The sequence below is a fragment of the Ailuropoda melanoleuca genome, chromosome 1 (genome assembly GCF_002007445.2).
Source record: "Ailuropoda melanoleuca isolate Jingjing chromosome 1, ASM200744v2, whole genome shotgun sequence".
Lineage (NCBI taxonomy): Eukaryota > Metazoa > Chordata > Mammalia > Carnivora > Ursidae > Ailuropoda > Ailuropoda melanoleuca.
The window spans coordinates 45889499-46177472 of record NC_048218.1 but is presented as its reverse complement, the minus strand read 5'-3'; the positions used below and the strand labels follow the sequence as shown (position 1 = coordinate 46177472).

The 287974-nt window shown below is 38.2% G+C and overlaps 1 protein-coding gene and 1 pseudogene across 17 annotated transcripts; one reads left to right on the top strand and one right to left on the bottom strand.

Annotated features, from left to right (window-relative positions):
- LOC100469827 overlaps positions 1-1619 on the bottom strand; it is a 12561-nt pseudogene extending 10942 nt beyond the window's left edge.
- A 44732-nt stretch (positions 1620-46351) lies between these two features.
- ABI3BP (ABI family member 3 binding protein) lies at positions 46352-287719 on the top strand. 17 transcript variants are annotated; one of them, XM_019797315.2, is made up of 67 exons: positions 46352-46535; positions 107325-107504; positions 129043-129111; positions 132426-132558; positions 146189-146370; positions 146940-146995; positions 155350-155398; positions 156410-156481; positions 157078-157170; positions 163151-163228; positions 165050-165118; positions 165848-165922; positions 166735-166806; positions 167629-167703; positions 177482-177547; positions 178691-178765; positions 179335-179409; positions 180275-180349; positions 181259-181330; positions 182130-182204; positions 187265-187303; positions 187896-187976; positions 188401-188448; positions 189509-189571; positions 189688-189762; positions 190464-190511; positions 191950-192009; positions 192805-192894; positions 194260-194292; positions 195088-195168; positions 195589-195648; positions 196406-196489; positions 197859-197918; positions 200406-200465; positions 201274-201354; positions 202674-202733; positions 203551-203634; positions 204768-204827; positions 205575-205658; positions 206867-206923; positions 207944-208003; positions 208982-209065; positions 209692-209751; positions 211964-212038; positions 212874-212930; positions 213597-213668; positions 214138-214185; positions 214937-215002; positions 217135-217209; positions 219296-219370; positions 225561-225620; positions 226198-226245; positions 227067-227147; positions 229475-229552; positions 234054-234119; positions 236051-236125; positions 242956-243033; positions 244729-244833; positions 246161-246289; positions 246934-247002; positions 253402-253611; positions 258627-258735; positions 283019-283098; positions 283850-283879; positions 284510-284671; positions 285898-286020; positions 287223-287719. In XM_019797315.2, exons 1-67 carry the CDS (start codon positions 46457-46459, stop codon positions 287336-287338), a joined length of 5319 nt encoding a protein of 1772 aa, XP_019652874.1. In that variant the 5' UTR covers positions 46352-46456; the 3' UTR covers positions 287339-287719. The 17 variants fall into 17 exon arrangements, with proteins under 17 accessions (XP_019652874.1, XP_019652880.1, XP_019652875.1 ...); XM_019797321.2 differs by having other exon boundaries at positions 214937-215032; XM_019797316.2 differs by lacking the exon at positions 194260-194292 and having other exon boundaries at positions 214937-215032; positions 287223-287718.
- The last annotated feature ends 255 nt before the right edge of the window (positions 287720-287974 follow it).

Sequence of the window (287974 nt, the reverse complement as noted above, 5' to 3'; positions counted from 1 at the left end):
ATATGATCCTCTCAATTGATGCAGAAAAAGCATTTGACAAAATACAGCATCCTTTCCTGATTAAAACCCTTCAGAGTGTAGGGATAGAGGGTACATTCCTCAATCTCATAAAAACCATCTATGAAAAGCCTACAGCAAATATCATTCTCAATGGGGAAAAGCTGGAAGCCTTTCCCTTAAGATCAGGAACACGACAAGAATGCCCACTCTCACCACTATTATTCAACATAGTACTAGAAGTCCTTGCAACAGCAATCAGACAACAAAAAGGGATTAAAGGTATCCAAATCGGCAAAGAAGAAGTCAAAATGTCTCTTCGCAGATGACATGATACTCTATATGGAAAACCCAAAAGAATCCACTCCCAAACTGTTAGAAGTTATAGAGCAATTCAGTAATGTGGCAGGATACAAAAATCAATGCTCAGAAATCAGTTGGATTTCTATACACGAACTATGAGACTGAAGAAAGAGAAATCAGGGAATCCATCCCATTTACAATAGCACCAAAAATCATACGTTACCTTGGAATTAACTTAACCAGAGACGTAAAGGNCTTAACCAGAGACGTAAAGGATCTATATTCTAGAAACTACAAATCACTCTTGAAAGACACTGAAGAAGACACAAAAAGATGGAAAAATATTCCATGCTCATGGATCGGAAGAATTAACATAGTTAAAATGTCCATGCTACCCAGAGCAATCTACACCTTCGATGCTATCCTGATCAAAATACCAATGACATTTTTCAAAGAACTGGAACAAATAGCCCTTAAATTTGTGTGGAACCAGAAAAGGCCCCAAATCACCAAGGAATTGTTGAAAAGGAAAAACAAAGCTGGGGGCATCACAATGCCGGATTTCAAGCTGTACTACAAAGAATACAAGCCTTCTAAAGATTATTTTTAAAATATCGAGATTAGTTTCTCAATGGGAAATTGATGGCATATTCAACTGAGGACAATTCAAGGATGATTTATTAATCAAAAGACTAATTATAAACTGTGGTGGGAAATAGGGGAGCTGCAAGGAAAAGTGCAGGAACCAGGGCGAGCAGGCTCATAACTGTGCCTCATCCTAGGTCTGCAAATGTAAAGGAAGGGAAGAGACAGGTTTCTGGACATGGAAGAAGAAAGTCATGAGGAGCAGGGAGCCTTGAGAGGAACAATGACCTTCTGTCCCATGATGCAGCCAGACGGGGCTGATGTTTAAGAGGAAGTGCCGGAGAATAAATACCGCAACCTCAGTCTCTGCCCTGCCTCTGATCCCCTGTTAGACTTGCTATAGACTAACCCTAGCAGGAAGCCTGAGACCAAGGAACTGTGGGGACCTGGTCCACTTCAGTCAGCTTTCCAGGGCAGAAAGTAGGCTGGAGAAGAAAGGAGAGTGGATCTGAAGGTAGAAATGGAAGATAACTCGCACAAGAAGCAATATTGTCCTTGATCATATTGTGAAGATCATGAATAGCAGATGGTATTTTGTAGCTTGGAACAAAGTCTTGTAAGTGTATTAAACACAGATTCAAACTTTATCTGAATAAAAGTGAAGATATCTGCTTGAGAAAACTGTAAATGATGCAAAAAGTGGCTCAAAGATGACAAACCTTGATGTTGGACATCTTCATTAGAAATTTGAATAAAATTGTTTAAGAAATGTGAAGGAGAAAGCAATATTTTAAAATATTTTATTAAGTAATGTATGATTTAAAATATGCATTTGAAATGGCATTAATATGAAATGTGACACAGACATTTCATGATTTTATCTTTATACATAAATATTTTTATATTTAGTTGTACAAAACTATTTGTATATTCTCATTTGGAACACTGGGAGAGATAGCCTTATATTTGGGTCACCTAATGGACAGACCCATATGGTATATAAAGAACTATGGAGAAAGTGACAAGTGTGTGTAAAAATGGATAAAAGATATGAACCAGCAGTTCAAAGAAAAGATAAGCCAAGAGGACAATAGATATAAAAAGGATGCGGCGCTTAGCTAGAAATAAAGTAATCAGGGAAACTAATAATCAGGGAAACTAGTAATCAGGGAAAGGATTAAAATAAGATACCATTTCACACCCTATTTGGCAAACATCAAGTCAGATGTGTATAAAAAAGATCTTGCCCACTGCTGCTAAGAGCGTTAATAGTTCCCATCGCTTTTTGAGACTTTTGCCAATGTCTAGTGAAATGATAGCCTAAGATTCTCTTGACCTAGATCTAGAACGATCTAGGTTAATCTAGAACCTCTTGCTTATGTTTATAGGAAAATATGCAAAATATTTTCATTGTGATATTTTTTAATAGTGAAAACTAGAAGATATTTAATACCAATCAAGAAAGTAATAAAATGTTGTTTATTTATATATTGGAAAATTAATAGCAATTAAAACAAACTAGAGCTGTACATATCAACATAGAGAAATCTTAAAATCAAAGGGTGGGGAGGATGGGACTGGATTATACCGGTGTTGGTAGCATGAAAGTGTACAATGCTTTACCTTGAAATACCTGAATATTTGTTTATATTCTGATTAGATTTAGACTCCATTCCTTTTATGTCCTGAAAGAGTCTGAACACATTTCCAAGAATCGTAACTATAGTCAACATAGTTTTTATTATTTGGAGGCAAATGGAGATTTGTATTCTTATTGCTGTGATTTTCAGGGCAAGTTATAAAACTGTCGATTGGAGCAATTAGAACCATTTTCTACCATTTATTTCTTCACTAGCCTATAGTCCAATAGGAGGACTTTGAAATGGAAGAAATTGATCTCAGCTTATGGAGTAGTAGGAAGACAAATGCAATTGTCCCCAAGGTTAGCTGAGAGCAGGTTGTTTAAAAATTGATGAGTCATCGTTTTACCAATTTAAGAGGTGACGTGCTTCTAAGATGGCAACAGTGTATAGGAAGAACATGAAACACTTGACCAACTTTCCAATCTGTATTGTCAATTATATTGTGACGACATTATTTTTAATTAAATATTCAATTTACCTGTATTCAAATATAATTATCACCTATAAGCAAAAACTGAACAAATTAATTTTAAAATGTCCACCACTGTTAATTATGTGTTACTCACTCTTGTCCCCATTACCCATTTATCTGTTTCCATCCATTGCGCCCAAGCTACAGTGTTCTCTTCTAGTTCAGTTGGGTTCTCTGAGAGCTCAATTTGAATTGAATGCTTCTATTCTCTCATTCCTTTGTAATTGTTTGGGGCATCCACTGTGTGTGAATTTCTCACTTCCTATGCCCCATCTCTTTAGTTTTACTTTCTTATGAAGTTGTAATAAATGAACCCCACGAGCATTTTTTCCCCACTTGACTACTTCCTCCCATGTACACTACTGCTGTAATTATTGCATTGGAAGTATTCTATTTGCACACACTGCCTTTTCTGTATTAATTAACAAGCACTGCGACAAATTGCCAAAAATACATGACATTATCATAGGGACAGAAGTACAAATACACTATTCACTAATGACCCATCAATTTCTTTCTTCAACCCTTACCTCTCCTCTGAGTTGCTGCCTATTCAACACACCATTTGGATGACTCTGAGTAAATAAAACTTAAGGACCTTCCCCCCAGAACTACTCTTCCCACCATGTTTTCTGTTTAGTCAGTGGCATCTCCATCTGCCAGGATGTGCAAGTTGGACTGTCACCCAGTTCCAAGATATTACTCATATCCAGTTTTCTATCAGGATATGTCAATTTTGCTTTCTATGTATCCCACAAATCCACCTGGATTCAAGCCACATACTCTCACTAGCCATCTGGACCATTGCAGTAGACAGTTGATTGATCTCTCGGCTCTTTCTCTCGCATCTTCCGATGTGTTCTATACACTGCAACCAGACAGAGCTTTTCAAAGATGCCAAGACAGTCACTTCACATACACTCAAACCCTCAACCTCTGATTGCTAATAACCCTGTCCTTAGGCTAAATACCAAAATCCCTTATGTGACCTGTAATGCCCCGTAAGGCCCCTAACACCTTCTGCTTCTCCCACACTATTATGTAATATCATTTCCTTTTTGTTCTCTGTGCCTGGATTGCCTTCTGCCATACCCCCTCTATCTGGTTGACCCCTACTCCTTTTTCAGATTTCTTCTTTTTTGCCAGTTCCTTAGAGAAGTTTTTCCTGACCTTCCTGAATTGTTCAAATCCTTCTATTAGTTTTCAAAGCACTCAGGACCTAATGTTTCTTAGCACCTAGCACAGTGGTAATATTACATTTGTTGGATTCAAGTATTTTTTCCCACTAGAACCACACTGTCCAATACATTAGCCACTAGCCTAATTAATTAAAATTACATGAAATTAAAAATTGTTTCTTAGTCCCACCAGCTACATTTCAAGTGCTCAAGAGTCACAGGCAGCTAGTAGCTACCATATTGGGCAGTGCAGAATAAGGAACATTTCTATCATCACAGGAAGGTCTATAGGACAGCAGACACCATACTCTAAGTTCTTCTAGGCAGACACTCTTTCTTTATTCTTTTTTTTATTCTGTCACCTTTCTATCTTTGTCTTTGCATGTATTTCCAGTGCCTAGCAACATGTCTGGCTCATAGAAGACCCTCCAAAACATTTGTTAAGCAAATGAAAAAATGCGATAGTAAATAGCACCTTAGAGCCTTGTGAGGACAAAGTAGAGCAGTCAAGAATGTCCCACACTGGGAAAACTTTCTCTGAGGCTGGTATTTCCACACCTTTGCTTCCTGAGGCCTTAGTACTTTATGCTTTCACGTGCTCACTTAGTGACATGTCTACACAGAGCTTTGTTTGGTGTCTCAAAATTTTACTTGGCAAAACATGGTCTGGAGAGCCTTCATGAACATTTTGTAAGAGAGGGTTCTTTGTGGAAATAAAAAGGTATCTGATTGAGGCGGTATACATGCTCACAGATGTTTATCAGTTTTTAGCAGTGAATAATTGTCATGCCTGAGATGAGTTCTTATGCCTACAGCAATATACCGAATGATGTGAGGGATCATATTTCTTTTTTTACTTTATTTTAATTTAATTTTACCTTTCGTGAGAGTTAATGAACTATAGTCTAAAAAATGGTAAGGAGGGGCTCTGGTTTCACAGAAAACTATGTTAAAGCTGCAAAACATCACAAAATGTTCTAGTGCTTTAATTGAGGGAGAAGCAGGGGTGCCTGGGTGCCTCAGTCAGTGATCTCAGGGCCCTGTGCTGGGCCTGCCTTGAGCCCCATGCTCATGGGGGCATCTTCTTGTCCTTCTCCCTCTTCCTACGCCCCCCCCCCCCACTCATGCTCTCTCTCTCTCGCTCGCTTGCTCTCTCTCTCAAATAAATAAGTAAATAAATAAATAAAATCTTCAAAAAAATAATTGAAGGATAATCAAATTAAGGCCCATGGGCCAAATCCAGCCCCTCACCTGTTTTTGTAAATAAAGTGTTGTTGGAACAAGCCCCACTCATTCATTGGTTCATCTATTGCTGTTTTCATTGAGTAGTTGGGACAGAGAGCAGGTAGCCCACAAAGTCTAGAATATTTGCTACCTGGCCCTTAACAGAAAAAGCTTGCCTGCCTTTGCTTTAACTCCTACAGTAGCAAAAGTTACTTTTTTGGGGGGCTATGGGGATGAAATCATGAACAGCACGTGTGAAGTAAGCTGCCCCTTACCATGCTGTGTAGATTGATATCCTTCAGATGTTGGTGCGGGAGAAACCGGAGGTTGGTCTAAAAAAAGATAATGGTTCAGGAAACATGCCAGTTAGAGATGAATGCTGGAAAATGAGAGGCTCTGGAAGTGAGGCACATGTGGATAGGCTTTGAAAGAATGTGGGTCCTAAAGGCAAATTAGAAAGAGCACCTTTATTTTTCAGAGTTAAACAGTATTAATATTTTGGTATTTTTTTTACTTCTATGTTTCTTTATATAAATGAGATCAAACTGAATATATAATTATATCATTTGGGTTATCTCATGTTACAACATGAAAAATTTCCCCATGTCCCAAAGTATTAACAACAAGATCTTTAATTAGTGCAGAGTATTTTCATCATAGAGCTATATCATATATTTTATGCGACCAAACCCTTCTTATTAGTCATTGAGGTTATTTCTGAATTTTCTTTTTTGCTGTTATAAACAAGGGTTATTAATTCTCTTTTTAAAATCACTGTCTGGGTGCTTGGGTGGCTCAATCAGTTAAGCATCCAACTCTTGATCTCAGCTTAGTCAGCTTAGGTGTTGATCTTGAGATCGTGAGTTCAGGTCCTGCATTGGGCTCCATGCTGGGTGTGGAGCCTACCTGAAAAAAAAAAAATCAGTGTCTAACTTTCATGTAGTAATGTGCACAAATTGTAAGGTTATATAACTTGTTGAATTTTCATGTGTGTATTCACCTATGTGACCCCTAGGGTGATTAATTTTTCTTAGTTACTCTGAACAAGTGAAAGTCTCCAAAAAGAAGCCTTTCAAGAACTGATGCTGGTGGTTCCTGGCTTTCACCAAAATTAGAAGAATTCTGTGTCACAGTCTTTTAATTCCTTTTTTAAAAATATTTTTTTAAATTTAAATTCAATTAACATATAGTATATTATTAGTTTCAGAAGTAGAGGTCAGTGATTCATCAGTCTTACATAATACTCAGCGCTTATTACACCACATGCTCTCCTTAATGCCCATCACCCAGTTACCCCATCCCCCCACTCCCCTCCCCTCCAGCAACCCTCAGTTTGTTTCCTATGATTAAGAGTCTCTTATGGTTTGTCTTCCTCTCTAATTTTGTCTTGTTTTATTTTTATCTCCCTTCCTCTATGCTCTTCTGTTTTGTTTCTCAAATTCCACACATGAGTGAAATCATATGATAATTATCTTTCTCTTATTGACTTATTTCACTTAGCGTAATATCCTCTAGTTCTATCCACGTCATTGCAAATGGCAAAATTTCATTTTTTTTTTGGTGGCTGAGTAGCATTGCATTGTATGTATATATCACATCTTTATCCATTCATCTGTCGATGGACAACACTGGGTGCAGGTGCCCCTTCAGATCACTACATTTGTATCTTAGGGGTAAATCCCTAGTAGTGCAATTGCTGGGTCATAGGGTAGCTCTATTTTCAACTTTTTGAGGAACCTCCATACTGTTTTCCAGAGTGGTTGCACCGCTTGCATTCCCACCAACAGTGCAAGAGGGTTCTCCTTTCTCTGCATCCTCACCAACATCTGTTATTTCCTGACTTGTTCATTTTAGTTTTGATCGGTATTTTCCTGATGCCAAGTGATGTTGAACATTTTTTCATGTGTCTGTTGGCCATTTGGGTGTCTTCTTTGGAGAAATGTCTGTTCATGTCTTCTGCCCATTTCTTGGTTGGATGATTTGTTCTTTGACTGTTGAGTTTTTTTTTTTTTAAAGATTTTATTTATTTTTTTGACAGAGGGAGACAGCCAGCGAGAGAGGGAACACAGGCAGGGGGAGTGGGAGAGGAAGAAGCAGGCTCCCAGCGGAGGAGCCTGATGTGGGGCTCGATCCCAGGACTCTAGGATCACGCCCTGAGCCGAAGGCAGACGCTTAACGACTGAGCCACCCAGGCGCCCCTGACTGTTGAGTTTGATAAGCTTTATAGATTTTGGATACTAGCCCTTTATCTGATAAGACATTTGCAAATATCTTCTCCCATTCTGTCAGTTGTCTTTTTTTTAAATTAAAATTTTTTTAATTTTAAAAATATTATTTATTTATTTATTAATTATTATGTTCAGTTAGCCAGCATATAGTGCATCATTAGTTTTTGATGTAGTGTTCAATGAGAACACCTTTATTTTTTTTTTTATTTTTTATTTTTTTTTTTTAAGATTTTATTTATTTATTTGACAGAGATAGAGACAGCCAGAGAGAGAGGGAACACAAGCAGGGGGAGTGGGAGAGGAAGAAGCAGGCTCACAGCAGAAGAGCCTGATGTGGGGCTCGATCCCATAGTGCCGGGATCACGCCCTGAGCCGAAGGCAGACGCTTAACCGCTGTGCCACCCAGGCGCCCCAATGAGAACACCTTTAGATCAACTGTTGGGAAACTGAATTTGACAGCCGTGCCCAGGGGGGGAAATGAAGTCAGAAAAACTCTATGGACAGTTTCCAGGGAAGCCCAGTGAGGAGTGAAATAGTCATAAAGAGATTAGGACTGAGGATACCCTGATGTAGACAGAAGCCAAATCTAGTAGAGTCAGAGAGGTCAGGAGAGCCCATTAACTTGAGGCTCACATTTACATTTTTGATTTTACCTCTGAAACAGGTTATATATAACATCAATGAGCAATACTGGCAGGTTTGAAAGAAGGCAATGATATTTAAACTTTTAAAAAATTTGACCGTGTGTGTGTGTGTGTGTGTGAATCTAGGAAGCCATGGAAAATACAAGTGACAAAAACTGTAGCATAAACTCTAATCCCAGGCTATTTTTGTTCAAATTTTGGCTCTGCCATTTACTAGCTGTGTGACTTGGACGAGTTACTTAACCTCTCTATGTCCTGATTCACTCACCTCCAAAATGAAGGTCATAATAATAGCATTCCGCAGGGTTGTTGAGAGGACTAATGGGCTTACATTCATGAAGTGCTTACAAGTGGACCTGACACAGTGGGTGCTCTGGGAGTCCATGAAATACTAGTGGCCTCCCTCTCTCTCAGCCTTTGACTTGCTCTGGTTGGAAGATTAACCAGATAAAAACTTTGGATATGACCTCAAAAATGTCTATTCATGCAGGCACTTGTTTCTTTTCTTTTCTTTTTTTTAAAAAATTTTTTTATTATGTTATGCTAGTCACCATACAGTACATCATTAGTTTTTGATGTAGTGTTCCATGATTCATTTTTTGCGTATTGGGTACCTGTTTCTGACAGACTATGTAAATGGTATTAAAGAATTCATGTCCTTTAAATAGATGGCTTTTTAGTGTATCAGAGGAATGAGGACTCATTTTTTGGATTTTTCCCCCTTTGAACAGATTGTAAAATAGTGTCTGTGTGGGAGTTACATCTCATTGACCCAAATTCCTGCCTGCAAAAGAGCATAATACTGGGCAGAAAAGAAAGTGAAAGGGTTGGTTAAGGTGGGGGAAACTCAACTCAGGCAGGTGTTTTTGTTTGTTTTAAAACTGTGGTACAAAAGTACATAACATAAAATTTACTATCATAACCATTTCAAGTGTACTGCTAAGTAGTGCTCAGTTGTTGTACATCTAATCTCCAGAACTCTTTCATCTTGTAAAACTGAAACTCTATACTCATTAAAGAACTCTCCATTCTCCCCTCCCCCCAGCTTCTGGTGACCACCATTCTACTCTGTTTTTATGAGTTTCACTCCTCTGGCTACCCCATGTAAGTGTAATCATATAGTATTTGCCTTTTTGTGGTTGCCTTATCTCACTTAATATAATGTCTTCAAATTTCATCCATGTTGTCACATGTGTCAGAATTTTCTTCATTTTTCAGGCTGAATAATATTGAAATTATGTATTTACTACATTTTGTTTATTCATTCATCCATTGATGGACACATGGGTTGCTTCCACATTTTGGCTGTTGTGAATATGCTGCTATAGACACGGGCACACAACAGGCAGGGTCTTTATGAAATTCTTCTGTGGTGTGGCTTTCTTGGCTCCCTGGCACCTTTGCTCCCCAGAATATTAGAAGGTTGGGCTCTAAACCAGGCAGACTGGGGTTACGAGAAGGTTCGCTCCTTACCGGCTCTACAATCTTGGGCAAGTTACTCACGTTCTCTGAGCTTGTTTCATTCTCTGTAATAAAGGAACAGTGATCTTTAAACACAGACTTCTTTTAGGAGTTAAATTAGACCATGCCCAATGTTTGTTATATTGTAAAAGTTCAATGAATTCATTTCCCCCTTCTCCTTCAAATGTTCCATTTCTTCTCGGATCACCTACAAATATCTCCTTCTTTTATTCTTGTTTTACTACAGGGAGAGCCACAAACATATCCATGAGGCCCAGGTTTGGCTTGGAAAAAAAAAGTCCTCCAGGAATCCTAGCAGAGTTGGGCCAACCTTAACTAAACAAGTTTCAGGGTTCTTTTGAAAAAGCATTGACCTATTCAAGAAGCCTTATGATCCTAAATTGCCTTTCTTACTTAAAAGCAGGAAATAGTATTTCTCTTTTTTCAAAAGCAATTTTAGATATTTGAATTCAATTCAACACAAACTTTCAGGGAATGCCAAATTTGACCCACATATGTTCCCTGATGCCTAACTCTTTTGGGTCCACTTATTTGACCCTGATCTAATAAAGAAAATAAGACCTTTACATGTTTGTGTTGGCAGCAAGTGTTTGATTTCATTCCCTTTGCGGAGTGTCATTGACATAAATGCTTCTGTGTGATACACCTTAAAGAACATTATAGTATGGTGACTATGCCAGGAATGGTCTGTTTACTTAAACTCAATTCTGTGGTATAAATATTACTTTAAAATGTCAGTGAAAATGTATTTTTAAATATTTGGAAAAGTATACAGAGAGAATTTGTGACTTTAGATCTTGGCAAAAAAAACTATAAAGAAATAAGGTGCCAAATACGCTCTGCTGGAAAAATTAAGCTTAATGATTATTTTGTTTTGAGAGAAAAAATTCGAGAGAATGACTTGAACTTTGAGGAAGAAAAATAATGTAGAATAAAAGAAACTTGGTAGAGGTGACATGAAAATTGGACAGATGGATACAAATGATACTTGCTCTTAGAATTCCACACATGAAATAATGTAAAATAGCATTTCAACATCACGATTCAATCTGACATTAGCTAGTACTAAAATGGGTAAACATACATGAGCTTATTTATTTTGAAGTTCTTTTAACGATTGAATCAGAAAATTAGGTTAGATTTAAAAGATGTTTTGCTTTTGCAAAAACAAGCTCACACAAATATAGATTATGGTCATTGTTGGATTTTTACTGTGTGTGAATGTTTAGCATAACATGCTTGCAGAGCAAATCGAGGAACCTAAGAAGTGTTCTGAAGAGTCCTGGGAGTTTGAGCATTATCTTCTCAAAGGGGGAAGACAATTTCAGTCTTACAGGATAGGAGTGAAAACAGGAATAAGGTGAGCAACAGATGGTCCCAAATGCAGTAAATCCTATGTAGTGTTGGGGTAAGAGAAAGTTCTAGGGTCTTTGAGTCTGTCATTACTTGAGCAGAGTCCCATCACCTACCTTGACATGGTGGATTTTGAAACCAGGCAGTAGCTGAAGGTATTAAGTCAAGACTTTCGGTGCTTATTATCTTCAGAATAAGCTGTGGTGCCAGGTATTGGGGGTGAGACTACTAGCAGGGGGCTGGCAGCACTGCAATCACTTTATTATAAGAAAGTTTCAAATATTAGATATATTGTTGCTGAGGTCCCATGTAGTATTGTGGTCACAGTTCCTCCATTTATCCAAAATAAAATTTTTAAAGATTTATTTATTTATTTTAGAGAGAGAAAGAGAGAGAGAGAGAACACAAGTGGGAGGGGCAGAAGGAGAGGGAGAGAGAATCTGAAGCAGACTCTGTGCTGAGCGCAGAGCCTGAGGTGGAGCTCAATCTTACAACCCTGAGATCATGACCTGAGCTGAAACCAAGAGTTGGATGATTAACTGACTGCACCAGTCAGGTGCCCCCAAAATAAATATTATTGTTTGCTGGGTTCCATCTAAGACCTAGCTTCCCAAGATTAGGAAGTATATAATTCCTGCCCTCAAGAATACTGAAGTCCCAAAATTAGTAGTGTGCAATTCCTGCCCTCAGGGCATAGTTCTTCCTGTTCAAAGGTGTGTACAATGTTCAATGGTGTTTATTGATGTTCTCACTATCAATAGGCAGGGCTAAAGTCAAAAGATGAGTGCACCTCTCAGAAAGATAGTCCTTATATAAGGGGCCTTTGACCCACAGTTTCCACAAAGTGAAAGTCAAGCGGATGGAAAATAAGGATTAGAGTTAGTATGGGGTACTTCCAGGAAGGGTGAAGCACAGGATAGTTCAGAGTTGTTTAATAGCTCGTGAGAGTTGGAGGGGACCTGACCTGTCATCTATTAACCCATTCCTCTTTTAGCTCAACAAAGTGGAGCCTATAGGCTGCACAGGTATGCTTTAAAGAGAACAATTAGCCTTTTTTGTGGCATAGATACTCTTAAAATATCCATATTTTATAGGGATATCCATATTTTATTTTAGGGATAATCCATATGCTGGTGACTTCACAGGTCTTTCCAAGATCACCAATGATTACATTGTGTCTAAATTTATGCAGTGCTTTTCACTGATCTTGTTTAAGTAATCTCATTACCATTTGACACTGGTCATTCTTTGATACCACCAAAGGAGTCAAAAGTTTTAAATAGGAACTTCCAGGCCCTTATTTCAGAAGCCTCTTGAATGTCTCCACTTGGCTGTTTCATGTGAGCCTTAAACTCAATAAACACACATCTGAAGTTACCATCATTTCTCCCCACCCTGACACTGCGTCCCCAAATCCCTTCCCCTTCTATTCCCCATTTTGCTTGGTACCATGATGCTTAGACTCCTCAAATCCAAGGTTCATTTTTGATTCATTCTCATATTCTTTTGAACATTTTTTTAACCTGTTTAATTCCTTTTCTCCCTATCCCTACTGTTGTTAGGTTGAAGGACCATCCTTTTCCACCTGGATTATCAACCAACCCACAAAAACTCATTGACCTCCTTGCCATCACCTCCTTAGCCACCCCAAACCACTAAAACCCAAAGGGATCTAACAGGGGAGAAAAACCTAATCCTATCATTTTCCTGCAAAATGTTCTCTGAAGGCTTCCTATCACCTGTAAGGGCAAAGTTCAAAATCCTTAGCATAGCATAGGGCCCTTTGTGACCTCCATTTAGATTGCATTTAGACTTTGTTTTAGGTTTTGGTCTCTTTGGGGTTTTGTTTTGTTTTTTTAAATATTTTATTTATTTATCTGACGGAGAGAGACAGTGAGAGAGGGAACACAAGCAAGGGGAGGGGAAAGGGAGAAGCAGGCTTCCTGCTGAGCAGGGAGCCCAATGTGGGGCTTGATCCCAGGACCCTGGGACCACGACCTGAGGCGAAGGCAGACGCTTAACAACTGAGCCACCCAGGTGCCCTTGTTTTGTTTTTGTTCTTTGTTTCATTTTTGTTTGTTTTTGCCACTCCATCCTTACATTTGTTTCTTGGCATTTCAAAATACCTTCCATTCCTTGAACTTGCCATATTCCCTGTTTGCCTTTTTAGAAAACCAAGGATGCTTTTCTCCCTGCTCTGGAGCTTTCCTGCTCATCCTTCAGATCCTCGCTTCGACATGACCTCATTCCTCTTCCCTCCCTGCTCTGCACTGGTGCATCTTTGGCATCCTCTGTTCTATTTCTATTCTGTTGAAATTCTGTGGCCTATTTGTTGGATCCTATTTCCACACCTCTAGATAGGGCTCTCATTGAGAGCAGGGTTTGTGGCTTCTCTGTATACCCAATCCTGGTGGAGTCTATGGTAGGCATCAAGTGCTCACAATTAAACAAAAAAGGGTAAATGTTTCTATGTTATTTTAAATCAGAGTGGGAAAAGGAAACATACTGGAAGTCAGCTGGAGAACTTTTTTTTTTTTATAATTTTTTATTATGTTATGTTAGTCACCATACAGTATATCCTTAGTTTTTGATGTAGTGTTCCATGATTCATTATTTGCGTATAACACCCAGTGCACCATGCGATATGTGGCCTCCTTTATACCCATCACCAGCCTATCCCAGTCCCCCACCCCCTTCCCTCTGAAGCTCTCAGTTTGTTTCCCAGAGTCCATAGTCTCTCATGGTTCATTTCCCCCTTCTGTTTGCCCCCCTTCATTCTTCCCTTCCTTCTCCTACTAATCTTCCTGCTATTTCTTATGTTCCATAAATGAGTGAAACCATATGATAATTGTCTCTCTCTGCTTGACTGATTTCACTTAGCATAATCTCCTCCAGTCCCGTCCATGTTCCTGCAAATGTTGGGTAATAGTCAGCTGGAGAACTTAATTAAAGTTCAAATACCCATTTTATCATAGAATGTGCTCTACTCCTACTTAGAGCATATAAGAATTTTTGGGGAATGATTGAAATGATTGCAATCATCTTGCAAATGATTGAAAATAAGATAAACTACTAGGATTATAAAGACACACATTTTTTTTTGAGAGAGACAGAGAATGCACGCTTGTTGGGGGGGGCTGCAGAGGGAGAGTGAGAGAGAGAGAATCTTAAGCAGGCTCCACACCCAGAGAGGAGCCCAATGTAGGGCTCAATCTCATGACCCTGAGATCATGACCCGAGCTGAATTCAAGAGCCAGACACTTAACTGACTGAGCCACCTAGGTGCCCCCTAAAAATATGTATTTTTAAAAATCTAGCAATATAGGAGAAACCAAGTAAATACAAAATGACGCTTAGGTTTACAATGAAATTATTTTATGCCCATCAGAGGGGCAAAAATGAAAAATTGACACAAGTGTCGGTGATAATATGGAGACATGGGAATTCCAACATTGCTGGTGGTGTTTTGGAGGGGGACTTAGCAATAACTAGTAAACTCAAAGCTGTATATACCCTTTGACCAGTAGTTGGAAATTACAGGTCCATACCCTAGAGAAACCATAACACATGTACACAAGAAGAAATGTTTGGAAATAGTGACAGCAGACATGTGCAATAGCAAAAATATGTAAATAATATAAATGTTCAATAGAAGAAGAGAAAAAATTCTGAATAGGTGTTCCCTCTGGGAAGAAAAGGAAGAGAATGAGATTAGGGAAAGTATCTGTATTGCTTCATTTAAGACAAACTATTATTAAGAGTCTTAATGACTTTGCCAAGTTACCAATTAGCCAGACCTCTAATAGTATAAAAAAGTAGAAATAGTAAAATTGGGGTTGAAGTATTAAAAAATAAAAATGTGTTTTTGGAAGGGATAAGGATCAAAATAAACTCAATGCCTTATGTAATTGTGGGTGGGTACATAAACAATTTTTTATTTTGTCCAATTCACAAAGACCTGTCTTGACTCTATCAGAGAAGTGTTGAAAACATTGTCTACTCTGACTTCCTGGCTATGCCCTACTTCAGTGGTGCCCTGCAAACAACCTCACTGGCATTTTCAAGGGGAGTTGTAATATGAAGGTATCATGTGATAGAAATTCTGTTATATTTCCTTGCTAGTCCATTCCTTTTCTACCTGACTTTTAAATGTTTTAGTTTGTCATGACTCCATCCCCTTAACACTCTGTGATCTCGAAGTAATTGCAACTATTTCTACATTTAAATAACAAGTTCAGATAGCTCATTTATGCTCTAGACCTCGAATAGTCAACTACTCACTCAACATCCCACTGGGGATCTTATGGACAACTCAGAGTCCAAATCCAATACTGAATTCACTCTCTTCGCCCACCTCCCCAAACGTATTTCTGCTGTGTTTCCTTTCCCAAATCACCATCTACCCAACTGCACCTACCACCAGAAAGCTGGGAGTCATTTTTGACATCTCTCTCTCTCCTATCCTGTATATTCAACCCATCACAAAGTTCTGTTAATCCTACCTTACCGACATACCTCAAATCCTACCTTATAAACATACCTTTACAAATTCTTTACTACTCATAGTTTTTCTGACTTTTGCATCCTCACTGGCCCACTTATATGTGTCAGCACCCCCCTCCCATATTTGATGAGCCCCCACCCACTAAGTCACTCTCCACACTATATCCAGAGTGATCTCTTCAAAATGCAAATCTGAATGCATCACCCCTACCTAAAACAGTTTGCCATGGTTTTGGAGGTCCATCCCAGAATCCTTCACAGGCCGTCCTGGACCTGGTCTATCCCCATGTTGGAAGCTCATCTCATTGCAGTTTTCTCTTCTCACTCTTCTCAAATCCAGCTTCCAGTCATACTGTCTCTCTTTTGATTCCTGAAGTGGTCAAGCTCCTTCCCAGTTCATAGCTTTGCCCCATTCTGCTCCCTCTGCTGTAAAACTGACCCCAGCCACTACTTCCCAATTCCTCCACCTAAGAGATGTTGCTTCATTCTTCAGCTCTCAATTCAGACATTACTTTCCCAGGAAGCCTTCCATGACCACCACAGAAGGGATTATTAGTTTTATAATTACCCAACTCTGCACTTGTTAATAGCATTTAACCAAAAAGTAATCAAACACTCAATTGCATAGTTGTCTACCTGCCACACTAGATAGTAAGTTTCACAGGAGCAGTACAGTGCTTACTGTTCACTGTGGTGTTCCCAGTTTTTAGCGCAGTGCACCCCCAAGTAGTGCCTGAGTGAAAGGCTGGCTCCTAGAATGTCTACAGAGAGAAGGAACTGCAGGGGATTTCCAATATTTGGAAATCAGTTCTTTTTATTATTTCAGACAACTAGTCTGGGAATAATAGTTGAAAAGGTTTTTAAAATTATCTGGAATTAAATATGTAGCTATGTCTTCATCTGTACTTGAGTGTTTTCCTAAGCTGAAGTGCATTTCTTTGAAAAAAGTGATAAATCACCTTTGCATGTTAGATAGGCTTGCTTTCAGAGGCTGTAGTGTTTGTGCTTGGGGATGACTCTTTAGAACACTCTCTAGAGTGAACCCTCAAATAATCCTTGGCCAATGAGTATTAATTGTGGGCTGGTGAGTGAAGAGAAGAAAGAATGATTTTTCCCATGAATGGTGTGAATGTTTTGTCTCTGCTATTGAAAGAGAATAGATTTTGGGATTAAGATCTGAGTCAGAATCTCAATTCTTTCACTTAAACATTGGCTAAAAATTTTAACTGCCCAGCTTCAATTTCTTAATTTATGTAATTGATTCTATGTCACCTTCATTTGAACATTTATGTAAATACAAATCTTTATTGAGATAACATTAATCAAGCTCTTAGCACAGTGCTTGTTCCTGGTAGAGACCCACAAACTAGTTTATCTGTCCTTGAATTAGCATCTAGGGCCTGAGATAATTGAGTCAGAGTTTGAACACGAAGTTCTCCCCTTCTTAGAGCTTATTCTAAGAAACTGTTTTGATAGATCATAGTAACATAACAGGGTACTTTTATGCATTTGGACAAACAGATAACGAAGCAAGGAAAAAAGATTTCTAGCAATATAGTTCTTTATTGTAAGAAGCCAGTGAAGCAAGTCTGTCTCACCAGGGCTGGATGTCATTTAGTTGTGACCTTCCTAGAATGTAGCAGTAGGTGCATCGTGAAGAGTAGCTGGAAGGACTAACATGTATCTTCCTGCACTGGAGAGTGATTCATCCATCCCTCAGCCCATTTGTCTCACAAATATCTGAGTGCTCGGGATATGGCAGGCACGGCGCCTGCCTCAGAAGTCCAACAGTCAACAAGACACAGTCGTGCTCTGGTGTAGCGGGGAGAAGGAAAAGTAAAAGATAATAAGCGAACATATACGGTATCAGGTGTTGATAAATAGAATAACACATAAAAAAGAACAAGGGGATAGAGAGGACGTGTGTGTGTGTGTGTGTGTGTGTGTGTGTGTGTGTGTCCAGTCTTTAATACAAGGTCTGCAAAAGCCTCTGAAAGGCAAATTCACACAGAAGCTTGAAGATATGGAGGGAGGAGGTCTTGTGGGGCCCTGAGGGGATGGATTCCCAAGCAGGGGTGACAACAAGAATGAAGCTGGTAAGCAGCGTAAGCAGCGTGCCTGGTATACCTAAAGAATGGCAAGGGAGCTGGGGCCAGAGCAAGCAAGGGTGAGAGGGAGGGAGGTCCGTGAGGTGGTAGGGTCCAGGAATCCCATACTGAGATTTCCGGCTTTGAATCCTGGAGAGCTGGGAAGCCATGGGGGCGCGGGGTTTGAGCATAATCTTACCTTTTAGCAGGATTATTCTGGCTGCTGTGGGGGAATGGGCTGCTGGAGGCCCAGGCAGAAGCTGGGAGACTGTTAAGGAGACTGTTACCAAAACTAGATCAGAAGTATGTTCCCTTCAGGACTAGCTGTAAAATTATATTAACAAAATATACCTCCATATGGCATTCTGTCACCAAAAGATGTTCTTTCTACCGTCTACTGACTACCACACCAAGTGCAGCCTGTTTCTCTTTATTATTTTATTTCCCTCTATATACTATCCCTCAAATATTGAAACGAGAGCAACAATACAAGTGCTGGTGAAGTAACGTTGATTTTGGATATACATCAACCTAGTAGAGCTGACAGGATTTGCTGATGGATCAGATGAAGGGTGTAAAAGAAAGAGGAATCAAGGACGGCACTTAAAACTCGAGTCTGAGTAACTGGGAGACATGGGATGACTAAGAGAGGGACAGATGTGGGGGATGCTTTACGGATTTTTTTTGTTGTCTAGGCATCTTCTATTCCCACAGTTTCTGGAATCCTATCTTAATACCTGTCAGCGATCATCTGGATCATCTGGCTGTGGCTTTGTTGACTGCCGAGGGCTGAGTTCTGTGGGATACAAAAGAGAATTGTCTGGCATGAAGGGTATTCCTTAAAGGAAGTTGGGAGGAGTGTGAAACAAAGATTGCACCTATTTGCTGCTTAGCCAAGGGCTAGCCCTGTTTATTAAAAAACATTCCAACCGTCTCCCCAGAGGGCCAAAGCTGGAGTAACAGCTGGAGGTGATTCCCAGTTTGGCAAAGGTTGCAAAAGCCATTAAGTCTCCAAACAATGAATCTTGAACGTTTCCAAGTTTTAGTCAGTGAAAGCATAGAGCTAGAGGAGGGAAGACTCAAAGAAGGTTGTAGCTGGAAGGGATGTTAACTGGAGTCCAAATCAAGACTCAGAGAAGCATAGACTCTGGGAGGTGCTGCAACTTCTGTGAGGATGTGAGAGTGGCAGAGAAAGGACCAGAACCTGGGTCCCTGACTCCCAGGGCAGTACTTTTCTTGCTGTATTATGCTGGAGGGAACATGGCAGTCCCAGCTATGCACTGACTTGGAGCAAATCATCCTTTACTCTAGGGAGGCTGGAAATCTTGAAGCCTTCATTATGTTCCTCTAAATCCCATGGTTTTGCCCTGACACAAAAACTGGAGTTGGCTGGCTTTCCAGGCCTAGGCAAGTGAAGAATAATCATAATAGTCCTTGCTTTCCTCTGAGGATAGAATAGTATAGACATCATGGATTGTGAGCATAATGATTGGAAAAAAAATACTGGTGTAATGAATGATGTAGTAAACCACGCGTGTGGATAATTAAAATCATTTACATATAACTACTGTAAAAACAAGTTTGTAGTATTTCAATTTCCTTGCCTTATCAAACTGGCAGGTGAAGACAAAATGGCTTAATTTGAATTTCAGCCATCTTTTTTAGAATATTGAAGGGGTAGGAAAGGTTCAAAGTAGACTGCTGTGGAAAGAAAGAAAGGTGATATGAGTAGTTAGCCCCTGAAAAGCTGAGATTGGTTTGTTTGTTTCTCTTCAAATACTTTGAAAATCCGTGTGAAAGTTTGTGAGTAGCTCCTCAGCAGGGCCAAGCTCATCTCTGATTACAACAAAGTTATCACACCCCCATGTCAACAACGGTTAGTGCTCATACAAACTGCCGTCACATTCCCAGCTTCTGCGCGTGTGTGTGTATATCTGTAAAATCAAGTAGAGTGGGACAGTCCAGGCTTTTGGTAAAAGTTTGTCATTGTTTTAGCTATTACGCTTGATATCTAAGTATAATATCCAACTTGATTTTCAAGTTCAACGAATCTAGACATTACTAAGATTTAGGGACCCACCCAGTTCCGGATCCACTGACTAATACCTGATGTTTCTCATTTTATATATTTATTTATTTGACAGAGAGATGGGGGGGGTGCACAAGCAGGGGGAGCAGGAGGCAGAGGGAGAGGGAGAAGCAGACTCCTCATTGAGCAGGGAGCCCAACGCGGGGCTCGATCCCAGGACCCTGACCCATGACCTGAGCTGAAGGCAGATGCTTAACCGACTGAGTCACCCAGGCGCCCCCAAAATATAGACTTTCTTATTAAAGATTTTTATTTATTTATTTGAGAGAGTGAGCAACAGAGAGAGAGAGAGAGCGAGCGAGCACAAGCGGGGAGGAGGGGCAGAGGGAGAGGGAGAAGCAGACTCCCTGCTGAGCAGAGAGCCCGATGGGGGGCTCGATCCCAGGACCCTGGGATCATGACCTGAGCTAAAGGCATATGCTTAACAGAGTGAGCCACCCAGGCCCCCATTTCTCATTTTTTTTAAGGAAAAAGATTTTCATAACTGTATATTTCTCACTCTGGTGTGTTCTAAAATAGAATATTTCTTTTATTTCATCCTATGTCATTGCCCTGAGCTTTTCTGTCTTTGGTTTCTGAGACATTGATCCCAAGGATTCAGGAAGAATATTCTTCTTTGAAAGCTGGATGCTGGATCTCTGATAGTTAAAGACAGAGAGCTATTTTTCTGTGAGGTCATGTGACACTGTTATTTCCCTCCTTAATCTGGCAGCTTCTGTAGGAAGACTTCAATTAGTTGCATAAAGCAATCTACGAGTTAAAGTTAGAGTGATTTTCTTCCCTGTTAAATCTAGTTACACTTTATTCTTTCCCTTTTCATATTTGTTTATTGTGCTAATTGATTAAGCTCCTACCCACTGCCTGGGAGTACACAAACCCCCCGGCGAGCATGGCACATTTTCCTAATTATATTCTAAGATATGGAGGAGGTGGTGGGGTGTTGAATTGTTCCATTCCTGAAGGTTTTGTAAACTACACATAGAGGTAAAATCAGTGAGTCCTACCTTTCTGCTTTCCTGTGGATATATTACAGACCAAATTGGAAAAAAAAATTAGATTTTTAAGATAAATGCAAAATTAGAAAATCCTGAGTATGTCGTAGGGTGCTTCTGGCTAAGGCCAGGCTTCCAGTTCATTATTCTGGGCCTTTAGGTTTCTTCAGTGAAGTGTGAGGAAAGCTTTATCATGTTTTCTCAGTCTCAACCACCTCTTATACTGCCCTAAAAATTGATATCCCAAATTCTAGCTGCAAAATTTATTGCTTATATTTGCCTCTGTTTGCTTATTTGGTCTTGCTCCAGCTCTCCCACTCACTCTCCCTTTATAAATAGTTCTATGCATTTCGTTGGGAATGAAACATACTCGTATCAATTTTTATGACAGTATAAAAGTCATTCCTTCAGTTATCCAAGTGGGTGAGCTGTCCTGTTTACTCCATACCAAAATAATTTCCTTTGGTGTATTTTTGAAACTCTCTGTGTTCTAAAATCAACTGTTCGTAACCACGATGTCCAACAATCAATAAAAGCAAATATCAATATTTTATATTGCACTGTTGTTTTTTATGTTTTTTAAAATGCTCTCTCCAGCAGTGTTGTCTGTCACCAATGACTAACTTTCTGAAGTGAAGACTTTCTGAAATGAGGAGATAGGCCATACCAGGAGCTCATCTTTAAGTTCCACAGATTAGGTGGTTCAGTCCATAAATGAGATGGGTCCTGGGCCAGCAGAGTGAATGTCCTAAGAATGGCCATGGCAACAGCATCTAGAACTTGGTAAGAATTGGGCTGGTCTTAGAGCTGAAGCACTCCCACCTCCAGATCATACATCATCATCTGTTTCCATGGGAAAGTGAAGGGGAGGAACTGCCTAGTGCAATTATTCATTTGTAAGTAGCCTCCGCATCAGCTAGAGAGAGTGTGCTTGTGTAGACGGCACTTGCTGAGAACCTTTCCCCTTAGTCAAACAGGCATTTGATGCCCAAACTGACTTCCTGTTTGTGGTCAATTTCAGGGAAACTTTAGGCATTGTCTTAGATCGTCTGCAGTCCTTTAGTTGCTTTGCAGAAGGTGGTGTTGCAAGGCTTTATTGTATGGTCTCCTCAGCTTGGAGCAGGGGTGCTGTTGTCCAGAGATAGCTGACTCATGATGCCCAGACCCACACACGACTGGCTTTCGCTACCAGGAAGTGTGTGTGTGTGTGTGTGTGTGTGTGTGTGTGTGTGTGATTTAAACACACACGCACATACACTTATATAAAGAAAAAGACTGAACTAGCCTCATAATTCTGTTACTCGCTTGATGGTACACGGGAGGAAAAACTACTGGGAAGAAGAAAATGAAATTTCAGTCAGAATGATTCTTGATGAACAGGGGATCTGAATGAGGGAGAAGCTTGGCATCTTTGCACAGATGTGACATGGTGACACCCTTTCCCCAGTCTGGAGACCCCTTCCCCACAAAGGATTGAACCTCCATTTCCCTGTGAGGACAGGCAGGTGGGCCCAACGCAGCGGTCCACGTTCTCATTCACATTCTTATTTTGACTAGGAGAGACTAAGAAATATTTGCTCTTTGTTACTTGTTTTTTTCATTTCAACACAGATTTTAACACAGTCCCAACTTTTCAGACACATTGTCTTACTGATTTGTGTAAATATCTAAGGAAGTACCTTAATCTTACTGGGCCATAGTCTCCAGACCAGGTATTCCCTGATCAGTATGTTAGGCAAGGCAGCTTGCTATTAGTATTGGTGGAAGCAATCTCACCTTTGATTAACCTTGAGTTAACACGTGTTTTCTGCTAGACCTAAGTTTCCAGACTTCACTTTCTGAACTTGATCTATATGAATGCTGTTTGCATTAAAATATTTTTACACATACAAAATAGGTAACATACGTAAGTTCTGAAGAAAAATCATGAACATTCACGAATTTACAGTGAAATTGAGAACTGGAACATTACTATACTGTTCTCTCTTGCCTCCAATTTGTGGTGAACTACTATCCTGAAGTTTAATAATCTCATCCTTTTTTTTTTTGGCAATTTTTGTATGTATACAACCCTTGGGAATATTTCGTTGAGTTTTGTTGCTTGAGATTTATTAAAATGCTACCGGTCTCAATATAATATTTTTCGACTTGCTTTTGTTGCTTAACTTTGCAATTCCTTGGTGTTACACATAATTATAATTCGCTCGCATTCACTGTTACGTAATATGCTTTTGTGAGGCTCTACAAAATGTATCCATTTCCTGTTGAATTTTTAGATTTTATGATTTTGCTACCACGAACGTTCCTGTACTTGGCTTTGGGGCTGGATGCACAATTGCTAGGTCACAGTGTATGCTAATATCCAACGTGAGAAAATAATGCCCAATTGTTTTCCCAAGTGGCTGTTCAGTTTCTACATCTCAGCACATATGTAAATTCCTTTTGATCCATGTCCTTGCCAGCACTTTTATTTCCAGGCTTGGCAATTTTTGCTAATCTTATGGGCATAAAACGGCATTTTATTAATAACCAAGACAATGCAAATTAAGATGCCAAAGAGGTTAGGCATTTGTGATGTATAAATTGGCCATTTCTCCTCTTTGTGAAATAACTGTTCAAGCCTGATGTCCCTTTTTCTAATGGGTTGCTTGTCTTTCCCTGACATGTGAGAGCTTTTATCTGGTTACTTGGACTTGTCAGTTGTGTTGCGGTTAAAGTCCTTCTAGTATGTGACTTGTCTTTTCACTTCACTTATGCTATCTTTTGATGAATAGAAATTCTTAACTTTAACAGGGACGACTGGTAACTTTTTCTCATGGCTAGTGCTTTCTATGTCTTAAGATGACCTTCTCCATCCTGAGGCTATATTTTCCTTAATTAAACATCTTAAACTTTTGCCACTTATTTGACGTCCTTAATCCATCTAGGATTGATTTGATTTTTGTGTATGGTATGATGTGAGAGGTTAGTTTAGTTTTCTTTTCCTGAGGGTGAATCATGTCCGTCAGCACTATTTATTAAGTAGTTTCCTCCTTTCCCAGTGATCTTCAAAAGTACAAAATATTTCAAATTTCTATGTTCTGTGAATCCAGTTTGGGACTCTTGATTCTGTTTGGAAAAAAAGAGTGCTTAAAAACACACACACAAAATCTTTTGTTATGAATTTGTATTGAATTTTACCAAGTATTTTTTTCCTGAAAGTTGAGATCACTTTTTCTCCAGTAATCTGTTACTGTGGTAAAGGACACTTATAGATTCTCTATTAAACCACCCTTTGATTTCCTATGATAATCTCAATTCAGTCATGATATTATATGTATTTTTTTAACTACTGGATTTGGCTTGTTAAGATTTTGTTTATAAATTTTGCATCTTTGTTTCTGAGTGAAATTTGCCTGTGACATTCTTTTTATACATTATCCTTTACTAGTTTTGGCATTAAAATTGTGTTTGCCTCAGAATGCATTGGGGAATGTTCCGTTTTTTTTCCTCTAGAAGAGCTTGAGATGATTCGTACTCTGGAAGTTTCATAGAATTCACCTTAAAAATCTTTTTTTTTTTTTAACTGGTAAAGATTTTCAACTAATAATTGAATTTCTTTCATGGTCATGAAAAGTCTCTTTTAGGATCTCAGGCTTAATAGGAATCTCAGGTTCAGTTTTCCAGCCTTGTTGCTGCTCCAAGACTTCATGTTTTCAGAACTGCATCCCCCATAAGAAGCACTTCTTAAAATAATTTTCACGAAGGCACTAGTTGGTTTTACATTGTCCTTGTAGACCATATTGCTGATGTAGGCATTTGGCCTTAGGGCAATCTCTAACATATTTTATAAGCCTTAACTCTCAAACGGCTTGCACACATTATTTTTTTTTCAGAGACATCTGGGAAAATTCTGATTTTGGTTTTCCTGATTTGTGTATGTCCCTATGACAGGAGTAGCACCCTCTCCAGTCCACCCCGCTTGAGGAACCCTAAACACTCATCTCCCTCTCCGCCAGCTCCTGGGAAGCTGCCCCGACTCTGAATGCCTCACGAAGAGAGCAGCGTGTGGCATGTATGTGCATGTGGTCACACAGTAGTTACAAGGGATCAGTGTCCTTCACTATAAACACAATAAATTGATGTTTATTATAAAATAAAAAGCTTATGCATTAAATTGGCATTTTGTGCCTCTGAAACGTACCTGTGTTTTTAACTGTTACATGTGCCAACAATAACCACGTGGGGAAACCCTAGCAAACATTTCAGGTGTCACATAACTTTTGCAGCTTTGACCTGCTTTTCATTTCATTTCCAATCTCCTAAAGTTAAAGGAAGATTCAACAACAAAACAAGTTCTCGCTTTTGAGGAGTTGCAGTGAGGCTGCCAGAGGCTTGTTTGATTGGCTCTTTTCCTCATCATAGCCACATGCGTCTCTGCCCTGAACCATCTCTCCTTGCAAATTTTAGCAAGTGCCTGAAGCTGAGAAGTGATAGGGTCTGCCTGCCTCAAAAGGCATGTTAGGCTGCGTTCAGGTTAGACCAAGCGGAGAGATTTCTAGGGAGGCAATAGTAAGATCTGATGACCAAGCTTTTCTTACCCCACTTCACCTCTCCCACCCCCACCTACTTCCTACAAGCCCTAAACTTCTCTTTTTAATGATATCTTGCCAGCAAAGCTCATTATTAGTTCAATGGAAATGCTTTTCTCAGAAGACTAGTTGGACATCCAGTTGTTATCCTATGCCTATATTTTCTCTTCTAAAGCAAAATAGCGTGCCAGTTGGAAAAAAAAATATTTTCTTTCCTATGTACCAGTCATAATTTGCTGCAGTCTTAGGAATGAAATAGCAGAGGTGTTTTAGAGCAGGAGTTGACAAATTTTTCTGTAAAGAGCCAGAGAGAGGGTGCCTGGGTGGCTCAGTTGGTGAAGCGTCTGCCTTCAGCTTGGGTGGTCATCTCAGTCCTGAGATTGAGTTCTCAGTCGGGTGGCCTGCTCAGCGGGGAGTCTGCTTCTCCCTCTCCCTCTGCTTGTGCTTGCGCTCTGTCAAATAAATAAAATCTTAAAAAAAAAGAAAGAGCCAGATAGAAAATATTTTAGTTTGTGGGCCATATGGTCTCTGCCACAACTACTCATCTCTACAGCAAAAGCACCAGAGACAAGATGGCAGTGCATAACAACTACGCATGGCTGTGCGCCAATACAGTTTTACTTACAAAAACAGGCAGTGGGCCAGATATGGACCATGGGCCATAGTTTGCCAACCTTTTTTTAGAGCCACTGTTTCAAAGGGACTTCTCTCAAGGTTTGTTGCACGTAGTTTGCTATCATGCATGTATCTGGAGCATAGTTTCTCAACAAAGTTTCCATAGACACTTTGGGCTGGTGAATTTTGATACGAGGGACGGTTCTTTGCACGTAGGGTGTTTAGCAGACTCTCGGGCCTCTACCCACTAGATGCCAGTAGCATCTCGTGAGTTGTGATAACCAAAAATGTCTCCAGACATTGTTAAGTGTCCTCTGAGGATAAAATTACTCCCTGTGGAGAACCACTGATCTGAAGTGATGAGAGCGACATGTCACAAAGTGTTAAACTGAACATAGAGCAAAGGAGGGAGTATGACGGATTGAGGCCAAGAGGTGGTCAAAGGGAAATCATTCAGGGCCATTTAGACATCCTTTTGAAGGCAACTGGATGCCATTAAAGGGTTACAGAGATGGGTGTGGTTTTATGTTTAATTTTATATGTGAACATGGTCATTTTTGCATTAGAGAACGCGTCAGGCAGAACAAGACTGGAGGCGGGAGGTCAATAAGACAATCCAGTTCTCAACATTTTGACTGGTACCTCTTGACAATGTTGGTCTGGTTGCTGGGCATTATTACATTCTCATAATCTATAAAAGACTAATTAGTGCCATCAAGTCAATCTATAATTTATTAAAGATATGCCTGATGTTACAATCAAGCTAAGTTGTCTGGGAACATTTGTTTCCTTTTACAAGGAAAATTATCTTAGAAAACAAAACTACCTATTTCACTTAGCATAATCTCCTCCAGTCCCGTCCATGTTGCTGCAAATATTGGCTAATCATTCTTTCTGATGGCTGAGTAATATTCCATTGTATATAAGGGAAGAATGAAGGGGGAGTAAACAGAAGGGGGAATGAGCCATGAGAGACTATGGACTCTGGGAAACAAACTGAGGGTTTCAGAGGGGAGGTGGTGGGGGAATGGGATAGGCCGGTGATGGGTATTAAGGAGGGCACGTATTGCATGGAGCACTGGGTGTTATACGCAAACAATGAATCATGGAACACTACATCAAAAACTAAGGATGTACTGTATGGTGACTAACATAACATAATAAAAATTATTATTAAAAAAATATAGGCTATCTTGCTATAGTAATATTCCAGATAACTGAAGAATTATTAAATTTGATGGCTTTTGTACAATAAAGGTGCCACAAACAGCCCATAAAAAAAAAAGAAAAAAAGAAAACAAAACCACCTAAAAGCATTCTCAACTAGAGAACCAGAGCAAGGATACTGACCATCATTATGGTATGTACTCACCAAGTTATTGTGGCCAACAAGTAGGCCAACTCTGCTCCAGGGATCAAGATTTAACTCTTGATTTAGAAGGAAACTGAAAGTCCAATGTTCACTGAATACATTTACATCATCATCTTTAATTGGTTATGACACCTCTGTTTAAACAACTCCAATGGTGATGTGGCTCCCAGGAAGCTCATAACATTCTGCCATCTGTAATTATTATATAGCTCTTTTGTTTCTTTTTTAACTTCTACAAGATACTAGGTATTTAGTTGTTTCTTTCTACAGACCTGGAATGGTTGCATTGATGGGTATTCCCTTCCCTGGACAGTCTTGGGAATGTGGAGAAATGCTCATCCTCAAACTCTCCTTTGTTACCTTCTGCCCTTAATTCCAGTTATTCTCCTAACTGTGATATCCAATTACAGTTATCAAAGGTTTCCAGTCTATAGTCACCATGGTAGGTAGTGGGGATACAAAGGTGAATAGACATTTTCTGCTCACAAAGAGTTTGTAGTTCCACGGGAGATGGGGGAGGGGCTTCAGTCATTAAAATAGTAGGTACAACTGATATAATTCATATAACGTGATATATTCTTCATCGTTATTGAGGGAGGAATGTGAAAACCACTCAGTCACTCTTTAAAAAACTTTCCCCCTTTTTGCCCTCAAAACTTCAAGTTTTGACTTTATTTTCAGGAAAACATGATTCCAACTCCACTTCTGTAATAACTATTCTGTTTGGGTAAGTTTATCTCTTGTTGGCCAGACTTCAAATCTGGCCCAAAAATGTACAAGTCACAGAGATGCTCAATGTGTTCATACAGAAGAGGTGGCCATTCCCACCAGTGGCCACCTCCAGAGAGACATCATTTTCCCGGTAACTTAAAACTATGAAGACCCCTAAGTGGGGGAAACCTCAGGACTGAATGATTTCAGAATACATGGTTTAGTCTCTAATGAACTAGGAGATGAGCTTGAAGATTAAACAAAAGCCTTGGTTTCATATGTAAGAGTTTAATTCCTTTTGTGTTGCCTTGACATCATATCCACCAACCTCATCACCCATATTTTGAAAATCCAATGAAGTAACAGAAACAAGTTCCTTGAGGTATGCATTAATGAACATTGGTTTAAGCCTTACTGTCTATCTTCCAGTAAAAACAGTAAGTGAAGCACTTTAAGCTGGAAGATGGATAAGAGTTGTTATGAGATTTTTTTTGTTTCTTTTCTCTCACCATCTGCCACATACTTTGCTGATAGTGTAACACTTTGGATAAAATTCAGTAAATTTGGTAAACTTAAGGGAAAGCAAGGTGAGAACTTTTTCTTTTAAGCTGCTATGTTTTTCAGTAGTATAAAACCATTATAACTAGTGTTTAACAGAAGCATACCCTTGCCTCTAAAGGCACAGAAATATCTGTAAGATTTAGTCATGTAAACTTAAGTACTCTAGGTTTTTTGATCTGAAGATGTAGCAATTCATCTCTTAGGAGGGATGTTGTTTGGCCTTAATGAAACAGAAGAAGTGTAAATCAGAAAAAAATCACTTAGCTTTGTATATATATAAACATGTTCTTCATCTCCAAACTGAAAAAATTATATTTGTTGCATTTAGAAAGGAAAAGCTGCTCTTTTTTTTCCTAGTAAGAATTCTAGGAAAAGCAAAAAACTTGTTAAAACACTTAATCCTTTTCTGTGTGACTCACGGTTTCCTTTTTGCTCCTGACAACATAAGTATCTTTGTATCTGTGCATCAGCCTGCCTGAGGCTTCATCTCCTTCCTTTGCTCAAAGACAGAGCCTTGGGGACACTTCCAAGAGTCAGCTAAGGAGAATGCACACACTTAAAACCCACACCTGTTAATCCCCCGTTTTTTCCGAAAGAGTTTCTTATTCAGTATTAGACTGAGAGCCTTTGTGAAGGCGTCCAGAATATTTTAACATTTCCTGCTTCATCTGCAACTTCGAGCCAAAAGTATAGCCCCAGTTTCTTCCAAGATGTTTTATGAGTAAAGAGTCATGTGCTCTGTAATCATTCTTAGTTTAAGATGCCTCAGGTTTCATGCTTTGGGGATAGAGAAGGAAAGCACATTTTCTCCTGACACTTCCAGTCCATGGAATATATGTTTTGGAATTTTTTTTTCCAGCTGGATTGTGATTTCCTGATCACCAAGTTGGGATGCTGCATTAAAACGCATAAGTCTCAGGGCACCTGGGTGGCTCAGTCAGTTAAGCATACAACTCTTGATTTCGGCTCAGGTCATGATCTCAGGGTTGTGAGATTGAGCTCCACATCAGGCTCTGCACTGAGCCTGGAGCCAGCTTAAGAACCTCTCTCTCCCTCTCCATCTCCTCCTCACCCCTGACCCCTGCTCACACGTACATGCTCTAAAAATAATAAATAAATAAATAAATAAGTAAGTAAATAAATAAATAAAATGCATAAGTCTTGATTTGACAAATGACATGTTACTGTGTTTGTAAGTATGTTTAAGACCAGCTACAAGCAAAATAGTGTAGTTTATGTACTGTCATTTCCTCTGTCTGCTTCCATTTCCCGTGCCATTTCTTACCTTGATGCTGCCCTCCTTGGGGCTTCTAAGATGTCATCCTTATAATTTTTTTGTTTTTCCTTCCTATCAAAATGGGTTGTGATGAAAATATTAGTAGTTCACTCACATGATGTAAAAATAGCTTAACAATTCCCCATCCCAAGCGATTTAAACAAATCACTAAACTAAATTGCTTATGTTTTCTGGTAGATTGAGATGGAGGCCAGGGCTTTCCACCAGACAGTGGTCTAACTCTCATCCTAATTATATGTTTTATGGTCATCACTGGGCTGATTCCACATTAAACATATTTTCCTTTTTTGATCCATCAGTTCTTTCATGCATGAAGGAGAATGGGAGAAAAATCATCTGAGAAAAGTTACTCTTTATGACTCTAGAAGTCATAATTTGTTACTTAAGTATATTGCATATCCATTATGCAAATGAACAGGCAAAAACAAGTAACAAATACTTAAAACTGGGACGATAAACTGAAAATAAATAGCAGGCGCTAAGTACTCGTGATTGGAACAGACAGCAAGACTAAATCAGGGGAGGAAACAGCAGACTGGGGCTGTGGGATTTAGGGAATTTTTGTTGGACTAGAGGTGGTAGAGGCAGAAAACTGGCAACAATTTAGAAAACAGCAGCAGTGGTGCAAGAATAGAGGGAGGCGACACACACACATGCTCATGCTCACACACACACCCCACCCCCACCCACACACTCTCATACTCATATTCATACATGCACACACACACCCGTACACACTCATACCCCCCCACATGTGCACACCCATACCCACACATGCAGAGATGACCATAATAGAGGACAGTGCCTCTCCCTTCTCTTTGCTCCTTTTCCATGTGACAGTTGGAAGTCGGGGACCACTGAATCCCATTTCTCAGTAATTGTATTGTGGGAGATGCAATATAATAAAGATGATTATGAATGTCTGCAGTGGATGATACTGGGCTTTCCTAGAATGGCCACCATCAGCCCCTCTGTTCTGAAGGAGGCTTTCTTAGGCACCACCCCTCAGGGTAGTGTCTGAAGCCCATCATTTTCAACTAAACCTAGAACAACATAGCAATTGTGCCTCAGCCTATGTGATTGATGTGGACACCAAGACTGGTTGGTGATTTCTTTTCTTTTCTTTTTTTTTTTTAAACATTTTACTTATTTGAGAGAGAGAAAGCAGAGAGAGAGAGAGTGCACGCGCTCACAAGCAGGGGTGGGGAGGGGCAGAGGGAAAGGGAGAGAGTAGCAGACTCCCTGCTGAGCTCCATCCCATGACCCTGGGATCATGAGCTGAGCGGAAGACAGACACTTAACTGACTGAGCCACCAGGGCACTCCTGGTTGGTGATTTCTTTTATCCTGTTGTGTTGGGTATGAGTACTACCACTGCATGTTGTAACACAGCAAGAAAAGTGGGGGACCTGATTATCTCCTGGGCTCACATCCATCCCCTCCTAGATCCACCCACTGCTATTGACTGTTGGGTTAGAAATAAATTATTTCTAGAACGTTTTGTCATTATCTTAGTCCATTCAGACTGCTGAAACAAAGTATCTAAGATTGGGTGGCTTATAAACAATAGGAATTTATTTCTCACAGTTCTGGAGGCTGGAAGTCCAAGATCAAGGTGTCAGCATGGCTGGGTGAGGGTCCTCTTCTGGATCACAGACTTCTCACTGTGTAACCTTACATGGTAGAGGGAGCTAGGGATCTCTCTGGAACTTCTTTAGTAAGGCAGTAATCCCATTCGTAAGGGCTCCATGCTCAGAGCTCAGGCACTTCCCAAAGGCCCCAGCTCCTAATACCAAGACCTTTAGAGGTTAGGATTTCAAAATTTGAATTTGGGGGGATGCACTCAGACCATAGCAGTCATTGCACAAAAGGTACTTGGTTATCACAGATAAATATTTGAAATTACTAAAAAAATACAAGAAAAAGTATCTCCATTAATTCTATCACACAGGGACAACTGCTTTTGGTTTATATCCTTCTAGCCTTTTAACTTTTTTAAAGTTTTATTTATTTATTTATTTATTTGAGAGAGAGAGAGAGAGAGAGAGAGCACATGCACAAGTAAGGGGAAGGGCAGAGAGAATCTTCAAGTAGACTCCCCACTGAGCAAGGATCTTGACAAGGGGCTCAATCTCACCATCTCTCAGGTGTTTGTTAAAAGTCATTGGCCCATTTTTAAAATCAAGTTGTTTGTTTTCTTACTGTTGAATTTTAAGATCTCCATATTTTGGCTAACGGTCCTTTATCAGATGTGACTTTGTAAATATTTTGTAAATATTTTATAGTAAGTTTTAAAGTCAAGTAGTATCAGTCTTCCAACTTTGTTTCTCCTCTTAAGGATTGACTAAGTGGGGGGGTGAAGGCGGAAATGTGGTGGGATGTCTTGGGTGGGGAGGAGGGAGCTCTTCCTCTTTGCTGGGTCTAGATTGAGAAGTTAAAGTGCTAATGTGGGGAGCTGAAGGAGTCATAGGTTCCCCTTTTCTTTAAAAACCTTTGAGGTGTCTTCAGTATGTAAAGAGGCCAGGGTGGACCTGACTAGACCCCACATAGTAAGGGAAGCAAGGGACACCTTTTACCTTGTTTATGGCAACATTTCAAATTCTCTCCAATTCTTTCCCATACTTCTAAATCTAAAGTTCCTTGGTCAGGGAACCATGGGTTCTGTTCAATAACAACCTCTAACAAACCCTGAAGTTGGTCCTCCATTACAGAGGCCCCGCTCACCGTAAGGAGCTGTTTCTCATTTATCGTAGCCCTGTTACCTTTAAGAATTGCTTTAAAACCTTAACATACTGTCTCTGTTCAAGGGAGAGGCTTTGCCCGGTATCTGGAGTTCTTAGAGAACTTTCAATTCTGTAAAAATTCCCAAGCCTGAAACTTCCGTAACCGATGCCAACTTACTGTGTGAAGACTTTTTGTGGTTTTTTTTTGGGGGGGGGTGACCGTACAGTGTCCATTGCAAGATGGTCATGTCGGGTTCACCACTTGCCGGGAATGGCCTGCAATCCCTGTATTGACGGATGAAAGATTACTCCAAACTTTGCTGTGAATGAAATGAGAATGAGAACGCAAGATGTTCAACACTCAGAGAGGAAGACCCTTTGCCCTTCTTTTCTCCTGCCTTTATTGGTCCTTCAAGATACTCACAAATCCTTATCACTGTAAGTGATGTGTGACAAGGAGTCTTACTGGAACTAGGAGGATCTATTTAGGGGATAGACATGATAGATATGCTAATCTGCGTGTTCTAGGAGCTCCGCTAAACATAGCCTAAGGGACAGTGCAGATATCTCTTAGATCACTGGGTGGCTGTTTGGGCCAAGAAAGCTTTGGGGAAGGCAACTCCCTGCGGCCTTCCAACTGCAGAGCAGTCATGCAGCCCTCTGCATGCCAAAGGCCTATGCCCTTAGCAGCAACCTTCCATTGCCCCAGCGGCCTCTGTGTTACATTTTAGCAAGCCACGTATTATGGCTGATTTCATGCTCTACGTTAACCCCCAACACTCTTTCAATATAGTGTTGACTATTTTGGTTTCTTACTTATTCACATAAATTTAGAACTAGTTTCTTGGTGGGATTTTGATTAGAATTGCACTGAATCTATAGATGAAGTCGGTAAAAACTGACATCTTGACAGTATTGAACATTCTATATGAACATGGAATATCTCTCCATTTATTTAATTCTTTGATTTTGTTCATCAGCATTTTATAGTTTTCCTTATACAGCTATTATGCACATTTTTTTAGATATATACTTATTTCATTTTGGGTGGCTGCTAATGTAAATGGTATTATGTTTTTAATTTCAAATTTCACTTGTTCATTGTGGTTTATAGGAAAGTGGTTGACTTTGTATTTTTTTTTACTATGTTCGGTTAGCCAACATACAGTACATCATTAGTTTTGGATGTGTTCCATGATTCTTTAGTTGTGTATAACACCCAGTGCTTATCAATCGCATGTGCCCTCCTTAATACCCATCACCCGGTTACCCCATCCCTCTACCCTCCCTCCTTTCTGTAACCTTCAGTTTGTTTCCCAGAGTCTAGAATCTCTTATGGTTTGTCTCCCTCTCTGATTTCTTCCCATTCAGTTTTCCCTCCCTTCTCCTGTGGTCCTCCACGTTATTCCTTATGTTTCACATATAAGTGAAACCATATGATAATTGTCTTTCTCTGCTTGATTTATTTCACTTAGCATAATCCCCTCCAGTTCCATCCATTTCGATGCAAATGGTGGGTAGTCATCCTTTCTGATGGCTGAGTAATATTCCATTGTATATATGGAACACACCTTCTTTATATTTTAACCTTGAGTCCTGCAAACTTATTGTAACTGCTAACTAGCTCCAGGAGTTTTTGGGTGATTCTTTCAGATTTTCTACATAGAAAATCAAGTCATTTGGAAACAAATAGAGTTTGGCTTTTTCCTTCCTCATCTGTATACTTTTATTTCATTTTTGAGTTTTACTGTATAAGCTAGTGCTTCCAATATGATGTTGAAATGGAGTGCTAAGAGAGGACATCATTGCCTCTACCTGCAGAATGGGAAAATTTCAAGTTTTTCCCCATTAAGTATGATGTGAGCTGCAGGATTTTTTATAGACTTTAAAAAAAATCAATTTAAGGTAGTTCCTCTCAATTCCTAATTTACTGTGACTTTTAGATCATGAATGGTTTTGGATTTTGTCAAATGCTTTTTCTGCATTTTTGATATGATCATGTGATTTTTTTTCTTTTAGTCTGTTGATGTGAGGGTTTACATTAATTGATTTTCAAATATTGAGCCAGCCTTGAATACCTGGGATAAATCCCCCTTTGTTGTGATGTGTAGTTCTTTTTTATACATTGTTGAATTTGATTTGCTGCTATTGTGTTGAGGATTTTTGTATCTAAATTCATGAGAGATATTGGCTTATAGCTTTCTTTTCATGTGACGTCTTTGTCTGGTTTTGGTATTAGGGTGATGCTGGCTTCATAGAATGAGTTAGGAAGTACTCCCTCTGCTTCTATTCTCTGCAAAAGATTGTAGACAACTGGTATAATTTCTTCTTTAAATGTTTGGAAAATTCACCAGTGAATCTATCTGGGCCTTGTGCTTTCCATTTTGGAAGGTTATTAATTATTGATTCAATTTCTTTAATAGAGGTAGGCTTATTCAGATTGTTTGTTTCTTCTTGCATGAGTTTGGCCAATTGTGTCTTTCAAAGAATTTGTCCATTTCATCTAGGTTATCAAATTTATGGGCATAGAGTTGTTCATAGTATTCCTTTATTATCTTTTCAATGTCTATCAGATAATTCTGCTCTTTATATGCCTAAAAACGGCAATCTGGATAACAGAGCAAGATTCTAGAGGCTTGGAGTCTGGTAATGGTGCCCCAGGTCTTAGATTGGTGACCAGATTGATTTGAGGGGGTTGGTCAATACAGCACGTCCTGTGCTGGCGAATGGGTTGGGTCATTTGGAATAAGAAATTCTGGTCTTCTGGGAATAATTCAGAGCCCTCTCAGCATCATCTCATGTGATTGGCATTCCTTGACACAATTTAATGTCCTGCCTGAGCACTGGTGCTAGGAATGAGGCATTTCACAAGTCAAAGGGCACCAATTTCATGTTCAGGCAGTGATAGCTGATGATATATGGAGTAAGAAGTTGCCACATCTCATCCCATTGACTCTCTATCAGACCCTCCCTGTTGCTTTCTCTGTGTCTTTGTATTTCAAGCCCTTGTTCCTGGAATTAATGTCAGATGTTTGTAGTGAATCATATAATTTCAAGGAAGGCTATTTTCTTTCACTTTAGCAGAGAGAAGTGAGGGAAAAGATGTTCTCAGTATTGGCCTGGGCTAGTAATTGAGAAGAAATTCTCTGTGTGTTTCTATTTTCTTCCTTCACTAGACCTGAGATTCTGCTTGGTGATGAATGAATAGCCTGTGGCCTAAGAACAGCTGATTTCACTTTATCAGGTGGGACCTTAAAAAGCTGAACTTCAGAAAGTTTGTCTTGGTCCACAGGTGTTCTTGAAGATAACTTAAGGATGCCTCTGTGGTTCCTTGCTGCTATTCCCTGGTTCCTTAAGTTCTTGTGGTTGAGGCTAGAAGAAGAATATGGAACTAAAAACAAGCTAGAAGGAATGGATGGTTCAATGAATGGATGAATTTATAAGAGAAACGGGTGGGAAAGCAAGGTCTTCTTCACATTTCAAAGTACTTTGGATTCATATAGGCCCGGATTCCGCTCAAATCCTTAGAATGATTCTGTTTTTCCCTTCTTGAATACCTTTCCAACTTTTTCCCATTCCTCTCAAGAGCCCAGTCTTCTCTTTCTCTATCCTCCAATCTGTTCTGAATGTCTTCATGAGCTCTAAGGTTTAATGGTTGGTAATATGCTATCTTATAATGTTACCCCTCTAAGGGATTCTCACATTTTTTTCCATCAGCCAAAATAAATCTCTAAAATATAACTTCAGACATAAGATAGAGAATGAGAGAAGAAATTCAATGTTTTAAGCCCTCTGATTATGATACACACTAAAGTTCATGAACCCCCTGCGTTACAACACTGACTCACTCTGCTTCTTGAGCAAGTCTCTTAAGTTGAGTTATGCTTTCTCCACCTCAAACTTTCACAAAGTTGTTAATGAGGATGAGACAGTGTAAAAAAATGTATGGATTGGGAAATAATTTAAAAATTGAGCACTCCCAGGGGAATGGTAGGGGAATAAGTAGATCATGCAGGGTTTGGGGGGTTGTTTGTTTTGGGGGGTTTTTTGGTTTGGGTTTTTTGTTTGCTCATTAGTGAATGAGTTTTGCAAGTGGTGATGAGAAGGAGACTAGCTTTTCTAGAAATAAACTGGGAACAAAAATTTTAGAAAAAAAGTGTTAAACATTCAATAAACAGTAGCTGCTATTTATCAAAATCACCATCACTATCATCACTATCATCATCATCATTCCAATTAAACAGATGCTAAATTCTGCTGTGGTAGTCTTATTCTGACCAGTACTTTCCTGTTAGTTTCCTACTTGAATTACAACAGAAATTCTAGTTATAGGGTATTCCACTGAATAATATCAGAATATATATTCTTTTCAAGGGCACAAAGATAGACCATATTTTAGACCATAAGACAATTCTCAATAAATATAAGAGGATTCAAGTCATTTAAAGTATATTTTTCAACTACAATAGAATTAAAAACAGAATGATTCCTGGAAAAATCCCCCAAATGTTGGAAACAAAATAACATACTTCTAAATAACCCATGAGCCAAGAAGAAACAAAAGTAAAATAGAAATATTTTTAACTGGATGAAAATAAAAATGCAATATATTTAAATTTTGTTTGAATAGGATAGAGAAGACACAGATCAGTATTAGGAATAAGAGAGGCAACATCGTTATAGATTTTATAGATATTAAAAGGATAAAGGAGAATATTATGTATATTATGTATAACTTTATGTCAACGCAGTTGACCACTTATGTAAATGTTCAAATTCACTTAAAGATGTAAACTAACAAACCTCACTCAAGAAGAAATAGATAATCTGAATATCTCTGTGTCTATTGAAGGAATTGAATTTTTAGTGAAGCAGAGAAACAAAAAATACCCCCCAAACCCAAAACTTTCCTGCAGAGAAAACTCCAGGTCCAGATGATTTCACAGGCAAAGTCATACTACTTGAATCTAAGACTTAAAAGCTGAAGTGTTTAATACAATGTTTTATTGGTATTAAAATAGAACAAATAGAGCAATGGAACAGAAAAGAGACTTCAGAATCAACCTATGTATATACGGACAAATGATTTTGATGAGGCGTAAGGTCTATTCAGTAGAAAAAGAATTGTCTTTTCAACAAATGGCACTAGAATAATTGGATTTCTGTATCCAAAAAAAAAAAAATGAACATGAATCCATACCATTCATCATATGCAAAAAATCAACTCAAAATGGATCATAGATTTACATGTAAAACCTAAAATTATGAAATCTTCATGACCTTTGATTTGGCAAAGGATTTTTAGCTATGACACCAATAATACAATCCTTAACAGAAAATTGTATAAATCAAAAACTTTTCCACTACAAAAGACACCATTGAAAGAATTAAAAGTCAAGCTACAGTTAGGGAGAAAATATTTGCAAAGCATATATCTGATAAAGGACTTAAAGAACTCCAGAACTCTATAATAAGAAAATAATCCCCACCACTGCAAATAAGTAGGCTAAAGGTTTTGGACAGACACCACCACAAAAAAAGAAAAAAAAACACAAAGAGATGGCAAATAAGCACATGAAACTATATATATGTAGCATCGCTTATCATTAGGGAAATATAACAAAATCAAAATGAGATACTATATACCTGTTAGAATGAATAAAATTAAAAAGTTTGACAGGCATGTGTCAACAAGGATGTGGGAAACTGGAACACTCATACATTGTTGGTGTCAATGTAAGACTGTACATCCACTTTGAAAGAGTTTGGTAGCTTCTTAAAACTTTAAATGAAAACCTACCATATCATCTAGCAGAACTGGGGTGTCTGGGTGGCTCAGTCAGTTGAGCATCTGGCTTTTGGTTTCTACTCAGGTCATGATCTCAGAGTCGTGGCATTGAGCCCTGAGTCAGGTTCCCCACTCAGCAGAGAGTCTGCGTGAAGATTCTCTCCTTCTGCCCCTCCCCCCACTTGCACACATGTTCTCTCTCTCTCTCTCTAAAATAAATAAATGTAACTTAAAAAAAAATTATGGGCCAGAACTTATTCACATGGGCCTCCCAAGGTATCTTCTATGATGGAAGGCAAGTGCTGTCAGAGAGAAAGAAGGACAGAGAATGGTTGCTGGGTTAGCAACCAACAATGGCTGGACCACTTTGATATATCCTGCCAGAAACCCAAGATCACATTCTCTCAGTGATGGTTCCCTGACACTTTAGGAGCTGGAAATTTGTAGATGAAATTCCTTCATCCTTTGTTACTTTCTGTTTGTTTTTCCCCCTTTGTCCTTTGTTACTTTCTCAGTTTGAGAACTTCCTATATTACTTGAAGTTTAATAACAAAGAATAGTAAAAGCATATTATATTTATTTTGAAAAGAGAGACAAAGAATCAAAAGAGAGTGATTCATTCATTCATTCAGTCTTTCATTCATTAATTAAGTGACAATTGAAAATACGAATGTTGGTCATTGTCCATGAGTAGAGTTTGATGCTAGTTGACATGGTCAAGATCAGTGCTTTACTACAGAACCGCAATGATAGAAATCTTTCACATCTGGGCTGTCTGATATGATAACCAGTAGCCACATATGACTGAGCATTTGAAATGTGGCTAGAATGACTGAGAAACTAAATGTTTAGCTTTAATTAATTTAAATTTAAATAGCCATATATAGGGGCGCCTGGGTGGCACAGCGGTTAAGCGTCTGCCTTCAGCTCAGGGCGTGATCCCAGCGTTATGGGATCGAGCCCCACATCAGGCTCTTCTGCTGTGAGCCTGCTTCTTCCTCTCCCACTCCCCCTGCTTGTGTTCCCTCTCTCGCTGGCTGTCTCTATCTCTGCCAAATAAATAAATAAAATTAAAAAAAATAGCCATATATGGCTAATGGCCATTGTACTGAACAGCATAAGTGTAGAGCAAGGAAATATTTTCTTTTCATTTCCTTATTCCTGTTTATTCTCTCATTAGAGACATTATTACATGATATAATTATCAACCTCAGTTTTTCAATATCCTTCAAGTATTAATTATTACATCAAATTATTATTTTTTTCCTTAATCTCAAACACAATTGCTTTTAAACTGTAATAGAGATAGAGATTAGAAAATTAGATTGTCACAAAGTCAAAACAGAGAACATCACAAATTAAAATTTTGTGTACTTTTGTTCTTGTCAGTGATTGTTATTTTAAATACTCAAATTATTCAACTATTAGAAGCTGTTGCTTTCTAAGAACAATTTATTATTCTCGGTTAGCCTCATTTACTACCTCTTCCCTTTCTGTTTCAGGATTTATCTTTCTAATTGGATTTGAAATGTGTCCTTTCCTTCAGATTATTGTTCTGTATTTTATTTCATTGGGTAGCTATAGCCAGAAGGGCCCACAAATGTCTATCCTGTTAGGGAGAAGTGCCTTCAAATTTGCTTCAAAAAGTTCCTTTTTATTTTCTTATTTCTTTTTATTCCCTCATTAGAAACATTATTACATGATGTATTCTCAACCTCAATTTTATGATATAATAAAGCATTGGATGTCCTCTGCTTGTAGCCTGGTTGTCACAACCATAACCAATGCAAACAAAGCTGGGAAGTGTCCAGAGAAGTGTCACTTCCATTAAATAATAAACTAAAAAGATCTGGGATCTATTGTTTCAGAGATTATGATCATGACTAGTCCATCCCAGCCTTTAAAACATATCAGGCCTTCCATATACCACATTCAGGAAAGTGTAAAAGTCAGCCTGCTGGCAAAAACTCCTGTCTAAGGTATGTTCCCAGGACCACCATCCTCTGACTTGTCCCATTTGCTGTCGCCTCCTCACATTCCCCGTGCTCTCTTGGACTTCCTGATGCTATACTCTAACTTTCAGGGCCTACTTCTGACACATCCTCTGGTTTAAAATTCCTTCTCTGGTTTTGGCCATTATCAAAAAGACAAGAAACCAAAAAAAAATGTCAGTGAGGATTAGAGAGAGGAGGACCCTTGTGTACTCTTGGTGGGAATGAAAATTGATGCAACTAATGAGGAAAACTGTATGGAGTTTCCTCAAAAAATTAAAAATAGAAATTCCATATTATACAGTTAATTCTACTACTGGGTATTTGCCCCCCTCCAAATCAAAAACACTAATTAGAAAAGAATTATGCATCTCTATGTTTATTGCAGCATAATTTACAATTGCTAAGATATGGAAGCAACCCAAGTATTCATCAATAGTTCAATGGATAAAAACGATGTGTATATATACAGTGGAATATTACTCAACCATAAAAAGAATAAGATCTTGCTATTTGTGACATGAGTACACCTGGAGGGTATTATGCTAAGTGAAATAAGTCAAAGGCAAATACCATATGATTTCTTTGATATGTGGAATCTAAAAAACAAAACAAACAAACAAAAAACCAGATTCTTAAAAACAGTGAAGAAACTAATGGTTACTAGAGGGGAGGTGGGGGGAGGGATGGGTGAAATAGGTGAAGGGGATTAAGAGGAACAAACTTCCAATTATAAAATAAGTAAGTTATGGAGATGAAAAGTATGGCAGAGGGAATGTGGTCAGTGATATTGTAATAATATCCTATGGCGATGGATGGTGACTACACTTATCATGATAAGCCTTGAATAATGTATAGAACTTCAAATCCCTATGTTGTGTACCTGAAACTAATATATGTCCACTATACTTCAATAATTAAAAAAAAGTAGAATTTAGACAAAACAAGGAAGGGAACTTTACAGCTCAGCTTAATAGGAAGAAAGGATTCTTTTTATTCTTTTATAGATACAAGTTGCTTATTTCCTCAAGGTTGTGAAGACAAAAATCTAGAGGTCTAGATGCATTTAGACAGACTGAAAAATGACCTACAAACATAGGCATTTAAGGAGTAGTACTTTCCTGTGCTATAAAGAGCATTGTGGAAGAGAACTTCATGCTCTGGTCAAATGTACCCCCAATGGAGCAGGATACCTGTACAATTGCATCATGGGTCTCATTCTGTGCAGTAATTACAGAAACAACATTTGGGCTAAAAATATGGAACATTGAGGTACCTCTTTAAAATATGAATCATAATAAAAATTATTTGTATTAGCATCCCATAGAAAGTCACAGCATACATTTGCATATTATTAATTGTTATAGAAGCCTTTTAAAATGTCCTAGCATAGGACCTTAAGAAGGAGAGACTACAAAATGTGAACTGATAGGTAAAATGACTGTACCGAGTTTCCGTCCAAGAGAGGAAAGATTTATGAGATTTAGTGGAAGGCACATTTAAAAACAATGGAATTATTATTGAACACTTCAAAGTCCAAATGTGATATGATTGAAAAATCTGACATGTGCATAGCGTAGCGTTCTGGATTTCCTCCTGTCTTTTGTCTACTTTGCAAAGAGAAAATATATATAAAGAGGTGATGCTATATGATCATCGGACCAGAATTCCACCAGGGTTTACTGTTGTGTGAAAAGGAAAGCAGAGAACAAGTTTCCAGATTCTCACTTCACATATTTTGACACATACTTCTGACAGAACTCCTGTGTGTCGAGTTTGTGTATCCCTCACTTGGTTCCAAAACAACAATAAAAGAAAATTATGAAACCAACTTATGAAACCACATAAATTAAAACTCCAAGTAAAATAAGCAATAAATAAGGGTGGGATGAAAAACAAAGCCAGGAATGATGCCAAAACATGCACACCACAAAGACCTATACACTTAGTCTGGGCAGGAACACATTTGGCTCTGGCTCTCCATCAGTCAACACAGAAAGAAAAACCTGGTTACAATGTCACAAAATAAATACAGTTGCTCAGGAAAAAAAATTAGTCTTTTTTTTTTAACATAAAGAACAGACTTTTCCCCCCAGAGTTTTAATAAAGAGGATACTCTATGATTTAATAAGCAAATATCTAACAATGCTCTTACTATGCACAACAGAAAGTTTCATTGTTGATTCTTATAGTGGACTTGAATGTTGATGATGGCATTATACCAAAGTTTATCTAAAAAGATATTTTGGAGTGCGCCAATCTTATTGTCAAGAATTATGAAGGGTTGAGATTTTACCCCATGTGCATGCTAGCATGCACTGTTCAGTAATGCTGGCAGGAGACACAAGACTCCAGGGTCAAAGACAAAGGACAGTTTATTTACTCACAACCATACAATTAGCCTGAATATCAGCATTTGCTCGCATTCTAGGAGCTCAGATTCCCATTGGGCCTCGCAAAGAGGTATGGGTGATACCTACGCATGCCGCAGAAACCCTGAACTTAGGGAACTTGACTCTTTGGTAATAGGATATGAGCATGTGTTCCCTTTTTGTCCCAGAGGGAAACCTTACCTTTTATTCAGTGGGACAGTAAACAGACTTCTATCTTCCAAGGCTGTTTCCTATACAAACGTCTTTGAAAAGATAGTCTGGAGCACAGGAAATCAGTACCTTTGCTTGTAAGATACACAGAAACATGAGGGTTCCTTGGAGAACTGTCCCCCAATGACTGCGCATTCTAGGACACAGTCTAGCTTTCTCTAGCTCGCTCCTCTTAGACTATTTCGAGGAACTGATGGGTGCTGTTTCATTTGACAGTTACTCATCATACTGCATCTTATTATGTTCTAGGCACTGGCTACAGTGATAAACAGGCGTGGTTCATCTCTTCACAGAACGTAGAGAAAATACAAATATATTTTATGTGTTTTTCCAGCAGTTATTCCTAAATGTCCTCTCAATGAGGATTTTTTTTTTTTTTGGTAATAGATTTTATTTTTGTAGAGTAGTTCTAGGATCACAGCAAAATTGAGTGGAATGTGCAGATTTCTCGTATGCCTACCCCCACACATGCAGAGATACACCATACACCCTTTGCCCTCCTCATTACCAACATCCCACACCAGACTTTGTTACAAATTGGTTACATTTGTCACAACTGATGAACTCACACTGATACATCATTATCATCTGGAGACCTTATTTTACATCAGTGTTTACCCTTGGTGGTGTATATTCTATGGGTTTGAACAAATGTATAAGAAAAGTTTTCCATGAATATTGGATATTCAATATTCTACAATCTCACAATAGAGCCTTCATAGTTTTAAAAAAGATTGTATTTATTTATTTGAGAGAGAGAGAGTGAGCACAGGCAGGGGGCCGAGAGAAAAGCAGGCTCCCCGCTGAGCAGGGAGCCTGATGCGGGGCTCGGTCCCAGGACCCTGGGAACATGACCTGAGCTGAAGACAGAAGCCCAACCGACTGAGCCACGCAGGTGTCCCATGGAGCTTCACATCTTTATATTTTTATATTTACAGACACAAGTGCCTGCAGAGGCATTTGAACCAGAGCTTCATGTCAGTATTCTTGGTGACAACCGAGAAACCGAGCAGAGATGCACAAATTACTCCACAGGCATCATCTCCAATGTACCTGTTGTCAGACGGTAATTCTTCCTTGAAAATGGCCTTAACTCTCCACCGATTACATGATCATAGTCCTGAAGTGTTATCTCATGTAGCAAGACACTTAGAGTTTTCCTGCAGCATTGGTATACCTCTTCTTTAGGTGGGGACTCTGACAGGACTGAAAACTTCTTGTTCTCTGCGAAGGTGAATCACCTCCTTTGACATGGTCCATTTCTTTAGGAGTTCCTCCTCCCCTGGTCTGAGGAGACCTCTAATATTTTACCATCTGCACGGAATACTCCTTGTCTTACTAGTAAGGTAATGCAGCTGTCTTTTTGGAGATTGCCTCTATTTAATTAGCCCCCAGTCAGTTCCAAACTGCCAATACTGATTGCTATTGTCGATCAGACTTAGCCTGCGGGCCAAGTAGAGGCTGACTCTTGAATTCCATTACCTAACCCTGGGACCGGCCCCTCACACTGTTGGAAGAATAAGCCTTCTTTTCAGTATTTCTGCTGGAGTTTTCTCCCCCCTCTCAGAAAACCTGTCGTTTCCTGCTAGCACAGTGGCCTCACTGGCTTAACTTGATGGCACTGGCATATAGAAGCCGAGACCTCAGTGCCAGCTGGATGCACGTCCAAACTTGGGTTTGCGAGAGCTGCCTATCCAAGTAAAAAATTAGAGATGAAAAAGACCTGTTAAATAACCCAATCCCTTCCGTAGCCGGTGCCAGAGCATTCCTATGGTGAGAGCTTAGACCTGGCCAGCTCCAAATGACTTTAACAATGTGCCTTCTCACGCTTTTTTTGGAAGATGGGGCTGTCTCTTCAATTTTTCTTTTGGTAACTTTTTTGACTAGAATTTTATTTGACCAGCATTATTCCACTTCCCACTTAGTGTTTTGGTTCAGCTACAGCAAACCCATGAAACGAGCTATTTTCAGAGTCCATATAAATGTTTGGATGACATTTCAAGTACATTATTAACCCAGTCATTCCTGCAACGTGTGTAGATTGTGGGAGAGGGAGAGAGGACATGTGTGGGCTTTAGAGGCAGACAAGTGCAGTTAGAATCATAGTCCTCCTTAATTGAGGGCTTTGTTATTGTTATTACTGTTGTTTTCAGTGACTGTCCTTTATTAAATGCTTTCTGTATGCCAGGTGCTATGATAGTTACTGTCCAAAAGTCCTTCCTGCTAGCAAATGTCTGAAATTGATACTATCATCTCTGGTTTAGAATTGAAAGTTTAGCAGTTAAGAGTGGAGGCTCTGGAGTTAAACTGCCAGATTAAAACGCCAGCTCAGTTGCTGACGGCACTATGATCTCAAGCCTTTCACTTAACCTCTCTATGCCCTGGTTCTCTGTCAAGAAAGTGCGGGTGATGACAATGTCTGCCTGCTAGGTTATTTTGGGGAAGAAATGGGTTAATATATGTGAATTGATCAGATCCGTGCCTCACAAGGAGCAAGCCCTTGAATTTACACAATGTTGATGAGATAGAGATGGAGAAATTTGCTCAAAAGCACGGAGCATCCAAATTTAAACTGCCATCAGTTCTGTTCCAGAGCCCACCCAAATGATTAACCATTCGAATACCCTGGCCTGGTCGGGAGGCTTAACCTCTCTGAGCCTCAGTTTTTCTCACTTGTCAAATGGGAATAATGCTAGGTCTCCTGTCTAGTCATTCTGAGGATTAAAATGCAATCATATAGGTAAGGGCACTATTCCAGAGGCTGGCCCAGAGCCTGGGATCGTTTAGTAATAGTGATTTCTCCGTTTCTACATCCACATCTCTAGAATATACGTGTGTATGTATCTGTGTGTGTATATACACTTGAATACATATGCGTGTTATGTATAATGAATTGCTATGGAACCAATGACTTACTTTTAAAAGTTTCTCATGATAATGGAACTTCAGAATGGTTCAAAGTGTACTTTTATGAGTTTACTCCCATTTAAAAGAAGAATTGGATTGTTTTACTAGATAATTAAAAACAGTTTCCTTCTTAATAAGGTTTTATTCTGTTCCAATGGTTTGGGGTATGCCTTTTCTGGATTTTTAAAAGTAGTTCATCGAATGGCTAAGAGTTGCCTAAATACTTTTTCTTTCACAAATACAGAGTGACCAAAATTTCAATTTTCATACCACAGAGAGAAGGGACAGTTAGAAACTAGCAGAGAGAAACGTGATGGTATGTTTTTTGCTGTTGTGCCGCCTTCTTTTTTTTTTTTTTTTTTGGTGTGTGTGGGAAAGGGTGTGATGTCATCTTGTCTCCACCCCCTGTGAGTAAGCCCACAGCAGAGCGAAGTGCAGCCTCCCGCCTCTGTCACTGGGAGACACTCCACTTAAATGCAGCTCCAGGGTTGCGGGACACCCACCAGCATCACTCCCCGTGCGAGGTGGCAAATGCAACATGCTCTCCAGCTTGGGGTGTCTACTTCTCTGTGGAAGTATTGCACTAGCCCTGGGAAATGCACAGAAATTGCCAAAAGGCAAGTAGCCCTGCTGTTTTGTGTTTTAAAAAATAGTTTTTGAAAGATACTCGTTTTTAAATGTTGATATTAAATGTGATCTACTTTATCAGATTGGGGGTGGGGGGAATACAGTTATTCGGTGGAGAGTCAAAGTTTAGATGTGTTTGAAGGAGTTGCTTAAACTTTTACTTCTTTCCCCCCTCTGGTATTTACTCTTCAATTGGATCTCTTTGATGCAAAAAAGACCAACTTCTTAGGTTTAACAGATGTTCACAGTAGCTTGAATGCTATAGATTCAAACTATAGTATTTGTATATTGAGTCATATGTAATGGGTATGGTAGTCTTCTAAAAAGCGTTGTATGGTGTTTTTATTCCCCTTCCCAGAGACTAAACCAATACTGGCTTTAGATTTAAAAGAAGCTAATTCTGAAACTTTGGATGGTGTAAACCTCATGTGTACTTGCTAACTTAGGGGTTGAGAGACACTGGGCAGGGCACACCAAAGAGGGTCATGTGCTAATTTGTAGACACTTCTCTCCAGGGGAGTTTGGAAGAGGGTTTGATCTGCTGGACAGGACACTCCCCCTTTCCCTGGCTAAATTGCTCTCATTTTAGTGTTGGTATTTTGTTTACAAATGCCATCAAAAGAAAATTAAACTTTCCAAATTTAGAGCTAAAAATCTTTTGTGCCTATCAGCACCTCCACAAGGGCTTGCCTCTGTCCTGTCCTTAAATGTAAACATTGCATGTGCTTTTCTTGTTTCTCTGCAGGGGCACTTTCTAAGCCAACTCCAGGTCAGTGAAGGCTTTTTATGGCTGCAGGCTGTTGTAGTCAGCAGGATTATGAAAAACAGGCTGAACTTACTATACAGTTATGATGGAAAATATTGGAGGTAATGCAGAGCCACAGGCTTGTCAAAAACCTGGTGTGTCTAGAATCAGAAAGAAAGGTTGTTAGTGTCAGACTATCCAAAAGATCCTTCCTAGGTCCTCCCTTTGCATAGTTCGTTCCAAAATCATCTTGTCCCAAGTGAAAACTGTTCTCTCCTCAGTGTAGTAAGTGAAACTTGAATCTAGAATGTGAGGGCTGGAGGGTTTAGCTAGTTGATTTTTCGCTTGGTGATGTAAAAAGCAATAAAAAGGGCTGAGTAAATCTTCTTAACTCTGATCAGATAATTATGCAGAAATACATACATACGTACATATACTATTAGATCTTTTCCTTCTATTAAGAATTTTGTTTCTTGATTGTAGTGAAAGTGTTTAAGTAAATCAGTTAAGAGGCACAAGCATTGAGAATTAATTGTTCCTCCTGCTGAAATATTTAACAAGGACACATCATTTGAGAGCAGTTGAGTTTTCTCAGGCTCAATACCTACAGATGGTTTTATTTTACCTCATATTCACTGTGTAGGGATGATAGCCTTAATTTTGTTATTGCAGACTTCTGCAAATTCCAAATGCTTTAATTATCGTGTTGCAATCACTGGGTACAAATCTCTTGACACAGTTTTCCTTTATTCGTTATGGTTAAAAAAAAAAGTTGCCCCAAATGGCCATGAAACTTTAGTTCATTGCACTTTAATTTGAAGAATTTTCATCCAGGTTTCCTTTGTAATTTTAAGAAATATCCATGGTTTTGGTAATTGTTAAAAAGCCCTGTCAAATTAAAATAATTATATTATAAAATAATTGGCAGTCCCCTTGTCTCTGATACTATGTCTTTTCTTTATTATGGAAGCTACTGAGGCACTTTCTTTTAGCTGAAGTCACCTTTCTCAAACTGTGTTCCAAGAATAGGTGTACTGTCCTCAAAAGGGGGCTGGGCAGGCATCTGTTCACCAATAATTTAAGGAGTGTTCGTGCTTTGTCTTCTTTTGGGGAGTCCCAACAGATGTGAGAATTTCACAAGGTCTGACACTTAGTAAAAAAACCTGCCCAACATTTTTAACACATTGTTTCTCAAACTCATTTGACTAAGACTCCTTTTCCTGGTGAAATAGCTGTAATATCTTGCCAGGGGCTTGTATTTCACGGAACGTATTTGGGGAAATGCTGAGCTAAACAAGAACAAGGAAGGGAGGGGAATAAAAAGGGTTTCTCATCTTTTTCCTTCCTACTTTCGAGTTAGTTTTGTATCATCTGTGATTGAAGAAGAGGATAGAGTTTTGAAGCTGGACAGGACATTAGTGGTTAATTGAGTGGTTGCCAGACTTCGATTTATGAACTGGTGAAAAGACAGATATGCTTTCACTATCAGGGTTGCATTATAGAGGACATACTTGAATTGTGTGAGATGTTCAAAGAGGAAACAAAATCCCCATTGTTCATCAACGCAAACCATTTTAGCGTATTTATAAAATAAATGAATTTATACAAATAAGTCTATTGTTTTTATTTTTCTCTTTTCACCATCAACTAAGGGAAATTTCATCACAGGCCAATATTTGAGAGCCACCGCCCTAGCTTAACTGTTTATTTTACAAATGAAGACAACCAGAGGTAGGAGCGTTAGTAACTTTCCCCCATTGATGGCAGAACCAGGACTGGATTCAAGTCAGAAATCCATGTCCCACCCTGTTTCCTGCCTGGTGAGCACACTTCTCTACCCCAAACCTTTTGAGTTACATTGTGCAGTGCATGTGTGAATGCTACCCTTCTCGTGAATACAATGTTTCCTACAAATATCATAACCATTATCTTAATCTTCACATTTTCCCAAGAACATATCCTATATACACACATACACAAATTATTATATCTATATATCTGTCTAGTTGTCATATATAGTTGAGATATATATAGTTGGCTATTTGTAAGAAAAATTATTTGTTAAATAAGGTATCATTTGTCCCTTGTCTTATGTCTATTTGCATACTTAGCCACATTCTTTGTTATAGAAAATAAGACATTGGAAGAGTCTTTCTTACTTTTCAAAAGCTTAGAATAAAGTTAGAGACTATTACTAATGGATCTCTTCTCCTCTCTGCCACTTAATGAGTATGTGTTTTGGCAAATCATTTACCTTTGCTAAGCCTCATTTTTCTCATCTGTAAAAGGGGAATAATGATAACTATCTCATTGTGTTTTAGAATTAAATGAGATGAGCTATAATATTAATTGGGCCATAGAAAAATGGATCAATATTTAAAAATATGTACACTATAATTAGTGATCTTGTGTCCAGACTGACAGGTCTCTGGAAGGGCAATACATTTTGGCATCATATTCTTGGCAGAAAGGTGGGGCAAAGGCCTTCAGTGTTGCTCTACAGACAGCAAGGGAAGACCTCTCCTGGGCTCTCGCCTGACCATCATCAACCAGTGTTTGATTGTCAAGACCAAACATTGCTCTTCTCTATGGAAAGCTGTACCTTTGCCTCAGGATCAGCTTTCCCCGGGGGTTGGTAAGGCCTCACAGAGCTTCCTGGAGAGATCCCCCTGAACTTGTTTTTCAGGAAGAGAATTAAGCCATAACATACAGGCCCTGAGAAGAATCACCACATTGTTTTACACTTTTGAAAGCCCCTGTCCTCCAGCTACCTTTTGGAATCTTTATTCTTGGCACCCAGAACTTTTCTTCCCCGTCGCATACCAGGCTAAGATAAAAACCACAGAGAACAATACGTAGTGAAGGGAGCCAACAAAAGCTTATAGTGGGACATGAGGGGCTTGACATACCTCTCTGCAGAAACTCCTGTGTGTAGAAGATGGTAATCAGCCAGAAGGCGAAGGCTACTATTTCCAGCTAACGCTATCAGTCCTGAGGTACGTGTGAGGAAAATCACAGAGGAACATCCAAGATACAAGTGTAATGAGAGAGCCTGAAGGCGTAAGGCTCTTGGGCGTGACTTTTGGCATGTGGCAGAGCGAAGAGGCAGCTGGCTCTTTGCCTCAGCTTCTTACCTGACAGGGTGGAAATCACGGATTCCAAGGACAAAAAACAGGGGCAGATGGTAACAATAACAACTCCACAGTTATTAATAACTCTTATCAACATTTTTTGAGCTCAGATTGCCTGTGGTAATTTAGGGCTAAATATCTTTAATGTGGAAAATCTAAATTCGCAAAGCTCCCTGTTAAGCAGGTATTCTACTTTTCTTATTTTACAGAGCATAAAATTGTGTCCAGAGTGTTTAAGTGATTTGCCCAAAGTTGTACAGTCAGCAAGTGGCAAAAGACTATACCCTTAATTTCTGTGTAAAATCAGTTCCCTGCTTTATGTGAAGATATGCTAATTTATTCAGGTAACAAATTATATTCCATGTATATGCAGAGCACTGAGGCTAGGGAGACACAGCTTCGTACCTGTCTTCAAGGAGCTGACCAGTTAATGGAGGAGATAGGGATGTAAAGAAACAATTACAATAGAGTGAGATTATCCTTCAATTTGGGTGAAGCTCAAAGAGATTTAAGAACAGCCAAAAGGACCCAATCCAGCCTGAAAGGATCAAGAATTAGGAGAGGGTAAGTACTTAAGTAGAGCCATGGAAGGCACATATAAGTTGGGGCAAGTAGGAGGATGGCTGAGAGGTGAGGGGCCTTCCCAACAAAGGTGGCTGCATGGCCAGCCCCCGGGCAACCCCCCAGGTACCTGTGCGCAGCGGGTGTTGAAGTACTCAGAGAAGAAGCCAGGACTGGGAAGTCCACACAGGATGCAACTGTGTCTTCCCTGTCTCTATCTGCCTGACTCCCCAAGATTGATGACAAAGATGGAATAGAAGCTTGCCTTTGGAGAGGAGGACTCCTAATGTCTTGCTCTATGAACCTCCCCAGACACTAACCTGGGGTCTGGTTCTCACTCTCCATGGATACCTCCCAATCTCCCTTTGACAAAATTTCATGTGTCACTCCAATGGCCCAGTCCATTTCCCCAAAGGTAGCTGATACTTGTGAGGGGCTGGAGAGGATCTCTTTTAATCTTAGGGCAGGGATGTTGGGGGGAAAATAGTGCGGAGTGCAAAAGGAGCCTGGAGTGGGTGGGACTCTGCTTTTAATAAGTGGTATGTATTTATGTACTTTCACTGTAGAAGAGTACAAGGGAAAAAAATGGCTCCCCTGCTAAAAGGAAGCAAAAAAGTTTGAAAACCATGGGAAAATTAGTTTAGCATCTTTGACAGCTCTAAAGTTTCTTGGCAGTTTTATTGATTTGTTTGTCTATTCGAGCCATGTTTATTAAGCATCTCCTAGGTAAAACTGAATAGATCCAGCCCTTGCTATAAGAGCCACTTATATTAGGAATGTAAAAATTGATTAAATATAATTTGTTTTTATGCTGAGACTATCATGTTTAGAACTCAAGGTTTAAAAATAAAGCTCCCCTGTGTGAATGATACATTCACTGGTTTAGTTTAGTTTTGTAGAATGCTAAATCAGACTATGAGACAATGAGCAGTAAGGAATTTTAGCCTCTCTCCCTCTTTTAAGTTAATGGGGCACAGGGGAACAATTGAGAAGAGAAGAATTTGTCTATACTGAATCACAGAAAAGACAGCTAAAATGTTTTTGTAGGTTACTGTGAGTTGACAGAAAGTTTGTCTGAGACAAAAGTAAGGTGTCTAATAAAGAGAGGGTCATTCAGGAGATGTGACCCACCTTTCTATCTGGGTCACCATCCTCAAAGGTTTTCCTTTTGCTTGTTTCCTGATTGTCATTATAAAAGTAGGTATAAAAAAAAAGAATGTTGAAATATATGAACTTAAAGTGATCTAAGAATAAATACAAAATTAAAATATAAATAGGATAATCTAGAGTGAGAGGTATTAGAATAGTAAAATAAAAATGTAAAAATAAATAGTATCAGCTAAAGAAAGAACATGCTAAAGATAGAAAAACAATGGTTTCAATACATACATTCTGTTAAAATCACATTTAAAGAATATGATAACAGGGGCACCAGGGTGGCTCAGTTAGTAAAGCATCCGATTCTTGATTTCAGCTCAGGTAAGGATCTCAAGGTCCTGAGATCGAGTCCTACATCAGGCTCAGTGCTCATCAGGGAGTCTGCTTTTCATCTCTTCCTTTGTGCCTCCCCCCACTGGTGCACTCTCTCTCAAATAAATAAATATTTTTTTAAAAAACTGCTTAATAAATACAAAGATGATAACCATATTACTCTATAGCAGGCATGGTGTTTAACGCTAAGTGTTTAGATAAATTATCTCATTTTATCCTCACGTCTATTAAAGATATGTTATTATTTCTTCTATTCTACAGATGAGAAACTAAGTATAAAAAGTTTGTTAGGTATCTACTGATGCATAACAAATTACCACAAATGCATCAGCTGGAAACAAGCCAAATTTATTGTCTCACAGTTGCTGTGAGGAGACTGAGTCTGGCTTAGCTGGGGCCTCTCCTAGGGTGTCTTTCACAGGCTGAACAGAGAGTTGGCCAGGGCTAGGGCCTCACATGAAGGCTGAACAGAGAGTTGGAACTTCTTGTGGTTGTTGGTAAAATTCAGTTTCTTGAGGAACACTGGCTATTGACCAGAGGTCACGTCAGGTCTTTGCCACATGGGCCTTTCTATTATGGCTGCTTACTTTATCAAAGTGTACAAGCCCAGATGAATCTGCAGGCAAGAAGAAAATTATAATCTTATGTAGCCTAATCATGGAAGGGAAAGCCTATCACCTTTTCCATTGGTTAGAAGCAACTCATTTCCTGTCATATAAGGTGATTACACAAGAGAATGACTACCAGGAAACAGGGATTATTGGGGGTTATCTTAGAAACTACCCACCACAAAATGGTCAATGGCTGTTGGGGTCATGTAACTAGTAAGTGTTATAGTGGAACTATGAATAGAGGAAATGTAACTCCAGAGAATACAACCGTTTGAGCATTAGCACCCATCCTCTCCCCATAGAATTCAGCCTTCAGTGACAGATGCCCATTAGGCTCACTGCCAGTTTGTCTCCCTACATGGTTAGGCTCAATTCTAGGAAATTGCTGAGAATAGAGATAAATATGATAAGCACAAAGACTTAATGTAAATACTGAGGACACAATTTTCTGTATGCAAGAGTCCAGTCAATGCCTAGATTCCTCTGCTGATTTCCTCCGTGGCACATCAAATGTGGTCAGTCCCATGTAGAAAGATATGCAAAGTAAATTCTCCCCAAATAGAAGCTCTGCTTTTCATTGTAAGACTTGGATGCCACCATCTCTCAAGCAGAAAGAGAAAACGTAAGACAAGGCAAAAATTTTCTTTAACAAAATGTATAAATATTAAGAAAGTAGCCCCTATTGAGTTGATGACACAATTTCCATAAAATATGCTTCTGAAACAGCCAGTGGGTGGATTCTCCAGTAAATGAAGGAGTTGTTACAAGGTCAAATTAAATTTGTGTTTGGAGGAAGAAAGTATACTTGTATTAGTGGATGTGATGGAGACAACTGGAGGAAACGAAGGAGCTTCTTTCAGATTTTTTTTTGTTGTTAATAAAACAATTCTTCCATATGCTCTAGGAATCAAAACAAAATTTAGGTTGTGCACAGGATATATTCTTAACATGATATCTAGAACCTTGCAGAATGTTTAACACCAAAGTATGCTGTGTGTGTGTTTTACTGTAGCCCACGGTCTCTTCTTACATTGGGATTATTCCAGAGGCTCAGGAGGTACTTGGTAAGAAGGGTGAAGTTCATGGTCTCAGTCTATGTTGTTGAAGTTATGTGGACAGGAAGACTGAATCAGGGCTCACTCTGCCACTCATGTTAGCTTGGGGTCCCCACCAAGAACCTTGCACGGTGAGAATTTTAGGGTGTGCTGTAGGTTTCCCTGATCTAACAAAACCCTGACTTGTATTCCCAGTGATTTGGATAGAAATTTGGGAACCTTAAAGGTAGCCTGAGGTTTTTAGGCTCTCTTGGTATAGCAAGCTATGAAGTCCGCTAATGTTCCTCCTTGTGGGACTCTGAAAAGGAGGTAGAAGATGTGACACCTTCATAGACAGTTCATTACTGTTCTCCGGTCGCAGACTATACAACTAAAGTCAGTGCATTAGAAAACCAAACAAAGCCCACCTGCTCCAAGCACCTGCTGGTCAGATTAGAAATTAGTTTTAGATAAAATTGAGGTCCAGTTCAAGCTTCTCTGATGATGTAACAATTCAACGTTTTCTTTTAAAGTGAGCTTAGCTCTTGGGGCACTGGGGTGGCTCAGTCAGTTAAGCAAGTTAACCCTTGATTTCAGCTCCCATCATGATCTCAGGGTTGTGAGATCAAGCCCCATGTCCAGCTCTGCACTCAGCATGAAGTCTGCTTGAGATTCTCTCCCACTGCTGCTCTCCCTCTGCTCCTCTCCTGGCTCATGCTCTCTCTCCCTCTCTCTCAAAATAATTAAAAAAAAAAAGTAAGTTTAGCTCTGAGTACAAATACGATAACATCTATCCTGATAGTTGTAACCCTCACTGCACATTAGAGTAACTGAAAGTTGTCAAAAGTATCAGTGTTGTTGTGCTTCCCTACTCAGTTATCATTTGATTGGCCCGGGGTGGGAGAGTTTTAAAAATTCCTCAGGTGGTTCCTGGGGCACCTGGGTGGCACAGTGGTTAAGCGTCTGCCTTTGGCTCAGGGCGTGATCCCAGTATTCTGGGATCGAGCTCCACATCAGGCTCCTCCGCTGTGAGCCTGCTTCTTCCTCTCCCAGTCCCCCTGCTTCTGTTCCCTCTCTAGCTGGCTGTCTGTCTCTATCTCTGTCAAATAAATAAATAAAACCTTAAAAAAAAATTCCTCAGGTGGTTCCAATATAAACAGAGTTGAGAACCACCAATCTATGGTTTTGAGCACGGAGTAAAATTTAAAAGTTAGAAGTAAAGCATTTTGCTATTTCAGTTTTAACATCAATTCAAAGATGATTTTTAATTTTTTGCTGCTTTGTTCTACAATTTTAAAGCCTTATTTGGAAAATTTTTGAGACTCCCTTCTCAGACTACATAGAATAAGGAAATGTTTAAAACTGAGATTAGCATTTGTTTTTGGCATTAGAAAATAAGTGCTAATCTCTACTTTTTAAAATCTCAGAAACTAGATCTGAGAAACTATGGTTGATTGTGTTTTTCAGGACTGGACTTAAATTTATTCATACTGTTATTCAATTAGCATTTTAAAAAAAATCAATATTAGGATTACAAAGATGAGTAAGACATTTCCTGCCTTCAAGGAGTTTGAGAAAGTTATATTAAAACTATTTGGCCACAAGGGCACCTGGGTGGCTCAGTCAGTTAAGCATCTGCCTTCAGCTCAGGTCAAGATCCTGGAGTTCTGGGATCAAGTTCCGCATCGGGCTCCCTGCTCAGCAAAGAGCTGCTCTTCTCTCTGCCCCTCACCCTGCTCATGCTCTCCCTCTCTCTCTCAAATAAATAAATACAATCTTTAAAAAAAAAAAACTATTTGGCCACAGAAAAGTATATTTTTTTCTTTTAGATGAAACTGTTTGTGTCTTAATTCTTTATCCTTATTTAGCAAAAATTTGTAAGAGTATGCTATTCCATTATACATATATGAAAAAATGAATTAATGTAATATATTAAGAAAAACAAAGAAAGCACTCCATGATCCTAGTTAATGTAAAATACAGGAGTTAAGCAAATGTACAGTGAATTTCCCTACTAGAAGGTCCAAGTTATATGAATCACCTTTGGAAATTGTTCCTTTAATTGTGCACGTTTACCGAATACATTCCAACTTATCTTCTGTTTTATGTTAAGGATAATTTGTGGGCACCTGGGTTGGTTTATAATATTTGAAATGTATTCTACTGAGTTTCTAATAAAACCAAAGGTCTCTCCTCTCTGAGTGGAGAATAAACCCTTGCTAACAAAGCTCGGGTATTTTGCTTCTGACAAGATCCCAAATAGAGTTGCAGATTTCCTTTCTCCTTAAATGCCATTCTTTGATTCTTCCATTCTGTTAACTGATAAGAAAACATTCCGGTTTTCCAAGGCCCTGCGGAGAGTCCGCGGTGCACACGTGTGCCTGCGAGCCCTAGCAGGCCTTCCTCTCCGGAGAGCAGCAGATTCTGTCGTTGAAGGAGGAGTTTGGGGCAGCTGCCAATGTCATGGGGGCAGAGAACTCTGGAATTCAGTCCTGTCACAGATATGCCAGCAGGGGATACGGGACAGAATTTTCTTTTCCTTTCACTTTCCCAGACGGAGTGAAAAGCTCTCTAAGTGGTAAGGGTAGGACAAGGTATCAGATGATCTGAAGGACAGCCCCTCCTTCCCTCTGCAGGCTCATCCTCTTCAAACACCCCAATGATCCTGTTGTCACAGAAGAATTCCCTAATTACTCATATTTTTACCAGAATTAGAAGGAAAATGATGCTGGCCATGTTCTTCCATGGAGGTTTAATCTGGAGTTTCATCGTGAATTGGTGAATTGAAATGGAAAATACTGGAAAATAGCAACAGGGGCTAGTGGGCGAGGTGCAGGAGTAAATGCGAGTCTGGGCAAGTGACCTGACCTCGCTGAAATCAGAGCTGCTTCCCTGAGAAAAGGGTATAATAAAAACAACAGTTCTCTTTCTAGCTTCCACTAATAAATAATAGTATGGTGACTTTAAGTGGTTGGTTTTTGTTTTGTTTTATTTATTTTTAATATTTATTTATTTATTTATTTATTTATTGGTGGTAACTTTCTTAACCTAAGTAAGAGAGGATGTGAAGGGACACCTGGGCGGCTCAGTCTGTTAAGCGTCGCCTTTGGCTCTGGTCATGATCTGAGGGTCCTGGGATGAAGTCCTGTATGGGGCTCCCCGCCTGCCTGCTGCTCACCCCGGTCCTGCTCACCCCGCCGTGCTCTCTCACACTATCTCTCTCTCAAAAAAAAAAAAAAAAAGGAGGGAGAGAAAGGAGGTGTGAAGACCAGATGCGTTTTTGAAAATCCTCTCCCTGACAAGGCGGCTAGAGGAAGACGGCCGGGAGGCTCTGGTCCCCTGGACCCTTCCTGAAAGGACGTGGAGCTACCAGAGTGCTCCGCGGCTGGTTGGCAGAGCTGCCTGAACCGGGGCCCGTCGTGGGTCAGCCGCACAGTGACTCGGGGCCTGAGGAGAAGACCCACGGATTCTTGAAGCATATGGATGTTTTAAGCAAAATTCTTGCCATCAGCATCCTGCTCCTGTTCCTTTGTCCAGTGCTCTGCAGGGGTTTGGAGGGCCCTGCTCACAGCAGATTTACCTTTTATCCTGAAAGATTTGGGAGCACAGGTTGTGGTCGTTGGTCAGTTTTATCCCCACATATCCGTGGGATGCGGTTCTGCGTGACTTGAACGTCCCCTGGCTGCGTGTGACGCTCTGTCTAGCCGACTCTCAGGGACTGCGCTGGTCGGATGAGCCACCCAATGGGACTTTTCCCCTGCCCTCTCTTTTTGTTGCTTCCATCCCCAGCCTGTTCTGCAGGCCACTTGGGCCCTCATTTTCACCTCACAGCTGACTCTTTATCTGTTCAGATATAGCAGGAATCATTCCTTTGGAAAACAATGCACACTTCATAATTTTTTCGAGGGAATAGTGAGTGTTTCTGTGTCATGCTAAATGTCCCACTTGACTGAAAATATGGCTTCCCACTCCTTCATCCTGGCATCAGCAAGCTTCTTGCAAAAAGCACAAATTTACATTCATCTGATAAGCTCTGTGCCTATCAGATTGGACAAACCATAACTGTATATTAACACCACAGTTCGTTCTTAAATGTTTTTGAAGATGGCCTAAGTTATTACATCTCTTGAATTATGGCAACAACATATGCAAGATAAAAGCCAGATACCACAGTGATATTTTGTAAGCTCACTTTTCTATTTATTCCTTGATTTTTGTTCCATTGTAGTTGTTGGGGTTTGATGTTTTGAAGAACTTGCTGAGAACTTTGCAGTTTTCCAGGGGCTCATTGAATTAGATCTTAAGCTCAAACGCCATGTTTCTCTTCATTTCACAGGTAGCCAACATTTCCTTGAAACCGAGTTTCTGTATCAAATGTCCCCATAAAATGTGATCTTCAAATTGGCAAGTGGATCACAGTTGCAGGCATTTAATACCATTTCAATGTGCCAGTCTCCCTCTTTGATCTCTTTCTCCGGCTCCCCCTTTGCTTTGCTATACTCAACAGATGCCTTCCAAATCTTTCTCTCTTTCCAGCCTCCTCTTTTCTGCTTTCATGTCTTTTTCAAGTTCTAACCCTTTTGCTGGAAGAACTCCAGTATCTCTGCCACAGAAACTTTATATATTCTATTGGCTTCTAGACCTTTTCAACAATGACTTACAGTAATAATGACTAGTGAAAAAAATAGGTTTCCAGATCCAGGTATGGGTGCTTACACACGTGTGTGCCATGCTGCATTATTGCTCTGGTTCTCCTTGAGATGCTAACCAAAAACCAATAAATATGAAATAGATGAAAGAGCTAGAAATGGGTTAAAGTTGGTGTGGTGCACCACTGATTTTTGACTGATGAACATACTGGTATTATGTGGTTTAGGGTTTTGCTCTTATATGGAACAATCTAGTTAAAAAATCTTTATAAACAGTCTTTCACTGGAGCAAGTGATTATTTTTATTATCCTGTTTTGGAAAACAGTAACTCAAATTTTAAATATTGATACTACAACTCAATCTCCAGAAAGACTAATTGAAAATATCCTTAAGTCACTTAAGGAAGTAACAATACTTCACACTCCTTGTTAGTCAAAATTCCTTCTCCACATACTCTTGGCAAGAAATCTCACTTTCACAATTTTTCACCAATGTGTCATGCTTTTTCAAATACTTTCAGGTGCCTTTCTCAGCTCTTTACAAAGAACACAATTTAATTTTATAATCCCCTAAATTTGTCAGCTGAATTGCATTATATAACACTTGTTCTTAATTGGCCATTTATTCCAAGCATCTGTTTTCACTTATGTCCGAAAATTAAGACAACAAGTATTTACTGTAGTGTTTTCCAAAGTCATCATAACCCATGCTCACATGTCATCTGTAAGGTTTTTGTGGTATCCCAGAAACATCCATTTCAAGCATTCCTTTTCATGGCCAGAGGTTCATAGGCCACAAAGGGACCGCAGGCATTAACACTAAATAAACTTCCTGTAAATTATATTATCAAATAATTTAAAAGGCATTAAAGGATAAGCATTAGCGGTGTCAAGATCTTTTTAGGGATATTTCTTTCTAGGCACTTTTCTTATTTTGTTTCTTTTTTTTCTTTCTCTTTCTTTCTTTCTTTTTCTCTCTCTTTCTCTCTCTCTTTTTTCTTTCTTTCTTTCTTTTTCTCTCTCTCTCTTCTTTCTTTCTTTCTTTCTTTTTCTTTCTTTCTTTGTTTCTTTCTTTGTTTCTTTGTTTCTTTCTTTCCTTCCTTCCTTCTTCCTTCCTTCCTTCCTTTTTTCTTTCTTTCTTTCTTTCTTTCTTTCTTTCTTTCTTTCTTTCTCTTTCTTTCTTTCTTCTTTCTTTCTTTCTTTCTTTCTTTCTTTCTTTCTTTCTTTCTTTCTTTCTTTCTTTCTTTTTCTCTTTCTTTCTTTTCTTCGAACAGTTACCTCTGTTTATCTGCTTTGAAACTAAAGTCTCTCTCCCACCTACTCTTCTTCCTTTATGGTACTTGCGTCCTACATCCATCCACAAGCTTTGGTTGTGGAAGATGGGAAAGGAAAATAAACCTATGAATTTTGTTTTATTGAGCCACAGCTGTTTAACAAACCTAGAGATAATAAGTCTCAGACTATATTGAGGAGCAAGGAATCACTAAGAGCAGTGGTCTTCAAGCTTGAGAAAGTAGCAGAATCATCAAGAGGGCTTATTAAACCTCAGAGAGCTGGACACCATCCCCAGAGTTTCTGACTCAGTAGATCAGAGATGAGGTGGCCCAGAGAATCTGCATTTCTCACAAGTTTCCAGGTGCTGCTGGTGCTGCTGGCCCTGGGACCACAGTTTTGCAAACCACTGACTTAGTGAATCTGTTAAGTATGCAGAGCCCTACCTTCCCCTTTGCCCCCCTTCCATGCCTCCTACCCCTTGCTACACTCATATCGGATCTGCGTGTTTGGCAGCTATCACTGCTGATTCTGGTGAGATTAATTGTGTATAGAGAAATAATACTGATCTTTTTATATAATCACCACCAAGTACTGAGACACTAATTCAAAGAAAGTGGTTAAGAGGAGCCTATCTACCTTATTATAGCTCTATAAACTTGGAGAACCCATAGTTTCCATTGTTCAGTATAGGATACATGTCTGCAGAAAAAAAATTAAGCTTGAGACGGTAAGTTCACCACTAGTTCTTGTGATGAATTTCTGTCTGCCTTTATACCTAGAAACTACCTTTTTCCATACCTGGCTGGTGCTCTGAGCAGCATTCACCATTAATGTAACCTTGTTTGGTAGTGAGTAATGTTTAAAACTGGGGCTGCAAGGTTTTTGGTGACATGAGATATTAGTGAGAGTCATTCCCTTGTGTATATATATGTTAAAGTTGATACTTAATATTAGCCTGATGCATCTGTTAAGTGTAACCCAAACTCAAGAAATCCTACTATAGTATAAACAGTTTACTTTACCAGGTCAATCAAGAAAAATAACAATTGTGAAATCGAGGATGAATTTGCTCCTTTGCATAAAAGTTCTTTGTTATTTTTACTTACATAGACTGTTAGCTAGTCCCTCGACAAATACTGGACATAAACCTATTAATGAGCATTAGCTATGACATTTTTATTGGTGGCCAGCTGAAAACACTGTGTAGGTTAGAATTTCTTGTCTTAGCTCTGCGAGTCCATAAAGCTCTTGAAGTTGTATGTAAAGTAGTGTACTTGTATGTACATTTTGGAGGGTATTACCTCTGAGGTATTGAGATTCTCAAAGATGTGCAGAAGCCAATAAAAGTTAAGAGCCATATGTCTAAATAGATGCCTTTTACTAAGTTAGAATTAGGATGTATCAAGTAAGTGGCTAGAAGGATTACCACTATGTGCATAGAACCCGAAGAAAGGGCTTTGAGATGGTTCATGAAAATCTCAAACCACAACTAAGATGTGAGCAGTTTGTTTCATGTTGTTGGTTTTGTTGTGGTGCAAAAAATTTAAATGTGGAAGTATATATAGTATTCAAATGACCCTCAATGGTCCTCCTTGCCTGGTATTCAGCCTTTGCAGAGTCCCCTTGCACACTGAAGCATGGCTGGTTGTGTTCCATTAGCATACAGAGGAAGTGAAATGAAGACATGTGACTTCTGAGGCTAGGTAATAAAAGACATTGCAATTCATACCTTGCTCTTGATCTTGGATCACTCAATCTGGAGAAGTCTTGTGGAGAGGTCCGCATGGTGAGAAACTGAGACTTCTTCCTCCTCTAAGCCAGCACTAACTTGCTAGCCATATGAATGCACTATTTTCAAAGTGCATCCTTCAACCCCAGTCAAGCCTTCAGATGACTGCAGTTCTGATCAATATCTTGATTGCATCTCATAGAGATTCTGAATTGTAACTACCTTAGCCAATCTGTTCCCAAGTTCCTTCTTGATCCATAGCAACTGTGTGGATAATAAATGCTTATTGTTGCTTAAGTCTCTAAGCTTTGGGTTAATTTATAATGTAACAACAGATAATTAATACAGAGGGTGCTTTTTTACTGTAATTTAAAGGATGATTTCAGTGGAGTCAAAATAGAATAAAAAATACAGATAATTTTATTTATTGGCATATAGCTTTGATAGGCAAAAGATAAGTGGAAATAAATTCTGGAGGATAATTTTTGGATCCATGACAAAAACCTGAGCATAAATGTTGACCAAAGAGTGAGTGGAAACAATACATTAACAAATATACTTCTAAAGTAATCACAGAAAATGTTTGATAGTTTAGAGCAGTTTAAAGACCATGTCTTCTGAGGACTTAATCAATGGCCTTGACTTTCATTCCAGAGGCCATTTCAGGACTGGCCCAAGGCCAAGGGTGAGTCTGTATTGGACATGCTATCATTTAGGAAAGTTGACCTGTGCCCAAGAGAGCTTAAAGAGAACCAGATCAAGATCCACCCTGTAGCTGACTGACATCCCTGAATTCCCCTGAGGAACAAATGGGCCTCCTGGGACAAACTTGGATCAGGCCAGGCTCTTATCTCATTAGGCTTTGGCCTTGGCTTTGACCTCATGCTAAAGTTTATGCCATAGCATTCTTCATTAATTATATCTCCGAGGTAGGCATTTGTGAAATTTCTTGTCTCTTATAGAAAAACATTTTATAAGCACCTGACTAATGTTAGGAGGAATAAAGATATAAAGAGAATAATGGTTACCGTTCCTGTGGAGTTTATATCCTAGCAAAAGAAATAGATGAACTAAACAGGACACTACCATGTAATAAATATTCTAGCTATATCTTACCTCTAGTGTGCTACATTAATGAATGTGATTAGTGCTTTAAGCTGAACTCATTTGCTCCCTTCAAAAATACCATTGTTTATAAAATGATTATGAAGAAAAATCAGACACTTATCATCAGTTGCTAAGAGCTTATTAACGAAGAAAGTAACAAAACATAAAACTGGGTAAGCACTTTCCATCCACTCGGCCTATTCCTTGGCCAGTCAATATCTAGGTTTCTTGGATGATACAGGTCACAAGGGATAAGGAGTCCTCCTGCTTAGATCCTCTTTCCTAGACCAAATTCCAGTCTAGATCCCAAGTCTCTTTTACTAATGTGCATCATCATTCAAAGAATCACAAGGCTCCATGTGGTCTCTTGCTTTCATGCAGGTTCAAGGTACCATGGACTTGACCTTCCCTGAGCGTCTTATCACAGTTGCCAAGGAAGGGCTGTTTTAGCAGTAAAAACAGCTCATATCCTACCACTCCTTTATCCACAGTTGATGAAGACACCTAATTAAGCAAAACATTCAGGCTTTTGAAGCAGGCTCTACTTGTGAGGGATGCTGTGGCAAAGAAAAAAGTCAGGGAAGGCCAAGAAATTGAGTCAAATCTGAAACCATCCTCCAAATAGGCAGCATGCCACTAGAAGAGCCACAACTGTGACTAGAGATCAACTGTTTTAGAATCCTTATCCCAGTCTGTCCTTGGAAATGAAGGACCCTTCATCCTCCAAGGCAGCAGTGGTGCTCAGTCCTAAGTGACTTTGCTCCTTGGACTTATGTATTGTCTTTAGGTTCTGTTTGTCATCTTGCTTTACTGTTTTATTACAGTATAACAAAAAAGGGGATTAACTTCCAATGATTAAAGGCTTTTATCTCATTCAAATGTAAATATTTTTTCTTTCTCAGTATCTTTCTCTTTTTCTAAGATAACGTGATTATAACCATATTCTTTAAGAAATTCTCTATACTGTTGACTAATTAAGTAATCTTCAGGTAACTATATTAAAAGTAACTAACTTCTTATCAAAGCAAAGAAATAGTTTGCCTAGACTGTCTGCAAACAACTTGCCTATTGTATCTTAGAGAAAGAGAATCTCAAATAGCATCTTGGGCAGGTTTTCAGGGTCCTGGGATTGAGCCCCGTGTTGGGCTCTGCACTCTGTGCAGAGTCTGCTTGGGATTCTCTCTCTCCCTCTCCCTCCCCCTGCTCACACACACTCGCTTTCTCTCTCTCTCAAATAAGTAAATAAATAAAATCTTTTTTTAAAAAAGAAAATATTCTTTTGTAGTTACAGCTTAATCTAGAGGATAGGCAACTTTCCTCTTTCCTTCAAAATTTAAACACACTATGAAAGATGTCTCTATTTCCTATTTGTCTACCCTTGTTTCATCCAGTCTGATAAACTTTGGTATTTTGTCAACTTCAGTCAAGATATAAAACATTTTTATCACCCCAGAAAATTCCATCGTGCTCCTTCATAGTCAGTCTCTTCTCCCTACTCCCAGCTTCTGACAACCACTGATCTGATTCTGTCTTTACAGTTTTGCCCTTTCAGAATGTCTTATAAGAGAAGCATATATTATGTAGACTTTTTGTCTGGATTTTTTCACTTAGCACAGTGCTTTCGTGATACATCCACATTGCTGAGGTGTTAGTAGTTCTTTTTATTGGTTGAGTAGGATTCCATTATATGGCTGTACCATTCTTTGTTTACTCACCGATTGATGGGCTTCTGGGTTGTTTCTAGTTTGGGGCAATTATGAATAAAACAGCTATAAACATTTGGTTACAGTCTTTGTGTGAACATATACTTTCATTTCTCTTGGGTAAATATCTAGGAGTAGGATTGCTTTGTCAGATATTAAGTATATGTTTAACTTTATGAGAAATGCCAAACTGTTTTCAATGTAGCTATACACTTTTCATAGCAAACTATGAAGATTTCAGTTGTTCCATATCCTTGCTATAGCTTGGTATTGCCACTTTTTTTCTTCTTTAATTTTAGCTGTTCTAATAGGAAAGAGGCAGATAAGTTTTGAATTTTTACCTCTGCTCCTTAGAGACTTATTCATACTGTTAGGCATTTTTCTTGAAAAAAAAATGAGATCAGTTTTCTTAGAAACCACCATTTTTTCTAAAAGATAATAGGTAAATAAATTTGCTGAATCCGCAGATTTCTTATTAGATAAGGTAAAATATGGGAATTGGCTATATTTGCCTGGCACAGAGGAAACATTCAATGACGTCTAATCTTATCTCCTTCCCTCCCTGTATCTTCTCTTCATGAATCATCATAACTCAAGCATTAAAATTACACCACTTAAGTTGAACTGTCATGTAGTCTTTGCCCCTTTCAGCTTCAAAATTCAATTTCAGCTGTTTTCATATTTTATTTAAAGACTGTATGTATTTATTCATTTGTGAGAAGAGAGAGAGGCAGAGGGGGAGGGAAAAAGAGGGGGAAAAAATTTCAAGTAGACTCTGCACTGAGCATAGAGCCCAACACAGGGTTTGATCTCATGACGCTGAGATCATGACTTGAGCAGAAGCAAGAGTCAGATGCTTAACCAACTGAGCCATTCAGGCACCCCTTTCATATTTTAAAAGACACACTTTGAAAGAGAGTGCTCTGGACAAGAGAGTGCTGAGCAAATCTGGGCATCCCATGTAATGTGTAAAGGAAAGCCTTCTCTATATCTATAACTAAGGTGTGATTGGAGAAAGGGGATATTAGGCAGAAAAATGATCATTGGACTTGGAAATAAACCACCTCAATTTTAGTCTTTACCCTGCTTCTAACTGGATGGGTGACATTGAATGAAATCATTTAGTCTGTCTGGATCTTATTTTTCTCACTATAAACTATGGACCATAATACAGTTGATTCTCATTACTCACAGTAGTTATGTTCTATGAAGTTGCTACAAACACTTTATTAGCAAACATTGAGCTATTCCTTCTAGGGGAAATGCAAGGTTAGGTTCCTGAGAGTCTCTGATCACAGTTTTGTCAGCCAATCAATATATAACCTTGTTTTTCATACGCTTCTATTTAAAGACAGCTAATTTAATATATGTTGTTGATTCATTAGCATTGAACTCAAGCCAATGGCACTGTAGCTCATGCCCACACAGAACTTATCTGATACACATATTTTATATTCTGTAAGGCCACAGGACAGCCCTTCAACACTATACCTGGAGGCCATTTTAAACAGTGAAATCAATAAAAAGCACAAACATGGAAAAAACATAACACTAAACAGACAGCGTAAAGGATGCTTGTTTATGGTCTGACAGTGGAAACAAGGAGGCAGACTGCTGCCCTGTTCAGCCTCAGCTGGAAATATGCACATCGGGTAACTAAAAATTTTTACTGCTCTATGCATGTCCACAAATGACCACAAAAGTGCTGTAGGTATTTATTTTGGGGTTACAAATAAATTTAGTGAGTAGGGAAAATTCACAGAGTGTGCTAATAATAAAGGCTGATTGACTATATTCTCTACTCCTATTCCACAGGGTGGATCATGTATATTGTTTCAGTGAATGGTCATGGTGATGCTGTTACTATGGTTGAGCATGAGTGTTTTCTCCAGTCAAGGCCTAAGAAATCTAGTATTTATAAGGAAAAAGAGGAAGTCTTAATACCTAAGTATCTCACTGGGCCTCAAACACCATAAACAGATTAGGAAACCATAGCACCTAATGGAACTTAAAAATATGCATTAAGATAACATAGTGCTGAAGAGCCTTGACTGGCTAGAAGAATAACTCCATTGTTTGATATCTTGAAGGTGGGTGAGGGCTTGTTGGAACCTGATGGCTTTTGTGCACATTTGCAGCTGCCTTGTAGGATCCTTTTAAAACTATGTGGTCATCCGTCATTTGTCTTCTTGGCCCAGAGAGTAGTTTTCACATCTCAAAGGTGTTTTATATGTATTTGCAGTTCATTTGTGGATTCCCTTCAGTACAGATAGATTTTTTTCACACAAAAAATTGATTTTGCTTACTTTAATTTCTATGGTATAAGTTTCATTTTCTAAAATATAATACAGATGTTGTTTTAATGGCAGTGCTGGCTCTATTAAATCAAGGAAACTCTAACTACATGGATGCATTGAGCTATTGAGGTGAAATTACCGGCTTGCAGAAATGTGTTTGTGGGAATCTGGTGCTTAAGGGAATGACATTCCATTCCCAGTTGCCCTCCTTTCTACCTCTTTTTTGGAAGGCACACCCTTCTCAGCCCACATTTCTATGATTCCTTCGCTGACAAAGTGCTAGCTGATTTGATTGGCAAGAACCCCCACACCTCTTTTCTGTTTTAATTTCCATTTTAAAAATCTATTTTTAATGACCTTGTTCTTGATCCACTCATTTTTAAAAAAAAACCTGTGGTTTTGTCAGGAAGAAGACAGACAAACACATTGATAAGCAGATGAATGAAATTCAACTTCCATTAACATCTGTTAAACTTCTACTATATATCAAGCTCTGTACTTGTCAGTTATTTCCATTTTTATTGTGTGTTAAAATCCTATGTAAAGCAGTTTTAAAAACTGGGTTAGGGAATCCAGAATGGGTGGTAGGCATCAACATGCCTCTGGGACCCACCCACATTCTTGTGTTCTCCTCTTTGGAACTCGATACCTAAAGACTTCTATTGCCCCACTCCAGACTTGCCTTCTCTTTGCAATGCTTTCAGCTCCAGACTATCCCATCTGTAAAAATTTCTCTAGTCACTGCCCCTTACTGCTAGCCTACTCTTTGAAAATACTCTCATATTCTCATTCATAATAAGGTCTTAATGGCTGGTAACAGCTAAATGTCTTAGTTCTCTGAAACATTTGGCTTTTATTTAAAGATGCTTGTGTGAATGAAGCTTTAATGCAAGAGAATCTGTCTTTTCTAATGGGAAGATTTCCACCAAGAATTTGAGGGGAAGAATTTGTTAAAGCATGAGAGCCCTCCTTATGTCTCTCAAATCGTGTTAGATAAGCGGCAACCTATTCTGTTCACATGTTCAATGTGCCCTGGAAAAGGTACCAAGTAATACCTTCACTGTAGAAAGTCTTGACTGTAGGACAATGTTTGCAGGGGACTTGCCAGGCATGTTGGGAGAAGGCTGTATATTTAACCCACAAAATGGTATCAGCAACCACCAAAATTTCTTGAAGCAGTTATAATTACCAAAAAAGCAGATTTAAGGTCTCTTTGTTTGATGAACTCCTTGGAGTAACTCACTTTTAAAATTAGGATTCAAAAGGAAAACTCTTGGCATGGAGCATGTGACATGAGCACCTGTGATGGGCCACCTCCCAGTCGTTTTGTTTGGGTCCGGAAATGGAGAATTACTTACTAACAGGAAGGACTTAACAGCCCTCCCAATCTCCTTTGCCCACTTGTATTCGTCCACCTCCCCTATTCCCTACAGAGGGAGAGCAATGCTACAGGTACAGAAAAAAGATTTCAGCACAAACTCCTGAAAGGCACTGCTCTAGGAGGGCAGGATAACAAGCTTAGAGCTCAGGAGCCCTCAGCCCTGAGGAGAGGGAGGCAAGAGGGGCCATGTAGGAGCACCTGGAAGGCACAGATGAGTGAGGTCTAGTCACGTGAAAGTCTGGGCACTCTCTCTAAGTGAGTGAGAACAAGTAAATTTAATAAAAGTTGCTGGACTCCAAGTTCTTAGGTTCTTCTAAACATTTGAGAGAGGCAATGTTAAGACCCGAAATCCCAGTCTGGGTCCATATATCTCTAAATGTGACTCTACTCTGCAAGTGGATGCCTGAGTCAGGCTTCTTGTGTTTGGTCATATTTTTTGGTGGGTTCACTTTGGAAGGAACTATAACTACTTCCCCACATGTCCAACTGGACATGTCACTTTTGACAGAAGCAAAGACCAACACATGTCAAAGCCAAATTGATGCTTCTGATTTTTGCCACTGAGCATTGTTTTGGAATAAGAAGCCCAATTTCTGCTTCAAATCAGTAAGAATTCATTCAACAGATACTTATTAATTGCCTTCTATAGCCTAAGCACTATCGGAGAATGGGTACGATTAAGAGTGCCCTTCGCATTTTTTATGACATAGACTTAAACAGCTACAGAAGCTGTTGGCCATCCAGGTGTGTGGCCATAAGGGAATTCAGCGACTTGGGAGAAATTGACAAGGTTTGGCTGGATCTGTACTGGGAGCACCCATGCGAGAACTCTATTGAAAGAAATGCAGTAACTCTTTATGTAATATGAAGCTTGTAAGTAAAGACCAATTAATCATTTAATTTCAAGAATATTTGTAATACAGCTTTTTGTTTGAGGCTAACTTTGCATGAGCAGGGGGAAAAAGTATATATTTTTTTAAAAAAGATGTATTTTTTAAAAAAATCTTTAAAAAATATTTCCTTTGCTGAGATTATTGGGGATTTCCTCTGACTTTTGGCAAATGGTTTACAAAAATGAGTTAACACCCTCAAATGTAGACACTTCCTACTCCACCCTGAGTCTATTCTGGCAAAACCCATTCTTCTTTTTCAAAAAAGCATTTTTTCCCCCTTCTTGACAACATAGATCTGCTTTTCTGTCTGTTTTAAGCTATGCCTTGAGATGTGAAGATCCAAGAGTTTCTCCGCCTTTCTTTTCAAATGCACATTCTTGGGACAAGTTGCTGTTCTGAGTACAGCTTTTATTATATATTTTGATTGCTGGAGAATTTTTTTTTTAAGTTTATAGTAAAATCCAGAGTCAAGGATCTGCTGCTGGCCATGCTTATTGAGTGCACCCATCTTTTTCGTACTTGGCTTTTGTTCTCTGTGCACGGGGCAGCATGGGGGGTCTGCCAAGGGGCTGATTGGCAGTCGGGAATGTTCCAGTTCTGGCAGAGCGACTTGTTAGCTCTAGAGCCCTACATTAGTCACCTAGCCTCACTTGGCCTCAGTTATCTCAGTTTTTAAATGAAGAATATGTTCTACAATCTCAAAACTCCTTTCTATCTCTAAAATTCAGGGTGATGCACTCTATAAGTAAGATTGGGAATTGCCTCTGTGGCTCATTGCGGCTGCATGTGTGGGCGGCTTGGCTCTCACTCTGGTCTGTGACTTTCTGGCTTCGTGGTTTGCATCATTAAGGCTAAGTCTGTCTCTCCCCACCCTTTGTGTCAACCACTGGATCTGCGTAACATGAGGCACGAGTGACTCTGCTAGTGAACTGAGAATAAATAGATTACTCCTGTGAGTTTTAAAAAGCTCAGCAAATCCCAAAGGGAATTATGCATGAAGCCCATGTCTGCAGGAAAAACTCACAAAGGATAATCTATATTTCTTTCAGAGCAGCAAATTTGTGATTCTGAAATGGATCATTCGGGATTTTTTTTTCTGTTGTAAATGGGCTTCTGTGATTCAAAGCTGTCTATTTTACAAATAGAATAATAGGCTGGATCTATCATATGAAGAATCTGGGTCAGGTATGGCCAGATTGTTCTATTAGAACTCTCTGAGCTCACTCATGTTACTCTTTGCCCATATCCTCCACCACAACATAGCCCTATTTTGATACTAGCCCCAGACATCTGATACTTAGCCCCTTTCCAATCTCATTCATTTTAATAGATTTCAAAAAGTTATATGGCTACTAACCTGGATAACTACAGTTTTTTTCATGTGTATGAATGTACATATTTATGAATACTAGGTTAAACTGAAAAGTATTAGCTAATTGCAGATTAAAATTTTACCTTATTAAATGTCATTGAGACATTTGTATTTCTAGACTAATATAAATAAAATTTAAATGTCAACCTAGTTGTAATCATTTTACTTTATTGAACTGTTTTTGCAATGATTGAAATCAGAAAATTGCATAAAGACTTGAATACATCAGCATAAAATTAGAATTGATTACTTTTATTGTATATTCACAGGATAAATTGTCCTTTGTCATATTGGTGCTGCAAGAGGTGAGGAAGCCCAATATATCTGAGGCAGCATTAATCTCAAATAATATTTGGTTTAACAAAATTCCAATGCAACAATGATTTAATCTGTCCTTTGGAATTGATCGGGATCAAATAGGATTTGCCCCTACTGGTCATAGAGTTCAGAGCCCAAAACCCAGAAGGTATACAGTTCAAGCCCTTCCTTTCACAGATGAGAAAATTGGGGTGTAAGAACATGGTTCCTAGGTTTAACTGTGATAACACTGCTAGTCAAGAACAGAACTAGGTCTGCTGAAGTAACTTTCCTGTACCCGAAAAATCTTTAGTATTGTTAAAAACAAACAAATCTTACAAATTCTAGAGCTTTACAATTCACTGCATGTGCAACAACATTTGAGTTCCTTTTGCTCGTCATGGTGGGGGTGGAGGGACAAAGACATAGCATATGGTTTTACAGGAAGGTAATCATGAATACAAAGTCATGAAACCTGATGTCTAAAATAATAGTTTATGTCTTGAAAGAAGAACAGCATTCTCAGACCAATCTATTCTATGTGTGATGGTTTAAGAGAGGTTATTAGAGTCTTTCCCTTCATAAAATTCCTACAGCTTAATCTGTATTGTAGTTTCATACATTTAACTAAAGAACTGTATTAATAAATTACCAACTTTTTATTTGTAATCCAACATTGTGATCATGAAATATCTGCCTACATTTTTGTTGTTATTTAATTATTTCACTTTAGAGCAGGGATCAGCAAACTTTTCAGGGAAGGACCAGATAGTAAACACTTTAGGCTTTGTGAGGCATATAATATTTCTCATACTCAATTCTGCTGTTTTCACAAAAACAGGTGGCACCCTGGATTTGGTCCATCGGCCACAGTTTGCCCTTTAAAGCATGAAATTAAGAGATAATGTCGCCTTATTTGCTTCACTTCACCAGAGAGAAGTTGGCAAAAGCTACGCTGTTGGATAAAAGTCTTGCCTGGTTTTCTAGATGATGAAGTTAGAGATACTGGGTTTATTGATAGCAGATCTCTTGCTTGTACTCATAGTCCACACATGAAGTCATGATTCTCCATTTGTGATAACAGCTGCGCATGATGGAAAAAATTAGTGTTGTGAGTCCAATGTGACCACTTAAGGTTGGAGAACAGAAGCATTCTCAGGCTTATAAAGTTGATCCTGCTTTTTTTGATGTAGCTCTTTTAGGAGTAAATTAGAAGGAATACTAAGCTAGTCACAAAACTAGACTTAGTTCATGGACATTTTTTGACCCATCTTTGGCCTTGGGTGAAGTCCTCCCTTAACCTAGAGAGAGGACAGATGCATGCATTCATGCATTTCAGACACCCCTACAGTAATGGTAGCATTTACTGTTTGTAAAGATAACTTAGAACACAAAATTGAGCACATTGAGGACAGGGACTTTGTTTCCCACCTGTAGTGTTTTGGCAGAGTCACGTCACTGTTCTGGGCTTCTGCTGGCTTCACTTGTTAGATCCCTAAGGCTCTTCCATTACTAACACATCATGATTCCATTCTGCAGAGCACCCAGTATAATGCCTGGCACACAGAAATTACTCAATAGACTTTTATTTTTATTTTTATTTTTTTTTTTACAAATAACATAGAAACTCGGTTTTAAACTCAAAGAATGGCTTTATCATTGTTCTGGTGATAAATTGAATACTCTCTCTGCTCTTTTGCCTTATTTCATTTAGAATAAAGGCTTTCCATGTTTTCATGTCATTACTGTTGCAACGCTCCTAGAATGTACTCTTCCAGCAATAACTGGCTATTTTGAAGGATATTTGCTAAAACTGTAGAATTGTATTTCTTTCATGAACCCTGCTATTTAAATAAATTAGAGCACTTAATGGTTTGAACTGCCCAGAATTCTGTCACAATATCCATTAAGGTTTCTGAATACTCTTAGGCCTTGAAGCAGGAGAGATTAGTGGGAACTGAAATGAATGTAGGACCATGGTTCCTAGGTTTAACCATGATAACACTGCTAGTCAAGAACAGACCTAGGTCTGCTAAAGTAACTTTCCCATACCTGAGTAATCTTTAGTATTGTTTTAAAAAAAAATAGCCTTACAAATTCTAACGTTTATCTGTTTATTATAGACCCTAAGATGGATTTACTTACACTCATGATTCTGCTAGGTCAGATGTCTGAGGTTTGCCTTTATTTTCATACTGAAAAGGGGTGGTTATGTGTGGAAGAGGAGGTAGGCGTGGGAAAGAAGCTGCAAATGACCAGTGAGAAGCCTTCACCCCCAGATTATCTCTAGTCACTTCACTTACACTATTAGAACTTACACAATATAGTTTGGTTCCCCTTACTGGCACGAAAATTTACCAGGAGATAAGAAACACCTTAATTCTTTATCAGTCTTTCCACCTTAATAGACATGAGCTCTTCAGATCTCTTCAGCGTGATAGTTAACCAACCAGAGCTTTAAAAATGGGAGGCTGGCACAGCCAGTGAGTGTGGAAAGGCTGGCAGAAACCAGAGTTAGGGTAAATGTGTTGAAACTGGAGAGAGAGGGAGGCTAAAATTTTTGTCTGTAGAAGTTTTTCCCCTCTAGGACCAATTACGTGGAAGCTTGCTGCAAACTGTTATCCCTTTAAAATGATTTAAATGTCTCAAGTTCTTTCTCATTAAAAGTAAATCAACAGGAAAGAAAGAGAAGAGAAAAGAAAAAAGAAAAGAAAAGGAGAGATAGAGAAACCTCTGCCCAGGAAGCTTGGGGGATGGTATCTAGTTAATTGACATTTCTAAGTTATTGAAAGCTTCTGGTGTGCCAGTACCCAGGCCTTGGGGCTACTAAAGTGAACAAAAATAAGACAGTTGTGCTTTCATGTAGCTTATATTCTGGTTGGTAAAAAGATGTTAATTATATCATAGTATACTAAATGAGTAATACAAATAGAGATGAGTGTTCTTCATGAAGGAGAGCCCAAAACAGAGAAACCAAGTCTGGACTGGGTTGTCAGGGAAGGTTCCATAAGGAAGAAACTCTTAAGCCAAGTCTGAGGGATGGGTAAGAGTTATCCAGGTAAGGAGAGAAGTGAAGCTCAGAACTCAGGAGAGGGTCTGGCTCTGAGCAGGTAGTTGGAGGAAATAAAAATGCTGTGGATGGAGCAAGTAAGTTGGAGGAAATAAAAGCCAGCCAGTGTGATGGGAGTGCAGCTAGCAAGTGGAGAGTGCTGACAGATGAGGCTGGAGAGAGAGAGGCACAAAGGCTAAATCACGCATTGGGTGGACAGCTACTTTACAATTGGTCATCATCTCAAGAGCAATGGAAACTTTGAAGTGTTCCATGCACGAGTGATATAAGCAGAATTATGTTTTAAGAAGACATCTCTGGAGTGTGGAGTCTGTTTTAGTAGCTGAAATAGGAGATGGTAGTAGTTTGGATATATGTGGTACTTTAGTTATGATGAATAAAAAAGAATGACTTTGTGAGAAGGTGAAAATATACAGATTTGATAAACAGGTATTTGGAGAGAAAAGAAAGCATCAAAAATGATTCCCAGGTTTCTAACCTATACCTAGAGTAAACACAAAAAAATGTAATGATTGAGAATGTGTACCATCACCCTGCCTATGTTCAAATCTCAAGTCTGCCGCTTACTAATGGTGTGATCTTAAGATGACTCTCAACTACTCTTTCTCATCTTTGAGCTGGAGATAATATAGTAGCCACATCACAGAGTTGTCATGAGGGTTAAATGAGTTAGTACATTTAAACAACATCTGATCAACAAAACTACTTTAAAGGGTGATGGGCATTCCTTGGGAAGAGAAATACTAGAAAAGGGTTTGTTATAGGGCTAAAGAATCTGAGTTCAGTCTTAGGCATGTTAAGTCTGAGGTGCCTTTGAAACTTCTTGGTGAACAGTATTGAGTAGGGGTTTCATATAAAGCTGGAATTCAGTGACAAGGTCTGGACTACAGTCATAATTCAGGAGTCACCAGTGTGTAAGTGACAGTTGAAGTCAGAATTAAACAAAATCACCATGAAAAGTCTTCAGAATGAGCTTCAAGGGCCTCTGATATTTAATGACCTGGGGAGGAGTCTGAGATTACAGACACACAAGGGAGCAATCAGAGAAGTAGGAGAATATTTGAAGGAGTGTGGTCAATAGTGTCCAATGCTGCCAAAAGGTCAAGTAAGGTGCAGAGTAAGTGTCTGTGTAATCTAGTGATCTAAAAAATGCAGTCACTGCTGACCTTGTGCAAAGCATTTTCATCTACGTAATTGACACAGAAGCTACATTATATTGGGCTGAATGGTGAGGGAAATGGAGCAAGTCAAAACTAAGTTGAGAAGTTTGGCTGTGAAGGAGAGGGGGGGGAGCAGGAACTGAAAGAGAAAAAGAGGTCAGCTGAGGACAATGTTTTGTTGCCATTTTTTTATAAGACTTTTTAAAGAAGCAGTTCACAGCAAAACTGAGAGGAAACTACAGAGATTCCCAAGTATCCCCTGCATCTACACATGACCAGCCTCCCCTGTTATCAGCATCCCCCACCGGAGTGGTACCTCTGTTACAATTGATGAGCTTGCATTGGCACATCATAGTCACCCTAATTCCGTAGTTCACATTACAGTTCACTCTTTGTATTGTACAGGGGGTGGGTTCAGACAAGTGTATAACAACATGTATCTGTCATTATAGTATCATACAGAGCATTTTCACTGCTCCACAAATCCTCTGTGCTCTACCTACTCATCCCTCCAGCTACCCAAACTCTGGTAACCATTGAACTTTCTACTGTCTCCATAGGCGTTTTGGACTGGCTTCTTTCACTTAGTAATATGCATTTAGTTTGGCCCTATCTTTTCAGTGTTCGAGAATTCATTTCTTATTAGCATTGACTATTATTCCATTGTCTAGATAAATCATAATTATCCATTCGCCTACTTAAACACATCCTGGTCACTTCCAAGTTGGCAATTATGAATAAAGCTGCTGTAAACATCCATGTACAGGTTTTTGTATGGAAATAAGTTTTCAGCTCCTTTGGGTAAATGTCAAGGAGAGGGATTGCTGGATCAAATGATAAGAATATGATTAGTTTGTTAAGAAACTACCAAACTGTCTTTGAAGGTGGTTCTACCATTTTGCATTCCCACCAGCAATGTATGAGAGTACCTATTGTTTCACATGCTTGCCAGCATTTGGTGTCAGTGTTCTGGATTTTTGCCATTCTGATAGGTGTGTAGAGGTATTTCATTGTTGTTTTAATTTGCATTTTCCTAATAACTTACCATGCAGAGCATCTTCCACATGCTTATTTGCCACCTGTGTATCTTCTTACTGGGTTGCAAATATTTTCTCCCAGGCTGTGACTTGTTTCACTCCTTTGACATTGTCGTACGTTGTTCTTATTTTAATGAAGTATAGCTTTTCAATTCTTTCTTTGTTGGATTGTGCCTTTGGTTTTGTATCTAAAAAGTTATCACCTTACCCAATATCATCTAGGTTTTCTCCTGTGTTATCTTCTAGGAGTTTTATAGTTTTGTGTTTTACATTTAGATCTGTGATTCATTTTGAGTTAATTTTTGTGAAGGGTGTAATGTCTACATTTGCTGAAAAGACCATCCTTGCTCCATTGTATTGCTTTTGCTTCTTTGCCAGAGATAAGTTGACATTATGTATGTGGATCTATTTCTGGGTTCTCTATTCTGTTAGGTTGATCTATTTGTCTACTCTTTTGTTGTATTGATTACTGTAGCTTCACTGTAAGTCTTAAAGTCAGGTAGCATCAGTCCTGCAACCTTGTTCTTCTTGTTCAATCTTTTGTTGACAATTCTGGGTCATTAGCGTTTCCATGTAACTTTACAACAAATTTGTTCATATCCACAAAATAACTTTCTGGGATTTTGAATGGGATTGTATTGAATCTATAAATCAAGTTGAGAAGAACTGACATCTTGACAATATTGACTACTCCTATGCATGTGTGTGGAATATCTCTCCATTTATTTAGTTCTTTGATTTTTTCATCAGAGTTGTGTAGTTTTCCTCAAATACATCTTATACATATTTTATTAAAATTACACCTAAATATTTCATTTTTGTGGGGTGCTCATGGTTTTGTGTTTTTAACTTCAAATTTCACTGTTTCATTGCTGGTATATAAGAAAGTAATTGATTTTTGTGTATTAAACTTGTATCCTTCAACCATGCTATAATTGCTTATTAGTTCTAGGAGATTCTTTGTTAATTCTTTTGGATTCATATCATCTGTGAACAAAGACAGCTTTATTCCCCTCCCCCCCCCCCAATCTGAACACCTTTTATTTCCTTTTCTTGTCACTGCATTAGCTCGGGACTTCCAGTATGATATTGAACAGGAGTGGTAAGGGGGGCATTCTTGCCTTAAACCTGGTCTTAATGGAAAAGACTCAAGTTTTTCACCGTTACATATGACGTGAGCTGTAGGTTTTTTCGTAGATAATCTTTATGAAGTTGAGGAAGTTCACTGCGTTCCAGGTTTATTGAGGGTTTTTTGTTTTTTGTTTTGTTTTGTTTTTTTATCATGAATGGGTGTTGGATTTTGTCAAATTCTTTTTCTGTAACTATTGGTATGATCATATGATTTTTCTTTTTCAGTCTGTTGATATGATAAATTATATTAACTGATTTTCAAATATTGAGCTAGCCTTGCACACTTGGAATACATTCCACTTTGTCATGGTGTATGTTTTTTTATACATTGTAGATTTGATTTGCTAATATTTTATTGAGGATTTTTGCATCTATGCTCATGAAAGATAATGGTCTGAAACCTTCTTTTCTTATATGCCATTTCTTGTTTTGGTATTAGGATCATACTGGCCTCACAGAGTAAATCAGAAAATATTTCTTCTGCTTTATTTTCCAAAAGAGATTGTAGAGAATTGGTATAATTTCTTCCTTAAATGTTTGGTAAAATTCACCAGTGAGCCCATTTAGGCCTGTTGCTTTCCGTTTTGAATGCTTGTTAATTACTGATTTAATGTCTTTAATAGACATATGACTATTCAGATTACTTCTTTTTGTGTGATTTCTGGCAAATTATGTCTTTCAGAGAGTTGGCCCAATTTGTCTAGCTTATGAAATTTGTGGGTGTAGAGTTATTCACAGTATTCTTTGATTATCCTATTAATGTCCATAAGATCTGTAGTGATGTCCCCTCTTTCATTTCTGATATTGTGTCCTTTCCCTTTTTTCTTAATTAACCTGGCTACCAGTTTATCAACTTTATTGATCTTTTAAAAAACCAAGTTTTAGTTTTATTGATTTTCACTATTGATTTCCTCCTCTCAATTTCATTGATATCTGCTATAATTCTTATTATTTCTTTTCTTCTTTTTTTTTTTTTTAAAGATTTTATTTATTTATTTGACAGAGATAGAGACAGCTAGCGAGAGAGGGAACACAAGCAGGGGGAGTGGGAGAGGAAGAAGCAGGCTCACAGTAGAGGAGCCTGATGTGGGGCTCGATCCCACAATGCCGGGATCACGCCCTGAGCCGAAGGCAGACGCTTAACTGCTGTGCCACCCAGGCGCCCCTCTTTTCTTGTTTTTATTTTAACTTTAGTGATTTAATTTTCTCTTCTCTTTCTAGTTTACTAAAGCAAAAATTTAGAGTATTGATTTCAGATCTTTCTTCTCTTCTAATATAAATTTTTATATAAGCACCACATTTGCTGCATAACACAAGTTTTGATAAATTATGTTTTCATTTCCATTGAGTTAAAAATATTTTTCAATTTCTCATGAGATTTCTTCTTTGACTCATATGTTATTTAAAAGTGTATGGTTTAATCTCCACATATTTTGGGACTTTTGATTAATCTTTCTGTTACTGATATCAAGTTCAATTCCACTGTGGTCTGAAAGAAGACATTGTATATTTCTATTCCTTTAAATTTGTTAAGGTGTTTTTATAATCTAGAATGTGGTCTCTCTTGTTGAATGTTCAATGTAAACTTGAGAATAATGTATATGGACTAGTATATATATGTCAATTATATCCAGTTGATTCATGGAACTGTTAAGTTCAACTATTGTTTTCACTGATTTTCTGCCTGTTGGATCTGTTCATTTCTGGTAAAGGGATGTTGAAGTCTCTAACTATGATATTGGATTCACCTGTTTCTGCATACTATCAGTTTTTGCCTCACATAATTTGAACCTCTGTGGTTAGGCACATATATAGTAAGGATTGTTATGTCTTCCTGGAGAACTGACAACTTTATCATTATAATGCCCTTATTTATTACTGATACGTTTCCTTTCTTTCATGTCTGCTCTAGTCTGAAATTAGTATATCCACTCTGCTTTCTTTTGATTAGTGTTAGCATGGTATAGCTTTCTCTATTTACTTTTAATCTATATGTGCCTTTATATTTTTTGTAGACAACAGATAGTTGGGTCTGGTTTTTTGATCCACTGTGACAATATATCTTTTAATTGGTTCATTTAGACTACTGACATTCAAAGTGGCTATTGATATAGTTGGATTTTTTCTACTCTATGTGTTACTTTTTTCTACTTGTTGCTCTTGCTGTGTTACTATTTTTGTCTTCTACTCTTTCTCTGCCTTTTGTCATTTTAATTGAGCATTTTATATAATTCTACTTTCTCTCCTTTCTTAGAATATTATTTCTATCTTTATTTTAGTGGTTGCCATAACAATCATTCCTTGTGGGGCGCCTGGGTGGCACAGCGGTTAAGCGTCTGCCTTCAGCTCAGGGCATGATCCTGGCGTTATGGGATCGAGCCCCACATCAGGCTCCTCGCTATGAGCCTGCTTCTTCCTCTCCCATTCCCCCTGCTTGTGTTCCCTCTCTCGCTGGCTGTCTCTATCTCTGTTGAATGAATAAATAAATAAAATCTTTAAAAAAACCAAAAAACAAAAACAATCATCCCTTGTATCATTCCTGTCATTCATTTCACTTTTATAAATATATATATGTGATATAGACATAAGCATATGTGATATATACATGATTAAATACATTGTTGCTATTATTTTGAACAAAATATCATTAGATCAGTTAAAAATAAGAAAAATAAAAATTTTTATTTTACTTTCACTTATTTCTTCTTTAATGTCCTTCCTTTCTTTATGTAGATCCAAGTTTCTGACTTATATTATTATTATTATTATTTTTTCTCTAAAGGACTTCTTTTAACATTTCTTCCAAGTCAGGTCTATGGGCAACAAATTCCCTCAATTCTTTTTATCTGAGAAAGTCTTTATTTCCCCTTACTTTTGAAAAATAATTATGTAGGCCATAGAATTCTAGGTTGGTGGGTTGTCTTTTTTTTTTCTCTCAATACTTTAAATATTTTATGTACTCTTCTCTTGGTGGCATGGTTTCTAAGAAGTCAGATGTGATTCTTCTCTCTGTTCTTCTATAGGTAAGATGTTTTATCCTTTGGGATATTTTTTTCAGGAGTTTTTCTTTACTTCTGATTTTCTTTAATTTGAAGTGATATACTTAAATATAGGTTTGTTTATTGACATTTATCCTGCTTGGTATTCTCTGAGCTTTCTGGATCTGTGGGTTGGCTGTCTGACATCAATTTGAGGGAAATTCTAAGTCATTGTTTCAAATATTTCTTCTATTTCTTTTTCTCTTTCTTCCCATTATGTGTATGTTACACCTTTTGTAATTGTCCCATAGTCCTTGGATATTCTGTTTTGTTAATTTTTTTCAGTCTGCTCTTTTGGCTTTCAGTTTGGGAGTTTCTATTAGCACATTCTCTAGCTCAGAGATTCTTTCTTCAGCTATGGCCAGTCTATTAATAAACCCACTAATACATCAGAATTATTCTTCATTTTTGTTATCTTTTTAAAAATCCGTTAGTGTTTTCTTATCACTTGCATTTCTTTATGGTTCTCCCTCAGGATTTCCAAGTCTCTGCATTGCCCATCTGTTCTTGCATCCGTCTACCTCATGCATTAGATCTGTTGGCATATGAATTATAGTTGTTTTAAATTCCCATTCTGATAATTTCAACATCCTTACCCTGTCTGGTTCTGATGCTTGTCTGTCTCTTCTAATTTTGTGGGGTTTTTTGTTCCATTTAGTATTCCATGTAATTTTTTCTTGATAGAATATGAAACACCAGATGAAAGAAACTGCTGTAAATAGGCCTGCAGTAATGTGGTGAAGTGTGGAGGGAGAAGAAGCATTTTATAGTCTCATGATTAGGACTATAGTCTTGTAGTGAGGCTATGGCTCTAGACTGTGAGCTTCAAAAGTGGTTCTCAATACTTTTCTCTCCCCTTAGGAGTGTCAGGATGGCTAGTGTGGGCTGGAGTTGGGTATTTGCCTTCTCCAGGTTGGTTAGGCTCTGGTAAGACCTCCCACTTGTTAGGTTCTACCTAACTAGTTTCCCCTGTGGGCAGGCCTTATTAAGAAGAACAGAATGCTCTACTGTATTTCAAAAGGGTTCCTTTTCTCCTCCTTTTGCTTGAAGGAGGGAGGGGATTTTTCTCTGACATTTCCAATTAGAACCTAGTTGGTTGAGCTTCTGGAGGTTAATCTCATAAAATTTTTGGTGGTGGGTGGACTATGACTGGGTTCCCCAGGACTTTTTTAACTCTCAGAATTGTCTACACTGAATCTTCAGCAATTTGTTAATTACAACATTGGTTACTGCAGCAGTTCTGGATCATGAGACTCCGCTGAGGCAAGCCATGAATTTCTGTTTTCACTTGTCTGTCTCTCCAATCTTGGGGTAGCCTTTTGACTTGTGTCTTCCCCTTTCTTATATATCCAAGAAGAGCTGTTGAGTTTTCAGTCTGGCCAGATTGTTACTTACTGTTAGAATAAGTGCTGAGCTCCTTACATAGAGAATAGGAAACCATAACTTGCTTTTTAAAAACAAAAAACAAAAAACATACAAAACCCCCCACAAAACAGTGCTCATCACAACATGTGCCCACCTTAATACCCATCACCCGGTTGCCCCATCCTCCCAGCCCTCTTCCTTTATGTAACCTTCAGTTTGTTTCCCGGAGTCCAGAGTCTCTCATGGTTTGTCTCCCTCTCTGATTTCTTCCCATTCAGTTTTTCCTCCCTTCCCCTATGGTCCTCTGTGCTATACCTTATATTCCACATATGAGTGAAACCATATTGATGGTAATTTTAAGGCTGATTTGAGAATAAAGCTCTGAGTTTGTAAATACTTAAATTTTTGCAAAAGGAGAGTTTGACCTTTTGCGTTTTAATAGGGGCAGTGATATTTGGATCTTGCCAAATGTGATCATGGCACATTTTATGATTACCCTGGTAATTAGGTCTACTGTTGCATCCAAACATTCCTCTCATGCTAACATTTCTCTTCTCCTCTCTAGCCCTTTAAAAAGAGCTTGTTGATGTGAACCTCAGCCCATCCTTTAGTAAACTATCACTTCATAACATGTGTGACTTATAGCTGAACCCTGGGATGGATCATGCCTCCTTCATCTTCTATTTGTTAGTAACACAAGTATCTTCTATTTCTAAGATTGACTCTGTGATTCAAAATTGGATATTCAAATGTGATGATGGGCAGCTGGCATGAGGTATATTTTACTGGATAGAGCCTTTCAGAGTTTGAAACTGGGCCCCCATGATTACTTCTTTGCTTTCTTATTACATTGAATAGTTAGCACTAGGGCTGCCTTTGTCGATCCTTGCTGTTTATGACGACTGTTTTTGAGTGGACTGATACAAAGGCATGTATTTGTTTTCTTTTGCTGCCATAATAAGTTACCACAAACTCAGCAATTTAAAATAACACAAATTTATTATCTTATAGCTCTGTAGGTCAGAAGTTTGGGAGCCATGGCTGGCCTTATGAGACATAAAGGCATTGGCCAGTGTGGGCTGTTACCTGGAGGTTCTGGGAAAGCATCCACTTCCAGGCTTAGTCAGGTTTTTGGTGGAATTGAGTTCCATGTGGTTATAGGTCTGAGACTCATTTCCTTGCTGGATGTTGGCTGAAAGTCATTTTCCGCATCAAGAGGCCACTCATATTCCTTGTCCTATGGCTCCCTTCCTTCATCTTCAAAGCCAGCAACTGTGGGTTGAGTCCTTTGCATGCTTTGAATCCTTCGGATTTCTCTTTCTGCCTCTTAAGTCCTGCTCCCAGCCAGAGAAAGTTCTCTGTTTTTAACGAGTCGTGTGATTAGATTAGGCCCACCCAGATAATACATGAGAATGTCCCTGTTTTAAGGTCCACCACCTCAATTACATCTGCAGATTTCCTTTACCATTTACTATATCTTTGCTCTTCTGTATATAACGTGTCTTTTTGCCCTGGTTGCTTTCTGGTTTTGTCTTTGGTTTTCAGCAGTTTGAAAATGATATGTCTAGCTATTATTGTTGTTTGTATTTATTCTGTTTGGTAGTTTCTAAGCGCGGATTGGTATCCGTCATTGATTTAGGAAAAATTTCACCATTTCTCTCTTCAAATATTTCTTCCATTCAATTCTCGCTTCTTCTGAGTTTCCAATCACACGTATGTTAAACTGGTTCATATTATCCCTCTTGGAAGCTCCACTTTTTAAAAATGTCGCTCCTTTCATCATTTCTGACATTTCAGTATGATTTATTCTTATACTTTTCTTCTTTCTTCTGAAATTATCATCTGATCACACATACTGCCCACCTTTTCCACTAGAGCCTTAGACATATTTGTCATAGTTATTATACATTTTCTGTCTGATAATTCCAACAGCTGAGGATATCCAAGTCTGGGTCTGCTGATTGCTTTGTATGTTGTCAGTGTGTTGTTTTTTCTTGTTTCTTTACATATCTTATAATTTTTTTGTTTTAATCTTAATATCTTTGTAGAACAATAGAGACCGAGGAAAATAGGTTTTTTAAAATTTTAGTATAATTTACACACAATGTAATGTTGGTTTCAGGTGTACAACATAGTGATTCAACACATTCATATGTTATGCTCACTGAAAGTGTAGCCACCATCTTAACATACAGTGGTTGAGGAAAATACTTTTTATGCTGGAAAATTAGCATGCATTTTCTTTTGTTAGGCTTTTAGGTTGAACAGTCACGTAATAAGTTGAGCTGGGCTTATGTTTTTTGGTTGCCATGGTTATTTCAGTGTACTACAGGCTTCATATGTCTCTAGCTGCCCTTGTAAAGTCAGAACTGATGTATGAGAAAGTATTTCTTAACGTCTTCCCTTTGAGCCTACACCTCAGGGAAGGTTTCTCCCCAAGTTCTTGATGTTTTCTTAGCATTAAAATGCTGTTATTTGTTATTCAACTCTTGTTAGCCTGCTGCTAGGGGGCTTGAAAGGGTTCCCTCTGTTCTGATCCAGACTGTCTTAGAAAGCATCCTTCCCTTGGTCTTAGGAGGGGCGTCTTCTTAGTGGTCCTGCCTCATCCCCAGTGGAAGTCTTTAATGTTCTGGGCCCTAGGAGGTATTTTTCTTCTTCCTCCAGGGATAAAACATGTTTTCCTGTTCCCTTCTACCAGCTGCAGTGGCTCTTCGCCTATGCTCTAGAGCATCAAGATTGTCATGTCGCCTGTGGGTTTAGGCCTGTGTTTCATAGGAAAGATAAGAGAGAAGGATGACTTTCTTACAGTGGCTGCTGTTTCTCTGGTACTTGCTCCACAAAGTAGGTTTTCTCAGGAACCTCTTGCTGCTTCCAGTCTTTCTTGTAAGTAACAAGGAGATTCCTGAGGAAGAGCCAGCAAGTGGGTGCAAATTCTCCTTATGTCTGTGGCTCCAGGAGTTTTATATTCTCATGATAGTCCACACTAGGCCTTTAGGAATTATTTAAATTTTCAATCAGGGGCACCTGGGTGGCTCAGTTGGTTAAGCATCTGACTCTTGATTTCAGCTCAAGTCATGATCTCAGGGTCATGAAATCAAGCCCTGTGTCAGGCTCTGCACTCAGTGAGGAGTTTGCTTGAGATTCTTTCTCTCCTATCCCTCTGCCCCTCCCCCCTCAAATTAAAAAATTAAAATTAAAAAAAAGTCTTTCAATCAAATTCTTCTTAGTTTCAGTGACATCCAGTGGCATCTCTCTTTGGCTGTGTTTGGTTTTTCTTAGATTTCGGACTTCCCTGGAACCTCAAGGTTTTGATTAGTTTAAGAAAACCTGAAAATTTTAAGATTATTTGGGGTTCTTTTTTGGTTATTATAGAGTAGGAGTGATGTTTTTCTATTATGCTATATCCTAATTGGAAATCAGAAGTTCAGTATGCTAGGGGCACCTGGGTGACTCAGTCAGTTAAGTGTCCAACTCTTGGTTTCAGCTCAGGTCATGATCTCAGGGCTGTGAGATCAAGACCAGTGTTGGGCTTCATGCAGGGTATGGAGCCTGCTTAAGATTCTCTCTCTCCCCGTTCCTCTGCTCCCTGGCTCTCTCTCCCTCTAAAAAAAAAATCACTTTGGGGCACCCCACTCAGTGGGGAGTCTGCTTGAGATTCTTTCCCTCTGCCCCTTCCCCTGCTAGCACTCTCTCTCTCTTTCATTCTCTCTCTTTCTCAAAATAAATAAATAAATCTTAGAAAAAACATTCAGTGTGTTAGAGAAATTTTTTAACACTTTTATACTATATTCCTGTTTTAAAACTACAGGTATGCATGCTCCTTTCATTAGTTCTCCAATATACTACATTAGAGGATATTCACCATATGACCGAATTATCCTGGATAAAAACACTGTATTGCTTGTCCTTCTGGTAAAGTTTATCCTCAAATTACATTCTCTCTAATGGAGTGAGGCTGCAAAGAAAATGCTTATTCCAACTTGCTTTGTCTCTTTCTCACTCGTATAATCTCCTCTTTGTTTTCTGTTTCATTTCTTAGGCAATTTATTGTTTGTAGCACCAATCACATGTTCCCATTTGGACTATTTTTTGCAAGATATTCCACAAAAAAATAATATGCAGTTATGCTGAGTTCTAGCACAGTCTCCCTGGACCATGTGCTGAGCTGTGAACAGTGGGGCCCAGGATCACAGTGAAGGCTTGATTCTCCTTTGGCAAGTAACTTAACAGTTTTTGGGTTTAGTGTCCTCTTATGTCTGGTTTTCCTCTTTTCTCACTGGCTACTCTGCAGTCTCCTTGACCAATTCCTCCTCATCTCACCAATTTCTTAAATTGGAGTGTCTCAGGAGTGAGTCCTTGGATAACTTTGCTCTTCTATCTTCTCCCTTGGTAATCTCATAGTCTAATGTCTTTAAATACAATCTATATACTAACAAGTTGAAAATTTTTATCTCCAGCCCTGACCACACCCCTCAACTTCAGACCCATTTACTTAAATCCCCACTCAGTAAATCTGCTTGACTTTCTGATAGACACCTAGGTTTTAGCCTGTCCAAAACTAAGCTCCTGAGCGCCTTCTGTCCCAAACTTGCTTCTCCTAAAGTCTTTCTCAACTCTGTTAAAGACAACTCCATGTTTTCACTCAGGCCAAAAAACTGGAGACATTTGTAACTCTTTTTTTTTTCTCATTAATCTCACATTTGGTTCATCAGCAAATATGTTCAGCTCTACGTTTAAAATTTATGAAGAATTTTTATGTCTCTATTTTTCCCTCTCACATTTTCTCTCATCCAGAGTTAGCTACCTTCGGATCTCTCATTCAGATTGTTGCTATAGTGCCCTAACTGCTCTCTCTGCTTTCACCTCTTAGAATATTCTCAACAAAACACTCAGAGCCATCCTTTTAAAATAGAAATCAAGTCTTGGCATTCCTCTGCTCAAAAACCTCCAAAAGCTTACTGTCTCAGAGTAAGCATCCAAATTCTTACTAAAAGGGGCTATTGATCTGTTTCACTTATCTCTGGCTTCACCTTTTAATGTTTCCTGTCTTTCATCTTCTTATAGGCACAATAGCCGCACATGTCCCTTTCTCCGGGCCTTAACACTTAGAGTTCCTTAAACTAGTCATGTTCTTCCCCCAGATATCTGAATGACTTACCACCTCCCTTTCTTCAGGTATTTATCCTCAAGGAAAATCTTCTCTGTCCTCTAAGATTGTACCCCTTCCCCACCTAGAAACTTCCTAAGTGCTTTCCTGTTTTACTATCTTCCACAGTATTTATCTCTATTTGTATTAGTCAGCATAGGCTAGATTATACCTCAACAACAAACATCCCCAAATCTCAAGGGCTTTAAAATGACAAAAACATACCTTTTGGTTAAGTACATATCTACTGATTATGGCCAGGGGCCTCTGTTCTTTGTAGTCTTCAAGGACCCAGGCTCCCTCTGGTTATTTATTTCCCTGTCATAGGGGAAGAACAGACTTGGAAGCTATTGCACCAACTGTTTAATATGTGGGCCTGAAAGTGGCATATATCTATGTTGCTCACAATCTCCTGGTGAGAATTAGTTACATGATTATGAGGTGAGGTGGAAACATACACTCCTTTCATGTGCCCAGAATAGGAAGGGAATTGGATCACCAAGAAACAGCAGTAGTATTTGCCCCATCATCTGACATACCATAAATCTTATTTATGATTTGCTTATCTCTTCTCACTAGAATGTAAGCTCAATGAAAACATAGCGTTTTGTTTTGTTCATGGCCATATTTTTAGCTCATAGAGCTTGGCATATTCTAGATGCTTAATACATTGTTAAATAAATAAATAAATAAATGAGTTTATGTAATGTTAAAAAAATCTACCACCCCTATAGATGTGTCAATAGATGCAAAAGATTCCATGAGTGAGGTATTGTCAATATTATTACTTATTATTGTTGTAGGATCTAATTAGAAGACATAAGTGAATAAGAAACTATTGAAAAATTAAGAATATAATGGAGGACTCAAGCAGAAAACAGTCTAACTTAAAATTTTATGAAGAAGAGAAATACGTAGGCCAAACATCTGACCAATATGGCCCAATAAATTGATAAATGTAATGTAAATCTAATACTATTTATAGGAAGGGCATAGGTGAGGTCATACAGTGACCATGTTACAAAGGGGAACTGGATCAGCACAGTCATTCATGATAGTAAAGTTTATCTTCATTTTTAAAAAGTCCACTCATCATCTTCAAGGAAGGAGAGTCTCTAGGGCTAGTTCCATGCCCCACCCTGCTCAGATGATGCCATTGTGACACTCGTCTGACATGCAATGAGTGTATTGCCTGGCCTTTTTTCAGGGCTGGAACCCTGTTTCTTTCTTGGGCTGAATCTGTTGTTTTCCTGGGTAGACAGCAAGCTCTTTGAGCTAGAACTGTGCAGCAGGGATTCTCCACATCAAAACTGCCACTGCTGTCTGCTGATCACACTCATGTTTATTGCTCTGTGTGCTTATGGAGAACCTTTACTGAGTTTATAAGAGAGACATGTCCTGATTTCCCTGCCCAGTCACTTGCCAGACAAGCTGTACAAGTCTGTAAAAAATAAAACCAAAATTTTTAAAAAATGGAAGGAATGACAAACACATTTTACTTTTGCCCTGGGCTTGGTGGAAATGTGCCATTTCTGATATCATTGAGAGCTGCTGGTAGGCATTTCCATGTGTGCTGTTGTGCCTTGCAGATGTCTATGACAATTTATCTGGCACTTTAATTGGGGCCCAGAAGTGTGGAAGAAGAGAGTTCACTGTGCCTTGAGCAGTAATGCAGATGAACTAATATATTTTGCTCCCAAAACAGATTAAAATTTTCATGCTAAGATTATCCAGTGCAGGGCACCTGGGTGGCTCAGTCCGTTAAGCGGCAGCCTTCACCTCAGGTCATGATCCCGGGGTCCTAAGTCCACATCAGCCTGCTTCTCCAGCTCCTTCTGTTTCCCTCGCTTGTTCTGTCTGTCTCTCTCTTTCTGTCAAATAAATAAATAAAACCTTAAAAAAAAAGATTATCCAGTGCAGATTATTTGTTAAGACTATGTGTAATGTAAAGGCCTGTGGAACTGTGGATTTTGTGTTGTCTCATACCTCCTTGAAGGGAGCAGCTAAAACTTCTATCGTAAAGTACCTGTAATTCCTTACCATAGCCAGCTTATTGCTACTTCATTTATTTTGTTGCATAATTTGTATTTAAATTGTAACAGTGAGGGGCGCCTGGGTGTCTCAGCCGTTAAGCAGTTGCCTTCGGCTCAGGTCATGATCCCAGGGTCCTGGGATAGAGCTGCATCAGGCTCCCTGCTCAGTGGGGAGCCTGCTTCTCCCTCTCACACTCCCCTTGCTTGTGTTCCCTCTCTCACTGTCTCTCTCTGTCAAATAAATAAATAAATGAATCTTTAAAAAAAATAAATTATAACAGTGAAAGACAGAGGAGAGGCAAAAGAAATGAAGACAGGTTCCCATGGAATGTCTATTCTAAAAATAAATGTAATGGAGGGAATTTAGGAAGAGCATGTAAGTGAAAATGATCCTTAAATTGATTAGAAGTGATTCCGTGACTAACAGCTAGCCAGTGAAATTCTATCCAAAGGGTAATTCCAACATTTCATGAGTCTCAGCTCTCTTCAGCCTTTTTTAAATTTTGCCAAAAAATCAGAGTTGTTGCCTTTTTGGCCTGAAGTTAATGCTTCCTGTTTGTATTGCTGATTCCAAGGTTTGGTTAAATATGTCACAAGAGAAAATAACAATAAGTCTTTGAAATGACCACTGCATCATTTCTAAAAGGCAAATATCACTTGCATATCTTAATACTGTGTTTGAGAGGAAAACATTCTGATGAAAACCAGAAATGCAGTGCCTTGGCTCACTGTTTCTGGGCCTTTACTAGATGAACTAGTGTTTAGGAGGGAGAAAGATTCTCAGTTCATCCTAAAAGCTAATCCACAGTCTGGCTCCTCTGTATCTGTCTAGTGTCACTGGGAGTGAGAGAACTGACACAGTTGCTCTTAAGCCCCTTCCAGCTCCAAGATTCCAAGTAACTGTGAACGTCATCCTTCTCTTTCAACCAAAGCGGCCTATTTGCATTTTGTAACTATAGGCAGGGTTCGTAGTTTAGCATGGGTTTCTGTTTCTATCATTTTCCGCCTGAAATTCTCTTCCAAATTCTGCTTTTCATTTGACTCTTTATTTTTGAGGCTCAGTTGAAGTCCCACCTTCCTCACAGACCTTTCCATGGAGAGGAATCTCTACTTTCTGTAATTTCAGTATGTGGCAAACATTGTGTTGTATAGCAATAGTTTCTCCAACTGTCTGGTAAGCTCCTCAAGGGCAAAAATAGTACTACTTTCACTAAGACGTGCTCCTAAAAGTGCCTTCCTTCATGCCTCAGAAAACTCCTTTCTTCCTCTGCAAATGTAACACTCTGGGCATAGCTTTTATCATGTTTTAGAGTTAGCACTTGGAGATCAGTATCCCTCATTACCGAGACTCCCTCATTTCTGAAGTGCAAGGTGGGAAATGTCTTTCTCATCTTTGCATGCACACTATTCAACTTGTGCCTCGGATGTTATTTTGTGAAAGTCTGTCTTCTTTCCCATTTATGATGCTAGTCTGATTTTAACCTTTATGCTGTGAACATTCAGGAGTCATCTACTGTTTTGGTGCTAGTGGTAGAAAGGGGGTAGGGGTAGTATAACAAAACAGAATTGTATGATTATTAACCTGGAAGTATTAGGAAGGATAGATTGGAGAGGTGGTCAGTTAGGTGATGACAAAAATGGGTAAGATTGCATGGTGTTTTCAGGCTAACTCTGTGAATATTATGATAAGGCCATCCTACATGGGAGTTTGGGAGAACTGTATTTGAAGAGTGAGGAAAAAAGTGATGCAGATGCCTGAGACGACAGCAGAATAAGGCGAGTAGGGAAGGCAGAGAAGTAAATTGGTTTTCAAAGATTGTGGTGGTTTGTGTTTTGGTGTCACGTATCAGTAGTTCAGGAAATCTGGAGGACTAGAGCTGAGTATCCAGAAACAGAATTGCAGATTGCAGAGTAAGCTAAATCACACAGTAGTAAGCGGCTGTTCTTATTGAAGGCTTGGGTGTAAAGGAGTTCTCTGAAGGAGCAAAAGATTAAATCTTAATGAATTGCCAAGTTATGAGGGCTAGAAGAGGAAGAAAATAAGGGAGAGAATTAGAGAAGCATCTTAGAGAAATTAGATCGAGGATACCCTTGTGTCACAGAGTGAAACCAAGGTGGTTATGGATGGCTGGGGTGTGTATGTGTGGATGCAAACGTGAAAGCACGTGCACTGAGGTGGTCAAAGGTGCTAAACATTACAGAGAAATTATGGAGAATGGAAACTTGAATGTCTGAAACATGGAATTCTCCAATCTGTACTAGACTTGTCTCAGACATTTCAAGAATCGTTGAAACCACTGAAATTGTTCTAATGCTACTGTGGGAAATAACAGATTTTTAGCTGCTCTTCCATGAACGGTTGTTATCACAGGTAAATGTGAAGAGTTAGTCCATTATTGCTCATGAGAGAGAACTGAGGTGCATCTCTTCATCCTCGGTGGGTGGAATTTAGCATGCTCGGTTTAGCGTCCCAGCCCCTTGCTACACTATCTCAGCTTCATGAGACTGGGTACCACGTTACCCCAAATGACTAGGATGAGACACCTGGAATGGGATGGACACCACAGAAATTAAGTGAATATATTTTTTGATGTTTGGAGCCCTTACAAATAACTCCCCACTCAGAAGAAAGATTTCCATGTAGAAATGATAGGAAATGGCGTCAGATGTTTATGACCTTATATTAATTTAAATTGGAGGATGGCTAGAAAGACTGTTTTGAACAAGAGGTTTTGGTAGCACATGCCCTACACAACGTCTTGTGGAACAGATTATCACAGACATCAGCATACAAACACACCTCTTTACTTTTTCTCAGTCTGACATTCTCTTCCTCCTGTTTTCTGGACAAGTCCTTCTTGACATTCAAGACCTGGCTCAGATGTCACTTCTTCTATGATGCTATTCCTGACCCATCCTGTTCTAATTAGTCAGCAGTCCTCTGAATTACCTCAGCTTGAGGCTTACTCCTCTATGTAGACTTTATTGAGTATATTGAGTAATAACTCTTACAAGTTTATATCCTCCAGTATAATACATTTTCTTTGAGGAGACTCATTAGCAATGATTCCTATCAAGCACAGTATTACTCACTTGAGAAAAGTATCGTATGTATTTGTTCATTCAAAAAATATTTATTAAATATTTATTAAATACTCTCAGTGCCAGTGACTGTGTTCTTGTGTAGTTTACAATCACATGTAAGATATGTCTATATTTACACAATGAATATTGGTTGAAATGCAAAGAACTTTAAAAGTTCAAAGTACAGCCAAATTGAAAGGAAAGCACAAATAAGGTCACATCGGCAACAACTATCATTGAGTTGTACAGTTGTACTGCTTTTCATAAAGCATTTCACCTCATCTTACCAGCAACTCTGAGACGGTAGCTATGTAGGATTAATTCTACTTTATAGGGAAGAATGTGGCATTCAGCCATTAAGTTAACTATTTAAATAACTAGGGCAGGGGCGCCTGGGTGGCGCAGTCTTTAAGCATCTGCCTTAGGCTCAGGGTGTGATCCCAGCATTCTGGATCAAGCCCCACATCAGGCTTCTCCACTAGGAGCCTGGTTCTTCCTCTTCCACTCCCCCTGCTTGTGTTCCCTCTCTCACTGGCTGTCTCTCTCTGTCAAATAAATAAAATCTTAAAAATAAATAAATAAATAAATAACTAGGGCAATTGTGGGTTTAACTTGGGATTTGAACACAGGTTTTCTGGCTCCAAACCCTGTGTCTTCCCATTATACAGTCCTCTCTCCCTAAAATACCACTCCTTATGGGAGCAGGCAGAGAATCTCAGGGACACAGAAATATCGTCACCCCCACAGCCCGAAAATGTTAGCAATAATCTCACGAACAATATAATGAGTTTATCCAATTGTCAATGGATTAAATACGACAGATCTCAAATGTGATTAAAAAAAACTAGGCTCAAACTAATTATACAAATTTTATACTATCAAGTCCTCATCTCTAAAATGAATACCAAATTTTGCCAAAATAAAGTCAATTGTGAAATTATTGAAATGATAAACTCGACCAACTCACAGAGTGAAATGGCATGTTAATCTATTATCAAAGGAAGTCTCTTATGAATAATTAAAAGATAGTTGTGGTCAGTAAAAATGAATATACAGAAGTATATTTATGTTAAGGAAAGTGCCGGTTATAAAACATCACTTAAAATATAATCCTATCTTTGTAAGCTGTCGTATTTATCATACCCAGGAAAAAATACCTGGAAGGAGATATTAAAGTCATCACCATGTATTAGATTATGGATAATTTTTAAAACAAATCCTATCTCTTTTGCAACTCTTTAATTTTGTTCATTAGAATAAATGTGTATTATTTGTATAATTTTTAAGTTAAAAATCCATGCAGGGATTATTATAGGGGTAGGTGGGAAGGAGATGAAAATACGCCAGGCAGTGGAATAGGAAATGTGCTACCAGCCTGAGATGGAGTGCAATAAAGAAAAATTTGGGAAACACAGAATTACAGTAAGTTGTAAGCAGCATACTTCTCAGGCTGTTCCTGCCAATAGAGTCAATTAGAGCCAGTTGGTTTGTTTTCATTTAGCTTTTGGCTAAAGAATAGAATTAATAACAATTGCCTTTTTTGTTTGCTTTTTTAAGAGAAGTAAGCTTTATTTCCTTGTCTCGCAAATAAATCTGGATGAGTTGGTCCCAATAACAATTGATTTTAATAACATATCTGATGTTTGCAGGAAGGATCTGTATTAATTGCACTCCATTTAAACTGTAATCTATGTGTAAAATATCTTTGATTTCTTTTATTAAAAAATAGCATATTTCTTCCTACTTAAATTTTGCTCTGAGCATTTTACTTGAGTTGCTTGTTGCTAAGGGCATGGGAGACGAGATTTCTACCATGTGGATATATTTTAGAACTCTCCTAAGATTTAAATTTTGTATTGTTCATTTCTCAGACTGTGTGCAGATTTGTGTGTTTGTAGCTTAGTGGAGGAAAATACTTTAGATTTGCTTTTAAAACAATGACAGATCTCCTAATGTGGCCTGCAGGGACCCCTTTTGTCCTTTGAAGCATCACTGTGTGCCACTTGCCCCATTACACCCCCGCTGCACTGACCTTCTTTAGCGTCTCTAAATGCACCAATTACTGTTTGTGTTCTCTGTCCTCACCCCTGATGTACACAGACACTTTGACTAATTCCTACCCACCCTTTATATCTGTCGCTTCCTTGGGTCATAGGAGCTGTGGATCTCTGGAAGGGCTGGGCACCTCTGCAGGGCAGCACTGGATTTTTGGTCTAGTAACCCTTTAGTCTATTTCCTGGTACCAATAAACTGCCTTGGCAGGTATTTTTTTTCTTTTTTCTCTGCTTCAGAGCTGCTGTTACCTCACAGTTTACTATCTCAACTTCAACTTACTTTGGTCCTTGATTCTGTCTCCTGGACTCTTTTCTTCTACTTACAATGAAATGGATTCATCCCACGCTAGGAAATGGGGTGACCAGTGGGAATTGACTTATTCCCATTTTCAGTTTCTAAGGGACAGTCTCCGGTGCATAGTACTTGGAATACTCAAAGGACAATCTCACTTCTTCATCTCCCAGTTTAGAATTTTGAATGGAGTGGGAGCAATGCATCACAGTTCTGAAGTTCTAAATGCAAGAAAAAGAAAAAAAAAGGCACATAAAAAATTGTTATGAGGGGGACGCCTGGGTGGCGCAGTCGTTAAGCGTCTGCCCTTCGGCTCAGGGCGTGATCCCGGCGTTATGGGATCGAGCCCCACATCAGGCTCTTCTGCTGGGAGCCTGCTTCTTCCTTTCCCACTCCCCCTGCTTGTGTTCCCTCTCTCACTGGCTGTCTCTCTTTCTGTCAAATAAATAAATAAAATTAAAAAAAAAAAAGAAAAGAGTTATGAGGAAGCCTTTTTTTTAATTTCTACAATTTTAAGTCGAGAAGATTTTACCCCAAATAGTTCATTCAGTTAGATTTTGTTAACATTTTATAAATATTACAAAATTCTATTTTAAGTGCCTAGACTTAAACTTGAGTCCCATCCACCAGGCAGGCTGGGACATTTTAATGTGAGACTGGAAGGCAATGATTTCAAGCCATGTTGCCTTGCTTTTTCTCACCTAGAAAACACTACATGAATCACAAACTACCAGAAGAGTTAACAATAAGGCGTATTTAATTAATAATTATTATATATATAATAATTAATAATATTAGAACTTCAAAATGTTTTAATTCTGTTTGAATTTTAATTCATTGGAAAAGAAACAATGACAAATACTATCAAAATAATAATACAACCCAAGTTACTATAGTTTGTCTGGTTCTCCTGACTATGTAGATAAATAGCTAAGTCATTTGGGTCACAAAGCCAGAGTTTATATCTAATTTCACTTTAATTTTAGAAAAAATAATAATAAAGTCAATCTCTCCAGAGCTGGTTAAATTCTCTGGTGGACAAATACTTGCATAATTGGTATAGGCTAAAAGATTCTTAAAATGGAAATGACTAGAGACAGAAGACAACTCGGTCATTTATCCTGTATCATAGTCATTGCTATGAATGTCAGTAACCATCTTACCATTTTGCAAAAAGTGCATTTCTTGCATTTGGAATAAATTGGAATTGCTGTATTTTTAATACTTAATGTAACAAGGTAAGTGGTCTTGTTTCATTAATGACTAAAGATAGAAATTTCAGTTTAAAATGACGGATTTTAGGGGTGCCTGGGTGGCTCAGTCGTTAAGCATCTGCCCTCGGTTCAGGGTGGGATCCCGGAGTTCAAGCCCCACATCGGGCTCTTCCACTGAGAGCCTGCTTCTTCCTCTCCCACTCCCCCTGCCTGTGTTCCCTGTCTCGCTGGCTGTTTCTCTCTCTGTCAAATAAATAAATAAAATCTTTAAAAAAATAAAATAAAATGACCGATTTTATTATATAACATATTTAGTGAGAGTGAAAAACAATAAAGCTCATTTTCCGGATGTTTACAACTTGGTGTTATCCTCAAGCAAGAGTAATATTTATAATCTTGAAAATTAATATAAAAATGAAAAGTTTGTCAGTTTATTAAAAATTTAAACATAAAGTTACCCTACCACCCAGCTATTTTACACCTAGGTATTTATCCAAGAAAAATGAAAACATATGTCCACACAAATACTTGTAGCATTATTCATAGTAGCAGCATTATTCATAATAACCCAAAACTGGAAGTAATCCAACTATTCATCAGCTGAGGAAATGGATAAACAAAATGTGATCCACAAAATGAAATGCTATCAAGCAATCGAAAGAAATGAACCAATGATACTCCATGGATGAATGAATCTCATAAACACTACACCACGTGAAAGAAGCCAGACACAGACTACATGTTGCATGAATCCATTTATATTAAATTACCAGAAAAGCAGAAAGCAGACCAGTGTTTGCTTGGAGCTGAGGGTGGGAACTAAGGGAATGCCCACCGACCACAAATGGATACAGGGGAATATTTTAGAGGGATGGAAATGTTCTCAAACTGGAAATTGGTAGAATTAGTAAATTCTAAAAGTTCGCCAAAAATTACCGAATTTTTAAAAATTATTTACAATAGGTGAATTTTATGGTGTGTGATTATATATACCTCACAAAAGCTGTTAAAAAATATTTGTGACAGTCACACACATTCTTTTCATACATCTATGAAAGTATTAGTTCTCTTTTTCATATTTGAGGTAAATTTTGGGAATTGTGTAAAAAATAAATATTATCTGGAAATTATTAGGATTGTGTATCTATAAACAAATTCATTTTCCGATTTGTTTTCCTTTTTTTTTAAAATTTTTTACTTTTTAAAAATTTTATTTATTTGACAGAGAGAGCACAAACAGTGGGAGCAGCAGAGGGAGAGGGAGAAGCAGTCTCCCTGCCAAGCAGGGAGCCTGATATAGGACTCGATCCCAGGACCCTGAGATCATGACCTGAGCTGAAGGCAGATGCTTAACTATCTAAGCCACCCAGGCACCCCTATTTCCCTCCATTTTTATAGGAAGATAGTATTTTGTCTGGAAGAAGTGTTAGAGATAACCTTGAATATGAGATAGAAAATGGATTGGGGTTCTCTAATTCCTTCTACAGAGGAGAAAAGTGAGCCTCAAAGAGGACAGATGACCCAGGTCAAACACAGTGAAAGGCAAAGTTAATGTCAGAACCCCCCCTTTGTTTCTTCTACAACATATTAAAATGGGATGACTTACTATGGGGTCATTAGCAAGTGGTTCTTCTTAGAGCCGTGTAAGTCTCATGACCTATTCTGTCTTGTTCATGAGGCCAACCATCAAACTGTCATGATGGTTTAGCCATTTTCTTCTAGCTTATGGAAGGCTTTTGATGCTGTGAAATCTCAAAATAAGCAGCTGTATATCATCAGCATTGGGTATTTATTACCCGAACAAACTAAAATTCATGAAGATTTCAAACGTCTAAACAGTGATGGCAAATGAAACCATTTGTTCTAGCTACATCTCTTGTTTTTGTTTGTGAGACTGCAAAATAAATAAGTAAAAGCCATATTTATTAAAGAAAGTTTTGTTAGTGCTTGACAATTTTTTTACAAGATGGCAAAATTTTCGTTTTTATCAAGAGTATTTCTGATTTACTCCCTGGGACAATGTTTTCACAATGGAAATATGTATAGTAGTATTTGATTAAACTTGATTTCTACTTGTTTAGTGGAATTTAATGTATGTTAGAATTGGAGTTACTGAGAGTAGGGAAAAAAACGGAGTATTGGTCCTTTTGGAAAATTGACCAGTAGAGTGATAATAATCCGAATGACAGTTTATCTGTTTTTTGGTACCAGATCATTTTGAGATTGTTAGGACAAGCAATTTTTTAAATGACACGTTTGAACTGAACTACTTTTGTACCAGTGAAAATCATTCTTAGACATAGGAAAGTCAATATTACACTTTGTTGTCAAAAGGGGCTTGTGCCTGGCGTTCCATTAACTGAGAGTGAGAGGGAACGATATCCAAGATCTTGAGTATCAGTGACTAGTATTCAGCATTCCGGTGAAGATGAAATCATTATATAGTTTTGTCTGCATTTACTATTGATATTTTTTTAAGTCTTAAAAATTAAGTGTCTATGTAAATAACAGAGTATACAGTTTTATTTTTCTGGCAAATAGTATAAGGTAAATAACTAGAAAGAAAAAACATGTGTATATAATTTTCCCTTGTTCTCAGAGAAAATGTTATTAAAATATAATCATTATTTTAAAATATAGTAAATCAAGAGACGTTCATACTCTGAAGATGCAAGAATATGTAAAAATGTTGATTTTAATAATTACCTGAATAGTGCTCAGTGAAAATAACAGCAAAACTACTACTGATGTGTACAATAAAACCGGTAAATTTCTAAAACATTATGGTGAGTGCAAGAAGCCTTACATAAGAGTGCATATCATATGATTCAATTCCACTGAAGACTAGAACAGGTAAAATTAATCCATGGCTTAGTAATAATCAGAACAAAACTTGTTTCTGGGAGGATGGGGGCGGAAATGGACTGGAAAGAGACACGAGGAGACTTTCTTGGTGAAGGTAATGTTCTAAATCTTGTCTAGGTTTGGATTACATAGATACATGGCATTTGAAAAACTCAGCCATGTAGTGTTAAGATTTATGTATTTTCTTTATATAAGTTTTATCTCAAAAGAAAAATACACCAAATTCTAGTTAATGATATACCTACTGAAGTGTTGAGGGGTGAAGAATACTGAAATATAATTTCTTTGAAATCCACTTAAAAATAAGATGGATTGATGGACAGATAGAGAGGCAGATAAATATGATGAAAGCATCATTGCCTCTGGGTGGGAGGTCTATGGATGTGCCCTGCACAATTCTTGCCACATTTCTCTGTTTAAAATTTTTTATAATAAAATTTTACCTCATAGTACTTCTAAGTCTTTAAATAGATTGGTTAAAGACTTACAAAGACCTATAACAGATGCTAGAAGTCAGAGAAATTTTCCAAATATTATTAAATATTTTACCTTACAAGTCTCCAGAATTTATAATTCTAGAAAACTCTAATTCCCAGTTCGTTCACAGATCAAAATATATGTAAAATTCTCATGATAGGAAATTTAATAGGTTGGTGGCTGAAGTCTTTTTTTCTCCAATACTGTGTATCTGTAAATCTCTTCCAAAGAAATTGGGCCGATGAATTTTATTTTTGATGCACTGAATTTTCAAAGAGTAATGGTTCTCAAACCTGAGTATGCATTGGAATTACCCAGTTTGCTAAAGTACAGATTGCTGTGTTGATCCCAAAGTCTCTGATTCAAGAGGTCTGGAGTGGGGTCTGAGAATTTGTACTTCTAACAAGTTCCCAGGTGATGCTGATGCTCTAAGGAAGGGAGGGGGGCGATTCCTTGAAGAATCCTGGCCTGGAGCCTATCCTACCTTCCACCAGGAGCACCAATTGCCATCACTCCTTACTTTACATAGCAAGAGATGTAGGCAGATCAACTCCAGGGTTTTCATGAAAAATCAGACAAAGAACAAAAAGAAGAGAAATGAGTTTTGTTAAGTCTCTTAGCCTGTTTGATTTCTTCTTTTTCTTTTCTTTTTTTTTTTTTTAAGATTTTATTTATTTATTTGACAGAGATAGAGACAGCCAGTGAGAGAGGGAACACAGGCAGGGGGAGTGGGAGAGGAAGAAGCAGGCTCATAGCAGAGGAGCCTGATGTGGGGCTCGATCCCACAACGCCGGGATCACGCCCTGAGCCGAAGGCAGACGCTTAACCGCTGTGCCACCCAGGTGCCCCTCTTCTTTTTATTTTCTATATATTAAAAGTAATAAGAATATACCAATAATCTAAAGTGGTAGGAGAAGTATTACAAAGTAGACTTTGAGATCTATTTCCCTACTTGCATTTGGCATATTTTCATGTAATAAAAACAATTTTTGTGACTAGCTTAACAAAGCTAAGGGGACACCTTCTTGTACACCCTTTAACCCCCTTCCATCAGATTTAGAGTTCCTCTGTTGTAGCCACATATACTAATTGTAGGAATGATGCTGCACTGAAGTCGTTGACTTACCCATCCGCCTAATTTACTAGACTGCTTAATCTGTGTGATGTGACAGATCATATTTGAGTTGGTATCCCTAATGCCTAGTATCTAGTAGTGAATGAATAAAGTGAAAAGCAGATGAACAGATACATACATTTCCCAACGCAAATGCAGAATTTATTTAGATTTTGTTGTTTGACGTTAACCATGTTGCTGCCCCCATTCCCTTATAGCAAGTATGTGGTTATTGGTTGCATGTGTTTGTCCCCCACCCTCAACGTGCTCCAGACTTTAAAGAGTAATTTTAGGAGAATTAGATTGAGGGTGAGTATGCAAGTGGCAACTGTGTATGTCTCAAGATGAGATTTTTCCCTAAGGGTGAAATGCTGTTGACTTAGAAGGTAGTCTATGGAAAGTAATTTTCTTACTTGGCTGTTGGTTGGATTTCAGGGTACGTAATGAAATTATTGCTCCTTTGGTAAAACTATTAGTCCTGCCAAGTGGTGCTGAAATGTCAACATGGGCAGGTTGAGTCTGTCTCACTCAGTCATCCAAAGTCACCAGACGGTGAAGTATTGGCCTGAGGAATCAGGGCACGGGGAATTCTGACCAAGGTGGAAACTGGGGTGGTTTTAGCTGAAATGGAACTCACTTATACAAACAGCTGGGCAAACAGAAATAAAGTGCTCCATTAGGAAGAAAACATTTTCCCTCTCAGATTTCTAGCAAAATGTCATTCCTTTCTAAATTCAATAGCAAACATTCTCCAGGTATTTCGTGCCCATAATATCCTAATAAAAAGTTAACTAGTTGACCCCTGGGAGTTATGGCTCAATGGCAGTTGTTTGGGTGTGGCCTTATAAAGGGAGCTCTTCAGGTGAACCAGGACTTTTTATTTCCTGAACTCTGAAGGCACGTGTTGCATGCAGACACATGGCATGCATGAGGCCGGAGAGAGAACGTGCTATTCTGCTTGCACTAGAGCAGAGAGCACCACATGCTGTAGGTTGAGCTTCCTGCTCTCATTGACCATGTATGTGTAAAGTCAAGTTCAGAGTTTCTTTAAGGGCCCCCATTCCCACAGTCTGGCGGTTATTCATGTGGCTTATGGGACTTTTACCCAACATTTTCTGTGCTTTTTTAAAAATGACTTTTTTTTCTGTAGATTTGTAAAAGCCTCTATTTACATCTAAACTATTTTCATCAGGATGTTTTTAGATTTGAGTTAATAAAACACAAGTAGGGATGCCTTCTATCATCTCTAAAGCGGGGTGCTATTAATTCCTGAATGCCCCAAATCTCTTTTAATCTGGTTTCTGATGTAAAGTTCGATGATTCATTAGTTGCGTATAACACCCAGTGCACCATGCAATACATGCCCTCCTTACTACCCATCACCAGTCTATCCCATTCCCCCACCCCCCTCCCCTCTGAAGCCCTCAGTTTGTTTCTCAGAGTCCATAGTCTCTCATGCTTCATTCCCCCTTCTGATTACCCCCCCTTTCTTTATCCCTTTCTTCCCCTACCAATCTTCCTAGTTCTTATGTTCCATAAATGAGAGAAATCATATGATAATTGTCTTTCTCTGCTTGACTTATTTCACAGACTCTCTTCTAATGGAATGTTGTACAAGCATCTTGCTCTTACAGGACTGGTGGAAGTAGTTTTTATAATGTCTAATTGTATTTAATCGATAGAAACATTTAATCTTTATTCTTAAAATATTTAACTAAAATTGTCATGCTTTTTCTGCTATGGAAAGTTTCCACTCCTATCACTGGCTTTCAGTTTGTTGCTGTTTTTGGTAAGAAAAGCCATGCTATAGACTACAGACAACACATTTCTATTTAAGGATGAGAAACAACTGAAGATTCTTGTATAACTGTCTTTGGCCACTTCCTTCTTACTGTGGTTGCCACAGGAAAATGAATGAAACTCCATATGGTTATTTTCCCCCTTCTAACACATTTCCGTGGATCATGGTACCAGAACAGGGAGTCCTTTGAGTACCACGCCTGTCATATGATCTCTTTTTGGCTCTCTAAGAATTAAAACATATGTTTAATTATTGCCAAGGCCCATGTTAAAATTATGGTTTATAAAACTTAACATTATAGTTCAATTAAATATAATTTGTGCCATCAAATATGGTTTTTGGAAGGTTTGAATGTGTTGTCAGACAGTAACTGCCCTGCTTAATACGTAAACTGAAGATGTGACCATAAAGGCATCAGAATGTTTTCCATTCACAATCCATTGTGTAAGAAGAATATAGAATACATCTGAAACTTTGAACTGTCAGTTCTGGGAATATAATAATGCCTAAAAAAGACCTGCTGGATTTTATATATGTACCATTTGTTGAATGTGAATAATAATATTAGGCACTATTAAAACTAGTTTCACCAGTTGCTGTAATGGCAAGTTGATGGAATGACCTTCCATCAGAGGAAAGTCTTTCATCTCTGAGAAAGGCATACTACTCAGCAATGAGGAAGGTCCTGCCCATGCTACAGTGGCATGATCTCATGCCAGACAAGAGGTTCAACCATGCTAAATACATAAGTAATTTTTTGTTTTGTTGCTGAGTCCTAGCGCATTGTGTGGGTAAGCCATAATGTGTTCATCCCTTTAACTATTGATGGACATTTGGGCTATTTCAGTCTGGTGCTGCTTTGAATGTCTACATACAAGTCTTAGCATAGCATTATTTTTCATTTTTTCTCAAAAAATACCTATGAATGAAACTGACAGGTTATTTGGTAGCTGTCCCAGTTTTCACAAGTAGTTACACCACTTAACATTCACATTAAAAATGTACGAGGTCTCCAATTATTTCAAATCTTGCCCAACACTTGTTGAGTCTTTTAATTTTACCCATTCTTGGGTGTGTGGTATCTTACTGTGATTTTAACTTGTATTTCCCTGAAGACTAATGGTGGTCATTGACCAGGAGTTGGTAAACGATGACCTGGTGGACAAATCCAGCCAACTGCCAATTTTTATAAGTACAGTTAACCCTTGAGCAATATGAGTTTGAACTGCCCTGGTCCACTTATACACAGATTTTTTTTTTATAAATACAGTACTGTAAATGTATTTTCTCTTTCTTATGATTTTCTTAACATTTCCTTTTCTCTCACTAACTTTATTGTAAGAATACAAATACAGAAAACATATCACAGATAAAATGTGTGTTAATTGACTGTTTATGTTCTCAGTAAAGCTTCCAGTCAGTAGTAAGCTATTAGTAGTTAAGTTTTAGGGAGTTAAAACTTATATGCAGATTTTTGTCTGTGTGGTGGGTCAATGCCCCTAACCCCCATATTGTTCAAGGGTCAACTATATGGTTTTATTGAAACACAGACATGTGATTTTAATGCTATAGGGCATGTATTTACCTTTAAAAATTTAAAGAGGATTAATTCTAAGGAGGGCACGTATTGTATGGTGCACTGGGTGTTATACGCAAGTAATGAATCATGGAACTTTACATCAAAAATTTGGGATGTACTGTATGGTGACTAATATAACATAACAAGAAATTATTATGAAAAAATGAAGAGGATTAATTCTAATTTGATTTTGAAAGACTTTTTTTTCCTTTTAGTATTTCACACCACCCTTTTGAACTATTTGGAGATACCCTAGGATGTTGCAAAAAGAGGATTAGAAACAACTGTCCTAGATCCAAGGTTCTACTTTACTGATGTGTAATCTTTTTCTCAGCCATAATGGTGGTGTTTCCTGGAATGTTCACATTCTTTATTTTGTCTCACTCTTGATTGGTGTAGGTTTTATTTCTCCCAAGACATAGTAAAATGTTTTTCTTATTACTCTGTACTCCTGGGCTTTTCTGGGCAACATATCTGCCATTTTACTTATAAATGTTTTCCTAGTTAAGCCTGTATCATGTAATATTATTTTTCTATTAACTCTACCTTATGTCATTCACCAGAAGTGTTCATACTAACATTGAAAGATAACTGTCATCACATGACTAGTGCTCCAAACCATTAAACCAGAATTAGAATGAAGAATAACTTATCAAAGATTAAAAATTATTATAGGGTGCATGGAGATATACCCTAAAATATCAGGGGAAATTGTCCAGTAGTATAAAATTGAATATTAGTTGAAACATTCATTTGAAGGAATGCTTGACAAACTTAATCAGATTGAAAGGGCAAAAATTGCTTAAACTTTTTGCTGAGCACTAAGAAGACCAATGGCATAATAACTGAGTGGGTGAAGGGGCGTAGAGAAGACAAACAGAAGATAGAAGGAATCCATATTGGGTAACAGTGTGAGCATAGGTGGAAGTGCATTGCAGAATGTGAGAAGATTATACTGGCCAAAAAGAAATAAGATACGTTGAGAAATAATAAAGGAAGAAATAATATGTGGCAGGATAATGAAGAGACTTGAATTTCTAGCTTCAAATAAGCAAATGGGATGATAGTCTCAAAATACTAAATTTGTGATGCTGCTTTGAGGTAAGATCTGTCTCTGTGCATCTCTCTCTCTTTTTCAGGACTTTTAAAAGTTTAGCTCCAGAGAGTAGTATGAATTAGAATTTTGGAAAAGTAGGTCTGCTAAATGTCAATTCATTCAAAAAGTTACATGATGTTGATGTATTTGCTGACATAAATCATTCGTGAAAGGGAGAAAGACTGGAGTCATGAAAATTCCCATGTGAAGGAAATGAGAACACTTCCATTTTTGTTGGTCAGTAATTCTGTTTACAGCCTTCCTTTTCCTCACTTGGTGCCATTATCCTTTCCACTTTCCAAGTGGAAAAGTAATGTGGTACATCAGGCCAAAATCTATGAGCAAAGGTCTAATGTGATGATGCTGTGACTCTTGGCTCTTAGTCAAACATGAGTGAAGCCTAAGTACACTAAGATTCCTTATTCTCTGCTTCCCAACAAGGGGTTGGAAACAAGCCAGCTGTGTTTTAATTTACCGTGGGACCTAATAATCTTCCAAGGTAGTGGAGTGACTCTAGGGTTAATCTAGGCACATAACTAAGAAGGGGAAATTTGACTTGGACAAAATCTATGTTACAGCTGAAGTATAAATCCTCTCATCAAAATCTAATGAAGTTAGGACAAAACATTAGCAGTTAGCATCGATTTGAGCATTACGGTCTGGGGGTTGGCCACTCCTTACTCTAGTGGGTAATGATGATGTTCTCAATAGAAACAGCAGGAAGTGCAGGTTGGTGCGAACTGAGAGCCAGTTTTGACCTTGCACTTAACTTGCAGAGTGACAGAGAACTGGCTGCCCTCAGGTTTGTTGTTTGTGCTATGAGAGAGCTGCACTAGGTGAGCTAGACCAGATGAGTCTTCCTTGGACTTGGATAAGCCACCCAATATCTCTGAGTTTTAATTACACCAGAAATGTAGGAATAGCAATTTGAGAATCTAGAAGTTTATGGAAATTTCATCAAATTCTTGGAAGTTTAAAGAACTATGCACATACCTAGAAATAGTAGTACTGGTTACTGAGGTAAGACAGTGGGTCCCACAACTGGGTATCCAAGAACGGCCTATCTGTATTTTTTTTAAAGGCTTATTGGAATCCTTTTTGTAACTATATTACAGGCTAATTTTGACTGGAATAGTATAAATTTAGTGTGATGACTTTGGGAAGCCATGCTGTTCAGAGGTGCTGACTGGTATTAATGCAATATAAATCTTTGAATCATGACAAATCAAATGTGGATTACTAATTAATAAATGCAATCTTTCCAATGGGTAAATTATTCTAAAAATATTAAATCTCTGTAGAATAAAGAAAGAAAATAATTGAGATCTACAATCTTGTATCTAAAACTCTTGGGGCCAGTTCTATGTTTTAGAACTCAGAAAATCTTTGGATTTTAGAAATATACTAGGTTGTCTACACCAGATATTAAGGTACCTCTACAGTGGGCATTTGGCCAGCACCCCTTAATTAAACATGTAAATATTCCTACAGTTAAACATGTGAATATTTGCACAGACTATTCAGTGAGATTTGAGAAAGACTTAGTGGCCTCGTATGGTTCAGACTGCATTTTGTTACCAAATTAGTTTAATATGAATTTACAGAAAGTCTTACAAAGCTGGTTTGGATTTCTGTCTTGTGCTAAAAGGTTATGGATGGCCTTCATTAAGTAACAAATTATTGAGCAATTACTATGTACCAGCTTTAAGTAGTGCCATTTGCACTAATCTTTGTAAACAACCCATTAAAGTGGACATTGTTCTCCAGCATTCATAATTTACAAATCAAGAAATTCAGTGTCAGGGTGCCTGGGTGGCACAGCGGTTGGGCGTCTGCCTTCGGCTCAGGGCATGATCCCGGCGTTCTGGGATCGAGTCCCACGTCAGGCTCCTCCGATATGAGCCTGCTTCTTCCTCTCCCACTCCCCCTGTTTGTGTTCCCTCTCTCGCTGGCTGTCTCTCTGTCAAATAAATAAATAAAATCTTTTAAAAAATTTTAAAAATAAATAAATAAATAAAAAGAAATTCAGGGTCAAGTATGTTCAGTGAGTAGCCAGAGGCCCCAGTGATAATTAAGTTGCAGAGCTGGCATTTGAACGTTGCTCCTTCTGGTCCCAAAGACAAAAGGCAATGTTGTTTACTCACTGCTTGGTCAAGACTTCTGGTTAGTGTGATAATCTGCCCCTGTTGCCTACATAGTTTAAAAAAAAAAAGCCTTGAACATTTAATTAAATTTTCTCTCCTCATTCTGCACAGTCTCTCTGGGAAGGTTCATCCGATGATTATTTAGAAAGTGCTGATCCTCATGGATCTGTGTTCCATTCCTGAGCATCGCACTCGGTTTTTCAGCCTCCTGGGGGTCATCGCCATGTAGCTGTCTCGTTGACCCTGCAGGCCCCAAATAGACCTAAAGGGCTCTCTCCTCCATTTATCACCTCTCTCAGAACTCCCTATTTTCCCTAAGCTGACCCCCCCACCTGTGTCTCTTTGTTTCTAACTCTATATCTAAATCACTGTCTTGTGGGGATACAGTTGGAGAGCAGCAGGCTGGGGGTTTTCAAAACGCAGTAGTTAAATTTACTGATAAGAAATTTCAGATTCTTCAAACATTGCCGGACAGTATGTATCCAGTGAAGGTTTTGACTATTGTGGATAACCAAAGTAGCCTTAAATCCCATCTACCTGCTCCATCATAAATTACCAAATACTAAGCTCTAAGATTTTACTTTGTGTCCTAGACTGCTTTCTATGCTATTTAGTTTAGGTTTTTGGATCTCAAAATGACCCGTGCTTTAGCAGTTTGGGTGGATGTGTTGGAATATTGAGTAGCTAAGTAGATAGCATGCTTTCTAGTAACAATGCCTCTAGCACCTAACCTTTGCTCCAGATTTGCTCTGGGATGCTAACTGGTAAAATAACAGCCCTGTATTTTGTGTCCCCATCTTTAGGTAAAAGGCCAAGCCTGAAAGTCCACATCAATACCACGAGTGACTCCATCCTCTTGAAGTTCCTCCGTCCAAATCCAAATGTAAAACTAGAAGGTTTTCTCCTGGGATATGGCAGCAACTTGTCCCCAAATCAGTACTTCCCTCTTCCAGCAGAAGGGAAATTCACAGAGGCTGTGGTCGGTAAGATGTTTGGGTTTCAGGCATGGGAAGAAGAGAGGTATCAGGTAATGGGTACTATAAATCTTGAACTATAAATCTTGAAGGCAAGTACTCTTTCTTCTACATCTCAGCCAAACCAAATGCCAAAGTTACAAATCATCTACGTAATTGTCGTAACCTAGACAGTACAGTGCTTTACGTGAAAAAATACGGAATGTGAACACTGTGTGCGCCGCAGAGACAATCACCTTCGTTGCCCTTACACCTACAATCCCTGACCAGAGAACTTAAATTGCATAAGGAAAAGTAAGCTAAAATGCCCGGTTTAGTTCTCTGTAACATAGCCTCTTTATCTGGATTACTTTTACTCCCTGTTTTGTCTTTACATTCTTCTGGTGGAAAATAACTATAGCTTTCTGGGCATCCCTTCATGAGAAGCTACGTTTAAAGAAGAAAGGAAAATATATTACATTTCTTGAAATTTAAAAAGATTAAAAAAATTAAAAGCTTTTACAAGTATGATAAAATTTTACATTTCTTTGGAAGTAGTTTTAATCTCATTAACAATGTAATTTGTGTTTGTAACCATCTTTAAGCCTTATTCAGAAAAATTATTTGCAAACATGAAAACTTTTTTTTAAAGGAGAACATTTTTGAAAAGGGGATCATCTATTATAAATGCCTTCAAAGGCCTTCTGAACAGTCTCACACGAGATTTGGGTTTTGCTCCATTGCTAGGATTATTGCTAAAGAGCCTTGCCCTGAAGTTCCCATGTGTAACCCTGTCACTTGCACTGGCATAGATCAGTCAGGTCTGGCACTCATGTGTCTACGCAGGGAGCATTGAAGAGAAATATGTTCTGTCCTGCAGCCCCTTGTTCCCCATAGAGAAGTCTGTTGTACTCAAAAATCAGACAGGAGAGTAACATTAATTAAACATCTAGACTAGATTTTTACCGAAGATAATTGTTTTAAAACAAACACAGTTTGTTGCCAAAAAAAAAAAAAAAAAAAAACCTGAGAATTATGCACTTTCAACCAGTGTTACAACACTAACCCTGACCATGTGAACTGTAAAGAATTTGAAATTTTGCAAGTATTCCCCCATCACATTCACGCTTTACTACAAAAAGTGCCTGGAAGCTATATACTCACCGCACGCGCAAACGGAAGCGGGTCTACTGCTCCTGTATTTCTTGAGCATCGGAAGTAATAGTTTATTTATGATAGTTTTTACCCTTGGTTATTTCGATTGAAAATTTGGTGAATAGTAAACTTCCTTTCCATCAGAGGTGAAAAGTGTTCAATCTTAAAGGGATAGAAGTCAGATTGCTAGTGAAAAATATGTGCAAAAAAGTAAAGAAAATTTCTGGTATAGATCTACCAAGCTTTCAGTAGCGCGGTGATGAGGGATAATCAAATAGACCCGGCACACTTTTATTTACTTACTGTTGTTGTCTTTTAAATTTTTTTATTGTGGAAAGTTCAAGCATCTAAGGAGAGAAAATATTATAACGACCCTCATGTTGCATCATACAACTTGACTATAGATCACTGTTTCGCTGGTCCTGTGCTATTTATTCCTCATTCTTACAATTTTTTTATTGGAGGATTTTAAAGCATAACTGGGTACTGTATTTTTAAATCTGTGACCCCTTTAGTATGCATCTCTAACAGATGAGAAATATATTGAGTAATGCCATGCCTTTATCACGTTGTAACAATAATCCTACAATATCATTTGATATCTAGTCCATATTTAAATTTCTCTGCTGATCTTAAAAACGCCGTCTTTGAGTTGTTTCTTTTTTGCATCAGGATCCAACAAGGTCTACATGTTACATTTGGTTGTTATGTCTCTTACGTGTCTTTTGTCCTATAACAAGCCTCTCTCTCCTCCCTTCTTAAATGTCACTGATTTGCTAGAGTACTTGGCTCATACATCCTGGTCCACGTTCTGCATTTAACTGGTTGCTGCCATTCTGTAATTTTTAACTGGCTCCTCTATGTCCTGTATTACCCTTGAAAAAATATGTAGATTTGGAAGCTGTGTTAAATTGGAAAGAGACACATAAATGGCTGGTGTCATACTCAGTGATATTAAGACAGTTCGGTGTGTTAAGCGGTCTCGGTCGGATCACTCCACAACAAAATTCACCATCAAATCATCACTAAATAGTTTCCGCATGTATTGCTGATGATTGCCCAGATCCATTATTTTATACAGGGCTTCTAAAATGGTAATTTTTATATTCTATATACATTCTAGATACAGTCTAGATATAATCTAATTCTATCATTCTGCCTCTCTTAGCTGAAATTCTATAATAAAGAGTTTATTTTTAAAATTTTCCTTATATAGAATTTTAGGAAGGTTGGGATAAATTCTCATTGTAATAAATTGGTGCTCTGATAGTCTCCGGTGGTGACTTATAATATTGTTTCATGATCAGTATAAGATCTAATGATTTTTATATATCTAATGAGCTTTAATCTAATATATCACATATCTATATCTAATGATTTTTATATATCTAATGATTTTTATATATCTAATGATTTTTATATATCTAATGAGCTTTAATTTAATATATCTAATGATTTTTATATATCTAATGATTTTTATATATCTAATGAGCTTTAATCAATATATCACATATTCAATCCTTATGATTCTTGTCATTTTCTAGCCTGCATAGGGTTGACTGTTTACCTTGGTTCACTATTAAACTGTGAGTTTCTTGAAGTCAGAGTTTATGTTATTCTTTGGTTATTCATAGCAGAATGGTTTACATTGAGTAGATAGGCAGTAAATAATTGTGGTGCTGAATTGAATGGACTCAGGTCTGTGTAGAATATTTAGGCCAGAGGAGGCCAGGAGAGATTGTCTCGTCTGGCCCCTTGTCATCAGGCAAGTATATATCTAAGCCATCCAGGGTAGATAAAATACATCGCTGTGTATCTTAAAGATCTCTCGGGACAAAGATTCCAAAACTTCTTCTGGAAGGCTATTCCAAGTAGCCTTTTAAAAACTCTTACCTCATCCTTTAGATACATGTGTTCTTTTTATAATTTCCTTTCTCTTCTAGTATTCCAGTGGAAGAGAAAAAAAAAATTCCTCTCAGGTCTGTCCTTTTCCATCTTTCTTTATGCCAAAGAATCTGTGTGTTTCTACTTTTATTACTTCAAAATTGACTTGCATTTCCAAGTTACATGTTATTCTTTGGTTGCTTGAGTTTATTATTAATAGTCTTTCTTAATGACTGTTTTGTATTAATTGCTCCTAATTTATTAAGCAACTATTTTTGATTGTTGGTATAACAAATTACCATGAATTTGGTGGCTTAAAACATCACAAATTTACAATCTTACTGTTCTGTACGTCAGAGGCCCAACCTGGCTCTCTCTGGGCTAACATCAAGGTGTGGGCAGGGCTGCATACTCTCCTCGAGGCTCTGAGGGAAAATCTGTTTTCTTGCTTTTTGCAGCTTCTAGAGGCTGCCGCGTTCACCTTCCACCTTCAAGCCAACAACAGTGAATCAAGTGTTTCTCATTCCGCCATGGCTCTGAATTCATCTTCTGCCTCCCTCTTCCACTTTAAAAGAGCCTTGTGACTATGCTGAGCCCAGCAGGACAATCCAGGATGCTCTCCCTATTTTAAGATCAGCTGATTAGTGACCTTATTTATATCTGTAACCTTAATTCTCCTTTGTCATGGTACCAAACATATTTACAGGGTCTGGGGATTAGGATTTGGGCCATCTTTGAGGAATCATTTTTCTGACTGCCACAACCTGTACACTTGAAATTTGTGTCTCAATTCGCTCTGGCACAAGTTGACTGTGTGATCATTCCCAATTCCCTTCATCTGTAAGATAGCAGTAAAGTCTATTTTTCACAGATGTGCTGTGGGTGCGTCAGTGAATTCATGATTATCAAGTGATGTGTTGAAATCCCTTGAGTGCAAGCGGCTCTACAAAGCAAAGAATTATTCCTTTGTGAAAATAGCATCGCTTAAAGCCTCTCCTCTACTTTCTTCTGTAATGATAGTAGTTGTTCACTTGCGCTGAACTAGACCCAGACGGAGTAACTTATTTTCATCTTCCAAACAATATTAAGTGCCACATTGTGACACATTTCACTTGTGTGATATGTTTAAAAGATTCCACCATTGAAATGAGAAGCTGTTGATCGTTCAGAAATATTCAATTTAGCATTTAGTGACTGGTGGACAAAAACTCTCTTCCTGTATAATCACTTATAAGTATTTCTATGTTTATTTTAATAAACGTCTATCTATTGAAAGAGGCATTTTCAAAAGTTACATACTGGTCTTACATATACAACTGAAAAACAAAATATTCCCTCAAAATATGATTCATATAGAACTGCAAAAAAATTTATTTCAGCAAAATCTTCTAAGATTTTAATAGATTAATTGGAGAAGAAAAGTACTATTATCCCAGGTGATTATGAATAACTATTAATGGCCGTGAGAGTCTTGCAATGATGTGATAAGACATGATTCATATTTAGTAGATCTAGGTTCCTATATCCTTTTTTAAACCCATACCGTGAATGTTCTCGTTTCTGTCTTATACATCCAGGCATTGCTTTGTGACTTTTAGGTTCAGCTCTTGGTAATTTTGCAAATGTCCAATAAAATAAAACATGAGAATTTTTTGACACTGAATCTTTATAGACTCACACTTTATGTTGTTCACTTGACATCAAAATGACTTTAATCAGTATCACCTGGGCATGAAAGAGTTATATTCCATCATTATGTAGTGCAAGTTAAGGAGTTATTTTAGTGTCCTTACTGTAAGAAAAGCTTGAATTGAAAATAAATCATATAGTTATCACTACCACAAATTCTGACTAAAGAATTAGTCTTCCACCCAGGTGTCAGGACTCAAAGGGATTTAAGAGGGAATTTCTTGTCCTGTTCTCACAGCTGCTAACTCTCACACTCACTGCTCTAATAGGGCGAGTTTCTTGCCCGCAACCAGGGGTCTCTCAGTCGCTCTCCCTGGTCGCCATTTTGCTGCTTGTTCCTTAGAGTGATTTCTGAGCTAACTAAGAGGAGGACGCAGTACTAACTGCTCTGTAGATGGTCTGCACTGGAAGGAGCCTGGCCCAGAATGCTAACATATGCGTTCTAGGAAAGATCCACCTCTACCCAGAGAAGCAGCATGATGTGGGGGAAGAGTATGCACTTTTGAGCAAGACAGACCTGGGTTCAAATTCGATACAACTAATGGCTAAATAGTTTTGGGAAAGTCATGTAACTTCTCTCAGTTTCATTTCTTTCATATAAAATACAGAATAATCTTTCAGGAGTGTTGTAAAGATTATGAATAAATTATATAAGCCAGCTACGATAAGCCCTAGTACAGAGTAATAGGTTTTATAAATTTTGTCAGTTGCTTTTATAACATGCTGAGTGGTCTTGGATAATTTAAACTTTCTGAGCTTTGTTTCAGTTGTTAGTAACAAATGGGCTCAATCACCACTAAAGTTCTGGTCTGCTCTAAGATTTAGCGCTAGGTTGAAAACCTTGGTCTAAGTGGTGGTCCTGTGGTTGGTTTTCTGTTTTGTTTTATTTGTTGAGGGGGGGCAGTCAGGAAAACTGTAGAGGTATATTGTTTTAGCAAAGCTGTCAGTAACTAAAAAGAAGTAACCAAACTCCTCTCTTTATCGTACCTAATAAATGTTTCCTTAGAAGGGACAACTCCCAACATAGATTAAGAAACTAAAGAAGCAGCAAAATGTTAAGACTATGACACAGTACCCTCGGTATACACACTTCTGTCCCATAGTCATGATCATCTTTTAATCATTAAGGGGCATTTCTCGTTTTGCGTCCTTTGTGGAATCGAGTCTTAATGTGACTCTTAGAATTCCATAGCTGTGGCCTCTAAAGGAGAATGAGATGAATCCTGAAAAGATACAGCTGAAAGCTTTTGTCATCACTAAATTTCACTTTTCCACTGTCTTAGTCTAATGAAACAATTTTTAGCAAGAGCGTGGTAAGAATTTTGACCTATTCTAAATATAGATAAAAACAAAAGCATAACACTGTTTCAGTTACTAAACTGATGGTAATTTTATCTCAGCAAATTTAGGTCAAAATTTAATCATCAGTTTCTTCTGAAATTTCTCACTGTCTTTTATTTCACGGGGAAAATTGATTCTAAAAATTTGAATGAAGTTATTTATAATGATCCAGAACAATATATATTGTATGTTTAAAATGCAGTTTGTGTTCCTATAGATTACAAATACCCCCTACAAGACTGTGTTTTTTTTTTTAATTTAGATATAATTGACATATTAGTTTCAGGTGTAAAACCTAATGATTTAGTATTGTATATACTGAGAAATTATCACAAGTCTAGTTAACATCTGTCCAGAAAGCTTACTGCCTATATTTACTTCTAGAAGTTTTATGGTTTCAGGGCTTATGTTAAAGTCTTTAATCCGTTTGAGTTAATTTTTGTGAAATAGTGGTCAAGTTTCGTTCTTTTTCACATGTGGTTGTCCAGTTTTCTCAACACCACTTATTGAAGAGACTATCCCTTCCCCATTGTGTATTCTTGACTCCTTTGTCATAAATTAGTTGTGAATGCGTGGTTTATTTTGGGGCTGTGATTCTGTTCCACTGATTTATATGTCTGTGTGTTTATGCCAAAACCATACCATTGTGCTTACTACAGCTTTGTAATGTAGTTTGAAAGAATGGTGCGTGATACTCTAGCTTTGTCCTTTCTCAGGATTGTTTTAGCTATTTGGGGTCTTCCATGGTTCCACACAAATTTTACAATTGTTCTATCCCCCTACACGTTTTACCCTTAGTTTTTACATTTGTATAGAAAGTGAGAAGAAATGCACAATTTTTTTTCTTTCAGCATTGTAAACTAGAATTTCAATGGGTGTTTTTTTTTTGGTAGCTTTTTCATAAAAATGTCTAAGCCTGCTCACTCACTCATTTTTTCTGGAAGTGGGATGAAATGTGAGTAATAGAGATTGCCATTTATTACAATGAAGAGTGAATACATCACCTTAATGACAAAAAGAAATGAATTTTTTTTAAAGATTTTATTTTTATTTATTTGACAGAGATAGAGACAGCCAGCGAGAGAGGGAACACAAGCAGGGGGGAGTGGGAGAGGAAGAAGCAGGCTCATAGCGGAGGAGCCTGATGTGGGGCTCGATCCCAGAATGCCGGGATCACGCCCTGAGCGTGAAGGCAGATGCTTAACCGCTGTGCCACCCAGGCGCCCCAAGAAATGAATTTTTAAGTGTCACAAGGAAGGTGGTGGTGGATTCATTGAAGAAAAATAGCTGGATGTGGATGTTGAAAATAACTGAAGAATTATAGAGCGAATGAAGTTGACGAATCGTGAAAGAGGAGCAGGATAAATGAGTGGCGGGAAAAGATGAAGTGCCAGCTGTAGCAACCACCTCAACCAGGATGCTGTCCCTTAGCAGTATATTTAAGGATTAATGATCTTCAACAAGGGTGTGTGAGGGGAGACAGCAAGATAGCAGCCAGCAATGAATACAAGGCAGTCCCCAAGTGCACACGGGGGGCGCTAATTAGACAGGGGTAGTTAGTCTTATTCACTTTTACGCATAAGGAAATGGATCTCCAAGAGTTTTAAGTCAACTTTCTAAAGTTCCTTACTCAACTAGTAAGTGGCAGGTCCAAGTTTTCAACCCAAGGAGACTGGCTCTAGAAACTGAGCTCTGAAACTGCTTCTAAAACTTTGGGAGCTTTATCTGTTCCTCTACAATAGACAGTCCATAAGCCCCTGATATGTTGCTTCTATGTCTTTCAAACAAATGGAGAAAAAAGGCCATATGTTCTAGAAGGAGCCATCGGCTACCTAACAAATTAAGTTAAATGAGTTAAAATTCCTGAAGCACCTTCTGTGTCCTTGAAACTTATTCTCACCTACCCGTTCCATCACCATCTCTATTTGTTATGAGCTCACCGTCTCTTAAGCCCTACCTCTTCTGCTGTCCGCTAGGCTATATCTGGCCAAGGCAGTCAACGTTTATGTCCCTCTCTATGTATGTCCTAGAGGCTGAGCATTTTCTTTTACCATCATTCTTAATAAATGGTTATTTTTATTTTTGTGGGCCTTGTGTGCTCCCCCACTCCATCCAGATAGAAAACCCTGAGGAGCTAAGGACCCCAGAGGCTTTCTGTTTTGACCTCTAGTGTTGTCACAGTGAATGAAGCAGTGAATGGCAGAGAGGCAAGGGAGACCCAGGAAGTCTAAAACAGCGGTAGGTCACATTTAAGATGGGTTTTCCTCTTTTGTTTAGAACTATTTTCAGAATATCATCTTAATTCCTACTTAGTTCTTTCTCTGGAAATCGTTTTCCCACTTGGGAAGTATTTGGCTTTGAATCTTCAAGATTAATCCAAAATTTTCATTAAAAACATAGGAATCTCACAATCACTTGATTTTCTTCTGAAGTGCAAAATTAAGCAGAGCTTAAGTAAGCTTCAAAAGAGATTTTTAAAGAAATTGGCCTAGTGGGTATCAATTTCTTAATAAATATTATGCCATTATTTAAACAGTTCACCATGAGTTGACACCAGAAAGGCCTGGTTTCATAATAGATGACCACCATGTTTTGATACAGATAACATCTTTTCTAAGTTCTATTTTTCTGTTGGATTCTATGTTTCATGGTCTTCCTGACCTTACCAAATAATAGATAAACTGTCTTCAAGTTTATCTTTTCTTGGAAATAAATTTACAATATCTCAATATAAAGTATGACTTTTTTCCCAAATGTATTGCACAACCCACTGAGACCAAAATCTAACTTTAAAAAAAAAAAATCATTCCCAGTTATATCTAAAAGGGTTCCCCAACATAGCTTATGGCCCTTTGGTCATGGACCAAAACAAAAGTATACCTTATCCCAGATTTCTTGTAAGAGGCTTGCCTTTAAGATATCTTAAATGGAAAGATAGCTGCTAGTAGAAGGATAAATTGGAGGGTTATGTGGGAATAGATATACAAGATCATACGTAGACTTCAAAATTTCCTTTACTTTCAGGAATACATCTCACAATTAAGGAATACAATCAAATCCCAGTCTCCTAATGGCCCACTTATTTCCTTACAAGTTTTCCTTTCCCTGGGCATTTAATGCCTGGCACTTAAGGATCCTACTTGAAGTGTTATGTCATGAAGTCCAGCGTTTGGTTATATTCTGTTTTGGATTGTTCCCTGTTTTTGTTTTGTTCTGTGTTCATTTGTGTCCTGTCTGACCAACTAAATAGTGAATTCCTTGGGGCCAGAGCTGAGTCTTACCTTCCTTCATGTACTCCACAATCAGGGTCAATAGATCTCTGGGTATAGGAGTTGACTACTCAGAGTTTGATTGGAGGTTTGCTGGAGAGTCTTCCAGTCAACAAAATAAAACCTCTCTCTTTGTCCAGAGTGGTAACCTCTGGGAGGGGAAAAAAAAAGTATCCAACTGGGTTAATGCATTGGCCCTACCCTATTTCTCAGGCACAGTTAGAGTTTACACCTGTTCTGACATAATTAATGCTCCTCCCCTTTCTCTCAAGTGTCCTAGTTTAGTTAAAAATTATATGCTTAATATATACTTGGGAGAAAGCCTTGAATACTTAGCATGGACCCCAGGTCTTCCACCATCTGATTCCAAGCTGATAGCTTCACCTTTTCTCCTGTAACTGGGGACACTCCTCAATGAGAAAAGAGGAACAAAATCAAGAAGAGGTTTACTGCAAGTTTGGCTCTGATGAATTCCATTCAGAAGGCTGGGCATGTAGAGGTTGGTCACACAATGCTGGAGTAGACTTTCTCACTAACCTTTTTACTGATGGTTTAATGTTGTTGAGCACCTGTAATGTGCTGGGCCGAGGGCTCCACAGAGGTTAAATCCATACAGCTACCCTGGGAAGCACGAGGTATTATAATCCTCATCTTCCCAGTGAAGACAGTAAATCCCAGAGAAGTTGAGAAATCTCTAAGTGGCAGGTTGGCTCCAGAGCCTGTCCCTTTACCTGACCACCATACCATCATACTTTCCCCATGGCACGTGAGTATTTTTTCCTTTGAACCCGACATAAAAACTTCTCTCGTGGGGATTATTCTTGACCCGCTCTACATGGTAATGTTGACTAAAGGATTTAAAAAGAAAGAAAAACCCTGCTGATTTGAAGGCTTTGACTTTTTACCTGATAGCTAATGTGACCTAGATTTTATTATTTGAAAGAAAACTATCCAAAGGAGTCCTGTTTTGTTTTGTTTTGTTTTTTTATAGTACTTCCTGTAGAGATAATAACGGAGTGATAAACTTACTGGAAAATGTGTGTGTGCACGTTACAGGCTCCCCTTCAAAAGCAAGCCCTTGCCAAACCGTAGACCAGTTCACAGACAACACCCAACACTAAATTTCTCTGTGGGGTGCACATACAAACCACAGGCAAGGAAAAAACCAGAGGCAATAAAGTCAACAATTTTAATGTCTAACAGGTCTGCTAAACTAGAAAAGGATGTGGACTGGCTGTGGGGCAAGTGGGTAAGAGAAATAGTTTATTAAATATTTGTTTCCAGTGTCCGGGAGAGAATTTGTCAGAGCTGGAGAGTAAGGCAAGGTTATCTTGGGACAGTGGCTGAATGAGACGCTCCAGACTGTATGCCAGGACCGCGGGAAATTAAGAGCGACCTGGTACACGACAGTTGTGGACTGGGGGTAGAAGGGTCAGGTCAAGGCTGACTTCATGGGCATGTGACCAGTGCACTCAGAAGGGCCCTGCGTTACAAGTGGAATGCTTTGCTGTTGCTGCTTTCTCAGTGAAGTCAGATGGGATGGTGGCATTTGTATGGAGGGCTTGGTGCCTGGGCTCCTATGCACTGATGTCCCAGCCCCTCCTCTGGTTTGGTTCGAAGCCTGATCCCCTCCTGCTCCTGCTGCTAGGCCCTCCTCTTCCCACCTGGAGTGACTACTGCTGCCGTTTGCCTTCAGGAGGGACTTGGGGGTGAATGCAGGGGGGTTTTGTTGTGCACACCCCCTTGGTGACGTCTGGCAGGACCTGGCTGCAGCAGTCCTTGCGCGAGCTGCCACTGCCTCATGCATTCGTGGGGTTCTTCAGCAGGTGCAAGCCCCTCTCCTACCCCCGTTCAGATACACAGTCTGTCTCAGTCCAGAGATAGCAATCCTGTGGAGTCTGTGGGTTGGGATGCCCTTCCATCCACCCCTTCCTTCCCCACATCCTCTTTTCCAACCACAGCTGCATTCTCCTTTCCCATCACACTCTATGCACTACTCACTGGAGGTGGGGGGGGGGGAGTAGGTAAAGTGCTGCTTTTCCTCACTGCCATCAATTTCAGACAAGTCTGAACAACACCCCCTGTAGCAAACACCCCTATGGAAGCTGTCAGCTCCCTTCAGAACAAATCTTTGAACATTCTGGAATCCCACCAGTGGAGGCTGTTACTAGTCATTTTTGCATTAGCAGTTGTGCTGTGGTATCATTTGGCCCTTACATCGTCTCGGCCTGCTTGGGGGGCCTGTGGGCCACCTCTCAAAGGCTGAGAGTAGCCAGACTCTGAGCCCTAGGGGCACAGCAGATCGTCCTGTCAAAGTGGGGATTGGTTCAGTATTCAACTGATTTTGTGATAGAAATAATTACTGAACAGTGTAGAATTTGCTTTAAATTTTTCAGGTGAAGGAGGGATAATTTTTACATACAAACCACATATTAATTATAAGCAAAAACTTCAAGTAGTTCTATAGATAGGCTTAAAGAGTAATTCAGCAATTACAGTTTATTGGCTTTAAAAAAAAGAAAAAAGATGATTTGCTTTTGCTGTATCCCAAACCTCTAATTAGTTTTTCGTTTCTTCTTGAAAAGCCTCAGTCCCTCCATCTTTACTCTTGCCCCAGGCTATAAAGGCATGGAGGAACAGATTCATGATTCTTTCAAAAAACAGTTGTATAATTCCTGTTTCCAGGTTTAAAAGTACAGAAATGAACAAAATATGAACAGAGTCTGGGCCAGATTTGATGTCATGCTCAGGCTACCACATCATCCTACAGGGGCTTAGAAATACTCTACAAGTCAGAGGACTTTTATTAATTTGTGATGGTTCATAATTCTACAGACTCATTTTTATGTGCAACTAAGGGCAAAGTGCTAGTAATCTAAGTGATTTACTAGAAATTATTAAACTTTTATATTCATAGTTAAATTAGTAAATTTCATGCACTTCTGACATGACTTAAAACTTCTCTGTCCTCTATTTGGACTTCTGGCTTCCATGAAGCTTTGCAAAACTACGAGTTTGCATGTACCTAAGCAAACATTGCTCTTTCCCCAATTTTGTAGAAAATTGCCCCATTAGTGTTTTTCCAGGAGGGACACCAAACTTTCTGAAAGGGTTTCAGTGATGTTCCTGAATCGGTTGAGTCTATCAGCTGCTGCTGTTCTAGCTTTTTAATGTCACACTTAATGGTATCTTGTGGTGAGTTTTTGTGTTGATACTACCCCCTGGAGGGATGCATCAACAATACTTAAGCTTCTCCTTTTCTAGTAACTTGGCCTCAGGATGGATGTGGACTGGAGGTCAAATATGAATCCTTTATACCTCATTGCTGGAGTGGATTCGGTGGAGTGGTGTCCACGTGTTGTTATTATTTATCACTGGAAGGTGAGAATGGGTGGAGCAGGTGGGGAGTAAGGCTGGTTATCCCAGTGAAATTTAGAAGGAATGAGGAGTGGCCTTTCAAGAAATGAGTAGACACGTTGCATTTACTGTCTTTCTGTATTCCAGCTCCCCGCCAGGTTGCACACCTCTCTTTCTCAGTGAGGTTCCCCTTCATGGACCAGCATGCCAGGGACAGTGTCTGCAGGTTTAGGCAAAGGCAGCTGAGGTAGGACTGCAGAGCTAAGGGCCCGGCTGGAGCTCTGTTTGCTTCTCCCCACCACGGCCACACTCTGGAGATTCTTCTTTTTTTTCAGAACCAAGTAGTGGGTTAAGTGGAGCTCTCTGCCTGGGCTTCAAACACAAGGAGACTTTTCAAGGGGATTTTTCAAACAGACATGACTCAGTGTTAGTGTTGATGAAATAAGGCGCAGGAGCTGTCTGCCAAATGCTAAAAGCTAAAGGGAATTCTTAATTTGGAGTGTGCCCATTCAGGACCGATTACAGCCAGCTGTGGCATGTGGCCACTTGTCGATGTAAAGGAGGATTGATAATACTTATGCATGGATACTTCCCTGGCCATAGTTTGGTGGTATTGTTGTTTTTAAAGGTTTTATTTATTTATTTGACAGAGAGAGAGAGTGAGCACAAGCAGGGGGAGCAGCAGGGAGAGGGAGAGGGAGAAGCAGGCTCCCTGCAGAGCCTGATGTGGGACTGGATCCCAGGACCCCGGGATCATGACCTGAGCTGAAGGCAGACGCTTAAAGACTGAGTCACCCAAGCGCCCCTGTTTTGTTTGTTTTAGGTTTTGTAAGGGATTTTATTCTTAATTTATTAGTAGTCCTATGATGTGCCATGTTGACATCTCATAAAATAGTTACCTTACTTTATCAAATTCTAAAACACCTTTAACTGTAAATCACACCACTCTTTCATATACAACTAAAAAACAATAAAGCTGTTGATTAATGACATTGCTCTTTCACCCCTAGGGCTTTTCTTTAATACTTTATTGAAACAATTTACTTTGCCTTGTTGATAATAATTATACATAATGTGAACATATTATCTATTTTTTGTAAAGAGATGTGATTTTATTTTTTTAACAGTCTTTGTTAGAATAGCTTTAGATTTACAGAAAAGTTGCTCATATAGTACAGACAGTTCCTATATACTTTACATTCAAGTTCTCCTATTCTTTTTTTTTTAAGATTTTATTTATTAATTTGACAGAGAGAGACAGCCAGTGAGAGAGGGAACACAAGCAGGGGGAATGGGAGAGGAAGAAGCAGGCTTCCCACTGAGCAGGGAGCCAGATGTGGGCTCAATCCCAGAACGCTGGGATCACACCCTGAGCCGAACGCAGACACTTAATGACTGCGCCACCCAGGCGCCCCTCAAGTTCTCCTATTCTTAACATGTTATGTTATATTGTACATTTGTCACAACCAACAAACCAATATCCATACGTTATGAACTGAAGTCTGTACTTTATTTGATTTCCTTGGTTTTTACTGAAGATCCTTTTTCTCATCCTGGATCCCACGCAGGATGCCACATTATATTCTGTCATGTTTCCTCTGGCTCTGGTGGATGGTGTCTGTTTTCTCGACTTTCCTTATTTTTAGTGAAAGAATCTGGTTAGATGTTTTGTAGAGTGCCCTTGGATTTAGTTTTATCTGATATTTTTCTCATGGTTAGACTGGGGCTGAGAGCTTGAGCAAAGAAGATATTACTTAAAAAAGTTTAAAAGTAAAATAAACAACCAAAAAGAAAATGGTTCAACAACTGCTAAATATTCTTCACCTTGAGAGTCTGAACCTTCTGTTTCACCTTTGACTCTGAGTTCTCAATAGCCTTGTTTTCCCACACCACAACGTTCACTGGGCCAGCAAGAATGCTAGTGACGCAGCAGCTTTGAAACCCTTCTCTACTGGGTTTTCTCCCAAATCACTGACCCTCTTCAGCCAGTTTTGAAACTGTCAATTTCTTGACTTTATTAGGAAAGGTTTCAGATAATGACAGCAGGGTCGAAACTGCCCCTGAATGATGTAAGATACCATCAGTCATAGGATGCATTTGAGAAATTTTAAAAGCTGGCGGATGGTATGTCTTAGAGCCATTTAAATAGGGTACTCTGAATTTTTAATATACCATTTCTTCTAAAACAGCTTTATTTTCAATATTGTTTAATTATCATTTGGGATTCAGATAAGACTATGTTGCTTTTATGTCTCCAAATCAAATTAAAACTAATAAACTCTCACCTGCTAGATGAGAAGGAAATCAGATTTCTTCTCTTTAGGACTGTTTTCTCCCCAGTCTTGCAAAGCCTGAAGAGCTGGTGGAGTTCATTTGGAAGCCCATCCAACTTCTGCACAAAGTAGAAGAGCCTGGGGCTCCATTCCATTCACAGCCCCTCCCCTGTCTGCCCCTAGACCCTGGTTTTCTCTTCCTCAATCCTCTGATCAGGTGCCAACTGGCCAAAATCCCAGAGAGGGCCAGCACAGCTGCTCAGAGGAGGCCCCTTGTGTGAACAGGGCCCTAGCTTGGTGCCCACTGTTCTCCTTGCTGGGTTTCTAGGGCCCACGTTCTGCATCCCAGAGGCCTTTCTACAGGCCCAGTTACCTCAAGAGAGCAAGAGATTTCAGCCTCTTCCATTGGGGACCCAGAGGCAGCTGTCTCTCCCCCTCTCTGAGAGTGAACCAAAGATTAAGCATTACTGTTCTTTTCAAATCTCCAAATCACAAGAGGGATAATTCTACCTATTCAACTTTTTCTTTCTTTCTTTTTTTTTTTTTTACATCAAAAATCTAGTTACTGACAAAAGGTGTTTATGGGCTGTCTTTAACAGACTCACAGTCACCTCTGAATTCATTTTCATCTTGAATCCCTTCTCTGAACCTTGGAGGATGTCTGAGATGATGCTCACCTTCGCTGACCCAACTCTTTAAAGCACCATCATATACACCGTTCGGCGCTTGGCCCCCCTCCTGCCAGAGTAAAGCCAGCACGGTGCCCCGTATGATTCAGTAGAGGATGTATGCTTTGCTTTATGTAGTTGAAATAGAATGAGACATGAGCAGAGGCACTGTATTCACATGAATTCACTCACAGTAACTTGCAAATGGCTGCTTCTGTGATTCTGTCTGAGAACAAGTGAAAATAAGCTTGAAGAGGACAGCCATACTGAGTAAAGCAAGGAGGCACCTCAAAAAGGGAATGGACATAGAAACTTAAATCTGGGTCTTGGTGAGCAAGTTTGTTCTAACTTAACAATTCTGGTAAGCTGATCTTTTGTGTAAATATTCCAGTAATGCTTTGAACCCACTGCCTCATTTTAGTCCCCCAAAGAACACATAGTATCGTTGGTGATATTACTCGTTTGTTTTCCTAATCTGTGGTCTCAGATACTCGATAGAAAAGCTGAAGCAGGTTACAAAATAGAACCCTAGGATAACATTTAAAAAAAAATAAAGTAATAAATGGGAAAGAAAAATGGGAGTTGAATGTTCTGATAAAGCCCGGAAGAGCTGCTCAACAGGAATGTATGTAGGTTCCCCTACATTACAGAAAGTTGGGTCAGATGTCTTAGATCTACTTTACCTCTTAAGATCTATTTTAAGGAAAGAGTCCATGGAATCCTTATTTATCAATTAAAAATTAGTGTTGAATTTTATCAAATGACTTTTAGTACCTGTTGAAATAGGCTTATTTTTTTTTCTTTTTATGATACATTTCTGGAATAAACTACACTTGGCCATAATATATTATTGTATTACGTGCTGACAGATTCTGCATACCAATAAATTTTCTAGGATTTTTTGCATTGATGGGAGTATGACGAAGGAAAATTTATTCAGTGGCATCTGTTAAAGATGGTTGGAAAGACTTTATTTATGGGCGGGGACTATTGCAATCAGCGTAGGGACTGCTACGATGGCATCTTCCGGTGTGGGAGAGAGATTGAGCTTCACTCTGAATGCAAGGAAAAGTGGGAATTTATGGCCCTGGAGCAGGATGGGCTTGCGTGGATGGAAAATGAGAAGAAACACGAGGGTAAGGGTGGGGGACCTGAATAAACTAACCTGCGGACTCTTGCTGAAGGCAGGCCAGGGTGTCGGGATGGGGGAGGATGAGGGGCCTCACGCGTGCTGTGAGGTATGTGATCAGGTATGGACGACGGGGTTCTGGCCAAACCGTTTTAGCAAAACACGTGGGAAAATTGGACGACACAGGGATGAACACAAATAAAGCCCAAAAGTCAGGGCCTTGTTAAAAAGAGCTCATAAGAGCCTACTTAGAGCCTGGTCAGGACAGAGGATCCTTGTATGGTGTGTAATTTTATTTTTTTTTTAAATTTTATTTATTTCTTTTTAAAGATTTTATTTATTTGAGAGAGAGAAACAGCCAGCAAGAGAGGGAACACAAGCAGGGGGAGTGGGAGAGGAAGAAGCCGACTTCCACCGGAGCAGGGAGCCCAATGTGGGACTCGATCCTAGAACCCTGGGATCATGCCCTGGGCCAAAGGCAGATGCTTAACGACTGAGCCACCCAGGCACCCCTGTAATTTTATTTTTGTGAAATTTTTGCAATTTGGAGCCTGTGGCGATTGCTTTAAAAAAAAAAAAAGCTTTCAACATTTTCCTTCCTTTTTATAAGTCCTCAGGGTCTCTTAAGACACAAATTTCTGCATTCAGGAAATCCTCATCTTTATTGTTATATGAGCTACCACTAAATTAGCACTTTGTGTGATAGGTACTGTGAAAGCTTAATCATCACTAAGACCCCTGTGCGGCTAGGTACTATGATTTTTTTCCCATTTTGCAGGGGAGGAAACAGATGCACATACATTAAGCACTCACCTTATATAAGCAACTAGCGAGCAGGGATTTGATTCCAGGCTCTAGAGGACATGCTTTTGTGTCTAGAAATTTCGTTTGATATGAAACCAAATTGTGAAAAAGGTGGCAGGGGTAAATTATTATTTTTGTTCAAGCCTCTTGTATGATTTCCTGAGGATCATCCTGGCTTATTAAATGTTTATTTCATGGAAATTTGCACTGCAGAAATAAACTATGACTTCACTCTGACTTCGTTCTAAAGCAGTGTGGCTTGCAAGGTGGCTGTCTTCCAATAAAAATGTGAGAATTGGGATTTATCAAACAGAGTGATTATGAAAGAATGATTTGCATTACCAAAAAATCTAGCACTTTATAAAGGATTTCAATAGTAAATTTCCTTAAACATTAAGCTGCCCCAATCCTTCACCTCAGGGCATTTGGAATATTAAGCAAGTTAGATGTAATTAGTCTACAACATGGTATAAGCTTAATTAGGAATGGAAAGTTGGTTAAAGTAACTGCATTCTACACAAATTTGCTTAAATTGACATTTTAATTATATACATTTTCTAAAGAAAATGCCAAAACACATTGGCATGTGTTACCAGAATTGCTGATCAAGCTACAAGTGTATATATTTCCCAGGCTGCTACAAATGCACAAAGAATTTCAGAGCACAGAACTGAAATAGAAATTTTGGTTTTTTAGTTGTTTTATTTTTCCATGTTTGTGTTCCAAATCGAGTGCAAAGACTGCTGAAATACATGAACGTTGGAAGTTTCTAATGAGTAGTGAGAGGCCGCATATCTGCACCCTGTTCCTGACATCTGTTCCAATTTGTAATTGGCTGTCACAGCCTCGGCTTTATGCAAAATGACTGATCATAACAAAAATTACTCTTAAATTGCTCATATAACCATATGTCTTGGATCATGGCACTATCTTTGGCTTCTGCGTATGTTATTTTTCTGGTATTTCAGGCCTTTTTTTTTTTTTAAACCACTGAGGCAGAATTGAATTAATGTGCATCAAGGAAGGAAATAGACTCTGCCACAGTGAGTGTTACTTAAGAAAAATAGAGATTTAGCTTTGTTTTCTAGAAGTAAATTCAAGGTAACATATAATTTGCATGGCCAAGTTAAAAATAAATGCAAGGCCTTGTTTCAAAAAGCAGGAGAAAATTGTCATTAAAGATACTAAAATATTTCCTTTCTTCCACAGCTTCTCAACTTATGATGATGTTATTTTATTTGCTATTTAATGTCATTAGTAAATTAAAATTTTAAATTATTTACGTGAATTTTGCCATTTATCTTTACGTTGTGCAATGCTAGTTTAAAATGCAAATATAGGCCTTCAACTAAGCAGAATCACAGATCACACAATTTGTGCTTTGTCCCTGATACAGGCATCTGTATTTCATTCTTGCCAGAAGAGTGGAAATACACAAAAGTAGCTGCTCTTTTTCCTTCACTTCTTGACACGTGTACATTCTATAACTTTGCCTTTGGCTTACTTACAAGTGAGGAAGAAGGGAGAAGCGCGGGAACTGGGGGTTGCTCCAGCTTCCCCTTTCCTTCTAGGTACTCCTTCTCAGCATAAGTGGTAGGCAAATACAGAGAACTAACATAAGGAAGAGGATACTACAGGATTGCTTGGTCGTTTCTGTTACAATGCCATTGCCTTCCGCGTGGAAGCAAGTGTTGGTTTGCTTGAACAGTGTGTCCTCACAGGTCCCCTCCATGCCCTCTTCCTCAGCCAGAGATGCAGTAAGCTTGCCTTGTTTGGCCTTAGAGTCTTGCTGAACCCCTATCTGTCCTGGGTCCCTGGGAACGCTATGCTGAGAGGGCATCGCAACCACTGTATGGGTGTGGAAGAGACTGCAGGCCTGCCTGTTGTTCCCATCTCCTCTGCTTGTACACAGGCTTTATGGTCCCTTCAGACTGCCCTTAAAAACCCAGATGGAAAGATAAAACTTTTAAGAATTTCAAGATGGTGACAGCAGGGCATTAAATCAAGCATGAGACCCTTCTGAGCATGGGGCCCTGTGTGACGGTGCATGTTGCCTGCCCATGAAGCTGACCCTGCCTCTGTGACCTCCTCTACAAATTGTGGAGATAATAGTGTGTATCAAGTAGGATTGCTGTGAGGAGTAATTAAGTCACAAATGTAAAGTGTTTAATAAGCACCCTACACAAATATGTGGTACTTTCTTAATACTTACATTGCTTTACATCCCAAATAAAATCAGGAAATGTATTATATTCCTATTGGGGACCTTGATTTAGGTTAAGCATTCCTGTATAAGCTCCACTAAGCAAGATATGCCTTCAAACATGAGACTCTGAAACAGAACGAATCTTCTTTATCTGTGTTGTGGTCACGAGGCAATTACCAGTAAGCGGGCAAAGCTCTGAGGTCAGTTCGAGAGGTTACCTGGTTTCCTTCATGTGGTATAATTACTGTAGCAGGTTACAGCAAATAAGGCTGTGTGGGGTGTCCAGAAAAAGACAAAGGCTCAAGTCATTCGAAGTGGCTGAATGGCCAGGTTGTCTCTAGCTGAGAATGAGGTCAGCCCTGTAAAGCCTTGGACAGAGAAGGCATCTGTTCCAAACTCAGAGGGGACACACTTAAACCCAGAATGAAAATAGACGTGAGCCCTGAGTGAGCAGGGGTGAACTCTTGTTGACTGCTGCATCCAGATGAAACTGGGTGTAGAATGAATTTCAGGAGCCAAGGTCACCGCAGAGCTACTGTAGATAAAAGTCATCAGTCAGTTCAGTAGACGTGCTTATGAAATGCTATTTAGTACACCCAGTGTATATTTCACTTATTTATGTATATTTAAATCAACCATCTTGGAAACAGCAATTCAAAAAAAAGAAAGATTTGATAAATTATTAGCTCCTGATTTACTGCGTACTGATTGTTTAAACATTTAAAACCTAAATATTTTTTTTAAAGATTTTATTTATTTATTCGACAGAGATAGAGACAGCCAGCGAGAGAGGGAACACAAGCAGGGGGAGTGGGACAGGAAGAAGCAGGCTCATAGTGGAGGAGCCTGATGTGGGGCTCGATCCCATGATGCCAGGATCACGCCCTGAGCCGAAGGCAGACGCTTAACCGCTGTGCCACCCAGGTGCCCCAAAACCTAAATATTTTTTTAAAGATTTTACTAATTTATTTTTACAGAGAGAGAGAAAGAGGGAGCAAGCGAGCACACAAGCAGGAGGGGCAGGGAGAGGGAGAGAGAGTCTCAAGCCGACTCTGTGCTGAGGGCAGAGCTGCAGGGCTCGATCTCACCACCCTGAGATCACGACCTGAGCCAAAACCAGGAGTTGGACACTTAACCAACGGCACCACCCAGGTTCCCCTAAAGCCTAAATATTTTTAAGAGATTCTCTTTTTATTTATTTTCCATTGGCATATTGTAGATGAAAAGCATACCAACCTGAAATTGCGACTTTGTTTAAACATTGCTCACAAAAATGATTGGTTGAATATGCTAACAGGCTGAGAAACTATGCAAATAGGATAAAAATAAATAGAACATAATGAATATTCATATTACTACAGAAGTGAGCCCTTTCAGATCACACAGCAGGTGAGATCCTGTTGTGTCTCGTGTGTCTTATGCAACTATGATTTTCCTTCCCTGATTCTGAAGCATCAGGCTGAGTCCTGTGAAGAGTAGGATAACGAAGTGGATATGATTGGATTTTTAAAAAACCTCTTTGCAGAGGGAAGGATTGATGAAAGTGTGGCACAAAATCTGTGTCTAGCAAGATTGGTTTTGAAAATCTGGATTTAATTTTCATTTTAAGAACTTAATGGACTGAACCGTCTCAGGAAGTATTAACTTTCCACATTCCTGGGTCGTCTCATCCGCTGGTGCTGTGGTTACAATGACTAAGGCCCGGGGAACATTGAGTCAGAACGTGTGTTTGCTGTCGCGAATGTTGCTCCCTCGCAGAGAATTTGACTGATAAATACTGTGCTCATTTCCAGATGCAGAGCCTAAATACCTGATTGTTGTGCGACCTGCCCCTCCTCCCAGTCAAAAGAAGTCATGCTCAGGTATATTCTGCTCATTTTTCAGGTTCTATTAACTTTAAACCATGCCTTTTCGTTTCTGCCTGTGGAGACCAAGTACATTGGGGAGGCCTTTGGAATGTGGATTAGAATATGTGAGACAGCAGCCCCATGTCAGCGATATCCTGCTCGCAGGTGTTACAGTCAGTCGTAGAGACTGCTTGGGATCTTATCCCAGCACTGCAGACAAAGCTAGGGAATTTAGGCAATTCACTGAACTTCTTGGTGCCTCCTTTCTTCTGCATTCCAGAGTCCTTGTGGGGGTTACATGAGTTCATGTGTGTGTGGCCTTGTAGGACAGGGCCTGGCCCATAGCAAGTGCTGGCTTAGAGTTAGCTCCTGTTAGCCTGAATCTACTTTGCAGTGTGTCAACTCAGGCCCACTCTGGTGCTTTCCAGACTTCAAGGGCAAAATCTGATGTCTAACCTTTGTTGAAGGAGACTGTTTACATTTCAAAAGCATCGCTCCTTTGTGTGCATGGTAAATGGGCTGGAACTTGGGTTCTACTTTACTCCTCCTCTCTCCCGTTGGGACCCTCTTCTGTTGAGTCCAACATGAGAGCAAGGACTGCTTTCCTAGAAAAGCAACACAACGCCGAGACTCCTGGGGAGACGGAGACTGGAAACAGGAAAGTAAATAACCTATGAACGAATGAGTAGAAACATTTTCCACAGGCTAAAGAAAGATGAAAACCGTACATTGTCCCAATTTCACTACTAAAATTTCTTCTCAGATCAAAAAAGCAGGCCACTGCTGTCAGAACCTAAAAGAGCTGGGAATATGCCTTTACCGTCCGATGTCACATCTCCCTAACTGTACATAGTTGATAAAAATGCTTTTCTTTTCTTTTTCATCTAATGCAAACTGCTTTTAATATTTCCTAATCATGTTTATCTTTTGTAGTACACTAGATGTCAAGCAAAAAGGATCTCTTTTGTTTGTTCTATGTTTCTAGAGGGATGAAATGGGCTGGGGGAACGTACAGATCCTCACACCGGCCCTTTGCAGCTGTGTATGTCCTATCTTCCGGCTGCATCAGTCACGCCTGTTACCAGAAATTTGTTGCCACAGTCCCCTCCCCTCCTTCTGTTGGTTTTCACTTCTTTTTAGAGAAGCAGTAAACAGTCAAACATTTTGAAAAATACAAATTCTTTTTCCTGGACTCCTAAATTCTCCCAAAGCATGAGGGAAATTTCAGTGACTCCTTATAACTTATAATGATAGTTGTCATTTCAAGACTTTATTTCAAAATATTTAAAAAAGTCAAGAAATATTAGTATGGATTCATGGGATTCTGGCTTCATGTTCATCAAAGTATTTCTCAATACAAACATACAAAAATGTGTAAGGGGTGTCAAAAGAGTGATTATACCTTAGTCACACTTTATAACTTCATTTGGGAACTTGTAGGACACTGGTCTGGAAATTATTTTTCCCTTTGTGACGACCAGCTCAGGAAATTGTTTCATCTTGCTCAGGATATAATACCCCACCTTTCCTTTCAGACAACGGATGTAATTTTTTTGTAGTCTGCATTTGAGAATGATACGATGACTAATGCATTAACTTTGATTCATTTTATATTTGCATCTGCCACATAAATTTTAATCATTTTTATATCCAAACAGTGAAATAATTATTTTATGGTCATGTAGGCCTTAGGTTCTCTTGGAGAAAGGAAAGGTATCTTTTGTGTCTGAATGGCATAATCTTCATACAGTGTGAGCTATGCCGATGATGTAGTGTAGAAAAAAAAAAAAAAAAAAACCCCAAGAACTAGATTACAATTCAGAAGACAGAAATTTGAGTCTTGATCTTGCTCTTGGTGTGACCTTGGATACCCTTGAAACTTCTCTGGGCCTTAGTTTTCATTTGTAAAATGAGATAGTTGTATTACATTAGTGAAAACCAACTCAGGGGTGGCAGGAGGAATATCAGAATCCCTTCAGGCCTTTTTCAAACTACATAAACCCCTTACCCTCACTAGGTTCTAATCTACCCTCTTTGGGAGTCAGACTTGGGCTCTTGGAATCACAATCACACAAGGCAGTATTACAGGTGGAGGTGGAAAATTTTATGGAGGAGGAAAAAAGCATGTTTGCAAACAAATAGCTATCCTTGACAATTATTTCAAATATCTTTTAAAAAATTCAGCTATGTTACCATGAAACAGTTGGCCACCACTAGGCTATATATGTTCTGGACTGAGAAGATTTTTCACCAGAATAACAACTCACGGAACTTAAATCTAACAGAAGCAGTAAGGCTGGGACAATTTTAAAGGGCATTTGGTTCAGATAACTTTAACTAAGCTTATATAAGATGTACCTTCTTACCTATTAGTTCCTACTGCATTAGATCAAAATAAGGTAAATTCTTCCAATAGCAAATATAACAGGCGTGGTCTCATAAAATTAAAGAGGGAATCCAATGGAAATAAAAAGAATGTTTTATGTTCTGCATAGTTTTATTAGATATCTTATTGTATTTTTATGTTACTTACAGATCTTTTTATGAGCCATGGCAAAGGATCTTCATTGCTCTTTTTTATTGTCCCCCGTTCCTGAAGTTTCAAATATTTTTGAAAATGCAAATACCTTCCCCCCCCCCCATATGCTGGAAAAGAATCTAAAGTGGTTTATCACCATCACTTGGCATTGCCCAAATCCAATTCATCCCATCAGAACAACTGTACTCCCTGTGTCATCCCTACTCTGCCAGCATTATTAAGAATGTGTAAAAAATGTGTATACATTTTCCATTTAGACGCTCAGTATTTAAAAAAAAAAGGCCTATTGTAATAGTATGACAAGGGATTTTATACTTCTAAATTGGTTTTAAAAAAGAATATAACCTACATTTCACACTAATTCATAGTCTTGGGAGAAGAGGGAAAAACCAACATGCTTTTATTGTATCTGTAAAAGAAATGGAGTGAGCAAATGCAGTTGCATTATTTATTTCGCTGCTAATAGCCACGACTTTCATATTCATCCTTAACCCATAAGAAAATAAAACCTAGGTATGATTGCATATAGTTTACATGCATATTACCCATATATGCATGCATATATACACACATATATATACATATACACATAAATCTCAAAATGATATTTTGTTTGGTTTATGCTTAAATTAACGGGCAAAAAATTGGTAATATTTGTGCCCTCCGTGAGAAGAAAAGGAACTTGATGCTTTCATGCTCTTTATCATCTTCCCAAGTCATTTTCATGATTCTACCCCAGTCATAAAAATATACTGTGTTACCGGAATTAACCTGCACGTTACCTCCATAGGTAAAGCACGCTCTCGCAAACCTCTCCAGCTGGTGGTTGGCACTCTGACACCAAGCTCTGTATTCCTGTCCTGGGGTTTCCTCATTAACCCACACCATGACTGGACATTGCCGAGTCACTGTCCTAATGACAGGTAATTCATCCTTACAAAGGGTTTTTTTTTTTTTTTTACCTGAAAATTCACTCTTGCTTTTAGTAGTATCTGTGCATGCTTTGGAAGAATGAATAAATATCAGGGGCATCAGCACATACCCATCACCCATTAGCTATACAGCCTGTTCTGGGTGTGAGAGGAAGGAAGATACTGAGGGTCCCTACCCTTGAGAGACTTATCATCTACCTGAATAGAAAACACATGCAAGCATTTTTTTCTTCCCAAAGAATAAAGTACAAGGGAGAATGAGCAAAATAGCAAGTGGGGAGCATCAGTGAGAACAGTATTAAAAGCTCAGAGGATGAGGCCCACAGCAGTTAGGAAAGATGGTTAAAAGTGGGAAATGCTGACCTTTGGTTGGAAAGGGATGGAACTTTGGTTTGACAGTTGAAGAAGTGCTAGAAGCAGTAGTTCTCAAAGGGTGACCCCAAGCCACGCAGCGTCAAGATCAGCTGGGTTCATTTCTCAAGGCCCCCTCCAGATCTACTGAATCCGAAGCTCTGAAAGTGGGCCCAGGAATCTGTTTTAACAAGCCCTCTGGAAGATTCTGATGCCTACTTACGTTTGAGAATCACTGGTTTAGAAAACTGGAGAGTTAGACAGGGGGCGAGATGTAGACAGAGGAAAAGCACAGGTTTGGAGGTGAAGCTCCTATCTTCTTTAGCAGGACAAAATAAGAAAATCTAAGTATATTTTTAAATCATGGCCATTCATCCACCCAGCACATATATTTGGCATGGTCTCTGCGCTGGGCAGTGTACAACATGCTGAAGCTGGGAAATAAAATGGTTGTTTATCATAAGTATTTACTACATTCTCTTTAAAATTCAAAACTTTGCATCTGACATGCATTCCAAATTCTCAGGCTTCAACGAAGGCATTTCACTAATTTTTTTTAATTTTAAAAAGACTCAAGGTGGTTTTTAAATTGTAAAAGTTTGATTTCCTTTCTAATAAAAAATGTGGTGTTGAGGTATAATTTAAATCCAGAACAATGCACAGCTTGATCAGTCACGAAAAATGCGCGTGATCATGTATCCTATGCTCCCTCGGGAAAGAGAGCATTGTCATCCTTCCAGCCAGAAGCTTCCTCAAGAAGCAACTACTGAGGGGATTTCCATCACTGTAGATTAGGTTGCCTAGCTATGCCTAATCTATAATTACACATAAATTGAATCATATACTATGTTGTTCTTGTGTGTGTCTGTTTGCATTCAGCATATTTTGAGTTTCACTGATGACGTTGCAGGTATTAAGAGTTCATTCCTTTTTTATTTTTAATTCTTGAGTTGTATTCCGTTATGTGGATATTCCAGCATTTATTATCTACTCTCTTGTTGGTAGACACCCAGTTGTGTCTTGTTTTGGGTTATTATGAAATTAGACTTTATAAATTTTTTTGTAGAAGACTTTGTGGACATATCTTTTAATGTCTCTTAGATAAATACCTAGGAGTGGAATTTCTGGGTCACAGGGAAAATGTATATTTAATTTTTTTTTCTTTTTTGCCTGACTTTTCCATTTACACTCCCATAGGCGATATGAGAGTTCAAATTGTTCCACATTCTCATCAGCATTTCACGCCATGAGCATTTTGCATTTTCGCTGTTCTGGCATAGCAGCATCTTGTGAGAGTTTTATTTTTTATTTTTATTTTTTTTATTATTATATTATGTTAGTCACCATACAGTACATCCCCGGATTCCGATGCAAAGTTCGATGCTTCATTAGGTTGCGTATAACACCCAGTGCACCATGCAATACGTGCCCTCCTTACTACCCATCACCAGTCTATCCCATTCCCCCACCCCCCCCCCCCTGAAGTCTTCAGTTTGTTTCTCATAGTCCATAGTCTCTCATGTTTCATTCCCCCTTCTGATTACCCCCCTTTTCTTTATCCCTTTCTTCCCCTACCGATCATCCTAGTTCTTATGTTCCATAGATGAGAGAAATCATATGATAATTGTCTTTCTCTGCTTGACTTATTTCACTTAGCATTATCTCCTCCAGTGCCGTCCATGTTGCAGCAAATGTTGAGAATTCGTTCTTTCTGATAGCTGAGTAATATTCCATTGTATATATGGACCACAGCTTCTTAATCCAGTCATCTGTTGAAGGGCATCTCGGCTCCTTCCATGATTTGGCTATTGTGGACAATGCAGCTATGAACATTGGGGTGCATATGGCCCTTCTCTTTACTACGTCTGTATCTTTGGGGTAAACACCCAGTAGTGCAATGGCTGGGTCATAGGGTAGTTCAATTTTTAACTTTTTAAGGGACCTCCACACTGTTTTCCAGAGTGGCTGTACCAACTTGCATTCCCACCAACAATGTAGGAGGGATCCCCTTTCTCCACATCCTCTCCAACAATTGTTGTTTCTTGCCTTGTCTATCTTTGCCATTCTAACTGGCGTAAGGTGGTATCTCAGTGTGGTTTTGATTTGAATTTCCCTGATGGCTAATGATTTTGAACATTTTTTCATGTGTCTGTTAGCCATTTGTATGTCTTCATTGGAAAAGTGTCTGTTCATATCTTCTGCCCATTTTATGATTTGTTTATTTGTTTCTCGTGTATTGAGTTTGAGAAGTTCTTTGTAGATCTTGGATACCAGTCCTTTATCTGTGGTGTCCTTTGCAAATATATTCTCCCATTCCGTGGGCTGTCTCTTAGTTTTTTTGACTGTTTCCTTGGCTGTGCAGAAGCTCTTTATCCTGATAAAGTCCCATAAGTTCATTTTATCTTTTATTTCTCTTGCCTTTGGAGATGTGTCGTGAAAAAGGTTGCTCTGGCCGATGTCATAGAAGTTGTTGCCTATGTTCTCCTCTAGAATTTTGATGGATTCCTGTCTCACATTGAGGTCTTTCATCCATTTGGAGTTTATTTTTGTGTATGGTGTGAGAGAGTGGTCAAGTTTCATTCTTTTGCATGTAGCTGTCCAATTTTCCCAGCACCATTTATTGAAGAGACTGTCTTTTTTCCACCGGATGTTTTTTCCTGCTTTATCAAAGATTAGTTGCCCAAAGAGCCGAGGGTCCATTTCTGGGTTCTCTATTCTGTTCCATTGGTCGATGTGTCTGTTTTTGTGCCAGTACCATGCTGTCTTTGTGATCACAGCTTTGTAGTACAGCTCGAAATCCGGCATTGTGATGCCCCCAGCTTTGTTTTTCCTTTTCAACAGTTCCTTGGAGATTCGGGGCCTTTTCTGGTTCCATACAAATTTAAGGACTATTTGTTCCAGTTCTTTGAAAAATGTCCTCGGTATTTTGATCGGGATAGCATTGAAAGTGTAGATTGCTCTGGGTAGTATGGACATTTTAACTATGTTAATTCTTCCAATCCATGAGCATGGAATATTTTTCCATCTTTTTATGTCTTCCTCAATATCTTTCAAAAGTGATCTATAGTTTCTAGGATATAGGTCCTTTACGTCTCTGGTTAAGTTAATTCCAAGGTAACGTATGGTTTTTGGTGTTATTGTAAATGGGATGGATTCCCTAATTTCTCTTTCTTCAGTCTCGTTATTCGTGTATAGAAATGCAACTGATTTCTGGGCATTGATTTTGTATCCTGCCACCTTACTGAATTGTTCTATAACTTCTAATAGTTTGGGAGTGGATTCCTTTGGGTTTTCCATATAGAGTATCATGTCATCTGCAAAGAGAGACAGTTTGACTTCTTCTTTGCCGATTTGGATACCTTTGATCCCTTTTTGTCTTCTGATTGCTGTTGCAAGGACTTCTAGTACTATGTTGAATAATAGTGGCGAGAGTGGGCATCCTTGTCGTTCCTGATCTTAAGGGAAAGGCTTCCAGCTTTTCCCCATTGAGAATAATGCTTGCAGTAGGCTTTTCATAGATGGCTCTTGTGAGAGTTTTAATACACACTTCTCTTGTCCTAACAATACTGAGCACTTTCTCATACGCTTTTTGGCTTGATCTCTCTTGCGTGGTGTTTTATTTTTATTTGTCGAAATTGAAAAGAAAGAAGAACCTTTAAAAATGTTTGTAAGTTCTCAAGAGTACCTTTCATATGACTTTGATTAGGAAATCTAGACTAAGAAAAATAATAGATTTTTCCTTCACATGTTCATAGTTCTGAAGGAAGAAATTATTGGAAAAAGCCATGTAGACGGTATTGCCAAAACCAATTTTTTTTTTAAATAAGCTTGAGATGTTTCAAAGAATCTGAAATGTTCCTTTATCACCCATCACTAAGTCCATAACTCATTTTGTTTGGAAAATGGACTCTTAGAAGAACATGCTTTCTTGTGATAATTCCAGCTTTACTGGATTGGTCCAGGGTGCCAGTGCTAAGAAAATTAACACTTATGGATTGCTTTCTTACTCCTTTTCATTTTCTTTAGTCTTTAATTTAAAAAGTCCAAAGGGGAGTGGGAAGGAAGAAAGGAAATTTGTTGCTTTTGTAGCAAAATGCAGCTGATCTTAATAGTTACTTAACTTGCTTGATAAATTCATGAAGTTTGGTGACCTGCAAATTCATAGAGAAAGCTTTGGATATGATTTCTTCCCCTGTCCTCAAACTTCTCCTTCGATTTCACTTGGTCTTACCCCTTCATGAAAGCCTTTATCTGATGCTGATTCTAACTGATAAATGTTGCCATAGTTTGATAGCATAAGGAGGTAATAGGGAGGAGAGGAGCAGATGACCTGGTAAAGCTAGAACATTAACAAGGCAATTGATGAGAAGACCCAAGCTACTCAAACCATGTGTGCACCTCTCCCTCACCTCCTTGCTCACACACCCTGGCTTTGCTCTTCTCATCAGATAGATGGAGTCATGCCCATCAAATCACACTAGTCGAAATCAGTAATTCTACTTAGAATAAAGTTTTTTAAAAGATTCAGTAATAGCATATCGAGATGCTTGTAAACTTTCAAACCTGAATGAGTGGGACAAGCAAGGCATCCTTGACAGAAATAGGGGACTCTTAGGACATGACTAAAATGGAAGAATTCAGTGGTGATGCCTGGAAAAAAGCACTTGGAGTTCTTGTGGATTTCATTTACACATGTCTCCTTTATTCCTAGTTAGTACTGTTAATAAAGAGCTGACATTTAAAGTCTTGGTGGAATCTGAGAAAAAGTAGTAGTCCTTGTTTAAATGCTCTGGAACTACTGTGCACGATATAAACACCCAAATAAATCCACCAGGATTCTAAATCAATGTAATTAGAAGCAGACTTGGAGAAATCTACCCCTACATGATGGTGGGTTGTTTTGTTTTGTTTTGTTTAGAATTTCAACTAAGCCAGTAAGTTAGAATAAGGAGTATTAGCTATAGGGAATGATTACTTCTTGAAGACTGGAAGATTAATATGCTGAATTTTTCCTTCAAGAGTACCTTCTTAAAAAATCATTGGAATCTAATCCATCAAATTCTAATATTGGCACCCTGTGTAAAGTCTCTGATTCTTTAAAAAAAAAAATCACTTCTCATTGATTTGTACAGCCCCATTTATCCTATGCAATGCAAAATAATTTGTTGGAAATTTTTTTCTTTATACTTTGATTTTGGACTTTCTGTATCCAAGTTCTGTGTAGTAAGTTTCCAGAGAGAAAACCCCTATGTTTCATTTTGTTTTAAATTTGGAAGTATTAATGGAGTATCATTTTATTCTTCATGACACGTGACTCTATTCCTGTTTGCACAGGGTCCATATGGGTATCCATTTTCTTAAATCCTTTTCTGAAACACTGGAAAATAGATGTGCTTAATTTACAGGTTTTATTCTTAACAGGCTTTGAATGGAAGAACGTACACATTTGTCCTTAATATATCTAAGGTCCAAAGAAAACTTTCCAAATTGGCCCAAATGAAGAGTAAAACATGTTTTTAACCAAAATTTATTTCCTCATTAATAGCTTATTTTTTCCTTCCCATGTTTCCAGCTTGTTAAAGTGTTCAAGATTGCTTTAGTTCTCACTCCTTTGCCAACTTATTAAAGCTTTATGATTTGTTTAGAAATCATTTTCACATTTTCTAGCACTTTCACATTGTACTTATTTACTGTTAATGTAGAATGAGGCCCCCCCTTCTCAGCCAGTCCAGAACAGGCCCTTGCCTTTCTATTTCTTCCCCCCTAGTTTTTAAAAAGTGAATATTTTTGAAGTCTGTGCATTTTCACTTGATTGAACCCAATGCCTTGTTTTCCATTTGTCTTTCCATGTAAATTTTAAGCTGTGTGAGGACAGGGACCATGTGTATTTTAATCAGTTTAATCTTCCCAGTCCCTGGGTCAGCATCTGGCACATAGTAGGCCTTCAGTAAATATTTACGTTGAATAAATAAAGAGTAAAACACCAGCATTTTCACAATGATGTCTCGCCATTACTTCAAACTTAACGTGACAAAATCAAACACCTACTTTTCCTCTTGATAATCAGCTCCATTTCTTATATTTTCCAAAGTACCTTAATTCTTCCATTCATTCTAACTTGAAACTTGATTCATTTTTAATTTTTCTTCTCCTACAGCTAATGAGCCCCCAGGTTTTCTGGGTTCTGGCTTTGGGAAGAACTCACATCAGTGTATTCTATTTCTCCACATCCATGCCAATGATTCCAATTCAGACACTTGTCACCTTACCCTGATTCCTGGGAATAGCATCCAGGCTACTTTCCCTGGCTCCTTTCCTATCCCAGTCCATCCTGGCTTCTGCAATGCTGAGGAAATTTAGATTATCCACCATCAGCCCACTCTTTCTTCACCCCAGATTTCCTTCTTCTCTTCTTTCCAAGGAACCCATTTCTGACTTCAGGCAGTGCTCGTCATCCTGTCCCATCCATGCTCTTAAGCCTGCAATCTCACATTTCATGCTTACTGCCATTGGGGCCCTGCCTCCTGCTTGCAAACATGTTCAAGATTCCCTACTCCAGAACAACACCTTCTGTTGATCCTGTTCTCTCTTCCAAGTGATTTTTTTTCAATCTCTTAATTCCAGAACTTCTTGGAGTGGTCTGCTCTTATTCCCGGTTTCCATACCCCCTCCCCATAGTCTTTATTCCCTTTCAGTGGCTTCCCTTCCCTTTCTACTGTTCCACTGAAATATCTCTTTGTGGTCACCAATGATCAATTAATTGCAAAATCCAAAAGAATTTTCTCAGTTCTTACCCTTTTTAACCTCTCTGTGGAATTGGTGGGCCAACTTCCTTTTTTGATATATATTTATATTTATTTATTTTTTAAGTAGGCTCCATGCCCAGCGTGGAGCCCAGTGCGGGGCTCGAACTCATGACCCTGAGATTAAGACCTGAGCTGAAATCAAGAGTCAGATGCTTAACTGACTGAGCCAAACAGGCGCCCCTTTTTTACATTTTTATGTAGAGTTTTCTCTTAGACTTTTTCTCCTCTCTTCTGCTAATTTGTTGTCCTGCCTCCCCAAAATGGAATCGAGTTTTATCCTTGGATCTCTCATCTTTGTTTCCCCCTTATCTCATCTGTGCTGTCTTTAACCATCACTTCCAAGTAGAACAGTGGTTCTCAAACTTTGTGGACACAAATCACATAAAAGACCTTGTTACAATGCAGATTCTGGCTCCATAGGCCTGAGAAAGAGCCTGAGATTCTGTATTTCTAAGGGGTCACAAGACGTGCTGATGTTGCTGTTGTCTCAAGAGCAGTGGGAGTGACAAGGATGCATATGACTTCCAGTGTTGATATCTGATCTTGACTCATTTCCAAAGTTTCTAAGACTGTATTTTTAGTTGATGGAATTCTCTCCATTAGAGAGGCCAAATAATGGTGGTTAGTACATCAAATTCCAATAAAATTAATATCTTCTATACTACCAGAAGAACTCCTTTCCATTACTTTAATTTCCTTCAAGTCATATCTCTTTTGTAGAGATATAATTTTGATCTATTTTCTTTTCGTTTCTTCCATGATTCATTCCTTTGTTCTCTCATATCTGGACTACAGCAATAATTGAGATTCCTCCCTCCAATTTCCCTCTAATTCTTCCACTGCTGGTAAATCTAGCCTCCTTCATCACTGCTCAACTTTATTCACCAGCTGAAGAATCCCCACCAGGTCCTCACTGCCTAGTAAAAGAAATCTTAGAATCTCTCATACAGCCTATCTCTAAGAATATATGAGTCATGCTCCTGCCATGAGTTTTAAATCTGGACTACTTTGTTTTCCTGAACTTACATAGGATGTCCTGCTTTAAATCATACCCCTGAGATTTAAAATGTGGTCTGTCCATTTCAACAGTTTAGGCTGCAGAGTGCTGTACCCAGCCACACTCAGGACCCTGTACTTTTCATCCCAACTTCCTTAGTCCTATCCATTTGTATACCTACCCTGCCTCACTCTGCTGTGAGCTCATTTTTGAATTTTTCATGATGCCCTGATCATCTTCCATTGCATGTGGATCTTAGCGTCATGCTTTATAATAGTAGGTCTTAACAAAGGTCCAAGTGAATAAGTAGATGGAATGTTGTTCAAAGCTAGCCTTCAAAATCATCTGGTCAGGGGCCCCTGGGTGGTGCAGTCAGTTAAGGGACCAACTCCTGGTTTAGGTTCAGGTCATAATCTCAGGGTGATGGGATCAAGCCCTGTGGGGCTCGTGCTCAGGACAGTGTCTACTTAAGATTCTCTCTCCTCTCTCCCTCTGCTCCCCCCCCCCAAATAAATAATTAAAAAAAAAAAAAAAAACAATCATCTGGTCAGGCCATCTAGCTCTTGTACCTCTTGTGTAACATCTCCCATCCGGATCCAGCAATGGTAACAGCATAGACATCGAGGATACAAATTCTGGTCAGATTGACCTAAGATCAAAATCCTGTTTTATAACTGCCATTTCAGGCAAGCTATTCTGTTTTAGATAGCACTAAAATCACTAGAAACTTAATCCTTCTGTTGATTTTAAGTCAGCCACCAGGAGGTGATAAAGAAGAGGGATTTTGGAAATTTTTTACCAGTTTGAAAATTATTTTGTGTCCAAAGATAATAAACACCTAAACTGGTCCCATAAGTGCTTAGAAACAGAGAAGAGACAAGTAAAAGAGGAATCATACAGGGAAACATAAGTGGGCTTGAGAACCGATTGGCCATGAGGGGAGAAGGCACCAGAAGTCAAGAGGAATAGAAGCAGACGTGCAGAAGAATATGAGTAGATTTTAAGGTTGTCAGGAAATTCATGGAGGATTAAATCATTAGATTTGATCAAAAGGTTTTATCGACAGATCAGACACCAGATTACAAAGAGATTTAGGCATCATGAGTGATGAGAAAGTAGGATAAGGTAGATTACTTTGAAGAAATTTTGTGTTGGTGCCACCTGGGTGGCTCAGTCAATAGGGCATCTGCCTTCAGCTCAGGTCATGATCCTGGAGTTCTGGGCTCGAGCCCTGCATCGGGCTCCCTGCTCAGCCTGGAGCCTGCTTCTCCCTCTGCCGATCCCTTGCTTTTGTATGTGCATGAACGCTCTTTCTCATATAAATAAAATCTTTTTTTAAAAAAAGAATGTTTTATTTATTCATTTGAGACAGAGAGCAGGAGCAATGGGGAGTGGCAGAGGAAGAGGGAGAAGCAGACACCCCGCTGAGCAGGGAGCTCAATGTGGGTCTAGATCCCAGGACCTGGAGATCATGACTTGAGCCGAAGGCAGACGCTTAACCATCTGAGCCACCCAGGCACCCGTCAAATAAATAGAATCTTTAAAAAAAGTAATTTTGTGTTAAAAGATAGCAGGGATAAAAAGGGAATATTCATTTTATTTTTGCTAGAATGAAATGCATTTAACAGTTATTCAGCTCAGAGAGTGAGAGAATAGAATAAGGAAATGGTATAAAATTATCAAGATGCTTATGTGAACCCTGAAATCAGAGTGGGGGGCAGGGAGGGAGTGATAGGGAGAGACACTTTGAGAAGAATGGAGTGAGGGCAGAATTTGTATCAGCAGTCACAGTCTCCACAAGGCAAGAAGCAAAAATATTGACAAAATAGGTGTCAGGAAGTGTCCTTTGATATGAAGAGAGCAAAAAATATGCGGAAGAGATGATTTAGGAAATATAATGGTAGTTAATTACATAGAAACAAAAACATCACTGGAAAAAAGCATAGAAAGCCCAAATGATAGCCAACCACATGTATCAAGCCAGGCTAGTTTGTGAGAGGACTAAATTTATCTTGACATTACTCAATTTCTGCTCTTGGTAATTCACTGCCAGTTATTTCATAAATTTTGTTTATGGGGTTTCTATCCTGTGTTCTGTTTCTGTGTTTTATTGGAATAAAATGTCTGATAGGCAGCTACAGTCATCTCTTAGGAAGAGAAAGGATCTCAAAGATTGTCTAATTCACCCCTGTTCTCTTTTGAGGGAGAAAAATGAGGAGTAAGTGGGCAAAGACTCCCATGAAATCAGGCTTCTAGTTTGCAGCTGACACATACCCAAGCCAAGCCACGACCTGCCTTCTCCACTACATGTCGAGGAGCTACGGATTTTGTTTAAGCTACAATACCCGTTATGGTCAATATTCGTACCATTAGGGAGATGTAAGCGGAGATCATTGTAATCGAACCAAACACTACCTTCAATGGTTCCTTACCACTTAGGACATGAACTTGTTCTCAAAGTCCCAAGTTGCTAGAGGCAGGCTTTCCAGAGGTCTTATCTGATGACCTTCACCAAATGCTACCTGTATCTTTAATAGACTTGTGCTTATGTCCAAATTTAACCATCCTCAGAAAAGGGTGCAGTCAACGTTTGATCCTGAGTCTCCTCGGACAATAATGAGAAGTCTGTGACTCTATGTTATGGTAAATACACAATGAAATAACAAACCTTTCCTAATGTTAGACGGAATTAGGATTGTCCTCTTCCCTTCTAGGTCATTTTACCTGTCTTTTCTCATCTCCTTTTGCCAAGCACCACAGTAAGGAGACAGTCTAGTGCAATACTAAAGGTATTAGCTTAGGAGCCAGAAAAGAGCCATTTGCCTGGCTCTGTCACTGATTATCAGAACTTAGACACTTGTCTCTTTTTCTTCTATAATGATTCTTATTCTCTCTTCAGGGTTTATTGTATGAATAAACTGAAACACATTTTAAAATCTTAAGCCCTCTGCAAATGTTCAAGGTAAACATTTATTGTATTGTCCTTCAGTTTGCATTGATTCTATGGGAATATTGAGTTCGGTAAGTGAAACCTTACACAATGACACATTGAAAAAGATCAATTGTAAACTTGATTATTTAGATTAGTGCTTTTTGGTGATGGAATTATTGGCCATTTAGAGTAATTATATTCTAATTATAGAATGAGCCCATGAGCACGGAAGTATCCTTTCTATTCATTCCACAAATATTTATGGAGTACCTCCTCTGTGCTAGGTTTCAGCTTTATCATCATAAGGCCTAAATCTAGCTTTAAAATCAAGGAAATGTGACTCATTACTTTATGCCAAATAGTCTTCTTGGCTCTTTTAACACTTAGAACTTGCCTATATTATACAGTTATCAATTAAGCCACTGTTGACAAGGATAACCTCTCTGAAGCAGAAAAGTTAGCTGCCTGTACGTTTAGTTTTCCTGACAAACTTGGTATCAGAGCTTGTAACTAGTAGGAAAGTAGGCTGAATACACAAATACATTCAAGATACAAATGTACAGAAACATGGAAAATCATCCCCTCTCTGTTAAATAATAGCCCCCTGCTGACTAGAGGGACAGTCAACGTGTGAATTTGCACAGGGCCGCCCATTTAGAAGCGCCCACGCTTGGCTTAATGCTCTACTGTCTTTGTCTTGAAATTCTTAATCAATTTTGAACAAGGGGTCCCATGTTTTCATTTTGGAATGAGCCTCATAAATTGTGTAGCCAGCCCTGGCCCTTGTTTCCAGAGATTCTGGGTAATTGTGTTTGTGTAGCTTTGACAGCTTGCTCCTGGCACTTAGAGGTGGCACAGTAAACATTTTTAGCATGAGTATATGAGTGACTTTGGAAGGCTTTAAAAGCAACTAGCCTAAATCTTGGCCCATTAAATTATGCTAGGGTGGGGAGTGGGGGAGAGGTACTAAATTTTTGAGAGAAAATTTAGAATAGAAGAACTTAAAATAGTACAACAAACACCTATGTTTCCATCATCATACTTGACAGGTATTATTTTATTTACTGAAAATGTTCATTTACAAATAAAAAGCAGATAAAATTTACCTTTTGGCCCCACCTCTAACCTCATTTAACTCACTGGGAACTAAAGCTCTACCATAAATACTAGAACCTTACAATATTTGTTGTCCCTTTACAATGCCAAAAATAATATACAGTAACACAGGCTTTTTTTTTTGTGAGTGTTTCAATATTTATGTAAATCATATGAGACTGTGTGTATCATCTTGTAATTTGCTATTTTCATTCAATATTTTGTTTTTAAAATCTGTTCATACTGATACACGCGGCTCTAGCTCATTCCTTCTTGTTACCGTACTCAGTACTGGTGAACTCCCCTGTCCTGACCTGCTGGCCCACTTTGTGAGGCCGTGTAGAGCAGGGTCAAGAGGAATCTTTGTATTCTGGGTCTGCCACTGGTTAAAGTCACTGGGTGGGTAACAATGGGCAAATTAAGTGATCTTTCTGAATCTCTATTTTCACATTTGTAAAATGGGATTAATAACTTCTACTTAAGATGACTTTAAGATATTTAGGGGCGCCTGGGTGGCATAGTGGTTAAGTGTTTGCCTTCGGCCCAGGGCGTGATCCCGGCGTTATGGGATCGAGCCCCACATCAGGCTCCTCCGCTATGAGCCTGCTTCTTCCTCTCCCACTCCCCCTGCTTGTGTTCCCTTTCTTGCTGGCTGTCTCTATCTCTGTCGAATAAATAAATAAAACCTTTTTAAAAAAAAAAGATGACTTTAAGATATTTAAATGAGAGAATATATAAAACTTCTCATGTGATAAAAGTGCAAAAAAAGTGGGGAGGATTAGCATTACTTTACCATATATATGGCTGAATATTACAAAGCCCTAAGCGTATACGTAACCATGATCTTAAATTTGCATTTTTTCATTTTTTTTTCATTGTACCCTTAGCTTGGCTGTGGTCTTGAGTCTATTTTTATAATGAAAAGAAAATTTCACCCTTAAAACGCAGTCCTCGATGCATCTTAGAGTTTCAGGTTCCCCTTTTACAAAATTGAACGATACTACCTTAACGGATGTTCTGTGGCATAAACTCATACAGTTCCAGGCTTAAACCCGTATGGCTGTAAAACTACAATATTATGCACTTACAAAATTATGTCTATGCTCTGCTCTATGCATAATTGGAAAAAAATGAACACCCAGCATTTTCCAACTTTCGTTTTGCAAAGTAGCAAATAATAGAACTGAGAGGTCTGAATTCTGTCAGTCAGTAACTGCACTGCTGCCCGCTCTCCAACTTGGAATTAGAAATTAAAAACAAGTACACACCAAGCTATTTTTTTTCGTGTTTTCTGCAATTTCTAAAAAAAATAAAAACAGAAGCCAGTATTAAACACAGTCTTTGAGAAGTAGCTGGGCGTCTGTGAGTTATTAAGGAACTTGAAATAGCGTTCTGAACCTCCCTGTGAATTTCAAGCGTCGTATTTTGGTTGTTTAACAGATACTATACGATTCGCTATAGAGAAAAGGATAAGGAAAAGAAATGGGTTTTTCAACTCTGTCCCGCCACTGAAACAATTGTGGAAAATCTAAAACCCAACACTGTTTATGAATTCGGAGTGAAAGACAATGGAGAAGGTGGAATTTGGAGTAAGATTTTCAATCACAAGACTGTCGTTGGCAGTAAGTACCTGGAACTGCTTCAGTGAGTTTCTGTAATTCTTACCTTTTTTTCCTAAGGACCCAGTTTTTAATTATTTTATTCTTAAGTATGAGATAAGTCAATTTTTATCCTCTAGTACTTAAAGAAAATATGAAAGTGAACAGAATTTGAGTATGGGTATTTCAGAACATTTTATATTCAGTGGTTTTTTTAAACAAACAAAAAAAAGTGATAAGCTGATGTTTGATGCCTCCACTGATAACAGTTCTTTGGCCATTGTAGTATGTTAAATCAACTCAGATCTATGAGCACCAACTGAGTGAAAACAGCAGTAATGTGTGCAGGTGTTCGGAATTGAAAGCTGGGCCAGTAGAAGTGAACATAGAAAGACTTCAGGGGGCCCTGGGCTTTCTTCCTGTCATCCTTTCATTTCAAACTTCATTGGAATCAGTGTTTGAAATGATAGCAAACAAATAATAACGATTAACACGCCAGAGTTAGAACAGGAGTTACAGTTCTTCATAATGAGTAACAAGAATTAGGGACACAAAGAATGAAAATAATGTTATTTTCCTCTTGTTTCTGTCAGGTAAAAACAAAGTTAATGGGAAAATCCAAAGCACCTATGACCAAGTCCACACAGTGGTAAGTACCAGGTTATTCTGAGGAATGCTTTTTAGCAATTGCGTCTGCATTATGTTTTTGTTGTTGTTGTTTTGTTTTTATAAGGAAATCGTTCTGTTAGGAAGTACTGATACGGGATTAACTGACTGGCTCTGGGGTTTTGTGTAAAGTACTTAATGCCTTAGGCATTTGCTTCTTTTTCAGAAGATTGAAGGTGGAAGTCTGAGACCAGATTATCTAATATGTTTAAAGCTCTAAAATATTGATATTCAAAGTAGTTACTCAAGTATTTCCATATTCCAGGTATTTTGAGGTTATGCTTATTATACTCTGTGCAGTGGATTGCTTTTTAGAGTAACACGTTTCCGGAGTGAATTTGGACATGTTCTCTTTACATTGGTATTATTCATTCCTGTCCTCGGTCCTCTTCCCTCTATCCCCTCACCTCCTACTTACAAAAGCCAACCTTTTCAAAAAAACGAAGCAACTGGCTTGGTGTTTTTACTGTGCCTAGCCTCTCCAAAGTGCATTAAATATCTGCACATTTTAGGTGCCTGGCAATCCCCCAGATCTAGACCCCCCACCGCCCCCACTACAGAAACTCAGTCCCTTGTTCTCTCTTTCCCTCCACTTGTCAAAACCTCCTCTCAGGAAGCACCATACCAGTCTTGTGTTACCTGTTATAAATGTACGCCATTGTTATAACCATCACAGAGATGTTTGCATTTTAAATCACATGCCCAATTATAAAGTAAAGGCCATTATGTCCTGAGCAGGTGGAGGAGGCATTAACATTTTGAGAACTTCCTAAGATATATGATCAAATTTCTTTCTAGAAAGATTATGCCACTTTACAATCTTGCTATCAATGTATCAGAGTTATCTTGCTATAGTGCCCTGATTATCAACATTCTATATTTCCATCACTACATTTTCAGCTAATGTAATAGTGTAAAATGGTTTTTTAAATCTCTATTTCTCTGATTTCTAAAATAGCAGTACTTTCTTCACTTGTTTATTAGCCATTTGTATTTTCCATTTAATGACCTTTAGTTTTAGTTCTTAAATTTAGTTCTTTATTAGGAATCTCATAGGTTTTATTGAATAGCTTAAAGACTATAGATTAAAGAACATCAACTCTGTGGTATCATCTAGGAATATTCTCACATTTGTTACCAATTTTGTTTATGGGAATTTTTGAAATAGGCAGGTCTTAAAATTTGTTTAATCAAATTGTCTTTTTCATTGTCATATTTTCAATTGGATTCTATTTTAGAAAGCCCTTCCCTATCCAGAGAGCAAATATTTCCCTATTCTGCTTTTGTGATTTTTTTTTGTGATTTCCCTATTCTGATTTTGTGGTAATTAAACTCTATATGAGTTTTATTTCGCTGTATTCAGGTAGTAAGGTTATATATTGATTAGGGTCTGCATTTTTTTTTCCAAACGATCATTTGGCTTAGTACTAAGTATTGAGTTGTGCGATTCCTTACTAAGGTCGCTCTGGCTTTGTCTCTCTCAAATCCAATCACAGGGAATAGAGCTGCTCTTTGTTTCTCTTCTAGAACAATCCCTACTCATGTTGTAAATGGTTACCTAGGAGACATATCTTATCTCCCACTCTCTTGGCTATCCTGCTTTGTCTTACATGTGACTCAATGATGTCATTTCTTTCATTCCTTTTGATCAGTAGTCATATCCCAATAATGTCTTGTGGCAGAATATTTCATCTAGGGACAGTTACTCAGCAAAATTGGGAAGGGTGATTGATGTTTACTCCCAAGGAATTTAATTTCTTTTTCATATCATAAATAGCCATGATGAGAAGGTCCAGGAAGAAACTTCCTACATCTTTGACCCAGAGCCAGATATTTTATCACTTCAAGCTGTGGGGTGGAGTCCCCCCAACTCCAGCCAGCTGTGACGAGCTGTGGTCTGAAACTCTTGGCTATTTCCAAAGGAAAACCTAAATTAATTGAAAAGCTATTTTAAGGCTTCTCTGTGAGACTTTCTTCATTGTCACCTTCTGGAAAGCCATCTGTGCTCTTGGGTAGCTCTGGAACACAGGAAAGGTGAAAAGGAACCGCTTGGAATAGCCTTTGAGCATCTTACAAGGCCGCTTAGAATTGATTATGAAAATAGATTTGATATTTTAGAGGTATATTTTAGTCCAAATGAAGTCAATATCAATCCAAATATTAAGACAGATGTCTCTGAGACTGCTTTTAGAAGGCAATATTTTAAAAGATATGAAATAAATTTACTTTTAGAGTTTTAAGCAAATGATACATTGGGAAATGCTTTCATTCACAGTACATGCTTACATCTAGAACTTATATGCAGCAAAAACTTAGTATCTTCTAAAAAGAGATATTTGAAAAGGGATAAACAATTTGAACTTTAGGTTATCCATTTTTAGAAGATAAATATTTATATTAAAAATGCAAATGTTAAAGAAGCTGTATCTTAAGCGTTCGGTTACATTATATACGTAATTCATGTTCTCTAAGGACGGGTTCTGCTGGCCCCAGTGCGCTTGCGCCAGGGACAGGGAGCCGTGGTCTCTTCTGACTGGTTGGTGCCTTTGTTCTGGCACTTGTTAAATACTTTCGGTATCACCCCTACCTACCTATACCTCTAGAAAAACAACGAAAATGTGCATAAACAAAACCATGATTCTTTCTATATAAATTGTATTACTTGAGATCCATGATCTTGAGAAAGAAAAAAACACGTTATAATTTTGCTGTTTCGTTCTTGTTGAGAATCTAGAACACTTTTTATGGAGGTGAAACCTAATGTTTACTATTAGGTTTTATTTTATATATATACACACATATATATATACACGTATATATATGTATGTGTATATATATGTAAATAATGATTCAATCAAGAACAATGGCTGAAAGGACGTAATTTTAATACATTATGTCTGTATTTTTAAAAAACTTAATTATCTTACTAGTTCACTAGCTAAACAATCCTTTTTTTTTTAAATTTTATTTTATTATATTATGTTAATCACCATACAGTACATCCCCAGATTCCGATGTAAAGTTTGATGCTTCATTAGTTGCGTATAACACCCAGTGCACCATGCAATACGTGCCCTCCTTACTACCCATCACCAGTCTATCCCCTTCCCCCACCCCCTCCCCTCTGAAGTCTTCAGTTTGTTTCTCATAGTCCATAGTCTCTCATGTTTCATTCCCCCTTCTGATTACCCCCCTTTTCTTTATCCCTTTCTTCCCCTACCGATCATCCTAGTTAAACAATCCTTTTTTTAAAAAGATTTTATTTATTTGAGAGCATGAGAGAGCACAAGCGGGGGGGAGAAGCAGGCTCCCCACTGAGCAGGGAGCCCAATGTAGGGCTCAATCCCAGGACCCTGGGATCATGACCTGAGCTGAAGGCAGATGCTTAACCGACTGAGCCACCCAGGTGCCCCTAAACAATCAAATTTTGAAGTACATAGCATTTAATGGAGATTTTAAAATATAAGTTTAACTATTTAATTCCAATCTCCTTAGAATCAGCCTTCCTCTAATATATGACGTCTGTTTTCACCCTTCCATATTTTTTTTCCATCAGAGATCCACCCATCTTTTTAAAAGCATGTCTACTGGGGCTCCTGGGTGGCACAGCTGTTAAGCGTCTGCCTTCGGCTCAGGGCGTGTTCCCGGCGTTATGGGATCGAGCCCCACATCAGGCTCCTCTGCTATGAGCCTGCTTCTTCCTCTACCACTCCCCCTGCTTGCATTCCCTCTTTCGCTGGCTGTCTCTATCTCTGTCAAATAAATAAATAAAATCTTAAAAAAAAAAAAAAAGCATGTCTACTATTGGCAAAGAGAGAAGTAGTGCCAATTTTTAAAGTGTAACAGTTACCAGATGAGTGGGGTGAATAGGGAGGAATGCCATGGGGTCCCCACCCATACCTTAAGATTGTGTGCAGTGAATATATCAGGTATCCTTCTGTTATTAGCAATTGTTGTTAAGCAGAAACTTGAAAAATTTATATCTAGGCCAATAATATTATCAAAGGTGTATGTCTGACTCCTCCTTAAACGACCAGAAATATGAAGACTTTTGCAAGTAGGACATTAGATTAAATCAATATATTTCATAACTCTCATGAGAACATCCTAAAAATGAATTAAAACCACAGTGTAACAGGCCCATGTTCTTCTCATGTGGTTTGGCTCTTAAACCATTGAAGTCTGATTTTGAGCAACCCTTGCCACTCCCCAAATGGACAGTTTTTTTAAATCTCAGGACCTGAAAATAAAGTTAAATCTATAGTGAATTTTCTGACACCACAAAAATACCAAATAGACAAACCAGTAAAGAAGAGCCTACAAGGAATAGCATGAACACTACATGTATTAATTTTCAAAATAATATCAGGAGGAAGTTAGTATAATGCAGAGTGAATAGAAAGTCCCTCATCCTATATGATTACTACCATTCTGGTTATTTCTAGATAAGCATAGGCTTTCCCTAACCAGGACTAAAATCAGCTGAATTGGTCATCAGTTCATTGCTGTTTACCACATCAGCACCCTCTCCCCATATGATTTCCCCACTGGATACTCAGCCACAACGTCCCTTCAAAAATGGTAGAAGTGAACTCCCTTAACCAGTCTCCTAGCTCAGGATATAGTACAACCTAGGTTCTTAAGGAACAGGATATCTTGAAAGTCAGGAAAATATACTACCACATTTCTTCTAGGGCAGGAGGGAAGTATGCTTACTTCTTGGCATACAGTAAACACATAGAAAATACTTATTAAACGAAGGGAGGATGAGAGCTGTGGAAGGAAGTGGTGATGAAGGCTTGCAACAGGAATGGGAGTCAACCAAAGCTTCACAGAAAAGAGCCAGCAAGGACATGGCTTAAGAGCAAAATTGGGAAGGCGAGGAAGGGTTACTGGTATCTTTTTAAAAAACACTGCATGGAACAGTTTGATTAAAATTGGGTTGCAATTGGTTAAACACTGTTAACTTCAAAGTTATCACAGTATTTCATTTCTCAGTGGATCCCAGTAACAGACATTTCCCTACACTTCTATAAGAAGACAGAGGGAAAGGACTCACGATGTCAGCTTCTTACTGGGAATTTGGAGCCTTCAGCATAGATAGTTGAGGCAGGACTATTTTCCTGTTGCTCCTAAAAACCCTCCTTACAGAGAGTCAGCTACTCAAGAGTCCAGTCTTGATGCACGTTTGGACTGCAGATTCGTCAAGAGCGTAATTAGAGGTCTAGAAAGCATTGGATTCTGCAGCTAAATTATTTCCTTGTTTTTTGGCAGCACATACTGTACATATAGTCTTGTCATCATCTTAATAGAACATTGGTAGATGCTCAAGTTAGAGTTCAAAGAGAAATTTTGTGCCGTTCATGTGAAGACTGGACTAGTTTCCATTTGTCCTTGTCAAAAATTGTTTAAAGCAAATCATCACAGCAAAGGAACTAAAAATTGAAATAATGAAATTCCAAAGCAATCAACCCAGCAACACGTAGGTGTTTCTGCTAAATTGTGATGTGTCTTAAAAACTTCGCATTCTGCAAAATGTGCACTAAATGGCAGGACTCATAGGGATGGAGAACAAGCCATTCAAAAATCTTTGGGACTGTAGCTACAGCTTTCACAAAAATGGTTATTAGTGCCTGGAAAGATAATGTGGCTCCTCCGGTAAGTGGCTCCCATGTGGCTGGAGGTTGGCACAGCTGGCATTTAAAATTCTCAGGTGACAAAGGCCATGTACTGGCAGCCCTTTCGCTAGAGCAGGACAGGTAGAAGTCAGGTAGGCACCTGAGGCAGAGCCTTTCTGGGAAAGGATCCTGTGTACAATGTCTCCTATTTAATTTTCTTCTGATAAAACTGCAGAGATCCTGCTGCCAGGGTGACCTCAAAGCTGAGAATTTTTTTTTTCATCTCCCACTGAAGGTTATACTTGTATTTCTACTGTTTCCTTCCCCTTTGGCTGGGAAAAATTCTGTATAAACCATACTTACGTCATTTTCCTATTTACCAATAGCAAATAAGCTGTACGGTACACAAGCATATGTAGTAACTGAACGGACTGTTGATCAAAAAAACCTCTTCTTTTTTTTTTAAATGCAAAAAAACCTCTTCTTAATTAAAATGTAATTCATGCTTGTAAGGAATTGGGAAATAGAGAAAAGTATAAAAATTAATCTGTTTATAAAAAATAACCACTGTTAAAAAAAACCCTATGATCTATTTCTTTCTGATAATTTGTGTATACATACTTGTTATAAAATTAGGTTATAGTGTGCATATAATTGTAATCTTTGTATTTATATTATGCATATTTCCCACTTCGTTAAATGTCAAAAATTTGAAACATAGTGTATTTAATAAAAGCTCTGCTTTTGGAAGATGTAGTTGTTTTGCCTGGTGGTAATAATTTATATATAAGGGTGTTTATCTTTGATTAATTCCCTAGTTTAGGATTAGATTAGATTGGGCTAGATTGTTATGGAGGAAATTACTGGGTGTGTTGGTCCATTAGGCCGCTACAACAAGATACCACAGACTGCGTGGCTTAAAGAACAAACATTTATTTGTCAGGGTTCTGGAGCTCAGGGAGTTCAAGATCAGGTGCTGGCAGATTTGGTGTCTGGTGAGAGCTTGCTTCCTGGTTCACAGATAGCCCTCTTCTCACTGTGTCCTCACAGGACAGAAAGGTGGGGGTCCTCTCTGGGGCCTCTTTTATAAAAGCACTAATCTCATTCAGAGGGTGGGCCTCTCAGGACTTAATCCTTCCTCAAAAGCCCTACCTGTAAATACCATCACACTTGGGAGTTAAGCTTTAACATATAAATTTTGAGGGGACACAAGCATTCAGTCTATAGCTGTAAATAGTTTAAAAAACCTGATAATACAAAACTTCTGTTTTTTTTGTGGGTTTTTTTCCCAAGATTTTATTTATTTATTTGACAGAGAGGCAGCAAGAGAGGAAACACAAGCAGGGGGAGTGGGAGAGGGAGAAGCAGGCTTCCTCTTGAGCAGGGAGCCAGTTGAGGGGCTCAATCCCAGAACACTGGGATCCTGACTTGAGCCAAAGGCAGACGCTTAACGACTAAGCCACCCAGGTGCCCCTGTTTTTTTGTGGTTTTTAAGTATAAGGACCTTAATACAAGAAGAAAAATAGCCAACAGTAAGCTTGGTATTGTGGCCCCTCTTTTTATGAGCACATTAGTCACTAAAATGGCAGCATGTTAACAAGTCTCTGTTGCTCACAACTGTAAACACCTATATAGTAAGTATCTTATCCAGCACATCCTGGATTATTGATAGATCTGGTATGTGAGGTCTCTTTATCATGTGTGCAGGTTAAATCAAGCATCAATAAATCAATGGCATGTTCCCCTCTTTAACTCAGTCTCATTCTTCCTTATATATTTGCTTCCCTTATTTTGTTCCTATGTCTCTCCCTTAGCTGTCTTGTCCTTGGCTCACAATTCTGTCCAGTGATGACACCACTTTAAAGTCAACAGTAAACCTGTCCCTAGCGCAAGCCACCCCATGACATCAAAACTTCCTGTGGGATGCCCGAGGCAATTAGGGAGAGGGGAGAATGCACTGTGCCCTGGGATGCCTTTCTATTTTGAGGTCCTTTGTGCATAAATATGTACAGAATGGCTTAGAGTATAGGATTTGGAGGTAGAAATGTCTGCATCTGAGTCCCAGCTCCGCCTTCTTGGGCAAGGAGGTGCTTGTCTCGGGAGTTCATGGTAGTCAGGTTATCTGCAGCAGCGGCAGCAGCTGGGTGCACTCAAACCGTGGATGTGGACCCGTATTAAAAGATAATATGTAGGGGCGCCTGGGTGGCACAGCGGTTAAGCGTCTGCCTTCGGCTCAGGGCGTGATCCCGGCGTTGTGGGATCGAAGCCCCACGTCAGGCTCCTCTGCTATGAGCCTGCTTCTTCCTCCCTCTCCCCCTGCTTGTGTTCCCTCTCTCGCTGGCTGTCTCTATCTCTGTCGAATAAATTAAAAAAAAAAAAAAGATAATATGTAGCTTAGCATCTTTTTGAGAGGACACATAAAGACAGAATTTGGTTGAGTCACATCTCAAATGAAGTGATAAATCAACTAGTAGTCAATCCACATGGTTTAGTTCCTTTCATTGCAATTTCAAGATCAACTAAAATAATGGGGGTTCTGCAGAAACCGCTTCTTTCAAGCCTTTGGACATTTATGGGGGAAACCAAATGAGTCCAATAAAACAGAGGTAGATATATACACTAAAGATCTGTAGATAACTCAGGGCTATTTCCAATTCTTTGCTCTTTAAAAAAAAAAAAAGTTAACACTAACTAAAAAGCTGACTCCTTCTCTTTTCAGCCAGCGTATGTCCCAAGGAAGCTAATCCCCATAACGGTCATCAAACAAGGTAATTTGTAGGAGTCTGCTCTGGATGTGTGTTTAGAACTATTTTTTAATTTTAATTCCAGTACAGTTTATAGTTTAGAACTATTTTTCATACACTTTTTCACTGAGATAATTAAATATAGCACTTTCCCCCCAATTTTTCTGATTGTTTTAAAGCAAAAGTGTGAAGAAATCAGTATGGTCTAGCAAATTAGAAGTTAATAGATAATTTTGGCTCTTGTACCAATAGGCCAAGTCTTGGCAAGTCACTTTGGTTGTGTTTTACCAAAGTAAAACTTCTGATACAAAGCAACCACAATAAGTATTAAATTTTAAAAAGCCATCTGAATATGTGTGACTTTGTTAAGCTGGCATACATGAAGCAAGTCATTAATAGGCTATTTGGATTAGTGAAATAAAAACTATGATTTAGTGTTCCTTTTAGGGAGAGTAAAGACATACAGTTTTCAAGAATTATAATGTCTTATTTCATTTCAGCATATACTTGTTTTTGTTTTGACTTTCAGTTTTTTTTAAATTCTTAAAGTGACTCCATTATTTCCATAAAGTTTCTTGGTAGAAGAGATTAGACACTTAAAGTAATTATTCATTTTAAGAAAACACAGTGTCTCAAGTGTATTCTCCAAACAGTGTCAGTATTGAAATAGTCCAGATTCTTTGCTTTGAGAATATACATTTTCACTTTTTAAAATTTACTATATTAATTACCGCATTTTGTGCAACTTCTTTAACTTGGGAAGGCTGCGGGAAATGGAGATGAGGAAGGAAATTTTCAGCTCATTTGAATGGAACACTTTATGTTAACTTTCCTTACTTAAAGTAAGGCATACACGTGAAGGTGAGATGTGCCTTCCAGTCCCTTCGTTGGCTGTGTACCAGCCCAAAGAGTTACTTTATGTTAATTAAAAAGATATATGAGGGCTTCCCCAGTGCAGATGTCTTCACATTACAGCTGTTTACTGTTTCCTGACTATTTTTTTCCATCACACTGTTACCTTTTGTATTTCAACAGTGATTCAGAATGTTACTCACAGGGCTTCAACTAAATCCCCAGATAAGACACCTCTTGGAGGAACAATATTAGGTGAGTGTATCTTGGAATCTGTACCTACAGTAAGCACGTCAGGCTATTTTTGATAATAGGGCCCTTATGGAATTTTACGCTGTTAGCAGGTCTATTAAATTGATGTTGGTTCATTTCCTTCTAGCACTGAGCATTCTGGCTCATGTCCATGCCAGGCTAGGAGCCAAGAGATGCTACCTCTATGAGTGTGTGTTAGAAAAACAACTCCTGCCCACGCCTGGTGGGAGTGATGGCACTCATCCTACTCGCTCCACAGTGTTGTTGCAGATCGGAGGGAGTCCTTGTTGCATTGAACTGCTCTTTTAAAAATTATTATTAATAATGGTATTTTGTTCACTATATATGTTAGACAGCAATTTTACTATTTTTGATTCTATAGATTAAAAGCCAGAGGATTTTGTAGTTCAGTTCTGAATATTAAAAAAAAATCTGTTTAAAGTACAGTCATATTTCCTTTTCCGACATTTTAGGTTTGAGTTAAAATTGATGAAGCCAAATAAGTACGAAATTTCATAGTGTCTGTTATCTGATGCTCTAAGCTTTGTTTTATGTCATGATGCATTTTCTTTCTCTTACCCTATTCTGTTTCCTTGCAGTCCATTTTATTATTCCAGGCCTTAATGAAACCACTGTGAAACTTCCTGCATCCATAATGCTTGAGATTTCGGATGCAATCAAGACACAGTTAGGTAAGCAGCAATGTTCCATATTTGAACTTTGTGGTGACTGAGTACTAGCACTGATAATCTTAGGGTACCCAAGGAATCTAGCAAATGAGCTGTTTGGGCATCTCAAAGTAAAAAGTAAGGGACAGGCACGTGCGCTGTTGATGGGAATGAAAATGGTATAGCTGCTGTGGAAAACAGTATGACATTTCCTCAAAAAAATCAAGCATAGAATTACCCCATGATCCAGCAATTCTACTTCTGCATATATATCCAAAAGAACTGGAAAAAAGTTATCAAAGAGGTTTTTGGACATCTATGTTCAAACTAGCATTATTCACAATAGCTAAAGCATGGAAGCAAGTCATGTGTCCATCAACAAATGAATGGGTAGGGACCCCGATGTTTATAGCAGCATTATCTACAATAACCAGATTATGGAAACAGCCCGAGTGTCCATCGACCAATGATGAATGGATAAAGATGTGATACACACACACACACACACACACACACACACTGGAATAATATTACTTGGCCAAAAAAAAGAATGAAATCTTGCCATTTGCAATAACATGGATGGAGCTAAGTGAATTAAATCAGAGAAAGACAATATGATTTCACTCATAGGTGGAATTTAAGAAACAACACACATGAGCAAAGGGGGAAAAGAGAGAGAGCAGTAAACCAGGAAACAGACTCTTAACTACAGAGAACAAACCGATGGTTACCAGAGGTGGGTGTGGGGGATGGGGTAAATGGGTGATAGGGACAAAGGAGTACACTTGATGTGACTAGCGCCGGGTGATGTATGGAGCGTTGGATCACTATATTGTACATCTGAAACTAATATCATACTGTATGTTAACCAGATTTAAGTAAGATCTTTTAAGAATTTTAAAAATTAAAAATAAAATAATAAGCAAAATGTGGGTGTATATGCAGTGGAATATTATTCTGCCTTAAGAAGGAAGGAAATTCTGACACATGCTACAGGATTGATGAACCTTGAGGGCAGTATGCTAAGTGAAATAAACCAGTCACAAAAAGACAAATACTGTATGATTCCATTTCCACAAGGTACCTAGAGCAGTCAAATTTATAGACAGACGGTATAATGGTGGTTTCTAGGGACTGGAGGGAGGAGGGTTTAATAATATAGTTTTGCTTTTATAAGATGAGAAGAGTTTTGCAGATGGACAGGGGTGATGGTTGCATAACATTGTGGATGTATTTAATATTACTGAAGTGTACACTTAAAAATGTTAATTAAGGTCATACATTTTATGTTATGTATATTTTACCATGATAAAAAAAATTGGAAAAAAAGCAGTGAGGGCTGAGAGATTGGAGTGTTGGAAATATTTATATGTCATGTTCTATGGGTAAACAGTTATTATATATCATAAAATATAAAATATATTTATTTTAAAAGTGACATTTATCAAATTATCCAAAATCCATACATTTATTGAAGTAAAATTTTCAAATAGAGTGATTGTTAGAATATCGTCATACTATACTGTCAAGGGGCCGCGAGATGTTTTCGAGGAGAGCTGATGTAGAGGTCAGGTGTGTTAGAATTATCATTTACTTGAGATTGATACTGCCTCCTACTTGTGGAAAGAACTTGATATAATTTCAGTGTCTTAAAAATATCAAATGTGACAATTTGGGGGGAGACAAACCCAGCAAAACCCTGTAAAAGGAGCCCAGGGAATAATTGCAGTGCTCATTGGGGTAAATTAGTTGCCGCATTTGAGGATCAAATTAGTCAGGCCTCCCTGTATAGCACAGCATCTCAAATTTGATGGAACACGAGAAGTCCTGGTGGGCTTGTGAACCCAGACTGCTGGACCCACCCCAGAGCTCCTGATTCGGTAGATGGGGGGTGGGACCTGCGAATCTGCCTTTCTAACCAGCACCCAGGAGATGCTGAAGCCGCTTGTCTGGGAACCATACTTTGAGAACCACCCCTCCACTGCCTCTGGAGAAGGTCTTCAGCTATTGGTAGATATGGAAGGAGATGGCATGATGCGGTAGAAAGTGAACAAAACCAAAAAATGCAGAATGTTTTCTCTGAATTAGGCACTAGCGAAGAACTTTCACACTTACATAAATGAATGTGCACCTTGTGCGGGGGCAGAAATAAGCCCCCCGGGTCCCTGTTTGGCAGCATTCAGTTCACATATAATGACTACGTGTTCCTTTGTGGCGGAACTGCACGTTGCTGGCACTCTACTGGTGAGTTACGCGGGCACAGGACCTGCCCATACCGGAACTTCAGGCTTAATTTCTCCTGACGTGTTTGCTTGTTTGATGCTGGGCAATCAGATTGGAACAGTTTCAAAACGTGAACTCTGAAGTGTTCCTTAGATGTTAATTTGAGAATTTACTGGAAGAAGGAGGAACAAAACCTTAAGGGAGTAGAAGAGCTCTTAATTGATAGACTTAACAGTCCCACCAATTGTGGAAAAATTTTCAGAACTTACACATCATTTTATTAAGATGTGCAAACATGTGCCAGTCTTTGTGATTTTGTGATCCTGACATTTTTATTATGAAATAGTCACACCTATTAGTCCCAGAGTGAGTTACCTTTGAGAATGTAGACAAGGGACTTTAGACATCATTTCTTTAATTTGTACATCAGACTCGATCACCTCTTTGTTAGCTATAAAACTCTGTGACTAAACCCTGCAACATCTAAATGCTTGCTAAAACCCAGGAATCTTCCAAATTAACTTTCCTCACTGAACTTGTGTTTGGAATCCAGTGCTCAGTATCCCTGTGCTCACCTGTTCTCTGCCCGGAGCCTAGATGCCTTGACCTGCCCTTGGGAAAGTCTTGTTTGGAAAGAGGGGGGAAAAAAAGGAACTGGCCAGTCTCACTGATGTGATCGCTAATCCATCCAGAAAAACTACAAAATATAGAATTTGTGAAGGAGGTTGAAAATGAGCAGTTTTCCCCAGACCACTACTGTCAGTTTTGAACTGGAGGATGTTTTGTTCTTTAGTCTTGAGTGATATTTCCTAAACTTAACTGGTTTTGGCAAAGTTCCGCACACTACCTTAATACCCATTCAATCTTTCTGTTTTCTTTAGAGAATAAAACAGTACATTTGTTTTATTTTGGTTTTGCTCTTATCTTTCTGATACGATTTACTAAAAGCTTTTCAGGATTGAGTGTGATTTCAATAAAGAAAAATTTATGCAAACAGTAAATATCTTTTTTGACTTGTTTTTCTATGGAAACACCATCTTAAATTTAACAGATGGCAAATTTCTTATGCATTGAAAAACTTGATAGCTAGTATCTTGAAAATGCCCAGCAAATCCATCAAATGTACCACCTTGACAGACTGTATTTAAAAATTGCATTTTCAATTTACTGTTTTTAATGGAAAGAGATGCTGCTTAAATAGTTCTTTATACTAGCAAGGGAGAAATAAACTTTCCTGAAGTTACTTGACACTGCAATTCAGAAAAGTACCATTTCTTTGAGGGGGTAAATCCTAAAAATAATATCCTCATTCCAGCAGGGCCCATCATGGGACATCAAGAAATTAATGGCTTTTGTTCTAAGAACACATGGTGTGAATAATGGAAGAAATAAACAAGAAAGCTAGTATTACACACACCCCTCCCTGGGGCATACAGGAGTTGGTTAGAGCCAAGACCTTGCCTGCCAAAAATGAAAGGAAACAACTGTATTGAATAAAGGTACAGAAGAATCAGAGAGGAAAGGGAATTTCCTAGGTTTTAGGCCATGTTCTGGTGGCATTTTACTCTGCTCTTGCCAAGACTGCAGTTGTCCAGAGATAGTGAGGTGAGCGCTCACAGATTGGTAAGAGACACAAACATGCTCTCATACAAATATCTTCCCCATCTCCCAATTTTTCTGACACCTGAAATGCCATAGTTAGAAATACAGTATGCCTTTGTAAGGAGTTAGTGATGTGTAAAGAATACAAATGTCTCTTGGGAAGATAGTTTACCTTTCCCCCACCCCCCGCCCCCCACATTAACAGCCTAATTTTAGGTTAATGTGATTGCCAGCTGAGGGCATGTTTTTAATATAAGGAGCTAAAGTGAAGTAATTCAGAGCATTGTTTGAAAATATAGGATCTGTAGGTTAAAATAGTCTAGTCAGCGAAGGAAACCAGTGAGAATGTAGGATATTATACAGGAAGGAGAGGGTTAGCAAAGGTGTCTTGAGGGAGAAGAGGACCCCGAAAAAGAAAAGAGCACTAAAGGAAAACCTTATAATCTCACACTTAAAAAAGCTTCCCATGGTACACCTTGAAAATAACAGGACCAAAGTTCATAAAAATCTGCAATCCGAATGTTTTTTCCTATGCTAACAATCCCAGTGGTTCTAAACAAAAGCTGTGACTGCAACAGAAAAATGTTGATTAAATTGAGAAATTTTAAGAATGGAAGTTTTAAAATTTTACTGGATCTGCTTTTTTAGTTATTTCAGAGAGTCTCTTTATGCCCCTTTAAATTAATTTGAGCAATAGTATTTAACACTTCTGTTGTGCAGAAATGCTGTGCAACTTCATGCACACATGAATCCAAAACACGCACTTGACCGTTAGATACGGTGTGCATGGAAGCACTTGCGGTGCCTGCGTCTAGCATCTTAAAACACTTCCTAAGTCCTATGGAAAAATCTGTTGTAGACTTCCATCATACAGATTGAAAACTGATTTGCTTCTATAATCATTGTGAAAGGGATGACTTTATAATTGTCTTCAAGTTCTTCAGAAGTAAATAAATATTTTGTAGCCCGTGTTAACTGATAAGAAAATGGTCTTTACAACAGTGATGTGAACTACAGCAGGAAGTTAGAAGATTTTCATCCTCAAAGAACTTTGAGAGGATCAGTTAGATCAATAGTTCTCAGTAGAGGGCAGCTTTTTCCCCCCGGGGGACGTGTGGCAGTATCTGGAGACATTTTTGTTTGTCACAGTTGTGAAAGTGCTAATGGAATCCAGTGGGTAAAGACCAGAAATCCTGCTAAACGTCCTGTTGTACACAGGATTAAATAATTATCCAGCTCAAAATGTCACTCCTGCCAAAGTTGAGAAACCCAAGAAGTCCTGTATAGTTTTAGGACTCTAAAAAAATAATCCCATCTGATTATGATCATTTCAAGTTGACATGATCAGGGTATCTCAAGGATGAATGAATTCTTTCTTGCCTCTAGACTTTCAAAATAGTACAAGTAGGTCATTGATTCAGTGTGCTAACTAGCTGAATCAAGTTCATCCTGAGTGCATTTTTGAAATGGGAAATAATCATTGGGGATTTCTGGTATAGGAATGTACTTTCTTTGAAAAAGAATACCTAAATTATAAAAGAAAGTTTCCTACATAGTTTTCTGAAGAGGTTAAAAACATGGGAAAAAAATCGATTTCATTCCTTATGCCGAATTCGCACAGAGATCGAAAAAAAAGATCAGTGTTAATGTGTGGCTCAGATGAATAGCTGTTGGTATTTTTTTGGCCACAAATATTTTTAAATACCTTAGTTTCCTATGTGAGCTATTTGTTTTTCTAAAATTTCACTGTCATAACCTATTGTTTTTTTTAATATGTATAATAATGGAAAATCTTTATGCATTGTTTTTTTTTTCTTAAATTAGGAGTACTCAAATATAAAGTTCTAGGGAGTATTTGCAATACAACCTGTGCTTTCCAGAAACTCTTATTTATGAATGAGAATGATTTGAGAGTTATCCAAGTATTGGGTTGTGATTTTTTTTTCTTCATTCCAATGCCAATTTTAATTTTAAAGAATTACTTAGAGTTCGCGAGATGGAATTCTGAAGAATCCCTGGTGGAAATGCACAATAAATTTGTTGACTACCTGGTAGGAAGAATTAAGAGCAAAATAGATTTCTTGAAATAATCTGTTACTTGATGATGTTTTGAGTGAGCAATATTTGGGTACTATGTTATGAAGAAGTGAGGCGAATTGTTTGTTCTCTGACTTTTTAGCCAAGAATGAAACGTTGGCATTACCCGCTGAATCTAAAACACCAGAGGTAGAAAAAATCCCAGCACAGCCCATTACAGGTAATGAGATCTGTATGTCGCTAATTTTGAAAGAATAAATATTTTTTGAAATGGTAAATGATTGATGAGCTTGTACTTTTTTTCAGTGAAGGGCCATTAGGAGATTAATTTTCATCATAAGCACAAACAATAAGATCGTAGATCCTTAATTTAACATTTGGAAAAACAGCTGTTGCAAAAGTAACCACGGAATCATATGACCTGATATGTAATATGGAAGCTGTATTTTTCACGCTAAGTGAAATTTGTCACCTCAATATTCTGAGATATTTTTATACTAAAATATAATACTATGGTTTATGTGCTTCCCTTTTCTATGAAGACATAGCTCATTTTTAATTTCTTTCACAAGTGGTCATTTTAGCAAAAATGCCATAATCCCTCCCAAATCCACAGCTTGATAACTGTGAAAGTCCCTTAGAATTATTTAGAAAAATTAGAATTAATTTTCTATGGAAGATTAATCTATGGAAGATTTATAATCCTCGTATAAAGAAATATGTAATAGTCTGTTGAAAATCCTTTAAAGAATAAATGCAAGATACATTTTCCCCGTAGTTTATCAGCGTTTACTAACAAACATTCAGCGTTTCTTCTCTGAATGAACTGCCTAAGTCCAGCCCACTGGGGACATGTTGCTCTATGAACCACAGGGTTTTTGCCAGAGCAACACCTCCTCATCCAGAACCCAGTAAAACAAACATCTGGCAAGAATTTCCCCAAATCTGCAGTTATCAAAATACCTTCACTCTAAAGTGAATTTTTTAATCCATAAAATTGCCATAAATTGAAATATCTGTGATATTTACCTCACACTAAACTCTTGGATTCATAACTGGTCCAAAAGAGATCAAGATTGGCAGAGAAGTAAAATAACTTGATTCCAAGAAACCTATTGAAGTAGAAATATTTCTGACAGAGTAAGAAGTCTCTGCTCCTACCTACATGGGAGATGGACCTTCCATCCTCCACCTTCATGGGGGTTGGTGCAACGGTACAAACTATCTAAGATGCTCGCATACTCTATTCAAATAAAGTTCCTAGGTAATTTTTCTAATTTCAATATAATTTGTTGATACCAAGAAAAGCATAGGCATGACCCAGTAGATGACTCCAAGTTCTTTTCTGCCCCAAAGGTCCTACCCATTTTTCCCATTTATACTTTCCTCTCTTGGCACAGCAGCTGATGGGAGAGTCTACAGATTTCCTCGTTCTCTGCCAAAGCTTCTTCAGAATTTTCCTATTCAGAAACACTTAGGCAAACACCATACTTTATTATTCAGTGTTATTTTGTGTCTTGTGGCTGAGCATTTGAGCCCTTACCATTATTACAATCCAGTTCCAAGCTTTGCATGTTGACTGCAGTTTGGAAGAGAGAAATCTTTAATGTAATATTCTAAATAAACCTTTTTGCCTTGGGTCATTCTTTTATTTGCCCATTTATTAATTCATTTAATATTTGTCATATGCTTGCTTACTATATCGCAGACATTGTGCTAAGCCCTGAAGATAATAAGAAAGAAAAAGGCAGGCAAGGAAAAAATTACGATTAATAAGTGCTTTCACCAAGGTCAGCTCACTGTGCTTTTTGGAACACGTGGAAAGTGGACCTAAGTCAGCGAGGAAGGGTTGGAAGAAGTGTCAGCTCAGGTATCTGGGGCAAGCCAGGGAGTCCTTAATTAACTTGAAAAGAACTGGTCAATTTGTCAGTTACTAATTCTAAAGGGCAACAAAAGCACCTTATAATCTTTGGTTGCTTCATTATTTTATCTGAATTTAAAAAGTTGTCTTTTTTTTTTTTTTTTTTTTTTTACCTTCCAGTGACTCCTCAGTCCAGGACCACGAAACCCACTGTGTCTAGCGCGTTAGACTTTTCAGAAAAAACACTGGGTAATTCTAAGAATTTTTTTTTCTGAACTTCCAACGCTCGTAGAAACAAAGAGCAGCCCCAAAGCCTTAGTTCCCCTCTTCCTTTTATTTCCCCCCTTTATTGGCAGTTGTTAACTTTCCTATTTCTTGGACCAATTCCATTACAGAGTTAACGACATGCCTTGATCCTGGTGACTGATACTCTAAGCAGCTCTGGATGCTAGATGCTGACGACATACACCTTTTACCAGTCTCTTGGGATGTATAGAAAAAACCCAGAATGCTAGCCTTTTAACCCACAAATCTTGGAGGGGTGGGGGAAACCTGGAAGTCTTGACTATGTCTGTGCTTTCTTGTTTCAATAGGCTTCCCAAGTCTATGTGCACTAAACTTGAGGAGAATCCCCAAAAGTGTCCTGCTTTTTAATAAGAATTTCATGTCATGCAAGTTAGCTGCTTCTTGGCCCAGGAGAGTCTTGCTTTGTTGTCTTCTGCTGAAGAAAAGGAGCAGCTTGTGTTTTGTTGTGTACTTGTGATGTTGACCCTCCGTGTCACTTCGTGCCCTTGGAAACTATGCCTTCACATTTTAACAGCTATGTGAAGCTTTTCCTGGGGGAGCCAGCTAGTTCCATGAAAGGCACCAACTGGCCTGTGCACACGGTGTTATGAGCGTGCTTCACATGATTAAGTGTGAGCCGCAGTGTCAAATCCTGACTCAGGGAGTTGCTGACCGAATTCTTCTTTATTGTAGTTCTCAGCGAAAGGACCCCGGAGGCACTGCAAACTATTCTAATACCTAGGTTTGAATTGCCACTGAGCACTCTAGGTAAAAATTATTAAACGTTGCAGCTGGTTATTACCTTGGAAATTTTATGCATGCTTTAAAGAAATCCTTAGGTTAATTGATTCAAATTTTTCTCTTCATAGGAAAGAAGAGACACACGGTTTACAGAACAATAAGCCCCCCAATACCAAGCCCTTAACTGTTATAAAATATTTTACAATTTAGTATCCTGAAGAGTCTTTATGACAAATCCTTTGGGGGTTTTTCTTTTTGGTGATTGTATTTTGATATATATTTGATTCTTATATTCAAAATCGTTGTGTCACTGAATAAACTATTTTCTATACTTTTTCTAAATATATTTTTATTCAATTGTTTCTCCAGACGGAGAAGATATGCTTGTTATTTTGGCAGACTGTTTCTTAGAATTTGAGTGCAATATCAAAAACTTGCAGTGGGGGCTTAAATATAAAGCTGTGTAATTACTGAAATTCTGTTTTCCATTAGATGGACATTTTTTAGTTCAGATGTGTTTGGTGCTTGATTTGACTTAAAATGAAATATATGTAAAAGTGCATATCCACATGACGAAAGAAGTTAGGAAAGTCGTAAGGGTGAAAAGAACTCAAATTCCTCAAACGTAGTAGCTTGATTATAAAAAATAGAAAAAAAAAAAAGCTTTATTATAGTATCCAGCATCAAAACCACAAGCAATACTACTAACAATACCTTACTTGACATGAGTAATTTGCCTTTTTGTGTTTGTTTTTTGTTTTTGCAAGCTTGAGATTTTGAAAAATCTTTTCTCTGTTACTTGTACCTCAGGTTATAACATTTGTTGTGTTTCGTTGCAGCTCCGAAAAGGCTTCCAGAATTTCCTCAGGCAAACACACCCTTCCCCTTTGAGAAGCCTGAGGGCTCTCTGGGTAATAGCAGCACCTTAAAGCTGGCGTTAAAATAAGGGTGGTGGTGGGGCGCCTGGGTGGCACAGCGGTTACGCGTCTGCCTTCGGCTCAGGGCGTGATTNAAAAAAAAAAAATCTTTAAAAAAAAAAAAAAAAAAAAAAATAAGGGTGGTGGTGGCTTAATTCTGTAGGACAAGCTTACTGGATCCTATTTTAGCAAACCTGAACTGATGAATTGCATCAGCTCAGCCGAAGAAGGGGTTGATTTAAAAACAAACAGGAAGAAAACCTGTTTGATTACATTTTCTACAAATTCAGTAACAATCATCAGTATGTTAATTTTATACAGGTTTGGGAAATGTTGAAAGTATGACACTGAACTCTGGTCTCTTCTTTTTTAAAAGATTTATTTCAGAGAGAGAGAGCTTGTGTACATGCACGTTGGGCAAGGTGGGCTGGGTGGGGTAGGGGCAGAGGAAGAGAGAGAGAGAGAGAGAGAGAGAAACTCGAACAGACGGCACTGAGTGGGAAAACCCGAGGAGGGGCTCAATCTCAGGACCCTGAGATCAGGCTGAGCCGAAACAAAGAGTTGGGTGCTTAACCAACTGCACCATCCAGGAGCCCCCAAAGTCTGGTCTCTTTCTTATCACTAACCAAATGCTTTCTGGATAGATGCATATTGATTCCTTGATATAAAATGACTTTAGATTGGATTAGTGTGTGCTTTTTATTGCAAGCTTCTGGTAGCCACCATACCAACAACCTATTTCTGTCCCTTTCACTTCTTCAAAAAACAAAACAAAATGAAAAAACAAAAAATGAATTCCATTTCTTTTTGGTGTAGCTTCAAGTGAAAAGCCATGGATTGTGCCTACAAGTAAAACATCTGAAGATTCCAAACTTCTCCCACCTCAAACTGGTAATTTCATTCTTTTTAAAAAATAGACTGGACCAACAGTATTGAGTAACTTCTCTTGTTTTTATTTTTTATAGGTTCTCTAGTTGATTATCAAAATACTTGTAGTAAATGGTAAAGCTATAAGCCATTCTTAATACTTAGAGGAATGTCATGTTTTTCTCAGTGCAAAAGCAAAATGGTTTTGTATTTGTTTTAAAAATCTGTGTTTTAATGTCTGGAGAGATCATTGGAAGTGTGGCTCAAAGATGAACTGCAAATTGGCTCATGGATTTTCTAGAGACATCTTTTATGACACCGAGAACAGAAACAAGAATAACCTATCATATGTCTGACTTAGCAGTATCAGCTTAATGTTTCCCTTGTAGATAGATCTTTGCTTTTTTTTCAACAAAAATATACAGCGAACATTTGAGAGCTCATTATGAGTTATTGCTAAATCCTAAAATCTGTAAGCATATTGTCATATGGAGGAAAGACCACAGGTCTTGATTCTAGTTCTGGCTTTCCCATTAACAATATACTTGAGCTCTTCTCTACTGTCCTGGGTCTTAGTTTGCTATTTTGTAAACTGTGGCAGTTGGCTTTTTTCTCCTGAGAATTCTGTGTTCCACCACTAAAACTGATGACGGAGACAGCTTCTTCCCCTTAAACAGATTTCCTTACTTAAAAAGTGATCTCTTATACATCTTTTCTTTGCTGTCTAGCGGTCAACTAAAAAGAATGGTCAGCATGTGAGAATTATAAGAATACCTCAGAAACCACTTTGTGTGATTACTTCTGTGATTTTTGTTTTACTTGTTTGTATTTTAATTTTTGTGAACCTTCTAGTTGTGATGTTTTGAGTAAATAGTATATAGTATAGTATGTAGTTGGAAGTTCATATAAGAAGTTAAGTGCACTGCCATTCTGCAGTATTCTCCAGAAAGGATTCCAGCAGAGGACTGGTGTGAGAGAGTGAAAATGTGCTTTCAGAGGCATGGCATAGATTTTAGTCAAATCATTCTTTCTCTGTTACATGTGATGGGGTCAGACCTCAGCAAAAGATAAAAGGATGGCACCACATGAAGTAAGCATGTCCAGTAGAGTCTCCCTTTTCTAGTGGGAAAACACTTGACAGTTGGCTGTGGTTTTCAGCCAATCCAGAGAGGTCTCAAGCTGGGTCTTTCTAAGGCTTCATTCCCCTAGTCACTGACCCTGAAACTCAAATGCAATTGCTTAATGTGGGTGCAGAAATATCTTTAGCATTCCAGGTCACCTGAATCTAAAATCTGGGTTCTGAGTAGAGTTTCATACCAAGCCATCCCACAGGCACAGCTGCACTGTGATTACGGAACAACAACTAGTCTGTGGGCCTGTGAGATGGTTTACCTGCTGCACTGTGGGTGTGCCTAGACTGACTCCCATATCATTCATGAAGATTGAGCGCTCAGTCCAAACTAGACTAAATGAACTCTTGGGTCCCTTTCATCTTTAGCTTTTGTGTTATTAACCTTGAGGGCATAGGGTCACCTAGGTTTCCCCTTGAGCAGCCTATAGTTTTTTTGGTGTCTATGGTTATTCAAGAGTGAAACTGACCAAAACCTTAAGGAAACGATTTATGAAATGTTAATGCCTAGGACATGAACTATATATAAACCTGAATTGAACCAGGCTTTGGGGAGTGAGGAGAATATGTTGGGAAGTGAGGTTTGTAGGGTTACAAAGAGACACAGATTGATGAGATTAAGGATCTTAATAAAGGAAAGTCTCCTTTTGCCTTCAATTCCAGAAAAGGAATATTCTGGTCTTGCTCTGACGGAGTCTGAATAGTGCTAATACAGCAGGAAGCACTTGCATTGTTCTGTTATCTCACTAGTGCCAGAGCAATCTTCGGCCACCAGAGAACTTGCAACAATCAACTGCCAACCCCCTCTGGATGAAGTGTTGGGGCTTGTCATGGGCTCTAACAGTTCAATACGTAATGATTTCAGGCAAAAGCATTGGCCCTAGAAACTTCCTAGCCTTCCCTCACAACATTTAAATTTTATATTTCTCTGCTTAGTATGATCCTTAGACCAGAAGCATTGGCATCCCTGGGGAACTTGTTAAAAAGGCAGAATCTTGGGCTCAACTCCAAATCTATTGAATCAGGATCTGCTTTTTAAACAAGGTCTCCAGGTAATTGGTATGAACAGTAAAGTTTGAGAAGAACTACCTTACCACTAGTCTATAATATTTCACATGGTGTAGGTAAGAATCATCAAATGTGGTCAATTATAGGATGAGAGGCCTCAAGTCAATATAAGATTAGTTTCTCAAAGTGGGTGATTAAGTATCTCTTATTTATACTAATGCACACAATGCTTCTATCTCTTATTTAAGTGTTCTGTGGCCTCTTCTTATGTGTTAAATTTCAATTTAAAACTTATCCTATACACTGTGATTTGATATATTTATATATTCATGCCATCCTTTCATCCATATCAGCCTTTCCTGTTTCTCATGATTGATTTTGTGTGAATTTATACATGTACTAAGTTTCTATTTCCTACTTAGTCTCAGTGTATATGATTATTTTACTTTCCACTTACTCATCATGGTTTCCTAATGCAACCGTTTTTAGAAATTAAGAAGAAAGAGAGAGAGAGAGTACTGGAATGCTAGTGCATAAAACCATTGGTCCCATGTTTAGTTGTTGTATCCTTTGAAGAAATGATATATTTTAGCTGCTATGAATGCACAAAATGAACACATTTGGTTTTCTCTGTTGGGATACAGTGTACCTGTACTTAACTATATCAATTCCCTTCAGCCAAAGACCACTAGAACCACAACTGTATTTGAACAAAGTTAGATGTATTTACTCATGCAACAGTAGAGAATGCAGAGCATGAGAAACTGTGGGATCTCTTGGTCAGAGAGTGCTGGAAAGGACTTACTGTAGGATGGGGCCTTGTTTTAGGTGATTCTGGGGAGGGTCCAAGGAAGTGATGTCTTGCTCTGGAATGGCTGCTGCCAGAAAGTGAGAGTAATTCTATAACTGAATATCTTAATTCTTAACCAGAAGTGAAGAAGAGCAGAGTGAAGCAAAATTGTGATTGGTAAATTCATATTAGCCAGAACACGGGGACAGTAATTTTTGTGTTCATGCATTTGTGTTCCTTACGGAGTGGTATTGTTTTTGTCTTGGTCCATCTTGGTCACCAAGTGGTCTTGTCTGATGTTGGTGTTCTTTCAAGTTGTGGATGCTCAGCAGGAGAACACCACAACCTAGCTGTGGGTGCCAGGCCAGCTCCAGGATGCCAGGGACTGCTCTTCTCTTTACAACCATTAAGTGTGATTTATCAACACCTCTTATAAAACTCACTTTGCTTTGGCATTTGGTGGATTTGTTTTCCACATTTACTTCATATTTTGTATCAAATCATCAGAATGCATGCTCTTCAAAAGATGTTTGTTACTTTTGGATATATAAAGCTGTATGGAAATTCTAACTTGCATGCCAATTATTGAAATCCCTAGGTCATTTCAATAGTTAATGAAAGAGTGGGACAGGGTATTTGGAATTTGGAATATCCCAGAAGATGTGAGAAGTGTAATCTCCAAATATACTCTTCTCCACTTTTAGCCTATTTGCCCTAATCTTTCATTAGTGCTGCATTTTGTGATCTCATTATTTGGAATTGTATTTTGTATTAAGCCTTCTCTAAAGTATGTTTAAATAGGATTGATTGATTTTTTTATTCCCTTGGCAAATCCAGTTTTTCTTAAAGTTTAGAAAAAAGATGATAAATACCTGCTCTATAATTATACACCAGAATATATACTTCTTTAAAGATTTTTAAAAAGATTTTGTTTATTTGAGAGAGGTGGGGGGGATTGAGCATGAGTGGGAGGAGGAGCAGAAGAAGAGGGATAAGCAGATTCTGTGCTGAGTGTGGATCCCACAACCCTGAGATCATGACCTGAGCCAAAATGAAGTGTTGGACTCTTAACTAACTGAGCCACCCAGGCTGCCCTGGAATATATACTTCTTAGAGTAAGTTCTGTATTAAAAGAAAGTTGGCCACATTTTAGAAATACTTAAGTGCTTGCAACAATCCTTCAGAAAAGTACATATTTTGGTGATGTAACAGAATTGGTCTTCAGTTCTATTGGTAAGGGGCCAGTTGATGATGTCTGTGTTACTACAGAGTGAGTTCTAGGAGAGCTTTCAGTACCTTCCACTCCCCACAAAGAAATATGCATTTGCATGCATGTGCGTGTACTTTTTGGATTATCTCTTCACTGGAATAATATAATTTTGTGTTTGGACAAATTTATATTTGTTTTCTATTAAAAGATTCAAAGGGTTGTATATATACCATCATATTGACCCTCCAGAAGTCCCTGGAAGTAAAGGGAGCTATCATTTTCTTTTAAGGAGATAAGTGAGAGGCTTGCCCCTGAATGGGTAGAGGAGAAAAACCAGATTCTCATTCCTTTCTTTCCTAAGCTTCTCTCTAACAAAACATTCCAAGTTAGGAGTGAAACAGTGCCATGCATCTTGCTTTGAAATTTTTTGTTAACAGCTTCCCAAAAGAGTTAATTAAATGTTATTAGGTGTCTTCTAGATTCTTAAAGAAACATTAAGTGGTCTGTGAGAAAGGCTGGGACAGTTTCTGAAGTTCATTCTTATTGTGAATGTGATCACTAACCTGTGAACTATAGAGTGAGACAAAGCTGGGTTAATAACCCACCATTTAGCAGTTATGTGACTATAAACAAGTGATTTAGCTTCTTAGAGCCTCAATTTCCCCATCTATAAAATGGAAATAATATATAAATTTTTTCATTGGGTTATGTCTTAGAACTAATGTGTAAAAAGAAAGGAATGTGTAAGTCACTAAATCTAATTCACAGAATCACAGTACATCAGAGGTGCACTGTGATCCTTTCCTTCATACAGTGGACTCTGTGCTGAATGCATCCTCTTCCCCCCACAGTGCCCATCCCAAACTTCCTGAATTGCTGCAAACACTCAAAAGTAATAATAATACAATAGCAACAAATTACTGAAAGAAAGGAAGAAAGGAAGAAGAAGGAGGAGAGAAAATAAAAAGACTCTAAACTCGCATATATATGAGCATACCAAATGATTCTTGGGTCTTCATTTCACTTGTTTAAACATTTTTATGAAGAGGAAAGGGTATGTGAATTGTTATTTAAAGAGACCCTGCCCCCCATGGAATGGTCTGAGGTCCTATTCACCCATGGCAAGCATGGCTGTTGAATTAGAGCGGCAGCCTGAATCATTCTGTAAACTCTGAGACCCTTTCTAGGCTCGGGGAGTAAAATGATGCGTGACCAACTGGCTGTGTTTTTCCATGGGCATCAGAGATGGGACAAGCAGCATTTATGCTGCGTATGTATCATCCCACAGCTGGGGCACACGCATGATCTCTACTGCCCTTTATATTGTTGGAGGGGGAGGATGGAAATCAGCTTTTTGTTTCTGGCTTCATAATGTCATCAGTGTTAAGCCTCTTTCACTTCTTTGATCATCCCCTTAAAAAGACCATCACTTAGGACGAGGAAAGATTTAAAACCTAATTCAAACATGGAAAACTGTTTCTTTTTATAACCCAAGATGATTTCGGCATGTTTACTTTCATCCTTAGAAAACTCTGCTGCCTGTTCTTTCCGCAGCGTGTCCAGACTAACCGATTTTTCCCTCCACATGTACTGTGACTTGTTACTAAGATGACTCCTCCTTCTGACATAATTCCTTCCCCTTGAACAATAAACAGTTCTCTTTAGAGGCTTTTCCTTGACCAGAGAGTCAGAACTGAGAGCAGTCAGCTTCAGTCTCTTCATTAGGATCCACTTAGGGAATCCACTAATCATTTTCAGTACTTTGTAGACCTTCAGTAAATTACAATATGCCCTTCAGCTCTCGAAATCATTGAGAGACCTGAGAGCCGAATAACCAGCACGGCCGAGGAGTGGGACGCTGCTTGGAAGGTTGTGGCCGCAGGTGGTTTGCTCCGAGTGGTTGAAGAGATTGAACTTATCTACATTTGACCTTACTGCCTCCCTGTGAGGTGTTGATGAGCCCGGCTCTGGCCCACCCAACTGGATGAAGCCCTAGAGAGGAGAAGTGGGGATGAGTGGTGGTGTTGATGCTTTGAGAGTCGGAAAATAGGATTCAAACACACCAGATGGTTTACAGATTCACTTCGAGATTTACAGCCTCAGCCTCTGGCTTTTGCTTCAGGAGCATTTTCTTGTAGGCACTATTTTCACAAATTTCAAAGCCAACCAAGAATGTATTTTATTTTTCCATGAACTGAGGAGAGCATTATTTATATCAGTGGTACTGAGAACTCTGTGGTGTTCGTAAATGCTTTCCTTGTCCAGCTATTTATTGACAGTCCTGTTGTATTTTCCCATGTTTCCTTCATATATGTTTTTAAGATTCTATTTCTATGGCAGGGGATGGCCACATAAGCATATGGCAGGTAATTGTGCAGAAGAGGAAGAGATCTGTGTGTACAAGCATGTGTATCATAAAATAATTAAAGGGGCCTATTCATTTCTTTTCATTTGTCCTCACCAAGGGCATAAACTACCCAGCTGTCAAACCCACTGTTATTCATTCACTGTAATGGTCATCTCTCAGATTAACTCTGTTAATTCTATTAATTAATAGAATGATTTTTATTAATTTTATTGAGTCTACCGTATACCAGACTCTGGGGTAAAGTAAACTTAGAATGCCTAATGAGCATGACTGATGCAATTTGTGTCCTAATGAGATCTTTCATCTAAGAATTTGTTTAAAAAGGAAAGTCTTTCCCATAGTTACCAATATTCATGGAATTTGAACAAAATAAATTGATGAATTCTTGGTAATTGGAAATGCCTTATCTGGGTGCCATCATATGTTTCCAGAGCAATACCAGAGCATTTTTATGATAGAATTTGCATCTAATCAGTTTTTAAGAACTAAAAAATGTATAGCCAACAAAACATAATTTAACAATGGGGTTTTAAAGGAAGTTGTGAGCAAATGAGCAAATGAGGAAATGGTAGTGTGCCTTATTTCATACTAATATTTTTTCTGAAAAATACAAAAATAAAATTTGGTTATCACAAGTCATTACTGTTTTTTGAAAGAAAGTTAGTAATTGCTTTCCCTAACCTTTGACTACCTGTTTTACTTGCATTAGATTGTTTCTGCAACTTTTGGTCCCATTTATGTTCTGTGCATGCGAGATTAGTGTGCTTAATGTCACATGGGAGCATTTCATCCACGGAAGTAAATATTGGTGATAGTAGGTGTTTGCCTCTAAACAATCATGCATCATAGCATGTAGAGTGTCTAACAAATAGAAGGGTTTGCTTTGAACTCTTAGCTATCACTTTCATAGCAGGACTAGCCATTTAAAAAGCCAGGGATGTCTAACCATTTCACACATTTTGCTCTGGTATAGAAATACTCCAGAATTTTGTAAAGAAATTAAGAGCTGTTGATTTTTAGGGAACTTCATTTTTGACACTGTTCTCTCCTCTGATGTCTATTACTTCAAAGTCAAGAAAGCATATTTAACCCATGAGTCAAGAGAGGTGGTGGTGTGTCTCTCAAAGCTGCCCAAACAACATAAAACTGCCAGCAAGTAGTGTTTGTGAGTTGTTCGCCCTCTTGTTCTTAACTTCCTCAACTCTCTCAGAAACTCCAGAAGTAGAAATAGCAGAGACCAAGCCTCCTAGCAGATGTGTTATTTTAATCTTAAGTATATTTGAGAAAATGTTTGGAAGTTAGAGGTCCCTGACATTTGGGAACTTCCCAACATGAGCCACAGTGGCCATTGGATGGTGGATGCAGGGATTCTTTCTCCAGGATATGCCTTCTAGGAATAACATGAGGGAAGATGGCAGCTGGTCTTGGAACCTCCAGGATAAAAGTAAGAAGAGGGTAAATAAATATCTCTTGGAACAACAAGTACAGAATCTAGGAAAGCTGGTTCAGTGTTACCAGATAGAAGGGAAATATGGGACAGTAACAGATAGTTGTGGCATTTTTCAAAAGCAAGCAGCAATATAAATAAAAGCCAAACTATTTATTCATAATTTCTGGTATGAGAAGTTTAAGTTGGTAAAGTTTTCGTAAGTTGTTCAGAATCAGAGCTGACTTTGCTAGATCCATGACTTGAAATAGGCTTAAAGCAAGCCTTGGATCAGCAACTGCCAACATTTTTGTACTTTAAAAGGTCAGTCATTCTTGGGGTGCCTGGGCAACTCAGCTAAGTGTCTGCCTTGGGCTCAGGTCACGATCCTGGGGTCCTGGAGAGCCTGCTTCTCCCTCTCCCTCTGTACTCCGCCCCCGGTCATGCGCGTGCACTCTCTCTCTCAAATAAATAAATAAAATCTTTTTTTTTAAAAAAAAAGGTTAGTCATTCTTATCTGACCCTTTAAGATTGTAGCTAGGCTCAAGAAAACTTTGCATTACAATGTAATGGATCTTCTCTTAGAACATTTGCATGACTCATAGCGTTCTGTTTTTGAAGATTTTACAAAGCAGTAGATTGCCCTTCACAAACTGAAATCTATTTCCTGCTTCTTTCGTGTGTGGTGCGGTATAGACTGCCTCTCTGTGTCCCAGAGTGTGTCCCACGATGCGATATTACCTTCCTTAGATCTTCAACTAGCACTGGTTCAAGGTCACTACAGTGTCACTTTAAAGTAACTGCTGAGTAAATTTTCCTGTGAATTCCTGCCTTTTTAGTTTATTTTTGTACAGCCATTTTGAATGGGTAAGGAAAGTAACATCTACCTCATAACAATTAATGCTTTCTCTACACCTCTCATTACCATAGGGACAGCTCTTTGTGCCGAAAAGAGAACATTTTTATTTTGATGCTGTTCTTGCTTGCGGATTCATCTCTTATGTGGACATGAAATTTATCCCTGTGTTAAAAGCAATCGTTATTTTTAAGGTCACCCTGCTTTGTTTATTTTATGTAGTATATGAAATTGATCCTAAACCCACCTAGACTGTAGAAGGGCCACGAGGAATATAGAGAGAAAGCTGCTTCCAGGTAAAGAGGCAGGAGGTGTGGTACAAGAGGAGGGCACTGGTCTTAAGTCAGCTCTTCCTGTTAATGGGATGGAAAATATGCTAAACTTGACGATCCCGGTGTGGGACCACTGGCAAACATCTTCCCTGCTGTGAATGTCAACTTCATTGTCTAGAAAACGGAGATATCATCCCATTATCTGGGAAATGGGGATGATGTCTACCTCACTTGTTTCTCGGGGATGTTGAGAGGGCTAAATAAGCCAATAGATGAGAAAGTGTTGTGCAAACTGACAAGTGCAGATTGCATGATGGTAACTTTTACTAGGTAGGAAGACTAAGCAATAGACCCAGTGCACAGAGCTTCAATGTGACTGCTTTTTCCTTCTTTGGAAATCTCTCCTCACATTGCTTCTGACTCATATATGTTTATACTCTTTGAGGCTCTTTGATTTAGAGCTGGCACCGCTTCATCGTAAATATATAGCGCTGCGTGCACATCCCCCTCAAAGCCAGTGTCGAGGCTTGCTGTAGGAAAGCCTGTAGTTCAGGGGAAGAAAGACCAGAGGCAAGTCTGAGCGATGGCTTACACGTTAGTGACAAGACCAGTAGCCCCGAGCCAACGCTCACTAGCACCTACGTAAGACTGTGTTGTAACCAGCATTAGGTTATGTCATGAAATCTTCTAACATTAATCAAAATTAACATCTTCTCTTTTGTTTTACCTTTTCTTTTTAAAAGCAACTTACGATGTTTTCTCAAGCCCTGCGACATCAGATGAGCCTGAAATGTCAGAATCCCACACAGGTATATCCAGCTTCTCAAGGCTTTCTTTGGATGCCCAATAATTCTGACAGCACTGCGCCTAGTTCTCGCGTTAATTTTTGCAGAGTGAGAAAGTGCACTCGTTAGAGCTCTGCAGGAGAGAAATGGTGGTGTGTGTCAGGGGCGCGAATGCTCCCCAATTCCCTGCTGAGCGATTATTTGTCTATATCACTCAATAATAAGCTCTGCCACACGTGGGAGATGCAGATAGCTGTGGTTGCCACTGAGCCAAAGTCCTGTGACAGCCTAGTGCTCTCTCATCAATACCATTCTAAGAAGGTTTTAGAGTCTTAGAGAGATTTCTGTAGAGCGGTAGTTCTCCAGTGGGGATGACTTTTCTCTAGGCGTTGGGCAGGGGCTAGAGACATTTTTGATTGTCACAGCTGGGGAAGGTGGTACTGACACCTAGTGGGTAGAGACCAGGGATACCACCAAACCCCTGCAAATATACAGGACAGTCCCCCTCCCCCCCCAACAAGGAATTATCCGGCTCTAAATGGCAATGGTGCCGAGGTGAGAAATCTTGCTCTACAGCAGTTGTGTCACTCACTTGTCTGTAGAAATTCAGTTGGGTCTAAACTTTGACATTCACTTACAGATCCTTCTACAAAAGAGTTTAACTCAATCTAATAGTTCCTTTTCGCAAGTGTTTTTAAAGCATCTACTAAACTAGGTACTGAGAGATTCGGAGTAAATATGACTGGTCTCTGCTAGACATAGATATATATCTGGTATTTTTTGTATATTTAGCTTTATCTCAGCATTATTTGTGCCATGATAAAGGCAAATAATTTTAAATAGAAAATAAGGGGAAAAATGAAATAGAATGCTGGGTGGGTTCAGCTAGTAGTTAACAAAGGCGAGGAGCCAGAAAAACCACTTGAAAACAAGTTGAATATATGCAACATTGTTTTTGTCATGGTTTTTAATGTTTAAAGTATGTATGTTTTTAAAAGTGCATACATCTTCAGCTCTTAATGAATCACTAGTTTAAAAATGTTGGTCAGTTCTCTTTCAAGTGTCCTTGATACTTTTCCCCATATGAGGCATAATTTATTACTCATGAATTTGTATTTTATTCTTGGGGCCTTCCGCTTTTATAAATGTTGACATTTATTCCAACAGCAACAAGTGATCCATTTCTGGATTCTGTCCCGCCTAAAACTTCTAGAACTCTTGAACAGCCAAGGGCAACACTGGGTAATGTTTTTAACAGAAAAATCCTACTTTGTTTTCCATCAAAAGAAAATCCATGTGAATGCCATTCTTCCAAATGACCATTTCATTCCATCACAGCTAATCATTTATTTCGTTCTTACTTCTGAATGTATATTTTTTTTCCCGTAATGCAGGCATCTTATGATCCATTTTGGGCGTTCTCTCTCTCTCTCTCCCTCTCTCTCTCTCTCTTTTGAACTGTAATAGATGATCATTTTTTCAATCCTTAAAGGAATGAAAAGCTTTGAAAACTGCATGGACCTCTTCACCATCCATATCACCCCATCTCATTCATATGTTTGTGGCTTGTATGCCTCTCCTCCATGCATTGAGCCTGCCCGGAGTCAGCCACTGAACAATTATCATTCTGACCTTTTCTCTTCTTTAAATCATGATTTCATCCACCAGCTTTCAAGACTACATGCATTTTTCATTCTTAATCACATACGTGTAGCATGTGCTCTGTAATACCATCTAAAAGCATGTTAAAACTCCTAAAATACCTCATTTTAACTGGAATTACTTGGTGGGTGGGGTGTTTGTGTTTTCAGCTCCAAGTGAAACAGCATTTGTTCCTCCAAAACTGGAAATCTTTACCAGTCCTGAAATGCCACCTACAACACCTGGTAACTAATGACATTTTTAAATTGTGTACTTTGAAAGAACAGATAAAGTGACAAGAAAAGAATCAGTTTTGTTGGAGAGCCAGAATATTTTCAAGAGCAAATATTTCCGTTCATTCTCTACCATGAAATTCTTCCAAGAACTGGGTTATCTGTCATATACTTTGCCTTGTGATAATTCTCAAAGAATTTCCATAATCTTGGTGTCCATATATTTAAAGAATTATTTTCTTTCTGTAATCCTTTCAACTTTTCTTACCAGAGAATTGCAGTGGAATTACAGATGATAATTATTTTGGAATATATTCCTTTCTATTTAGCACAATTAGATACCACCTGGTCAGAGTATTTTTCTCAAAGTAGTCTAACTATAAAGAGCACCAAGTCAGTTCTGCAATGAGGAAAGATGGGTAAGAGAAGTAACCCAGCCTATATTCTGTAATACAAAATTACTTGAATAATGAAGTTCATTAACTCCTGCAGAGGCTAGTCATGAGCTACAGAGTTACAGTAGTTCTGAACTTCCATTCTCTAAATCCCAAATATTTGTACTTTCCCCTGTTGTTTGGTAAATTTTCTTTTGAGTTCTTAACTCTACCTTGTGTTCTTAAATCCCTCGAGAGTGCCCACTTCCCCGTATATTTAGCTCAACAATGTACCTTCAGTTTTTAGATAGATACTTAATTCATTTTGGCCCAAACACATTTATTGAGCACCTACTATGTATAAAGCACAGTGCTGGGCATTCCGGAGATACAAAGAAATAAAAAGTAGTTCTTGTATTCGGGAAATTTACAAATGAACAGTTATAACCTGATTGGCCCCTGCAACATATTATTTATCAAAGCTATATGAAATCTTCTTTCAGCTGCTCAGCAAACTACATCTATCCCTTCTACACCTAAACGACGCGTCAGGCCCAAAACACCAAGAACCAAACCTGGTAAATAACTGCCTCTTTAACCTCTCAGGATATTTAATTCCAAATAGAGAATGTCCATCTCCCTATCATAAAAAGAGGTAATATGATTCTATAGATCAAAGTTTCTTTATAAAATATGGAATTAACTGAAGATGAATAATTCAAAATAACAGAAATCAATTTTGAAATAAGACTTTATTGAAAATTATGTCAGTGATGTTCTTGCATGTGAATTTTGGTATAAACCCAGAAATGGGTCCTCATGTCACAGTGTTAGTAAGATATGTAGTGAAATTCATTTCCTTGGTGTAAATGTCTATTGAGGTGTTTATTAGGCTGACTGTTCTTGTTTTGGGTGCCTGCTGTGTTTTCAGCTTTGAACAGGGGCAGTGGCTTACAGGAGAGACCATGACTCCCTCTGTCCAATTGCTTATAATCTTAGAAAGGTCATACGGCATAAAGAATAGATCAACATAAAACTATACAATCTGCTTACGAGACTATAATACTTGTGGGGAAGCTCAGAAAAAAGAAGGAGTTGAGGATGTAAGTTTCAAAATATGTGTAGGGTTCAGACAAATTGGAAGGAGGAGGGAATGACAGAAACATACATGATGGCACAGAATTTGCATGGTACAGCTAGCTTCTTTGGAGGTAATATTTTTCATTGTCAAATAATACACTCAGAATCGTGCTCCACAAATCAAGTTTTGCTTATCCCATGGTAGAATAAATACAGTTTTTCGTAGCCTTTACTACTATGACTGAACCTACAAATTATTTTCTAAAACTTGTACTCACTGCATTTGTAAACACTGACAGCTGCATATGGCAGGATTTCAAAAGGGTCATTCCGTTCTTCTTGGGACGATATCATTTTATTTTCTCTAGGATATCTTACCTTTTTTTTTTTTTCCTTTCCATCACCAGAAAGAACCACAAGTCCTGGAACAATTACACCTAAAATTCCTAAAAGCCCTGAACCTACACGGACAACGCTGGGTAATGATATGTCCTTGGTAGATGTGTTAGTTCATTTGACCGTGAAAATCCAGTGCCTTAGCTTTGTAATGTCTCAGTCTCTGTTCTCATTGGATCGTTGTAGCAATACTGAGAATCTCAGTGAGTTTGGCAGCTTGGTAGCTTCCGTGGTTTTTGATAGTTGGCCCCACAGTCAGTGCATCTGAACTCAGCATTCAGGTACCATCCTGTACCTTGCACGCTGGCAACCCACTGCTGCCTCCACGTCTTGCTTCAGTCAGTGTATGTGTAGTGGAGTCTCAAACACAGTCCTCCATTTTTTTTTGAGGGAGGCCCACAAGTTCAACTTCAGGCTTCCTTTGGGAGAACAGTATTCTATTATGATATTAGAGTTTCTTTATACTGTAGATCATGGCATTATACCTCTCAGTGACTCTTCATTTTAAGAGCTGCCTTTTTCTAGTGCTTAAAGACGTGGGTGTGGCTGAGAAATGTGAAGTGAGGGCAAAATGATTATTCTGATTTTTAAAAAAATAATGGATTAGAATAATTTTCTTTGTGTAGCTATTGTGGCTATTTGTAGCAATGCTATTTCTGTTAGTTCAAATACACTCTTGAAATGTTTTTCCGAACCAGATGAAAATTTATCACCATATTTCCATTAAATGCTGGTCTGTGAAATAGTCTTTCAATGGAATATTTCCAAAAACCTTCCAAGATGATGGGTTCATACCATTTAGAGTATAGGTTTTCCTTTTGTGGTTTTAGACACTGAAATGCTTAAATGTTGATTTGTTGATTATTTTCTTTACTTTTCCAGCTCCCAGCAAAGCACAATTTATTTCTTTGAAACCTAAAATTCCTCTCACCCCAGAAGGGACACCCACCAAACCTGGTAATTACCCTGAACTTTTTTTTTTAATTCCAAAAGTAGGATTGAAAAATTATTTCATGCCACTCTTTGGAGCAAGGACTTCTGATTTATATTTTGTTATTTGATACAATTTTTCCATGTAAAGTGCAAAAATGCAATGAAATGATCTCATTATAAACAGCCCCTCTGATGTTATCACAGCGTTGCATTGAGCCGTTGGGTGGATCATTCTGTTCATGACCATCACAGAGAAAATACAGATACGGAGGGATGGGAATGATTGAGGACTCCCTTGTCTAGGACTACGAAATAGTTTCCAATACCAAAATGAACTGGAATTCTGATCACACTGAACAACAGCCTTTCAGCCTGAAAAGGGGAAGTGTTTCCATCCCCTAAAAGCTCTGCCCTTGTTTTAGGGCTTCTCAGTTCTCCAGCGGCAAGATTCGAAAGGGTCGGATTTTCCTAATGCTCCATGACTTCTTTCTGAAATGAAGCTGATTTCTGAACACTGACTTTTGTTTACTTCTCAGGAGATAATAACGATGTTTTGCTGAAGAAAAGAAGGCTCTTTTGCAGGGAGAGGTTATTTCATTTACGTAATTAAAAACAGAGACAATCCCCTGCATAAGGTGGCAGGGCATATTGAATGACCAAACTCATTTTTTTCTATCTATCCAGAATCTTTACAGCAGTTTAAATGTTGACTTCTAAGTATCCCCTTATATACAGGAGCTCTGTCAGTACAAATCATTTTCATCCAAATTTTAAACCCTTATCTCCAGGGTTATTCTCACTATCATGTCCTCTGGATTTTGCATTAATGGGTGTTTACAAAGTAGGATCATTAAAACAAAACATTTCTACTTAAATGGGCATGATTTGTTTTTTTGCAGTGAAACGGGTAAGGAAGAAAAATGTAATTGCTCAGAAAAAGAATTCTCAGGACTCCCTTTAAAGAGGTAGTGAGATTTCCAGGTATAGGTGCCAGAATGGAGGAGATGAGGGATTAGGCAAAGGGAGTGTAGTGGACACTGTGGCCATGGGTGAGGTCTCCAAGTCAGAGAAATGGAATGAAGTGCTCTTACTCAGAGGGGTTATTTGGAGAAAGAAGCGTAACTAATGAAATTCAAGAGCCCTAACAGTTTAAATCAAAGAACTTCGACAGCTATATGAGAGAAGGGTTTAATGTACACTTATTTAAAACTCATGCTTAGAGGGCTTTGGAATAAGGTAATAACTATTATGCTTATGCTGTACTTTGAAGAGAGGGCTACTACCAAGCAGGATGCAAAATATTACCGCATGTTTAGACCATCAAATTTAGATAAATGTCCCTCCAATCTAAGTATCTCTGTTATTACAAGATAAAATTTGAAAATAGAAAAAAAAAGTCTTCAGATGTTCTTAACAGTTTAAACATGATTAGTTACATTAGTAATTTCTTTGGTTTCTAAAGAGAGGTTTAGAAGAAATTCATTCATACGAATAAGGGGAGAGGATGTATTCTTATTCTAAGCTGTTCGAACCAAGAGACTTCTAATTTGATCTTTTCTTTTAACATGTGGCAACTTATTTGGAAGCTAGTAAATTTATATTCCTCTGATTTCTACCTTCTGATCACCTAAGAATAGCCACGCTTTTCCCCCTCGCATCAGGTATTAGGACTTGACTTCAGGATCTGTGCCCGAATTATATCAACTCAAGTTGCCCTCCTGTGGTCTGAGGCAACACAGAGTAACAGATCTCTGCAGACCAGTGCTTGGATTCTAGATTTTTAAAATGTATTTATTTTTACTTTAAGGCAGGCCACCATTATAGCTCTGCGGAAGATTTCTGTTCCTAGCCAAGGTTCAGGAGAGCAAATAAACGACCAAAACCTTTTTCTTATTTGAGTGCTTCACTGCTTTCCCCAGCCCTCTCCTCATGGGCTGCTGCTATTTTTCCATCTCACTTTCCATGCAGATTGCTTTTCCTTTGGTTTTCCTTTGTGGTTAAACTAACGAGTAAAAACCCACATTGGGTTTGGCTTGTTTTAAAAGCATAATCCACTGCTTTCTTGAAAATCCCACCATCTACCACGTCCCAACTTGTCTGCCTCATCCAACGAGAATTGCTTCATTCATAGTTCATCTTTAAGGTGGTAGTGACATTCAGCTCTTCAGGCTTTTAACAGACTAAGAAAAAAAAAGAGACCTCCAATTATAGGTGTTTTTTTTACACAGTTCTCTGACTCAATGGATAGAATTGTAAATTTTTCTCATTGCTAGTCAAAAATCTGTGAGCCAGGTGTATTTTTCTTTTGTGCTGAGGTGAGTGGGGTAGTTATTTGCATGCCGCTTAATATTTTTATTCCTTCATCCATAATACCTTAAAATTATAAAATAGAGGAAATCTTGTCAGAAAATGTATTTGCTTTTAATAAACCCTGACTTTAGTATTTCTCTGTACAGGTGAATTGGAAGCTTAACTGATGAGGCTCCATGCCTATTTGGTCTCTGTTTCAGTCAGGAACTCAAAAATGCAGATTTTTCTTCCTAAGACCACATTCTTTAATCTTTGTAAACTCTAAAAGATGTTACAGGTAGCATATTTTACTTTTTCACAGTTTTAGAAGGAAACTTGGTAGAAATTAAGACATAAATTACAGCCTCAAAATTTCAAAAAGAATTTTTCTTTGCTATTTTCAGATACAGACTTTTTGATAGTTATTATATTTAATGTATTGACACTATTGACCCTATCTCCTGTAGAATCTGAGACACCCAGGCTCCTCCTGACCTCTCTCTCTTTTTCTCTGTTTCTCTTACACACACACACACACACACACAACACACACACACACACACACACACACACACGATTTTTGCCTTGGTATGTGTACTTCAATCTGATATATCACTTTGGCTTCGCCATTTATCTGCTTTAATCTATTTCTGGATAAATTCTTGAGAAATTAAAAAAAAATCTTTTGGCCACAGACATGCTAATGAACAATGCCACCTTTCAGTGACACCCTGTACCTATTATACATTGCTTTCAGAATAAATGAAAATTCTCTACCTGCAATATTTGTTGTTGGTATATTTTCTATTTTTTAGATACTAAAGAGTCTCAACTTACTTCCCCAAATCTTTCCACAGCCCCTAGTCCAGAAACATCATCCTGGTAAATGTAGTATAAAAGCTATGTGACAAAATGATTAAGTTGTTTTAAGCTGATTGGTGGGTGCCATTTTAATTAACTTCTTTCTGTAAGAAAAAAACAGCAAAAAATCTTCACTTTTTCTTCTGTTTCAAAAATTGGGTTCCTTTTTTATTTTCTTCTTGAAAGAAAAGACTTCTTTTTGTTCTATAGAATAAGAAATCTATTAGATGATCTTTTTAAAAGCCCAGACAGATATTATAACCTACCTGTTTTCAGCACGAAGTATCATTTACTTACTGCCAATTTGAAAAACATTGGAAGGATTGTTATCTTTCAGAATATTTAGTAATAATATTTAAATAATATTGTTATTTAATTTGTTCAGTGTTTGATGAGATCTGAGATTATTGTTTAACTTCTTTGATTTGCTAACCAGAATGAACTAAATTTTATTTGTTAACCAATTTGTTCACCAGCAATAGATGCTAGTAAATATGAGGAATACCAGATGAACCCTTGAGGCCCTTTTTACCTTTTTAGACCATATATTCGATTCTTCTGTGTGTGTGTGTGTGTGTGTGTGTGTGTGTGTGTGTGTAAGTATGAGTATTGGCTGAAAATCATCCAAAGGTAACATATCTCAGACCTGGTTAGAGATCTGATGGGTCTGTTGCCTCTTCCCACTTCCTTGGATGAACCTGACTATCTTACGTGAAAACAAAATGGCAGGTGATGGGAGGCTCTGGCCAACCTTGGAGAGGCTACCCTGACCTCCCCTTAAATCAGTATCTCCTCGGGCACTAGGAGGAATCTTCAGAATATTGGGTAGTGGAGAAAATAGCTAAAAATCAACAAAAAACAGAATTCTCAATTCTTACTTTTGTTGTGGTTTGTGGAAAGGATGTGGGGTGATTGATCTTTAGTGTAATAAGCCATAGAACCTGATTGTTCACCAGTGAGAGAACAGCTTTTAGAGTAAAGGACGTTTACTTTCTGTCTTAACTGGTGATCTTCAGCATGGCCTTTGATAATTGTTTTATTGCAGCCCCAGAACCTCAGACTCTACCATCCTCACAGTCAGCTCTAAGTAATGAAATTTCCTTTAATAAGTGAGAAGGATACTTCTTCTCTTAGCACCCTTTATGTTCAATTTTGTCCTTAGCTTGAGCTCTCTTTAAAACTTTCTTAATTGTCCTTCAGGACTTTATTGCAGCCATTGTGGTCAGAAGATACACTCTTGCCTTGTGCTGAACTAAGCGGAGGCTGTGAAAGCCCTACTGATTTCAATCGGACACATTCTGTGTCGCCCTCCTTGCCTTTGAGCACTGAGTCCTGAGTTTGATTTAACCTAGTTGTTTCCAGTGCAGGACCCTGGCTTCCCTCTTTTTGTAGACATTTTTGTGCTTTCCCATTCAGAGGTGTTTATCTTACTTTCAAAACTCTAACATTTGCAGATTTTCTTGAAAAGTAGTAGGATCGTTTCAGATCTAGATATCCTGATGTGTCACTAGGCAATTCATTAAGAGAAATAGAAAACTAACCCCAATATTTATAGCTTCTTTTTCTTCAACAGAGCAAAGAATGTGCTCTGCTGCTGCCATCTCAGCCAGTTACCTGTATTTTCCTTCACAACAAACTGTTGGCCACTTTATTGCATTCGTGTCTTCCAAATGAGAATCATGCCTTCGTTTGTTTGTTTTTTCCATTTCTCCTTCCAAACTTAATGGACAGGACTACATTTTTGTTCATTTCGTCTAAAAACACAGGAATCTATTTAAATTAAAAAGGGCTATCTCACATGGATAAAAGCTTCACCATTTATATGTAATTGCTCAACTTTGTAATTAGAAATCAAGGAGTTGTCATATCTAAATAGGTTTTATCACTTTTCCTTTGATTTTGACTTCTTCCTGATGGTTTTCATGCACTCTTAGGACCTGGAACTCTGGAAACCAAATCTTCGACAACATTAGGTAATGCAGTTATTGAGTGAGTGAGCTTTCATTCTTCTTTTCCTGTTGGTATCTTTCATAACAGGCTCACATTAGTGGATTCATCCATTGATACTCATGTGTGTGGGTGTGGGTGTGCTTTGTTCTTACTTGCAGAGAAATTTAAATTCTTTAGTTTTATAAACTGTATCTCATTTTTAAAAAGTTGTCTTGCCTGAAATAATTTCTGAATTCAAAGACTTTTTATACATGCTGTTAAACTGTGAACTTTTAAATGCTAAATGAAAAACTCCTTTTGAATCTTAGGCCATATAAATTTTAATTTGTACACTTAGTGGCTCCTTAAAGGTGCCTTTCTCATGTTCCTGTTAAACATACCCCTTCAAAACTTTCAGGAGACTGTCTTCTCTAAGCTCTACAAAGTTTTGAGTTTTCCATCTCAAAATGGAAGAATCATTTAACTGGGTAAATGATGATATAAAGTTGCAAAACAGAAGGATATATACCCACGATAAGCCAAAGGACTTAAATGTGCTTCTAAGGTATATGTATTATTGTTGTCAGTGTTTAGAGCTACTGCTCTTGTATTAACTAGCTAATTTTCTTTCTTTAGCTCCACCAAAGACCAAACGACCAGGTCGTCGCCCCCGCCCTAAAACCACACCTAGTCCAGATGTGCCCAAGTCCAAACCTGGTAAATGTGATGTTCAGGGTTCCAATTAGCATAGAAAATGGAATATGGTAGCTTCTGATACGGTAGCTTCCTACTACCTAAATAGCTGGGCTTTAAGAACCAGTATAGTTGATTTTTATATTTAAGTATCTATCCTTCCTATGTTTATGATATATTGTTATTTTTTATTTGTAACTGTTAGGTACACATAGCAATAGGCTGGCCCGCCAAGTGGATTATTAAAGTAGGGCACCTTAGAAGTTTCACATAAGATGCGTATTATGGCAGGTGGGTGTGGAAAAACAAGAGGAAGAGGGGTAAATGGGAAAAGTAGAAGGGAAAATAACATTCAGAAAAAGTAGGGCTTAAGAATGAGGAGTAATGTTTCCTTCCTCAAGATGCTGCTTCTTGATATAATTAGTGTTCTTGCTTTTTGCTTCCATAGCTCTGGAACCTGCTACGGTACCCCCGGAGCTCTTGGTGCCCACAACTGGTAATTCTACTCTCCTCCGCTTGCTTTCACGGAATGTCACTTTTGCTTTTCCTACTCTCCACCCAGGCATGGCCGCAGTTCCACCACACCATCACAATTTCATCCCATGCTTTTCCTCATGTTTCCTATCTGGGTCTGAAGAGCCTGAAGATAGGAGATTTCTAGAAGAATCCTACCTGTGTGCTTCTTTAAGGAAGGTCTGTGGTCTTGGACGCAACTTCCTGGTTCCCCACAAACCCTTTGTCCTTTCGTGTCCTTCTGTTGAGGAAACCTTCTACTCTTTCTCAGACAGGGACATCTGTGCTCATCCTGGACTTGGCAAATGGTGAAATTTTCTTCCAGTGCCATGATTATCATTTCATTGCTTTACTCATTCAACTTGTAAGATCTTTTCGCTCTTAAAAAGCTGCATGAAATAATGGCTTCTTCAGCTTTCTGTTTCTTTGAAGAATGTTTTTGAGTATATTTTGATAACTAGAGGGATAAAGACCATTCTTGTTCTAGGGTCCAATATGAAAACAGTGTGATGTTTGTAACTTGAGAACATTAGAAGTCCCAAGCTTGTTTTATTGTTTGGGGTACTAATGCTATTTGATTATTACTATTTCATTATAATTTCTCATTTTCACAATAAATCTGCTTTACTTTGGAAAGTTCCAGAAATCTGTAGCCATGTGAACTTCTGTATAAAGTGTTTATGAATTACTTTTCATGTCTCCTACTAAGCAAGTTTCAAATTTCTACTTTACTATTTTTATGCTGAAAAACCTTACAATTAAGAAATAAAAGTCTTGTGCTTGTCATCTCTGAAATTACTTATACAGAAAAAAAGTCTTATTATAGTTCTCATTACTTTGCTCAAAGGCACATTTTGAGCATTTCTGAAAGAAATGAAAAATCAGGAGAAATGGACACATTTCCCATCCTTCCCATACCCCATGAATTAATTTTGTTGTATATCCAGTGAATTTATATAGGATCTTGCTCAAGCGTATGTGTCTTTAATTATGACAGTTACAGCCATGATCATTATGCTAATTTTTAATACCTTTCTCTTTAGCGTCAAAACCATCCAAAAGACCTAAAACCACACATAGACCAGATGCACCTCAAATCCAGCCTGGTAATCACTACTTTCATTGCCTTGATCTATAACTAGAAAAATGGTGTGTAAGTAACGCTAATCTTGACATCCACAGCTCTACTATGATGCTAATTACAGGAACTTTTCCCCTTCAGATTCCAAACCACCAAAGCAATTACTTCCTAAACCCCAAACCCCAGCACAACCAGATATGCCACCAACTAAACCTGGTAAAGCATAATTTCCAATGCTTTAGTTAAGAAGCTTTTTCTTGGGGAATGTTGTTGAAAATGTTTACAATTTGCCATACTGTATAAAACATAGAAACCCAAATATTTTGTTCATTATCTTTTCAAAGTAACCACACCAGCTGTTAAATGAACAAACCAACGTGTATGAAGTTAGTGAATTTCACATCTGATAGGCTGACAGGTTCAATTTTCTTAACATTTTTAGACTTTGTTTTCTGAATTTGAGTACGTAATGAATAGAAGCCTGATTTTTCTGTATCTGCAACACATTTGAAAGTGATCTTAGCATTCACCACTAGGTAAGATTGGGAAGGCTGACACTGTGTTCATGCTTTATAAGTACGTAATCAGAGATTGGCTTCCTCTAAAATACTTTAATGGTGTTTTAAACAGCAACTATTACCTAAGTGATTTCCTATGAAATAAGAAGATATTTATATAATAGTTCTAAAAATTCAACTGTTTTGCAATTGAAATTTTCTCCTAAGGTTTCAATTAGTACAAAATTCTGATTTAGTAGGAGAGTATCTCTCATAATAAATAAGCTTATGAAGAGGGCAATTTATATCAACCTAGAATAAACCAGGTTCTGTATCCTATGAATTAAGCATCAGTGAGCACCTGAAAGTTTAGACTTCTTTACTTTTCTTACTTATATCTGTTTATTTTTTATGATGCAGTCTTTGAGCCTGTTACATTTGAGACGGAGGCTCCCTCCCCAACCATAGGTAATGGTGTCTTCCTCTCGGTTGATGTTTCTGTGAGCTCGCCCCTCTCATCTCTGTCATTAATTATATTCTCTTATGTATATGATGGTCATTCATCATCTTATTCATTTCCAAAAATTGTTTATTATTTTCAACAGGGAACTTTTTATCCAAAGGCATTCTTACTTCTGCTGCTCAGGGTATAACCCCTGAATGTCATTCTTCCTTTGATCACCTTCAGAGGCAGTCAGATTGCTCAGCACTTGACGCTGTCAAGAGTCACTGGGGCTGAGAGTGCATCCATCCTGCAATGCAGGAAATCTCTGAGATTTCTGCTTTTATGTGTCTATAATTTATGGTTATGGAAGAGGAACAGTTGAAAAGCTGGTTGGGGCTTGTGGCAATACCAAATTGTCCCTTTCTCACAGAAGTCCTTTCCTCTTTGATTCCGTACTATTCAAATCTGGACATTTCTGTCAATGAATTCATCTTGTGACACCAATTTCCACGCAAAACGGGGGTTCCCTTTTTTGTTGAATGCAATCAGTTTGGGATATTGTTGTATCTGTTGTGCTCACTTTCTCCATTTCTTCTGGAGGCCATGTTTTCCATTAGGTCAGAAGATGTTGTCAGATGTGGCTTAAACCAACTCTGCTCTGATGTCTTACCGAAGGGCAATCTCCATACAAATGATCACGGTGTTTTCATGATAAGATGTTTAACATTACATTTAGTCCTCTGGACTTAATGAAAAATAGAGACGCCAGTTTAAATCCAAGGAGTTACAAATCACAATTAATTTCAGATCTATGCATAATTCAATCATTTCAGAATATTATAGAATTGTAGGAATCATATTTATATAGACAAAAAGTTGAATTATTACTCTTCAGACTTTTTTCTTAATCATCTCTATTGCCCGCTTGAATTGTCTCCAAATTATTCATTTCAAATGAATAAAAACGGAGAAATCGAGTACCCCATTGCACAAGTTTATCTTTTGCATAACTGTCACACGTCTCCAATAAACAGGCTAATTGAGAACATTTTTAAAGATTCTCACCACCATTACAGTTCCTCAAAACAAATAACAATGGTGGTAAAAGCCTTCCAAATACTAACAGAAGCTTTTGCAGTTTTTCAGAGTAATTTAAAATACATATTAAAAAACCACTGAGATGTTTCTGAAACCAGGTTTCCAATGTAGTTGGAATCAGATAATTAAATACAGAAAAAAGCTTTTCACTGGCCTCATAGGGATGCAAAATACAAGAGGTATGCCTGTTTTGTGAGATAAATGGATTTCAGAACACAGCTAGTTATTAGAGACCAAGTACTATTTTTACCGTGTTCAGAAATGCTTTTTAAACATTACAGGGTAAAGAAGATTCATTTTTAAGATAATTTTCCTTCTTTGTATATATTTCTTAAATTTCCATTGTTTATTGCTTTTGGTCAGTTCCTGCCTCAGACCTTGAACCTGTAACTCTGAGAACTGAGACTCCCACGACAACATTGGGTAATGACTTTTTATGTCTTTAAGCAAGTGCATTTTCTGCCCATTGTCTAGTCTGTTCTGTTACTATCTTGGTCAAGGGGTATTCTTTTTCTAAGATTTTCTCATTGCCCTCTCTTGTCACTCAACTCTAGTCTTCATTTTGAATATTGAAGGTGTTTAAAATAAGTTACTTGGTTCGTTACTTGGTTAAGCCTGTACGCAGCTAGTATAGAGCATCTATCTTCCATGTTATCCAGCTTTGTTGGTGCTTTACAGAGCCTGTGATTCTGCTCCGTGTTCTGTGGTAAAGCTAAATTTCAAATACAGTTGGGAGTGGCTGCTCCATAAATGACAATTTTATCTGTGGACATTGAAAGAAGGTTGTGTTAAGATAGGGCATTTTTATTTTCTATCAATGATTTTAGGAAATATGCTTATTCTAATGTTTAATGGGAGGTATGTCTCAGCCAAATAATTTCTAAGTACGATCTCCCAAAAGCAGGTGAGTCTAGGTTCCCTCTGATGTGGACATACTTTATTTCTGAGGTCAGAATCCTTTTTGAAAATCTGACACCAATAATAATAAGCTTTTTGAATTATTAGAATAACATTATATATTCTTTCTCAAAAGAACTGTCAGTGGACCCCCCCCCAAAAAATTTTCTTGTGTGTAGATGACAAAATTCCAAAACCAAAGAGACAAATTTATTAAGACTTAGAAAATCTAGCTGAATTTTAGAAACCCTAGACCCGTGTATCATCCTTTCTTGAATTTCTGGAGTTATAAGACAACATTAACTAGTTTCCTTTCTTCAGCTCCAAAAACATCACAACGACCAAGAACACGCCGTCCACGTCCCAAACATAAAACCACACCGAGCCCAGCTGCATCTGAGAGCAAACTAGGTAAATACGTGGTTCCTGGTACGTGTGGAACCCTGTGGAATGTGATTCTTGCGTGGCAGTTTAACTTGCCACCTAATAGTTCTTGGGACCCTTCAGTGTGAAGTCCTAAGTAATAAGAGCTCTGGTTAAATAACTATGATTTCCTTGTGCTGCTTGGTATCTTCTTGGTACCTTTGTATTTTATTTGCTTTCTCTGAAAAGTTATTTTTTTCTCTTTGATTCTCGTTTATCAAAAACTTACCTAGTTAAGGACCTAACTTGCATATTTAGTTCACTTGGTCACAAATTTTATTAAGTGCTACATTAGCATCTGTGAAAAAATAGTTTAGAAATAACAAATGACTTCACTTGGTTGAGGAAAGAAATTTCTTATATAGAAACTGTTCATAAATAGATATAAAGGAATATGGGCAGAAGCAGCATATTTATTGAGTTTGACCAACTCTCAGACACATAGTTAATTCTTAGAGAAGTAAAAGAGTCACAAGCCAGTAAATGTAATGTGGACCTCGAAATTTCTAGAGCTTTTAGATGGGTTTCAGGGATAGGCAGGAATAGCAGAAACAGAGGCACGGAGGACCATATGCGTGGGTGACAGCAGAAAGATAGGAATTAGAAGGGCAACCTGATTGGGAGAAAGGGGAAAGACAATGTTCACTTAGCTGATGCTCAGAAATTTTGGTCAGTGATGCCACTTTTAGGTAGGTCCATGAGGAGGACTTTGAATGCCTGATTTCAATGATAGGATTTAAGCCAATTGGCTACAGCATACTCTCCTATCCTCCTGGAGTCAGGCCCTTTCTGTCCTGATAACAGAGAAATGCCCTGACAAGTTTTGCAGACTGAATGACCTTTTGTAGCTTGTTCTTTTATATGACTTTGTTTGGACAGAAGTCTTGGTCTTCTTCCAAACTGGGCTCTCCACAAAAATAAATAAATAAATAAAAATAAATAAAAGTATCTGTTTTGGTTATTTATTACAGTATATCCTTTAAAATATCAACTATTTCACCCATCATGACCTAGGGCCTTGTTTTCCAATAAATTATACTTTCACATTCTTTTCTCATAATTTTTAATTATAATGTTACTTAGATGCCTAAAGATTTTTCTAAGCAGTTTTTTTAAATTGTTTTTGTGTTATCAGATAATATAAAAACAAGCAAAACTTGGAGCAGTGTGGAGATACTAAGGATATAACTGTTTCATAAGAACAAATATCTTTGTACCCTCACCTCAGAACTTTAAAATTTTTGCTTTTTGGCTGTAGAACCAGTGAAGGTCATTTTCAAGAGAGTTTGAGGAATTTTCTCATGTGTTTAACATTTCTTTTTTCCAATTACTTCTGATTGTTGCTTGCTTCAGGTTCTGCACCTATTACTCCTGGGACATATTTAGGTAATGATCCTTTATGTCCTTTAGCAAGTGCTTTTTCTTATTCATTGTCAGAGTTCTCTCTGGTGCTATATAGATGATGATGTCATAATTTGTTATCATCCTATTGCAGTATTCAGCTTACAGTATAAAAAGCTTCCTAACAGAAATGTGTATGAACTTAAAGACCACTATCTGCCCCACATCCCAGTTTCAGACGGCACCATGTCAATCCGAGTCTCTGTTTAAACAATACTGGTGGTTAGAGCGAAGGTCTGAATATGATTCTCCATATATCCCCTCCTTAGACCACCAACACAGTATCGATTATGATACCATGAATTTTCTTGAGGCGTCTTGCTTTCTGTATTTGAAGTTCTCCCTAACTTTTTTTTCATTTCACAGATGTTTCAACAAATTTTTGTATGCTTAATCTAGTAAGTTACCAAGTGCAAAAATTTGCCCAAGCCTAGTCATTTTAAATCATACTTAGAAGTGAGTACTCTAGGGTAGTTTAAACTCCTTCCACATCATCATATTTTAGGAGCAATTTGTAACCAGTTCTGGATTAGGGACAACTTTCAAAGAAATGATAGTTCCTCATCTTCATTTCTTACACAAAATTGTAACTTTTAATCTTTGGCAAACTCTCAATTTTGAAAGGAATCCTATTAATAGACTAAAGGAGAAAATATCAAACCAAAGTAACAAAGTTTTCTCCACTCAAACTGACAAATTTTAGAAAGCTTAGCTATATCATCTTATTCAGAGTTTATGAAGCCATCAACACTATATTAATCCTAAATTTTCTTCCTTCAGCTACAACAACAAAGAGACCTCGTCGTCCACGCCCCAAACCTAAAACCACACCCCATCCAGAAGTACCTCAGACCAAACTGGGTAAATATGTGGTTTCCAGTTTAAGGAATTCAAGCAATCTACCCCAGTTGGGACCCCAAATTCTGAGGATACCTAGTCTAATATAGTATCACAAACAGAGGTTCTTCCTTACCTTTCTATATCAAACGCCATTCTTTTCACTAAGGACTTAGTCTCTCAGCAAGTGTAGTCTCCGCTTCATTTTGGCTATCTGTAGTATGTGTGGTAAACAGACCCTGGGGGGGCCCCCTACTCCGCACCCCTTCTTCCTCCCACTCCCACAGTTCCTGCCTCTTGGTATTAAGCATAGTGTAAGCCATCTTTTCCTGCTCTTTCCCCCTTAGAAGACTTAGAAGCATTATTTTTACTGGTAAAATGGATTTTCTGACATTTCTTGCATTCACAAAAATCTCTTTGGTTTCTCTCATTGATTTTGGTCAGTTCCTACCACCGTCTTTGAACCAGTTATACTTAGCACCGAGGCTCCCGTGACCACACTAGGTAATGACTCATTATGTCCATCAGCATCTGCTTTTCCTGCTCGTTTGAAACCCACTTCATCACCTTCATCTGCTTCACAAGACTCACATGTCATCTTCTATTGTCATTCAGTTACTTCTTAGTATATTGATGACTATTAAAGCCACTCATTTGTCTTAAAAAGTTTTAAAACTTTTAAAAAATAGTATGAACTTAGTCTAGTATATATGTCTGCAATGTGATGCATTTGAATTTATGGCATCTCACCTCCATGTAACCTGTTAATCACATTTTTTGTGTCTGAGTTTCAAACATATGGGGGTTGGGGTGAGGGTATCTATCCTTGATTTAAGCTGAGTATTGTCACAGCTGTTACAGTGTGACATAATTCTTGTGCAGGTCTAAATTCCTGTATTTTTATTTTGTGCATGATTTTGTTTTTGTTTTGCCATTTTAGATAATGATGTGGTCTTCTTTGAGTAAAGAGTGAAATAGAAAATGTACTCAATGCTAATAAATGTAAAGGCCATCATTAGTTTAAATGCACTCTACACCTTCTCCACCACCATAATTCAGTAGTTTTAGAACTTTTTTCATTTAGAGATCCCTTTGAGACTATCTTTGATATATAAACTCATGTTTCTGTGTGACTTTTATCTTTCAGAGTAGTGTAAATGACATAAAGAGGCAGTTATTGAAATGGAGACGAATAGTATACTCCTATCCACAGCTTCTAGCACTGAGAACACTCTGTTAACCTGAGGTTTTCTTCCTTCAGCTCCCAAAGTGCCTCAACAAACTCGTCATCCACATCCCAAACCTGAAACCACAGGGAGTCCTGAAGCACGTCAGACTGACCTGGGTAAATGGGTAGATCCTGGTTAAGCCCATCCAGTGGGGTCCAGAGAAAGCGAAGGAGCAAGTCAGGGTTAGCAGCTGCTTCTACTCTAGAGTAGCCAGCGAGAACATGCTTGGAGGGCTTTGGGCGGTAGCTGAATTTGTTACGCTTGTGAAGCAGAATCTTCTCTCTAAATGTTTGATTTCTCATTCAATTCTATGCATCCTTTAAATATTGAACATATGTGGAAGAATGAAATACCTACAGAACAAATGTATGTTTGAGTAAATAGGGAAGTTTGGTTGTTATGTGGCAGGCACTATTGTTAGGACTTCATTTTTTTTCCATTTTTAAAAAATTTGAATTCAATTAATTAACATGTATTATTGGTTTCAGACATAGAGATTATGTCTTGTTAACTACAAAGTTAAGTCATAATGGAGGTCTAGGGCAGGAGTTGGCAAACATTTTCTATAAAGGTCTAGATAATCAATATTTGGGACTTTGTGAGCATATTTTGCATATTTTGTTTTTTTTTCTTTTATAACCACTTAAAAAATGGGGGAAAAATCATTCTTAGTTCTCATGGGCTATATGAAAATAAGCCATAGGTGAGATTTGGCCTATGGGCTATAATTTGTCAAACCTTGGTTTAAAGAAACGATAACCAGGGTTGGCCAGTAGTTAGGAAGGGTTGAGTGCTGAAATCACTGTAGATTTGGATGACTGGGGAGAAAGAGGATGGAGAAGTACGGAAAAGAAGGACATGTGTGGAGGGCCAGTGAGGGGAGGCAGAGGCTTTTCTGAGTAGTCGAGTCTGTCAGGCTTCTAAGTGTTGATCAGAACATTTCATTGAGGCTGCTACAGCGAAATGGGTCCGAAGGACCAGTTGAAAGGTGTTTTGAATGTTGGACTTAGGAGTTTGAATTTCACATAAGAATCATCAGCATCTGTATATGGTCATGCTTTCCCTGTTTACCCTGCTATAGCTCAGACTGGGTGCCTGTCCCTTATCCTGCTCTCTTAAGGGCCCCATCCTAATCCTAAAAGCCTAATCCTGTTACACAAAGTTTGTTGTCTCTTTCCAAAGAAGAGTTTTCAGCAAGATTGGTATGGTCTATTTTGGTACATTACTTACATTAGGATCATGAAAGAGTGAGACACTTCAGGGGCACTTCACAGGGACAATTGTCTACTACAAAGATAACCCCTACTAAGTGATAAATTGGTACCCAAGTGCAGAGAGACTCCATATCCCTCAGCTCAGAAAGTTAATAGTTTTTCCTTTGTACTCTAGATGCATTACTACTTAGGTACAATTATTTCTGCAGTTCTGAGATTGTATAAAAGTTTTAACATTTCATTTTTTTTATTTTTTTTTATTTTTGGTCAGTTCCTGCTGTAGTCCTTGAACCAGTCACTCCTATGAAAGAGGCTCCAGGGACTGCATTTGGTAATGCCACTTTCTGACCTTCAGCAAGAGCTTTTTTTGCTCATTGTCAAACAGATTCCACTCATTGCCATTCACTTACATTCTTTATCTTTTGAGTTGAACATGCATAAAACAAATTACTGCTTGTTCTTAAGAGATTCATGCCTGAATCTAGTTTGGGATATCTTCCTGCCCAGTAACTTACTTAAAAATTTTTTCATGCTGCCTTCTATTTTCAGATGAATCTGAATTACCTGTTGAGGCAAATTTCATATATTCATGTGAGCACCTGGTCCTGATCTATGCTAACCAAGCTGTGACAAGGAAGTTTCTGAATATATCCGTTGTACATAGACCTTTTTTATCTGCCTGTTTTTTTTTTGTTAACTTTTGAGTAATATGTTCTTAGTAAATTGTCTGACAGATAATGTGGCCAAGGATAACAAGTTTAAATAGTAAACCCCATCCTTAGGGTGAATCTGACCACCCCTTACTCTCCACCATAGTTTAGAAATGATTCTTAACCTTTATAATGCAGTCCGGGGACTCTAGGAGAATATAATAAAGGGGTGCCTGCCTGGCTCAGTCAGTGGCGTGTGTGACTCTAGATCTTGGGGTCACAGGTTTGAGCCCCACATTAGGTGTAGAGAATACTTTAAAAAATAAAATATTAAAAAATATGATAAAAAATACCCATCTTGACTCTCTGAATTAATAACTTCGTTTTTTGTCAATTTTGCCCCCAATGTATCAATAACAGAAGAAGGTACAGTAGCATAGTTGGGGCAAATTTTTCACACTAGAAAACTATATTTTATGAAACTCAAAAAAAAATATGTCAAGCTGTAGGAAACAAAGAATTTTTTTTAAAGCTCATAATTTGCAGAACCATAAACTTTAAAGTAACTAAATGTTATCTTTTTCCACTTCCAAAAACATCCCAACGGACACTTCATTCACAAACCAAGCCCAGATGAACTTGGGACTATACCAGATGAAAGCTCAGTCCTTGGTTTCAGGAGACTGAGAGCCTATTACTGATTGAAAGTGTAAACCCACATACCCTCTAGTGAGGGAATCATGAAGAGTCCTTCCCCCTTCAGGGTTGGCAAGAAGTACATGTTTGGAAGGTACATAATTTTTCCTCTAGTTCAGGGTAGTAGGACACACATTTTACTTTGTCTTCAGGCTAGTTGAACACAGAACCGTTTTCTGCATAAAAAGCCTACAGAAGGAAAATAAGGCAGGATGTTTTTGCAAATTGAAGATTTTGGGGGGTATTTCAACATTAACTGTTAGACTTATCATATAAAGTCTTAAAGAACTGAAGCATCATTTTGGACTTCAGTATATCAGGGAAGGAGTTTAAGTCTTGACATCACATCAGAATTTGTATAAGTGGACAGGTGAGAACAAAGACAACAAAAAATAGGATATGTATAGAGGGAACCAGAGGAACAAAGGTTCTGCTTCTTTGAAGTGTCAGTCAAAACCTCTTATTGGTGATTCTTAATTTGGATAATGCCACAAGAAATTGAAGGAGGGCTTGAATACTCCACTCAGGAGTCCAATGTTGTTCTCACAAGCATCATAAATCCTTTCTTTACTGGATGCCACAGACTGAGTGGGTGCCCCTTACCCAGTCCTCTTGAGTACCTTTCTTTGGACACAAGTCACATGATCTTTCCAAAGCTGAGTTCTCAGCAAGGTCATCATAGCCATTTTTGGTTGCTTATGTAATGGTCACAACCATAATTTGATAAACATAGTAGATGTTTTCTTTATTCAGCACCCACTAAAGTGCAAGCTAGTCATTTATATGCTTTTCAAGATGGTTAGGAAAGTATTTAAGTAAAAGCCTAAAAATGTTCTAGAGTCTACCACATTAGATACAAGAAATCAAGCACTAACTAGTAGAACTGTTTCCCTCTTGTGGTGCTGAATAGAGACTACAAGTAATGACTATCTCATGAGATGATGTCCTGAACTATAGTTTAGCCACATCTGGACAAAACAATTGGTTTCCCTTAGTATTAGCTTGCTAAGGCTGCCATAATGACATAGACTGGGTGGCTTAAACAATAGAAATTGATTTCTCACAGCTCTGGAGGCTGGAAATTTAAGATGATGGTATCAGCAGTTTTAATGTCTCCTGTGGCCTTTCTCCTTGGCTTGTAGATGGCCTTTCCTCTGTGTGTGAGCATCCCTTGTGTGTGTCTCTATTCTTATAAGGTCATCAATCATAATGGATTAGGGACCTACTCTTGCAACCCCATTTAACCTTAATTGCCTCTTCAAAACCCCTATCTCCAAATACAGTCACATTTGGGAATTAAGGCTTCAACATAGGAATTTGGGGGAGACACGGTTCACTCCGCAGTCCACTTCATCTAGAATAAAGTAATAATTCTAGATGAAATGTTACACTGGCAAAATATATTTTGAAGTGAATTTCATAGCTCCTTATACATTTTTTAAAAACCTCTTTTGCTTATTTTATTACTTCAGTTCCTGTTACAGACCTTGAACCTGTTACTCTTAGAACTGAGACATCTGGGACAACATTAGGTAATGGTTCTGTGCAATTCGCCAAATGGTTTTGCTGCTCATTGTACATTCCACTCAGTCTCCATCGCCTGGCTTTTCCTCCTTCATGAGACAGCCACCTTCATCCTCTGTTGCCATTCAGTCACTTCATCTGAAAAATCCTGAAGCCTCTTAAAAACAAGTTTCCTGTTGTTTTTATGAGAGCAGACATTAGCTTAATTCAAAACATTGCTGCCATTTGGTATGTTTGACATTGTCATGTTATCTTGTGCTTCCTTGAACAGCGTTCTGTGTTAAAGCCAAGTTTAAAAACAAATTGGGATCTGTTTCTTATCTAGGCTGATCAGCTTATTCTTATGCTCCTTTGCATGTCTAGGTTGCTAAGTTTTTAAAAAACTATTTGCATGGTATGTTTCTTTGTTGGTGTTTCAAGCAATGACATGTTTTATTACTAACTTGACAAATAGGAAATTACCTAAATCCAAAATTTTAAATTATAAGCCTTTTCCTCAGTGTGACCCTAACTACCCCTCCCTTGCAACAGCGTTGAGCCCTCCTTCTCATTTTTTCCCCAATGAGGAAATTCTGCGAGTGTTTAATTATAAGTGCTAATCTTCATGCCTTGAATGAACAACTCAACTGTATACATGAGTTTGCCTCCAAAGTACCACCAATGAAAAAAGAAGACACATTGTCATAAAAGGATTTAAAATATTAAATTACAAGAAATTTCCTGTAACTTTTGAAACTCTAACAACTCTTGGAAAAACCTCTCTTCAGAATCCAGAGCCTTAGGACCTAGAGTAACACAAAGCTTTTCTTTCTTCAGCTACTACACCACAAAGACCCCGTCGTCCTCGTCCCAGACCTAAAACTACACCAAGCCCTCAAGTGCCTCAGACCAAATCCGGTAAATGTGTGATTCCTTGGTTTACGGGTGAGCCCAAGTAGTCTATCCTAGTGGAAACCCAAAACAGTGCCAAGCTGTTAGTGGCTCTAGGTGCGAGGTCATGAGGCATGGTCAGGAATGTCTGCTTTGCCCAGGTATTGGAGAATGTGACCAGCTGTGATATATTTGGTGCCAGAATATCTTTATGTGAGAGTCGTCTTTGATATGCACTTAGTATATTTCTTGCTATCAACTTCCATTCAAATTTTAATGATAAAGGTTCTTTAGCAGAGCCAATATATTCAGTTCAAGTAAACAAAAAATTAAATTCCTTGCATATTTCTGCGCCAATATGGGCAATTGTGGGTGATATGCCAGCTGTGGGAGACTTTCTAAAAGAGTAGAGTTGGGTATATGTTTGCATGATACATTAAATATTGACCTTGCAAAGGAAAAGATAAAGGTCGCCTAGACTTGGACCTTGGGCCTACTACAGGATTTCAATGAATGGAGGGAAAAGTGAACCAAGGCAGAACGGCTAGACATGTAAGGTGGTAGGGAGTTAGCCACAATGGCAGTCCAGTGTGCCTAAAACAGACTGTCCTGCTTTCAGATGGCCAAAACAAAGTTTTTGCTGATGCTGCATTTGGAATAACCCAGACGGCCAACTGAAAGAAAATTTTGAGGACCTAATTCAGGAGCTTAGATTTGACACAGAGACATCAATTGTCTTTAATTTCTCTATCTGGGCTTCAGCCAGACAGATGATCTACTGAGTATTACAGACTGAGTGACCATCTTTATTCTGCTCTTTTATGTGCCATGGTTTGGATAGAGTTCTCAGACTCTTTCCATAGATGAATTCTCAGAATGATCAACGTAGTCCACTTCAATGATTAACTTTTATATCTGTTTCAAACTTATTAACTGTTTATTATATCCATGTTTACTTAAACATAGTAAGTGCACATTTTCAGCTTTTGTAGAACTACAGATTGATCAGAATTTTTAAAAGACAATTTCTAAGTGTATGTTAGGTAAATGAATAAGAATATTTTCTAGTGCGGAGTTTTCCATCTCAGAATCCATTAGCTAAAACCTCGGATAATTTCATGTTGACTCCTTTAAGATGAGAGTTCAAAGGCTAAGCCTAAGACCATGACTATACTTTGGCCAAATCTTCAAAGAACAATCATCTACTCATTCCTTCAGTTAGGAGGTTAACTTTTTTCCTTTGTTTTTGTGGAAGGATTGATACACAAGTAGATTTGTTTAGATATAAATGTTCTGATTTTTCATGTGTTTTAAAATTTCTTTGGTTTACTGTATTTTGGGGGCAGTTCCTGCTACAGTTCTTGAACCTGTCACTCTTAGACCTGAGACCCCAGGAACAACATTAGGTAATAATATATTATCTTTTCAACAAGGTTTACTCCGATTTTGTCAAACCCAGAGTTTCACCTTGCTTTATGTGACCATATGTCATTCTTTTTGGACATTCATTTACATTCTTAAAATTATGAAAACTCTTAAAACTGTCTGCCATTTTTAAGAGAACTAGTCATACATGAACGTACTTCAGGACATTTATTTGCCATGTAACCTATTTGAAAATTTTCACATTATTTTAAGTTTTATTTAAGTAGTATTGGTGGTTAAAAAAACAAACTGGTTTTCAGACACTGTGGGTTTCTGCCACTTATCTAGGCAGATAAAGCCAAATAATAGCTATCATGGGGCCAAGAGGATCCATTTATCCCACATCTATGTTTCTACCTTTTTTTTTCTATTTGTGTGATATTGTTTTGTTTTGTTTCTACTTAGGTAATGATGTGTTCTTGTTTTAGTAGATACATAGAAAGTGTGGGAAGATGGAAAAATTGAATTATAAATCTCAGATTTAATATGACCATCCTTCATAATACATTAAAATTTAACAGTGGTTCTTAACCTGTCTGTTGACCAATCAACCTGCTCTATGACACTTTGATTGTACTTACTAATCTTTATTTCTTGAATTAAAAAGTGATTTTTTTTTCTTCAAAGAATCTTCTATGGTAAAAGAAATTATATATGAAGTATACATGACAAAAATCTCAAACTAGAAAGGCACATGTCTAATAAGTTGTAGAAAATCTAGAATCAATATTTTCACTTCATTGCTTCCAGAACAGAGGTAATGTAGTTGTGTAGTAACCCTAGAATTTCTTCCTTCAGCCTCCAAAACATCACAAAAGACACGTCGTCCACGTCCCAGACCAAAAACCACACCAAGTCTTGAAGCATCTGAGTCCAAACCAGGTAAAAAAGTATTCCTGGTTTGGAGTTTCAGCAGCCTAACCCAGCAGGGTCTCAAGAGTAATTCCAATGTTTGGAAGTAACAAATAGGCTCCATAAAAGTAAAGGTATAACTTGTGTTAAACAGCAGTTCCCACTGGAGAGATGGCAAGAGGAACACAGTAGGGGGAAATCTGTGGGGAAACTGAATGCCTCATGCTTCCTGAGTGAAATCTTCTCTGTCACTGTGCATTTTATTAATTTCCATCTATGTCTTGAAAATTAAACTTCTCTAGAAAAATTAGACGTATTCAGTTCAAATTAACAATGGTATCTTCAGTATCCCCGGGTCATATTAGCAGTTTTGTGGGTATAAATTTGGTGTGGGAGACATGTTTTTGTCCTCAAACCTGCAAGAAAGCTGAGAACAAAAGCCTTCGTAAATAAGACAGAAGATGGCATTAGCATGTATGCAAAGACAAGATCAAGATTGATTTCTGGATGCTATCAACAAAATGTGCTAGGAACATAAATATGTAGATCTGGAAAAGATAGATAAAGTGGAGCCTTGAAACCACCACAGTACAGGATAAGTAGAAAAGTAGGAATAAAATCAGAAAGAGTAGATATGAGTGAGACCAACCAAAGGAGACAGTCTAACCGTAGTACTAATATAAAAGATGTCTGACTAGACAGTGATAGGCAAATCATTCTGAATCATGATTTGTCCATGGATTCTCATGGTGGAGATTCTTAGGCATCTGATGGAGAAGTTCAGATGTGATCAAGTGGACATGAGTAAGCTCTTTGTTGCACATGAAGGCATGTTCCTTCTTTGCACAGAATGAAGGGATAACCTGCTGAGTTCATCACGCTGCAGCCTCACTTTCTTTCCAGTTGTTAGTAATATCCACACATCCCACTTTGACTTATTAGATGGAATCAGACCATCAAAGGAGGAATAAGGAAATAGTTACCTCACTGAGGTATGGCCAAATTTTAGGAAATCAGTGGTCTACTTTTTTAGTTGAAAAGTTTTTAGAAGTTGCTACATAGTTCTAGAAAGTATATGAGTAAGATTCATTTTGAAGTAAATCTTTTGAGGGTTTTTAAAATTTTAAGCAATCATTTTGTTTCTTTTTAATGCTTTTGGTCAGTTCCTACTGCAGACCTTGAACCTGTTGTGTTCAGAACTGAAACATGGGTAACAACACAAGGTAATAACACATGCTCCTCAGTACCTTCCCTTCTGATTGTCAGACTCATTCCATCAACATCATAACTCCAGGTTCTTTTACTTCATAAGGGCTACGTCATCCTCTGTTGTCACTCCATGAAATTCTTCATCCTAAAATTCTAAGGACTCTGACTCTTAAGACAAGTTATTCCTTGTTTTTAAGAGAGCCATGCATAAACTTAACTCAGGTCATCTGTGGTACAAATAACCATCTGAAATTGTTCTCTCACCTCATGTGCTTTTTAACCATGTTTTGTTAAAGCTGGGTTTAAAAAGCAGTTCTTTTGATGCTAATGACTGTTATGGTATCAGGAAGTTTCTTTTTGCATCTGAAGTTCTACTTTTTTTTTTAACTCTCTAATATCTGTCCTTTGATAAACATTTGGTTAATTATATGACCTTATCTTAGTAAACTGTCACAGAGTTTGTATCTGACTATGGCTGCTCCATAATATTTCTTCAGCGGGACTTACCCCTTTTGTTCAATAGAAGAGAAATATGAACACTATTTCATTTCTTGAATTAATAACTTAATTCTGTATGACTCATTCTCAATGAGCTTGCATTTATAAAAGAATATATACTATTAAGGGCAAAAGTTTCAAATTAAAAGGTTGATAAGGCAAATTTACTGATGTAAGTTTAGAAAACCTGGAGTCATTTGTCATGCTACCCTTAGCTTCTAAACTATGCAACTCTGTAGTAACCAAAGGTTTTCTTTCTTCAGCTCCTAAAACATCAAAACGGACCCGTCGTCCACGTCCCAAACATAAAACTACACCGACTTCTGAAGCACCTCAAACAAAACTGGGTAATTGTGGGTTTCTGGTTAAAGTAGTGAGTCTTAGCAGCTATTCGGAGTCTGGGTTTGATGCCAATGGTAGAAGTGATAGCCCATGTGAGCCCAGTATTGGTGAGGGCACAAGATGATCTACGCTGATCCCACCATTGACTTAGTGAAGGAAACATTGTTTGGGGGGACATCTGTGGCAACTGGATTCCTTGTGCTTTGTGCATAAAGATCTTCTATTTTAATATGTATTTATTTACTCTTATTTCATTCCATACTTCTCTAGAAGACAAAATGTCTTAAATAGAATCAATCATTTTTATTTCAAGAAATATTAAATCCCTTTCATTTCCCCCCAAGAGCTACATCAACAGCTGTGAGGATATCACAGATGTAGGTGGCTTTTTTTACTTCTCAGTCTGTAGTATAGTCAAAGCCAAAACCTGCCCCAATAAGAAGCATTCAAAGATTGAACCGTGGCAACGTGTCTGTGCCAATCAAGATTATTTATTTGCAGGTGTTATAAACATCAATGAGCTTAGGGAGAAAGAAGTTTGTGAAGGACAGGAATGAGGGGTTAGGAAGAAGGTGGGGAATCTTAGAATTGAGCAGAGGCAAAAAGAAAGCAGGTATTGAGGCCAACCAGGGAGCACAGGCCTCCTGGAACAAGGGAAGTACTGCTTCTAAGTGGTAATGATAGTGGTGAGTTTGGAAGGGTCCATAAGAACAGTTGAAGAAAGTTCTTGAAGGTATGACTCAGAAGTTTGGATCTGAACCTAGAAGCAGTAGTGGTCTTTCCTGCAACCTCTTCCACATTTTGTGTGTAGAGCTGTTTTTGTGTGTAGAGCAGAGAGCTGCTCTCCCGGGCACCACACACAGAGTGGTTGTTGCTTATCCTAATTAGTTCAATGCCTTTGTATCCTGTGAGGTCTCGGCCTATTTCTACTTACAAGTTCTCAGCAAAATGAACATGGTTCACTTTGCTTTGTTCTTTTCTGTGTGCCTCCTTTCAAACGAGAATATTGTGTTGACTTTGAGATGCTTACCAGATTATGTAGGCTATCACTGACTATTTCCTAAAAGAATGTTTACCTGGTTATAGGGTGACCAAATCTTTAAGTATTTAATTTCAGAAAAAAATTTAATTGCTATACATTTATTGAAGCAATGTTATACTGGTTAGATTTAATTTGCTGACCACAAGTATTTATTTCATTGCTTTTCATTAGTTCCTACTACAGATCTTGAACCTGGCCCTCTTAGAACTAAAGCTCCAGAAATCGTGGGTAATGACAATGTGTGTCCTTCAAATAGTGCTTTTCCTGCTCATTGTCATACCATTGTAGCCACAGTTCCTACCACATCTTAAAACCATTTTAAAAACTTCTCTTGTCTTCCATTGCAGTCTTCATCTTGAAATTATGCTAAGCTCTACCTCAAGTCATCTGTTAAAAAGAAAACCGTGACTATGCTAATTTCAGGACATCAAATTGCCATGTAACTTGTTCATTGTTTTCTCATGTGATCATGTGTATGTGCCGAAACAGCATTGACTACTTGAAGCTTTGTCTCAAACATGAACTTCCATCTAACCCTTATTTGCAATGCTTATCCTTCATCGATTGCAGAAATACCATGTTCTTTCATCATATTACTTTTTATTGTATTAGGATCTGTGTGATTATATTGATGGACCTATTGTTTCAAAACAAATGGTGTTTTAGTTAATGGTCAAAATTTTAAATCTACCTAAGTCTTGAAAGTTTAAATGATAGGCTTTCATGATAGAGTAGGATGATTCTTTCTTCTTTGCTAAGAGGGTTTAAGTGTTTCTTAACTTTTCTTGAGTCAAGGACTACTTTGAAACATTGATGAGCACACTGCTTTATGTATTGATCCTCATGCTTTCAAATAACTAAGCTCATTATACCCATGATTATTTAAATAATAGGCATTTGTCTCAACTCACGCAGAAGTGCAAGCAGATTGATAAATGCTTTTTCCAGTAGAGTTAGAAAAGTATAAATATATACAAATGTGTAAAAAAGTTTGTCTAGCAGAATTTTGCATGTTAGCAATAATCAGATAAACATCTAGTAGAACTTCTTATTGATCACAGTGATATTTCACAAAGTACAATGCTGTGTCTGTCTTAGGAGATGAATGGGTACCTTGCCACAGTGTGGTCAAATCTTCAGAGTAAATATTTCTTTTCTGTCAGTCCTGAAGCTTAAAAATTGACTTTTGCAGTTAGTCTTCAAGTGAATTTTTAATATCTCTTTGGTTTATTTTATTGTTTTGACCAGTTCTTCCTACAGTCCTTGAACCCGTCACTCTTAGAACGGAGGCTCCAGAAACAACATTAGGTAATGATATTCTGTGTTCCTCAACAATTTTTTCCTGCACATCATCAACCCATTCTATCATGGTAATCACTCTGTCACCAGCTTTATAAAACTTGTCATCTTCTGCTGTCCTTCAACTGTATTTTTTTTCCCCTTAAGGACATTGAAAACTCTTAAAAGAAGTTATCTATTGTTTTTAAAAGCTATGCATGAACTTGGGAATATCTGTCAACCATGTAATCTTGAACTTGTATCATGTACTTTTGTCTAAACAGGGCTCAAATTTAAAGCTGAGTTTCAAAGTCAGTAATGTCTGTGTCTTCTCTTGACCAACCAAATCATAACAATTCTGATGATATCATCGATTCTTTGGAAAAGTTCTATTTCTTGGTGTGAACCTACAAGCTACCTAGAGCATGGCTAGAGTCCTTACTTGTTTCGTTTTTTGTTTTTATAATATTTATTTTGTTATATTAGTCACCATACAGTACATCCCCAGTTTTTGATGCAATGTTCCATGATTCATTATTTGCATATAACAATCAGTGCACCATGCAATATGTGCCCTCCTTAATACCCATCACCGGCCTATCCCAATCCCCCACCCCCCTCCCCTCAGTTTGTTTCCCAGAGTCCACAGTCTGTCATGGTTCATTCCCCCTTCTTTTTACCCCCCCTTCATTCTTCCCTTCCTTCTCCTACCGATCTTCCTATTTCTTACGTTCCATAAATGAGTGAAACCATATGATAATTGTCTTTCTCTGCCTGTTTTTGAAGCTAGAGATTTATGAGATTGCTCACTCCTTGACTTCTTTTATGTGTGAGTTCTCTCTCTCAAGAATCTTCAGTGATTAAAAAAATAGTTAACAAAATAGAAAAAATTTCAATCTTGAAATACATATGCCTTGAACTTCAAGGCAATATGATGTATTTTAGAAAATCTAGAGCCTTATTTCCAAAACCGCCTTCACTGGAGTAATCCGAAGTTTCACATTTTAGCTCCTAAAACAGCACAACGAACCCGTCGTCCACGTCCCAGACCTAAAACCACATCAAGCCCTGAGGCACCTCAGACCAAAGAGGGTAAATATGTTATTCTATGGTTTGATGGGTGAACCCTAGCAGTCTGTCCCCATGGGTCTCAAGGAAATGCCTCTGATGGGAAGTAAGAGTCTTCATCTTCCCTAAAAGTCAAAGCATGAGGTATGGTTAGCAACTAATTCTTGAGGGAAATTTTTGGTCTGTTTAAAAATGTGTTTATAGCAAGATTGGCATAGTCACTCATAGTTATTTATTGCTATATCTGCATTTAAACACATCTATTTATTATGGTCATGATTACATAAGCATAGATATTTTTTTCAGCTTTCAAAAACTACAAGTTACTTTCATATGTATTTTCCTATATATTGCCTAAACAGAATTTCCAAAACAAGCTTTCATCTTGGCTAGACTTAGAAAATCAAACCCCTAGAAAAACCTCATGTTGACCACACTAACTGACATAGCAGAATTTAAAGGTTGTGACTACCTTCTACAATGAATGGTTCCTAGCTAGTGTGACCAAATCCTCAAAAAGAAACTGCTTCCTGTCAATTCAAAACTTTAAAAAAATTGTTTTTCATTTGAAACTAATGTTCTGAAAGAAAAATTAAGGTTTTCTACGTGTGTTTAAACTTTCTCATGTTCATGTTGTTGCTTTTGGTTAGTTCCTGCTACGAGCTTTGAACCTGTTATTCATAGTTCTGAGGCTCCAGAAACAACATTAGGTAATGATTTTTGTGACCTCATTATATGCTTTTTTATTCATTTAAAACCTACCCCATCACTGTCATGGCCAGAGTTGCTCCTGCTTCCTTAGACTGCTGATGTTCTGTTTCATACCATCTTATGGGTAGTCAAGATTCTTAATTCAAGTGCTACCTATTGTTTTTAACAAATGTCCCTGAACTCAGGTGAGGAAAGCTATGTGCCATGAAACCCCCTTTAAAATTTCATTATCTGGTCCAAGGAACTGTCTGAAGCCCAAATTACAACCCATCTCTTTGGTATTTAGAGCTATAAAATGATGATAATTAAGTACCATGAAATTTTTCCTAGCAACTTACTTTCTATAGGATTTTTGAGACACTCTCATTCTCTTCCTATTTTAAAAGATGATTTCTCCCTGTTAAATTTTCCAAAAAAATTGCTTCATTAGAAGTGCCAGTCCTAGTAAATTTAAGTTATGGCTTTCCTCACCATGGATGAATTTGGTTATTCTTTATCTTCTAGTTTAGTATTGGTTCTTAATCTTCACTAAGTAGGAATCTCTGAGTATCTAATTATATTAATATTTATTCCTATTCCTTTAATTAATTGTTATTTGGTTTTCAAAACACCCTCAGTAATGTTAAAAGCAAATTAGATTAGTAAAGTGAAAATTTTCATGCTTAAGTAATAATCTCAAGAAAATCTAATGTTTTAGAAAACATAAGTCTGTGTACAGTGCTTTTGAGGTTTCTAGACCTATAAACACAATAGCAACTGAAGATTTTCTTCCTTTAGTTTCTAAAACATGGGGGGAAAGATCCATTCTCCTCCCAAACTTTAAACTTCCCAAAGTTTTACAGCTGAAACCAAGAAAATCAATGATTTCCAGTTTGAGTCTTTCTAGCTTATTGCAGGTGAATCTCAGGAGTGACAATGATGTGGCTTGTTAACTTTCACTTCCCACCTCTATGCTATCTAAGAGAGAGCAGACACAAATAGTGGTTAGCATCTTCACAATTGAATGTTGACCAGAAGGTTCATGGTTGGGGGAGATCTAGGGTAGCCAAAATCATCATGTACCCTGCATAAGGATTGTCTCCAACAACAGATGCATCTTATTCAATTCTCTTACCATTCCATTCCACTTATCTTTTTAAAAATTAGCAATACTTCTTTGGCTTAGTAAACAAAAATTTCCTTGCCTTCTGTGTTCCCAGCACCATATTAACATTTGAGTAGAGTCGGGTGAGGTGAGGACCAGAGGTAGAGATCAAAAGTAAGAACATGTTTTACTTCTTGAAAAGAGTACGAAATAATTGCAAGGAAACCCTGTTTTCAGGGGGGTTTTGTTGTTGTTTTAGATATAAGGCAATTTGCTTATACAAAAGCAGCTTGTTTAATTGAATGGTAAAAATATGGAGAGAAAATACTTAAACAAATCAAAGATCTATGTGGACTCATAGATAACAGTTGGGCTTTGAAAGAACTTCAGTTTTTGCATTAGTAGTGGAAGGGTAGGAATAGCAAACATAAAATGAAAACTCAATACCTGTTGAGGTTACTGAAGTGGGAGGTCAAACTAGAACACAGAACAAAGCACTCCTAGATGGTACTAAACATTTTGGTAATGATAATATCATAAAGTCAGCCTTAAGAAGTTCTTTAAAAGCCCTTGTGGGAATTCAGATTCAGGTACAATAGTCAGTGAGAACCTGTTTTTTTGTTGTTTTTTTGTTTGTTTGTTTTTGTTTTTTCCAAATCTTTTCTGTAAGGATGTCAGATGGTAAATATTTTATACTTTGTAGGCCATTCAGTCTCTGTCACAACTACTTGATTCGAATGTAGTATCTCAGTGGAAGGAAACCAAAACCTATATGTAAATAAATGATATGTAAATATGCCTTGAATCATCTTAGTTTGTGGGTGTGGTTGTGTTCCAATAAAGCATTAATTAGATTTTATACCATTTCACATGTCATAAAATATTACTCTTAATTTTTTTTCCATCATTGAAAAATACAAAAGCCATTCTTAGCTCACAGGTCAGGCAAAGGGCTGGATTGGGAGGACCATAGTTTGCCAATCGCTGCTTTAAATAATGTATACTCTGCATGGCTCTCCATAATCCTGTGATTTTGAAGATCTATGCATTTCAGTTCATTGCTACCTTTATCTAAAATCTGTGAAATATCCATAATTACTTTGACAACTTAGATACTCTTCTTTCAGCTCCCATTGAACTGCCAACTCTTATTTTGAAACCAGTGACATCACCAAGCCTAGAAATGACACAGAGTCAACCTGGTAACTGGACTCTCTTATCTGTCTGGGTACACTGTGAGCTTCAGGGGACATGTTCCAAGTGTTGATTTCCAAATATAAAAAAACGAATAATACACATTTAATAACTTAATATATTGTACATGCTCTTTCCATGGTTGCATATTGGTGTTTAGTAATTTATTCATAGTAATTGCTATTCAACTGATAAGCATCTTCATTTCATTGTGTTAATTCTGTATCACATAGAGAATAACCAAGTATGTGATTAAGTAGTTAATAAAACCACTTAGAAGAACTGATTTTATTCTTCCTATTTTTCACTAAAGATTACAAACTTTCTTTTTAGTAATAAGTTAAATTTGTGCTCTGCTATGTAAAAAGAATGCTAGTTCAGTTGCGACCATCAAGGAAAGAGAAAGTGCGCACTTCAGTAAAGATAACAAAATCACCCTATACAATATTGCCCTTCAAAATTGAAAACAAATATTTTAAGTTAGCAATGTGGTTGCTACCCTGGACATATATTTTGAAACATAAGATCTAACTTTTTTTTCTAGCATAGGATTATAATTTCTTTTCATCTCCTTTGTGCATCTTGTAATTAGTTAAATGGCATTTTGGTGCTCATGATGGTACAAGGTATGACTGTTAATAGTTACCTACAACACTTAGAAAACTGTGACTTCAATTCAGTTATTGGGGCTTCCCTTGGTGTTGTTAATAACGTTGTTATTATCATAACATTGAGCATCTATAGGTGCAAGACACTTTTCTAAATACTTAGTTTGTATGCATTCATTCAATGCTGGCAACAGCCCACCCTTGATCAATTGTATCATTTTGTGTCCTTTGCTAGTTTCTGAAGTCCTGGAATCCATTACATTAAACACTGAGTCATCAAAGGAAGCTTTAGGTAAAATTGTTTTCCAATGAGAAGTCAGATATATGTGCTTTTCCATCTCATTGCAGAAGTTGTCTTTGGATGTCCTCACACTTTGTGACATTTCATAGCTCCTCACATCTTGTCTGTGCTCATCCAGTGAGTCTTAAGAGTCAAATGTTTCACACAGCACATTGTGCTGATGCCTGCTGTAATGCTATGCAAGTTTCACAATTTCCTTAGCTCCCTTTCCCTCTGAATTTAAGATTTAGTTTTTTAATATTCTGATCATTCTTTAAATATGGATTTGCACATCTTATTTTTCATGTTTATATTGTTTTTAGGATTCATCCCTATGCTTTTCAAGGACTCACTCTTTGTCTTTTTCTTACTAGAATCCTTAACCAAAATCTGTAAGGAAGTGACATTACCTGCTTTGCTCCAGGTAGAAATTGCTGAAGACACTGCCAGTTGTGGTGTGTGTGCACGTGCCCACACTGAACACTGCCTTGATTTTCTGCCTTCATCTCTGCCCTCTTAAACTGTAGCCATCTTCCTAATCTACCTAAATGTTATGTATTCTCATGAATGCATCCACTTAAGATAACTAACCTCTGTTTTCAAATTAAATAACATGTTCTATGACCATGTGTTACGCGCTACCCACCACTAACCAGCCATTCCCTGTTTATTCCATAGCACCAACTGTAACAGATTATCTGTATCCTTCTGCCAAAGCACCACCCAGTCCAGAGGAACCAAAGACTGAAGGTGGTAAAGGTTTTCATGCTTTGATTCATTTATTCAACAAATTTTTAATTAGCATCTGTCATGTCCATGGAACATGAAAGTTCAAGCTGTGGTACTTGTTCTATAACTGAATTCATTTGAAGAGGAGTAGCTTCCAAAATCCTTGGAGTCTTCCAACTACAGTGATAATTGATCTCTGAATACAGAAATTCTGGTTTCTCTATGGTGTCAAAATATTGAGACATAATAGCATTTGACTGCCAGTTAATGACAATTAAAACATTAATATTAGTTGGAGAATTAGTATGACAGAATAGGATTTCCCCCTCGGTTCTCTCTCTTTTCTGCTCTAAATCCATTGTCCTATCTGTAAAAATATGATGCATATTCCTAAGAGAATGAGGTGTGTTGATATTCAAGAAGGAAATAACTTGACTATAGCTTAGCATCTTAAAGTTTTCTAAAATTGTTCTCCTTTGTTTTGATACAGTTGTGGAATCTATTACAAATGTGTCTGAACCACCTGAGACCACGCTAGGTAATGACACACCACAGCAGCTTTTGTCCTCATTGCCACCATCACCTGAGAACCTCAGGTTCTCTTTCATTGTGAATTCATGTTGCAACATCATTCTTCATCACAGCAGTTAATTTTCTATCTAGGTGCTTCTATTCATAACCATTGTCCAAAAAGTCTCTTCTGTTTTGTATCTAGATATTGGTCTCTTTCTCTACTTAAGTCAGTGAAACTGTCAAACCTAAGGCATCTTTTTCCTAACATTGAACATTCTCCCAGCTTGCATTGTGTTGAATATTTCAGTTTTCCTTTTGTATGGTGATCCATTTTATACTTTCTGCCCTAGCCACATACTTTCCATTAACACTCGTTCCATCACATTCATTTACATGTTTGATTTTTTTTTGCTCTAATTTTAATTGAAATCCAATGCTTCTTCACTGGCTCATGCTTTAACATTTTTTATTACTTTGGTTTTCCCTTTAAGTTTACTACTAAATATATCTTTCTAGGATTGTTGAGGAAGTATTAGTTTGAAGTAAGAATTTAAAAAGTAAGGATATCGCTTAATTTGAAAGTATTTTGGAATCTGGCATCTCAGCATTTTTTAAACTAAATGCATTATGAAGAAGTAGGAATACTATTTTGCTACAGAGTTGCAATTTTCTTTTCTTTTCTTTTTTTTTTGTTATCATCCTTTCTGTCATCTATCTATACTCAAAGTTTGTGAAGCACTATCGTAACCCCAGGTACTTTCCTTCAATTACCATAGAGACATCTCCTCTGCCTTCCCAAACTATAGTCCTACCCAGCCCAGATGAGCCTTCGACCGAGCCGGGTAAATATTATTTTGTATTTCATGTAGAAGGTGAGTGTTTGCAGAATTTGTAAGAATGGAAAGACCATATGGGCACCATAGACATCAGAACGCCTAAGTTAGCCACTCTGCTCACATTCTTTGTTGGGCGATCCTACTTTTCTGATGTCCATTTCTCCTATCCATAAGCCGTAGCCATTCACATGACAGTGTTGTGAATATTCTTCGGAATATGACTGACAAACTGTTCTCAGCTACTCTTCAAGTGTTTCAAACGGGACATAGTAATGTTTCTGGGGAAGAACATTTATATTCCATTTTTAAATATAAATGCATATCCTAATTTTAAATACTTTATCATCTTGACTAGAACTTTTACAAATTCTATGGTCATGTACAAAATATTTTAAGGTAACTAATTTGTGTTTGAGATTAACAGAAACCTCCAGAAACAGATTTCACTATGCAAAACACATAAAGGAGTATAACTGGCCAATCAGCTTATCATTACTCAGGTCCTTTACTTCTTTCTACTCCTCTTCCCGCAGCAGTTTGTCCATTTCACTGCATGTAAATAAGAGAAACTGACTCAAACCAGCTAGTTGGCAAGTCGTAAAGGCTCACTTGATGGTGCAATTTGAAATATAGGAAGACAAATCACCAACATGAATAACTAAATGTGCTGCTTCTTACAAGGAAAAATCCTCTCAATATTTATAGGCTTTCTTGGACTGATAGTTTATCGAAAATAAGCCCAAACTTGTGTTTTGATTATCATTAAACTATTTCACATGGGTCTATTTCCAAAGAAGATATGAATATTAATTTTATACGTTGTCCTCTAAAATATCTTATTAAGTTTTACCTATTAAACTCTACAGTTTAATTTTTACTGAAATTTCACACTAACTGCATTAACCGAATCTGTGCCAGTTATCTCTTACTTTTCCAAAGTTTCTTAAATATTAGCTGTATTACTGGATATCACTGAAATGTTTAATTGGGAGTACTCTTGGTGATACCTACCTCATACCCTGGGAGAAGTAAACAGCCTGCCAGGAACCTCAGCAAGCAAGGAAGTTGAGAGTGAGAAAAATCACAAGATTGAAAGAAACTCTACAATCAGAATTTCAGGATTGGAAGGGCCCATAAGAGTCCTGTTACTTTTGATGCAACACATGAGGCTATAGATTGAGTGATTAGCAAAGGGAGCTCTAAATCGTCCAGCTCCTAAACCAGTACAGTCTCCTGCATATCTTGGTGTTCATTTCTCTGCAGGCAATTCCACTAAAGATTCCACTGAAGCCACTGTATTCAGACTCTTTAGAAACGTCTAGTATCTCAAAACTCTAATTTTCAGCAAGCTTTCCTTAAGGTGCCAGAAACTTAGTGACCTTGAAAACCATTTTGTTTCTCCTAAGCTGTATATACCAAACACACTTGAGACTGTGCAAATGAGGTGTTTCCACAAGCTGCAACCTCACATTTAATTGTTCCTTTCCTCCAGCAGGATATACTTCGAATTTTCTTGGTAAAGATACAATTGATTTTTTACAGTGAATATCTTAGAACTACTTTAGGAGTTTCCCAAGAAAGGAATAACTTTCTGAAGAATGAGAAATTTCTTTCAATTTCTGTTCAGTTTTTCTTCCCCAGTATAACCAATGAAAGCTGTGTTTTGTTTCATAAGATTTTTCCATTAGCACTGCTATTAAAATGTATTTATTTTCTAGGTATATTCGGAATGTAACATGCTAACTTTGTTTTTAGAAGAAATTGTATTTATCTGCACTTAAAATATTATACTGGGATATTCTGGTAAAATGGTGTAAACTTGTAATAAGGATGAATTCTTGTTATTATGAAATTTATTTTCAACCTTTTTAAAAGGTATTTGAAGTAGATATTTCAGAAATTCCAACAGTTTCATTTGCCAGCTGAATATCTTGGACATCATTTAATGTACTTTCTGTTTTTGTTTTCCATTATAATAGAAATTTATATTCCTATATTTTGTGGTTCTGTGGGAGCTTTAATTGCATTAATTGCTGTGTATTTAGGCCTTCATCTTTGAGATCCTGGAAGCTTAGATACTGTGATTCTTGAAGCGCTCAAGAGCTCCAAACCCTCCAAACCTATATTCTTTCTTTTAGCTCCCAAGCAGACACCGCGTGCTCCTCCCAAACCAAAAACATCTCCACGTCCAAGAATTCCACAAACACAGCCAGGTAAATACATATTTTATATTCTGGCCTGAAGAGTTCGATATTAGTGGAATTATTCTATTAAATTATAGCAAGTTGGGTTTTTAACTCTGGTAAAGCGAGTCTTCCTTTGAAACCTAAAAAGTCTTTACATTTACTTTTGAACTTCAGTAAGAAGTATGTTATTGGAATAACTTACTCCAGAAAGCTTCCCTATGGTTACATTATTTGAAGAGGGAGCTGGAGAAGAATGGAATTTCTTAAGAGTAGACTCCCCACCCCCATTGCCTCTCTGAGCTTGGGCATACCTGTCCCTTCCAGTCCTTAAATGGGCCTCCTCCTAACAATCATCTACTTTTTTTTTTAACTTCAGTAGATTTTATTTAATAGTATGTCATGAAGATATGTTTTATATGTATGTATATTCTCTCCTATAACATAATGTTATATAATATTGCTTTGGTGGTTTTGCTGTAAAATTTTGGTAAGGACCCAAACAAGAGTCATTATAAACTATTTTGCATTCTTTTCAAGAGGCTTTTCTTATTTGAATGACTAAACCAAACCCTAACTTCTCAACCAAGATCTTGTCCAACTTCTCCAACTGCCTTGGAGGATCTCTGTTGGGGGCTACCATAAACTTGACATGCCTCAAAGAAACTTCATCATCTTTTCCTCCTTTCAATTTCTCATTTGCATCGCTGGCAGGTTCTTAGTATTTTACAACTAATTTTTACTCTTTTTCCTCATCCAGCTTCTGCAGCGTGTCCATCCACTACTTTTTTCAGAATGAAATCGTAATTGGGCATACCACCTTTCTTCCTATTTATGCTTAGATGGCAAGACTTGAATCTATATTTGGCATTTAAGGGCAAAGTGGAATAAAAAGTTTAGAATAAATCATCAAGAATATTTTGTCATTGAATAAAGACTTGATTTTTAGATTCCTGTGTTCATAGGTAATAGTCAACAACCCATTAATTTTATACCCAGAAATCTTACAACCACCAAAACTGTGTGTGCTTTTGGCTTATGTGGGGTCAAACATGAGAATCAGAATATACTCTGATGTCAAATTTGTAAAATTTGTAAAAATCAATGTCAAATTTATAAAAATTATCTAGAAGTGGAAAAAATTTTATTACAGTCACATAAGTTTCACAACATTTTGACATTGCACATTTAATTCTCACAAACACCCTTTGGGTTAGGACAGGTTTATTATTTCCACCTAAAAAATAAGAAACAAGTTAAAATGTGACCTCAGTGCTGGGATCTAGAAAGCCCGTGTTTGGACCTAGTGCTCCTGTCTGGACCTCAGCGTTCAGTTCAAGTCTCATCTCTGGTACTTAATTACTGTGTAACCTCAGGCAGACAGTCACTAACCCAAGCCATTAAAGTGAAGCTCATAATTCCTTCCTTCCATCGTTATGGTGAGAATCAAAGAGCATAATCCTTTTAAAACCACTTTGGAAATTGTAAAATGAGCTATAAATAAATTAGACCTCTTTTTCTGGTATCTGTTGCATTAACAACTCATTACTCCAAAGAAATAGTTGTGGGAAGACCATTTTAGTTTGTGAATATGCTCATTCATGGATTTATGTGGGGCCTAAGAATTGCAGGGGATCTAGAATGAGAGTCTACCCAATCCAGTCCCTCCTGCTTCCCTTTCTGCTGTTGCCTGAGCTACCTTGAAGCTTGTCCTATCCATGCTTCATTGCCTTCTACTCTGAATTCACTAAATTCATCTTCACAGAAAGACATGAGGCTAGGTTTGAGGAGTCAGGCAAACATCCAGAAAGGAAGAATACTTCTCCATTAATTTAATTGTTCTCTCTTCTGAAAAGAAGATTTCAAAAAAATTATCCATCCTACCCTTACGCTTAGTCATATTTTGTGGTTTCTCAGACATCATTTTTCTAAAAGTATCTGGAATTCTAACTGATAAATGCTTAGAGCTTAAGGTTTATTTTTCTATCTAATTCCCATTTCAATACTTTTTTTTCCTAATTCATGGTCAGACTTACACTTTATCATATCTTCCATGTTTAGCAGGACTGGGAGATGCTGGAACAAAATGACTCACCATCTGAGTTCTCTCTTTCAGCTCGCAAGGTGTCCCAGCATGTTACTTCAAAGCCAAAAGCATCACCAACTCCAGAAGTATCATATACTCTGCCTGGTAAATGATTCATTTCATGTTTAAGCCAAATGCATTCTCCTACCACACTCTGCTGCAATGACACCTGAGAGCTGATAGATGTGAGGGCAATATTTCACTCATGTTCTGACACCATGTTGAATCATCCATGGTCTGATTATCTCGGAGGTTTTGTAGGTTATCTAGTTGCTCATATAGTAAGCTATTGATTCAATCAAAAGGTAGCGAATTATGCCAAGGGTAGACCTTTCCTTTAGAACTAAAAATCTCGTATTTTCTGACTTATAAAAAAAATAAACCTACCAATGCTAACTGTACTATATTCAAATGGTTCACCAAGAAAGATAAAATCAAAAATCTGAGGGTTATTTTCCCACAAAAAAAAGATGAAATGTTTTACAAATAGAGAAAATGATGTTTATCCATTATCCTGGTTCAGTAATTTTATACTACCCAGCATTGAGGGTGTTTCTCTGTCAAATCCTATTTTACAGAGCAGTTCATGGAACAACAGCTTAGGTTTAGAAATAAGAAATTTTACATACACAAAGGATTTCTTTAGCTACAAATCTGTCTCTTGCCTATCATCTGATGGGAGCAGTTGGTGTGGGAACCGCAAGGACCCAGACATTTCCTGAGTCTTGCCACCAATGCTCTAGGTGCTCAAGTGACCTTAGGAAACCACTGTAAGAAGAACAGTTCTCTAATAAAACGAACAAAGCTAATTTTTAACTAGAGTATCTGGAAAATGCTATAATTTTTTCTTTCTTTTAAATGCTCCAATTATTATAGATTTCTAGATGCTCCTAGAAGCCTATGGAACATTCCCAGAACCAAAGGATTTCTAAGCTATAGCGTGAAATGATGACATTTTGGAAGCAAGCCTGAATTCACTTGCTATAAATGTTTTCCAGATTTGTAAGTGAGGGGTATTACTGCTGCTGTGGGATAATCTGGTTGTTGCAGGTGGCAGTAGGCCAGAGAGGCTCCTTAGCTCTTAAGTCTAGAATGTCAATTTGCACCACTAAACACAACAGCCAGTATTATAAACACCAACAAGAAAAGAAGTTGATCTTCGCACTTGCAAAAGTGGGAATTTCTCATTTTCAGTTTCAGGAAAAAAATGTCACAGAAATTGAGTCATTAATGATAACAACAGTAGGTTTGAGTGATTTTGTGTGCTTTTCTTTTTTGTTAGAGAAAGTAATACCGTTGGTCCTAATGTGACTTAATCTCCTTAAACCACGTCTAATGCTAAAACTATAACTAATAGTTAAATATTTTTCCTTTTTAAAATATCTAATATTTGCCTTAATTCCACCTTATTTTTTGACAGGAACTCGAACCTTAAGTTTGAGCACTGAAACAACAGCACAAACTACCCCCTGGAGCCTTCATGGGGCTTATTCCTTTGGCTCTCCAGTTGCACACGTTCAGTTAGAATTCCGTCTCTAAACCTGGTGCTGATCCCACCATTTATTCATCAGGCGCTCCCCTGTTGCTCCAGGGATCTGGTGCCTACGGGAATAATCTTCAGTTTTCTCACCAGTGTTCGAGCAGAGTAGGTTCTCTTGTGTTCAGTTTCCGGGTCATATCTAGGCACAGGTTTGCATCCTAATGAACCTAAGACCTGGTTTACCAGATCCTATAGGTTGTATCTCAGAAAGCAGAGGGGGATTTACACATATGTTTAAAATGCTCTGGTATCCTAGAGAAATAGACGCTCTGCAAAAGTCTAAAAATGTGTTGAAATCAAGACAGAGTTATGTTTTATCACAAGGTTTATCTCAAAATTTATTCTGAGAGATAACAAAAGTAACGAACTTGAATTTTTTGATCTATATCAAGTCAGTCAGTCTGAGACTGACCACACAGCTCTTCTGTTCCATAGATTCCTAGATATAGCACATATCTAATCCACTTAGGCTTTAAAAAAATATCTTCCAGCCACTCAGTTAAATTCTTTCTACCCTTTAATGAGGAATCTAGACAAATTGAGCCCTCATGCCATGTCCAGAACCAACACAGAACTGGCTTTTCTTCAGATCTGCCTCAGAGGAATGATTTCAGATTCAGAGCAAAGTACTTGCCCTGATACCTGGTTCAACAGAGCTGTGCTTTCTTTGTAGATGTATTTCTAAACAAAGATCCATCTTGGCTTTGTGGTGACTCTTCTAGCCTATAGGTATCTGGATAGACCTCAGTCATTGGAAGTGAACCAGAAAGAAAATCTAATTTTGGCAAGTTATGCAATCCTCGCAAATGTTCTGTGTGACTACTGTCCTTGGTAAATTCCAATTGGCAGGCACACGTAAGCATTTTTGCAGTTAGAAAATGAGGGAAGAACGCTGAAATGCCTTTGGAAATAGTATCACTAGGATGTAGGCAATGACTGTCGCTATGGAGAGGAGGATGACACTGTTGCTTCTAGCTTAGGCAAGTGGTAGATGATAATGCCACTAACTAAGGCAGGGAACACAGAGGGGAGCATAAGCACTTGTGTTTGTGCATGCTGGCTTTGGAGCGCCAGTAGGACTTCCAAGTGGGAATGTCTAACAGGTGGTCAAAATGTATTTCAGGATTTCTAAACCGAAAATATGGGATGTAGATTTGGGAGTCCCCTGTCTACATCTAGCAGGTTATTAAATCTTGTGTGTGAATGGCAACATCCAAAAGAAAGTATAGACTGAGAAAAATGAAAGGCTAGAGATCAAAGACTTAGGGGACACAGTTACATTTAGGAAATGGATAGGTGACGAGGAGCCAGCAGAAGTTGCTCCCAGAAATGTGGGAGATTACCAGGAAGGAGGGCCTCTGGAGGTAAGGCAGGGAAGTGTGGTCAACAATGACAGGTAGAGAGGGATCAGAGGAGCTGCTGAACTTGACAGTGAAGATCCAGAGACCCATATCCAAAACACGTGGGCCCATGCTTCAAAATCCAGCAGTTTTACAAATTTTAGAAAGGTAAAACAGAACATATACCAAATATATTAATATGTCTGCAGTAAGAAGTATAAATAGTTGTACCACACCAGATGAATAATATCTGTAATTAGCCTTAGGTCAGGTCCAGTCAGGTTTTGTTGCCTAATTAGTGAAGAAAAAACCAAGTATTCTGAGTATTTGGACTTGAGAGCTATGGGTAAAGCATTGCAGACCTACCGTTGCAGGAGGTCAGTGAAGAGGAAGCCAGACCACAGTGGATAAAGATACAATTGAGAGGGGTGCCTGGGTGGCACAGCGGTTAAGCGTCTGCCTTCAGCTCAGGGCATGATCCCGGCGTTATGGGATCAAGCCCCACATCAGGCTCCTTTGCTATGAGCCTGCTTCTTCCTCTCCCACTCCCCCTGCTTGTGTTCCCTCTCTCGCTGGCTGTCTCTATCTCTGTCGAATAAATAAATAAAATCTTTAAAAAAAAAAAGATACAATTGAGAGACCAGAAGCAAAGACAGATAAAGTTTTTTGATTATAGGAATGAGAGCAAGGGAAGGATGGTTTGAAAGCGAAGCCATATTGAGGAAATGATTATTATTTTTAGGATGTTGGAGCATTTGAACTGTATTATAGGTGAAGAGGGAGGAAATCATGGATAAATGGAAATATGGACTAATGGAGAAACATAAGATAATAGAAATAATGAAAGTAAAAGGCTATAGAAGAGAGAGTGGCCGAATGGCACAGGTAAAGCTTGGAAAGTGGCCTACAAACAGGTGGGAGACATGCTTCCTCCTAGACTGGACCTAAAGGTACAAGGTTAGAATAAAGGAAAAGAGAATTCAGAGATGGAAATGGTGTATAGTCCATGTGTATTATTTTTCCAAGAAAATCAGTCTCTTTGTATCTTATTGAGGGAGTAAACCTCATTGAAAACTTCATATTCCACCATCTTTATCAGAAAATAACAGATTGAGTTTTCTCATATACTCTAGCAAAACATTCATGTTCATTCATTTACATTTGTCCATTTTAGACATTTCCACTCATAATTGTCTTGGTTGAATTTTTCTTTGGATTGGTGCACTTTATTCAAAAAGACAGTAATATAATTGGTTAATATAAATCACAAGTTGGCTAATATTATAATACTGGTATTATATATTAACTACATATATTTATTATAAAAATATTCTTATAAGGAAATCAAAACTGCCTTCTCATATAAATTGTCATTATTAATACACGAAGTTTCTCCCCACATGGAAGATTTAGATTTTAGGAATCATGCTTTTGTTCAGTTTAATATGTGGAGGAATGCCACACAGGGAAAAAGAAAAAAAAAGTTTCATTTCTTGGAGCTGCCGTTGAGCAAGTAAGAGAATGATTCATATCCCTTTCCTGTGAATATTTCTATTTCTTTCCTTTCCACTGATTTCACCTGCTTTAGAAAGTCTGCAGTGACAGTTTATTAAATCATCGCTTCATGGTTAAAAAGTGCCAATTGCAGCAGCAGGAATCCGCATCACCCTGGCCTACATTCCACAGTAAACGAAAGCAGGCAGCAAGTAACGTATTTACAGTACGGTGGATTTATTGGTAGTACATTTTGTCTCCGCTCTCCTTAATCCCAGCTCCTGTCTGTGTAGTTGGGAACTGTAGCCTTTCAGGGTGTTTGGAAACTACAGGCCTCTTTGCATGGCTTGATCTCCACACAGCCAGATGAAAGTCTTTTGCCGTCCACATAAACATTTAGTTTGATTTACAACTGGAAATTTCTCATATTTTACCCTTTGAATCCCCAAAAACACTATGTAGCAAAGGGCAAATGTTCACTATCGTGATACATTTTCTCTAATTTTTGTGGACCACTGATCTTTTTTGAAGTTTTTTTTTTCTTAAAAAAAATTCAAATTTTCAAGTTCCTGTGGATGTTACCTTTTAGCTCATAAAAGTTCTAACTGAGCCAAGATACTACTCACTGTATGAGTTTCCACAACTACATTGGGACTTAGAAGCCTAGACTAAGAACACATGTGATATGCAAGTTCATTATGATCTCGAAAAGCAGTACAAAGAGAGTGTCAGTTCTATATAAACTATACACTAATAGGGGAAGTGGTGCTTGGTCACCTCATGGTGCAAAAGCTTTCCTTGTCTTTTTCTGAGGTAGAATTCTAGCCTGAATCCTAACTTTTTCCCCAGCATCATTTAAGGTGCAAGAAAATTACAATGTCTACCAAAGGGATTACCAGGTCTTCTTTGTGGTAGGAAAACCTTTCAGCAAGACAGTAGGACTGAGAAGGACCTTGCTCTTGGAAGGAGACTTTGTCACAGAAATCTGGTGCTAATAATAGGCCAATTACCTTGGTGTTTTCCTCAGTGAAAAATAAGGTGTCAGATTCACAGCCTACTGTTTTATTTTGCCAAAATAAACTCTAAAAATGTACTGGGTATCAGGGACTGACTATAAGTAGGTCTCTTTTAGCTGACATTTTTGTCCCTAGTTGTCATGCTCTCATCTGTCAGGAGGCCCTGAAACCTTATATACCGGAAGCCACATCACTAAGAATGACAAAATGGCAGCATTTTTCTAGCATTTATGAGTAATAAGCACTCATAAATTTTACATGGGGATAGCTTCTAATGATGGGTAGATTCCTCTTGCTCCATTTTCTCCCCAGAAGAACTATGAGTGCCTTTTAGACTAAAATTTTGTTCTCCTCTTAGATATTCAAGAATTTGACTTTCTTGTTGTCTCCCTCAATTTATAGGCCATTTATGCCTACATTGTCTGGGATAACGTATTTTCTGTTGCTCTCAATGGACTTTTAGCATGAATATCAAATGGCAGTTATAACCACCTCAGGCAAAAACTTTCTGGTTTTCCTTTTTTTTTTTTAAGATTTTATTTTTAGGTAATCTCTACACCCAGTATGTGGCTTGAACCTATAACCCTGAGATCAAGAGTTGCATGCTCTACTGACTTGAGTCACCTTCTTGTGTTTAATGACATTAGTTATTTCCTCCTTTTCCCCCCTCAAGGGAGGCTTCATAAAGAACTGTGACCAATTTTGTTTAACTGCCACCAGAGCCTTCCTTACACAGTGACTTTTTCCATTTTGAAGAAAGCAGTCATCTTCTTGGCTTTACTCTTAAGCCATTGTGAAAATACCTTTGCTTTATTCATGTTTTTCAGGATATCTTATCTGTGGGTTAGGTTTAACTCCAAATGTGGCATTTAGAGTACAGTGTTTTATAATCTTTTTTCTTTCAGTTCCAAGAGATGTGCTCCTTCCCCCTAAACCAGACCCTGAAATCTCTCAGAGTGAACCTGGTAAATAAATAATTTTATTTTCCCAGCTAGGAAGTGTGTTTTTCAAAAAATGTTCTTGAGATAAATACATTTTTTTAATCATTGTGATATAGAAGTTTGGAGAAAATATGGATATAGAATGTGTATTTCCGTTTTGTGAAGATTTAATCTTATAATCTGCTTGAATTTTTTTCTCTGGTTAGAATGAAGGAATAGTATATAATTAGTTTTCCCTGGAAGTGTGTCCATCGAAAAGGAGATCATGCTAAAATTATAAGACATGCTTATTAACTGAGCCAACCATTTTTACCTTTTTTCAAAATGTAAATAGAACTACATTCCAACTGTGGTTGTACTTTAAGTCAAAACTGTGCGTGCCTACTCAAAAATTTTCATCAAAGTCACAGTGAGTGAGATCTTTGGTTTTTGCTAAAGTTTCCTAAGTGGCATCTAATATGTAGAATTTTCTCATTTTTATTATGATTCTTCGAGAATGTTAAAATGTTCAAATAGAAGCATATAGAAACACAGAAATGATGTTTACTTCACCAGGTAGTAATTTTCATAAATATATGTCCTTGATTTGCTTTTGGCCTAGTTCTGCAACCTGTTACCTTTAGAATTGATCCACCAGAGACAACAATAGGTAATGGTTTTGTCCTCCCTACCAGCTGTAATTGTTTTATTGCTACAGTCCAATTTCAGGTCTTTCTCAATTTATCATATTGAAACATCATCTCTTCTCAATCCACCTCATCATCTCATTCTCATTACTCTTACTTTTTTCCAAAATAGAAAAGCAATGGCTTCACTGTTGTAAAGGCTTTGCTCTGAAGACCAACTTAAGACAACTCCTTACTGAGTTCATCTGCACCTCCCTCATTTATCTCCGTGTTCAGAATGATTCCACGTGCTCATGCCCATCTAGTTAACAGTCTGCATGTTTGGTGGTTCTCAGCTGTAGTGTTACAACACGCTAGCATGTGACAAGTTATGAAAGGTTCTGGCAAGTAATTATTATTGGTCAAGATACTGAACTTTGCCAATGGTTTATTTTTAAAAAATAAACTTGAGGAGACTCCAGATGACTACAATAATGAACATTTTCACTCACTTTCTAATCCTGTATGTTCTCTTGGATGGGAGAGAGAGAGAGACAGAGCAACAGCTGACAGACCAGAACTGTTTCCATCTTAACCAGAGATGGTCATGAAGTGTGTCAAGGCCTGAACGTAATTTCTTATCTGCCCTTGTGGGGGGAAAAACAAAAGACAGTTGAGAACCATTATTCTTCTATTCCACAGTCATTTTCCTAAGGGTTCTGTGGACATCTAACTTTCTTCTTCATGAACCACATAATGCTTTCCTTTTTTTGTTTCAAATGAAGGAATCTCATGTAATATTATTCTGGTCTGATGCCAGGTTTTGCATCTAAAGATTGACAAGGCTTGTACTTTTCTTTTGCAGCTCCTTTAGAGACACGAGGCAGCCCTTTAATACCCATGATTTCACCAAGTACTAGTGAAGAGGAGCTGCAAACCACTCTGGGTAAATTTTGTTTTCGTATTTCAGTCCAATGAGGACCTACCTTTCAGGGACTGCCCTTGAAGTTGCCATGTGTACATTGTGCTTATGGGATGTTTCCAAACAATAGAGGGTCTCTTTATACTGTTACAAAAAAAATTCATTCCTTGATTCTTTTACATTAACTATATATTTGTCCTTCTAACATTAATGCTGGTTTTCAATAGAAAATTAAAATATTTTAAAACATCTTGACAAAATTTTAACTGTTCTAAAAAGAGGAATGTTCCCAAAGTGTATCAGTGCTATACTTTTTGGTTGCATTTTTTTCCGTATTTGAAACTGCCCTTGGGAAGAAAAACTTCATCTCGAATTTATTGAGTATCTTATGGGTGCTAAGTGAAATGCGAAGCAATGGGAGTTCCAAAAAAGAAACTGTTTTAAGGGTGAGTCCTTACTCTGGAGAGCTCAGCATCTAATATGAAGAAACAGGGTTAGTGATACTAGTGCTTCCTCAGTGCCACCCAGTGCGCTATGTGTGATGTTTTCATTTAAACCACACAACAATTGCAAGGTAGGTTCTATTACCTGCCCCATTTGATAGATTATAAAATTGAGGCATAGAGAGATTTAAAAATCGGGCCAAGTCACACAACTAATGTCAAAGCTGGATTGGAACCCACGTACTCAGTCACCAGAGCTCCTGGGGCTCACCCCAGTGTTGCACAAATGAGTGGGATAGGGAAATGAGCAACATGCTAAACAAGCAAACTACTGGGTGCATCAGGGGAGGCTTCACGGAGGAGGTGACATTTCCCCTGGATTTTTGAATTGGAGTGAGAGTTGAAGTTAAAGATGTGAAAGGTTCTTTCAGGTTAAAGACAGATGGGAGAGAGGCAATCCAGAGAACAGTGGTCAGGCTAAGCTGCTGAGCATGTGACTCACCTGGAAAAACGAGGATGTTTAGATGCGTCAGGAAGGTTAGTGGGGATAAGTGGGCCATGCTTTCAAGGAGTTCAGTACCAACACCTTCACAGCATGGGAAACCCCAGTTTGACCCTCGGTTGAAAATGAATCAAAAAACAAGCGTTCCCGGCTTGTGTTTGTTGGTTCCTCTGCCATACATTTCACATGGCTGTGTGGCCTTATTTTCCTCCTTTCATCCCTTTTCAAATAAATCTTCCCTTTGTGTGTGTCTACTGAGATGCAGTTCCTGATAAGATTTCAAAATGAAATCCTTTTTAAAGGAAAAATTTAAAACTGAGCTAATACACCCTAATTTCCAAATATTCACTATTCTAGCCATGGCCCGCAGAGTGAACATCACCCATGACAGCAAAGTCAAAAGTACTTTTCAAGAGCCACTACTAGATATGCTAACTAACTAACTTGTACTCCCTATTTTTTTTTTTATTGTACCTTGGTCTATTGAAGCAAGAGCCATACCTGCCAATGGTCACAAGCATGTCTGTTATGAGCAGAGTCCAGATTATAAAGCAGGGCAGAAAAAAAAGATGACAGTGTATTCTACGCCCCAAGTGTTTTCTTGGATACAGGGTGTGGTAAAGTGGCACAGTAATTAGCTATATCTAGATGATGCTCTGATGACTTTGAGATGATATGGTAGTAGTAGTGCCACGCTTAGTTTTTTCATTTTGCCAGGAGAAATGTGTCTGTGTCAATTAACTTTAACTCTCACATGACATAAATAGAATATTTATTCTTTTTTTTTTTTTAAAGATTTTTTATTATTTATTTATTTATTTGACAGAGATAGAGACAGCCAGCGAGAGAGGGAACACAAGCAGGGGGAGTGGGAAAGGAAGAAGCAGGCTCATAGCAGAAGAGCCTGATGTGGGGCTCGATCCCACAACGCTGGGATCACGCCCTGAGCCGAAGGCAGACGCTTAACCGCTGTGCCACCCAGGCGCCCCTAGAATATTTATTCTTATACAGTGTAAATGTGCCTGATTTCATACGATGTATTTCTTCTCCAACTCAATTTGTGGAGTTTATGGAATAGAAAGGAGGCGGGAAGACAATAATATATAAAAACAGTTAAGAGGCATAATTTGAGAACAGCCATGTCCAGGATCATGAAACAGTTATCGTGAACTAAAAGCTTTTGGAAATCCTTAAAATAATCATTAAAATAATAGAGCAAGAAGGTAGCAAATATAATAAATGACTTATTAAAATGTACCTTTAACCTTGAAATTTTGTGATGACAAGGCATACTTATAAATGCAATTTCCCATGGGGCAGAAAAAAGTGTGGGTTGTTCTTTTTTTTTTAACATGTTCATGGTGATAATTACTGAAAGCCAGCCATCTCACTGTGTTTTTCCCCAGCAGAGACAGAGCACTCCACCCAAGGATTCTTCACAACTAAGATTCCACTAACAACTGAATTTGCAAAGACAACCCAGGGTAATGCTCTTTCCCCACTAACACGTGGTACCCATTTATTTTCATTTTTAATCAGGAAAGAAATTTTCTTTTCAGAATGTCAGTTTTCATCACAGTGAATTAGTTTTCTTCATTTTGTAGGTGCAGGACATTGGCCAAGTAGGAATATTTATATGTACATCACTTGAATGTAGGGAAGACAGTGTTTTTTGTTTTTTGGGTTTTTTAAAGATTTTATTTATTTATTTATTTATTTATTTATTTATTTATTTGACAGAGAGAGAGGAAGCGAGAGAGGGAACACCAGCAGGGGGAGTAGGAGAGGGAAAAGCAGGCTTCCCACTGAGAAGGGAGCCCCATGCTGGGATCGATCCCAGGACCCTGGGATCATGACCTGAGCTGAGACAGACGCTTAATGACTGAGCCACCCAGGTGCCCCAAGGGAAGACAGTTTTTTTAGTTAGAACTTTGCTTTTGAATGCAGGGTTGGCCATGTGATGCTGAGAACTAAGAATGAAAGCCTCCCCCCACCATGCTTTTTTAGTTTGTTTAACCTTCATTTGCCTCATTTTCCACATTTGATAAATAAGAATCTGTATTAGCTTTTTTCACTTCCCCATTCTCCTCCCTCTCCCCTCCTCCCTCTGTCCCATCTTCTCTACTCCATAGCACATTGATACTGTGGCCTGAGGAAGGAAACTAGTGAGGAGAAGAATCAATTTTTAAAGATGGCTTAATATTTAAGCACCGAGGGAGAGTTTGGGGGAGATTTCCTTTTATTTCTTCTTTCCTACTTCTTGGGAAATGAACTTGCCTACACAAAGCTCTGTCACATCTTCATGTTCTCAGAAGTCTATCCTTTTTGTATTTTTCTATACTACTTAGGTTATAACCAGTTGTGGATTTCTGGTATTTTTGTGGGGTTTTTTTTTCTTTCTGTTCTAAATGATTCCTTTTGTTCATCTCTACGTCTTTCATATGGTAGGAAGCCCAAAAAACAAAAGTAAACTTTTTTTAAGGAGTTGGAAGACACATTTATTTTACTTTTTGTCAGTTATAATTTGTGAAGAAAATTTGGTGTAAGAAACTTGAAATCATAAGAAAAATTATAAAAAATCTAATTTTAAAGTATTTTATAATAAGTAGATCAGTACTTATTCTAAATAAACATGACTAGAACACTATGGCATAGAATAGTTCTCGTAAATGTTCTCAATCTTATGATGTTTTAAATGTTTATTATTTACCTTATTACTTTTCTATTTATTCACTTTTTATTTATTTATAAATCCACACAGAAGGAACTAACATAATGACAGCCCTCCCTGGTCCTCACAACCAGCTTCAACCATTAACAACAGATGGTCAATCATGTTACATCCATAACACACCCTCATTTTTGTATGTTTATTTTTTTATGTTTTTGCTTAATAGAAGCAATTAATGTCTTACTTAATAGAAGATAGTTAGATTTTCATAATGAAATGCATTTTTTTGCAACGAAATATATAAACATTTATATTAAGCAGCATAAAAAAGACTATTCAGTTCAGGTTGTGTTGCCAGACGAAAAAAAGATTTAAGCTTTTAAAGCTTCATAAATTTCAGAATTGAGCATAAAATATTAGAGGCCTGTTTTTTCCTTGCTTCGCTTTTTCTTTAATGGGCATGTCAGTACTGTGTCACCATTACTTGTGCACGTGAATTTTTATCAAATTCTTTCTAGAACATGGTTCTACTAGATAGGAATTTCATGGTTGACGTGGAGTATATCCAGGATCTGATATCATTATATGAAATGGCTTAACATATTTTTACAATGTACTCTATGTTCTGACGATCGTTAGCTTGAGCCTAAACTGTGCTGCCCTAGGATTCATATTTTTTTAGGTTTGGACCAAGGATCTTTAGAGTGAGCTCACCAGGATTCACTGGTATGAGGCAACAAAGAACACCCTAGGAAAGAACTCATCTTAAGGTTGGGAGTGGCATTCACCATCTGGTCCAGCCCAATAGCCCTGCATTACCAACAGGGTCTACTTTCGCAAAGGCACACTATGCGTCACTAGGACCACCCTCACAAAACCCTCATGAATGTGTGCCTGAGCTCCGTGGAAGAGGACGTCTGTCAGCTGTTTTGTTATGTTGTGTTTTTAACATCAGGCATTAGAGGCATAAGACAGCACACAGCAATTTAGAGAGGTGCTAGGGGGGTGAAATGATTCCTCTTGGTCTTTGGACTCTCCCCATGCATGGCCCATGACCGGTGTAGCTTTTTGATCTCTAAACCCTCCACGATGGGACCCAAGTGCTCCAAAGAAACTGTGCCTAAAACCTACAGCATAGAGCCTGCTAGTAGAATTTCCAACCCCTTTTCTCTGTGACACCCTTACTCCTTTGTCTACTGAGACAATTCCCTGCGGCACGCCATAACCAAAACCCTGAAATATTCAAGCTCTTCTTTGTCTTTCTCAAACTGTTACAGAAATCCACTTGACTAGAGATGCTTTGGGGACACTGTTTTTTTTAATTTATTTACACTCCCTTATCCCTGCCCCATCCAGGGAAATTTACATTTTCCTTACCCTCTCCTTGTGCCGGGCAGAACATGAGACCTTCAGGGTGTTTCTCATATAATCCTGTTTGTTTCATTTTGATGTTATCTTCAGACAGCATTTTTTTCGTGCTCTTCTTAAATAGATTTTTATAAAACTAGGTACAAAAGCATCTTTTAAAATTTTTAGTCGTTAAAAACTATGTGGACATATGTTCACAGAGCTCCTTTTCTTTTTTTTTCTTTCAGTTTAAAATTAAAGCCCTAGAGCAGTTTTCTCAAGGCTGTGTGTTATTCAGTGATGAACTATATGAGTAACTTACAGGCTAAACTTAAGTTATACTCTAGCGCTTGTATGAAAACTTCTGTCTAGATTTAAGTAAAGGTTGTGGGGAAAAAATAAAGCAAAAATTCTGATCCTGTGGCTTTGAAATACTGAGTGTAGTCCTGATTATTTCTGTGCTCTGTTTTATATCTTTTTCCTGTCTAAAGTTTTAAAATTCATATTTGTCCTAGAAGGATACTAATAGGAACCATGATCCTTGTATTTCTTTAAGCTAAAACAATCTAACATTGAAGAAATTAAGATGAAAAACTGAAATAGATTCAATTCACAGGGGATCCTACCACTATCAGAGAGAATTTTGAAGAAAAATATTTGCAAATCATCATTACACCATTTGAGGGTATAATGAGAATTAATTTTTTATAACATCAGTGCCTCTGTTCACTCTCTAGCTGCTATACTTTGAAAGGCCCACACTAACCCTACAGAGAATTTCAGTATGTGCCTGCTGTTTTTGGCCTGAAGTATGGCAAAATTCTGCTCATCAGTTTTCACACTGGAAGCTTATAAATGAGCTACATTATAATCTGTTTCGCAGGTGTATTTTTTTTTAATTTGGTAGGCAAGGCTTTGCTGATTTATGATTATATAAATACCCACTCAAGATGTGAACAAAATCATCAAAACGATGTAATCTACTTACATGGTTTGCAAGAAAAATTTTTTCCAGTCTTAGCTAAAGCATTACCAGGCGAGTTGGTGTTAAGGAGGCAGTGTGGTATGTTGAAGGGGGGAGAGGAGGGTAGGGAAAGATGGAGGAATTCCAGGATGAAATCACACTTTAAAACCTTAGGAAGCAAAAGTATTTCAGCTTAGTTTCTCATGAATTTGCCTGCTTACAGTGGTCGCTCATTTTTAAAATTTATTTAGCAAGTCTTCATTAGGAGTCCTCACCGTGCCAGGCCCTAAGTAACAGGAGCGGGAAATGACAAGGTGGTATGTTGCTCCTAGGGCTTGTCCCAGTTCTTGCTCCTTGCTCGCCCTCTGTTGATAGGCAGGGCAATAGAGGTCATTGTTCTCCTTTCCTAAAGCTTTAATGGACAGGACTAAGTGAGTATTAATTTCAGCGTTCATGAGCTAGGACAGTTTGATAGAGACCACATGTTCCTCCTCTTTAAACCTACCTAAAAATATATACTTTCTTTTTTATCTTTGAGATTACCTGTCTTCTTTGACAAAATAATGTTCCACTATGACTTCCTAATTGAGAGAAGTGGATGGGTGTGTGGGTGGGTGGATGAATGGACGGACGGACAGACAGAAGGATGGATGGATGGATGGATGGATGGATGGATGGATGGATGGATGGCTAGTTGGCTTATGTGTTTACCATGTTAAACAACCATTGGGTAAAATAAATGCCCTTGAGAAACATGGACTAAATGAAAACTAATCCTTAACACACATTACAAATAACTTACCTCTGTGTGCCTTTATTTCCAGTCATGAATATGTTTACTTGTTTTATTTTCCTTTAGCAGCAACGCTGTAATGCATAATTGCAGGTTTCAGAACATCCTTTCTACTTCCGTGCAAAGTTATGAGTTGCTGGTCCCTAGGATGCTAAATCCCCATTTCATGGAATGTTGGTTATTAAATACAAAGCCTTTCCTCTGTTTCAGCACCACAAAGATTGTATACCACTCCTGTGAGGCCCAGAGTACCGGACAAAACACACATCAGACCCGGTAAGTCATTTCTCTTTCCGGTGAACTAAATAATCAGCACACTGAGAGGGGCGCCTGGGTGGCTCAGAAGTTAAACATCTGTCTTCGGCTCAGGTCGTGATCCCAGGGTCCTGGGATCGAGCCTCTCATCAGGCTCCCTGCTCAACGAGAAGCCTGCTTGTCTGTCTCCCCCTCCCCCTACTGGTGTTCCCTCTCTCGCTGTGTCTCTCTCTGTCCAATAAATAAATAAAATCTTTAAAAAAAATAATCAGCACGCCTGAGAAGGCATAAAATGTATTGAAACAGCAACAGACACCAAGGGAGGGATATATATCTCTAAATGGCAATAAAGGATGTGCAGAAATTCAGATCCTTGTGGGTAAGTGGAGAGGTAATGATGAATCTATGGTAATAATAAGACGTGACTAAGGTTTTTAAGGATGATCAGATATAAAGACTCCCATGGAACTTTATCGATAGGGAAGTATTTTTAGAATAGCATTTGTGTGTAAATGTCACACATACTCCTTAAGTTTTCCATGGCGATTATGGGAATAGCATTAGAGTTAGCTATTCAGATACCACTAGCTCTCAAATGTTGTTTAAGAAGAGATGGTCTCTTCTAGTATAAAAGACCTTTGTTCTGAGAGAACATTTTTCTTTGATTCCTTCAGATGATAAAACACACACACATGCATTTTATAGGTCATATACAGTAAAAATGATAAGCATTGGAAAGACTTTACATTTATTGCATTCTCCAGAAGTTCTAGGCCCTCCCTCCCTGGAGCTTGTTAAGGAAAAGCTGACTTGGACAGGTGGGTTTGCTTCATGCACATTGTCCTGTGCCAGAGCACCAGCTGGACCAAAAACCCTGACATTTTCTGCCCTTTTGTTGCTGCAATGCTAAGTCTTCTTAAAGTTCTAAATAATAAAGCTGGCTTATAAATTAATGTTCTTTGTGTACATCTCTCCAGGCATATGGGAAAAAGAAATAATTATTTTTTTCTTTTGGTTTATAGAGATTTCATGTGTGTGGTTTTTTGGGGTTTTTTGGCAGTAATTTTCCAATACCTAAAGGTAATTAGGCGCAGACATCTTTTATAAACAAATATATCTCTGTGTGCCCTCTGTACCATAATAGCTGTTAAGAGCTTAATGTGAGGCTAGTTATATTAAAGGTTTCTACAAAATAATGAAACCGTAACAACAATGGCTGACATTGAGGGCTTGCCGTGTGTCTTGTGAGGTACAGTTGAGGAAGCCAAGGCATTTGAGAAGAGGTAGGAAATATATTAGAAGGCATGCAGTCTGGCTCCAGAGCTTGCTCTCTCAACCACGATATAATTTGTGCTTTTCCTTGAAGAGTCTTCCAGAGGATAAGACAGGTGACCTCTTAAAGTGTTGGTAATGCTCTGGCTCTCCACAGAGCAGGAGAGAAATGAAAATGATTTCATCATACTCTATGTTCATCAATGGACTTGTACCAGGTTAAAAGGAAACACCTGTACCTAGAGAACCCCTGCAAAAGACCCACCAACTTATGAGTTATGAATTAAGGCCTTGGCACATAAAGATGCTTCAAGTTTTGGTTTTTCATTGGGTGTATATATAGTCCTGATCTCTCTTCAGTTCTGTTTTGGAATGTATCTAGCGCTTAGAAATTAAGTGAGGGATTTCCCATTTAGACATATAAATTCCCTTGCCAGTTAATTCTTCAAGCCAGTGATCACCTCAGAGTAAAAAATCTGGTCTCTCTTCCCAAGTTCAAGTCTATGATTTTTGTAAATCAGAATTGTGGTTTCCATATTCTAAACCATAGTTTTTGGGAAGCGATCATTTTTCTGTTGTCTAGTTAAATAACTTCCAATTCTCTGGGAACATTTGTTTGCCTTGGCTGCAAGGTTTTAACAAGAATATTTCTAACCTATTTGTTTTCCACTTTATTGTAGTTCTGAATAAAACAACTACAAGACCTAGTAGACTCAAACCCAGTAGGACGCCCAAAGGGAATGGAATGGGAACAGGTAATGATCACAAATTCTAAACTATAAATGTTTTCATTCAAAATTTATACTTATGTTGAATTCACACTTCAATTTCTTTTTTATCAGTTTTGGAAGTTCTTGATATAACTGGAATTGGAAGTTGTAACTCATTCCAAAATCAAAATTTGTAGTGTCTCTGAAAACAGAATTTTTCTTTTCTAAACTCAGTCCACTAAATTAGCTCCCATACACAGTCTTGATTCTTGAAAATATCCTGATTAAATATATATAATATGCATTATTGAATGAAAATATCAAAATAATTTCAGAAACACTTTCTATACATAGGCTCAGTCTTTAAGACTATGATCACTTTGTTTTTAAGTTGGTAATTTCACGAGTACCATTACGATTTTTTTTATAAGACCCTTATTTGTTGGCAGTGTGGAACATGATATTCTAGCAAGAGCAGCGAGGAGTTGATCATACTGGCTATAGGCATGGTAACATTTCCAAATCATTCAGTTTAACTCAAGAATTAAATGGCATTGCCCTAATCCAGCCAAATCTGTGGGATTAGGAGTCATACAGGTAACTAAGACAATCATCTGATAAAAGTTCAAACACCTAACTCACTAAGTGGATAAATGGTAGTTCTTAGATGTCCTAAAATGGGATTGCATCCTTCCCTTTCCTTTCCTTTCCTTTCCTTTCCTTTCCTTCCCTTTCCTTTCCTTTCCTTTCCTTTCCTTTCCTTTCCTTTCCTTTTTCCTTTCCTTTTTCCTTTCCTTTTTCCTTTCCTTTTTCCTTTCCTTTTTCCTTTCCTTTCCTTTCCCTTCCTTTCCTTTCCTTTCCCTTCATTTTTTAAAATTTATTTATTTATTTATTTATTTGAGGGAGAGAAGAGGGGAGGGACAGAAGGAGAGAGAGAATCATAAGCAGGCTCCATGCCCACTGTGGAGTCCCACGTGGGTCTCGATCTTACAACCCTGAGATCATGACTTGAGCCAAAATCAAGAGTTTGACACTTAACCAACTGAGACACCCAGGTACCCTGAAATATTTTTTTAAATAGTACAATTCATGTGCTTGCTTATGAAAAAAGTATGGGAATTAGAATTTCTTTAATGCATATGTTTTTAATCCATGATGGTTCCCTAATGAGAGTAAGGTATGAATAATACCTGAAGATATTTGGTCTGAAAATCATTTAGATTTGTTTTAAAATGTTTTTCTACTAGGTTATTACAGTGTGTGAAGTTCTAGGAATCCACTTTCCTTCAAACCAATTAATGAGGCAATTACTATAAATCCCTGACTTATGAAAAGCAAGAAGGCATTCCAATATCTGTTTGTGCTCAGCTGTTCTTTTTATTATTCCCAACTGTGGGATTAGGCAATGCATAGTTTCTCAGATTGACATAAACAATCTGGCTCTAAACAGAACCACCTTGTTAATAGTCAAAGCATTTCCCTGGAGTTTGTCTGAGTAAAAATAGAAGAAAGCATTTGTGTCAACAAAGTAAATGAAAGAACAGGTAGCTATGATCAAACTTGAAAGTCATTAACATTCGGTGTAACCAAGTACTGATTCTCACTAGGAACATGCTAATTGTATTCCAGAAGAAAAACAGCATTATTATAAGTTTATCTGCAATATAAACACATTTTTTTCCAGAGTCCCTTATAACACAAACTGACGTCTATGACCCTTTAGTGTAGATGAAATCAACTTTGTAGTATTAACTCATCTATCTAAACTGTTGATGGACATCCTCTTAACAGAGTTTCCTCATTTTATTTAGTTGGTTGCTAGTAGAAATGGGCTGGTGAGCACAGGTAGACAAAGCTGAGCTCAGTTTCTTCTTCCCTTTTTCTACTTCTATCCCCAACCAAAGGCATTGCACATGTTCTGTTGTCCGTTGGAATTTCCCTTCGGGAAATCCTGCCCATCTGTGGGGAATGAAGTCAGCAGACAGCATCCTCTTTCAGCTCCTTCAGAATCAGCCTCAGCTGAGTGAGCTTTGGTTGGAGATCAGGGTGATACATCTCCAGGTCTACTACAATATCACTTAACAGTCAAATGATAGTTGCCTCAGGAATGCAAGATTGGTTCAACATTCAAACAAATTTGTAATTCACCACATTAACAGAGAAAAGGATAAAAATCATACCATCACCTCAATAAATACAAAAAACAAACATTTGACAAATTCAAATCCATTCATGATGGAAATTCTCAGAGAACTAGGAATAGAAGGAACTTTCCTCACCTGATAAAGGACATCTGTGAAAAACCTGCAACTAACATCATACTTAACCATGACAGTCTGAATGTTTTTCTTCTTATAGCACAGGATTCCTACTTTTACCACTTAGCTGAAAAGAGGAGTGGAGTATTCAGCCAATGCAATAAAGCAAAAAAGGAAGTAAATGGTATAAAAATTGGAAATCATAGATGACATGTAGGATATAATGACTGGAAAATTTAATAGCTCTCAGACTATTTGCTTATTGAATAAGGTTTTTAAAAATTCATGAGAAAAAGGATGTCTTAAAAATCTATTCTCTCCAGATTACTGACTTACATGAGTCCACCTTACTTTGATTCTGCATTGTTTTGTTCTGGCTTATTTCCAGAAATGCAGATATTTCCATTGTTTATTTTCTCCTCTCACCCAGTCCCACTATCTCATCCACACTCACTTCTAGCTTCTATCGAGTCTTAATGAGACTTAATTTCTATGTCAACTGATTCCTAATCAACTTTGACATCTTGCCCAGAATATTTCTCTTTATTATTCATCCATCTCACATACATTTTCTTATAGTTCTTCTTGCTGAAATTTTCAGCCCAGATATTTTACATTAAAAAGAAAAATCAGTTGATACAGGAAGTGTTTAGGATTTATAGGACATACTCTTCATGGTTTTCAGCCACTTGAGATAGTGCCCTGGGAAGACTCAAAAAGAGATTCTGAGGCCTCAAAACTATGTACCTTTGATTATTTAGGCTTCTATAAAAATCTTGCAATGATTCCATAAACTCTGGGACTCTTTAAACCATCTTGAGCTCGGTTTCTTATTTCATAACATCATTACAGACATTTACCCAGCTTTATATGCATTTCTTAGCTATATTTATAAATATGCCTCCACCTCAAAGTCTGAAAGTAGCCTACAAAGGTTGAGGTTATACGTAGGTCATTTTTCCAGCACCTTGCTTTTAGAGGTTTTCCAGAGATGTGTTTCAGCTTCACTGGTGTGTTCTAAAAATTAGAGCCAACTTCAGGTCTATACTGCAGAGATGCAACAAGCATGCACTGGACCAGGAGATCACATAGACCATAGTCCCACAGGCCAAATCTGGCTCACTGCCTATTTTCATGAGTAAAGTTTTGTTGAAACATAGCCTGCTTTCATAATAGAAGGGTAGAGTGGAATAGTTGTGATGGAGACAGTATGGTCCACAAAGCTGAAAATGTTTACTGTCTGTCCAGCACAGAGTGGGCTAACTTCTTTTATCAAGGGTCAGTCTCCCAACTTTCTCCCTGTAGAAGGAAGTTGCTGAGCTGTACAGGGACTCCTTCATCCAACCAACATTTATTGAAGGCCCATTATGTTTCAGGCAAAATGTAGTCTGGAAACCAACTTGACACATGTGGTTTAGCAGATATGTTAAATACTTGAATCTGAGACTCCTCTCTCTGCCTCCTAATGAGGAATCCACACTTGACTGCCCCCACAGAGTGTGCTTGACAACCAGAAACCTCCAGATTCCTCCAAGATGAGGAATGTGTTTTTCTGGGCTGTGGCTAAACCCTCCAGTCTCCTGGCTCATCACTCCTGGCTTTTTAGCAAGGTGCTAAGATTTGGAGACAAAGGCACAGAGACCGATCATGCATAAATACCACCCCTTTTTGGTCACTGAGAATAGTGTCTGATAAATTTGGAAATGGATTTTCAGTTTACTGTGTTTGTTTGCAACATTTTTGTTACCGTGGTTAAAAATACTCAAATGATTACTTCATTTTTGACAATTGCTGGTAAGGGGTAAATTATGTAAATCCAGAGATTTTTGGAGAACTCCCATATGGCAGTTGGGGGCTCATGCTAAAACTCCACTTGGTGCTTCCAGAGCCAACTCTGCCCTTTCGAAAATATGTTGATTAATCCTGCCTGAGGGAAAAAGAATTCAGGTCACAGTCTGGGCCAGACTGGCTGATTAAGTGCCAATTCCTGAGAATTCTTTCTCCATAGTATCTCTCTTCCTGGCTTCTTCCTTTGCCTTCCCGTTCGTTGCCTCTCTGCTACCTCTGGCCTTCACTTGCTCTCTGATTCAGAGCAAAAGAAGTTCACTGGTGTCTGGGCTCTGGTCCTCACGTTGCTTCCTGGCTGACATGCAAACCACAGCAAGGTGTAGGCATGGCCAGAACCGGAGTTCTTCCCCCTGTCCCCAGTTCAGTGCCCTTTCCCTGAGCCCCATGGCTGCCTTTGGCAGGGCTCTTACCAACATTTTTCTACCCTGCCAACTTTATCTGTTTCTGAAGGCTGAAGACAGTCCAGGTTCGCCGCTGATTGATTTGGGTACTTACCTTGAAGGATCATAAGAGTAAGATGCTTCTGTCTCTACCTACACAGAAAGTGACACAAGAGCTGGTTTCCATTGATTTTTTTCTTAATTAGAAATGAAGCCAGGGAAATTGTATCTTTGGTCTTACTCATAAAGTCGTCTTGCAGAATTTTGGATTCTCTCCTGTATCTCCAATTCACTAGCCCCTGTGGCTGGAGAATTTGTCCACTGTCAGGATCTGAATCCTCTGAGTCCCACACACTAGTGGCATGGTTAGATGACCTTTGCTTGCCAGTCAGGGCCATTCAGAACACACACAGCAGTGATGCCTCAAATCACCCAAACGGCAGAAGATAGGACTCTAAAGCTAAAGTCACTTAGCGTCTTTGTGAGGAATAACAGAAGCAAGATGCTGACAAGAGGAAGACAGTACACTGTGCTGTGCCACTTCATGGTTAAGAGCTAGGCTTTAAGCTGGGCACATGTCGGTCGAGTCCCAACACTTCCTAGCTTTGAGTTGCTTAATCTTCTCTTGCCTTGGGTTTCTTCATCTCTGGGACCTGGATGGTGTCTCCCACACAGAAGGGTTGTACGGATCAAATAAGGCAATGAATGCAAAAGGTGCTTTGAGCCAAAATGCTTTGTTTCTGTTTTTCAGTTAGAAAGATTTGGAAAAATGCTGTGAAGAAGAATCACTAAAGGCACACGCAGTCTACTAGCCTTCTAGAATACACAGTACATTTTTTACTCTCAAAGAGTAGTGGTAAATCAGGCTCACCAAGCCAGGTTATCCCAGTGACACAAATGGAAGTACTTTCCGTTCCTCTATGCCATGAACAAATGAGTCCTTTTCCAACCAAAACACCTAAATGAGTCCTTTCTCTGACCACATTACACTGAGAGTGGGCACAGGAAGAAAACTAATGAGCCATTTGTTTTCACCATGCCTGTGGCATTAGCCACAAAATAGTCTTTGACCCCCAAAACACATTCTTCCTACTACAAATAAGCAACATTTAATTCATGGCTCCATGCAAACGTTCTCCATGATTTTATATATCCTCTCTTAACCAAGCAGCAGAGAATATGGGATTGCAATACTGGGGTTTATATATTAATGTTAATTATAAGTATTATAGTATTAATAATTATGTTAATAATTGTAATGCTATATGCTAATTAAAACGTTGACTTATAATAATAATTTAATTTCATCACCTAATGCACTAATATCTGATTTTTGGCAAGCAAAGCTTCTCCTGTATTTTAAGCTATATTATTTTAATATATCTGCCTGCATATTAAATGAGATCGGGTGTGTAATGTGACCACATAGTCCCTAGAACACAGCAAATACTCAAAACAAGGTGTTGATTTTGGTTGTCATTGTTAATGTATAGACTAGTATATTAAATATTCTTATTTTTTAAGTATGTGAATTATAGTCAGATCCTCAGAGTATAGATTCTTGTCTGTCTGTGTAGATAATGTCTGTTTCTGTTCTTAAGGATGACTGTCAGACATTGGGGAAGATTTTTTGATAATGTAAAAGCACAATCATCAAAAAAATAAGACAAAACCTAATTTGGCTCCCCCTCTCCTTAGGATAGATATTCAAGCTCCAAGCATGACTATTTAGGTGAATGAGTAATAACCACCAGATTATATTTGAGAGACTTAGGAGATAAAATATCATACAAAACAATTTTCAGATCAGTTTCTTCCAAACAGCAATTTGGAGCTCTGTGCCCGCCTAGGACTAATTTACAAGTCTCAAAGGTACAGATCCAGTTTGTGGCCTAACCAGCGTGATAGCCAAGGCTTCTCCAGGAATATTTTTTTAAGTCAACTTACCAAGTATAAATCCAAACACATTGGATTTTTAAGAGGTTTTAGGGGGGTATTGGAGGGTTGGAGGAAAACTTTTTTTAAACCACAGAATGTACTCATGAATATTGGCAAAAAAATGGCCCATCACTGAATATGAAGTCTGCCTGGTGAGACCATACCACCCAGGAAGGCAGTACAGTGTGGGCATCATGGAAAATTAAGACTAAGACCATGATCCATAATCAAATACTAACTCTTCAGAAAAACTATTACAGCTAATGAATACAGGGCTTTGAATATTTTCTATATGCAGATAGGAGAAGCCAATTAAAATGTGCAGCACAAAAACACCAGTGCCACTGTTCTGCATTGAATGCACATTATCACTGATTACCAAGTTTCTGTGAAAAAACATTTAACACATTTTTGCTGTCTATTTACTCCCTTTCGTTATGTCTGCTCATAGGGGTCAAGCAAGCACCAGAGCCATCAGGTGCTGGTAAAAATGTGTCAGTGGACTCTACCCACTCCACAAAAAGACCAGGTAAGAACTAAGATACTGGCTCCCTTACTTTGCTCTACTGTGCTCCTTGGGGGTAACTGCAGTGTCAAATGTTGTAGCCAAAACAGCGTCATCCTCACAGCTCTCAAAGAACCATGGCAACAGTACATGGGTGCTGCTAGAGAAACATCATAAAATACTATCTTTGGGGCGCCTGGGTGGCTTAGTTGGTTAAGCATCCAACTCTTGATTTCAGCTCAGGTCACGATCTCAGGGTCGTGAGATGGAGCCCGCGTCCAGTGTCAGGTGTGGAGTGTCCTGAAGAGTCTCTCTCCCTCCGCCCCTCCCTCACCCTGTGCATGCTCCCTCTCAATCTCTTCTCCCTCTCCAAAAAAAATTTAAAAATAAGATGTTATCTTTGGGGAAATGAATAGTGCTCTGTGCACACATGAAATATTTATAAGAACCAGTAATGGGTACTAATTCAAGAATCACTTTGTATAATGTTCTGAGGGATCACAATGGACAAATGCTGAAGAGTCACTGTGGGTTCTAGTGTTCATGTCAAAATTCTGTTCTTGTGTAATTTACTATAATATCCTTTTGCCTGATAGGATTTATGTGCCTAGTTTAAGACTGTACTGTATATAATAGGCCAAAATTACGAAGCTGGTGACTTGGAAAGGTTTGCGTTGAGCAAGAACCATTCAAAAGGTTACTATGAAACCTACTCTGGTGTATTAACGCCTGGGCTACAGACCCGTATTCTGCTACCACACTCAGCGCCCTGCATGTGTCCAAGTGCACACTGGCCAGCCTCCCAAGAAGTACTTGAAGTCACAGGGCATTTTCCTAGGTTGTTGGCTTCTACTTGAAGATTTTTTAACCAACATATTATGCAAAGAAAGAGGTGAATTTTTAAGCTATAACACAAGACTTAGAATTTGGGTTAAGGTGGATTGCTCTAGGCATCTCTAGCCTTGCCAGCCTTTGTGCAAAGTATGAAAAGATAATTTGTGCATAGTATATAAAGATATCTCTTCCCTCTGCCATTTAGGCAGACTCTTTAGTAAATTGTGCCCTTCCTCTGGGCTGGCAGGCTGGCACCAGGGCTCACAGATGGGTGAGGAGAGTGCGTGTTAAACTTCAGCTCCCACTCACGTAGCCCTCGCCAAGGGCCCTTGTGCAGTGCACAATTGTTCGTACTGACCCTGCTCTTCACGGGCACATCTGCTTCTGCCATCAAGGCTGCTTTGTTGTAATATTTTGAGAAGTTCTGAAAGCATTTGTTCAGTTATAATCGTATAATAGATTTAGGTGGTGGGGTAGAGCATCCACCAAAGAAGAAATTATATCCTTTAACAATTTAAAGCTAAGATGACATAAGAAATTGTAGTCTGAAAATCAAAGGCAATGGGGGACAAAGAAACTCAGAAATACTGTTGAGCCTATATGAGAAACTAAAGATGTTAAACTCTATATTTGTACAGTTTCAAAAAGCAGATGGACCTATAATTAGAGGATATTTTTTCCATATGTTAATGGGCTTCATTATTCATGGGTATATTACCAACATTAATTTAAAGGAATATCAGAATGTATTACTCATAGACACTTTTCTACAGAAACTCTCCCCTGTCTTCCAGTTGCTACTTATCAAATGTTATATTTTTTAAAACCTGACATGTTTACGGAATGAATCCTTATGGCAGCTTTATCTGTAATATAATCTCATAGCCGCAGTCCCAGGCACTCGCCGCCCACCCTTGCCTCCTAGACCTGTGCCCCCACGAAGAAAACCTTTACCACCGAATAATGTGACTGGCAAGCCAGGAAGTCCAGGTATGTCGGCCATGTACCTTCTGCCTCCGTGATGTTCATTTGCCTAGACAACTACAAGCCCTTCTTGGTGTGCTACCTCAGGCAATAGACAAGTCCTTGGTGCATGGGACATGTGCCTCTGTTGGCCCCCAAAACTGGACACTGTGAGTCCACTGGACGCTGGGCTTCTATCCTGATTCCGGGTGGGTGAGGTCCCAGAAGCCATCCCTGTGCATCTAGGCCAGTTCGCTTTTTAAATGTTGTGAGACAGAACCCCCCTCAGGCCTTTCAACAAGTGCATTATTTTGGATGAGGCACTGTGCGTTGCCAGCCTGCCAGGGGTAATGGAAAATGTGATGTCTTGTCGTCTCTTTATCATGATCTCCTGAAATGAAATCCTGTACATCTCATTGAAAGCTCCCCTGTTCACCAGCCTTCATGCTGGCCCCAGTATTGTGGTTCTGCGGGAGAGCCAGAGGGCTAGAACGTTAGCAGCTCTAGGCTGTGCAACAGGGCAGGAATATATTGTAGAAGTCAACAGAACAGATATTATATTAAGCATCTTTTTCCTTCTTCTCCAGCCATGATCCATGCCTGCCAGTTACTCTCCAGGTCAAGCCATTCCATCTCCTTGATAGCTTTCCTGTAAAACGCCTTCCATCTAATCCCACTGCTCCATACGTAGTTCACTGGCTCTGCCTTCGCCTGCTACAACTACTTTCGTCTCTTGACTTCCCTCTTGGCCACCAGGCTTGCAACCCGCCATTCATCCCCTTCTCATCTCGTCTTATGACTTCCTAGTGAAAATCTTTCAGTGGGTCCTTGTCACCTAAAAACAATGTCCAAATCGACAGTGTGGAAGGCCCTTCATGATCAGGCCTTTCCTGTCCTTCCACAGTCAGCTTTCACGGCACCTCAAAGTACTCTTGGCTCTCACACGGTCAAATTAAACGCACCAAGTGGTTTCATGCTTCCCTGGCTTGGTTCTTCCTACAGCCTCTGCCCAGAATATAGCTGTCATACCTACCTGCTGATTATTTCACTTCTTTATTGTCACAACCTCTGTGAAGACATTCCTACCCTCCCCTTACCCACCCTTCATCTTTCCCCATAGACATTACTACTCTGTCTTACTTACTTTCTCTGTGACCTTATCCAGTTCTTTTACAATTTCTGTAATGCTTCAATATATTTGGCTCACACATCTATTTCGATCAAAGACACAGGTTTTGATTTCTCCCCAAGCTTGGCATATAGTGTAAGTGCTGAATAAATATTTATGGAATAAATAAAAGGGGAACTTGGCAGAGCTCCTACAAAGCCTGACTACTTTGGCTCTACGTTACAGGAATCATTTCATCAGGCCAAGTAACTTCTCCACCCCCGAGGGCCACACTCAGGCCTACTGAAGCCCCTTCAGAGAGAACAGAGACTGATGAAAAGCAACCAACAGCTCCTGCCTCAGGAGAAGATCTTGGTTAGTATGTCAGTCACTTCACACTGCATGCTTAGCCATGAAGTACCAAAAGATTTCAAGTTAGGGGGGAAAGAGTATCAGTTCTGGATTATCTGTTTTATTCAATTTTAGGATTAATAGGAGTCTTTTTAAATTTTGAAATTATACTCATATTTGAAGCTTTGAGATAGAATATGGTCCTTCCCTTCGTAGATAGAGAAGAAAGTACCCAAGATTTTTAGAGAAGTCTTCCTGAAAAGATCTAGATTTCTCAGTGCTTCTCACTAAATCAGATGTCATTATTAGTCATACATATCTTGGGGTGCCTGGCTGGCTCAGTCAGTAGAGCATGCCACTCTTGATCTCAGGGTCATGAGTTCAAACCCCACATTGGGTGTGGAACCTAATTAAAAAATAAGTCATACGTATATTAATTTATTAATGAGTATTGCCTACTTTAATCTTAAAATCATTAGTATAATCATAACACCTGCAGCAGGACATAATTAAAGGCCTTTTATTGTGGCTAGTATGTATAATTATAATAACAGAATAAGCAACTGACCAGGAGGCATATTAAGTATTTATAGTTTTTAATACTTTTTCATTTTATTGAGAAGGTTTTTTATATTTTGCTAAAATCATTTATTATCTTCTATTCTCAGGTAATATAACTGACTTTAGCTCAATTCCAACAAGAGAAACTGATCCTCTTGGGAAGCCCAGATTCAAAGGTGTGTATGATTGGCTCCAAATCTCAATTTTAGCAAGGCTGTCTTTGGTGGAAATACCAATTAATAACTGCAGTATTAACTGCGAAATCTAAGTAGCATAGTCTAATAAGGATTTATTTCCCATGTGTTTCCAAGTCACCTGAGGATCAGCTGATCTAGGTTGTGCTTGACTGGGTGGTTCTGCTTCTGGCAGCAGGTACAGCTGGGCCTCCTGTGGCTTGGGCTCAGCTGCGCTCCATGGTTTTTCAGGCTGGTGCTCAGGATGAAGGACCAACAGTGACTTAGGACGAGCCATTTTAATGACAATACAAAGTCAGGAGTGGGGAGTTCAAAACCACAACAAGCTCCTCCTTGTTTTATACCTGCCAATATCCATTGGCCAAAGAAAGACATAGCCGACCTCAGATAAAGATAGGGGAAGTATGCTCCTTCCATGGATACAGAGAATATTTCTGAACAGTATCAAATCCACACAGTGAGAGAGCTATGATACAGAGCCCAGTATTTCCTTTTTGTAATTTTTGTTTCTGAAGTGTAGAATTTGATAAATCTTAACATATGCATACACCCATGAACCCATCATCACAAGATAATAAATACATACACCACCTCCAAAAGTGTCATCATATACTTTTGCAATTCCTCCATCTCACTCCTCCCACCAAATCTCTAGTTCCTAGATAATCACAGGTCTGCTTTACTATAAATATCTATGCATTTTGTGGATTTTTATGTACATGAAAAGATATAGTATGAACTTTTCTTGGTCTGGTTTCTTTCACTCAGCATAATTATTTTAAGATTCATCCATGTTACAACACGTATCAATAGTTCATTTCTTTTATTGCTGACTGGTATTCTAGTATATGGATATATAATTATTTATTAAACCTGTTTATGACATTTGGGTTTTTTCTAATTTTTTTTTTTTTACATTACCAATGAAGCTGCTATGACCATTCATGTACAAGTGTTTGTATAGACATATGCCTTCATTCCTTTTGGACAAATCCCTTTGGACAAATACAAGAGCAGTGGCTAAATCCATATGAGTGTATATTTAACATTTTAAGAAACTACAAACTATTTTCCACAGTATTTGTACTATCAGTCAGCAGTGAATGAGAGTTCTAGTTCCTCCACGTCTTTGCTAACACTTAGTATGGTCAGTATTTTCCATTTTAATCATTGTAATAGGTGTGTAGTAGAATCGGATTGTGATTTTGCTTTGCATATCTCTAATGACTAAGGATGCTGAGCATCTGTTCACATCCTTATCTGCCACCTGTTTTGGTGTGTCCAAATTTTTTGTCCATTTTTTTTTATGGTATTGCTTATTTTCTTACTGTTGAGTTTGAGAATCCTTAAAGGTAGGTTGGTTGGTTGGTTGGTTGATTTTAAAGAGAGAGACAGCATGCACATGAGCAGGGGGAGGGGCAGAGGGAGAAGGAAAGAATCCTCAAGCAGTTTCCCCACTGCATGCAGAGCCCCATGCAGGGCTTGATCCCAGGACCCCCAAGATCATGACCTGAGTGGAAATCAAGACTAGGATGCTTAACTGACTGAGCCACCCAGGCTACCTGAGGTTCTTTGCATTTTTTGGTAGAAGACCTTATTCAGGTATATGCTTTAATAAATATCTTCTCCCAGTGTGTGTCTTCTGTTTTTTAATTTTAATAAATCTCAGTTTATTAATTTGATTTTTTATATACATTACTTTGGTATTGTATTTAAGAAATCACTGACCATTCAGAGGTCATAGACATCTTTTCCATTTCCTTCTAGAAGTTTCTCTGCTGTTTCCTTCTAGAAGTTTTCTACTTTTATACTTAGGTCTATGATCCACATTGTGTCAAATTTTGTATATGATACAAGGTATGAAAAAAATCAGTTTCCTTATGGATATAAAATTTTTCCAGCATCATTTGTTGAAAAAACTATTCTTCCCACTGAATTTCATTTGCACCTTTGTAAAGGATGAATTGTCCATATATATGTGTGGACCTGTGTTGGCTCTCTACTCTGTTCCATTGATCTATTTTTGCCTTTACATCAATACCACCTTTACTGTGGTATTGGTATACCACCTTTACATCAATACCACCTGTTACTGTAGTATTGGTATTATATTGATGATTCTGGGTCCTCTGTATCTACATCTGAATTTTAGAATCAGCTTATCAGTGTCTAAAAAATAGCCTGGTTATACTTTTATTAGAATTGTATTGAATCTATAGGTCAATTGGGAAAAATTGACAGCTATACAACAGTTAAGTCTTCCTACCTATGAACGGTGGTATATTTTACCATTTATTTGGGTCTTCAGTTTCTCTCACCAATGTTTTTTAGTTTTCAGTGTACAGAAAACCATAAAAACAGTATTTTTTATCTCAATTTCCAATTATTCATTGCCAATGTATAGAAAAAATTAACTTTTGTACAGTGATATTATGTCCTTCAACCTTGCAAAATTCAGTAACTTTTATGTAGATCCATTGGATTTTTTACATACAGAATCATGTCATCTGAGAGTAAAGTTTTACTTCTTTCTTTGTAATTTGGGTGCCTTTTTTCTTGCCTTATTGTACTAGCAGGAACCTCCAGTAAAATATTGAATAGATACAGTGAGGATGGATATCCTTTTCTTATTCCTGATCTTATGGAAAAAACATTCAGCTCTCACCTGAATGTATTAAGTATGATGTTACCTTGTAGGTTTTTCATAGATGCCCTTTATTGGGTTGAGAAAATCCCCTCTATGTCTACTTTAGTTGTAACTGTTATCAGAAATGAGTACTAGATTATGTCTAATGATTTTTCTGCCTTTATGAAGATGATTACGCTTTTATTAGTTTGTTAATATAATGAATTGTTTTTCAGTTTTTAGCTTTTCATTCCAGAGACAAATTCCACTAGGTCATAATGTATTTTCATTTTAATATGTTGTTGAATTTAAATTGGTAAAATTTTGTTTAGAATTATATTGAGTGAAGGATATTGGTCTGTAGTTTTCTTTTTTTTTTTTTTTTATAATGTCTAAGTCAAGTTTTTGTCTCAGAATAATGCTGAACTCTCCTCAGTTTCCCGGAAGAGTTTAGAATTGGTATGGCTTCTTCCCTAAATGTTAGTAGAGAAGAAGAGTATTTTTTCTTCCCTAGTGAGTTTTGGTAATTTTTATCTTTCCATTTATTAGTCCATTTCATCCAAGTTGTCAAATTTATTGACATAAAGTTGTTCTTAATATTCTCTTATTATTATAATATCTGTAGAATCTGTAGTAATGTCACCTCTCTCATTCCTGTTAATGATAATGTGTGTCATTTTTCTCTTTTGCCTAATCAGTCTGGCTGTAAGTTTATTAATTTTTTTGATCTTCTGAAAAAATCAACTTTTCATTTCATTGATTTTGTCTATTTAACTCTGATTTTTATTATTTTTTCCTTCTGCTTAATGTGGTTTAATTTGCTCTTCTAATCCTTAAGGTAAAATATGTGCTCATTGATTTGATTCCTCTCTTCTTGAATATGGCTTTTACTGCTACAGATTTTTCCCCAGATATTATTTAAGCAGCATCCAAAAGTTTTTGATATGTTGTATATTCATTTTTACTCTATTCAGAATACTTTTTAATTTCCCTTTTGACTTGTTCTTTGACTCATTATTTAGATGTAATTTAATTTCTAAATAAGTTGAGATTTTCTAGAGATTATTCTGTTACTGATTTGAATGTAACTCTATTCTTATTACATACTCTGTCAGATATGTCAGGTGCCCCTCTTGTGTCCATTTTTTAATTGGAGTATTTGTGGGGTTTGATGTCGAGTTGTATAAAGTCTTTATACATTTTGGATATTAAACCCTTATCAGATATACTATTTGCAAGTATCTTCTCCCGTTCAGTAGGTTGCCGTTTTGTTTGTTGATAATTTCTTTGTGCAAAAGTTTTTTACTTTGATGTAGCCCTGATTGTTTTTGTTTTTGTTTAACTTGCCTAAGGAGACATGTCTAGAAAAATGTTGCTAAGACTGATGTCAAATTATTGCCTGTTTTCTTCTAGGAGTTTTATGGTTTCAGGTCTCACATTTAGGTCTTTAATCCACTTTGAGTTTTTTTTGTGTGTGTGGTGTAAGCAAGTGGTCTATTTTCATTCTTTTGCATGTAGCTGTCTAGTTTGCCCAGCACCATTTATTGAAGAGACTGTCTTCCCTATTGTGTATTCTCGCCTCCTTTGTCATAGACTAATTGAAATGTAGGTGTGGATTTATTTCTGGAAACTGAGTATTATTATGATTCTTTTTTTTCTCTTTAGTTGTGTTACTAACTGTAACTCTTTATTTTGTTATTTTAGTGGTTGCTTTGGGGTTTATGGTATGCATCTTTAACTTACCTACCTTATCTTAACTTTATCTACCTTCTAGTGATATTCTGCAACTTCACAAATAGTGCAAGAACCTTCTGTTCTCATGTTAATTATGCTTACGTTAGTACAGCAAGTTTTCTCTTCTCCTGGCCTATCGTTGATATACATTTTACTTTTACATGTTAATACATCACACTAAATTGTTACTTTTTATGTTTAAATAGTAAATTATCTTTTAGAAAGAATTTAATAATAAAAATGTCGTGCATATTTACCTATATAGTTACTATTTTCAGCACTCTTTGTCCCTTTGTGTGGATCCATATTTCCATCTGACATCATTATCCTTCTGCCTGAACGGCCTTTAATCTCTCTTGTAGTGTGGGTCTGCTGGTTCCAAATTCTGTCAGCTTTTGTATGTCTAAAAGGTATTTCACTTAAAAATTTTTTTTCACTAGTTATAAAATCCTAGATGATAAGGGTTTTTTCCCCCAGTATTTAAAGGTGTTGCTCCACTACCTTCTCACTCATATTCTTTACTATGAGAGATCTGCCATAATCCTTACCTTTGTTGTTCTATATACAATGTGTCTTTCCTTTTCTGCCTCCTTTAAAAGGTTTTCTCCTTATCGTTGGTTTTGAGAAACTTAATTATATTGGTGTAGTTTCCTCATGTTTATTTTGCTTAGGTTTCTTTGAGCTTTTTGGATCTGTGGGTTTAGAGATTTATCAGATTTGGAAATTTTTTTTAATTATTTTTATTTTTTTATTTTTTATTTCTTTTATAATAATATTTTTATTATATTATGTTAGTCACCATACAGTACATCCCTGATTTTTGATGTAAAGTTCAAGGATTCATTAGTTGCGTATAACACCCAGTGCACCATGCAATACATGCCCTCCTTACTACCCATCACCAGCCTATCCCATTCCCCCACCCCCTCCCCTCTGAAGCCCTCAGTTTGTTTCTCAGAGTCCATAGTCTCTCATGCTTCATTCCCCCTTCTGATTACCACCCCCTTTCTTTATCCCTTTCTTCTCCTACCGATCTTTCTAGTTCTTANTTCGTAGTTCTTATGTTCCATAGATGAGAGAAACCAGATTTGGAAATTTTTTGACTGTTATTTCTTCAAATATTTTTTCTGCCTCTTTTCTACTCAGATACTAAAATTACGTGTATATTATACTTCCTGAAGTTCTCCCACAGCTCACTGATGCTCTTTTCATTATTTTTAATTCTTTTTTTCTCTCCAGTTACATTTTGGGTAGTTTTCATTGCTATGTCTTCAAGTTCACTATCTTTTTTTCCAATATCATATCTGTACTACCAACATCCTGTGTGTTTGCATCTTACACATTTTATTTTTCACCTCTAGAAATTTTATTTGGGTCTTTCTTATATCTTTCATCTCTCAATTTTTTGACCATGTGGATTATAATGATAATAACTGTTTTACTGTCCTTGCCTGATGACTAACATCCATGCAAGTTCTAGATTGATTTCGAATGATTTGTTTTTCTCCTCATTATGGGTAATATTTTCCTGTTATCTCATCATGTTGCTGGATGTTTTTATTATAAAATATTCTTGAGTTTTGTCATGGCTGTAGTTAAATTACTTGAAATCACTTTACCCTTTTGAGTCTGGCTTTTAAGATTTGTTAGGTGAGACCAGAACTTGTTTAGTGTAGGGCTAATTATTCCCCACTACTAAGGCAACACCTTCTTGAGTACAGTGGAAAACTGCCCCGTAAATTATGCAGTTTAAAACATGCTCAGGGGGACCAAATTACTTTTGGATATTAGCATAAGTTAAACCTATTTAGAGAAGTAAACCAGCTACAACATCCATATTAGGTATCCCAGAGACAGGAATTCTAGATTTCCACAAGTTTGAACAACCCGCATCACTGCTTTCATCTATCTGCCTATAATGTGAGACCAAATGTCCTCAAACAGAGAAATATATATGAGTTTACCTCCACCTTCTCTACAAGCTCAAACAAGGCTAAATGTCAGTGTCCTCTCTCTCTTAGGTCCTCATGTGCGATACATCCAAAAACCTGACAACAGGCCCTGCTCCATCACTGATTCTGTCAAACGGTTCCCCAAAGAGGATGCCACTGAGGGGAATGCCACCAGCCCACCGCAGAACCCACCCACCAACCTCACTGTGGTCACTGTGGAAGGGTGTCCCTCATTTGTCATCCTGGACTGGGATAAGCCACTAAATGATACTGTCACTGGTAAGATCATGGCATGAGGACTGGTAATCTGATGGGAATCATTGATATGTGAATGTGGTACCTGGGTCAAACTGTGTCCTATGAGGTATATCTTAAGGGTCACAAGTCCTAGCAGAGTTGTATTGACAAAAGTGTCATATGATGGGAAAACATCATCCGTGTCCCGGTGATGGGCTTCCTTTTAATTTAACAGATCTCTTTAGGTTGCATCCCTTCCATTTCCTCTCAGAACTCTTTTTCACAGTATAAAGATAGATCTGATCTTTCCATTATCAAGAAAATTACAGATAACATAGGAGAAGTTGGCAGTGCTGATGATATTTAAACCAGTTTTCATTTCACCAACCCAATTTCTAGATCGATCTAGAGGTTTCCAGTGGGCTAAAAGTTCTTCAATTATTTTAGGAGAATTTTTTTTTTTTAGAATTCTAATCCTAGTCAATTTTCTGCTCACCTCAGAAATTTTAATTCTCTATCACTCACCTAATCCCTCTAAAAATGACTGTGAAAAATAAAATTCATTCTTTGAATTTATTATATGGGAATTTATTCCTTCATAGTGAACAGGTCAGTCAAACTAGAGAGGAGGAAGAAAAGACTAAGAGGCTGAATCAGCCTGAGGAATACAGCAAATAGTGGGATTATACAAAGCTGCTGCTGTCCATGTCCTGCCATGCCTGGGATGAGTAGATGGGGTTTGGAGGGGTCCACTGAGAGGCTGTCAGGATGGATAGGGGTACACAAGGGAAGTAGGGAGTGTGAGATTCAGCATCTGACAAAAAAATTTTTTTCTGTGAATAAAGGAGAAAGCAGCAGTTACTTCTCCTCAGACAAAACTGTTTGGTCTGGGCAACTTCTGCTATAAACAGCCTATTTTTGCTTGGCTGGCTTTTTTTTTTAAGTCATATTTTGTGAATTTCATTTCTCATGCAGACCTTGCCTTTGTTTTAAGAAAGAACCAGTCATTGCTCATCTTTCCTGGGGATTCGCCTAGTCCTGCTTCTTTACTTGGAACTATGCCAGTAGGTCCTACCATCCCAATATCTAAAAACCAATCTCTAAGCTTTAATTATCTACATCGATTAAAAAGTCAAAAACTCCCAATTCATATAAACTGTGCTATTAAGAAGGAGTTCTCATGACAGGCTGAGGCTTAGTTATCATAAAACCAAATGATCTATAAAATTTCATTAGCCTTAAAGTTGAGGGACATCAAGTTGGAATTGGTTAATATATCTAATAATCTAATACATATTCCCTTTTGTGTTTCAATATCTGATTTAACTTTTTAAAGGCAAAAGGATTTTCCTTTCTGGTTCATCATGTAACTTTTTTTTAATTGTAGAAACTTGTAATCTCCAAAAAATAACGAGTAGAGTATACTTTATCCATCTAACCAATTACATTTATAACATTGTTACAAAATGTTAATGGGCTGCTTAAGATCTTTGACAAGATACTGGGCTTATGATAACAATTTTCATGGATAAGGACCATATCTCTTCAGCTACAATATTTTCTAGATAGAAATAAGTCCATATTTAATCATTACCTAGTCTGTATTTAAATGTTGGACCATAAATCCTATTGTTCTATTTTTGCACTGTTGTTTATTTTTAGTGTTTTATTAAATACCACTTGATTTCAAATGTAATCTTTTAGAAACCAGCAGCTCAGATAATACAGAGGTTAGTTCTCAAATCACTGGAAATAGTTTTATAAGAAAGGATTGAGAAAGATAACAAAAAGAGAGTGAAACATATTCTTTACTCCCCAAGTTGGCTTCTGTCAGTAATCTGTCTTTTAATTGACAGGCACATATTACCTGTAATAAATATGCTGAAATTTGGTTGCTTCTATATGTCCCTTCTACACTAAAGGGAAATAGATACACCTAAGAAAATGGCCATAGCCTGGGTCCTTGAAGAACTTTAAGTTATGAGGTGCTGCTTTGTGATATGCCAGGATCATGCCAACATAGATTTAAATCCCAGACTGGCTGCATACTATATATGCAACTTAACCTCTTTGCTTTAGTTTCCTTATTTGTAATAATAATAATAATAATAATAATAATAACGATAACTCCGATTGCTATCAACTAAGGATAATTTTTCTTAGGGACGGGGGAAGGGCAGAAGGAGAGGGAGAAAGAATTTTTTTTAAAGATTTTATTTACTTATTTATTTATTTATTTATTTATTTATTTATTTATTTTAGAGAGAGCTTGAGCTGGGGGAAGAGGGAAAGAGGAGGGAGAAGGTGGGGGGAAAGAATCTCAAACAGACTCCCTGCTGAGCCTGAAGCCCAATGTGGGGGCTCCATCTCACAACCCTGAGATCATGACCTGAGCCAAAACCAAGAGTTGGATGCCTAACCATCTGAGCCACCAGGCACCCCTTATGAGGGTAAAATTAAACAGAATTTAAATTGGCAGCATTAGTCAGAAGCTATTAAATTAATGTTTGTCAGTAGTAGCAATGGTAGGACTGGTAGAAATAGTGTCACCATTATTATTTTCATGCTCTGTTTTCATGACCAAACTCTAATTTTCCAATCTTTATAATAAATAGGTTTTTTTCTGTTAAGTAAATTTTCTCTTAATAGGGCAGTAATACACTCTGAGGAGGAAAAATACCAATTATTCAGTGCTAGTTCTTTATAAATTCCTTGTATCTTTACTGTTAAAGAAATTTATAAAGCCCATATTTTAATTTTTTTCATATTTTAAAATATGATAAGAAATATGGACACATAGTAAGTGTTTGTCTTTACCTTCAGAATATGTCTATAGATGTTCATTCCAAACATTAATATTCCATTTCTATGGTGTTGGTGGACTTACGAAAAAGCTATGATTGCTTTAAAACATTACAAATGAAGGATATATTTACAAAGCCCAAGAATATACATTCAAAAGCTAGAATTCTAAGAGAAATTCTATGTTTTTTTATTTATGAAAATAAATTCTATATCTTGAAAACTTGTTTGGGTCTTTCAGGATAAAAATAGTATTAAATGAGCACTTAAAAATGAGTCAAAAGAAAATTAGAGAAGATATGCAGTAAGAGTTTCTAGTACTAAGAGCCTGGGGTAAGATTAAAAAGAATATTACATAGTCAATGAGAAGTATCCTAAGCCAAAGATGTTTTTTTGAAGGTGCTTGCTTCCATGCATAGTCAACTGGAATGTGATATAATTTTTTCTTTCAGTGACTAAGAATCTATCCAATTGGAATCTTTCAAATTTTTGTGACCCTAGTTTCAAAACACAACTCAGGGATAATAAGGGATAATAAAAGCAACAGCAATAATAGGTACCACCTGTTGGAAAAAAAAATGCAAAATACTATTAAGCACTTTCTATATATTCCTAATTTAATCCCCACCAACAACACTATGAAGAGATATTATTGACATTTTACAGATGGGAAAACTGAGACTGAGATCAAGGCAAGTGACTTGGTCTGTCTCTTTTCATTGAGCCATGCAGTTTTTTTTTTTTTTTGAGAGGACTAACTAGCCCCCACCATGCCCTTTAGTAGAAAAGTCATGAGTGTTTTCAGTCCCTCATATCAGAAGCACATCTAACCCTGTATCCAACAAGCAGTTTCCATTTTTAAAAAATCAGTTTTACTTCCATTATGATTATTCCCATCTTTTTCTAGTAAATATTGCTTCACAGCTGAGAAAAAGATATAAAATGGATATATTTGAATTCAGGGCCCTCCCCTTCCCTCCCTTTCCACCCTCTGTGAGAACAGAAAGCCAACTGAGAGATAGGTTGGGAATAGAAGAGTTTGAGAAAGGAAATACTAAATACTAGCCCTTAGTCCTTTGGTAGCTTTACTATTGTGTCCAGATACAATGGCCAATGCCTTCTAGTTTAATTTTGAAATTTTGGAAGGGTGGTCATACAAAAGTATTAAGAAAGAGCTATCCCCCTTTTTCGATTTTCAAATATACCATTAAAACTTCTTCCCAAATTGAAATTGGTGATTATATCTTCCTCAGTCTTTCATAGTTTCAGTTTTATTTCCAGTCTCCATCTCCCACCTTTGGTCTCAGTGCTGCTAGCAGAAATCCCCAGTAACTTGCCTTTGCAGCCTTCTCACTTTCCCTGATGGCTACATTCGTGTATTTTGAGTGGGGTTTGTTGTTGTTTGTTGTTTTTTGAGTGTTTAATCCTCTGCATGATCTTGTCACATACATTAAACTAAACTCCAATTGAGAGCAGGGAAAAGCAACTAACAAATTTATAAATTTTTTCTTAATCTGAAAGTCTTTCTCTTGATTAGTCCTGCAAGTTCATAGAAACATTGTCTTTAAGGGACATTTATGGAGATCGCTATGCATACTTTAAGGTCATGGTTTTTTTAAAAAGGATAATTATCAAGAAGGCATATGTAAGCAATAGGGTACAAAACTTTGTAACTTACATAAGCAATAGGTACAAAAATCCCACAATTCTATAGTTCAGAATAATGAACTCTCATTCATTATTTGGTTACCTATTATTTGCTACATGATTTTTAAACCCCAATTTCTTTTGTAGCAGCACCATGAATGCAGTGGCCTTTTCCCCAGCTATAAAGTAAAGCTCCATAGAGAAAGAAACGTGGCTTCTACTCAAGTACCACTTCTCATACAGTGCTTTCCCCATACTGAGCATTCCAATGAGAGCAGACTATCTGACTTGCCTGGCAAAATCATTGGTTACCAGTCCAAAGCTATCACAGGAGCACCATCAGTCTGCACAGTTACCAAGACTTCTGTATTCCAGTAAAGGGAAAGCAGAAATGGTCAATGAGCAACTCCAAAAATGCTTTGGGACCTTTGTCACCCACTCACCATCCCCATCTGGAAATTGCTAATGCATAAGATCAGTAGGCCTCAAGAAATGCAGTCTAAATTGCTCACTTTTATAAGAATGACTTTATGATGCTGTTAGCGTTAAGAACAATGAAATCAGCCAAGATGTAAAGACAAGTATTTGTTGGCTTTTTCACTTTTCAGAATATGAAGTTATATCCAGAGAAAATGGGTCATTCAGCGGGAAGAACAAGTCCATTCAAATTACAAATCAAACCTTCTCCACAGTAGAAAATCTAAAACCAGATACAAGGTAAGCCACCTGTGCTGTTACAGGTGAATTCTTTTTTTTTATTTTTTATTTTATTATATTATGTTAATCACCATACAGTACATCCCCAGATTCCGATGTAAAGTTTGATGCTTCATTAAGTTGCGTATGACACCCAGCGCACCATGCAATACGTGCCCTCCTTACCACCCATCACCAGTCTATCCCATTCCCCCACCCCCTCCCCTCTGAAGTCTTCAGTTTGTTTCTCATAGTCCATAGTCTCTCATGTTTCATTCCCCCTTCTGATTACCCCCCTTTTCTTTATCCCTTTCTTCCCCTACCGATCATCCTAGTTCTTATGTTCCATAGATGAGAGAAATCATATGATAATTGTCTTTCTCTGCTTGACTTATTTCACTTAGCATTATCTCCTCCAGTGCCGTCCATGTTGCAGCAAATGTTGAGAATTCGTTCTTTCTGATAGCTGAGTAATATTCCATTGTATATATGGACCACAGCTTCTTAATCCAGTCATCTGTTGAAGGGCATCTCGGCTCCTTCCATGATTTGGCTATTGTGGACAATGCAGCTATGAACATTGGGGTGCATATGGCCCTTCTCTTTACTACGTCTGTATCTTTGGGGTAAACACCCAGTAGTGCAATGGCTGGGTCATAGGGTAGTTCAATTTTTAACTTTTTAAGGGACCTCCACACTGTTTTCCAGAGTGGCTGTACCAACTTGCATTCCCACCAACAATGTAGGAGGGATCCCCTTTCTCCACATCCTCTCCAACAATTGTTGTTTCTTGCCTTGTCTATCTTTGCCATTCTAACTGGCGTAAGGTGGTATCTCAGTGTGGTTTTGATTTGAATTTCCCTGATGGCTAATGATTTTGAACATTTTTTCATGTGTCTGTTAGCCATTTGTATGTCTTCATTGGAAAAGTGTCTGTTCATATCTTCTGCCCATTTTATGATTTGTTTATTTGTTTCTCGTGTATTGAGTTTGAGAAGTTCTTTGTAGATCTTGGATACCAGTCCTTTATCTGTGGTGTCCTTTGCAAATATATTCTCCCATTCCGTGGGCTGTCTCTTAGTTTTTTTGACTGTTTCCTTGGCTGTGCAGAAGCTCTTTATCCTGATAAAGTCCCATAAGTTCATTTTATCTTTTATTTCTCTTGCCTTTGGAGATGTGTCGTGAAAAAGGTTGCTCTGGCCGATGTCATAGAAGTTGTTGCCTATGTTCTCCTCTAGAATTTTGATGGATTCCTGTCTCACATTGAGGTCTTTCATCCATTTGGAGTTTATTTTTGTGTATGGTGTGAGAGAGTGGTCAAGTTTCATTCTTTTGCATGTAGCTGTCCAATTTTCCCAGCACCATTTATTGAAGAGACTGTCTTTTTTCCACCGGATGTTTTTTCCTGCTTTATCAAAGATTAGTTGCCCAAAGAGCCGAGGGTCCATTTCTGGGTTCTCTATTCTGTTCCATTGGTCGATGTGTCTGTTTTTGTGCCAGTACCATGCTGTCTTTGTGATCACAGCTTTGTAGTACAGCTCGAAATCCGGCATTGTGATGCCCCCAGCTTTGTTTTTCCTTTTCAACAGTTCCTTGGAGATTCGGGGCCTTTTCTGGTTCCATACAAATTTAAGGACTATTTGTTCCAGTTCTTTGAAAAATGTCCTCGGTATTTTGATCGGGATAGCATTGAAAGTGTAGATTGCTCTGGGTAGTATGGACATTTTAACTATGTTAATTCTTCCAATCCATGAGCATGGAATATTTTTCCATCTTTTTATGTCTTCCTCAATATCTTTCAAAAGTGATCTATAGTTTCTAGCATATAGGTCCTTTACGTCTCTGGTTAAGTTAATTCCAAGGTAACGCATGGTTTTTGGTGTTATTGTAAATGGGATGGATTCCCTAATTTCTCTTTCTTCAGTCTCGTTATTCGTGTATAGAAATGCAACTGATTTCTGGGCATTGATTTTGTATCCTGCCACCTTACTGAATTGTTCTATAACTTCTAATAGTTTGGGAGTGGATTCCTTTGGGTTTTCCATATAGAGTATCATGTCATCTGCAAAGAGAGACAGTTTGACTTCTTCTTTGCCGATTTGGATACCTTTGATCCCTTTTTGTCTTCTGATTGCTGTTGCAAGGACTTCTAGTACTATGTTGAATAATAGTGGCGAGAGTGGGCATCCTTGTCGTGTTCCTGATCTTAAGGGAAAGGCTTCCAGCTTTTCCCCATTGAGAATAATGCTTGCAGTAGGCTTTTCATAGATGGCTTTTATGAGATTGAGAAATGTACCCTCTATTCCTACACTCTGAAGGGTTTTAATCAGGAAAGGATGCTGTATTTTGTCAAATGCTTTTTCTGCATCAATTGAGAGGATCATATGGTTCTTGAGTCTTTTCTTGTTGATATGATGTATCACATTGATTGATTTGCGAGTGTTGAACCATGCTTGCATCCCAGGTATGAATCCCACTTGGTCATGATGGATAATCCTTTTAATGTACTGTTGGATTCTATTAGCAAGGATCTTGTTGAGGATTTTGGCATCCATATTCATTAGAGAAATCGGTCTGTAATTCTCCTTTTTGAGGGGGTCTTTGCCTGGTTTGGGGATCAAGGTAATATTAGCCTCATAGAATGAGTTTGGTAGCTTTCCTTCTGTTTCTATTTTTTGAAATAGCTTTAGGAGAATAGGTATTATTTCTTCTTTGAATGTTTGGTAGAATTCCCCAGGAAAACCGTCTGGGCCTGGAGTTTTATTATTTGGAAGGTTGTTTATCACTGACTCAATTTCTTCATAGTTAATTGGCCTATTTAAGAAATCTATTTCTTCCTGTTTCAGTCTTGGTAGTTTATAGGTTTCCAGGAAGGCCTCCATCTCTTCCAGATTGTTTAGTTTTTTGGCATATAGCTGTTGATAAAAGTTTCTAATAATCCTTGCAATTTCAATGGTGCTGGTCGTGACCTCTCCCTTTTCAGTCATAATTTTAATAATCTCAGTCCTTTCTCTTTGTTTTTGGACAAGTTTTGCCAGTGGTCTATCAATTTTATGGATTCTCTCAAAGAACCAGCTTCTAGTCCTGTTGATCTGCTCTACTGTGGTTCTGGTCTCTAATTCATTGATTTCTGCTCTAATCTTGGTCAACTCCTTCCTTGTCAGTGGGTTAGGCCTGTCCCTCTGTTGCTGTTCCAGTTTCTTGAGGTGAGAATATAGAAACTGCATTTTAGATTTTTCTATTCTTTTGAGTGAGGCTTGGATGGCTATGTATTTCCCCCTTAGGACTGCCTTTGCAGTATCCCATAGGTTTTGGACCGTTGTGTATTCATTCTCGTTGGTCTCCATAAATTGTTTAATTTGTTTTTTGATTTCCTGGTTTATCGAGTCATTCTTGAGCAGGATGGTTCTTAGCCTCCAAGTGTTTGAGTTTCTTCCAGGTTTTTCCTTGTGGTTGAGTTCCAATTTCAGAGCGTTGTGGTCTGAGAATATGCAGGGGATAATTTCAATCTTTTGGTATTGGCTGAGACCTGTTTTGTGTCCCAGAGCATGATCTATTCTTGAGAATGTTCCATGGGCATTTGAATAGAATGAGTATTCTTTGGTTCTGGGGTGTAGTGTTCTATATATATCTATGAGGTCCAACTCGTCGAGTATGGCATTCAAAGCCTTTGATTCTTTGCTTAGTTTTTGCCAGGGTGTTCTGTCTATTTCTGATAGTGGGGTGTTGAGGTCCCCTACTATTACTGTGTTCTTATCTATATGTCTCTTTATTTTGGTTAAGAGTTGGCTTGTGTATCTTGCTGCTCCCCTGTTGGGGGCATATATATTAATAATTGTCATATCCACTTGTTGAATACTTCCTTTAAGAATAATATAGTGCCCTTCTGTATCTCTCTCTATGGCCTCTAGTTTAAAATCCAGTCTATCTGATATGAGAATTGCTACTCCAGCTTTCTTTTGAGGTCCATTTGCGTGGAAGATGGTACTCCATCCCCTTACTCTAAGTCTGAATGCATCTTTGGGTTCAAAATGAGTCTCTTGTAGACAGCAAATGGATGGGTCATGTCTTTTTATCCAATCTGCAACCCTGTGGCGTTTTATGGGAGAGTTTAAGCCATTTAGATTGATAGAGATTATTGACAGATATGATTTTAATGATGCCATTTCTCTTTAAAGTCTTTGTATCGGTTGTGACTTGCTGCTCTGTATCACTCTTGGGGCCTTTTTACCTTTATAGAGCCCCCCTTAATATCTCCTGTAGGGCTGGTTTCGTGGTTACGAAATTGGTTAATGATTGGCGATTTTGGAACGTCTTTATTTCTCCATCAATTCTGAATGACAGCTTTGCTGGATAAAGGATCCTTGGCTGCATGTTTTTCTCTGAAAGAGCTTTAAAAATGCCCCCCCAAGCCTTTCTCTCATTCCAGGTCTCTGTAGACAGGTCTGACGTAATCCTGATACCTTTGCCTTGGTACGTGAGAAATTTCTTTGCCCTGGCCGCTTTCAATACTGTATCCTTGGATCTAATATTTGCGAATTGCACTATGACATGCCGTGGCGTAGGTTTGTCCTGGTTGAGCTTGGATGGGGTCCTCTCTGCCTCTTGGACACGAATGCTTGTTTCCCTTGCTAGATTAGGGAAGTTTTCAGCTACAATTTGTTCAAATATCTCTTCTAGACCTCTGTTTTTCTCCACCCCTTCAGGGATGCCGATGATTCTGACATTGGATCGTTTCATAGAGTCAGTAATCTCCCGTAATCTACATTCGTGGGCGTGGATTTTTTTAAGACCAGCTTCTATTTTCGTTTTTTCTTCTACTAACCCATCCTCCAATTCGCTAACGCGTTCCTCTGCCTCGGTGACCCTGGCCGTCAGAGCCTCTAGTTTTGACTGTATTTGGCCCATAGAATTTTTAATTTCTGTCAGATTCGCTCTCATTTCTGCCCTTAGGGATTCTATATTCTCAGCAACGCTTTCTCTGATGCTTTTTTCAAGTTTACTCATCATCTTGACCATTGTTGCTCTGAATTCCATTTCTGATAATTGGGATACATCCATATGTATTAATTCTGTGGCCGAGGCCAATTCTGTGGCAGAGGCCACAGACTCATTATCTTTTCTTTGCTGGGGGGGACTTCTCCTTCTCGTCATTCTGATGAAGAGAGATTGCAGGGTTGTCCAGAGCCCAAGTGTTGACTGGGACCCAGGCCGTGCGCCCTTGTTTTATAGAGATCTTAGGGATGTGGGCTTCTTCCTTAAAGAGTTTATTTATTTATTTGAGAGAGAGAGAGACAGTCAGCAAGAAAGGGAACCCAAGCAGAGGAGTGGGAGAGGAAGAAGCAGGTTCCCGGTGGAGAAGCCCGATGAGGGACTCCTTACGGAGCGTTGTGATCACACCCTAATCCGAAGACAGGTGCTTGGTGACTGCGCCACTCAGGCGCTCCGGGTTGTGGGCTTCTTGATTTTTCAGCCTGCCTTCTGGGGGAGGGGCCTGCCTGCCGGTACTCAGAAAACCCTGTTTGGGTAGAGTCTCTGTGTCCCTTGCGAGGGGGGATGGGGATGGGCACCCTGTGAGCCGGTATTTCCGGGCTTTTGTTCTCTGGCGGCTTTCCCTGGCGGTTTGCTATGCCTCTTCTGAGAGAGCAGCAGCGGCTGAAATTCAGCCTCTGTCTCAGAACAGAGGGATCGCGGATCGTTCTCCACTGATGTTCTGGCCACTTTAACTCTGTTTCTGTTGGTGCTGCTCAACCCTGCAGCATCCCGGGCTGTGCGCCCCACACCCGGCGTCCCAGCCCTCACTTCCAGGGCCGGCACGTCTCTGTCCTTTGTGTTTCCAACCCCGCCAGCCGCCAGCCGCCCCGCGCGGGCTCCCGGAGCTCCCCGTCTCAGTCTGGTGTCTCACGGGTGCTGACCGCGAGTCCGCCTGCTCCCCCGTGCAGGTGGCCCTCCAGCCGCCAGCCGCCCCGCGGACGCTCCCGGAGCTCCCGGTCTCAGCCTCGATCCAGTGAGCACACCGGAGCTCCGGAGCTCCGTGAGATGCTTGGTGGTGCACGCTCCCGGCTCACGGACTCAGTCTGCCGTTTCCAGAGTGCGGGTCCGCGGTCCGCCCGCTCCCCGGTGCAGGTGGCCCGCCAGCCGCCCTGCGCGCGCGCTCCTGGAGCTCGCGTTCTAAGTCTGTTGTCTCGCGGGTGCCGTCCGCGAGTCCGCCTGCTCCCCCGTGCAGGTGGCCCGCCAACCGCCAGCCGTCCCGCGTGCGCTCCCGGAGCTCCCTTCTCAGCCTGCTGTCTCAAGCGTGCGGGTCCGCGGTCTGTCCGCTCCCCCTTGCAGGTGGCTACCGCTTCCCGGCGCCCTGACACGGCGGCTCCCTCCCCCTTCTGTTTAGCTTCCGATATCTGTGCGCGGTTTCACGGCTCCCCGCTTCGTACCTCGATACTCAGCGCTGGAGATGTTCATTTGTAGAGATCCAGATGTATCTTCCTGCGTCAGGCTGATTCCGTGGATGTTCCTGCTGGTCTGGTACCTATCCAGCTCAACTCAGGGGACCAGCTGAAAAAGGGGTCCTCTACTCCTCCGCCATCTTAACCTCTCGTTACAGGTGAATTCTGAGAGTGTGAAATTTGTAACACAGGAATGAGATGACATCGTCTGTCTTTGTCTTAAGGGACAGTTTAGTTTGCATTTCATTCTTTGGCTTACTGTGCACAGCAGTAGATACCTCTAGAGTCATGTTTTGCAAATACACAAGTTATTGGTGGGGACACAAGAGCTGACAAGGTGGTCTTGTAAGTTAGCATTCTAGGTGAGAAAAAAACAGAAGGTCATTAATACCAAATGTTGATGTTAAATACCAAAATTTAGAGAAGGAAAGGTCTTTAGACCAGACACAACTGGAGTGTGTATGATGTAAACCCAATTTGAAAACAGAAGAATTTGGCTGACCCGCTGACAAGAGGAGGGCAAGGAAATGAAAGCTATGTAACAGATGCAGATGAAAATTTGTGATCGTTAATGCTTCAAATAACTACAGACCATTCCCCGGTATAGCAGTCCTTTGCTGTTGGGGTCTTTTTATCACAAACAAATGAAAATCAATTTTTGAAAATAGAAATATATAGTATTAGCAATTCTCTACAATAAAAAAACCCTTTTCTTGACACCTCTTATTACACATTGGTACCAGGTTGTTTATATTACTGTATGGTTTTGTCATTTCTTTTTAAATCTAAAATACCCAATACTTTATCAGCTCATTGTATTGCAAGAAAAATAAGGACCTTACACACTTCTAGAAATGTAATAGAGAAGGTTGTTTTGTTTGGTTTTACATGGCTAAATCATCAAATTTATTACTCAAGGAGATTCTTGAATGGATACAGCCTTGCATTTCCTTAATAAAGCCAATGTCCTAAATTCATTTTGGGACCAAATATCACTCTCTGTGGAAAATCGATTTCTTTTCTCAAACTCCAGAACACTGTTTGATAAGCTGTCTATGCTTTCAGTTAAAATGAAAACACCCTCACATCTTAAGTTATAGTACACCAAGCCACATCGATCAGTTTTCAAAGAGACACAATCAGGAATTTTTCCAGATTGAATATTTCATAGGTTGATAAAGTTTCTTGGTATTTAAAAAGATCAGCAGAGGCAAAGACTGAAACTCCAGCATTAGAAATTTTTTCATACGTTTTATTTATATCTTTCATTGTCATCAGTTGATTGAATTGAACCAGATATGGAATATGACACTCAAAAGAGCCTATTTTAGTTCTGATAGCAAAGAACCTCTTTTAATCTTTTTAGGAAAAAAGAAAGCATCTAGTTCATTCTAGGTGGTTTGCTGTGCATAAACTGTAGTCCTATAGTGCAAATATAATACTTTCCACGAGCATTTTTTTTCTTTAAAGTTCTCTATTTTGAGCTGTAATATGGAAAATTTTACAACTGCTATTTTTTTAAAGGATTTAAGGTAGCCAAAATAAGCATGTATTTCAGTAAAAGCCTATTTGATGATCTTGGTTCTGTTTCCTTAGTGAGATTAACAGGGAGAGAGAGACTATTTTTAACCTAATTATTTTAAGGAAAGAGTAAAAAAGAAAAAGTTACTTAGTTTGGACTTTTTAAAAGGTGGATTTGGGCTTACAGAATGTGGATGGTTTCCAGTTTCTTGCTTTTTATTCCATTTAATACATTGAAAAGCATATTAAAAGTATCTAATTTCTAAATGTTCATTGTGTTCCTTTTCTGAATTAGGCAATGCTCAAATCTTCTCAGAGTTCACCTATTAGTCATGATCAGAAGTAGAAAATAATTATTTCAGTGACATTTTTAAGCCTGATTTGTTTATAAAAGATGTGTGTTTCCATTCAGCTAACATTTGTTAAGTGTCAGCAGTGTGGTTGGTGTTGTGACTACACACATGAATAAATGTGGTGCCAGAGCTTGAGGTAGTGGGGTCGGCAGTCAGTAACCGATCATTCTACACAAAGTGGTGAGAGCTCTGGAAAAAATCTGTACAAGTTGCAAGGGGGATATAGAGTGGGTGGCACTTGACAAAGTCTAGGGAAGTTGGGAAGACTTCCTAGAGGAAGTGACAACTGGGCTCAGGCTTGAAGAATGTGTAGGAAGGAGCTAGCTGCGTAACTGTGGTGGGGAAAGAAATACCAGAGGCAATAGTCCATATCAGTGCAGAGGCCCAAATGGCATGGTTGCGTGCAGTGGAGAGTCCGCTGCTTTCACCAGTGAAAGGGGTAAAAAGTGGACAGAGGCAGTGGAAGCAGCAAGAGGCTGTGGAGGGCATTCTGCACCAGATCAGGGACCTTGGTCAACAGATGGGGAGACCCAGAAAGATGGCAACTGGGAGTGACTTCCTCCAACTTTTTTGTTAAGTATTGTTATGACTTTGATTTAGTTGAAATAATCACTTTTGGTACTAGAGTCACTTATAATGAGTAACAGTTGGTAGAATAAATCAAACAAAAGTTTTTTGTTAATGTCTTGCGAGAGTGCCATTTTGGCATCTTGCCTAATTGGCCAAATAGGTGCATAAGAGAAAAGGACCCCTGGGCTAAGTTGCATTTCATTCTGGAATCACAGGACTAATTAGTCATGGAGTTCATGTCTAGCTTCTGGCTGTAGTTGTCGTAGGACTTATGCTAATTGTTTCTGGAGTTTACCTCAATTATAGGACTTACACTAATTGTCTCTGGAGTTTATAGCCTTGTGCCTCTTATCCCGCCCTAGGGTAGGTGTCTTTCCTGTCACTTCTGTCGTGTGAAGGCCTGATGGGCCTTCTGAACAGGGACCCCTACAACTACCCAAATCTCAAGACAAGCAAAGCCCAAAGGAGGCTCTTTCTAGATTTGTCTTTGGGAAAAAATAATATTAAGTTTAGGAATCCCTAAAATCAGAATCCCATGCCAATTTTGCCAGTCGGCGTAAGTTTTTGGGGCCATTAAGTGTTTTTATTTGGCTTATTTTATTGGTATAATTGAATGAAATCCTTTCAGATATAAGGACTGTTTAAAAAAAAGGATTATTAATATTCATATCTATGATTTGACCAGGACTATACTGAGAGTCCCTAATGGGTCGTGATTTTAAAGTTGTATTTCAGCAGTTTGAAAACATTTCCCCATTTGGGACAGACATGATACACATGGATATAAAGGTGCGCCAATGAAAATTGTTTAGTCTACAATTTGTGGAACTTTGTGGTGGTCAGGTAGTTCAGTCCCCCGTGAGTGGGAATGCATTCTGTGCTCTCTTAAAGGTATGCTAGAGATTAATTTTTTCATTTAATAGACAAGAAAAAAATGTTTTCAACTGAAATATTATGTGCTGAAACCCCTATTAATCAAAATAATGAGTTAAGGAAGAATAAAGTGAAGTTGAATTATTTCATTTAATTTGAGATTTCTGAAGCCTAGAAGCACCTGGGAAAACAAAAGTAACACCCATGAAACAACTGGAAAGCATGGTAAAACAGCATAAAAGATCACGTAGGACCTACTGAAGTCTTGCAATTTTAAAGAGGAGAAAAAGCCTCACAGGATACTTGAGACTAGACCTTGATGGTAAAGGATACAATTGAATGGGACAGACTGGCAAGAAAAGAAAGAGCGGCAAAGGTATTGTTCCTCCAAATCAAGGCCATGTGTATGACTTTGGTGAATTACAAGTAGTCCTCCGAGTTACTACTGACAGCGTTAGTCAGAATAATAAAATTACGAGTGCCAAATGTAGGTTTGTTAGCTTTTTCTTTTTTTTATGCAAGCTTTTTCCATACTATCTTATGTTGTTAAAGCAAGACTTCTTTCCATTATATCTTTTCTGCCCCAACCATGATCCAAGATTAATGCTAATAAAAGACACGCTGTAAAATAAAGAGGAAGTATGTACAGGATGCAGCCACCAGGTGGTTTTTATTACCTATAGAGAATGACTTTAGTCACATTTCAGTGCTCAGGGAAAATTGTATTCCCAATAGGCAAACTTTGACTTATAGCTGTTAAAGTCCACCACCACCACCACCCCTCCGTGAGGTTCTGGAATTCCCTATCTGAAGAGCTAGGAGATAATAACTTTTGAAAGAATTACTGTAACTGTGTTCCAATTTCAGGAGACACATGTACATAATTTATTTTAGGAGCATTTTCCATCATTTGTCTTGACTGAAAAACATGAGATCTTAAAAAAGGTGATAATTACTGGCTGACCATTTGTTACACACTGGGGCGGGAGGAGTAGAGCTTGGCGATAGAACTTTTAACCCAAAAGAATCAATGCGGAGAAAATAGACCCCCAGAGCTTTTTAGGTTAAAAATTCCAAGGAGTCTAGAACCAAAAGTACAGTGGACTATGTTACCTTTTTCTTCTCACACTGTATGCCAACCTTCTCCTGGCCTGTTGTTACCACGTAGCCAGGTTTTTATCTCCTTTGCAGAAGCTCAAAAAATGGCCACAGGGAGGGACGAGCCAACCAGCTGTCTTGCTGCAGGAGAGTTTGGCTACACACTGGTATGAGATGTTTCTATCTATAGAGTGGAGCCCCACGGCTGCTCTGGGGCACCTGGCTGCAGTTCCAAAGGTGACACAGTAGGGGCTACCCCAGCCTTGCCCACAAATGCTTGCAACCTCGGTGGGCTTTGGTCATGTCTTTGCATGGGGAGGAGGAGATATGGTGTGGAGTCGTAACTGTTTTAGTCAGGTGAAGCAGGAGAGATGAGCTAACAGAGGCACACGCTGCGTGACAACTCCATCTCTTTCTTTCCAGGACCCCCTCTTTGTATTCCCCTAAAATACAAAGAAAATATCGATATGTGGAATCAGTACCCAACTAGGCCACTCCCCAGTATTTATTTCCATTTATTCCCCCCATGAAACCTCAATGTGTGGCTCTTGTTGAGCCGAAAGAAAAAGAAAAATACTAACAAGAGCCTCTCTTATCTGCTGCCCACCACTTTGTGTGCAAAGACCACTATGGTTATTTTTAGTTCTGGGAACAGAAGAACTGATAAAGTAGGTGTCAAACATGAAGTCTTGTACTGCTGCTTAAGGGACCAGGAAGTATGAAGTAACTAATTGATCTCCAAGTCTCTCCCACTTCTAAAATGAGACATTCTTATGATATCCAAAGATATCACAGAATCAGTGGGAAACTGGAACTGAAAATAAACCCCAAATCTAGGTTAAGTATGACAGCAAGTGGAACGTCCTGAAAAACCATTTTTCTTTGAATCTATATCTGTGGTCCGCAATGTTTTCAAACAAATTGTTTCTAGCACACATTTGGATAATCCACTGATAGGCTAGGTTCTTCCTGATGAACAGGTTGGACAATATAGATGGACACACACAGTCGCTACACGGAAAAAATAAAAAGCTCCATAATCTCTTCACATGGGCCCTTCTCTCCTAACGACTAAAAAACTGAAGAATCCTTTGCGCATGCCAGATACACATGTGGCCCAGCAATTTCCTATGGAAAATGTATTCTGTCTGGTAATTAAGATATAAATCAAGTTCACTTTATTCAAGTACTTCTGTCCCCTATAGCCTGGGAGGTTTCTGGAGAACAGTTCTTCCTCTAAAACTAAAACACACTGAAGTTTCCTATAGCTGACAGCAAGGACAGTTTGGGACTATTGTTTATGTTGTTTGATTTAATAAAATCTTGGCCCTAAAAGTAAACGGGAATAGAGGCAGCAACTTCTCATAAACTTTAATTCTGGCTGAACAAAAGCAGGCATGTGGAATAGCCATTATGCCCATATTCATGGTGTTTTTGTGAAATTCTGGTCTCTGCAGATTCTGTATTAACTTTTCAACATCTTTTCTCATGGGCTTTGTAGAAAGGAGTAAAATAAACGAGCAGAGCATTAGGCACTTTATTGATTTTCTTTGTAGGTGTGGGTAGCAGGACCATTGCTTCATCATTGAAGAAAGAAATTTAGGGGATTGCTCAGTTTTGCAACTTTTCTTCTGGCAAAAGTATAGCTAAGAGCATGGAACTCCACTAGTCTATAAAGAGAGCAATTATTCTTTCACGTGAATATATTCTTTTCATTACTTTTCACTTAGAATTCCTTAGTGGGGGAGGGGGGCAGAAATGCATAGCAACGCTGTAAACTTGGAGTGCAGCCCAGATCTGAAATTTCTTGTCCCTGTAGAAATGGGAGATACAAGAATGTCCCTGAGGACATACTGGGCAGCTGGTTGATGATACCTGATGCTTGTTGATGCCTGCTGATGCCCTGGTCCTCTGCCCTCTGTCCCTGATCAGGACTTATTTTATCCTCTAATGAATGTCCCTGCAGCTCTGTCCTTTTGGTCAGTACAATGTCTACATGTGGCAGGTATCCAGAAATGCCTGGAGAACTGATTGATTGGATTTCTCTTTCATTATTTGAGTGCTCATTACTGATTTTTTCATATTCTGCTCTCCTATTTTTCTCCCCCTGCCTGAAGCCCTACCCGAATAGGGCTCAAATGTTTCAAGACCACATCAGGGTAGTATTAGCTGACCAAACCACTCAAACAACAGGCAGATAAAGGGGGGGCTTTCTATAGAAAAGGCAGGTTGCTTAAAGTTTTAGACTGTTGCTAGAGTGAAAACCAACTTTTAAATCAATGGGAGTATATAAGTAAAAAGTTCATCGAATAATGAAAACTATAATTTATCTTTATTATAGGCAAAAATAGAGGGAAACGGTTACAAAGAGAAAGAAAGGAAGGGAAGGCAGGAAATGACAGAAAAATGTGTCTAACCTAACCAAATCTGAAATTTAGTTCAGATTAGATCCTACAGGTTGGAGTGTCCCCATCTCTGACAGTTTCGCCCATGAACTACAGATCCAGGGTTTGAAACCCTGGTTTTTCACTTTTCTATGAATCGGTATTTAGTTCTTATGCTGATTTTCACGGTTGTTCTCAAACTCTACCCTCTGTTATCCCACTCCTCTGGAATAGTGTTTTAGCACTTTCTAGACTCTTAATTGAAATCTTAGAATTTTTTGTTAATGTTTTTCTTAGCCTGTGGAGCTATTTTGATAGCAGACAGAAAGATTCATCTGCTGAATTTTTATTCTTCCCAATAACACACTAGCTGTACCCTTATTATAAACTTGACAGCCCCACAAGCAAGTATGTAGACACAGAAGAGTTCTGCCTTGAGAGTTCTAGGGCAATGTTTGTCAAGTTCCCCAATAACAAAATCACCTTTTAAAAGGTTTTCTAGACATAGAAATTTAATACTGGAGAATATTTATAATCACTTACTATGTACCAAGCACCTTGCTTTTGTATGTGTTATCTCATTTCTTCCTCACAAAAAAACTGAATGAATTCTGTTCATTCCGCTTCCTAAATTCTACTTCCCAGAAGCAACAATTCTCAATTTTTTTTCCAGCTTTATGATGGTATAATTGACAAAACTGTAAGATATTTAAAGTATATACAACATGATGATTTGATATGCATACACATTGTGAAATGATCTCTCCCCCCCAATCAGGTTAATTAACACAACCATCACCTTGTGTATTTACCTATTTGGGGGTAATGGTGAGAACATTTAAAGTCTACTCTTAGCACATTTCGATCATACAACACAATGTTATCAATTATAGTTACCATGTTACACATTAGATCCTCAGATCTTATTCATCTTGTAACTGAAAGTTTGTACCCTTTGACCAAGATCTATTTCCCCCAGCCCCTGGCAACCACTTTTCAACTCTATTTCTATAAATTTGACTTTTTTTGAGATTCAACATGTAAATGATACCATGCAAGCGTGTCTTTTACTCCACATCCTCACCAGCATTTGTTACCTCTTGTCTTTTTGTTAATAGATACCCTAATAGGTGTGAGACGATACCTGATTGTGCCTTTGATTTGCATCTCCTGGACAACTAGTGATGTCAAACACCTTTTTATGTACCTGTTGGCCATCTGTATAACGTCTTTGGAAAAAATGTCTATTTAGGTCCTTTGCCCATTTTTTAATTCAGTTACTTGCTTTTTTGCTATTGAGTTGCTTGTGTTCCCTACATGTTTTGTATATTAGCCCCTTAACAGATACACGTTTTACAAATATTTTCTCACATTCTATAGGTTACCTTTTCTTTGTGTTGATGCTTTCCTTTGCTGTGCAGAAGCCTTTTAGTTTTATGTAGTCCCACTTATTTTAGCTTTTGTTGCCTTTAATTTTGATATCAAATCAAAAAAATCATTGCCAAGTCTGATGTCAAGGAGATTACCCCCTATGCCGTTAGTTTTGTGGTTGCAGATCCTATATTCAACTATTTAATCCATTTTGAGTTAATTTTGTGTATGGTGTAAGATAGTGGTCCAGTTTCATTCTCTTGCATGTAGCTGTCCAGTTTTCCCAACACCATTTATTTGAAGAGACTGTCCTTTTCCCCAATTGTATATATATATTTTTTAAAGATTTTATTTATTTATTTGACAGAGATAGAGACAGCTAGTGAGAGAGGGAACACAAGCAGGGGGAGTGGGAGAGGAAGAAGGAGGCTCATAGCGGAGGAGCCTGATGTGGGGCTCGATCCCAGAACGCTGGGATCACGCCCTGAGCTGAAGGCAGACGCTTAACCGCTGTGCCACCCAGGCACCCCCCGCAATTGTATATTCTTGTCTCCTTTGTCATAAATTCACCATGTATGGGTGAGTTTATTTCTGTGCTATTATGTTCCATTAATTTATGTATCTGTTTTTATGCCAATACCATACAATTTTGACTACTAAAGCTTTGTAATATAGTTGGAAATCCAGGGCCATGATGCCTTCAGCTCTGTTCTTTTTCAAGATTGCTTTGGCCATTCTGGGTCTTCTGTGGTTCCATACAAATTACAGGATTCATTGTTGTATTTTTGTGGAAAATGCCATTGAAATTTTGGTAGCAATTGCATTGAATCTATAGATTGCTTTGGATAGTAGGGAAAATTTAACAATATTAATTCTTCTAATCCATTAACATGGAATGTCTTTCCATGTACTTGTGTTTTCCTCAATTCCTTTTGAATTTCTTACAGTTTTCAGTGTACAGATTTTTTACCTCCTTGGATAAATTTATTCCTAAGTATTTTATTCTTTTTGATGCTCTTATAAATGGGATTGTTTTCTTAATTTCTCTTTCTGAAAGTTCATTGTTGGTGTATAAAAATAAAACTGATTTTTGTATACTGATTTTGTATCCTGCAACGTGACTGAATTTGTTTATTCTAACAGTGTTCTGGTAGAGTCTTTAGGGTTTTCTATATATAATACCATGTCATCCACAAATAGAGATAGTTGTACTTCTTCCTTTCTGATTTGGATGCCAGTATTTGGGGTTTTGTTTTTTTTGTTTTTTTTTGTTTTTTTCCTAATTGCTCTGGTTAGGATTTCCAGTATTGTCAAATATAAGTGGCAAGAGTGGGCATCTTTGTCTTGTTCCTGATTGAGAGAGAAAGGTTTCAGCATTTCACTGTTGGGTATGATGTTAGCTGTGGGCTTGTCATTTATGGCCTTCATTATGTTGAGATATGTTCCCTTCATACCACTTTGTTGAGAGTTTTTGTCATGAAAGTATGTTGAATTTCGTCTAATGCTTTTCTGCATCTATTGGGATCATATAGATTATCCCCTTTCATTTCTGATTTTATTTATTTGAGTCTTCTTTTTTCTTAACTACTCTAAAGTTTTGTCAATTTTGTTTATCTTTTGGAAAGCCAGCTTTTAGTTTCATTGATCTTTTCTATTGTTTTTCTGGTCTCTATTTCATTTATTTCTATTCTGAGCTTTGTTATTTCCTTTCTTCTACCAACTTTGGGCTTAGTTTGTTCTTTTTTGTAGTTCTTTGAGCTGTAAAGTTAGGTTGTTTATCTTATATCTTTCTAATGTAGGCATTCATCATTATGTATTCCCCTTTTCTAATTGCTTTTGCTGCATCTCATGTTGTATTTCCATTTTCTTTTGTCTCAAGATTTTTTTTATATTAATTTTTTTATAATATTATCTTAGTCACCATACAGTACATCCCTGGTTTCTGATGTAAAGTTCAGTGATTCATTAGTTGCGTATAACACCCAGTGCACCATGCAATCCGTGCCCTCCTTACTACCCATCACCGGCCTATCCCATCCCCCACCCCCTCACCTCTGCAGTCCTGTCTGTTTGATTTCTTCTTAGACCCATTGGTTGTTCAGGAGCATGTTGTTTAAACTCCACATATTAGTGAATTTTCCAGTTTTCTTCATGTAATTGATTTCTAGTTTACCATTAGGGCTAGAAAAAAATGCTTGATTTGTTTTCTTTAGTTTTTCGAGTCTTGTCTTGTGGCCTAAAATATGATCCATCCTGAAGAATTTTACATGTGTGCTTGAGAATATGTATTCAGATGGAATGTTCTGTAAATGTGTGAGATCTTTCCAGTCCAAGGTGTCATTTAAGTCCAATGTTTCATTATGATTTTCTGTCTGAATGGTACCCCTGCTTCCTTTGCTTTCCATCTGAATGGTATATCTTTTTCCACCCCTTCACTTTCAGTCTATCTGTGTCCTTAAAGCTGAAGTGAGTCTCTTATAAGCAGCATTTCCTTGGTTCTTGTTTTTTGCCCGTGAAGCTGCTCTCTGTGCTTGAATTGGAGAATTTCATCTATTTACATTAAAAGTAATTATTGGTAGGTTTGGACTTACTGTGGGTATTTTTTCATTGTTTTCTGGTTGTTTTGCAATTCTTTTGTTCCTTTATTTCCTCTTTTGTTCTCTTGCGATTTGATGATTTTCTGTAGAGGCTAGCTTTGATTGGTTTCTCTTTATCTTCTGTGTATCTACTATAGGCTATTGTGGGGGGGTTTTTTGTTGTTGTTTTTTAATTTAACCAAAGAAGTGAAAGGTTTTTTTTTTTTAATAATTTTTATTTTGTTATGTTAGTCACCATACAGTACATCCCCAGTTTTTGATGCAATGTTCCCTAATTCATTATTTGTGTATAACACCCACTGCACCATGCAATATGTGCCCTCCTTAATACCCACCACCGGCCTATTCCGATCCCCCAATCCCTCCCCTCTGAAGCCCTCAATTTGTTTCCCAGAGTCCACAGTCTCTCATGGTTCATTCCCCCTTCTGTTTACACTCCCCTTCATTCTTCCCTTCCTTCTCCTATCGATCTTCTTGCTATTTCTTATGTTCCATAAATGAGTGAAACCATATAATAATTGTCTTTCTCTGCTTGACTTATTTCACTTAGCATAAATCTCCTCCAGTCCCGTTCACGTTGCTGCAAATGTTGGGTAATCGTTCTTTCTGATGGCTGAGTAATATTCCATTGTATATATGGACCACATCTTCTTAATCCAGTCATCTGTTGAAGGGCATCTTGGTTCCTTCCACAATTTAGCTATTGTGGACAATGCTGCTATGAACATTGGGGTGCATATGGCCCTTCTCTTCACTACATCTGTATCTTTGGGGTAAATACCCAGTAATGCATTTGCTGGATCACAGGGTAGCTCAATTTTTAACTTTTTAAGGGACCTCCACACTGTTTTCCAAAGTGGCTGTACCAACTTAGAGGCTATTGTTTTTGTTACCATGAGGCTTACACAAACCATTTATGACAGTGTATTTTAAGCTAATAACAACTTCAAACACATATAAAAGCTCTACACTTTTATGCTTTCCTCTCCATGTTGTATTTGATAGCAAGATTTACTTTTTTTACATTGTTATAATCATTAACAAATTGTTGCAGCATAGTTATTTTTAATAGCTTCCTCTTTTAAACTTCACATTAGAGTTATAAGTGATTTGCCCCACCATGATTACATTAGAATATTCTGTATATAACTATGTATTTATCTTTACCAGTGAGTTTTATACTTTTATATGCTTTCTTGTAACTAATTGACATCCTTTATTTTCAGCCAGAGCTCTCTTTAACATTTCTTATAAGGCCAGTGTAGTGGTGATGAATTCTCAGCTTTTGTTTGGGAAACTCTTTATCTCTCCTTCAATTCTGAAGGACAATTTTGCTGGGTAGTTTTTTTTTTATTTGTTTAACTTTAGCATGTTGAATATGTCAGGTCCACTATCTTCTGGCGTGAATGTTTCTGCTGAAAAATCTGCTGATAGTACTATGGAAATTCCTTTGTATGAAACAAGGTGCTTTTCTCTTGCTTCTTTTGGGTTCTCTCCTTGTCTTGAACTTTTGACAGTTTAATTATAATGTGTCTCAGTGTGGATATCTTTAGATTCTCCTATATGGAACTCTCTGGACTTCCTGGATCTGGATGTCTGTTTCTTTCCCCAGGTTAAGGAAGTTTTTAGCCAGTATTTATTTACATAAGCTTTCTCCCCGTTTCTCTCTCTCTCCTCCTGGGACCACTATAATGCATATCTTGGTCTGCTTGATGGTGTTCCATATGTCTCTTAGCAATTTTCACTCATTTTCATCCTTTTATCTTTTGGCTCCTCTAATTAGATGAATTCCTCTGCCCTGTCTTCAAGTTTGCTGATCCTTTGGTCCACTTCATCTAGTCTGCTGTTGAACTCCTCTAATGAATTTTTCAGTTCAGTTATTGTGTTCTTTAGCTAAGTGATTTCTGTTTGATGACTTTTTAAATAGTCTCTCTTTGTTGAAATTCTAGCTTTGTTCATTCATTTGTCTTTTGATCTTGGTAAGCATCTTTGTAACTATTACTTTGAACTCTCTGGTAAATCACTATATCATTGAGATCTGTTTCTGTAGATTTTCCTTGTTTTGTTTGGCACATATTCCTCTGTTTCTTCAATTTCCTTAATTCTTTATTCATTTCTGCACATGAGGTAAAATAGCCACCTAACCCAGTCTTGATAGAATGGTCTTGTGTAGGAAATGAATCTCTTGAATCAGCCCAGCCCAAGTTCCTAGTTGTCCCTCAAACCACTGAGGTTGTCCAAGCCACCTGCTTTGTTGTTAGTGGCTCTCCATAGCTGAGGGCACTCCAAAACCCATCAATGTCCCAAAGGTGAGAATTGCAATCAGCACCTGGATGCAGGCTAATTATCAACTGGACCCTCAGATAGCAGCTGGGATACTATGTACTTAATCCCCCTTCAGAGAGACACTGAAAGATGGACATTTTTGCCTGCTCTCTTTGTGCTAGGCCCAGGATATAGCCAGTAGGAATGCTCCTGTACCTGTTAAAAATGCTCTGTGTGCTACAATATTATGGGACTCAAGAATGCAAGCCCCATTGGTTCTGAGAGCCAGGCAACTGGGGACATCCCTTAAACAGCAGCCACAAAAGCTGGGGTGCCAGACATTTGTACACTCCTTCCAGGAAGATACTGGTGACTTAGTTTTACTGTTGCAGCGGGCTGGAGAGAAGGGATGAGGAAGGCGTCCACCAGTTTCCCAGTCTCTGGTGAAAACTGTAGCCAGACAGTACATATGTGGTATAGTTAGAAACCTCACCCCCAAAAAAAAGCAAAAAAAAAAAAAAAAAAAAAAAAAGCTTTTAGTATTTGGGAGAGAGTGAGTGAGAGAGGACAAGTAGGGTGAAGGGCAGATTAGAGTTATAATCCTGCCGAGCGGGAAGCCTGATGTGGAATTCGATCCTGGGACTCCGGGATCATTACCTGAGCTGAAGGCAGATGCTTAACCAACTGAGCCACCCAAGAGCCCTAAAAAATTTTATTTAAATTCAATTTAGTTAATATAAAGTGTATTATTAGTTTCAGGAGTAGAATTTAGTGATTCGTCAGTTGCATATTACACCCAGTGCTCATTCCATGAAGTGCCCTCCTTAATACCCATCACCCAATTACCCCATCCTCCCACCCACCTTCCCTCCAGCAAATTTGTTCCCTATAGTTAAGAGTCTCTTATGGTTTGCCTCCCTGTCTGTTTTTATCTTATTTTATTTTTGCTTCCCTTCCCCTATGTTCATCAGATAGCAGCTTTTAAAGTCTGCAAGTAAACCTCTTTCAGGGAAGACTGGTATATGGGAGGTTTTGCCTGTTCTGTCTGTGCTGAGCCCTGGGGGTTTAGATGGTTAAGAACTGCTTCTTGGCTACAGTCCTGTGGGACTTATGAATGGAAGCTCTATTGACTTTTAGAACGAGGTGTTTATGGGCCTCATCCCTCATGTGGGAGTCTTAAAAGTTGGGGTACTAGATGTGAGGTCCAAACCATTTGCTCCTCATGGAGAAGCTGGGAGTTGAGGCTTTGCTCCCAATTACAGGACACTCTGCCAGGAGCAGGGTTTATGGAAAGAGTGTTTCTAAGGCTTTCCTACCCATGTCGATGTGGGTGTTCTTTCATTTGCTCAATGTGTATGAGCTGCTTGCTAGTTTCTGGATCTTTCAGAGCACGCTGCTCCACGTGCAGCTGTATATATGATGTGCCTGTGGGAGGGGAGGCACTCAGGAGCTTCCTATTTCACCATCTTAGTCAACTCTCCTCCATTTTCAACTATTTTCACTATTTCTTCTGTTAAATCCATATTTCTAGACTGACCATTTCTCAAAAAAGGCAAAATACATCATTTCCCTGTTCCATGTGTTTGTTTATGGCAATATCTCCTAGAATCCCTCGCCATCATCTTTTGCTTCTATGTGAACTCCCCTATCTGCCATATCGTCTGTCTCCTTTTACTCCTTTCCTTTGTGGCATTCCTTGAGAAATGCATCTTTAGAATAGATTATTATGGAAGATAATATTTTTGAATTCTTGTCCAGAAATATTCTTGTTTTACTGATACTCTTGTTTAGGTGGACACAGATTTTAGAATAAAATGAAGACTTTTGAAGGCATTGTTCTGTTTTGTCTTAAGTATTTTATGTATTTTAGAGATAGAGAGGGAAAAGCCAGGGGGGAGGAGGAGAGGGAGAGGGACAAGCAGACTCCACACGGAATGTAGAGCCTCACGTGGGTCTCAATCTCACTGCCCTAAGATCATGACCTGAGCTGAAATCAAGAGTCGGATGTTTGACTGAGCCACCCAGATGCCCCTGTTCCACTGTTTTCTAACTTCCAGTGCTAAAAAGTCAAATGTTAGAAATTCTGAGTCTGGATCCTTTGAATGGGACCTATTTTCTTCTCAGAAACTTTTACGATCTTGTCGTTATCCCAGAGCTCTAAAATTTTTCAATTTGTCTGCTTTGATTAGTCTTTTTTTTTTTTTAATTTTTGCTGAGCATATAGACCTTTTAAATCTGGAAACTCATGTCTTTCAGCTCTGAGAAATTACTTTCTAGGATAATTACGCACCCTTTCCTCTCCTCTCTCTTCTGGAATCTACTAGTTAAGTGTTATATTCCCTAGAACAATCAGATTTCCTTATTTTTGCTCATTTGTCATCTGAGTTTTTGTCCTAATATTTGTAACATTTAAACTTGATCTTCCAAAACTTCTAACGTTTTATTCTACTTTCAAAATGTCTTTTCTGAAAATTTTTAATAGCATCCTATTCTTATTCCCTATGTGAAATCAGTATTTTCTGAGACATTACTCTTAGACCTTGAGTGTTATAAATCTCATGAGAGAATGTGCTGAGAAAGATTTTGCCACTTCAAATATTTTCTTTGTATAGGGTTTAATCACCCCAAAATATATGCCTTTTAGTTTCCCTACTGTTAATTCAACTTAGTTTTAAGCGATTTCTTCAAAACTTGTCAAATATCATAAAGTGTTGGCAAGAAACAGAAAAAGTAGCTTATGAACATCTGTAGCCATGCTACAAATGGAGCTGAAGTGTAAATAACTGTGTAATAAAAAGACATGGAGATGATTCCAGCAATCAGAGTTGGCCATAGCACAAGGTTTTTGGCAATGGCTGGGAATGTGGAATGCATTGCCCACTTAAATCAAGGTCCAGATGCTTGTAATTTCTTTTTTCCAGTTTCCATTCACCATAATAGGGTGTGTGTGTGTGTGTGTGCACGCGTGTGTGTGTGTGCAAGGTCCTCTGGCCTCTGGGCAAGAATTTAATCTTTAGAAAATATCCCATGCCCAAACAGCTTATGTACATGCAATTTATTTAAATGAGTGACATGGATCCTTTTATATCAGCATTCTCTTATTGCAAATGATAATGGCACCTTGTATCAGTTAAGTTTACCAAATGCTTTCATGTGTAGGTCTCTCACTAAAAACCCTGTAAGCTTTAATCCTTATTGCACAGTTTGTAAAAGCAGACAGTAATAGTACAATGATTAAGTCTCATTGTTCTTAACCGAAAAATAGGTAATACTGATCTTGTAGCATGTTACGTTACTTTATATATGTACAATTAATGTGTCTGATATATAGCACTCAAAAAGTGGTTACCTTTGTTGTAATGCTAGAATCTGTCATCTTATAGATTCTAGCTGTATTGTAATGCAATGCCTCAGTAATCAAGAATCTGATTTCCTGGAGCTCCAGAAAGTTCTGTTACTGCTCCACTTAGTACCCTCTGTACCAAATAGAGCTGTCATCCCTCTGTTTTTCACTCATTTATAAAACGTATTTCCATCTTTTATGTGTTCTGCATTCTTATTCAATTACAAACTTCTCAAGAATGGGAATTATCTCCCAACAGCCTTCTACAAATTTGAGACGCAATACTATCGGCTGACTCAAGTTGGTTTTACACTCAAAATTATTTTTCTGCTAAGTCTGCCATTGAAAAGAACTCTTAATTTCAGGCAAATGGCAAACAGCTTTACTGCTTGAATTTCTTAAAAGGATTTGCTCTACGTAGTCTATGAATGAAGTGTGTCAAATATTGCATAGCAAGTTAACACATAATTCTTAGAATCAAACATACTTAGAACGAACACCAAGGGATCTAGGTTTATTTTGTGTTTTGTTTTTTAATGTAAAAAGTCAAGGCCTAGTCTGTATGAATCTAATTTGTACAGGAAAAGTCAGTTCTTGTGCCCATACTCTTCATGGTGATACTACCATTTCCCTATTTGGAGATACGGCTTCCTGTGACCCCCGAACACCAGAGTTCCAGGAGATAGAGCCAGGAAGTCCTTACAAAGAAATACTTTCACGTCACCTGTTCCCACAGCTTAGTCTAGTAATTCTCAAATGCCAGTGGGTATAGGATTCACCTCAGGAACTAGACCCCCTCAAAAAATTGATTCGGTAGCCAAGATGAAGCAAGAAATCAGCATTTTAAACAAACTTTCCCAAATGCCACTCTATCATGTGATTCTGACACATGTAGTTCAAACCCCACAAGGAAAAACATTGCCTAAGTCTGAGGCCGTACCCCGGGCTAGGGTAATAAGAAATAAAAGGCAACTTTCCATTAAGTAGCTAAAACATTTGAAGGAAAGAGAGACTCCTCGTTGCTGGCATTAGCCTGGGTCCACCACATACCTCTTTCCTATATGTTCCTTACCAACTTGCCTAGTTCTTTTTTTTTTTTTTCTTTTTTTAGATTTTTACTGGGTTTTATTGAAATCATGGTTCTGGTTAATGAAAGTATCTCAAAAAATTATCTATAAAAAGATTAATAGGAAAATATATGTAGGGTTACATTTAGTCCCAAACTGCCTGCCTAGTTGTTTCTACTAGTTAACTGTCTTTTTAAAATTCCAATCTTTTTTATTAACTTAATCCTTGTACAAAATATTAGACAAGGTGTTTGGAAAGTAAAGAGTTTATTTCCCCAGGCTGCTTCTCAAATATATGTGTACTCACCGTCCTCAAGGTTTCTAAATAGAATCAGGAAGGTTTTCAGTATAACAAAGGAAGGTTGCTTCGTACCCCTGAAGAATATATTACAATTTCTTTAAAAAATTTCTCTCCTACACAGCTATGAATTCCAGGTGAAACCCAAAAACCCACTTGGAGAAGGCCCAGCCAGCAACACCGTGGCATTCAGTACGGAATCAGGTAATCCCATCAACAGTAATTCCCAGCAAGGGTGGAAAGGACCACAGGGTTTTGCCTAAGGAGCTTCTTTGAAACCCAGCTAAATAAAGTGTATAAAGCGTTTCTTGAATTTTGAAAAAGCAAACTGATAAAGGTAGCCTAAAGGAAACACTGCATATGTTTTCTCATTTATTTTGATGTAAAAAAAAAAAAAAAGGCATTATCAGTTTAAAAGATAAAAAGTATAGTATACGCAAAAAACTAGTGAATGAATGCTCCTCTGTATGCTTAGAATCAATGCCTAGACTCGAAATATCAGACACGGTACATCCAGAAAGGGAATTCATTTGATAGTTTTTTTGATAAGCAGCTGTGAAATTTTCTGACCTCGTACACTCCAATTCCTTTAAAAGATGTATCAGTACTCAGCATTATTTGTGTCATTTTTACACCAAATGCACTTCATGGCATTTTGGTGATTTTACCATCAATAGTTTCTGTCTGAATCTCAAAGAGGAAGCTTTAAAATGCAGTGAGAGCTTGAAGAGCAATAAAGATTCCAAAAGATACAGCTGAGTACCTGGCAGGAGACTGTTCAACAGAAAATAATTCTAAAGCAAAACACACTTTCAAATTCAGTCTTTAGCAAGAGTGTAGCACTTTCCAAGTCAGACTTAACCATAAGCATCCCTCTTCTTCACTATGCCACGGGCACCCTGGCGCTTACTTACCTAATGTCACATCTGACTCTGTGTTTGCTCTTTCTCTTCAGCGGACCCAAGAGTGAGCGAGCCAGTTTCTGGTAAGTACTGTCTTGGTGTGAACACAACGACATGCTTTTCTAAACTAATTCAATTACACAGGCATGGCAGAATTTTGGTCTTGATTTCATTTTAGTCCATTTAGTCTTAGAGTATCAGCCAGGTGGGAAGTAAGCATTCCCTAACCTTGAGTACCTACAGTGTATGGGGAACAAGTTGGACATTTTGAAACTCGCTTTCATTCATGCATCAGGGCAGCTCAAAATTTCTGTACAATAAGTCAAGATATAACATCCTCATTTTCACTTTTAATAACAAGTCACATTAAAGCATCTGTTTAAATTATATACCATGCTACCGAAAAACCCCACAAAAAAACAAAACCCAAAAATCTAAATTTGCTCTAAGGGGATGCTATCTACATCGAGCCCTGCATAGGTTCTCTGAAACCTAAACATACTGCTTATCTCACTATTGACAGGAACTGAAGTGGGAGTTTCTATGTTTAAACTTTCATGTTATTTTGGCTCCAATATTTAGCATTGGAGAAAACTAGGTATCAGCATGTTGACAATGAACTTTGCAAAAAGCTTTTTAAAAAACAATTGAGGACAGCTCTTCAATACCCAAAATTGAATACTAAACTCAAAGTCTGTGTTTTCCTTATGCAGCAGGAAGAGATGCCATCTGGACTGAAAGACCCTTTAACTCAGACTCTTACTCAGAATGTAAGGGCAAACAGTATGTCAAACGGACATGGTATAAAAAGTTTGTAGGAGTGCAGCTGTGCAACTCTCTCCGATACAAGATTTATCTGAGTGACTCCCTCACAGGTAAGCAAGGCTACTGGCTGTTTAAGGCCTTCAGGGAATGCCTTACAGCGTTCTGTAACTTGGCCTCTTCTGTGGATGGCTCCAGGGACTGAGGTGTGATATAAACACGGCTCTTCCTTTCAAGCAAGACGTTACCGGAATGCTTAGCCTGGGATTTGAGGCATGCTACTAGAATGTAAATAATGAAAATGCAATATGAAACAAAATCATCAAGGCAAACCTGAATGTAACGGCACTTGCCACACTGAAGCTCAGTTTTGTTACAGCCACCAGGAACAGAGAGGGTACTGATAATAAAATGTGTGTATGTAACAATAATCATGGAAGGAATAGGGCATATTTAAGATTTAAACCTCCCGGAGCTTACAAGATCAAAACACGTGACCGCAAGAGTGGTAACGCCTTGCTCCAGACTCAGTGGCACTGTTATCTTCTCTTTTGTATTCATACAGTAAACATTTTAAACAAACAAGGCTGGCCCCAGCATGGAAAGGTAGACATCTGGCCAGTCATTCAACAAATAGCTGCTTCGTTCAGAGGTTTTCTAGGTACTAAGGACAAAGCAGTACACAAAACATATTCTTTCTTACAGTTTATAATTTAGGAGAGACAGACCACAAATATGTAAATAAAAACTGCATGTAGTGCTTTGAAGAAAAATTAGAAACGGTGAGAGACAATGGGCAAGTGGAAGCTTCTTAGTTAGGATGGCCTCTCTGAAAAGCTAACGTGTGTGCTAAGAGGAAAACTATGAGGAGGAAACACCCCAGCAAAAAATCTAGGGATGAAGCACTAGAGGTAGAGGGGAGAGCAAGGCAAAGGCCTCTGCTGGAACGTGCCTCGCCAGCGGCCCCGGCGTGGCTGAGGCGTACAAGGGGAAGGGCAGGCAGGCAGGCAGACTCAGGCAGGCTCTGACACCATGTAAAGATTTTGGGTTTTCTTTTGAATATAACAGGAGACTGCAGGAAAGATTTATGAAGAGTAACATTATCTTAGCTGCATTTTAAAATGCACAGCGGTGGGGGGGGGAGGAGGGAAGGAGTAAGGGAGAGAGGAAGGAGTAAAAGCAATAGTGGTGGCAGCTGAAGATGTCCATAGCTCAGTCAAGGGACACTGGTGGCTTGAACTAGGGTGAAGGGGGGGTAAAGTACAAAAACAGAAAAGGCTCTATCTGAAGAAATTTGAATAGTTAACACTTCATGATCTTTTAATTTCTTGTTCTTTAGGAAAATTTTATAACATAGGCGATCAGAGAGGACACGGAGAAGACCACTGCCAGTTTGTGGACTCGTTTTTAGATGGACGCACAGGACAGCAACTCAGTTCTGACCAGTTACCCACCAAAGAAGGTATGTTTTTTGAGCCTCCTCCTAAGCAAGAGGATTTTACAAATTAACACAAAGAGAATTCAAGCTGAGGAATGCAATCACTTTAAAAATAATTCTACAGTACTACTGCTCTAATTATCTGACTAGAAAAAAAGACTTTCCTGTTAAGACCTTAACAGAAGTTTCTCAACTTTCCTCCCAGTCCCTAAGACTATTCCTTTAGAGTAAGGGACATTACACACGGACAGCTATAGACATTCTACTTCAAGACAGCACTTCAGTTTGCAAAAACAGCTACGGAACAGTAGTGTTTTCCCAACCTTAAATCACCTCTATATTACCTTATAGTTATACAGAGCACACAGGCATTTTTTTATTCCCTTATTATTTGCTACATAAATATAATTAAAATAGAACAATTCTGGTGAGTATTAAATAACCACTGTAACTTGCTAAGGACATATTAGCACTAAGCTGCTCCTTGAGGATTTATAAGATTGAACATTTAATCCTTAGCCACACAGGGCAAGCGAGAGTATATTAAATGTCGGTATTACGCAGCAATCACTAGGAGGTTTCTGCATTATTCTGACTAGTCTTTTCAGCAGTATTTTTGTTCAGTGGCATCTGAGTCCTCTTTTACTATGGCTGGTGTTTTATCTGCGAACCCGTTAACAGGACACTGAAACACTGGGTATGAAACATACTGTAAATTGTGTATACCGCCAAAACATTTTACATTTGCAGCAAAAATTTTAATCATTTAGTGTAGAGTCCTTGAAGGAAGATTTCACCTGTTTAATTTTTAGAAATTTAACATTCTTAGAACTGCCCTTCTTTTGCTTCCTAACATTGCAGTAAACAGCACCTTTACTCGATCAGTTCTTCATAGACCATGACTAGTCCGGACTGTGCAGAGACTATACTGAACGTGCTCAGTCACACTCAAAACACAAACCCCTCCGACACCTGCCCCTTTTCAGAAGTCTCTCCGACGTTACCAACCAGCTCACCCCACCGTGGTAAGGCACGGTTCAGAGGAGTTTCAGGTGCCCCCCGTGTTTAGTCAGCCATTACAACCCAGGCTCTCTGTTGCTCTCCATTTTCTAAAATACTTCGCTTCACCTAGAGTGACATTCAGCCATTCACTGACACCCTTCAATCTGTGAGTGGTGAGGGCAAAAATATAGCAGCTATTAAAATAAAATTATTTTCCTCCTTAGGCTATTTCAGAGCAGTTCGTCAGGAACCTGTCCAATTTGGAGAAATAGGTGGCCACACCCAAATCAATTATGTCCAGTGGTATGAATGTGGGACCACAATTCCTGGAAAATGGTAGATGCTGCAATCAGGATCAAAAGTGCCTTCCGTTTTATCATGGCAAAAAAATAATTGGAAACACTATAGTATTTGTCACATTCATTTAAAGCTGTTATGTTTACTATGTATTAAAGTTTAGTAGCGATAGCAGATGTTTATTAGAAATATTGCTGAGAATATTTATCAGGTTTTACAAAACCATTCTAAGAAAACAAGATATTGACATTAACAGAATACATTTTTAGGGAAGCTGGCTCCCTATTCATGGTATTTTAAGAGATCATTTGTATATTATTTATCACTCTGTTGTAATGATGTTTTGAGATACTTTTATAACAAATTTAACATCAAAAACTAATATACTTTTAAAAAAAATACTTTTATTAAAATGTATTCTTCTTACTGGTGAGTTAATTCCATAAATCTCAACTTGGTTTAACTTATTAGATCGAATTATCTTGAGCATTTGTATCTGGGGGAAAAAAGGTCCTAATATTCATGTTTATTTAAACTTCAAATTTTTAGTAATAGCTAAATAGCTTTTCTGAAGCATTTCAACAGTTAACCATTCATGCCAATATCCATTTCCTTAAATCTTTGCAAATTACTGAGAAGACTAAATCATTAAATTTGATTTCAGCTACAAACCAAATAG

What these genes read in the sequence shown, in the direction of transcription:
- ABI3BP (XM_019797321.2), top strand. Translation starts at nt 46,457, where the DNA reads ATGCTCTCCAGCTTGGGGTGTCTACTTCTCTGTGGAAGTATTGCACTA. An exon ending in AGTGCCTCAGACCAAATCCG is followed by an intron (nt 201,355 to 202,673) that starts GTAAATGTGTGA and finishes TTTTGGGGGCAG; the next exon opens with TTCCTGCTACAGTTCTTGAA. An exon ending in TAAAGCTCCAGAAATCGTGG is followed by an intron (nt 206,924 to 207,943) that starts GTAATGACAATG and finishes TGTTTTGACCAG; the next exon opens with TTCTTCCTACAGTCCTTGAA.